General features: G+C 43.0%; 3 protein-coding genes across 4 annotated transcripts; all 3 read left to right on the top strand.

Moving 5' to 3' along the window:
- Positions 1–54,985: 54,985 nt before the first annotated feature.
- lancl1 (LanC antibiotic synthetase component C-like 1 (bacterial)) lies at positions 54,986–102,586 on the top strand. Its single transcript, XM_072578732.1, has 9 exons — positions 54,986–55,165; positions 64,844–64,961; positions 71,585–71,792; positions 74,758–74,905; positions 79,694–79,837; positions 82,640–82,822; positions 84,949–85,125; positions 90,457–90,529; positions 101,364–102,586. Exons 1-9 carry the CDS (start codon positions 55,082–55,084, stop codon positions 101,438–101,440), a joined length of 1,212 nt encoding a protein of 403 aa, XP_072434833.1. The 5' UTR covers positions 54,986–55,081; the 3' UTR covers positions 101,441–102,586.
- A 13,461-nt stretch (positions 102,587–116,047) lies between these two features.
- lss (lanosterol synthase (2,3-oxidosqualene-lanosterol cyclase)) lies at positions 116,048–238,254 on the top strand. Of its 2 annotated transcripts, none has more exons than XM_072578722.1 (22): positions 116,048–116,161; positions 117,666–117,834; positions 120,211–120,349; positions 120,856–120,964; positions 124,742–124,863; positions 127,712–127,808; positions 132,943–133,078; positions 134,947–135,055; positions 138,969–139,087; positions 145,557–145,654; positions 149,043–149,070; positions 152,960–153,016; positions 168,099–168,170; positions 173,711–173,761; positions 183,396–183,545; positions 185,836–185,932; positions 193,123–193,228; positions 193,549–193,614; positions 200,520–200,600; positions 203,485–203,655; positions 207,609–207,687; positions 211,976–218,162. In XM_072578722.1, exons 1-22 carry the CDS (start codon positions 116,145–116,147, stop codon positions 212,111–212,113), a joined length of 2,211 nt encoding a protein of 736 aa, XP_072434823.1. In that variant the 5' UTR covers positions 116,048–116,144; the 3' UTR covers positions 212,114–218,162. The 2 variants fall into 2 exon arrangements, with proteins under 2 accessions (XP_072434823.1, XP_072434822.1); XM_072578721.1 differs by lacking the exon at positions 116,048–116,161 and adding an exon at positions 238,233–238,254 and having other exon boundaries at positions 117,650–117,834; positions 211,976–212,125.
- A 13,305-nt stretch (positions 238,255–251,559) lies between these two features.
- On the top strand, positions 251,560–256,813 carry LOC140481959 (speriolin-like protein). Its single transcript, XM_072578731.1, has 3 exons — positions 251,560–251,845; positions 255,919–256,070; positions 256,359–256,813. Exons 1-3 carry the CDS (start codon positions 251,758–251,760, stop codon positions 256,680–256,682), a joined length of 564 nt encoding a protein of 187 aa, XP_072434832.1. The 5' UTR covers positions 251,560–251,757; the 3' UTR covers positions 256,683–256,813.
- Positions 256,814–274,417: the final 17,604 nt, after the last annotated feature.

Raw genomic sequence — 274,417 nt, 5'->3', positions numbered from 1 at the left:
CACGAAATACAGAAACCTGGCATGCAGGTACTCAGGAAGTCTTATGAAATGTTGACCCTTATTTCAAGAGGGTTGAAGTATAGGTTCACAGTTCCATAGTAACAAAAGCAGGGGTAGGCCATTTGGCCCGTCCAATTTGCTCCACCATTCATTAAGATCATGGCTGATCTATTCACCATTTCAGCTCCTCCTACCTGCATTATCCCTATAACCCTTAGTTCCCCTACTATGCAAAAACCCATCCAATTGTGTCTTGAATATATTTAGTGAAGCTGCTTCTACTGCTTGCTTGGGCAAAGAATTCCATAGATTCACTACTCTCTGGGAAAAGCAGTTCCTCCTCATCTCTGTCCTAAATCTATTCCCTCTAATCATGAAGCCATGCCCCGTAGTCCTAGTTTCACCCACCAGTGGAAACCACTTGCCTGTCTCTAGCTTATCTATCCTTTTCATAATTTTATATGTTTCTATAAAATCCCCTCTCATTCTTCTAAATTCTAGTGAGTACAGTCCCAGGTTATCAACCTCTCTCATAGGGTAACTCCCCCATCTCTGGAATGAACCTCCTCTGCACCGCCTCCAAAGCCAGTATATCCTTCCTCAAGTAAGAAGACCAGAACCGCACACAATGCTCCAGGTGTGGCCTCACCAACACCTTGTACAATTGCAGCAGAACCTCCCTGCTCTTAAATTCAATCCCTCTCGCAATGAAAGCCAATTTTCCATTTGCCTTCCTGATTACCTGTTGCATCTACAAATCAACGTTTAGCGACTCATAACGAGCACTCCTAAGTCCCTCTGCACAACAGCATGCTGCAATCTTCCACCATTTAAATAATACTCTGACTGACTATTTTTACTTGCAAAGTGGATAACCTCACATTTACCAACATTGTACTCCATCTGCCCACTCACTTAACTGGTCTAAATCACTCTGCAGACCCTCCACATCCTCTTCACAGTTTGCCTTTCCACTCAGTTTGGTATCATCAGCAAACTTGGATACAATACTCTCAGTGTCCTCTTCCAAATCATTGATATGCATTATGAACAGTTGTGGGCCCAACACCGACCCCTGAGGCACCCCGCTTACCACTGATCTCCAACCAGAGAAACACCCATTTATCTCAACTCTCTGCTTTCTACTGGTTAACCTGTCCTCTATCAGTACTAGGATATTCCCTGCAGCTCTATGCATTCTTATCTTACGGATGAGTCTTTTATGCGGAACCTTCTCAAATGCCTTCTGAAAATCCAAGTATATAACATCCACCTATTCCCCTCCATCCACTGCACTTGTTACATCCTCAAAGAACTCCAGTAAGTTTGTCAAACACGACCTTCCCTTCCTGAATCCATGTTGCATCTGTCAGATGGAACCCTTTCTATCCAAATGTCTCACAGTTTATTCTTTAATTATAGCCTCTAGTATTTTCCTGACTACAGATGTGAAGCTAACTGGCCTATAGTTACCTGCCTTTTGTCTACCCCCTTTTTAAAAATAGCGGCATGACATTCACTGTCTTCCAGTCTGCCGGCACCTACTGCAGTGCAGTGAATTTTGGTGCATTACCACTAATGCATCTACTATAACTTCTACCATTTCTTTCAGCACTTATCTACCTTTCAACCCTCAAGTTTGCTCAACACTACCCCGTTAGTGATAATAATTGAATTGAGGTCCTCACCTTCCATCGTATCCTTAACATCATTCTTTGGCATGTTAGACCCATCTTAATACTGTGAAGACTGACACAAGATAGTTATTCAAGGCCTCGGCTGTTTCAGCATTACCCAATATCAATTCCCCTTTCTCATCCTGCAGGACACCTACATCCACTTTAGCCACCTTTTCTGTTTTATATATTTATAAAAACTTTTCCCACCTGTGCTAGTTTGCATTCATAATCTATCTTTCCTTTCTTTATTGCTTGTTTCATGGTTCTTTGTTGCTTTTTAAAGTTTTCCCAATCTTCCTGTTTCCCATTACTCTTGACAACTTGGGTGTAAGAGCAGGGAAGTCTTATTGCAACTATACAAAGTGATGGCAAGACCACAGTTGGAGCATTGTAAGCAGTTTTGAACAAGGAACAGTACAATACAGGAACATATTCTACAGCCCACAAAGACTGCACCAACACATACAGTCATAGAGTCCAACAGCACAGAGACATGCCCTTTGGCCCAAACTGGTCCATACCAACCAAAATGTCCATTTACGCTAAACTCATTTCCCTGCACTTGGCCCATATCCTTCAAAATCTTTCTTATCCATGTATTTTTCCAAATGCCTATTAAATGTTGTTAATGTTAACCTCAACCACTTTTGCTGGCAGTTTATTCCATATGCAATCCAAACTTTGTGTAAAAAGGTTGCCCCTCAGGTTCCCTTTTATTCTTTCCCCTCTAGCCTAACTGATGCTCTCGAGTCGGCGATTCCCCAACCCTGGGAAAAAGACTGAGTTCATTCATCCTGTCCATGCCTCTCATGATCTTATATACCTCTATAAGATTCCCCCCTCCATCTCCTATGTTCTAAAGAAGGAAGTCCCAGCTTGTCCAACATCTCCCTATAATTCAGACCACTGAATCCTGGTAACTTCCTTGTAAATTTCCTCTGCACTGTTTCCAGTTTAATAACACCCTTCCTATAGCAAGATGACAAAACCTGAACACACTACTCCAAGTGTGGCTTCACCAACGTCCTGTATAACTGCAACATAACTTCCCAACTTCTATATTTAATGCCCTGACTGATGAAGGCCTGTGTGCCAAAAGCCTTCACTGCCCTGTCTACCTGTGACTCCACTTTCACAAAACTGTGCACCTGAACTCCAAAATCCCTCTTTTCCATTACACTCCTTAAGGCCCTACCATTCACCATGAAATTCCTACCTTGATTTAACTTTCCAAACTGCAACACTTCATACTTATCTATATTCAACTCCATTTGCCATTTCTCAGCCCCTTTCCCCAACTGATGAAGGTCCTGATACCCTTCCTCACTGTCCACGATACTGCCTATTTTAGTGTCATCTGCAAACTTACTAATCATGCCTTGTATGTTCTCATCCAAATCATTTGTACAGATAACAAACAGAAAAGGGCCCAGCACCTACCCCCGAGACACTCCACTAATCTCAGGCCTCCTGTCCAACAAGCATCCTTACACTATTACCCTCTGCTTCCCATTATCAAACCAATTATGTATCCAATTTGCCAGTCTTCCCCTGGATTCCATGTGATTTAACCTTCCAGAGCAGTCTACCTTACCCAAGGCCTTATTGAAATCCATATAGAATACTCTACTGTCCTGCTCTTGTCAACCTTCCTGGTCACTTTATCAAAGAACTCTAACAAATTTGTGAGGCATGATCTCCCAAGCACAAAGCCATGTTGACTATTTCTAATCAAACCATGTCTTTCCAAATGCATGTACATCTTCTCTCAGAATCTTCTCGAGTAACTTACCGACCATAGATGTTAGGCTGACTGGTCTATAGTTCCAGGTTTGTTTTCTTTGCAGCCCTTCTTGAATAAGGACACAACACTCACGACCCTCCAGTCTTCCTTTACCTCACCCGTAGCTAACAATGATGCAAACAAATCAGCCTCTTGCAGTGTTCTTGGATATATTTGGTCAGGAACAGGAGATTTACCCATCCTCATACATTTTAATACATCAAAAACCTCCTCTACTCTGATATGGACTCTCCCCAAGACATGACCACTAACTTCCCCAAGTTCCCAAGTCTTCATGCCTTTCTCCACAGTAAACATAGAGGAGAAATATTCATTGAGAACCTCGCCCATTTCCTGCGGTTCTTCACATACATGTCCACTTTGGTCCTTGAGGGGCCCTATTCTCTCTCTAGTTATTCTTTTTCCTTTAATATACTTAAAGGGCCTCTTTGAATTCAGCCTAATCTCCTCAGCCAGGGCTATCTTGTGACCCCTTTTCACCCTCCTGATTTCCTTCTTCAGTATCCCCTGTATCCCTCCAGGGATTCCCGGGATCCCAGCTGTTTATACCTGAACCATATCTCCTACTTTTTCCTGGCCAAAGCTTCAATATCTCTTGTCATCCATGGTTCCCTATTCCTGCCAGCCTTGCCCTTCACCCTCACAGGAACATATAGACCTTGAACTCCAGCTTTCTCACTTTTAAAGGCCTCTCACTTGCCAGAGGTCCCTTTCCCTGCAAACAAACTTCTCCAATCAACCCCTGCAAGCTCCTATATAATGCCACCAAAATTTGCCATGCCTCAATTTAGAATTTGAACTTCTGGAACAGTTTGGTGCCTGTCCATAACTATTTTAAATTTAGTAGTACTATGATCACTGGTCGCAAAGTGCTCCCCACTGTCACCTCAGTCACCTGCCCTGTCGTATTTCCCAAGAATAGGTCGAGTTTTGTCCCTTTCCGAATAGGACCCTTGATATACTGCTTGAGGAAACTTTCTTGAACGCACTTAACAAATTCCACTCCATCTAAGCCCTTAATGCTCTGGCAGTCCTGGTCTATGTTAAGAAAATTAAAATCCCCTACTATGACAACTCTACTGCTCCTGCAAGTCTCCCCAATCTCCCTGCATATTTGTTCCTCTAATTCCTGTTCACTAATTTTGGGGCCTATAATACAACCTCAATAAACGTCACCATCCCCTTCTTATTTCTTAGCCCCACCCACAAAGCCTCACTGGATGATCCTTCAGTTATTTCATTTCTGATTACTCCTGTAATACTCGCCTTAGTCAAAAATGCAACTCCCCCTCCCCTCTTTCCACTACCTCTATCCTGCTAAAGCACCTATAGCCTGATGACATTATAAACTAAAAAAATCTCTTATGTAGCATGTATCCCTCTAAACCCTGCTTACTCATATTCCTGTCCAGATGCTTTTTTAAACATTGCTATTTTATCTGCTTCTACCACCTCTCCTGGCAGTGTACTTCAGGCACTTACCAACCGCTGTGTGAAAATCTCGTCTCTCACGTCGACTTTAGACTTTCCCCCTTTTACCTTAAATCTATGTCCCCTCATAATTGTCATTTCTGCCCAGGAAAACAAAACGATTCCATTTTATCCATGTCTCTCTCAACTTTGTGAATGTCTGTTCAGGTCGCCACTCAGGCTCTGACATTCAAAGGTGGAGACAGACAGCAGGCTGAAGGAACCAAAAGAGAAAATGCTGGAAAATTTCAGCAGGTCTGGCAGCATCTGTAAGGAGAGAAAAGAGCTGACGTTTCGAGTCTAACTGACTCAGGCTGAAGGCCTGATGCAATTCAAGGACAGCCATCAGGCTGGAGGTCGTCAATGTTAGGCCGGCAGACAGACTGAAGCCTGTGCAGGGCAGGACAGCCAGCAGTTCGGGCAGAGCGAGGTAGACGGAAGATTCGAGCAGAACGGGGACAGCCAGCAGGCTGGCGGCTCGGGCAGAGTGGGACATTTGTTCAATTAGGGACTGGTATGGGCAGTTAGTGGCTTGTGAGCCTGGGCAGACCATACGTGGAAACCCCCAGGCAGATCTACAGAAAAACAGGAATGCTTATCTTTTTAACTGTATTCTCATTTTTCTAACTTATACTATGAACAACTGTAAATAATGGAACTCTTTTTTTTTCCTTTCTTTTTCCCTTCATTTCCATATTTTGTATCTAAGATCTGTACCTAGGTACTTTGTACCTAAGGTGGCACCACATTATAAACATTTCACTGTATTCCTGTACTTGAGTACACATCACAATAAAAGGATATTCTATTCAATTTTATATCAACTTGTCTGAGAATATCAACATACCCCTCTCTAGACTCACCATTTAACATGTCCTTCTCCTATGTGAATACTGATGCAAAGTATTCATTAAGGACCTCACTCTCTTCCTCCAGCTCCACACATAAATTCCCTCTTTTGTCCTTGAGTGGATGTACCTTTTCCCTCGCTACTGTCTTGCTCCTTATATACATATAAAACGCCTTGCAATTTTCCTTAATCCTGTTTGACAAAGACATTTCACAACTGCTACCATTAAGCACAGTTGACTATGCTTTCTCCTTCATTTTGATACTATCCTTAACTACCTTAATCAATCACAGATGGTGCACCCTTCCTATACAATCTTTCTATCTCACTAGAATATACTTTTGCTAGGGGTCATGAAATATCTCCTTAAGTGGCTGTCATTACTTACCTGCCTTTAAACCTGTTTTCACTGTCTACCTTAACCAACTATGTATTCCATATCCTTGTAATCATCTCTATTTATTTAGTTAAAAATGACAACACCAGGTTATAGTCCAACAGGTTTAATTGGAAGCACACTAGCTTTTGGAGCGATGCTCCTTCATCAGGTGATTGTGGAGGGCTCGATCGTAACACAGTTCTACATGAGTGTATGCAGTTTTTGAGCAAAGTGCAATGCTCAAAAACTACATACATTCATATAGAACTCTGAGCTCAAAAACTGCATGAATTTATGTAAAACTCATTTATTTCACTTTTTAGACTAGAATCAATCTAAACATCAGATCATAGACAGAGAACACAGGGGGCTAACACCTTCAAAATATTGTCTAGCTATCACTATTGTTAACAGCTAACCCGAGAATGCAACTTTTAAAAAAAGGTTTTGTGATTTACACATGAAAGAAGTGAAACTATCACTGTATTCTAACAGATGAAAGGATTAACAGACAATCAATTTTTCAATGTAAAATTTCAGTTACATCACACTGCAAATTTTTGCTATAAATTCTGTGTTACGATCGAGCCCTCCACTATCACCTGATGAAGGAGAGTCGCTCCGAAAGCTAGTGTGCTTCCAATTAAACCTGTTGGACTATAACCTGGTGTTGTGTGACTATAACCTGGTGTTGTGTGACTATAACCTGGTGTTGTGTACACCCCAGTCCAACACCGGCATCTCCAAATCATCTCTATTTATGGTTAAGGCAGTAGTCTTAGATCCACCACTGATCACCCTCAAACTGAATACAAAATGTAATCATGTTATCACTGTTTCCTAGAGATGTTTTTACTATGAGAATAAGAATGAATCATGTTACTTTGGACATTAGCAGGTCTAAAATACTCTTATTGGCAGTAGAATGCAATGCCCAATGAAATTGTCTGAAATACACACTATGAAGTCACCATCTGCCAATCTGATTCAATTGATCCATTTGTAATGGATCTCCCGTTCCTTCTTCCTATAGATGCTGACCAACAGCTTATTACACAATAGAAAAAAGAACAAAGCTACATGTATGTACTGGAGGGGACAGTCAGAAAGTTCTTAACACAAACATCAAAACGAAGTTTCAACCTCTTTCCGAATTCCATCCATAACAGAAACTCAATCCCAAAAATAGCTCTGCTATCTCAGCTTTTTTAAAATCATTACTTAAATGACATTCCCCAGTTCATTTTTCTAGAACTGTGAAGCCAATTTTACATTCATTTCCAGTCCACTGGCATGAATCTTACAATTCTGATTGCTGAACTTTCTTAGTTCTAACAATAGGAAGACTTCTATCTAAATTCTCTGGATAGAAAGCTTCATTGACCAGAAATCATTTTGGCTGAGGTAACTGATTCCCCACTAGGAGGAAAATGCTCTCTTCTGAACTGAATGTTGAGTTCTTCTGAATGAAAACTTTGAACATTCTGTTCTGAATTCAAAATTAAACAAACTGCTTTAATATATTTGCAGTACCTATCAGAGACCCTCCAGTATAAATATTTTATCCAATAGCACCGTAGAGGTTCTCCCAGACACTCCATGACCAGATGTTTTCTTGAAACTGATGTATTTAGGTCACCAATCCAAATTTACTTTCTGACTGTTTCTGGAACCAAACCACATCCATCTACCTCTATTTTGAAATCCAAATCTAAAACTATAATATACAGTACACATCTCATTACAGGATGTAGGTTTGCTCGCTTTGTCCAAAGGCTCACTGAATATGTTAGAACATAGAACAGTACAGCACAGAACAGGCCCTTCAGCCCACGATGTTGTGCCGACCACTGATTCTCATGTATGCACCCTCAAATTTCTGTGACCATATGCATGTCCAGCAGTCTCTTAAATGTCCCCAATGATCTTGCTTCCACAACTGCTGCTGGCAATGCATTCCATGCTCTCACAACTCTGTGTAAAGAACCCGCCTCTGACATCCCCTCTATACTTTCCTCCAACCAGCTTAAAACTATGAGCCCTCGTGTTAGTCATTTCTGCCCTGGGAAAAAGTCTCTGGCTATCAACTCTATCTATGCCTCGCATTATCTTGCATACCTCAATTAGGTCCCCTCTTCTCCTCCATTTCTCTAATGAAAAAAGTCCGAGCTCAGTCAACCTCTCCTCATAAGTCCTCCAGTCCAGGCAGTATCCTGGTAAACCTCCTCTGAACCCTCTCCAAAGCATCCACATCTTTCTTATAATAGGGCGACCAGAACTGGATGCAGTATTCCAAGTGCAGTCTAACCAAAGTTTTTTAGAGCTGCAACAAGATCTCACGACTGTTAAACTCAATCCCCCTGTTAATGAAAGCCACAACACCATATGCTTTCTTAACAACCCGGTCCACTTGGGTGGCCATTTTAAGGGATCTATGTACCTGCACCCCAAGATCCCTCTGCTCCTCCACACTGCCAAGAATCCTATCCTTACTCCTGTACTCAGCTTTCAAATTCGACCTTCCAAAATGCATCACCTCGCATTTATCCAGGTTGAATTCCATCTGCCACCTCTCAGCCCATCTCTGCGTCCTGTCAATGTCCTGCTGCAGCCTACAACAGCCCTCTATACTGTCAACGACACCTCCAACTTTTGTGTCATCTGCAAACTTGCTGACCCATCCTTCAACCCCCTCATCCAAGTCATTAATAAAAATTACAAACAATAGAGGGCCAAGGACAGAGCCCTGTGGAACACCACTCACCACAGACTTCCAGGCAGAATATTTTCCTTCTACTACCACTCACTGTCTTCTGTTGGCCAGCCAATTCTGTATCCAGACAGCTATATTCCCCTGAATCCCATTCCTCTTGACTTTCTGAATGAGCCTACCATGGGGAACCTTATCAAATGCCCTGCTGAAGTCCATATACACCACTTCCACAGCTCGACCCTCATCAACTTTTCTAGTCACATCCTCAAAGAACTCGATAAGGTTTGTGAGGCATGACCTGCCCCTCACAAAGCCGTGTTGACTGCATTTAATCAAGCCATGGTCTTCCAGATGGTCATAAATCCTATCCCTCAGAATCCTTTCTAACACCTTGCAGACGACAGACGTGAGACTTACTGGTCTGTAATTGCCGGGGATTTCCCTATTTCCTTTCTTGAAGAGAGGAATTACATTTGCCTCTCTCCAGTCCTCAGGTACGACTCCAGTGGGGAGCGAGGATGAAAAGATCTTCGCAAGTGGCGAAGCAATTGCATTTCTCGTTTCCCAAAGCAGCCGAGGACAAATCTGGTCCGGGCCTGGCGACTTGTCAATCTTAATGTTTGTCAAAATTTTCAGCATATCACCTTCCTCTATCTCTACCCATTCCAGCATGCACACCTGCTCTTCAAAGGTTTCATTCACTACAAAGTTCATTTCTTTCGTAAAGACAGAAGCAAAAAGCTCATTTAGGGCTTCCCCTACCTCCTCAGACTCCACACACAAATTGCCTATGCTATTCCTGATCGGCCCGACTCTTTCTTTGACCATTCTCTTATTCCTCACATAAGTGTAAAATGCCTTTGTGTTCTCCCTAATCCGTTTTGCCAAGCCTTTCTCATGCCCCCTCCTGGCTCTCCACAGACCATTTTTGAGCTCCGTCCTCGCCTGCCTGTGATCCTGTAGAACTGAGCTTGACCCTAGCTTCCTCCACCTTATGTAAGCTACCTTCTTCCTTTTGACAAGAAGCTCCACCGCTCTCGTCATCCAAGGTTCCTTTATCTTACCACTTCTTGCCTGTCACAGAGGGACATATTTATTCATCACTTGCAACAACTGTTCCTTAAACAGTCTCCACATGTCTATAGTGCCTTTACCATGGAACAATTGCTCCCAATCCATGCTTCCTAACTCATGTCTAATCGCATCATAGTTTCCTCTTCCCCAATTAAATATCCTCCCATTTTGCCTAATCCTCTCCTTCTCCATAGCTATGTAGAATGTGAGGCAGTTGTGGTCACTATCACCAAAATGCTCTCCCACCACAAGATCTGATACCTGCCCTGGCTCGTTTCCGAGCACCAAGTCTAGAATGGCGTCTCCCCTTGTCGACCTGTCAATGTACTGAGTTAGGAAACCCTCCTGAACACACCTTACAAAAACAGCTCCATTCAAATCTTTTGCTTGAAGGAGGTTCCAATCAATATTGGGAAAGTTAAAGTCACCCATTACAACAACCTTACTACATCCACAATTTTCCAAAATCTGCCGACCTGTGCTTTCTTCCATCTCCCTGCTGCTATTGGGGGGCCTGTAGTAAACCCCTAAAGAGGTGACTGCTCCCTTGCTGTTCCTAATTTCCACCCATACTGACTCGGTAGGCAGATCTTCCTCGACAATGGAAGTTTCTGTAGCTGTGATACCCTCTCTGATTAGTATGTTACGTCGTATGGTGATGAAACGTCTGAAAACGAACCTTCCTGCTCAGCAAGCAAACCTACATCCACAATTTCAACCTGAGCTACAATCTTCTCAAAACTCGCTAACATCTCATTACAGTAATAATGAACATTTATCAATCTTTAACACACTCACAGCTGGAGGATTACGTACACTATTTGACCTGACACAATACAGAGAATATTGAAGCTGTAAAGGGGAAGATATAGCTTCACTCGGATGCTGTTTTGGGAAAGTGAGACTGTTATTGTTAAGACAGCTAAACAAGCAATTAAGTAGAAGTGTTGAATGTGATGAAAAGGTTAGACAGAATTGATAGAATCAAACTTTTTATGGGAGCGCAGGAACAAAAAAATGAGTGAGCAAAGAAACAAGACAACATGTCAGCAGTTTAGAACAGAGGACCAAAAAATGCTTTTCACTCAAAAAGCTGTGAGGATGTAGGGCTGGGTTTGTTTTAGAGGGAGCAAACATACTATACTCAGGGTTAGAGTGGACTGTGCTCAGCAGCAAGCAACTCACATTGGCTTGGTACCAGTTGCTCATATGGTGCCCAATCTATTACACAAGAACAATTATCAAACAACATTTGCCACCAAGCTAAATAAGGAGATATTAGGACAGATCAGCATCACCTTGATTGAAGAGGCTTTTCTTAGAAGCATAGAAATTAGGAGCAGGAGTAGGCCAATCAGCCCTTTGAGTCTGCTCTGTCATTCAATATGATCCACTATCTCAATGCCAGATTCCTGCTTTCCCCTCCCTACCCTTTAATGCCTTTAAAATCTAAAACTAATCAGTCAATCTCTTTCTTGAATATATTCAATGACTTCGCCTCCAAAGCCTTTAGTGGTCAGGAATTCCACAGCTACACTACCCTTTGGGTGAAGAAACGTTTCCTCATTTCAGTTTTGAATAGCCTATCCTGTATCCTGAGTCTGGCTATGATGAAAAGCTTATGCTCGAAACGTCGACTCTCCTGGTCTTCGGATGCTGCCTGACCGGCTGTGCTTTTCCAGCACCGCAATCTTCGACTATAAATAGTACTTGCCACTTGTTAGCCCAAGCCTGGATATTGTCCAGATCTTGTTGCATTTGAATGTGAACTAGCTTAATATCTGATGAGTCATGAACGGTGCTGAACATTGTACAATCATCGGTGAACATTCCTGCCTCTGACTTACAAGGGACATAAGATGAAGCAGCTGAAAGTGGTTGGGCCTAGGATACTAGCCTGAGGAACTCCTGCAAAGATGTCCTGGAGCTGAGATGACTGACCTCCAACAATCACACTATCTTCCGATGTGCCAGCTATGACTCTAACCAGTGAACAGTTGTCTCCCTGATAACCAATGATTCTAGTTCTGATGCCACACTTGGTTGAATGTGGCCTTGATGCCAAGGGCTGTCACTCTCAACTCACCAGATCAATGTACATCAGACATCCATGAAGATCATATTGCATTTGCTCACATTAAATCTTAGAATGAAAGGATTCACATTTATAAAGACCAATTTCAGACTATTCAAACATAGATCGTACTTCTGGTGTTAGTCCTGTTGCAGGAAGGATGACAGCCAATTTGTCCACCAGAAGATACAACAAATAACCATGAGTAAAATCACCAGATGATTTTATCACAGTGATGTTTGTTGAGAACTAAATATTTACCAGCTCATTGAGCCGACTCCCAGCCTTTCTGAGAAGTACTGCCACACTTGGGTTTATGACGGGAAAGGTGTAATTTAACACCTCATCTAAAAGATGCCTTCGAACTGGCATTGGACTGTCATCTTGGATTACTTAGATCACATGTACACATTGAAGATGTAAAGGAGAGAAAGGTACCCTCGTGAGGTAGGTCCCCAAATTAATAATTCTTGGAAAAGGTGCTGGAGTTTATTGGAATGAGGCCCAGAGGAAACTTCATCAGGGTTCCAATCTGGTGTCGTAACACTCCAAATATCAAAGGCTTTATTCAATTACAGTTATTAATAGATGAAAAGTAGATGTTTGACAACAGGATCCATCTATAAATAACTGGAAATTAGATTTCTCTCAGCAATATTCCTTTGAAGGATTCGCTACCTTCTGTAAATATTGTGGTCCCATTCATTCACAGCGGTCAGCTCCAAATCCCAGTCTCACACTTGAGACCGTTCCAGGTAAAGTCATTAGCCTGTAACAAGAATAGGGAATCGCAGTGAGAATCTCTCTTGATCAGCAATCCAGTGATTTCACTGAGAACACAGAGGGAAAACAAAACCAGGTGATGGACAGATCATTGAAGGTAGAAGGACAGGTGGAGAGAGCAGTAAAATAAAGTATGCAGTGTCCTTTGCTTTATTAATAGGGGCATAGAGAACAAGAGCAAGGAGGTGATGATGAATTTGTACAAGACGTTTGTTAAACCACAGATAGTGTACTGTTGTGAGTGTCACATTATAGGAAAAATGTGAATGCATTAGAGAAAATGTGGAAGTGGTTTAGATTAGATTCCCTACAGTGTGGAAACAGGCCCTTTGGCCCAACAAGTCCACACTGACCCTCTGAAGAGTAACCCACCTAGGCACATTTCCCTCTAAATGAGGCACCTAACACTATGGGCAATTTAGCATGGCTAATTCACCTGACCTGCACATATCTTTGGACTGTGGGAGGAAACCCACATCGACATGGGGAGGTGAAAACTCTACACGTTAGTCACCCCAGGCTGGAATTGAACCTGCATCCTTGGCACTGTGAGGTTGCAGTGCTAACCACTGTGCCACCGTGCTGGTCTCCCGTTTACAGGAATGGTTCCGGGAATGAGAAACCTCAGTTATGAGGGCAGAATGAAGAGTTTGGGACTATTCTCCCTGGAGAGAAGAGGGATGAGAGGAGATTAAAATCATGAGTGGGCTCGACAGAGTAAATAGAGAAACTGTTCCTGCTTATGAAAGATTTAAATTTTATTGTCACATGTACTCAAGATCAGAAGTACAGGAGTATAATGAAAAGTGTACAATGTTGCCACACGTGGTGCTAACCTCGGAACAAAAGTAACTAGGTAGAAAAAGCTTAGGTAAAAAGTAGTAAAGGAAAGAAACAAAGTTATAAAGTTAACCATTACAGACCATCATAGGATAAGTTAAAAAATAAGTAATATTTAACATTAAAGTCCTAATATAAACTAGAAAAATAAAGAAGCAAGAATGAGAAAGAACATAAAGTTAAAGTGATGAAGCAAAGGGTGATGTGAGAAAAAAACTTTTACACACAGTGAGTAATCAGAGTAAGGTTGTGGAAATGTGGTGCAGACAGGTTAAACTGAGACATTGTAGAGTGGTATTGGAGGGTTATTTGGGTAGAAAAATTGTGCATTAATAAGGTGTAAAGGTTGGAGACTAGCACAAGATAATAGAGCTGATATTAAAGCTTTGCCGGCACAATGGGCACTATTAGCTCCTCCTGTGCTGTAACAATTCTAGATTATGTGATTCAGTAAATAACCAGTAATCTGTGAAAATGTACACATTGGGTGCACTGGAGTTCTGTTTTGAAGTATACAAGAGGGATCAGTGGGTCTCAATTGTTTTACAGTCTTTTCCTCTGGACAGTGAGTCAAGGTGAACAAACACATGATCACTCGCAGCTAAGAATGCATCAATAACTTGAGATGGACAAATGGGCTGAGATTAACCTCAAATCCACGTGACATATGTGGAGTGACCCTCAGTAAAAGTCACCATAAGGAAACACTGTGTCCACCCATGACAGTAGCAACATTACACTAGCTTGAACATGTTCAAAAACATGGAGCAATATATGATGCAATTTGACATTGAGTCACAGAACTGAATATGGTGACCAACAACTTGGTTAAAGGGGTAGGCTGACAGGATCATATTCAATCAGCTCAAACCCTCTGAAGGTATAGGATATCAAGTCAGCCTGTGAGCATTTGAATAACTGGATCTGGAGATGATTCAATTCTGGATGAGGCTTTCAGCAACAGGTTCTGGGAGGGAAATGAACACTGAATCCATCATAAGGAGGTTCTTTGGCTGCAATTCTGAAGGGAGAATATAGAAAGTTAGGCAGGAATTTAAAAAGGAGGTCCTCAAGGATCGTAATATCTGGATTGCTCCCGGTGCTACGAGCCAGTGAGGGCAGGAATAGGATAGAGCAGATGAACACATGGCTGAAGTGCTGGTGCAGGGGAGAAGGATTCACATTTTAGGATCGTTGGAATCTCTTCTGTGATAGAAGTAACCTGTACAAAAGAATGGAATGCTCCTGAATTGGAAGGAGACTAATATACTGGCAGGGAGATTTGCTAGAGCTGCTCAGGAGGATTTAAACTAGTAAGGTGGGGAGGGGGTGGAAACCAAAGGAAATAGTGAGGAAAGAGATCAATCTGAGACTGATACAGTTGGGAAAAGGAGCAAGTCAAACAGTCAGAGAAGGCAGGACAAAGCAGAGAACAAGGTAGACTGATAAATTAAACTGGGTAAAAACAATGACTGCAGAAGCTGGAAACCAGATTCTGGATTAGTGGTGCTGGAAGAGCACAGCAGTTCAGGCAGCATCCAAGTACTTCAAAATCGACGTTTCGGGCAAAAGCCCTTCAACAGGAATAAAGGCAGTGAGCCTGAAGCGTGGAGAGATAAGCTAGAGGGTGGTGGTGGGGAGAAAGTAGCATAGAGTACAATGGGTGAGTGGGGGAGGGGATGAAGGTGATAGGTCAAGGAGGAGAGGGTGGAGTGGATAGGTGGAAAAGAAGATAGGCAGGGAGGACAAGTCCGGACAAGTTATGGGGGCAGTTACTGAGCTGGAAGTTTAGAATTAGGGTGAGGTGGGGGAAGGGGAAATGAGGAAACTGTTGAAGTCCACATTGATGCCCTGGGGTTGAAGTGTTCCGAGGCAGAAGATGAGGCGTTCTTATTTCAATGCAAGGGGCCTAACAGGGAAAGCAGACTAGCGAAGCTGCAAAACTTGACCTGGTCTTGGGAAATAAGGCAGGGCAGGTGACTGAGGGGTCAGTGAGAGAACACTTTGGGGCCAGCGACCAAAATTCTATCAGTTTTAAAATAGTGATGGAAAAGGGTAGACTGGATCTAATAGTTGAAATTCTAAATTGGAGGAAGGCCAATTTTGACTGTATTACACAAGAACTTTCAAAAGTTAATTGGGGGCAGATGTTCACAGGTAAAGGGACAGCTGGAAAGCCTTCAGAAATGAGATAACGAGAGTCCAGAGATAGTATATTCTTGTTAGGGTGAAAGGAAGGGCTGGTAGGTATAGGGAATGCTGGATGACTAGAAAAAAATTAGGTTTTGGTTAAGAAAAAGGAGGAAGCATATGTCAGGTATAGGCAGCAGAGATCAAGGCAATCCTTAGAAGAGTATAAAGGCAGTAGGAGTACACTTAAGAAGGAAATCAGGAGGGCAAAAAGGGGACATGAGATAGCTTTGGTAAATCAGGTTAAGGAGAATCCAAAGGGAGTTTACAAATACATTTAACTTGGGGGAGAATAGGACCCCTCGAAGATCAGCAAGGCAGCCTATGTGTGGAACCACAGGAGATGGGGGAGATGCTAAACGAGCATTGTGCATCAGTGTTTACTAAGGAAAAGGACATGGAAGATATAGAATGTGGAGAAATAGATGGTGCCATTTTGAAAAATGTCCATATTACAGAGGAGGAGGTGCTGGAGGTCTGGAAACACAAAAAGGTGGATAAATCCCCAGGACCTGATCAGGTGTAACCTAGAACTTTGTAGGAAACTCCAGCTGAGATATTTGTAACATCGATAGTCACAGGTGAGGTGCCAGAAGACTGGAGGTTGGCTAATGTGGTGCCACTGTTAAAGAATGATGGTAAGGAAAAACCGGGAACTATAGACCAGTTAGCCTGACGTCAGTGGTTGGCAAGTTATTGGAGGGAATCCTGAGGAACAAGATTTACATGCATTTGGAAAGGCAAGGCCTGATCAGGGATAGTCAACATGGCCTTGTGCATGGGAAACCATGTCTCACGAACTTGATTGAGTTTTTTGAAGAAGTAACGAAGAGGATTGATGAGGGCAGAATGGTGGATTTGATCTATATGGTCTTCAGTAAGGTGTTCAACAAGGTACCTCATGGTCGACTGGTTAGCAAGGTTAGACCTCATAGAGTATAGGGAAAACTAGCCATTTGGATATGGAACTGGCTTGAAGATACAAGACAGAGTGTAGTGATGAAGGATTGCTTTTCAGACTGGAGGTCTGTGACCAGTGGAGTGTCACAAGGATCCACTGCTGGGTCCACTGCTTTTTGTCATTTATATAAATGATTTGGATGTGAACATTGAAGGTATAGTTAGTAAGTTTGCAGATGACACCAAAATTGGAAGTGTAGTGGGCAGCTAAGAAGGTTACCTCAGAGTACAATGGGATCTTGATCAGATGGGCCAATGGGCTGAGGAGTGGCAGATGGAGTTTAATTTAGATAAATGTGAGGTGCTGCATTTTGAAAAGGCAAATCTTAACAGGACTTATACACTTAATGGGATGGCCCTGGGGAGTGTTGCTGAACAAAGATACTTTGAGGTGCAGGTTCATAGCTCCTTGAAAGTAGAGTTGCAGGTAGAAAGGATAGTGAAGAAGGTGTTTGGTATACTTTCCTTTATTGGACAGAGCATTGAGTATAGGAGTTGGGAGGTCATGTTGCGGCTGTACAGGACATTGGTTAGGTCACATTTGTAATATTGTGTGCAATTCTGGTCTCCGTCCTATCAGAAGGATGTTGTGAAAGGATTCAGAAAAGGATTTACAAAGATATTGCCAGGGTTGGAGGATTTGAGCTATAGGGAGAGGCTGAATAGGCTGGGGCTGTTTTCCCTGGCACATCAGAGGCTGAGGGATAACCTTATTGACGTTTATAAAATCATAAGGGACATGGATAGGGTAAATAGACAAGGTTTTCCCTGGGGTGGGGAATTCCAGAACTAGAGGGCACATGTTTAGGGTGAGAGGGGAAAAATTTAAAAGCGACCCAAGGGGCAACCTTTTCACACAGAGGGTGGTGTGTGTATGGAATGAGCTGCCAGAGGAGTTGGTGGAGGCTGGTGAAATTACAACATTTAAACGGTATCTGGATGGGTATATAAATAGGAAGGATTTAGAGGAATATAGGCCATGTCTTGGCAAATGGGACTAGATTAGGTTAGGATATCTGGTCGGCATGGATGAGTTGGACTGAAAGGTCTGTTTTTGTGTTGTACATCTCTATGACTCTATAACTGGGTTGCAATCTGAGCCGCCTCAACACTGGAGAAAAATGGGGAGGAAATGGAGCATGGAGTGTGCACCGGAACAAAACCTGTGAATACATGGAGGATGACAGGCTTTGATCGTTAACTGCGGTAACACAGAGGTTGGATATCTTTTGTAACAGAGGTAAGGCCATTTCAGTGCAGTGGAAAGTGTGGAAATCATTAATGGAGCAGTTCCAAGATAAGCACTGGTTTGAGAGATGACAAAGATGGTCAGTGATTGACAGAGAACAGAAATCACTGCTGGCACAGTGGTTTACAAGGGCATGAGCACCAAGGGTCAAACAATATATTTTAAGAGTAGTATATTATGATCCGAGTTGCATTATTATAGAGACCTTCTCCAGGCCCATTGTTGCTGAACCTATTACGTATTTGTGTTCTGATATGTTTTAATATAACAGGTTGGTTGTGAGATGTCCTGCATATTCTGTCAGTCTTGAAGGCTGTTGTTAACTCTGAAGTTTGTTTGCCCGTTAATAAGTACGGTTCTCCCTCCTGTGGTCTATGCCGGTGGCTGATTTCAAATCCCCATTTTCTTTCCACTGTTCCTACTCCCAGCTCTGACAATGGGTCTCTCCTCAAAACCTTTGAAGCGGACGCACCCATTGCCTTTATTGCAGGTTTCAGGTGTTCCTAGCTTTTCCCTTCCTGACACTCAAACAATGAACGACCTCAAAGGCACCACATGGGCTCTGAAAACCATTTCATTATGAGCTCTCCTTTCCTTTTATTGCCATTCCCAAGTCGCAGTTGCCAAACTATTTGGACGCAGTCCCAGAGCTCCCAATACGTGGCACCTCACCTCAGTCACGCACTCCTGCCACTGATCAGCTTCCCCAGCCAATTGGAAAGAACTGTTCATGCATTTGGATGATTCCTGTGTGTAAGTTAAACAGCCACTCTGTCCCATCTCCAACATGCAAAGACAACAAACAGAAGCTGCTGGAGCAAAGGTTTTGTCCTTTCCCTATCAGTCAACAAGACTGAGACTACTCTTCTACCTCAGCAACCCTCCATCCCCTACACCTCCCTTAACCCCTTCTTTCCTTAGTTTCCAATGAGTTCAGCCTTGAACACATTCAATGGTCGAGCATGCACAGCTGTTGGTGGCAGAGAATTCTGCTGTGAGTTTGCCTCCTTCAACAGGGTGTTCCAACCTGCTGCAGTATGGTTTATATTACCTCTTGCAATATATGAAATGGGTGTGGACATCCCACTATGGAAGAAGTTAGACACAGAAGAATCTGGGCTAATATTAAACTATGAGTTTAAAACACAGCAGCACACTTGCAGTTGGTATCTTGCGTTTTAAGTGATGGAGTCTGAGACCAGGCAGCACAGTGGCTCACGTGCCCCCGCCACCTTACAGAGCCAGGGACCCAGGTTTGATTCCACCCTTGGATGTGTGAAGTTTGCTCTTTTTCCCCAGGCATGCGTGGGTTTCTTCTGGTACGTTGTGATACTGTCTCTCATAAAGTTTCATCATCATAAATGCCTCTCTTGGAGGTACACTGACATATTGTGTCTCTTAAAGGTACAATGCTTTATTGAGTCTCTTAAAGGTACATTGTCATATTGAGTCTCTTAAAGGCATACTGACATACTATGTCTCTTAAAGGTATTCTGTATTACTGTGAATTTTAAAAGTACAGTGATATGCTGTATCTCTTAAAGGTGTAAAAGTACACTGACATACGGGGCTTCTTAAAGGTACACCTATATACCGTGTCTCTTAAAGATACATTGACATATTCTGTGTCTTAAAGAATTTACTGACATACTATCTCACTTAAAGGTGCACTGACATGCTGTGTCTTTTAAAGGTACACTGACACACTGTGTCTCTTAAAGGTACACTGACACACTGTGTCTCTTAAAGGTGCACCTGCATACTGTGTCTCTTAAAGGCACCCTGAAAAACTGTGCCTCTTAAAGCTACAATGAGATGCTGTATTGCTTAATTTTACACTGACAAACTGATTGTGAGACCTCACACAACAAACTCCAAAGATTCAGATATGTCTAAGTGAAGGCATTTTCCATCATCATCATCATAAATGGCAGAACTTTTGTCCTGAGACTACAAACCTGTGGTCTAGATTCTTAATTGAGGGGAATGTAAGGGTTGGGTTTTTTTTAATGAATATGATTTTTCCGCATGTTTTATCTGTCCCAGAGTTTCAGAGATGATATAGAAGATGGTATTAATAGTAACATTAGCAAATTTGCTGATGATACAAAGCTGGGTTGCAGGATGAAATGTGAGGAGGATGTTAGGAGATTACAGGGTGACCTGGACAGGTTAGGTGAGTGGACGGATGCATGGCGGATGCAGTTTAATGTGGATAAATGTATGGTTATCCACTTTGGTGGCAAGAACAGGAAGACAGATTACTACCTAAATGGAGTCAAGTTAGGTAAAGGGACAGTACAAAGAGATCTGGGTGTTCTTGTACACCAGTCAATGAAGGCAAGCATGCAGGTACAGCAGGTAGTGAAGAAGGCCAATAGCATGCTGGCCTTCATAACACGAGGGATTGAGTATAGAAGCAAAGAGGTTCTTCTGCAGCTGTACAGGGCCCTGGTGAGACCGCACCTGGAATACTGTGTGCAGTTCTAGTCTCCAAATTTGAGGAAAGACATTCTGGCTGTTGAGGGAGTGCAGCGTAGGTTCACGAGGTCAATTCCTGGAATGGTGGGACTATCTTATGTTGAAAGATTGGAGCGACTGGGCTTTGAGTTTAGAAGACTGAGAGGGGATCTGATTGAGACGTATAAGATTATTAAAGGATTGGACACTCTGGAGGCAGGAAACATGTTTCTGCTGATGGGTGAGTCCCGAACCAGAGGACACAGCTTAAAAATAAGGGGTAGGCCATTTAGGACAGAGATGAGCAGAAACCTCTTCACCTAGAGAGTGGTGGGTGTGTGGAATGCTCTGCCATAGAAGGCAGTCGAAGCTCAGTCTCTGTATTCGTTTAAGAAAGAGTTGGATAGAGCTCTCAAGGATAGTAGAATCAAGGGTTATGGAGATAAGGCAGGAACAGGATACTGATTGAGGATGATCAGCCATGAAGATAATGAATGGTGGTGCAGGCTTGAAGGGCAGAATGGCCTATTCCTGCACCTATTGTCTATTGATAGTGGGAATCAATGATGGTAATACCATTAAATATTGAGAGTTAGATTCTCTCTTGGCGGAGATGGTCATTGCCTGACATTTATGTGGCGTAAATATTACTTGTCCCATATCCCCAAACCTTACTATTCATAAACTGTCAGGGAAATTTAGCCCAATGCATCAGAGACCACAAACGAGGATCGCGGTAAAATTGACAAGCAGTTTATTAAACAAAGCGATATCGCAGAAGAGAAGTTGATGAGGCTGACGCAGAACTGACTCTCTACACAGATGGCCAGAATGCTCTTCCCAGAACAGAAGGTGCAGACAGGCTTTATAGGAGTACAACACAAAGGTGATCATTGTAAAGCAGTTACAGTACAATGGTGAAAATTGTAAAGCGATTAAAACAAGAATAAATTGAATGAAAGTTAATCAAGCGTCCGGCAGTAGCAATTCATTAGTAATTGACACAGGAGATTCCAGCCATCTCTGTGAGTGGGGAAGAATGTCTTCTAGAGCATTCTTCATTGTATTTCCCGTCCATGCAAATATGTGTAAATGTCCCTTCTCCTGCCATTCAGGTGTGTTCATTGTGTTCCTCCGGCGAGTGAAGTCTTCCGGGGTGTCTCAGTCTGCCTCTTTGTTTATGGGTATCGGTTTCAATGGGAAATGAGCCTGTCCTGGGACCGCAGTGCTAATCAGGGCTGTGAAGTTTACTATGAAGGTTGTCTGGGAAGTGTATTCTCGAGTCTGGGAATAGTTTGGCCATGTCTGGTTTCTTTGTTAGCCTGTTTGGCTAAGACTGGGGCACTGTGGGTGTGTTCTGTATGTGTTGGCATGCTTGATTTCTGTGTTTTGCAGGGCAGCTCTGGGTTTTTATGTGAGTAGGCAGGGTGACAGATCTTTATCCCACATATACCCATCTAGATGTCTTTTAAATGTTGTAATTGTACTAGCCTCTACCACTTCCTCTGGCAGCTCATTCCATATGCACCATCCTCTGCATGCAAAGTTACTCCTCAGGCACCTTTTAAATCTTTCCCCTCTCATCTTAAACCTATGCCTTCTAGTTTTGGACTCCCCTATCCTGAGGAAAACACCTTGGCTAATAGCCATGTTCAGTACCCATGAGGATAGCCTCAACTGGGATCTTGGGTTCATGTCACAGTACAGGTGACCCCACTATGCCGGTTCCCCCCTCCCCCAACCATCCCCCCCGCCCACCTCCCCAACCCCCTATCTACAGGTGATATGTTCCAAGACCTACCATGGATACCGAAAACCACGGATACTGGCGAACCTTATCATTTAAGTGGGAAGATTACCTCCTTGGCAGCCCCGGAATTATGTCTGGAATGTTCCATGTGATGTTTTCAGGCCATGGTAAACCATGATAACTGAAACTGATGAAAACGAATCCGCAAATACAGGAGTTCTACTGTACAAAACACTCCTTTAGACACACACACACACACTCACACAGACCCTCTCTCATACACACACTCTCTCAGACATACACACATTCACGTTCACACCCTCTCACAGGCATATATTCTGTCACAGAGGCACACACACACATTCTCTCTCTCTCTACCCCCTCCTCTCTCTCTCACACACACACATAAGTCAATTGGGTGAATTTGTATTTGCAGATACATTCTATTTTGTTCAAAGAGCACACAATCTGTAGGCAGTCAGTCAATGTGACATTTTATAAATTCCTACTTTGAAAATAGAACCAGTCTGACTCAAAGTTGGGATACAGCCTCTAACCTCATATCTTTAATGCATTTTCTGAGGAGAGATATCACCTTTCTTTTGTAAAACCTTAAGTTATCACATCATTGTGACTTGAAAGAAGTTCTGGGATTTACACATTAATCAATCGAAACCTGCATCCCCATTCTAAGTGATTAAAGACTTTACAGCAATCTAGGTTTGTTCAATAAATCATATCAGTTGTATGATACTTTAATATTTTACTACAAATTCTGTGTTCTATGATCCTGCCCCACTAGTTGCCTGATGAAGGAGCAGCACTCCAAAACAGTACACCTTCAAATAAACCTGTTGAACTATAACCAGGTGTTTGTTGTGTGATTTTTAACTTTGTCCACATCAGCCAACACCGCGCACCTCCACATCACACCCTATCCCTGCCCCTCAAGATTTTATAAACCTCTATAAAGTCACTCCTCGGCCTCCAATACTCTAGGGGAAAAACCCACAACCTATTCAGCTTCACCCTATAGCTCAAACCCTCCAGTCTCGGCAAGATCCTTGTAAATCTTTTCTGCACCCTTTCAAATTTATCAACGTCTGTCCTATAGCAGGAAGATCAGAGTCATATGCAATATTCTGAAAGTGACCTCACCAATGCCCTGTGTAGCTGCAACATGACATTCCAATGCACTGATCAATGAAAGCAAACATGCCATACTCCTCCTTCATTACCCTATCTGCCTGCGACTCCAGTTTCAAGGAATTACGCACTCGTACCTCTCGTTCTCTTAGTTTTACAGCAAGCCCCAGGGTCTAACCATTGACTCTCTAAGTTCTGCCCTGGTTTGCCTTGCCAACTGTCCTTACAGAAGGTGACAAAGTAAACTTTGCAGAAATGCTAAGCAAGCAAGGGCCTTTAAGGAAGGAGGAATTGGACATTGGTGAACATCCCCATTCCTGACCTTATGATGAAGTGATGGGCATTTATGAAGCAGCTGAAGGTGATTGGGCCTAGGACACTACCCTGAGGAATTCCTGCTGTGATATCCTGGGGGTGAGAAGATTGACTATGAGTAACTCTCCAGGATCCCATTCATTTTCCATGGTTCAGTCTGAGAGGAAAATGTCAGCTGGCTATTTGACTATGGAGCACTTCATGAGCAAATTGTGATTTTAGCACCACCCAGGAGCAACAGTATGCACTTATCTGCAAGATGCACTGCAAAAATTCACCAAATATCCTTCCAAAACCACTTACATCTAGAAGCGCAAGGACAACAGATACATGGGAACACCACCACCTGCAAGTTCATCTCCAAGCCACTCACCGTCCTGACTTGGAAACATATCACTGTTCCTTCACTATGGCTGGGTCAAAATCCAGAAATTCTCTCCCCAAGGCCAATGTGGGTCAACCTACAGTACATGGACTTCAGTGGTTCAAGATGGTAGCTCAGCACCAGTTTCTCAAGGACGACTAGGGGCCTACAATAAATGTCAGCCAATCGGTGATGCCTACTTCCCGTGAGTGAATAAAAGGAAGTACATGCGGTGGTTCCCAAGTTGAGGATTTACCTTCGATCCTAACCCTACCCAGGTGTCAGATATTCCTGTTCTCTATGATGAGTACCTTTCTGCGTGCCAGTAGCTAAGCCATTGACAAACTGACACTTTGTTTTTCTTTGTATCACTTACGCATGTAGAGATAAAATTGACAAGAGGTTATCTGATACAGATAGCTGTTATTGGTTTGGCTGACTCTGTTTGAACTTTGGGGGCAGCCCTGATATTGAAACAGCGTGCCCAGTGCGTGGTGGAGGGGGTGGAGTGATGCGGATTGTGAAACGTTGTCCACTGCCCAAGAAACATCAGCTGCTTCTTTGTAGTGACTGTGATGGGGCCTCCAACTCCAGCCTCATGAAGTGCAGAATTGTGGTCGATGTTACTACATTGTAACTGTTACCCAATTAAATTTAATACCATGTTTAGATCAAGCTGGACAGCTGCTTGATAGAAATCGACATGTCGCAATCTATGAATTATTCCCAGAAGGTAGTGGCAGGTGATAGACAAGTGAATAGAACAACGTGGGGCATAGGGGAAAGGTGGGGTTTTCAGCCTTCACCCTGTGCTTTTAACCTTGCCCATGCCCATGTCCTGACAAAATTAGATTCCCTACAGTGTGGAAACAGGCCATTCGACCCTCCAAAGAGCAACGCACCCAGACCCATTCCCCTACATTTACCCCTGACTAATGCACCTATCCCTATGGGCAATTTAGCATGGTCAATTCGCCAGACCTGCACATGTTTGGACTGTGGGAGGAAACCGGAGCACCCGGAAGAAACCCACACAGACACGGGGAGAATGTGCAAACTCCACACAGATAGTTGCCCGAGGCAGGAATTGAACCCAGTGAGGTAGCAGTGCTAACCACTAAGCCACTGTGCCGCCCTAGAGTCATAGAGTTCTACAGCACACATAAAGGATCTTCAGCCCATCATATATGTGTTGGTCAAAGACAGCAATCTAACTTCTAATCCCAGTTTAGAAGTGCTTGTATCTGCTGGAAGGGGACTAAGCAAGACAGTCATTAAAACAGCCTGTATGCCACATTATCTGTCTGTGCATTGCAGGCAGACAGAAGTACTGTGCCCTCAGACACTTGGTAGAAGTTTTCAAAATCACAAGGAGCCCAGAGAGAGCAAACAGGAGGAAACGCTTCCTGTCGTTAAACAGCTTGAGAGCCAGAGGACACTGATGTAAAGTGATTTGCAAGAGAATCAAGTGTGGTGCAGAAGACATGTTTTCACTCAGTGAGTAGTTAGGGTCTGAAATGCACTGCCTTAGAAATGTGGTGGGGACAGGTTCAATTGAAGCATTGGGTGGTTATTTGGATAGGAACAACCTGCAAGGTCACATGGAAAATACAGGAAAGCGGCACCAGGTTAAACTGCTCAGTAGACAGGACCAGCCAAATAGCCTACTTCTGCACGAAAACAACTCTGTGAATTTGTGAGTAACCCACAATCATGGTCAAGTCATTAATCCATGCCCTGTGTGGGAATTGTCAGAACCCTGACACTATCCCAGAGGGAAAAATCATATTGTCCAGAGTTACCTTTGAACTGCAAAGGAACTACTTTGCCACTCTCCCTGCATTCTTTTCAAAACTGTCTGCAAGCAACAACACCCTCTCTGTACAGTGAGAGTCCATTTGTAAGCTCCAACTGTGCTTCCACGCTACTGCCCCCTGTTGTGGAGGACCCAAGGGACTGATTCGATTAGATTCCCTACAGTATGGAAACACGCCCTTTGGCCCAACAAGTCCACACTGACCCTCCCAAGAGTAACCCACCCAGATTCAGACTGCTCCAGCTGCCCTCCCTTATCACTGCTGCCTATTGTGGAGGTTCCAGGGGACTTTCTTTTATTTGATAAATATACTTTGTTCATAAAAATCTTTACATGCAAACAGTCACAAGAGCAATTGAATTCTTATTCTTTACTACAGAGAACAAACAAACCCAAAACATTTCTTATTTTCATACATTTGAGGCACTGGGAGCATCCAATAACTGAACAGACCCCCGTTATACTTTGGCTGAAAGACCTTGGACAGTGGTCTTTTCCCACTGCACCTTGGTGGCAGCTGCCCCAAGCTTTGCTGCATCCCTCAGCAAATAGTCCTGGACCTTGGAATATGCCAGTCTGCAACACTCAATGGAGGTCAATTACTTGTTCTGGAAAATCAACACATTTTGGGCAGACCAAAGAGCGTCTTTTACTGAGTTGATGGTCCTCCAGGCATAGTCAATGTTGATCTCAGATGCATGCGGGGAACAGACTATAGAGCACAGAGTCCTGCCTCATGGAGCTACTCAGGATAACAAAAACCATTGCGTCTTTCTCCAGGCTTCTTTCACCACACCGCACCCCCCCCCACCCCACCCCACAGCATCTTCAAGGGTAGTGTTCAGTGATGCACAGAGTCTGGGTGGACAAGAAAGATCTCACAGGTAGTGTTCTTCTCACCACCAACTAAGCAATGTCTTGGTGCTTATTGGAAAGTTCTGGTGGTGAGGCATGCTGCCAAAATACTTTTACAGTCTGCTCAGGGAACAAACTGACAGATTCCACCCTCTCCTTTTCCCACAGGATCACAAGGACACTACGTGCTGACCTCTTCATGGTGGACGTATAGTCAAAGGTATTTTTCCTTTGCAAATTTCTCCACGCAGGACTGCTGACATGGAATGGTTCGACTACTTGAAGCATTCGGCGGCAACATCCTTTGCAATGCTGGGGTCAGGTGAAACCTCAGTCTGTAGTGATACTTGATGCTTGCATACCAAGAGTCTGTGCACAGCTTGATGCAGCCACATACAAAGGTGGCCATCTGGATGAGGGTGGTGTTGAGGGCATTCCTTTCCCCCCCTTATCCTGAGCTTTTGTATGTGATGTCCTGTGGACATGGTCCATCCTAGGCCTCTAGAAGAAGTGGAAAATGGCCCGGGTGACTGCAATGGCACAAGCTCAGGGAATGGGCCCAATCTGGGCCAAGTACAACAACAGAGAGAGTCCTCACACTTGATGACCAGGTTTTTACCCATAATGGAGAGTGAGCAATGCTCCCAAAAGTGCCTGCTCTAGTTGCCCTCCCTCACCACCAAACCCTGTTGTGGAGATGCCAGGCAACTGCATGACACTTGTTCAGAACCCTGTTCTGGTCATATTAGATTTGAAGTGTTGATTCTTTCCACATCCTTTCCAGATATGTTGAGTTTCTCGAGTACTTTATGTTTTTATTTCATATCTCCTGCAGACTCAGTACTTTGGTTGAACTGTACTGGGCCTTGGTGGGCTGGGCTAAACGTGGGGAAGTGTGTCAATTTTCTTTGCCCCCAATATAACATTTGAAAGTGTTGATGCTGGAAGCAGTCACTTAAGTGCCTGCAGGTCTGCTGTCCACGTTAACTTCGAATCACTCAGAAACAACCAGGCATTTAATTCAGCCTTTCTCTCATTATACTGTGTTTCTTTCACTCTCTCTTTCTTAATCCCTATGTTTATCTCTCTCCCTGGAGAGGATTGTTTTGTTTGGAGTCCTTGTATGACCATGACACAATCTTGTCATGTTTTGGAGCTAGGGATATTCTCGCTGTCTCTCCCCTTGTAGTCTTTACTCTGGACCCCTGCTGAGCACTAATGTACAAGTCTCCTCCCATATATTTTAGAGTCTGTGCTGGAAAGTCACAAAAACTACTGGTGCCAGATTTCAGAGCATCAGAATGACCAGTATTGTGGTTGTCTACAGAATGAATCCAGATTCGACCAGATCAAAATCAGTTTATGCAGATAGATTTTACTCTGGTTTCATACTAGTCCAGATGGGCTTTTCCCTCTCGAATTCACTACCCTGAAGAAGGAATCTCTTTAAATTACCACAGGGAAAGCTAAACTCCCAATAATGTATGTTCCTAAACTGTGCCAAGCTCCAAGAAGGCTGAGAGAGTGGTTAGGCCTGAGGTTTAGTGAGTTGTTTGATCATTGACTTCTATGCTCCCCTCAGCAGGAAGATTTCTCATCCTGCTCAATGAAATGAAAACATGCTCATTATCACTAAGACAAAAGCCCCAGCATGTGTGGAATCCAGTCTGCCCCCACTCTCCCCGTGCTCCATGAGCTGAGGATGCTCCGTCCATCACGTTGTGAAGGTAGATGCTGCCCCAGGTCCAGTCACGTATTCTTGACCAGCCATGGAATCCCTACAGTGGACAGATGATCTCTAACTCCTCACTGTCGAAACGTGTGGCACTGGAAAAGCACAAAAGGTCAGGCAGCATCCGAGGACCAGGACAGTCAATGGTTCAGGCATAAGCTTGCTCTGTGGACACCTCCTCGGGCCACATGGTGTCCCTTTGGGGAACAGAGTGCAACCCCTTTCAGTCTAACTTTCACACATGGGCAGGCATCTCTTTCTGTTTTAACTAAGTCCTCATATATCCACTAATATTCCAAAGGGGTCTCTTGGAGTGTAACAAGATTTACAATGGGTGTCTCAGAGTGTACTAATATTGATAAAGTGTTGCTTAGAGTCTAACAATATTGATAAAGGATGTCTCGGGGTGTACCACAGGATTTCTCAGAGTGTGCCAGTATTGATAAAATGTCTCTCAGAGTAGACCAATATTGATAAAATGTGTCTCAGAGAGTACCAAAATTGATAAAGAGAGTCTCTGAGTGTACCAGTTTGATAAAGGGTGATTCTAAGTGCACCAATATCAATAAAGAGTGTTTCAGAGTTTATCAATATTGATAAAGAGTCTGTCAGAGTGGACCAGTATTGATAAAGTATCCCAGGAGTATACATGTATTGCTAAATAATGTCTTTCAGAGTAGATTAGATTACTTACAGTGTGGAAACAGGCCCTTCGGCCCAACAAGTCCACACCGCCCCGCCGAAGCGCAACCCACCCATACCCCTACGTTTACCCCTTACCTAACACTACGGGCAATTTAGCATGGCCAATTCACCTGACCTGCACATCTTTGGACTGTGGGAGGAAACCGGAATACCCGGAGGAAACCCACGCACACACGGGGAGGACGTGCAAACTCCACACAGTTAGTCGCCTGAGGCGGGAAATGAACCCGGGTCTCTGGCGCTGTGAGGCAGCAGTGCTAACCACTGTGCCACCGTGCCGCCCATCATAATATGAATATTGATAAAGGATCTTGTAAAATATATTATTTTGATAAAGGGTCTTTCAGAGTACATCAATATTGATAAGGGGTCTTTCTGAGGGTGCTAATATTAATTAAGATTGTCTCAGAATGTACCTGTATGGATAAAGGATATTTCAGAATATACCAATATTTGTAAAAGAGTCTCTCGAAGTGTTAGAATATTGAGAAAGGGTGTCTCAGAATGTACCAAACTAATAAGTGGTATCTCAAGTGTACCAATAATGATAAAGGGTGTCTGTAAGAGTAGCAGTATTTATTAAGTGTAGCTTGGTGTGTACCAGTATTGATAAAGGGTCTCTCAGAGTGTACCAATATTGATAAATGGTATCTTGGAGCGTACCGTTATTGATAAAGGATGTTTTCGAATGTACCAATGTTGATAAATGATGTCAAAATGTAACCTGTATTGATAAAAGTGTGGCATGATGTGTATCAGTATTGATAAAGGGGGTCTCAGAATGTACCTTTACTGATGAAGGTCGTTTCAAAATGTACCAATATATAAAGGATTTCTCCAAATGTATCAGTATTGATAAAGGGTGCCTCAGAGCAGACCAGTATTGATCAAAATTATCTTGAAGTGTGCCTATATTGATGAAGGATGTCTCAGAGTGTACCCATAAGTTTGTTTTGGAGTGTTCTAATGTTGATAAAGGGTCTATTGGAGTGTACCCATATTGAGAAAAGATGTACCAATACTGGTAAATATTGTCTCAGACTGCACTAGTATTGATAAAGCATGTTTTGGAGTGTACAAATATTGGTGAAGAGTGTCTCAAAGTTATCAATATTGATAAAAGATCTCTCAGAGTGTACCAATATTGACCATTATTGATAAAGGCTATCCCCAAGTGTACCAACGTTGGACTTTATAGAGGTGGAGAAGATCATGAGAGGCATGGATAAGGTGAATGCACGCAATCTTTTTCAGGACGTGTAGGTTAGGTACATTAGTCAGGGATAAATGTAGAGTAGTAGGACAGGGGAATGGGTGGGTTACTCTCCGAAGAGTTGGTGTGGACTTGTTGGGCCGAATGGCCGGTTTCCACACTATAGGGATTCTATGATAAAAGCAGAATGTACTTCTGAGGCTTTATAAGGCTCTTGTCAGACCACATCAGGAGTATTGTGAGCAATTTTGGGCCTCATTCCTCAGGAAGGATGTATTTGGCCTGGAGCTGGTCCAGCGGAGGTTCATAAGAATGATCCCAGGAATGAAAGGCTTAACATATGAGGAATGTTTGAGGACTCTGTGACTATACTCAATCAAATTTAGAAGGATGAGAAGAGGATCTGATTGAAACTTTCAGTATACTAAATGGCCTGGACAGAGTGGATCTTAGGAAAATGTTTCCCTTGGCAGGAGAAATAAGGACTGGAGGACTCAGCCTTAGACTAAAAAGAAAACTCTTTAGGATGGAGATAAAGAGCAACTTCTTTAGCCGAAGAATGGTGAATCTGTGGAATTTATTGCTACAGAAGGCTGTGGAGGCCAGGTCTTTGAGTATATTTAAAATAGAGATAAGCTCTTGATTGCCAAGGGGATCGAAGGTTACAAGTAGAAAGTGGGAAAATGGCGTTGAAAAACTTATCAGCCATAAATGAATGGCAGAGCAGACTTGATGGGCCGAATGACTTAATTTCTTATGGTCTTATAGTGAACAATGGACAGTAGTGACCTCTTGGTAGGCTGCGTCCTGAGTCACCACAGCCCAATAAGAATTGTGCCTTCAGCAGAAATGGATGGAAATGGCAGCTGGGAAAAGCATTCTGTTTTCAAGAATCTTTGTTTCATCAGAGTGCCTGCTTAAAAAACTGGTTGTTCCATATTTGAGGAGTTGGTAGACTCCAGTCTTTGATACCAATCATAGATATTTTCTAATCAACTTGTTCAGGGATGCTGTGATACACGTCTGGAGCAGGTAGGACTTGAACCCAGTCCCCCTGGCTCAGAGGTCAGGAATTTGCCATCCACAATAAATTTGCCATGGTGAATGGCACAAGGCGCAAGGCGCTTTGCTGAGGACAGCAATACTGCGAGTTTGTTTCAATGACCAAAGGTGGGATAAAAAGAGGTGGATATTTTTGGAAGGCTTTGAGAGGTGAATGTTTGCAGTAAGGTGCAAGGGTTTAGGGAGGGAGGTCCAACAAATAAGGTTGAGAGGATTGCTGAGTAATCAGGTCATGGACTGCAGTGGCTCAGGAAGGCAGCTCACCACGACCTTCCTGAGGGCAATTAGGGACAGGTATTAAATGCCGGCACAGCCATTAAACCTATATCCTAAGAGTGAATGTTTTAAAAACATAGGCTGAGAATAGGAGAGCAATTCAGGATACAAGTGCAGAACCTTAATTTCCCTTTCTCTTCAAACCCTTTGATGCCAGATGTTGAGGTTGAGGTTGAGTCTGAGTCTGATTATGTCCTGTAAAACTTCTGGTGTGGAACAATGGGACTACATTGCGTGTGATGTCATTTATCTCCTTGGTTTGAGGAATTGCTACTGTCTGACTGACTGTCGTGGGGTGGAGAGGGATGGTCTAAAGAAGCAGAGAATCCATGCTAGGCTGATGGATCTGCTCGACTTGAGGAATGCTTAGTCTAGGTATCCAAAACAGATCCCAGTAAAAATAATCACGGGGCAAGTGGCAGGAGTAAGGATGAGGGAATAAAGAAACAAAGTTCAAGCTTTGTTAACCATAGCCACTCATGATGTTGAGCATCACAACCCCTCAACAAACTGAAAGGAGCCTTTGCTGTGTTGCCAATAACTCTGAATATATCCTTTGAATATTTGGTATTATGTGCATATTGAACAGATTGTGATCTTTCTGGAAAGAAATCCCATTGTGCAATATTAATAACAAACAGATTAACAAGTTCATATTGCCGTTCTGAAGCAGGGTTGCTGGACCCAAGACATTAATTCTGCTTCCTCTCACAAATGTTGCCAAACTTGCAGCGATTTTCCAGCAATTTATGTTTTTGTTTCTGATTCCAGCATCTGCAGTTCTTTGCGTTTTTAAAGGAAAATTCATATCGAATTCTAGTTACTTTAGCAATATTGTTATCCTGATATCTTAGTGTTAGCATGATGTTCACTTTCTTTGCAATTACAACCCATTTGTCTTTGCATGCAAGACACACAAGTATAGTGGAAGATTTTTTAAAAGCTGTTTTACAATAAACATTGCCAAATTTTTGAGTTTATCCTGAACAAGATTACATATCATTGGTGAGTTTTGTAATGTACACATGCTGTTAGATATCACAAATACACACAAGTTAAACTTTATTCATCTCAAATCTCTGGAATTTCATGGATATTCTTTGACAGTCAACAAAGTGAAATGAATACAGCCATAAGAATATCCTGGAATCTCCCTTGACTGCACCACAAGCATTGTCCTTCCCAATATCTGGCAGATTTTCAGAGAACAATGTCTTACATAAAGCATCTTCATCAACCTCACAGAACTGGAGAAATTAAACTTCACCCAATATATTGATTGACCTTTAGTCTCAAGCTGAGGGTTTCCAACCTGAAATTGGGAAGGAAGAATTTTAGGAGAAAGTGAGGACTGCTGATGCTGGAGATCAGAGTTGAAAAGTGTAGTGCTGGAAAAGCACAGCCAGTCAGATAGCATCCGAGGAGCAGGAGAATCGGCATTTCGAGCATAAGCTTGAAGTGATGAAGAACTTATGCACGAAACATAGACTCTCCTGCTCCTCGGATGCTGCCTGACCGGCTGGGCTTTTCCAGCATCACGCTTTCCAAAGCAAGAATTTTATCCGTGATTCTGCCATAGGGTGGATGCAGCTGTTTGACAACTGAAGCCTTACAGTGTTGAGATGTTGGGGGGAGAGCAAAAGCTGAAAGAACTGTTCATGGACCAACATACAGAAATAAACAAGCTTCAGCAGTGGGAATGAGATCTGCTGATGTCAATGTACATGAATTTACAAACACAGAGGCTTCCATGAATTTATTTACTTCTCCAAACTTTCACGTTACACTCCCCACTGTTTATGTGACTAACTTGTACAAGTCTCTGACCATTCCAAAACTGCAAGCCAGGAAATAACATTAATGAATAATGATCCATTATTGACTGAGAATTGTACAAAACATCATCTTGTAACGAAGGAGCAAATTACTGCAGATGCTAGAATCTGAGCTGAAAACTAAAAATACTGGAGATCACAGTGGGTCAGGCAGTATCCATGGAGAGAAAGCAAGCTAATGTTTTGAGTGCAGATGACTCTTCGTCAGAGCTGAAGTGAAGCGTGTACGATGCAGCATTTAGTTGGCAGGGGGCGTGGGGGGGAGTTGGCTTGGGCGGGGTGCTGGTGTGCTTGATAAGTGATTGGAATATGAAGATGGTCGAACAATGGTATATTTAACTGCCACACTGACTCCTCCAATCTTGTGTATTATATTCGCTGCACCCAATATGGCCTATTCTACATTGGAGAAACTATACACAAACTGGGTGACCACTTTGCAGAACACCTCTGGTTCATATGCAAGGATGACCCCGACCTTCCCGAGGCCGGTCATTTTAACACAACATCCTGCTCTCAGCATGGTGCAGTACTCCAGCCAATCACAGCAAAAACTGGAGGAACAACATCTCATCTTCAAACTTGGCAGTTTACAACCTTCTGGTCTCAGTATTGTGTTCAACACCTTCAAGTTGTGAACCTATTCCTTCCCTATCTTTTAGATTTGCCTGTTACACTCTCTAGCACCCTCTCCCCACTTCCTCCAGACCACTTGGACTGCCTGTTCTTTCCAGTCAGGCAATTCTGCCATTCATACATTCTGATCACTTAGCCCGAACTATCAACATCCTTTCTCCCCCAGCACGCCAACTCCCCCCCACTACTGCATAAATGCTGCCACTTCCACACTTCACTTCAGCTGTGATGAAGAGTCATCTAGAATTGAAATGTCAGCTTGCTTTCTCTCCATGGATGCTCCCTGAACCACTGTAATCGCCAGCATTTTTTGTATTTAGATCATCTTGTAATTGTTATAGAAATACATTGGACACCATCTTGTGAGTTAAACTACTATAAAGTATAAATGTAGATTTTTTTATTTGCACAATTTCAGATTTTTGGAATGAATTGTGTTGTTGGTTAACCTAGTTGGTTAACCAAAGCTGAAGGTTAACCTAGAATGCCTAATATGCATGCAACATTAATTGACCATTAAGAGCCTCAGTAATAAATGGTGGGACAGGAAGGCTTTACCACCTAGAACTTAGTTTAATGCTGATGGGAATGTGGTGGGGTTTGGGTACAACACCAATACAGCTGACTAAATACACATAACACCGTAAACCCACCATCTCCAAACTCAACACTTCCAAATTCACTACCCCAAAGCTCATCATCTCCAAACTCGCCAGCTCCAAGGGTCAATAAATGTGAAACTGGAAAAGCACAACAGACCAAACAGCATCTGAGAAGCAGGAAAGTCAACAGTTCAGGCCTAAAGCCTTCGTCAGGACTGGGGAGAGGGAGGGAGCCCTGATATATGTAGACAGAGGGGATAGGGCTGGGGAAGAGTAGGTGGGATGGTGATAGGTAGACGCAGGTAGGGGCTTACTGTGATTGGTCAGTGGGAAGGATGGAGTGGATAGTTGAGTAGGAAGATGGACAGGTTAAGGAAGTGAGGAGAGGTGGGGCTGGATATGGGGTAAGGTTGGGGGAAGAGAGATTTTGAAGCTGGTGAAGTCGATGTCGAAGCCATTGGACTGAAAGTTTCCAGGCTAAATATGAGGTGTTGTTCCTCCAGTTTCCTTTTGGCCTCACTGACAACGGAAGTTTGTGGGCAGCACGGTGGCACAGTGGTTAGCACTGCTGCCTCACAGCGCCAGAGACCCGGGTTCAATTCCCGCCTCAGGCGACTGACTGTGTGGAGTTTGCACGTTCTCCCCGTGTCTGTGCAGGTTTCCTCCGGGTGCCCCGGTTTCCTCCCACACTCCAAAGATGTGCAGGTCAGGTGAATTGGCCATGCTAAATTGCCCATAGTGTTAGGTAAGGGGTAGATGTAGGGATTGCGCTTCGGCGGGGCGGTGTGGACTTGTTGGGCCGAAGGGCCTGTTTCCACACTGTAAGTAATCTAATCTAAAAAAAAGAAGCCAAGGATGGACTTGTCACCAGGGGAATGGGAGGAGGAATTAATATGGATGGCAAGCAGGAGGTTGGGTTGGTTACTGCACGCAGAGCGCAGATGCTTCACGAACAGGTTCCGAATCTGCATTTGGTGTTCCCGATTTTGAGGAGACTACATCAGGAGCAATAGATGAAGTTGAATGTCATGCAGGTGAATCTGTGTTGGATCTGGAAAGATTGTTTAGGGCCTTGGATGGAAGTGGGGGGAGGTGTGGGGGTGGTGTTACACCTCTTGCGGTTGCAGTGATACATACCGGGTGTGGAGGAGAAGTTGGTGGGGAATGTAGAGTTGACAAGGGAATTGCGGAGTGAATGGTCCCTGCGGAAAGCAGATAGGGGTGGGGAAGGAAATAACTTTTTGGTGGTGGGGTCTGATTATAGATGGTGGAAGTGTCAGAGGATAATGCGCTGGATTTGGAGGTTGGTGGAGTGGTATGTGAGGAGTAAGGAGACTCTAGCCTTATTATTGGGGCAAGAGGGTTTGAGGGCAGAAATCCAGGATGGGGGAGATGCAGTTTGAGGGCATTCTTAATTACTGAGGAGGGGAAACTATGGTCCCTAAAGTGGGAGGATATCTGGGATGTCACGGAGTGGAATGTCATCGTGGGAGCAGATGTGGCAGAGGCTGAGGAATTGGGAGTATGGGATAGCGTCTTTGCAGAATGGTGGGTGAGAAGAGGTGTAGTTGAGATGGTTGTGGGAGTCAGTGGGTTTGAAATGGGTATTAGTGGTTTCTGGAGATGGAGACGGAGCGGTCCAGGAAGGGGAGGGAGGTGTCAGAAATGGTCCTGGTGAATTGGACAGTGTTGGCGAAGTTGATGAACTGCTCAAGCTCCTCGCAGAAGCTCGAGGCAGCACTGATGCAGTCATCAATATAGCGGAGGAAGAGGTGAGGGATGGTGCCCATGTAGTTGTGGAAAAGGGACTGTTCCATGAATTCGATAGAGGCAGGCATAGCTCGGGCCCATGTGAGTGCCCATGACTACCCCTTGGGTTTGTATGAAATGGGAGGAATCACATGAAAATTTGTTGAGGGTGAGGACTAGTTCTGCCAGGCAAATGAGAGTGTCAGTGCAGGGGGACTGGTCGGGCCTACGGGACAGGAAAAAGCAGAGGTTTTTAGGCTCTCTCTGTGAGGGATACAGGTATAAAGGGCCTGTATGTCCATGGTGAAGACATGGAATTGAAAGTTTTGGAAGAGGTGAAAGGCGTGTATTGTGTCTCGAATGTAGGTGGGGAGTTCCTGGACCAAAGAGGAAAGAATGGAGTCACGGTAGGAGGAGATGAACTTGGTGGGCAGGAGACAAAGGCAGAGACAAAGGGCTGACTGCCAAGTTGGGTTTATGGATTTTGGGAAGGAGATAGAAACAGGTAATGTGGGGTTGGGGAAAAGGAGACCAAGCGCTGATTCAGAGACCGGTTCACGGAGCATCTGCGCTCAGCACACATTAACAAACCCGACCTTCTGGTTACCATCCATTTTAATTCCCTCTCCCATTCCCCTGGCGACATGTCCATTCTTGGACTTTTCCACTGTCAGAGCAGGATCAAACAGAAACTGGAGGAAAAACGCCTCATATTTCATCTGGGAAGCTTACAGCCCAGTGGCTTCAACACCAACTTCATTAGCCTCAAAATCTCTCTTCCTCAGCCTTATCCCATGTTTAGCCCCATCCTCTTCCTCATCTCTCTGTCCATCTTCCTACTCATCTATCTACTTCACCCTTCACACTGACCAATCACAATAAGCTCCTACCTGCATCCACTTATCACCATCCTACCTACCCTTCCCCACAGCCCTACCCTGGTCCCTCTATATACATTTGGACTCCCTTCCCCTCCCCAGTTCTGAAGAAGGGTTTCGGCCTGAAATGTTGACTTTCCTGCCCCTTGGATGCTGTGCGGCCTGCTCTACTTTTCTAGCTTCACATCTATTGACTCTGGCTTCCAGCATCTGCAGTCATAGAGTCATGGAGATGTACAGCATGGAAACAGACCCTTTGGTCCAACCTGTCCATGCTGACCAGGTATCCCAACCAAATTTAGTCCCACCTGCCAGCACCCGGCCCATATCCCTCCAAACCCTTCCTATTCATATAACCATCCAAATGCCTCTTAAATGTTGCAATTGTACCAGCCTCCACCACATCCTCTGGCAGCTCATTCCATACACGTACCACCCTCTGCATGAAAAAGTTGCCCCTCAGGTCTCTTTTATATCTTTCCCCTCTCACCCTAAACCTATGCTCCCTAGTTCTGGACTCCCTGATCTCAGGGAAAAGACTTTGTCTATTTATCCTATCCATGCCCCTCATAATTTTGTAAATCTCTATAAGGTCATCCCTCAACCTCTGATGCTCTAGGGAAAACAGCCCCAACCTGTTCAGTCTCTCCCTGTAGCTCAGATCCTCCAACCCTGGCAACATCCTTATAAATCTTTTCTGAACCCTTTCAAGTTTCACAACATCTTTCCGATAGGAAGGAGACCAGAATTGCACGCAATATTCCAACAGTGGCCTAACCGATGTCCTGTACAGCCGCAACATGACCTCCCAACTCCTGTACTCAATACTCTGACCAATAAAGGAAAGCATACCAAACACCTTCTTCACTATCCATCTACCTGCGATTCCACTTTCAAGGAGCTATGAACCTGCACTCCAAGGTCTCTTTGTTCAGCAACACTCCCTAGGACCTTACCGTTAAGTGTATAAGTCCTGCTAAGATTTACTTTCCCAAAATGCAGCACTTCGCATTTATCTGAATTAAACTCCATCTATCACTTCTCAGCCCATTGGCCCATCTGGTCCAGATCCTGTTGTAATCTGAGGTAACCCTCTTCGCTGTCCACTATACCTCCAATTTTGGTGTCATCTGTAAAGCTACTAACTGTACCTCTTATGCTCGCATCCAAATCATTTATGTAAATGACAAAAAGTAGAGGACCCAGCACCGATCCTTGTGGCACTCCACTGGTCACAGGCCTCCAGTCTGAAAAACAACCCTCCACCACCACCCTCTGTCTTCTACCTTTGAGCCAGTTCTGTATCCAAATGGCTAGTTCTCCGTTTATTGTGGAGATCTAACCTTGCTAATCAGTCTCCCATGGGGAACCTTGTCGAATGCCTTACTGCAGTCCATATAGATCACATCTACTGCTCTGCCCTCATCAATCTTCTTTGTTACTTCTTCAAGAAACTCAATCAAGTTTGTGAGACATGATTTCCCATGCACAAAGCCATGTTGACTTGCCTTTCCAAATACATGTACATCCTCTCCCTCAGGATTCCCTCCAATAACATGCATACCAGTGAGGTTAGGCTCACCGGTCTATAGTTCCCTGGCTTGTCTTTACCGCCCTTCTTAAACAGTGGCACCATGTTTGCCAACCTCCAGTCTTCCGGCACCTCACCTTTTACTATCGATGATACAAATATCTCAGCAAGAGGCCCAGCAATCACTTCTCTAGCTTCCCACAGAGTTCTCGGGTACACCTGATCAGGTTCTGGGGATTTTTCCACCTTTATGTATTTCAAGACATCCAGCACTTCCTCCTCTGTAATCTGGACATGTTGCAAGATGTCACCATCTATTTCCCTACAGCCTATATCTTCCATATCGTTTTCCACAGTAAATACTGATGCAAAATATTCATTTAGTATGTCCCCCATTTTCTGTGGCTCCACACAAAAGCCGCCTTGCTGATCTTTGAGGGGCCCTATTCTCTCCCTAGTTACCCTTTTGTCCTTAATATATTTGTAAAAACCCTTTGGGTTTTCCTTAATTCTATTTGCCAATGCTATCTCATGTCCCATTTTTGCCCTCCTGATTTCCCTCTAAGTATACTCCTACTTCCTTTATACTCTTCTAAGGATTCACTCGATCTATCTTGTCTATACCTTCTTTTTCTTAACCAAACCCTCAATTTCTTTAGTCATCCAGCATTCCCTATACCTACCAGCCTTCCCTTTCACCCTGACAGGAAAATACTTTCTCTGGATTCTTGTTATCTCATTTCTGAAGGCTTCCCATTTTCCAGCCGTCCCTTTACCTGCGAACATCTGCCTCCAATCAGCTTTCGAAAGTTCTTGCTTAATACTGTCAAAATTGGCCTTTCTCCAATTTAGAACTTCACTTTTAGATCTGGTCTATCCTCCAGTCCCTTCTGACTCCCAGTTACCAGCTCCAAAGAGAAGACACTCCACCTTCATTGTCTCATTTGAAGTTCACAATGAGGAGATGAAATCATTGCTGACTTCTATTGCTCCAGCATGCCTACAGACACCAGATAGAAACCATTCCTGTCCAGTAGGTATGTTTCTCAGTACTTGTAAAGAGAAAAGATTGCGCTTGTTGGAAGGACAGTCAAATCATGTCACCTTGGAGAGATAGTCCAAAATAGGGGATCAGAAACTTGTGAAATGTAACAATGAAGATGATTCAGTAATGAGAAATACAGATTTTCCTTGCAAATCTATACTTCATTACAATTGGACATTATAGAATATACAACAAAATATCACTTTTGTTAAGTGAACACATTGTACTCTTCAGTGTTTGAATACAATTGCAAAACTATGATATTAACTAAATGTGAAATAAACTATCTATGTTCCATTACAAGGATACAGCCCAAGGCGCGGGGGGGAGGGTCCATAAATTAACAAACCCTTCGGACAGTATGCCAGAAAGGCAGTAGCCTTCCTCCACGGTGTCTTGATGATGGCTGGCCCAAGCTTTAGTGTGTTCCTCAGAATATAGTCCGAGACCATTGAATGTGCCAATCTGCAGCATTTGGTGGAGGATAACTCCTAGCACTGGAAGGTGAACATAATTTGGGCAGACAGAAGGGCGCTTTCACCATGTTGGTGATCCCCTAGACACACTCAATATCTGTGTTGTTGTGTGAATAACTCAACAGCATAGAGTCCTGTTTCACAGAGCTGCTCTGGATGATCCCTGACAAAAACCATTGCCTTTCTCTCCAATAATAAGCAGGACAGATAGTATTTATAAAGGGAATAGAGAATCATACATGATACATGGATCACACAGTGCCAGGTGAGGATCAGCCACTCATCCCCTCAGGCTGAGGATGGTTCCTACAGGAAACAAAGGCAACTTCACGTTGGAACCATCCATATAGAAAAGGCAAACGATCATGTTAGGAGAGTATTTATAAAATAGGGCCCGAGGAATTAGCTCTGAATTATTGGCCAAGCAATTTACAAACTGATGTAAAGCAGATGATGGAACCTCCAAGGAGTGATATAGGAATGAGAAGTCGCATATCATGATTCACTGGATTGGATAAGTCCACTATATTTGAAGAAGGAGGTGGCGGTGCAGAGAAGGTTTTCCAGAATGGCTCAAGGTATGATGGAATTCTTGTTACCAAGTTAAAATGGAAATCCTAAGGTTGTTCTCCTTGATTTGGAGACTAGGGAGCACAGATTTAAGATCTGAGGAAAACATTCTTGCACAATAGGTGGTAATAACTCTACCTCCTCCCCTTTCTTGGGCAGTGAACCCGAGATGTTGAAAGATCCTCAAAGACAGCTGAACTGACCTCTTTTCTCTTCAACCTGGGAACTGTTGTAACAATCTTCCATCTGCCAGAAGGCAGTGTGTATTGCGACAAATGGCTTGTTGATGAATTTGTTGTCTGGGCAGAGTCTATTCAATTCAGTACAGTCTGAATAATGTTACTTAATATCTGGTTATTACCCAATCACATTCTTGGGATGATGTTCGTGCAACAATCAATTCCAAAGTACAAACTCTGGCATTGAGTGAGCTGGGACTATCTGAACAGGGGCATTGTCCCAATTATCACTTCGAAGATCAGTTAATGCATGCTTGAAGGACACTCTCTATCAGAATACAATTAACAGCAATACAATTAACAGTAGTTATGTCACTAGATCTGGAATGCAGAGTCCTTGATTAACTGCTGAGACTTGCAGCAGATAAATTTTACTGCTCAGGTGAATGGCCTGATGTCTGCAGGCACATCTTGGCAAAGTGTTTGGCAACGGGATGATATTGGGGAGCTGGCTCAAAGTGGGCCCACATCCAGTGCCTGCATCTGCCTGCCTCCTTTGTCACACTGAGGATGGGTGTTAATTTTGGAGCCACCTCCTCCTGTTTGTGAAAAGAACTGCACGCTGGAGATCTGAAATTATACAGCAAATAATGCTGGAGAAACTCCAGCAGGTCTGACAGCTTAAAAACATAAGAAATATGAGCAGGAGGAGGTCATCTGGCCCATCGAGCCCTGCTCCGCCATTCTATAAGATCATAGCCGATCTTTTCATGGACTCAGCTCTAATTGTCACCTGCTCACTAATAACCCATACTTCCCTTACTGTTCAAAAATCTATCTTTGCCTTAAAAACATTCAATGAGGCAGCCTCAACTGCTTCACAGGACAGGAAATTCCTAAGAATCACAACCTCAAGAAGTTCCTCCTCAACTCAATCCTAAATCTGCTCTCCCTTGTTTTGAGGCTATCTCCCCTAATTCTAATTTAACCACCAGCATCTGTGGGGAAGAGAAACAGAGTTAACATTTTTGAATCCAATATGACTCTTCTTCCTACAATGAGTTGTTTCACTGCCATTCATGGCTGGATGTGGCAAGACTGCAGAGCTTAAATCTGATGCCTTGGTGGTGGAATAGCTTAACTCTGTCTGGTATCAGATTCTCCCGTCTGTTCTGTGTGAACTCCTCATGAGATTGAAAACTTTGATCAGATCTTCTCTTAATCTTCTTTCCAAGTAAAATGACCCCAACCTCTCCAATCTATCTTGAAAGTTGAAGTTCCTACAATCCTCTTCTGCATTCACTTGTTATTCTACTCAAGAAAATCTGTCCTGTCTTTTCCTGTTATTTCTAAAAAGATGGACAATGAAGTTCTGTTCAGCATCCTCTATCAGCATTATCGATATGAACAGGTTTAAATTCTGATCACTTTGCATTAGAAGAAGTAGTCTTGCCCAATGACCATAAGACCATGAGATGCAAGTGCAGAAATAGGCCATTTAGCCCATTGGGCAAGATTACTATTTGCCCCATTCAACGAAACCATGGCTGATTTGATAATTCTCAACTCCACTTTCCTGCCTTTTCCCCATAACCTTTGATTCCTTTACTGGTTAAAAATCTGTCCATCTCAACTTTAAATATACTTAATGATGAGGAGAACAAGGAAATGCTGGTAAATTGTGTGTGATGAAATGAACACCATAACATTGAACACCCTTTAACATTCTCCAAGGTAGCATCATATCCAGATGTCTCATCCCGAGACTTGGAAATGACAAAGCTGCCCAGTAAAAAGAGGATTAAGGGTATGCAGACAGCCTTTATACAACTGAAGGATTGCAAAATGGATGTTGAGCTTCCTACTTCAAAATCTCATGTAGAATTCAGTGTCATAAGCCACAAGATATAGGAGCAGAATTAGGCCATTTGATTCTGGCCAATATGTTTCTCCATCCCATTCTCTTGCCTTCTGTGGATGCTGTAAGGTTGTGCCCCCTCATAGGGGAGTCTAGAGTGATAGCATATAGTTTAACAATAACAGACCTCCCAATAAAGATGGTAATGGGGAGGAACTTCCTCTTTCAGCATGTCATTAGTTTGTCTAATTCTATTCCCCATAGAGTAGTGGAACCTTGTTCACTGAATACATTCAAGGTTGCATTTGGTACAGATAGCTTTTTTGTTTAGAAGGGAATCAAAAGGGGTGGCCAAATTGCTTTCTCTTCCTTCTTGTTCTTGTGTTCTTATTTGCTAAAACTATGAATATTTTCACAGTGTTAGAAAAACAATCCCAAGCTTTTTAGTTAGATTTTTAGGAGAGAAGAACTAGTTTGAGATGAGAAAGGTTTAAAAAAGACAATGAGGGGCAATGTTTTTACACAGAGAGTGGTTCATGTGTGGAATGAACTTCTGGAGGAAGTGGTCAATGTGACTACAGCTACAGCGTTTAAAAGACATTTCCATATCTGACTGAGAAAGGTTTGGACAGATATGGGCCAAGTGCAGAAAGGTGAGATTGGTTTACCTTGGGATTGTGGTCAGCATGGACCTGTTGAACTGACGGGTCTGCTCCATGCTGTATTACTACAACTATGACTCTATAACCTTTGATCTGTCAAACCATAATAAGAAAGTATTAATACTCCCAGAGTGTCGATGTAAACTTTGAAGTGTAGAAATTCCTTGCTGTCTCTGAAGAAGAGGAACAGGGCCTACATTCAGAGAGGGAAAGCCGGAAATGTATTGAATTTCAAATGCAGGAAATTAATGTTCAATTACAATCATCAAACTTGAGACTGGAACTTAAAGCAACTGAGGTTCTCATGGTGAATGATGCACCGTCATTTAGTTCCATTAGCAGAAATATTTGATAGATTTGGATTAAATTAAATGGTCAGAAAGTGTAAATGCTATTGTTTCAGACACAATATGTAGCTCAGACCAGCAGTCAGAAAGTGATTCTTTGAAAATAAATTTTGAGTTTGATTTGATGGTTCAAAAATAGATCCTCCAGTGTTTAGTCTAAATACTTAAAGTCACAGAGTCATAAGAAATGATCAGCAAGGAAATTTGAAGTAATCACACTTCTCTTCCAATCTGAGGAAGTGAATTTTAATAAAGCTACTGCAGCTATAGTCATTCTTCTGAGGGAGGATAAACAGCCAGAGGTCATGGTCAATGTTGGCAGCTTGAAGAGCGCATGGTTTAGGTGAGGGAGACTTTACCTGAGTGAGACAGAGACAGAAGATAAGTGATGTATCTGGAAATTTGGTTCAAAATGGCGATTCCGTTGGTAAATCTTTTTCAAGATAAATTCAAAGTAAAAGTCAGATTCTGCCCTCAAGCTAACAGCCTTTATTTAAATTTGAATTGCCTCGATAAACAGGTAATCAATTACCTGAAATCCATCGCTTAAATATAGTAATCATTATTGCAACTGGAAACTAAACTAGAAAATGATTCATTAAACTCTACATAAAAAAGGGATTTTTAAAACACACGGACATTACGAGGAAAAGTTCACCTGAGTGGGACAGAGAGGGAGGGAAGCAAAATGAGAATATTAGGATTTTGGTTCAACCTGGGAATTTGATGCAGAGAGAGGAAAAGGCACTTTAAGAAGGTTTATGGCAAGAAGTAAAGTGTGCTGAGTGGGGAGCAGGTGCTTCCTTCGCTTTCTGCTTTTCCTCCGTAAGTTCATTGGTCGGTAATAAACTGCTGTTAGGGACGTTCTTTAGATTCCTGTAAGTTTAAAAAAAAGTGTATTTTTTTCAAAGAATGGATTTACTGAGAAATGGAAGTAAGGAAAGTCAGGGACAATATAAGACAGTAATTTAAGTATTCCGAAGCAAGATAAAATTAATGTAAGGGAAGTAAAGTTAGACATGGCAGTGCAGCTTGGTTGAGTGGAATGTGTAGTCTGTGTGCGAAGCCATGAACCTACAAGTGTGCTTGATGGCAAGGTTTGCATGAAGTGTTTTCAGCTCCAGAAACTTGAGCTTTGGGTTTCAGAGTTTGAGCGACAGCTAGAGTCATTGTGGGGCATCTGTAAGGCTGAGAGTTACGTGTTTAGAGAGGTGGTCACAATACAGCTTAAGAGCTTGGAGGAAGGAAAGGAATGGGTGGCCGCTAGGAAGCCCAATAGAATCAGGCAGGTAGTGCAGGACTTCCTCAAGGGAGTTCAATTAGAGCCACGTATGTGGCACCATGAGCAGCTCAGCTGTACAGGAGGAGAGGAAGAAGAAAGTAGGGGCAACGGTACAGGATTCATTTCGAGGAACAGACAGATGTTTCTTTAACCATCAACGTAACTCCAGAATGGTATGATATCTCTCAGGTGCTAGGGTCAAGGATGTTGCAGAGCAACCTCTGGGGGATGGTAAACAGCTAGAGGTCAATATTGGCAGCAATGACATAAGTAGGAAAGGTCTTGCAATCAGAACTTCAGCACTGTGGAGAAAATGAGCAAACTCTATGGCGGTTGGAGTCATACCTGACACATAGGAAGATGGTTGTGGTTGTTGGAAATCAGTCATCTCAGCTCCCAGACAGCACTGCAGGAGTTCCTCACGGTAGTGACCTAGGCTCAACCATCCTCAGCTGTTTCATCAATGACTTTCCCTCCATCCTAAGGTCAGAATTGGGGATGTTCACCAACAATTGCACAATATTCAGATCCATTCACTACTCCTCAAATTCGAAAGCAGTCCATGTTATAATGCAACAAGACCCAGACAATATCCAGGCTTGGGCTGACAAGTGGCAAGTAACATTCCTGTCATGCAAATGCCAGTTTATGACCATCACCAATAAGAGACAATCTAACCACCACCCCTTGACATTCAATGGTGTCACCATCACTGAATCCCCCACTATCAACATCCTGGGGTTATCACTGACCAGAAACTCAACTGGACTTACAATATAAACAAAGTGGCTACAAGAGCAGGTCAGAGGTTTGGAATATTGTGGCGAGTAACCCACCTCCTGACTCCCTAAAGCCTGTCTACCATTTACAAGGTACAAGTCAGGAGTGCGATGGAATACTCCCCACTTGCCTGTATGAATGCAGCTCCAACAACACTCAGGAAGCTTGACACCATCCAGGACAAAGCAGCCCGCTACATGCACAAGCATCCACTCCCTCCACCGATGTTCAGTCGCAGCTGTTTATACTGTCTACAAGATGCACTGCAGAAATTCACCAAAGATCCTCAGACAGCACCTTCCAAACCTACGACCACTCCTATCTAGGACAAAGGCAAGCAGATACACGGGAACACCACCTCTTTCAAGTTCCTCTCCAAGCCACTCACTATCCTGACTTGAAAATATATCACTGTTCCCTCACTGCCAGTCTAACTGGACTCCCTTGAGGAACTCCTGCACTACCTGCCTGTTTCTATTGGGCTTCCAGGTGGCCACCCATTCCTTTCCTTCCTCCAAGCCCTTCAAGATCCTGGAATTCTCTTCCTAATGGCAATGTGGGTTAATCCACAGCAACTAGCAATGGGTAATAAATGCTGGCCAGCCAGCGACAACAACATCCCAAAAATGAATTTAAAAAAACCATAATGTAGTAATCTCCAGGTTATCTCCAATACTTTTTGTTTTATTCATTTGAGCAATGTGAGCATCACTGGCTGGCCAGCATTTATTGCTAATCCTAATTGCCCTTGAGAAGGTGGTGGTAAGTTGACTTCTCAAACTGCTAAAGTTCATTCTGTTCATTGACCCACAATGCCACTAGAGAGGGAATTCCAGGATTTTGATGCAGAGACCATGAAGAAAAGGTGATATATTTCTAAGTCAGAATGATGAGTGGCTTTGTGCTTGGCAGGTTCTGTCAAAGGATATTTGGTGAATTTCTGCAGTGCATCTTGTAGATTGTGCACATTGCTGCTGGTGAGCATTAATAATAGAGGGAATGGATGTTCGTGGCAAGTAAGTGCAGAAGTAACCCGGATAAGGCAAATGAATACATTAGTGGAAAGATGGTGTAGGAGGGAAGGCTTTAGATTCCTGGCACAGCTTTTTGGCACCAGTTAACTGGTAAAGATTGCACCTGAACACAACTGGGGCCAAGTTCTTTGTGGGTATTTTGATCACGATGTTGGAAGGACTTTAAACTAACTCGGCAAGAGTGTGAAAGCTAAGAAAGGAATACCAGGGTCCTCAAAATACTTTGAGAGTCGGACAGCACTGAAATAGAGTGTAATAAGCTAATAGGTGAAGTTGCAGTAAGGGAGAAAGTAATGAAATATAATTTAGCTTTTCTATACATGTAAGTAAATGCACAGATATAGTAAATAAGTTTGGGTAGTTAGAGGTGCAGATTGAAATGTGGAATAATGATGGGAAAGGCAGAGTGGCTTGTTAAATATTCCTCATTACAGGGTGTCCATAAAGGTAAAAAAACAAGAATTAAGGTGGGGCAGCAGTATTGTTTAAGGAGGACATTGCAGTGCTGGAAAAGAGGATGTCTCAGAAGGTTCAAGACAGAGCCAGTTTAGCTAGATTAAGGAATAAACAAATTGCTCAGTGCAGTCTACAGACTTTAACTAGTGGAAAGGAAAAGAGGAACAAACCTGCTGGGAAATGACAGAGAAATGGAAATAGAGAGTTATAACGAGGGACTTCATTTACCCAAACATAGACTAGTGTATTGGTAATGTAAGGGGCAGTGAGATCCAAGATTGTGTTCAAGAAAGCTTCCTATGACTGTATGTATCCAGTCGAACAAGAATGGATGTATTTTTGGATCTGGTCCTTGGAGATAAAGTGGATCAAGTTACTAAGAGACAGTGATAATTTTAATCAGAAGGTTCAGGATGATGGTGGAGAATGACAATAAAAACAAGCTGGACTGGATCGAGTAGAATGAAAGGTCAGCACAGAGACTGTAACTAAGCAATGGGCTACCTTCAAAGAAGAAATGGTTTGAATAGGCAAGATGGTTTGGGAACATTCCCTCAAAGAGAAAAGGCAGGAACATTCCAGAGCTTACCAGATGAGGGATGAACAAGGTATGGGTGATAAGCGCTGGTCTGGACAGTGACAAGCTTATCCAGTGAATGAATCTAAAAAAGACAAAAGATAGGAAAGGTTTGGAGACATATGGGCTAGGAGCAGGCATGTGGGACCAGTTTAGGATATGTTCAGCATGGACTGGTTGCACCAAAGGGTCTGTTTCAATGCCGGATGACTCTATGACTGATTCTATGTGACAGAAATTATGGAAAGTGGTATGGGAAATGCCATTGCCTGAAAAATTGTGATATAAACTGCTGTTTTGGAAATATACATCTCATTTATTCAAACTAAATTTTTGGGAGATAGCTATATAAGTGATGCTGTAGAGAACATTTTTAATGCTTTCTTGAAATTTCTGATATTCAATAAGACGTTATATCCACAGGGATCAGTTCTGAGACCTCTGCTCTTTGTGATTTTTATAAATGACTTGGATGAGGAAGTGGAAGGGTGGGTTAGTAAGTTTACCAATGACATAAAGGTTGGTGGAGTTGTGGATGGTGTGTAGGGCTGCAATGGGACAGTGACAGGATGCAGAGCTGGGCTGAGAAGTAGCAGATGGAGTTCAACCTGGAAAAGTGTGAAGTCATTCACTTTGGAAGGTCGAATTTGAATGCAAAATACAGGGTTAAAGGCAGGATTCTTGGCAGTGTGGAGGAACAGAGGGATCTTGGGGTCCATGTCCATTGACCCCTCAACGTTGCCACCCAAGTTGATAAAGGGTTGTTAAGAAGGCGTAGTGTGTGTTGGCTTTCATTAGCAGGGTGATTGAGTTGAAGAACTACGAGATTATGCTGCAGCTCTATACAGCCCTGGTTAGACCACACTTGGAATATTGTGTTCAGTTCTGGTTGCCTCATTATGGGAAAGCTGTGGTAGCTTGACAAAGGGGACAGAGGAGATTTACCAGTGTGCTGCCTGGAGTGGAGGGCATGTCTTATGAAGAAAGGTTGACAGAATAGAATCATAGAATCTCGACAGTACGGAAACAGACCATTTGACCTAACAAATTCACACTGACCCTCCAAAGAGTAACCCAGCCAGACCTATTCCCCTACCCAATTACTCTACACGTACCCCCAACTAATGCACTAACCTACACATCCCTGATCACAATGGGCAATTTAGCATGGCTAATTCACCTAACCTGCATATCTCTGGATTGTGGGAGGAAATGGGAGCATCTGGAGGAAATCCACGCAATCCTAGGGAGAATGTGCAGTCTCCACACAGACAGTCGCCCTGAGGCTGGAATCAAACCTGTGTCCCTGGCGCTGTGAGACAGCAGGGCTAACCACTAAGTGACCATGCCACCCCAAAGGAGGGGCAAAGAAGGACAAGAGGTGACTTGATAGAGGTGTATAAGATGTTGAGAGGCATGGATAGAATGGAGAGACTTCATCCCATGACAGAAATATCTATCATGAGGGGGCATAATTTTAAGGTAATTGGAGGAAGGTTTAGGGAAGATGTCAGAGGTCAGTTCTTTACACCGAGAGTGGTGGGTGTGTGGAATGCACTGCCAGCAGTGGTAGCAGAGCCAGGTACATTAGGGACATTTAAGCAACTCTTAGATAGGCACATGGAAGATAGTACAATGAAGGGTGTCTCTGATCTTAGAGTAAGATAAAAGGTCGGTACAACATTGAGGGCCAAAGGGTCTGTACTGTTCTATGTTCTATGTAAAGTCACCATTAGCCCTACCACACCATATGTCTGCTCTCTGGTGGTTTAATCTGAGAGTCACCACACCTCAGGTGAGTGAAGAGGTTGAGAAAGAGAGTCCTTCATGGTAACATCAGCTGGTGCAGGAATTGAATCCACACTATTTGATCATCCTGCATCACAAGTCAGCTGTCCAGCCAACTGGCCCCCTTGAGGTGAAGTCATAATAGTCCTAGCAGACCACAGGGTTGTTCTCTGAGAGAGGGAGAGAGACTGGTGGTGTTTTTAACCTGAGGGCCACCACACCTCTGATGAAGAGAGGTTGAGAAGGAGGGTCCTTCATAGTCACCTGAGTCAGGAATTCAACCCACCTCATTCTGCATCACGAACCAGACATTCAGACAACTGAGCTAACTGACCCCCTATGTAACAATTAACATAAAGGCAACAAGGTGTTCTTACGACAGTGTCAGGTAGAAAATACAATTGATGTTGTGAGTATCACAGAGGTGTAACTGCAAGGTGATCAGGACTGAGAACTAAATATCCAAGGATACGTGTCCTATTGAAAGGATGGGCAGAGGAGATGGGGTAGCCTTATTAGTAAGGAATGAAATTAAATCAATGGCAAGAAGTGATATCGAGTTGGAAGGCATAGAATCTGTCTGGGTTGAGTTGAGGAACTGCAAAGGGAAAAAGACCATGATGTATAGGCGTCCTAGCAGTATTCTGGATGCAGGGAAGAAAATAAGTCAGGAGATAGAAAAGGCATGCAAGAAGGTACAATTACCAATAATCACGGGAACTTCAATATGCAGGTAGACTAGGAAAATCAGTTTAGTAGCGGATCTCAAGAAAAGGAATTCATGGAATGTCTACGAGATGGTTTATTTTGAGCAGCTTGTGGTCAAGCCCACTAAGGAACAAGCAATTTTGGATTTAGTGACGTGTAAAGAGGCAAATTTAATTAGGGAGCTGAAAGTGAAGGAAGCTCGGTGGGGCCATAATATGATAGAATTCACCCTGCTGAGAGGGACAGGCTAGAATCTGATGTAAAAAAAATTAGATTACATTACGTTACATTGTGGAAACAGGCCCTTCGGCCCAACAAGTCCACACCGACCCGCCAAAGCGCAACCCACCCCTACACCCCTACCCCTACATTTACATTTACCCCTTACCTAACACTACAGGCAATTTAGCATGGCCAATTCACCTGACCTGCACATCTTTGGACTGTGGGAGGAAACCGGAACACCCGGAGGAAACCCACGCAGACACGGGGAGAACATGCAAACTCCACACAGTCAGTCGCCTGAGGCAGGAATTGAATCCGGGTCTCTGGCACTGTGAGGCAGCAGTGCTAACCACCATGCCACCCATACAACTATTATTACAACTATTACAACTGAGTAAAGATAACTACAAAGATATGAGGGAGGAACTGGCCAAAGACTTCGAACAGGTTTTTCAGGTATGGCCTCCCTTAACTAAGCCCTGCTGATCCTGCCCAGTTTTACCATGCACTTTCAAGTACTCCACAATCTCATCCTTAATAATGGGCTCTAAAATCTTATCAACAACTGAGTCAGGCTAACTGACCTACAGTTCCCTGTCTTCTGCTTACTCCCTTCTTAAATATAGGTGTTATATTAGCCATTTTCCAGTCTTCTGGGACCCTCCCTGACTCCAGTGATTAGAATCATAGAGTCTTACAGCATAGACACAGACCCTTTGGCCCAAAATGTCCATGCCAACCAAAATGTCCATCCACACTAATGCCATTTTCCAGCACTTGGCCCATATCCTTCTAATACTTTCCTATCCATATATTTGTCCAAACGCCTTTTAAAAGTTGTTAATGTACCCACCTCAATCATTTGTTGGGCGGTATGGTGGCTCAGTGGTTAGCACTGCTGCCTCAAAGCACCAGGGATCCAGGTTTGATTCCAGCCTCGGGCAACTGTCTGTGTGTAGTTTGCACGTTCTCCCCGTGTCTGCATGGGGTTTACTTGGGGTGCTCCAGTTTTTTCCCACATTTCAAAGATGTGCAGGTTAGGTGAATTGGTCATGCTAAATTGCCCATAGTGCAATTTAGATGCATTAGTTAGGGGTAAGTGTAGAGTAAAAGGGTGGGGGAATGGGATTGGGTGGGTTACCATTGGAAGGTTGGTATGGACTAGTTGGGCCAAATGGCCTATATCCACACTGCCGGGATTCTATGATTTCCACTGGCGGCTCTTTCCTCTCAGGTTTCCTTTCATTCTTTCCCCTCTAATCTTAAATCTTTGATTCCCTAACCCTGGGAAAAAGACCAAGTGCTTTCATATCCTATCCATGACTCTTGTGATCTTATACACCTCTATAAGGTCCACCCTCAGTCTCCTACGGCTGGTAAGAGAAACTTCCGAGCTTGTCCAACCTCTCCCTATAACACAGACCACTGAGTCCTCGCAACGTCCTTGTAAATTTCTTCTGCACTCTTTCCAGTTTAATGACATCCTTCCCAGAGCAAGAATACCAAAACTGAACACAATACTCCACATGTGGCCTCATAACTGCAACATAACTTCCCAACTTCTATACTCAATCCCCTGACTGATGAAGGAGCGTGTGCCAAATGCCTCTTTCACTGCCCTGACAACCTGTGACTCCATTTTCAGAGAACTGTGAACCTGAACTCCTAGATCCTTCTGCTCCACTACACTCCTTAAGGCCCTACCATTCACCATGAAACGCCTAGCTTGATTTGACTTTCTAAAATGCAACACCTCACACTTATCTGTATTAAATTCCATTTGCCATTTCACGGCACATCTCCCCAGCTGATCAAAGTTCTGCTGCAATTTCTGATAATCTTCCTCACTGTCCACGATACCAGCTATTTGAGTGTCATCAGCAAACTCACTAATCGTGCCTTGTATATTCTCAACCAAATCATTGATATAGATAACAAACAGTAAGGGGCCCAGCACTAACCCTTGAGACATGCCACTTATCACAGGCCTCCAAGCATTCGAACACTATTATCCTCTACTTCCTACCATCAAGCCAAATATGTTTCCATTTGCCAACTCCCCCTGGATTCCATGTGATTCCCCCTTCCAAAGCATACCACGTGGAACCTTATAGGCTACGCCTACTGTCCTACCCTTGTCAACCTTTCTGGTCACGTCATCAACAAACAAATTTGTGAGATATGATCTCCCACTCACAAAGCCACTACTACTGCTGACTACTCCTAACCAAACCCTGACTTTCCAAATGCATGTATATTTTATCCCTCAGAATCTTCTCAAGTAACTTATTGCCACAGATGTTAAGCTTATTGGTCTCTAATTCTCAGGCTTTTCTTTGCAGCCCTTCTTCAATAATGGCACAAAATTCACTACCCTCCAGTATTCCGGGACCTCAACCATGGCTAAAATATCAGCCAGGACCCCTGCACTTTCTTCTCTAGCCTCTTGCAGTGTTTTTAGATATATCTGATCAGGACCTGGAGATTTATCCACCTTCATACATTCTAATACATCCAACACCACCTCTACCATTATATGGACTGTTCCTAAGATATGATGACTAACTTTCCCAAGTCTTCATGACTTTCTCCATGGTAAAAACAGAGGAGAAATATTCATTGAAAACATTGCCCATCTCTTGCATGTTCTACACATATATGTCCACTTTGATCCTTGAGCGGCCCTATTCTCTCTTTCATTATTCTTTTTCCTTTAATATACTTAACATACCTCTTTGGATTAACCCTAATCTCCTCAACCAAAGCTATCTTGTGCCTCCTTTTCGCCCTCCTGATTTCCTTCTTCAGTAAACTCCTGTATTCCCTGTACACCTTCAGGGATTCCCTTGATCCCAGCTGCCTGAACCTGAGCCACACCTCCTTTTCTCTGATCAAAGCCTCAATATCTCTTGTAATCCAGGGCTCCCCACTGCTGCCAACCTTACCCGTCACCCTCATAGGAACATATAGACACTGAACTCTAGCTTTTTCACTTTTAAAGATCTCTCACTTGCCAGAAGTCTGTTTGCCTGCAAAGAAACTACTCCAATCAACACCTGCAAGCTCCTGTCTATTTCCACCAAAATTCACCTTGCCCCAATTTAGAACTTGAACCTCTGGACCAGTTTTGAGTATTTCCATAACTATTTTAAAATTAGTAGAACAATGGTAACTGGTTCCAAACTGCTCCCCCACTGTCAACTCTGTCACCTGTCCTGCCCTATTTGCCAAGAGTTTTGCCCCTTCCCAACTAGGACCCTCTACGTACTGCTTGAGGAAACTTTCTTGAACGCACTTAACAAATTCCACCCCATTTAAGCCCTTAATGCTCTGGCAGTCCCAGTCTATGTTAGGAAGATTAAAATCCCCTATTATGACAAGCCTATTGCTCTTGCAAGTTTCCCCAAACATCTTCCTGAAGCATCGCCATCGTTTGCCTCTACAATGTCCTTTTATTGAGATCTGCTACCAAACTGATTTTCCTAGTCCATGCATTATAAAATCCCCCATTATTATTGTAATCATGCATTTATTCCATGCCTTTTCTTTCTCCTGATTTATTTTCTTCCCCACATCCTCACTGTTGCCAGGAGGCCTGTGCAACCCCATCCTTTCCAGTTCAACCCACATAGATTCTATGCCTTCTGACTCTAGATGGCACCTTGCTATTGACTTAATTCCATTTCTTACATGGCAACCCGTCCACTCTGCCTGACTTCTTAATATTGACATGTATCCATGGACATTTAGTTTCCAGTTTGATTCCCCCTGCAGCCACATCTCTGTGATACCCACACCTGCCAATTTCAACCTGTGCTACCAACTCATTTACAAGTTTATAAGTATAAACTCTCCTTATTTTCCCCTTATTTCCTAGGATCCTGACCATTTTCCATACTCTCTACCTCCCATTATTTGCCCTGGGAATTTTGCCACCCTTTCCTGAGCTCTCCCCACTGTAGTTCTTGCCAATCAGGCTGGCAGGGGCGGGGCTCACGTTCTGGTTACCATGGAGATGCGGCCTACTGCCGTTGGCGCAGGTTTGGAGCCTGCGCGTTTCTTGGAGAGCGCGCCGCCGGCTGTCAACGGGTGACATCATCCAGCATGGAAAGCAGAGCGTTCAGGAACCCGTACCCCGACTATGAAGGGCCGGCCTCGACTCAGAGGCTGTTCGACTCTGCCGGGAATGTGAGTGAGACCTCAGGGAGACACACACTGACCCCGGGGGGTGGGGGGAAATGAGAGACACACACTGACCCTGGGGATGGAGGGAAATGGGAGACATACACACCGAGCTCAGGTATAGGGGTAATGAGAGTCACAGACACTAACCCCAGGGGTGGGGGGAAATGAGAGACAGACACTGATTCTGGGGTGGGGGAAATGAGAGAACACACACACTGACTCTGGGGGTGGCAGAGAAATGAGAAACATGCACACTGACCCTGGGGGTGGGGGTAAGTGAGAGAGACACACACTGACCTTGGGGATGTGGGAAAATGAGACACACGCGCAACGACCCTGGGGCTGGGAGGAATGAGAGACACACACACACGCATCCTGCGGATGGGGGCAAAGAAAGACACACACCGTGATCCCGGGGATGGGGGAAATGAGAGATACACACACACACACACACACACAGATCCTGGGGATGTGGGGAATCAGAAATACACACACTGACCCTGGGGGTGGGGGGAATGAGAAATACACACACTGACCCTGGGGATGGTGGAAATGGGAGACACAGACACTGACCCTAGGGGTGGGGGGAAATGAGAGACACACAAACACTGACCCTGAGGATGTGGGGAATGAGAGAGACACACATTGTCCCTGGGGTTGGGGATAAGGAGAGACACACACACTGACCCTGACGGTGGAGGGAAATGAGAGACACACGCCCACTGACTCTGGGAGTGGGGCAAAGTGAGAGATACACACACTGACATGGGTGGGGGGGGGGGGGGATGAGAGAGAGAGAGACACACACACACACTGACCCTGGGGGTCGGGGGAAATGAGAGATACACACACTGACATTGGGGATGGAGCGAATGTGCGAGACACATATGCTGACCCTCAAGGTGGTAGAAATGAGAAACCTACACACTGACCCTGGGGATGGGGGTAGAGTGAGGGAAGGGCACTGATTCCAGGGAGAGGTGGAAACTGAGGGACATATGCTCATCTCTGGTGAAGCTGGACTGCAGAATTCTGTGTGACCCGAATATGAGAGGAATAGGAGATTCATTCAGCCAAGGCTAGAGTGATTGAGACAGAATGGCTGCAGGACTGAGGCCAGTTATATGCTTGACTTGGCTAAAATCTGGAGTGCAAGGTGGACAGGAACTGCCTTGGAGTGTGTTTGGAAACTGTTTATTGGAGGAGCAGGAGTAGAATATTTAGCTCATTGAGTTTCCTTCATTCGATATCATAGATGATTATCTGCCTTAAGGCTATATTTCAAAGCTATTCCCTTAGCCCTTGATATTATTACTAGAAATCTATCAATTCAATGACTGAGACTCCGCATACTCTGGGTTATGAATTCCAAAAATTCACCTCCCTCTGAAGAAATTTCTCTTTATCTAAGTTCTAAATGTCCTACACCTTCTTCTGAATTTGTACGCCCTCGTTTGAGACATCATGGCAAGGGAAAACATCCTTTCTGTATCTGTCTAACTTCTACAGAATTTTGAGGGTCTCATTGAGAAAACCTCTCATTCTTCTAAGCTCCGGGAAATACAGGTCCAGCCGCCTCAATCTCTTCTCAGAGGATAGTCTCAGCATTCAGTCTGATAAACCTTTTCTGCACTCCCTCTATGGCAAGTATATCCTTCCTTAGGCAAGCAGACCAAAACTGTACCCACCACTTAAGGTGTGGTCTCACCCATGTTCGATACAAATGAAGCAAGAAGACTTTGCTCTTGTGCTCAAATCCTCATGTGATAAAAGCCAACTTACTGTTTACATCGCAAATAGATTTACAGCATGTCAGTTCTCAGTGACTCATGAACAAGGACACTCGGGTCCCTTTGGACATCAACACTTTTCAATCTCTGTCCATTGAAGAAGTACTCTGTACCTTTGTTTCTCATAGCAAATTGGATAAGCTCATACTTGTCCACATTATGTCCTGTCTGCCATACACTTAGACACTCTTTCAGTCTGTCTAAATCGCCTGGCCCCCTTTGCATTCTCCACATAATTCACATTCCCACCAAGTATAGAAATTTATATAATCATGAGGGACATTGAAAGGGTAAATAGACAAAGTCTTTTCTCTGTGTTGGGGGAATTCAGAACTAGAGGGCATAGGTTTAAAGTGACAGGGGAAAGATTTAAAAGGGACCTAAGGGGCAACTTTTTCACACAAAGGGCGGTGTGTGTACGGAATGAGCTGCCAGAGGGAGTGGTGGAGGCAAGTACAATTACAACATTTAAAAGCATCTGGATGGGTACATGAATAAGAATGGTTTTGAGGGATATGGGCAAAATGCTGGCAAATGGGCCTAGATTAATTTAGGATATCTGGTCGGCATGGACGCGTTGGACCAAAAGGTCTGTTTCTGTGCTGTACATCTCTGTAACTCTAAGTTTAACCTCATGTGCAACCACCCGGAGAAGAAGGGTTTCCTCCCTTGCATTGCCAGCGGTGGTAGTAGAGTCAGAGACATTAGGGACATTTAAGTGACTGCTGCTCAAGCACATGAATGGCAGTAAATTGAGGGGTGTGTAGTTTAGGTTGATCTTCGATTAAGATAAATGCTCAGCACAACATCGTGGGCTGAAGGGCCTGGACTGTGCTGGACTGTTCTGTGTTCTATGCAAAGTTGGAAATATCTCAACTGATCCCAACATTTCCATATTGATGTGGATTATGGACAGCCAGGGTCCAAACATTGATCCTTGGGATACCCCACTGTTCCACAGATTGCATACCTGAGAATGACCCATTTTTTCCTAAACTGTGCTTTCAATCCTGAATTTATGTTAGTACATTACCCCCAATCCCATGTATTTACTAACATCCTGTGTAGGACTTTTTCAAAAGCCTGGTGAAACTTATCTAGTGTGTGGCAGGTTAGCAATGTGAGTATTTACAGCACCACAGTGTTGTAGTAACAGATATTAACCAACTGGCAGTGGGTGGGTGGGTAGGTAGGTGTTCAGGAAAGGGGTATTAATTGGCTTAAGTATTGGTTTAGCTCAGTTGGCTAGACAGCTGGTTTGTAATACAGATCGACACCAACAATGTGAATTCAGTGCCTGCACCAGCTGAACTCACCAAGAAGGGTTCTCCTTCTTGCCCTCTCTCCTTGCCTGAGACGTGGTGACCTTCAGATTAAAACACCACTAGTCTCTTTCTTAATGAGAGAGTAGCCTTGTGACCTGGTAAGAATACAGCAACTTTATCTTTTATTAATTGGCTTGAGCTGGCAGCAACTAATTCAGGACTTTGAAGTTGCAGAAGAGAAGGGATTTGGTATCCTCACTTTTTGTCTCCCAGGTCTGCTTTTCAACTTTTGGAGCTGGGGAATCCTATGAACATCACTGGGTTTCATCAGTTTCTAGCTCTTCCAGTTATATTCCTGATAGTACAATACCTACCTGATTCTCAGCCAGCTTTACATGCAACAGTTTAGATATTCCTCTACCTCAAGTCCTCTGCATCCGCGGAGCTGCCATTTCTGTATCAGAACAGTCCTGACCCTTCAAATGCCTAAAACCTTCAATTTTTCCATTTCCCTTGCAGTTGCCACTTGCTGCCTCACAACACTAACTTCTTTATTTCTGGCTCTGAACACCCAACTTCAGCTGCTAATGCCAATGCCTTAATTTTATCACTTTTTAACTTGTCAGACTCAACTAAGTGTTTCTGTTTTTTTTTTCAGGCTCGTGGTTATTTTATTTTCCAGAAATGTTGTTTATTCACAAAATTTATGAAGAAAATATAGATGACAAAATATTTGAATACTTGAATATTGCAAGAAAATCTAACTTGACCCCTAGAGCATGGTCCACCAAATGTGATTGTAATAGACTTTATATCTCCAAACCGGGAGTAGGCCATTGAGTCCCAAAAGCTTGCTCCACCATTCAATAATCCTTGTTTCTCCGACCAATCAAGAATCTACCTGTCTCAGCCTTAACTATACACAAGGACTCTGCCCTTACAACTGTCTGTGTCAAGGAGTTCCAAAGACACAACTCACTAAGAGAAGAAATTCCTCCTCAACTCAGTCTTAAATTGGCACCCCTTGCAACCTGCCTTTACAACTACTTTTGTGTTGTCTGCAAACATGGCTATGGTACATTTGCTTCCTTCCTCCAAGTCATTAATATATGTTTGTAAACGGTTGCGGAAACAGCACTGATCTCCGTTGAACCCCACTGGTCTCAGGTTACGAACCTGATATGGAAAAGATTGTTGTCCCTACTGACTGTTTCCTACCCATGAGCCAATTCTCAATCCATACACAACCTCCAATATCGTGAGTTCTTATGACTTAACCTTTTAAGAGGTACAGGTAGTTCTTGTATAATGCAATGGTTGCGTTCTTGTGCAACCCCGTGTTTGAATAGTAACTACTTACCTCATAAATCAACCAAGTGAAGGATGAACAGCAGCAGAACCGGACACGGGGAACTGCTGGGTAAGTGAGCAAATATATTCAGACAGTGGCTAAACCCGAACCACTACATGTGTAGTGTCTCCCACCCGTCGTCCTTTTCTAACCAGAAGAAAGTCTGTGTGGACGATTGATAAGATAGGGTTGTATTTTTTTTAATCCCTTTTGGCAATTCAGAGCAGAGGGAACGGAGGCTAGAGCAGTTGCATGCTCCTTCTGTAGGATGTGGGTGGTAAGGGTCACCCCCAGTCTCGCTGCTGACGTCACCTGCAAGAAGTGAACCCAACTCCAGCTCCTCACAGACCACATTAGGGAGCTGGAGCTGGATGAACTTGGGATCATTTGGGAGGCTGAGGGGTTATAGGGAGGTTATCACATCTAATTTAAAGGATAAAGGTCGCTGGGTGACCGTCAGGAGAGCAAAAGGGAATAGGCAGTCAGTGCACAGATCCCCTGTAGCCATTCCCCTCCGTAAGTATACTGTTTTGGATTCTTTTGGTGGGGAGGGGGACTTACCAGGGGAAAGCCACAGCAGCCAGATCTGTGTCTCAGAAGGGAAGGAGGAAGAATAGGAGAGCGATAGTGAGAAGAGTTTCAATGATTAGAGGAACACACATGAAATTCTGTGATCATGAACAAGACTCATGGATGGTATGTTGCTTCCTGGATGCCAGGGTCAGGGAAGTCTCCGATCAAGTCTACAGGATTTTTAAGGGGGAGCGTGAGCAGCCAGAAGTTGTAGTACACATTAGTACCAATGAAATAGTTAGAAAAAGGGATGAGGACCTAAAAAGTGAATACAGGGAGTTATGTTGGAAGCTAAAAGGCAGGACGAGCAGAGTAGTAATGTCAGGATTGCTACCAGTGCTACAGGCTAGTGTGGCTAAGAACAGAGAGTGCATGCAGCTGAATACATCACTACAGAGCTGGTGTTGGAGGGAGGGCTTCAGATATGTGAATCATTGGGATACCTTCTGGAGAGGGTGGGACCAGTACTAGGGGATGGGAACTGGAGCTACAGATCAGAGGATGGGGTAACTGGTGAACAGGCAAATACAACTTGCAGAGAGTCTGTGAGGAAGGAGAGGCAGTTGATAGGGCAAAGTTGCAGTCAGTGTGATGGGTTGAAGTGTGTCTATTTTAATGCAAAACGTGTAAGGGGTAAGGGTGATAAACCTAGAGCATGGATCACTACTTGTAGCTCTGATGTCGTGGCCATTACGGAGACTTGGATATTACAGGGGCAGGAATGGTTGTTGGATGTTACGGTTGTTTCAAATTGAATAGGAGGGAAGTAAAAGATGTGGGGGAGTGGCATTGCTAATCAGGGACAGTATAACAGCTGCAGAAAGGGAGGTCATCGAGGAGGGTTTGGCTACTAAGTCATTGTGGGTGCAAGTCAGAAACAGGAATGGAGTAGTCTCTTTGTTGGGACGTTTCTACAGATCCCCCAGTAGAAACAGAGACACAGAGGAGCAGATTGGGAGACAGATTTTGGAAAGGTGCAGAAGTAACAGGTTGGTTGTCATGGGTGACTTCGACTTCCCTAATATAGATTGGAACCTCCTTAGTGCAAATAGTTTGGATGGAGTAGACTTTGTCAATGTTTGCCCAGGAAGGATTCCTGACTCGATGCGTAGATAGGCTGACTAGAGGGAAGGCTGTGTTTGATTTGGTGCTTGGCAACGAACCAGGTCAGCTGTCAATTTTCTTGGTGGAAGAGCATTTCGGCAACAGTGATTACAACTCCCTTATCTCTACGATACTCTTGCAGAGGGACAAGCGCAGAAAATGTGGGGAAGTATTTAATTGGGGCAAGGGGAATTAAAATGCCATTAGACAGGAACAGTGGAGAATAAATTGGAAAGATGCATTCTTAGGGAAATGCACGTCAGAAATGTGGAGGTTGTTCAGTGAGCACTTGCTGAGAGTGCTGGATAGGTTTGTCCCACTGAGGCAAGGAAGGGATGGTAGGGTGAAGGAACCTTGGATGATGAGATGTGGAAGACCTAGTCAAGAGGAAGAAGGAAGCTTACTTAAGGTTGAGGAAGCAAGGATCAGATGGGCACTAGAGCGTTACAAGGTAGCCAGGAAAGAACTGGTGGACAGCACGGTGGCACAGTGGTTAGCACTGCTGCCTCACAGCGCCAGAGACCCGGGTTCAATTCCGGCCTCAGGCAACTGTCTGTGTGGAGTTTGCACATTCTCCCCGTGTCTGCGTGGGTTTCCTCCAGGTGCTCCGGTTTCCTTCCACAATCCAAAAATGTGCAGGTCAGGTGAATTGGCCATGCTAAATTACCCATAGTGTTAGATGAAGGGGTAAATATAGGGGAATGGGTCTGGGTGGATTGCTCTTCGGAGAGTCGGTGTGGACTTGTTGGGCCGAAGGGCCTGTTTCCACACGAAGTAATCTGATCTAATGGATTTAGAAGAACTAGAAGTAAGGTGGGTAAGATTAAGGAAAACTCTAAGGCGTTCTACACTTGTGCCTGGAGTTGGAGGAGGTAAGGGAAGTCCTCAATGAATATTTTGCTTCAGTATTCACTAGTGAGAGGGACCTTGTCATTTGTGAGGACAGCTTGAAGCAGGCGGATAGACTCGAACAGGTTGATGTTAAGAAGGAGGATGTGCTGAAAATTTTGAAAAAATATGAGGGTAAATAAGTCCCCTAGGCCAGATGGGATATACTACAGGAAGTGAGGGAAGAGATTGCTGAGCCTTTGGCTATGATCTTTGCATCCTCACTGTCCACTGGAGTACTATCAGATGATTGGAGAGTGACACATGTTATTCCCTTGTTTAAGAATAGGGATAATCTTGGGAATTACAGACTCGTCAGTCTTAGGTCACTGGTGGGCAAATTATTGAAGGGGATTCTGAGAGGCAGGTTTTATGATTAGTTTGAAAATCAAAGCTTGATTAGAGATAGTCAGCATGGCTTTGTAAGGGCCAGGTTATACCACACAAGCCTTATTGAATTCCTTGAGGATGTGACAAAGCACACGAATGAAGGTAGAGCAGGATATGTGATTTACATGGATTTTAGCAAGACATTTGATGAGGTTCCCCATATAGACTCATTCAGAAAGTAAAGAGACATGGGAATACAAGGAAATTTGGCTATATGGGTACAGAATTGGCTGACCCATAAGAGACGGAGGGTGGTAGTTGATAGAAAGTATTGAGCCTGGAGCTCGGTGACCAGTGTTGTTCCGTCTGCTCTTTGTGATTTTATAAATGAATTGGATGAGGAAATGGAAGGGTGGGTAAGTTTGCCAGTAACATGAAGGTTGGTGGAGTTGAGGATAGCGTGGAGGGCTGTTGTAGGTTGCAATGGGACAGTGACAGGATGCAGAGCTGGGCTGAGAAGTAGCAGATTGAGTTCAATCTGGAAAAGTATGAAATGAATCATTTTGGAAGGTCAAATTTGAATGTAGAGTACTTCACAGGAGGCTCCCAAGCACTGAGGATGTCACCTAGACAGGGGACGAAACGTCTGCAACACAAATTCCCAGCTCGGTGAACAGAACCACAACAGGGTTATTAAGAAGACATATAGAGTGTTGGCTTTCATTAGTGGGTACTGAGTTACGAGCTGCGAGGTTATGCTGCAGCTCTGTAAAGCCCTGGGAAGAACACACTTGGAATATTGTGTTCATTTCTGGTCGGGTCATTATAGGAACGTTGTGGAAGCTTTCAAGAGGGTGCAGAGAAGATTTACCAGAATGCTGCCTGGACTGGAGAGCATGTCTTATGAAGAATGGTTGAGGGAGCCTTTGGAATTCCAATTTGGAATTCCTTTGCGTTTGGAATTCCAAATGCAACTCATCTACTATTTCCTCTCTATCCAATCTGGTTTCTCAAAAAACTATCATAGATTAATCAGACACAATTTCCCTTTCATCAAACTGCTGCTATTACTTCCTTAATAATTGATTCCAGTGCTTTTCCAACAATTAATGTTCAACACTTGGTTTATGGTTCCCTGCATTTTGCCTCCTTCCCTTTTTGAATTGATAGTTTTCCAATCCTCTGATACTTCTCCGGAATCCAAGTATTTTTGGAAAATGCAACCATTATCTCTGTAGTTACCTCTGTTAGGATCCTTGAACACAAGCCATAAGGGCCAGGGCACTTATCTGCTTTTAGCCACATTAGAGTTTCTATCACTACATCTCTAGTTCTTAATTCCTCCCTGTATTCATTAGTATTAATGGAATATTTGAAAGTGTCTTCCACTGTAAAGACTAATTATAATATCTAAGGGAAAAGATATTTTGAACTAATTGGTCTTTAAAAGGATCTCTACTGTAAGTAAAACTGTTTTTCTAAAATTATTAGTGTAGAATTTGATGGAGGGGTAGAAATGGACTGATAAAAATTGAAGTTGAAGTTGGCTCAAAGTTGCATGTTCTTTAAAATATATAGTTAGCAATGATCTCTGTGAAATCCCTCCAATAAGTCAGCAAGAATGCCTTATGTTCTGAAATATGTGGTTTCTGGCATTCAGAGTACAGTCCTTTCTGCTATAAAGCGGTAGTTGTGTTCTTGTGCGACCTTGCGCTATATGAAAATCGTGCAATAAAAGTACACTTAACGAGTTAGGGATGGAATCACGTAATAATTAATGCACAAATGCAAAAGTTCATGTTTCACAACAGCATTCACCTATTCATCAATCGCGTCACAGCCAATTCGTGTTGACGAAACACACCTAATCACAGAAAGGGCTGTACTGGTGTGTGATCTGTATTCAATTATTTTTAACTTGTAAGGTTGACTTGTCACTTTCACTTGATGCTTCTAAACACATTTGTATCTTGTAAATAGTTTGATGTAAATTAATATTTTAACTCATACCCTGGTATTATTCTCAGACAGATAGATAGCAAGCGGGACAGAACACCAACGCTTCACCGGGATATCACTGATGTTACCTAGCATGGTAATGAAACGTCTGAGAACAAATGTACCAGCTCAGCCAGCAAACTTACAACAAACTGTCCTCAAGAGAATGTTGATTGATGACAGTATGTCAGCAGGTTGCCCAGCTAATGCAGACTTATAGCCATTATGTCGTTGTCCACGAACTGAAAATAGTGACTGATGTTGTGAATATGCAAAAGGTGGCAGGAGCTGAAAATTGTGTGCATAGGTTCTATGTGTGTTTTTATTTCTATTGATTGTGGCTAAAAATGGAGGAACAGCTAACTTTCTTAATGTTTTATAGTTAACCAGTGACTTCATTCAACAACTGCAGAGCAAGATCAGTGAATTATTGCAGCAGATGGAAAATGGGTTGATAAAGGGCGATGAAACAGACTGCACCAGTTACACTGGATGGGCAGGTACTCTTAGCATTGCAAAACTAAGAAGCAATTAGAAACAATTTTTGTGCACGCATAAACTATCATGATTACAGCTTGTATATTTGAATACTGAAAATTGCTTGCTTGAGGCCATCCAGATAACAATTAAACATTTTCTGATTGAGAATAAAACTAAGGTGACAAGTTTGATCTTTCTATTTGGTAAAAAATTGTACAAATAGAGTCTTCACGCACTCAGCAGATTCACGAAATGAAAAGTAATTCAGGCCACACCAATCACTGCAAAAAATATTTTGTAGTTGATTTATATGCTCTTCCTCCTCTGCGCTCCCTCACTTTGTTAAAATTAAGTCTTGCTGTACTCTCACTATCTCTCACTCCTCTTTACTCAGGGCTTTAAATCCTTCAAAAACCCTTCCCACCTCCATTGTTTTCTTCTTACTGCTTTCTGAAACCCAAGTTTTGGGTAACCTGGTGAACACACCTGATTGCCCTTGCCTTATAACCCTGATAGTTTTGCATATTATGGATTTTTATTCCAGAACTAGGTGAGGAGAAAGATATTTTCAACCAAACAGTATAAAATAATGTAAGCAAGTGTCTGGTTATGGTTCTGACTGAAGGTAGATTAAAGCAATTTAGAATTTGAGAAAATGACTGAAACAGATAAGTACTGATAATGCCACACTGAGATCTGTCAATTCTGACCTATGAAGAATTAATATTTGTCTTAACATGAGAGAACACTTGACACAACAAAACAAGAGAAAATATGGGGAAATAAAGCCATGTGGGCTGGCTCTAAAGAACACAAGGGAAAGTTAGACATTGATGAACGTCATCAGAATGCTGTGTGCAGAATTCAGCTTGATCGTGCAAATTTTCCAGAATTGATTTTTAGATGAAATATATTTGTTTAGGAATACAGAAATGTAGTTTGACCTAAGTTGCTGTTGCATAGGTGTTTTACAGGAGTTGCTGATTTTGGGAATTGATTTTATTATCTGTGTAAGGGCAGTAGGAGTGATGGGACTGAGATTTGACGAGACTTGATAGAACATGTTGGAAGGTGCAGTCTAGTCTGGTGTTGTTAACTGTTTTAGTCATTGATATTTGCAGTAGATTTCAGATAACCTCAACGGTTGTGGCAGGATGGCCGTTGATTTGTCCTTATTGCATAACCTGCATTTCTGATAACCTTGAAATTGCTTTGTGATGACGTTAATCAATGGCCATTGACTAAACTGGTAATGCACTAGAGTAACAGCCTTCAGAGAAGTGACTTTGAGTATACAGGTTAAAATTACTTACTGTGACAATTTAATTTCCTATATTCTAGATTAGGAATTGTTTGTTATCAGCAAACTTGTTCAAGTTCAGTTCACACGCAGAAACCCTGAATGAATTAATCTCACTGATGTTTTAATCGCTTAGCAGTTCTGTGCTTATTATTTCACAGGATGTAATAGAACATAGAACAGTACAGCACAGTACAGGCCCTTCAGCACACTATGTTGTGCCGAGCATTTATCTTAATCTAAGATCAACCTAGCCCACATACCCCTCAATTTACTGTCGTCCATGTGCTTGTCCAGCAGTCGCTTAAATGTGCCCAATGTCTCTGACAGTGTATTCCACGAACTCACCACTCTCTGCGTAAAGAATCTATCTCTGACATCTCCACTATACCTTCCTCCAATCGCCTTAAAATTATGATCCCTCTTGACACCCATTTCTGCCCTGGGGAAAAGTCTCTGGCTATCTACTGTATCTATGCCTTTCATTACCTCGTACACCTCTATAAAGTCACCTCTCTTCCTCCTCCTCTCCAGTGTGAAAGCCCTAGCTCACTCAACCTCTCTTCATAAGACAAGTCCTCCAATTCAGGCAGCACCCTGGTGAATCTCCTCTGCACTCTCTCTAAAGCATCTACATCCTTCCTTTAATGAGGTGACCAGAACTGGACAAATATTCCAAGTGTAGTCTAACCAGGGTTTTATAGAGCTGCAGCAAAACTTTGCAGCTCTTAAATTCAGTCCCCCTGTTAATGAAAGCCAAAACACCTTTTTAACGCCTTTTTATCAACCTTACCAACTTGAGTGGCAACTTTGAGAGGCCTACGTACGTGGGCCCCAAGATCCCGTAGTTCCTCCACACTGCCAAGAATTCTGTCTTTAACCCTGTATTAGGCATTCAAATTGGACCTTCCAAAATGAATCACTCTGCATTTGTCGAGGTTGAACCTCCATCTGCCTCTTCTCAGCCCAGTTTTGCATCCTGTCAATACCTTGTTGTAGCCTGCAACAGCCCTCAACACTATCTACAACACCTTTGTGTCGTCGGCCAACTTACTAACCCACCCTTCCACTTCCTCAACCAAGTCTTTTATAAAAACTACGAAGAGCAGAGGCCCAAGAACTGATCCCTGCAGGACACCACTGGTTACCAACCTCCAGGCAGAATACTTTCAATCCACTACTACTCGCTATCTTTTTTCGGCCAGCCAATTTCATATCGAGACAGCCAAATTTCCTTGTATCCCGTACCTCCTAACTTTCTGAATCAGCTTCCTGTGGGGAACCTTATCAAATGCATTATTGAAATCTATATACACCACATTCACTACTCGACCTTTGTCATCTTGTCTCGTCACATCCTCAAAGAACTCAATAAGGCTTGAGAAACATGACCTGCCCTTCTCAAAGCCATGCCGACTATCTCTAATCAAACTATGTTTTTCCAAATAGTCATAAATCCAATTTCTCAGAATCCTTTCCAGTACCTTGCTTACCACAGAAGTAAAACTGACTGGTCTGTAATTCCCAGGGATTTCCCTATTCCCTTTCTTGAACAGAAGAGCAGCATTCGCCTTCCTCCAATTATCTGGTACTACTCCCATGGAGAGTGAGGATGCAAAGATCATCGCCGGGGGCGCAGCAATCTCATTCCTTGCTTCCCATAGTAACCTTGGATTTTACTGGTGCAGCACTGGAGATGTATTTCTCTTGATGCTTCCCAGAATTTCCAGCACATCCACTTCCTTAATATCAATCTGTTCAAGCCTATTAACCTGGTCCATGGTGTGCTCACTATCAACAAGGTCCCTCTCTGCAGTGAATACTGAAGCAAAAAACTCATTTAGGGCCTCCCCTACCTCTTCAGACTCCAGGCACAAGTTCACTCAACTATCCCTGACTGGCCCTACCCTCTCTCTGACCATCCTTTTATTCCTCACATAAGTGTAGAACGCCTTTGGGTTTTCCCTAATCCTTCCTGCCAAGGCTTTTTTGTGCCCCCTTCAAGCTCTCCACAGTCCATTTTTGAATTCTTTCCTATCCTCTAAAGCTGTGCCAGATCCTTGCTTCCTCAACTTTAAGTAAGTTTCCTTGTTCCTCTTGATGAGAAGATCCTCTGCCCTTGTCTTCCAAGGCTCCTTCACTTTACCATTCTTTGCCTGTCTGTGGGACAAAGTTACCCGACACTCGCAACAAGTGCTCCTTAAACAGCCTCCATATTTCTGTTGTGCATTTCCCATAAACAGTTGTCCCCAATTTATACTCCACAGCTCCTGTTTGATAGCAGTATAATTTCCCCTCCTCCAGTTAAATACCTTTCTCACAATCTCTGTTCATATCCTTCTCCATGGCTTTGGTAAAGGTGAGGCAATTGTGGTCACTGTTACCAAAATGCTCTCCCACTGAGAGATCTGACACCTGGCCTGGCTTGTTGCTTAGCACCAAATCCAAAATGGCCTCCCCCAGTTGGCTTATCTACATGTTAAGGATCCTTTCTGGACATACTGACAAATTGACTCCATCTAGACCATGTGCACTAATGACATTCCAATCAATATTGGGGAAGTTGAAGTCACCCATAACGACACCTCTTACATCTGCACCTTTCCAAGATCTGCTGTCGAAACTGTTCTTTCATCTCTCTGCTGCTATTGGGGGGTCTATAGAAAATACCCAATGAAGTGACTGCTCCTTTCCTGTTACTGACTTCCGCCCATACTGACTTAGTAAACAAGCCTTCCTCAACCACCTCCTTTTCTGCAGTTGTGATGCACTCTCTAATTAACAATGCTACTCCCCCTCCACCTTTACCTCTAAAAGATTTAAACCCTGGAACATCGAGCAACCATTCCTGACCCTGTGAAGTCCATGTATCCATTATGGCCACAGCATCGTAATTCCAAGTACTGATCCATGCTGTAAGTTCATCATTCTTATTCCTGACACATTGTAAGAGATACACTTTCACCCATCCCTTTGCCCTATCAACTGAGTATCCTTTCTGACCATAATTGTTGATGACTCCTTGACTAAATCTTTTAGTAAAAGCATAAAACGTCTACAGAAACAGCTAGAAAACAGAATTCAACAAACTCTGTTATTTAAGCAAGTTTTACTTTCAGTTTGATTTGAAGTGTGGTTATTTGTAATTGTTGGGAGACATGGCAGTTCCAATTGCCAGTAACCAATTTGAGAAAGAAATCTCACTGCCTGTAAGGGTGGTAGAGGCATAAACCTACATAATGCTTAAGAACTATTTAAATGTACACGTGTGATGCCAAGGTATGCAAGGGCTATGGACCAAATGCTGGAAAATGGGATTAGATTAAGATTGTTGCTTTTGACTGGTGTGAATATGATAGGCTGAAGAGCTTTTCTCTGTGCTGTAGATTTCAATGACTCTAAAATGGTCTCAAAAGCAGCAGTAAGATAGATGATGGTAAAATCTAGTTGCCATTACTATAGGAAAGATGGAATTGAACTGGAAGGGATGCAGAAGATATTCAACAGGATGCTGTCTGGGTTCGACATTTTAGCAGTTACTGAAGAGAGATTGAATCAGCTCGAGTTTCAAAGCAGAGAAAGCTGGTTGAGGTCGTAATTGAGGTGCCTAAGATTATGAGGGCCGTGGACTGGGTTAATATAAAGCAACTGTTCCCTTTAGTTGGTCAACTACAAAGAGTCTTAATTTCAAGGTTAAGGGCAGGAGATTTGGAGGCTTTTTGAGGAAAGAGATTTTCACCAGAGAGTCATGCGTGTCTGAAATGCACTACCTGGAATGGCAGTAGAGCCACAACATCTCTCGACTATTTAAAAAAATATGTGGATGACCACTTGAAATGTCATAACATTCAAGGCTATGAGCCAAGTACTGGGAAGTGCGAAAGCGTACATTGGTCAGCACTGACTTGATGGGCATCTTCTGTGCTGTATGACTATAGATGTTGGTTGAGAAATAAGTATTGGCAAGGCCACTATCTTCTTAAAATAATATTGCATTGTTCTCTTACATCCACCTGAAACATCTTAAAGATAACACTTCCTCCCAAAAATGTGCAGTACGAATGTTAGTCTGGACTGAAGAATCTGCCTTGAATCCATGAACACTTGACTCAGTGGCCAATGCACTGCCAACAGAGGTTTTTCAAATATAAATCCTGCATAAAAGCTGACCTAGTCGGATGATGCATGTCAAAGAGAGATCGCTGGCAAACTCCAGTGGATATGTGTGTGCAAGGGCAGGTGGGCTGCAGAGGATGTGAGGGTAATGCAGGGCAGGTGAACTGCAATGGCTGTGTGAGGATGGTGCACAGCAGATGAATGTGGCAAACTGTGATAGCAGATCACCTGACAGAAGGAGCTGCAAGCACAAGCAGCTATTAAGGAATAGCTTTCAGTGGTAAGTAGAACCTGTCTTGTACAGGTTCTGTGTTCTAGTCTTCAAATTGTGCCCATCACACAATTACATTCTCAATTAATACAAATAACAGCAATTGAATGACCTTTCAGATTGCAAACTTCCAGCTGGCCTACTCCAGCAGGCCATAACTTTTCCTTTATGGCGCGACATTAAAGTTATAATCATTTAAAACTAAGTTTCAGCCATGGTCCAGTTGTTAGTATTCTCACCTGAGTCTCAGGTTCAAGTAGTTTTGCAAAAAGCCAAGACTAACCCATCTGTTCAATGGCATATGAAATAAAAGACCATTTGCCTCCATACCGCCCCCCACACACTTGCGTGCACACATACACACAAGACATAGCAAGAGCAGTGAGGTTATTACTAATGTCTTACATTTGCTTATCAATCAACCGAACAAAAAAATCAACCCAAGATCATATTGCAGTTTCTGGGAGCTTGCTGTGTGTAAACCGGTTACTACTTTTGCTGTCTTAACAAGGGTGACTTCACTTTAGAAAGTGATTTATTGATTGTGAAATGCAATGAACTTTGTGCTGGTCATGAAGACACCATATAAACATGTAATTTTAAAAATAGTAATTCCAAGATGGCCTAGTAAGTGCATCTCACGAATAGCCAAGTCATAAAAACAAAAAAGGAACAAGGCAGCTCCAAATATTTCCAGTCAATCTGAATTGATGATATGTCCAAACTGCAGCAGCTTCACAGATTTTTGTCTTTTAGTACATCACGCAAGTGATCTTGTTGTTGGCCAAGGGAGTGTGATCTGATGCAAACGAGATCTTTTTTTCTTTACAGAAGTTATTAAGGGTGATCTGAAACAACATATAGTTACTTTATTAAAAAAAAGGTTCCTGACCCCTGTCTTTCACCAGCTCAGCCAACAGTATCACTTGTCTGTAACCGCATTTGTTTTCCATCAGGGATTGCTTTACTTTATCTGCATCTACACAATATTTATGGAGATCAGTCCTTCCTGCAGAAAGCTCTACAGTACATCAATAAGAGTCTGAAATGTCTCACTGGGCGTGTAGTCACTTTCCTGTGTGGTGATGCAGGCCCGCTGGCTATAGCTGCAGTCGTGTATCATAAGCTGCAGCGAACTCAAGAATCGGACACTTACATCAATCAGTAAGTAAAATCAGCTTGCCCTAATTATACGTTGATTTTGTGGGAGTGGGTCATCTCTCTAGCCTCACAAACCCTATTCTATCTTTACCTGCACCATCACTGTCAGTATTCAAATATTGTAGGTTTAAAATCGTCATCTGCAGGTTGAAATCTCTTCAAAGCCCTCCTTTGCCCAATCTCTGTAAGATCGTCCTGTCCTCGAAGTCTTGTCCTATATGTATGTGTAGAACCGCAGGAGACGAATGAGGTCCTCAATGAATATTTCTCCTCTGTGTTTACTGTGTAGAAAGACATGAAGACTTGGCAACTTGGGGAAGTTAGTGGTGATATCTTGGGGACAGTCCATATTACAGTAAGGAAGTGTTGGATGTATTAGAATGTCTGAAGGTGGATAAATCTCCTGGTCCTGATTAGATATGTGCAAGAACACTGCAAGAGGCTAGAGAAGAAATTGTGGGTGACCTGGCTGATATTTTTGCATCATCGTTACCCTCAAGTGAGGTCCCGGAAGACTGGAGGGTAGTGAATATTGTAGTATTCAAGACGGGGTGCAAAAACAAACCTGGAAACTGTCGACTGGTAAAGCTAACATTTGTGACAAGTAAGTTACTTGAGAAGTTTCTGAGGGGTAAGATCTAGATGCATTTGGAAAGACACGGTTTGATTAGGAGTAGCCAGCATGGCTTTGTGAGTGGCAGATCATGACTCTCAAATTTGTTACAGTTCTTTGCTGAAGTGACCAGGAAGGTTGACGAGGGTAGGTCAGTAGAAGTAGCAAAAATGGATTTCAGTAAGGCCTTTGATAAGGTTCCACATGGTAGGCTACTCTGGAAGGTTAAATTTCATGGAATCCAGAGGGATCTGGCAAATTGGATACAGAATTGGCTTGAAAATCTCTGTGATGCTCCAGTTCTGGCCTCTTGCCTTTGCACTTTATTGCTTCAGCATTGGTCTTCATCGACCTCGGCTCTAGGTTTCCCATCTTTTACCTTCTATAAACTTTAACTCAGCCCAAACTTTGTTTCTGTATCCTAATTCACAACAAATCTCAAGCAGCAACACCTGTGTTCAGCTTGGCTTCTGATCTGGAAATGTTTTTTTAAAATCCTTATACTTGTTTTCAAATTTTTCCCCTCAATTTGTTCAATACAATGTTAGACAACTATGCCTTCAACTACTTTGACACTAATTGCTGTAATTCCCAAAGTATACTTCTCCACTTCTATTCCCTCATTGTAGGTGCTCCTTAAAACCTACATTTTTAACCAAGCACTGGCCATATGTTTTGATATCTCCCCTTGTGACTCAATACTACATTTTGTAAGATGTTCCTCCTACACAGTGCCAGAGAAAACGTTCTCTATATTATACACAATGAGCTCAATTTAAATGGAAGTTATTCTTTCTCCTTTGTGAGAGAAATGTGCTTTAGGTAAATGTCTTCGTTGGAACCTTGATTTAATAGACAGGGTAAGTAGAAGACTTGCTCCCAAACAGCTACCAAAGTTTATTCTGCGCATACAATAGACTTGATCTGGCTGCTCCTGAGAACTTCCCCGGGCTGGGTTTGAAGCTGCAGGAGTACTTAGAATAACTTTTGTCATCACAGAATCTTCTGAGTGTGACAATATTTGCATTAGCAAAATATATTTTGCGGAGAATACTCTGACTAGACTTTATTTTTCAATGTCCTACTTATTTTAAGAGAACTGTAGTGAAATATAATGAAAATGTTTTTTTTTGGTGGAGACCATGGTGCACAATTGTAACGATCATTCTAGTCGTCACCATTATCTGTTTGTTCTTGTGTCTATATTGGAAGTTGTTTATATATTAACCCAGTGTACACACTAAATTGGTTTTGATGAATTAAAGGCTGGAATTTTAAAAAGAAACTTATTTTGATCTCTGCACAAGTTGACTGTTTAGTTACAACCGTTGCGTAGATTTGGTTAATCTTTCATAGCAGGGATGCCATGTGATTGGTTCAAAATTTTCTAATTTAATGAAGGGTCAAAACTGGCTTTAGTTTCTGAGAAACATCATTACCTTCAGTCTCCTACACACTACCTGCTCAGTCATTGCTCTTTTGGTCATGTACAATTTGGAACAATCTACCATTAGAGTAATGGATCACTCTCTGTCAAAAGTAGTTACTTCACACTCCCCCAACTCTCAATATGTAAGGTCCACAAATAAATAAAAAAATTCCCTTGTCTGAGATCACCTAATAGAGTGCAGCAGTGAGTTCCTCCGAACTTGAAAAGGTTATTATGCAGAGTGAACAGAGGTGTTTGCTGAGTTTGTGGTTTTCACCTGGAGAAGAAATTGACTTTTTTTTTAAATTTCAAACTATACTTTATTCATAAAATATCTTTATTTACGTGCATAGTCCCTAAAGCAGTTCAATTATGTTTAGTAACATATGAAGAAACAAACAAACATTGGACTTTGACTCTATCCCACAAACAAATCAAAGGTATTTCATAATTGTACAGTTGCTTCAACTGGCCTCTGCGCCCAGAGCATTATTGGGCAAGGATCCCATTCCTCATCACCATTAAGCCAAGGGGAAGGCATTTTATTCTCATGCTTTCAAATTTTAAGAAAGAAACATGACTTTACCTCCCTGCTTTCAAAATTTGTATGTGCTTGTGTTGTGCATTTGAATCATCTAGTCTTGTGAAATGCAGGGATAGGGTAGGGGGATGGGTCTGCATGGGATATTCTTTGGACGGTCAGTTGAGCCAAATGGCCTGTGTTTGCACTGTAGGGATTCTGTGGTAAAAAGCAACAATTTTAGAAAGAAATATGGAATATATAGTTAAAGAATGTCCTTATCATGCTTACAAGAAGAGCAAAAGGAGGAGTACTGTTTTTGATTTTGTATTTACAATTCAAATATTTATAATGTTTTCAAATTCGTTTTGCAAATATTTTAGGTTTTACAATATATTTCTTACAGGCTTCTCCAACTACATCAATCTGTAGTGAAGCTGAATTCAAGACTGCCAGATGAAATGCTCTATGGGCGGATGGGCTATCTATATGCATTATCATTTGTTAATGATCAGTTTGGCACTGAAAAGATATCATTGCAGTACATGAAACAGGTAGTGTCTCTCTGTTTTTATTTAAATGTAAAAAATGTAAAAGTTAAAAAAAAAACTCTGCCTTCCCCATAAGATTTCTAAAAATTGAATCCCTGTAACCATTGTTTTCTGGTGTTACGTACAAGTTCATTTCAACATACAATGCCCACTAATAAATGCAAAAGCATCTAGCTTTTATCTGAAGTCTAATGTTCTAAATGCTATTTAAATTGTTACCTTCTCTTTTGTTGTGATGAAGTGCTGATAAAGCATTCCTCATTCGTTGTTCTGCAAAGTAATGGATGGTCAGTAATAACCTGTTTGAAAATCTTCAATTGAAAATTTTCTTGGCTAACAATTGTTTGGACAATATTTCTTAGATATACTTTTTCTGAAGATTTATCAGTTCTCCAACCTTTGGATATTAAAAATCAACTTATATCCCAAATATGTGAATGTTTGTTGACAGAAACGAGAAGAGTTTGTTGTCCTGTGGCCATAGTTGTTTAAAAGTTTGATTGTTTTATAATCTGCCAAATATGGATTTCAGCAAGTACTTAGAAATGTGCAGACATCTTGAAGTTCATGATGCTGGAGGATGTTAGAGAGATTGCAAGAGGGGAGGCTGTAAAGAATTTTGAAATTATAATTTTAAAAATCCAGATGGTGCTTAACCTATAAGTCTGTAAACAGTGATAGGTAACTGGAGCTTAGTGCAAGTTAAGAAAGTGGGTAGCGAAATTTTAGATGACCTTTGGCTCACAGAGGGTGGAAGGTGGTGTCTGGCCAGATGTGTGACAAACTGGTTGAGTCTAGAGTTTATCAAAAGCATTGATGAAGGATTCAGTAGTGGAAGAACTCAAGTCTGATCCGGTAAAGATAGACGGTCTTATTAAAAACGTGCAGATGTATTCAATCTCCTTTTGAAGACCAGATGGACCATGGTGAGACAAAGAGTCTACATCATCCTGAGACAGCTACCGGGGGAGAATTCCAGTCAATGATTAAGGAACAGAGTGTGTAATAAGAGCATAGTTTAGTTTGGAGAAATGTTTTCTTGTCTGGATGTTGTGGCCACAGTGGTTAATAAGTGCTTGCATTCATGTTTACCAGTAAATAAACTATACCAAAACTATGATGAACAATCAAGTTGCCAGAATATCAAATAAGTTAAAAGTAATAGTTGAAAAGAAGATTGCCGATATTTAAAATGGATACTGCCACTTACCTCTACCAGTTCACCTATATCCTGATTGGAAATTCCATTCCCTCTCTAATTCATTGCCATTGGACAATATCCTTAATACCCAGGCAGCACCAGGGTGTGCAGTGCTGGGACTGCAGCAGTTCAAGAAGGCAGCTCACCACCCGATGGTCAGGGCAATTATGGATCAGCAATAAAAACTGAAAGAACTGTGAATATTGTAAATCTGAAACCAAAATAGAACTTGCTGGAACAGAAATCAGACTTAATGTTTCAGTTGAGTGACCCTTCCTCAGTACTGTTCTGCTGAAGGGTCACTCAACTGAAACGTTAATTCTGATTTCTCTCCACAGATACTGCCAGACCTGCTGAGCTTTTCCAGCAATTTCCCATTTTGTTATGGATCAGGAATACAAGCCTAGCCAGCAACACCAAACTCCCAAGATGAAGACCAATATTCAGAAGGCAGATGTTGGCAATTCTCACTTCGACCACCTCTAGCTTCAGCTTATGCTTGTTATCCTATTCCACAGGTAATTTATCATACTATTTTCTCAACACTATCGCTGTTGATGGGGTTTGAACTAATTTGACAGGGGAATGAGATACACAGTAATGATGCAAAGATAAATATAAAAGAAAAACCAGGATACTCTGGCAGGCAGAGCATATATAGTCAAATTAGAGGCTTAGAGAGCCATAGAATTTTTGCAGCATGGGAAGAGACCTTTTGGCCAATCATGTCCGTACCAGTCATCAACTATCCATCTACTCGAATCCCAGTTTTCAGCAATTTTCCCACAGCTTTGTATGCTATGGCATTTCAAGCACTCATTATATGCGACTAAAATATCTTGAGGGTTCCAACCTCTGAAGGACCTGAGGAGCAACATCTTGACGCAAGGAGTAGTGTGTATGTAGTGTGGGCTGCGAGAGAAGGTGGATGAGACAGATACAATAGCAACATTTAAGAAACATTTAGATAGGTACATAGATGGGAAGGGCTTCGAGGGATATGGACCAAATGTGGGCAATTGCAATTAACTGAGTGGGCACCATGGACCAGTTTGGGCCAGAGGGCCTGTTTCCATGCTGTATTACTCTGTGACTCTAGCATAGGAAATAAGAATAGGAAAGAATATTTCCCCCTAGGTGGGGGGAATTAATGACAAGGGCACATTGAATTCAGGTTGAGGGCAGGAGGTTTTGAGGAGATGTGAGAAAAGACTTTTTCACCCAGATGGTTTTGGGAATCTGCAACTCACTGCTTGTAATGTCGAAGCATAAACCAACATAAACATTCCAGAAGTATTTAGATGTGCAGTTGTGATGTCAAGGCAGTCAAGGGTCTGGGCCAAGGGCTGGAAAATGGAATAGAATATGTTGGTGCTTGTTTTTGAATAGCACAGGTGCAATGGATCAAGGGGCTTTTTCTGTACTGTGGATTTCTATGATTCCAAGGAGGGTCCTAAAAAGGCAGGCTGAGGGAAGAAATTGCATGCAGATTACGAACATATGAAACAGCAGCTGAAGGCCATTCATTCCCTCAATCTTGCTCTGCCTGTCAATTCAATCACAGCTGATCTCATCAGCGTTTAGATGGATAAGGCTGACATTCTTGAAACGGGTGGTACAAAGGTGCGGGAGGGCTGCAAAAGAGATCAGAGTCGGCTGATCACAGTTTTGGGTATTACAGAGAAAGTTTGTGGGGGTGAGGCCTGTGGAATTTAAACAAAAGCACTGAACTGAAATGTTGACAAGAATAGTTTCCAGTGGGCTATTATCTGAATCAGCTACCAAAACAAAACAAGATGTATGGAACATACTGTGGAAGGACACCTGATGGATATCTAATGCTCCATCTAAAGGAAGCTGTTTCTTGACCAAATGTTGCCAGTTTTTCTCCAGGTCACCAATGGAAGGTGAATAATAGCCTCCGTCTGATATGTTTCCCAATGTTTTACTTGATCACTTGTATTCTTTGCACTAATCTGTGATTTTTTTTTTAGAACATAGAACATAGAACAATACAGCACAGAACAGGCCCTTCGGCCCACGATGTTGTGCCGAACTTCTATCCTAGATTAAGCACCCATCCATGTACCTATCCAAATGCCGCTTAAAGGTCGCCAATGAATCTGACTCTACCACTCCCTCGGGCAGCGCATTCCATGCCCCCACCACTCTCTGGGTAAAGAACCCACCCCTGACATCTCCCCTATACCTTCCACCCTTCACCTTAAATTTATGTCCCCTTGTAACACTCTGTTGTACCCGGGGAAAAAGTTTCTGACTGTCCACTCTATCTATTCCTCTGATCATCTTATAAACCTCGATCAAGTCACCCCTCATCCTTCGCCGTTCCAACGAGAAAAGGCCGAGAACTCTCAACCTATCCTCGTACGACCTACTCTCCATTCCAGGCAACATCCTGGTAAATCTTCTCTGCACCCTCTCCAAAGCTTCCACATCTTTCCTAAAGTGAGGCGACCAGAACTGCACACAGTACTCCAAATGTGGCCTAACCAAAGTCCTGTACAGCTGCAACATCACCTCACGACTCTTGAATTCAATCCCTCTGCTAATGAACGATAATACTCCATAGGCCTTCTTACAAACTCTATCCACCTGAGTGGCAACCTTCAAAGATCTATGTACATAGACCCCAAGATCCCTCTGTTCCTCCACCTGACCAAGAACCCTACCATTAACCCTGTATTCCGCATTCTGATTTGTTCTTCCAAAATGGACAACCTCACACTTGGCAGGGTTGAACTCCATCTGCCACTCCTCAGCCCAGCTCTGCATCCTATCTAAGTCCCTCTGCAGCCGACAACAGCCCTCCTCACTGTCCACAACTCCACCTATCTTTGTATCATCTGCAAATTTACTGACCCACCCTTCGACTCCCTCCTCTAAGTCATTAATAAAAATTACAAACAGCAGAGGACCCAGAACTGATCCCTGCGGAACTCCACTTGTAACTGGACTCCATGCTGAATATTTACCATCTACCACCACTCTCTGACTTCTACCGGTTAGCCAGTTTTCTATCCAATTGGCCAAATTTCCCTCTATCCCATGCCTCCTGACTTTCCGCATAACCCTACCATGGGGAACCTTATCAAATGCCTTACTAAAATCCATGTACACTACATCCACTGCTCTACCCTCATCCACATGCTTGGTCACCTCCTCGAAGAATTCAATAAGACTTGTAAGGCAAGACCTACCCTTCACAAATCCGTGCTGGCTGTCCCTAATCAAGCAGTGTCTTTCCAGATACTCGTAAATCCTATCCCTCAGTACCCTTTCCATTACTTTGCCTGCCACAGAAGTAAGACTAACTGGCCTGTAATTCCCGGGGTTATCCCTATTCCCTTTTTTGAACAGGGGCACAACATTCGCTACTCTCCAGTCCCCTGGTACCACCCCAGTTGCCAGTGAAGACGAGAAGATCATTGCCAACGGTACTGCAATTTCCTCTCTTGCTTCCCACATAATCCTAGGATATATCCCGTCAGGCCCGGGGGACTTGTCTATCCTCAAGTTGTTCAAAATGTCCAACACATCTTCCTTCCTAACATCTTTCTTCTGTCTTTCAGATTTGTGATGCAGTCATAAGTTCTGGTGAAAAGTTAAGCAGCAGAAAACGTGTCTCCAAAAGTCCATTGATGTACGAGTGGTACCAGGAGTATTACGTTGGAGCAGCTCATGGCTTAGCTGGAATCTATTATTTCCTGATGCAGGTCAGTATATAAATCTTTGTCTTCTGGTGAAGCCGAAAACGTGGTTCTGTGCTTATTCTCCTTTTTAGCCAAATGTGACAATGCAGTACAAGCTATCTCTAATGTAAATATTCTAGCCTGCTATTCAACGACAAATTGCAAGTAGTAAACCCTGTCAGAGCGCACTGGGGTGGTGTGCTGGAAATGAAACCCAGGGTCACCAATCATCTAAAACTTTAATGAACCAATCAAAAATCCCAATTTGTGGTCAACTGACTGTTACCCAGAAACAAAGTAAATCTCCCCAGGTTTTCTTTAGTAGCAGTAGAAATAACAATTTATTTAGCACATTTAACTTTAAGAAGAATGACTAAAAAAGCAGGATTTCTAGATTTTTTGAAAGTTTTTTCATGGGATGTGGGTTTCACTGGCTGGACCTGTATTTATTATCCATCCTTGAGAAAAGTGATAATGAGTTGCCTTCACTTACTGCTGCAGTTCTTGTCCTGTCGTTAGACGCACAATGACATTAGGCAGGGAGTTCCAGGATTTTGACCTAGCGACAGTGAAGGAATGGTGATATATTTCCAAATCAGGATGGTGAGTGACTTGGAGGGGAACTTGCAGGTGAGTTACTCGCTGTCAGATTCCTAACGTCTAATCTGCTGTTATCGTCAGTGTAATTATCCAGTGCAATTCTGGTCAATGGTAACCCCAAGATGTTGATACTGGGTATTCAGCAATGATAATGTCATTAAGTGTCAAGAGGCAATGGTTAGACTCTCTCTTGTTTGAGATAGGCATTGCCTAGCACGTATGTGGCATGATAGTTGCTTGCTATACGTTAGTCCAAACCTGGTTATTGTCCAGGTCTTTTTGTACATGTATCTGAGGAATTGCAAATGATGCTGAACATCAGCAAATATCCCCACTTCTCACTTTATAATGGAGAGGAAGTGATTGAAGCAGCTGAAGGTAGTTGGGGCTTGGCCACTATCCTGAGGAACTCTTGAAGGATGTCCTGCAACTGAAATGACTGACCTCTAACAGCCAGAATCGTCTTCCTATGTGCCAGGTTTGACGACAACCGCTGGAGAGTCTTCCCTCTGATTTCAATTGACCCCAGTTTTGCATGGGTTCCTTGATGCCCATACTCGGTCAAATGCTACTTTGATGTCAGAGCAGCCACTCTCTTCTTTTGAATTCAGCTCTTTTGTCTATGTTTGAAACAAAGCCGTCATGAGGTCAGGAGTTGACTAGCCCTGGTAGAACCTGAACGGGGCTTCAGTGAACAAGTTATCACTGATAGTTTGATAGCACAGTTGATGATTCCTTCCATCAATTTACTGATGATCAAGAGTAGACTGAAGGGGCGGCAATTGGACGGGTTGGATTTGCCCCGATGTTTGTGCACAAGGCTTATCTGGACAATTTTCCACATTGTCAGGTTGATGTAGCAAGTTCTGGAACACGAGTCTTCAGTATTGTTGCCGGAATATTGTTAGAACTGAATAGCCTTTGCAGTATGCTGTGCCTCCAAACATTTCTTGATATCACGTGAAGTGCCTGAAGACTGGCATCTAAGATGCTTGACGCCTGCATTTTTGAGGATGGGAATGTTTGTGGGACCACCCGCCCCCAGTGATTTGTTATTTGTCCACTACTATTCATGACTGGATATTGCAGGACTGCAGAGCTTGGACTAATCACTTGGCCTTGTCTAACACTTGTTTATGCTGTTTGTTACGTAAGTAACCCTGTTTCCTATCTTCACCAGGTTGACACTTCAATTTTAGATATGCCTGATACTGCTCCTGGCATGCCCTCCTACACTCAACATTGCGCCAGGGTTAATCTAGTTTAATAATATCAGAAGAGTGGGGAATGTACCAGGTCATGCAGTTGCAAATTGTACTGGAGTACAAGTCTGTGGCTGTCAATGGCCCACAGAATCTTGAGTTGCTTGATCTGTTCAAAGTCTGACCCATTTAGCATGGTAATAGTGCCACATAACACAATGGAGGATATTATCAGTGTGAATATTCAACTTTGACTCCATAAGGCCTGTGTAGTGGTCTCTCTTACCCATACCGTCATGGACAGATGGGTTAGCAGCTGGCTGATTTTTGAGGATGTTTTTCCTTCTTGTTGGTTTACTCAGCTCCTGCCTCACACACAGTTGAGCAGCTAGGTCTGCTAGGACTGGACCAGCATTTGGTAATGAAAGTTGACATCCTCCACCCAGAAAACATTTGTGCTGTTGCCACCCTTAGTGCTTCCTCCAAACTGAGAAGCACTGATCAACCGTGGGAGGACAATACATAGTAATACCAGGAGATTTCCTTGCCCATGTTTGACCAGATGATGTGAGACCTCATGAGGGCCAATGTCAGTGATAAGGACTCCCAGCGCAACATCCTCCCAGCTGTATACCATTGTGCCACTACACTGAAGTTAGTACTGTTTCTGCCTGGACATAAGTTCTCTTTTGTTTTCCAACTAACTCATAACTTGCAGCCAAAGTCTATTTGTTTCACACATGAAATTTTGGCTAGTGTGTCTTGGCTGTTCAAGATTTGCTGTGCCTGGGCAATTTCTGTCATGCTTTTGGCAAGTTACTTCCTTAGAAAAATTCAAGAGATTGTTGGAAAGAGTTATCCCTGTTTAAATTTATCCTGGTAACGGTTTACTTAATTATTAAGCAGGGTCAAATTAAATCATCTAATCATTTTTGCTGGTGTCCAGAATTGTACATGCTGACATTCAGTTTTTAATCTTGCGAGTCATTTTTAACAGAATTTTCTTTTTTGTTTTCTTCTTTAGCCAGAACTTGGAGTTGACCAAGACACAGCTGTCAAGCTGGTGAAACCCAGTGTGGACTATGTTTGCCAGCTCAAGTTTTCATCAGGAAATTATCCTCCATGTATTGGTGAATCCAGGGATAACCTAGTTCACTGGTGTCATGGGTCACCTGGCGTGATTTACATGCTCATACAGGCTTATAAGGTACTGTTTTTGTGTGTGTGTGTGTGTGTGTGTAATTATTAGCAGAGAAATAGCAGTGTAGAAGTTGGTGGAGTAGGCAGATTCAGAAAAGTGTGAGGTATACTGGACAGACAGTGGGGTAGAACCTGGGTATACATGTGCTCAGATCAGTGAAGGTGTAGGACAGATGGAGAGAGCAGTAAGTAAAAGCAGACATTTGCCTTATTAATAGGGGCACAGAGTACGAGAACACGAAGTTGATGTTGAATTTGTGTAATGCTCTGGTAAGACCTCATGTAGAATATTATGTACAGTTTGGGTGCCACACATTATGTTGTGTGGTTGGAAGGTTGTGAACATAATGGAGTGTGTGCAGAAAAGTTCTCCAAGAATGGCTCTGGTTATGAGAATAGGTTGAAGAAATTGGGACTGTTCTCCCAGAGAGAAGGCTATGAAGAGTTGCGATCAAAGTTTCCAAAATCATTAGATCCTGAATAGAATAAATGATTGAAACTGTTCCCAGTTGTGAAAAGATCAAGAATGAACAGATATAAAGTGATTTGCAAATGAAACAAGTGCAGGGTGAAAAAAAAGACTTTACTCACAGTCAGCTCTCCAAATAAGTATCGTGAATTAGTATCGGTTTCCCGCCTTTTCACCACATCCTCTGGTTTCAAATACACTGCCTGGAAGTGTGGTGGCGATAGATTCAGGCATTCAAAAGAACATTAAATGACTCTGTGAATAGAAATAATGTGCAAGGATGTGGAGAAAAGGCTGGAGACTGGTACTAAATCACCATATTCATTTGGAGAACTGGTGCAGATACAGTGTCTGAATGGCCTCCTTCTGTACCAAACAGTACTGTGATTCTGAAGATAAAGAAGAGAGAATAGATCGAGGAACTACGTTGAGGCAGTAGAAAGAAGCTAGTGTGGGCTCACCAAGAATCTCTTTGATCTGGAGGAGTACAAACAGCAGACATTGTATAACTAATGTGATTTATTTGAACTGGAAATTAGAAGATGAATTGAAAGGAGTCAAAAAATATGTTCTTGGAAAACAGCATGCTTGAAAATCACTTTCCACTGAGAAACGTTGAATAAACGTGGGTGACTTCCCTGATCCGTAACTTTTACATGTAAAATCTATCTTGAACCTAACTGGCCCAAAAACCCTCTTAACAAGTGTTAATCACTAAATTGCAGTATTGACCCTTTCAAATGTAAATAATTTCTCGCTTCCAAATTTCCACCTCTGCTGACCTCATGCTGCTTCCTTCCCTGGTTCCTCCTGCTGGCCGCCTCTCTCCATTTATCCTGTTTGCTATCCCTCCTGCTCACCACTTTCCCAACGTTTGCTGCTTTCTTTCTGACAACTCATCACTGCTACATAGGGTCCTGAAGAGGATGAGTGAGAGTGTCAGGGAGGGAAGCAGCACACTGGAAGACCAGGGGGTGAGGGAAAGAGGGAATACCATGGGTAAAGGAGAAGATTGGGGAGGCAAGCCGCAAGCAAGAGGGTCAAAGAAAGTGGGAAAGGAGGTGAAGAATGGCGTTTTGTTTCTTAACTAGACCAAGCATGTTTAACCGCTGTTCTGCAGCAAGAATGTTGGGGACAGTAGCATTGGTAATGTGCTAACTCACAAAAACACTAGAGCACCGTTAGCTTGCACTTTGACTATGGACCACCTGGACTTGAAAGATAAACGGGATCACAGAATGATTGAGTTCAGCAACCAGTATCAATGTTGCAAATGTTACCTGTTTTGGAGGCAACCATGCTCTACATTCACTGACATTGGCATCTGCCAGTAAAACGAGGTGAGGTGCAAAAGCATCCAGGATTGGGACTGTCATCCGAGACAGCAGATGATGCCTGGTTTTGTTGGTCAGCAGGCCATATACTGACTAATGTTGTATAATTAAAAATCTCTGCTCACATCATAGAGCAACAGGGCACAGACAGAGCTTGCTCATTCCACCTTTTGCTCCTCAACCATACATTTCCCTTTCAACATTTTTCACTGAGGTAGAGCACCCAAATATCTCGAGGAAAGTGAGGAACAGAAATGCCTCATTTCCTGCAGCATAATTGTATGATACCACGTGCTATTCTTATAAACTCCTCTTTATGTTTGCAAATAGATTTTCAAAGAAGAACGATATCTACAAGATGCTTATGATTGTGCAGAAGTGATTTGGCACAGAGGGCTGTTAAAGAAAGGATATGGACTGTGCCATGGGCCTGCTGGCAATGCTTATGGATTCCTGGCTATGTACAATCTTACTGGAGACAAGAAGTATTTGTACAGAGCTTGCAAGGTATTTGATACTGTTTCCTTATTTGGTAGAAAAACCCTCTGAATATGAGTTCAATCCAATACTGTTGTTTTGCCAAAATGATCTGGAAGATCTTATTCTTCATTTGCTGTCAGGTGATGGTATTTAGTCTGATTTTTGGAGTGCAAAATGTCACAACGGGAAACCATGACAATGAGTCTGTTTGCAGTGGAGGCTAACATGTCTTTTCCACTGGTTGAAAGGGCAAGTAAACACTTTCAAGTGCCTTGAGCCTCCTGATGCCAGTGATAGAGGATGAGATCGGGTTACCTGATGTCTCCAGCAATCATAGAGCACATCAATTGGGAAGAAATCCTCTGATGCAAAAAGGTTAACCAATGAAAATGCCATGTAGCCTGTTCTCAAAGTAGATCAATTAATTAATCTAGATTAAAACTTATATTGATTCACAAGATGTGGACATCTTTGGCCAGACCGCAATCTATTACCCCAATGTTGAATCGCCCTTGAGAAGGTGGTGGTGGTGAGCTGCAGTCCATTTGTTGTAGGAACACCCACATTTACCGTAGGGAGAGAGTTGCAGGATTTTTACCCATTGATGGAACAAAAGGTGCTATACTTCCAAGTCAGAATGGTGAGTAGCTTGAAGGGAAACATGCAGGTGGAGGTGTTCCCATACATCTTCCGCCCTCATCTTTATAGATGGTAGGGGTTGCAGGTTTGGAATTTGCCTGAGCATAAAGTAGTGAAGTTTGAGTAGATGACTATAATCCAGGTGAATTAGTGCAGCACAACATTCTCTATGCAGCACAACATCCTGTATCCTCTAATGGAAGCTCTGCAGATAGAACATAGAACAATACAGCGCAGTACAGGCCCTTTGGCCCTCGATGTTGCGCCGATCCAAGCCCACCTAACCTACACTAGCCCACTATCCTCCATATGCCTATCCAATGCCCGTTTAAATGCCCATAAAGAGGGAGAGTCCACCATGAACTCACGACTCGCTGAGTAAAGAACCTACCCCTAACATCTGTCCTATACCTACCACCCCTTAATTTAAAGCTATGCCCCCTCGTAATAGCTCACTCCATACGTGGAAAAAGGTTCTCATGGTCAACCCTATCTAAACCCCTAATCATCTTGTACACCTCTATCAAGTCACCCCTAAACCTTCTTTTCTCCAATGAAAACAGCCCCAAGTGCGTCAGCCTTTCCTCATACGATCTTCCTACCATACCAGGCAACATCCTGGTAAACCTCTTCTGCACCTGTTCCAGTGCCTCCACATCCTTCCTATAGTATGGCGACCAAAACTGCACACAATACTCCAGATGCGGCCACACCAGTGTCTTATACAACTGCAACATGACCTCAGGACTCCGGAACTCAATTCCTCTCCCAATAAAAGCCAGTACGCCATATGCCTTCTTCACCGCACTATTTACCTGGGTGGCAACTTTCAGAGATCTGTGCACATGGACACCAAGATCCCTCTGCTCATCCACACTACCAAGTATCCGACCATTGGCCCAGTACCCCATCTTCTTGTTACTCATACCAAAGTGAATCACCTCCCACTTACCCACATTGAACTCCATTTGCCACCTTTCTGCCCAGCTCTGCAGCTTATCTATATCCCGTTGTAACTTGACACATCCTTCCTCATTGTCAACAATTCCACTGACTTTCGTATCATCCGCAAACTTGCTCACCCAAGCTTCTAGCCCCTCCTCCAGGTCATTTATAAAAATGACAAACAGCAATGGTCCCAAAACAGATCCTTGCGGAACACCGCTAGTAACTGCGCTCCAAGATGAACCTTTACGATCAACTACTCCCTCTGTCTTCTTCCAGCCAGCCAATTCCTAATCCAAACCTCCACCTCACCCTCAATGCCATACCTCCGTATTTTTTGCAGTAGCCTACTATGGGGAACCTTATCAAACGCCTTACTAAAATCCAAAAACACCACATCTACCGCTTTACCCTCGTCCACCTCCTCAGTCACTTTCTCAAAGAATTCAATAAGGTTTGTGAGGCACGATCTGCCCTTCACAAAACCATGCTGACTATCCTTGATCACATTATTCCTATCCAGATGTTCATAAATCCTATCTCTTACAATTCTCTCAAAGACTTTGCCCACAACAGAAGTGAGGCTCACCGGCCTATAGTTACAAGGGTTATCCCTACTCCCCTTCTTGAACAAGGGAACCACATTTGCTATCCTCCAGTCTTCTGGCACTATTCCTGTAGACAACAAGGACATAAAAATCAAGGCCAATGGCTCTGCAATCTCTTCCCTTGCTTCCCAGAGAATCCTAGGATAAATGCCATCAGGCCCAGGGGGCTTCTCTATTTTCACCCTTTCCAGAATTTCCAACACCTCTTCCCTACATACCTCAAAGCCGTTCATTCTAATTACTTGTGACTCAGTATTCACATCGGCAACAATGTCCTGTTCCTGAGTGAATACTGACGAAAAGTATTCATTCAGTGTCTCCCCAATCTCTTCAGCCTCCACACGCAACTTCCCACTACTATCCTTGACTGCACCTATTCCAACCCTAGTCATTCTTTTATTCCTGACATACCTATAGAAAGCCTTTGGGTTTTCCCTAATCCTACCAACTAAGGACTTTTCATGTCCCCTCCTTGCTGCTCTTAGCTCTCTCTTCAGATCCTTCCTGGCTACCTTATAACTCTCAATCGCCCCAATTGAGCCTTCACGCCTCATCTTTACATAGGCCGCCCTCTTCCCTTTGACAAGGGATTCCAATTCCTTATTAAACCACGGCTCCCTCACACGACCCTTTCCTCCCTGCCTGACAGGTACATACTTATCAAGGACACTCAATAGTTGCTCCTTGAACAAGCTCCACATATCGATTGCGCCCTTGCCTTGAAGCCTACTTTTCCAAGGCACACATCCTAAGTCGTGCCTCACCGCATCATAATTTCCCTGCCCCCAGCTATAACTCTTGCCCTGCAATGCACACTTATCCCTCTCCATCACTAGAGTAAAAGTCACCGAAATGTGGTCACTGTCCCCAAAGTGCTCACCTACCTCCAATTCTAACACCTGGCTTGGTTGGTTACCCAGAACCAAATCCAGTATGGCCTCACCTCTTGTTGGCCTGTCTACATATTGTGTCAGGGAACCCTCCTGCTCACATTGGACAAACACCGACCCATCTAACGAACTCGAGCTACAGCTTTCCCAGTCAATATCAGGAAAGTTAAAGTCCCCCATAACAACCACCCTATTACTTTCACTCTTCTCCTGAATCATCCTCGCAATCCTTTCTTCTACGTCTCTCGGACTATTAGGAGGCCTGTAGAAAACTCCTAACAGGGTGACCTCACCTTTCCTATTCCTAACCTCAGCCCAAACTACCTCAGATGGCGAGTCTTCATCCACCATCCTTTCCACTGCTGTAATACTATCTTTGACAAGCAATGCCACTCCTCCCCCTCTTTTACCCCCACATCTGACCCTACTAAAACATTTAAACCCTGGAACCTGCAACAGCCAATCCTGTCCCTGTTCTACCCATGTCTCCATAATAGCCACAACATCGAAATCCCAGGTACCAACCCACACTGCAAGTTCACCTACCTTATTTCGTATAGTTCTTGCATTGAAGTATACACACTTCAAGCCAATTTCCTGTTTACAGGCACCCTCCTTTGAGATTGATGCCATGTTCTTAACCTCCCTACAGTCCAGGTCCTGCACCCTAAAGCTACAGTCTAGGTTCCCATGCCCCTGCAGAGTTAGTTTAAACCTCCCCAAGAACACTAGCAAACCTCCCCCCAAGGATACTGGTGCCCCTCAGGTTCAGGTGTAGACCATCCTGTTTATAGAGGTCCTACTTTCCCCAGAAAAAACCCCAGTTATCCAGATACCAGAATCCCTCCCTCCTGCACCATCCCTGTAGCCACGCATTTAACTGTTCTTTCTCCCTATTCCTCAACTCTCTATCACGTGGCACGGGTAACAAACCAGAGACAACAACTCTGTTTGTTCTAACTCTGAGCTTCCAACCTAGCTCCCTGAAAGCCTGTCTAACATCCTCAGCACTCCTCCTACCTATGTCATTGGTGCCAATATGGACCACGACTTCGGGCTGCTCCCCCTCCCCCTTAAGGACCCGGAAAACATGATCAGAGACGTCACGTACCCTTGCACCTGGGAGGCAACATACCAAACGTGAGTTTCTCTCGCCCCCACAAAACCGCCTATCTGTGCCCCGAACTATCGAGTCCCCAATAACTATTGCTCTGCTCTTCTCCACTCTTTCCTTCTGAGCAACGGGGACAGGCTCCGTGCCAGAGGCCTGAGCCCCATTGCTTACCCCTGGTAAGTTGTCCCCCCCACAAGTATCCAAAACAGTATACTTGTTCTTGAGGGGAACGGCCGCAGGGGGTCCCTGCACTGGCTGCTTCCTCCAAGTCCCCATCTGTCTGCAATCTTTGGAGTTACTACTTCCCTAACGCTCCGATCTATGACCCCCTCTGCCTCCCGAATGATCCTAAGTTCATCCAACTCCAGCTCCAGTTCCCTAACACAGTCTTGGTGGAGCTGGAGATGGGTGCACTTCCTGCAAGTGTAATCAGCAGGGACGACCATGGCATCCCTCACCTCAAACATGTTGCAAGAGGAACATTGCACTGCCTTCACTGCCATCCCTCTAAAAGTAACCTTTCAAAAAAAAAATTAGGTCTAAAAAATAGAACAAGCGAAATGCAGCACTTACCTACTTACCACAACGGGTCTTATTATTAGGTTAGAGGAGGAGGGCGGGTGGGAGGCACTACCTCTGTAGTGCCTCGGGTTCCACTCCTGCATGCTTTTATAGGGGGAAAAAACCTACCCAGGTAAGCTTATGCTACACCAGCTTCCGGGTCCCGGCTGCCCCTCTGGTCGTCGTCACTTCCCCCTGCTGCTCCCGCTCTTTCTGTGAAGAGAAAAAAAACACCGCTGCCCGCTACCGGTAAGTAATTTTAACACAAACTGTCTTACCTTGGCTGTAGCCTTCCGGGTCCGTTTAAACTCAGCCACTGCTCGCACTCAAAATGCTAGACATTGTGTGAATTGCCAGAAAAGTTCTGCAGTTTTTGTAACGAATGTTGGCAATTAGAGAAAGCTGGTGCTTGGGTAGCAAGAGATGAGTTTTAGAAAATCACCATGACCTAATCTTTAAAGAGATGATAACTAAATCCAAGGGTTAGTAGTAAGAGTGGTGTCTCTGTTAGTTATCATTCAAACAATGAGCATGTTAAAGCTAACAAATGCATAGAGCTGTAAAGTTGGATTAATTGTTGCTAATGATTTTTGGCTTTCAGTTTGCAGAATGGTGTTTTGATTATGGAAAACATGGCTGTAGAACACCAGATAGTCCCTTTTCTCTCTTTGAAGGTAATTGACATTTAAAGTCACTTATTATTTTAAAGGTAGAACTTTCCCTGTACCACTTTGCTCATTATAGGAGTAATAATTAAGACATCAAATTCGAATACTTCATAATACTCAATGTTTTGGCATTCTGTTATTAATAAGCTGGAGACTGGTGCTTTTGAAATGTGAATGCAAACAAGAGTGACAAAAACTCCAGACAAACCTAGTGCACAACCCTCTTCTCCATCTTCTCCACCATCACCTAATAACATGCATCAGGAACAGAGTGGTATAACATTATTAGGAATAGGGGTCAACATTGTCTGAAGTGTGCTGAGCAGTGCCAGGGGTGAACATTATCTGGATATACTGAGCAGTGTTGGATTCCTGAAGAAGGGCTTATGCCCGAAACGTCGATTCTCCTGCTCCTCGTATGCTGCCTGGCCTGCTGTGTTTTTCCAGCACCACATTTTTCAACTCTGGTCTCCAGCATCTGCAGTCCTCACTTTCTCCCAGTGTTGGAGAGTGATTATTATCTGGAGTGTGCTGAGCTGTGTCATGGGAAGAGAGTGAATCTTATTGTGATTTACTTCAAATGCTCATTGAAAAGACCATACACCTCCCATGAAAAGTCCTAATCAAATCCGTGTTAAAACCAGCATAAAGGCCAAGTATTCTCAATTCTGGCCACCATGCCCCGCTGAAATAGGGGATGGTGCAATGGGTTCTGAGCAGAGCAAGACCAGCCATCCAAAGTTTAAACTTCCTACTTGCAGTACAAAACATCTCTTTCTCAAAGTTGCCAGATTTCTGAGTAACTGTGACAAAGGTTAACCCTTCAGAAGAAGTGGTGGAGGCTGGTACAACTACAACATTTAAAAAGCATTTAGATGAGTATATAGTAGGAAGAGTTCAGAGGGATATGGGCAAAAAGGACTGGATAAATTTAGGATATCTGGTCGGCATGGACGAGTTCGACCGAAAAGTCTGTTTCCTGCTGTACATCTCTATGAATCTATGACTTACTCTTTGTCCAACTCGATCTGCCTGCAGCCTTGACATAGGAGAGAGTGAGCTGGAGATCAGAGTTGAGAGTGTGTTGCTGGAAAAGCACAGCAGGTCAGGCAGCATCCGAGGAGCAGGAAAATCGACATTTCGGGCTAGAGCCCTTCATCAGCCTTATTCCTAAAAAAGGGCTCTGGCCCGAAACGTCGATTATCCTGCTCCTCGGACACTATAGCCTTGACATAGTCAATTAAAACATTCTCCTCCAACACCTCATCACAGTTAGATATTTTCAAAACAATCTGTTAAATGATGTTGTTCCATACCTCTGGGGCAGATTGGACTTAAACCAAGGCCTGTCGGTCCAGAGCAAGTGCCACTATTATAGTATCATAAGAGCCCTCACCTTATCACTGTTATCCAGCTGTTGGGGATTGTCCTTATTTAGTTGCATTCTCGTCTCTATGATCACAGTCAGGGAACCATATGCAAAGACTTCTCTTCCTACCATCTCATGGATTAGATTAGATTAGATTAGATTAGATTACTTACAGTGTGGAAACAGGCCCTTCGGCCCAACAAGTCCACACCGCCCCGCCGAAGCGCAACCCACCCATACCCCTACATTTACCCCTAACCTAACACTACGGGCAATTGGATTGATCCTTGGTCCCCGCCTGTTTCTCAACTATTTGTTGCCACTCACTGACATTATCCTAAAAAAATGACCGTTTTCACTGTACATTGACAGACTTTTCTATCTCACGAATGCCTCTCTCAACCCCTCCACTGCCTTTAGCAGAAAGCTGCTTAAGTTAAGTACTCAAATATTGATGCCACGATGTTTGGCTCCAGCTAGAGCCCCTGCTCCCTAGCCACCAATTCCACCCCTATCCTAGCAATTACCTGAGGCCAAACTAGACTATGTGTAAAACTGACTCCAACATGACCATGCATCCAATACATCTCTAAACCCGCATTATCTCACCTCTGTTCCACTCTGTATTTTGCTTTTGTATGCTGAAGTCATGATCCATGCCCTTTTTGTTTCTTTAATTTTGTTTAACAAATACAGGACACTAAAAATTGCTCTTAAGTGCATTTGGAACTTGTCTAGATTGCTTGATAGGTTGCCTGTCTTCTATTTTGAAATATCTATATTTTGAAAGCTTTCAACAATGCTGACATGATCAGACAGAGATTTCATGGGTCCAATTCTACCACCTGGGTCCCATGGAATAGAATAGAATAGAATATCTTTTATTGTCACATGTACTCCAACACAGAAATACAAGAGTACAGTGAAACATTTTTACAATGGCTGCCTCTATTGGCACCACCTTAAGTATAAGTACCTAGGTACAAATCTTGCATACAAAAGAGGAATAAAAGGAAAGATAGTAGCATTACTTGCAATGTCTAAAAAATAAGTTAGAAGTGAGATATTCATAACAGAGTTGAAGGATTGACGTTACAGTCCGGAAAAGAATTTCAGATTGATATTACATATGCAGCAGCATAGCGAGCATGTGATCTGACTGCCTGTGCCAGGCCCCAGTCCAACAACAGTCCCACTCTGCTCCACGCCTCCAGTCCGCTCCACACCAGCATTCAGCTGACCAAGGGAAGTTGCACAGCTCTTGGACTGCTAAAATGAGAGAGAAGAAAAAAAAGAGAGAGAATAGGTGGAGCAGAAGAGGTCCGGGTGGATAGTGCTACTCTGCCATCATCTTGCTGGAAGTGTGTCTTGCTCCACAGTAAACGCTCCTATGATCACTGACCGACTTTACTCCTGGTGTAAATATTGCCTCACTTTAAATTTATAAACCCTTATTCTTGATTTTGAATCCAGCCATCACCCAGCCTCTCTTTCTCACCATAAGTTCAGCCAGACCCACAACTCTCTGAGCGGTACGTATTCTTCCAATTCTCGGCTTGGGAGATTCTTGGCTTTAATCATTTCATCACCAGCAATCGTGCTTCAACTTCCTGTGCCTTATGCTCTGGAAACTGCCTCCCTAAACCTCTGCAGCAGTCTTTCCTCTTTTAAGATTCTCCATCATCCTACAGCTGACCACACTTTTGATCATTGACCGAACTATCTCTTTCTGCGGCTCAGTGTCATCTTTTAGTTTATGCTGCTTCCTCTTCTCACTGCATTTCTTTCACTGCTTTGGTTAGCAGGTGGGGCCAGAGCCAAATGACATAATGACCAAATGCAGCAGGGGTTCAGTCAGGTCATGGTGACTTTTACATGAACGGCACATTGCTAGTGGTTTCTGTTATGCAAGGCCCTTGGGACGTGGAGCAACCTCTAGGTCGTGTCACAGAGCTGCTCCCTCCATTGAGCATGAAATGGCACAGTGTGGGGACAGTTGACTTAGAATGAAAAGAGATGTACATGTAGGGAATAGGGTTCAATAACATAACAGTAAGATTAGAGTCCAGTATGTCTCAGCTTACTATGTATCGTAGTATTTAGCATCAATATGTAATATTCAAGGCTCTAAAGATACCAAAATCTGAAGATAGTTTGATGCTGTCAACTCCTTGACCAGTCTGTCTGGAGCCCAAACATTTAGATTAGATTAGATTAACTACAGTGTGGAAACAGGCCATTTGGCCCAACAAGTCCACACCAACCTTCCGAAGAGTAATCCACCCAGATCCATTTCCCTCTGACTTATGCACCTAACACTATGGACAATTTAGTATGGCCAGTGCACCTAACCTGCACATCTTTGAATTGTGGGAGGAAATTGGAGGAAACCCACGCAGACACGGGGAGAATGTGCAAACTCCACACAGACAGTCACCCGAGGTGGGATTCGAACCTGGGCCCCTGGCGCTGTGAGGCAGCAGTGCTAACCACTGAGCCACCGTGCTGCCCTATCTGGGCATAAACGCAGAGGACAAAAAAAATCATATGTCAAAATTCTGATTCTAACCTTAAGCCGTAACAGTATAAGCCTGATTGAAGTTCTGTTATCATTCAAGGGAAGTTGCAGTGAATTCGTAGGTAGAGTTCCACCAAGGAATTGAGTGGCAATTTCTTTGATTAGTGTTGGAAGCAGATGTCGAGGTTCAGGAGTAGAGCAGTAGCTAAAGGATGTTCATGTCAGCTGAGTGCTGCTCTGAGAGGTTTGTCAAAATTCCTGATGCATCAAAGACATTTTTCAATACAAACATTTATTTGGCACTGCCACCCAGTGTTTTTCTTCAGAGGTGCATGCTAACAAATGCAATTTGAAGGACCCAGTTACATTTCTAGTACTTAAAACTGATGTAGTTACTGACATGTCAACATAAGTAGCAATTGCAACACCCCTGACAGACTTAATAGCTACCACAGGTAAATTTATGAAATGGATTTTTTTAACCGAAGTCAGAGCCTATCTTCGAACTTGTCAAAGAGTTTGCAGTGAGCCATTCAAGTAAATAAGAAAAAACCTGATTCAGTTATAGCCAAATTAAGTGAAGAATGAATGGTTTCCATCATTAGTTTGCAAATGAGATTGGGAAACTGAAGTCTGAGTGGCCAAGAATACAAAAACTATATGTGTGGAAAGAATGCTGGAAATACTCAGCAAGTCTGGTACCATCTGTGTGGAGTTATATAGTTCATGGCTCAGATAAGCAGCAGTCCCAATAATGATAAATGCTGAGAACAGCATCACCGTTTGTACCATGCACATTTATACCAATAATAGGCAACTGCACTTTGTCTCAGAGGGCTGTGGAGCAACCTTTAGTGATGTTCGTGCTGGGCTGCTTTATAAACTGACATCAGTAATTTGTGCTGATTGCCCGGGGTTAAGCTTGTTTTCATCGATTCAGGACACTAGTCAGACCACACTTGGAAAACAGTGAACTATTGTGAACCCTTTATCTAAGGAAAGATATACTGGCGTTGGAGGTAGTTATTAGGCTTATACTGGCTTTGGAGGCACTGAGCTGCAAAATGTGTTGCTGGAAAAGCACAGCAGGTCAGGCAGCATCCAAGGAGCAGGAGAATCGACGTTTCAGGCATAAGCCCTTCTTCAGGAATGAAGGCATTGTCTTATGTGGGAAAGGCGAGTAGATTGGATCTGTATTTGTTAGAATGTAGAGGTGACTTTATTGAAACATATATTATCCTCAGGAGATAAAGATCTTTGTGAATCTATGGAATTCTCTACCACAGAGGGCTGTTGAGGCAGGTGATTAAGTATATTCAAAGCTGCTTTAGACAGATTTTTAATCAGTAAGGGAGTCAAGGGTTATGGAGAAAAGGCAGGTAAATGGAGTTGAGGGTTATCAGATTAGCTATGATCCCATTGAATTGCAGAGCAAACAAATGAGCTGAATGATCTCCTTCTGGTCATACACCATTGGTCTTGTGATGCTGTCGGTTTTGGCAACATGATCTGAGGGCTAGTTCAGATGAACGCTTGAGGTAGAATACTCTCCCTAGTAAGCACCTGTTAAAAGCATTACATTACATGCAAAGCTGTCAGCGGAAAAGTTGGGAAACAGAGATGGCTGTTTACTCTGGGCCAAAAGGAGATTGAAACAAAAATCAACAAAGCACTTGTATTTTTCCACTGCCATCTTTCGAAAGTGTTTCTGCTTGTGGTGTGCTAGGGATTGTCACCATTATTTCTCAACACATGTTGGAGGGCAGAATCAGTCCTCTAAGTGACTGCAAACAGTTTACAGTGCAGTTCTAGACTAGGAAAGAGAGGGAATAAAGATTTATATGCTACTAATATCAGGTAGGGTCTGAACCTATTCTATAGAAGCTCCATTTGCTCTTTTCCCTGATAGTTTTAAGTCTTTCAAATCGTCGGAGGGTTCGCAACTCCTATTGAAAATTAAGGCAGTCTGTCCATGGTTTTACCCAGAGCTGTCACTAAACAGTTTTATTGAAGTACTCAAATTTACAACAGATTTCACAAGTTTATCAAAGTATTTAAAATGATTGTAAAATACTTACCTCCCTTTGAGTTGTAGACTTTAATTTTTTTTTAATGTGATATGTGCATCACTGGTAAGGCCAGTGTTTGTTAACCACCCCTATTGCCCTGAACTGATTAGCTATCTAGGCTACCTCAGAGGGCAATTAAGAGTCAACCTCATTGCTGTAGATTTGGCATCACATGTAGATCAGACCAGGTAAGATTGGGAGATTTCTTTCCCTAAAGGACATGCTTTTTTTAAAAGTCTATCAAGAATAATTACATGCTCACCATTTGGTTAGCTTTTAATTCCACATTTTATTTCGAACACGGAAGTGCAGTGCAGAAACAGGCCCTTCAGTCCATGATGTTGTGCTTAACATGATACCAAATTTAACTAATTCCTTCTGCCTGTCCTTGATCCATATACCTCCATTCCTTGCATATTCATGTGCGTATCTAAAAGTCTCTTAAACAGACTTTGCCTCCACTACCAGCCCTGGAAGTGTGATCCAGACACCTATCACTGTCTGCACACGAAACTTACCCCTCACATCTTTGAATTTTTCCCTTCTCATCTTAAGTGCATGACAAGTGTAAACCTTAGACATTTCAACTCTGGGAAAAGGATTTTGACTGTCACCCCTATCTATGCATCTCATAATTTTATAGATTTTTCAAATCTCCCCTCAGCCTCTACCACTCCAGAAAAAACAATTTGAGTTTTTGTAGCCTCCCCTGATAGCTCATACTCTCTAATCCAGGAAGTATTCTGGTAAACCTCTTTTTCACCCTCTCCAAAGCCTCCACATCCTTCCTGCAATTTGGCAACCAGAATTGAACACCATAGTCTTAAGTGTGGCCTAACCAAATTCAGAGAAACGACATCCTGATTCTTGTGCTCAATTCCCTGACCAATAAAGGCAAGCATGCCACACGTCTTCTTTAACACCCTATCTACTTAGTGACCAATTTCAGGAAGCTGTGGACTTACCACCAAGATCCCTCTGTACATTAATGCTGTTCAGGATCCTGCCATTAACTCTATACTTTTCCGTAACATTTGATCTCCCAAAGTGCAGCGCTTCGCATTTATTCGGATTAAACTCCATTTGCCATTTCTCTGCTCATATCTGCAACAGATCTGTCTCCCGCTGTATCCTTTAACAACCTTCTACACTATCCATAACGCCACTAATCTTTGTGTCATCTGCAAACTTACTAACCCACCTATCTACATTTTCAACCAAGTGATTTATATATATCACAAACAGCAGGCGTCCCAGTACAGATTCCTATGGAAAGCCACTAGTCATGGACCTCCAGCCTGAAAAACACCCTTCTACCTCTACCCTCTGCCTTCTCTGGGCAAATCAATTTTGAATCTACGCGGCCAAGTCACCATGTATCCTATACACCTTAATCTTCTGGTTGAGCCTAGCATGAGGGACCTTGTTAAAAGTCTTATTAAAATCAATTAGACACATCCACTGCTCTATCCTCATCGATCACCATTGTCGCCTCCTCAAAACATTCAATCAAGCTAATAAGACATGCTGACTGTCCCTAATTAGGCCATGCTTTTCCGAATGTGTGTAAATCCTATCCCTAAGAATTCTGTCCAACAGCTTCCCAACCACTAATGTGATACTCACTAGTCTATCATTTCCTGGATTATCCTTATTTCCCTTCTTCAATAGAGGAACAACATTAGCTCTTCGTTGTCCTCTGGGACCTGTCCAATGGCTCATAAGGATACAAAGATCTTGGTCAAGGCCCCAGCAATCTCCTTTCTTGTCTCTTTCAATAACATGGGATAGGTACCATTCGGCCCTGGGGACCTATTCACTTTAACACCCTTCAAGAGACCCAACACCACTTCTTTTGTGATCTCATATTATCATGCTCCATACAAATCTCACCATCCTCCATACCTTTCTCTTGAGAGAATTTAATTCAACTTTCACCATCTGCTGTGGTACATTTCAAAGGCAGGTACCCAGAGCTTTAGTCTGACCCTCAGGACTACCATTCCAGTGACATTTCCACCACACCGTTACTTCCCTACTTACTGCAAGCAGCATGACGCCAGCTCGTGCTGGCATTAGGGTAATACATTTACACACAGACAAAGTCTCAGTGAAGGTCTCACTCCAGCTGACGAATTAAAAAGGTTTGCATTTGTTAGTCTACTGCAGTTTCCACCCTTCAGTGTCAAAATCCAGGCTATAATTTTAGATGTGCTATCTCTCTGTCTCTTGCTCTCTCTCCACAGATGACCATAAGACTTTAAGAAATAGGAACAGGAGTATGCTATTTGGCCTGTTGATCCTGCTCCGCTATTCAATAGGATGATGGCTGATTCAGCATTCCCCACACCCGCTTTTGTAGAAACATAGAAAACATAGAAAATAGGTGCTGGAGTAGGCCATTTGGCCCTTCGAGCCTGCACCCCCGTTCAACGTGATCATGAAATCCCACTCCCGCTTTCTCTCCATACTCCTTAACCCCTTTAGCTGCAAAGGCTACATAGAGTTCCCTCTTGAATATATCTAATGAACTGGCCCCAGCAGTTTTCTGTGGTAGAGAATTCCGTAGGTTCACAACTCTGAGTGAAGAAATTCTTTCTCATCTCAGTCCTGAATAGCTTACCCCTTATTCTTAGATTCTGAACTCTAATTCTGGCCTTCCCCAACATTGAGAACATTTTTCCTGCATCTCGCCTGTCCAGTCCCATCAGGATTTATTTGTTTCTTTGTGATCCTTCCTCATTCTTCTGAATACCAGCGAGTACAAGCCCAGTCGGTCCAGTCTTTCTTCATATGTCAGTCCTGCCATCCCAGGAATCGGTCTGGTGAACCTTCCCTGGACTCTCTCAATATCAAGAATGTCCTTCCTCAGACTGGCAGGTGAAAAGTGCACACAATGCTCAAGGTGTGGCCTCACCGATGTCCTATATAACTGTAGCAAAACATCCCCACTCATATACTCAAATCCTCTCACTATGACGGCCAACATACCATTAGATTTCCTCACTGCTTGCTGCACCTGAATGCCAATCTTCAGTGACTTTTCCACCGTGACATCCAGGTCTTGTTACACGTCACCCTTTCTTATACTGTCACCATTCAGATAATGATCTGCCTTCCTGTTTTTACCACTAAAGTGAAAAACCTCACATTTATCCACGTTATATTCATTTACCAAATATCTGCACACTCAGCCAGCCTGTCCAAGTCACCTTGCAGCCTCTTAGCATTCTTTTCACAGCACACATTGCCACCCAGCTTACTGTCATCTGCAAATTTGGAGATGTGGTATTCAATTCCTTTGTCCAAATCATTATTGTATATCGTGAACAGAATTTCTGTCCTTTATCTGTAACCCTTAATTCCCCTACCAATCAGGAATCTATCTCAGCATTAAATACACACAAGGAATTCTTCCTCATCTCACTCTTAAGTAGGCATTCCATTGTTGTGAGTCTGTGTGCTTTGGTCCCTAGACTTTCACATAAGTAGAAACATCCTCTCAACACTTACTCTGTCAAACCCCTTCAGAGTCCTATATGTTTTAATCATATCACCTTTCATGCTTCTAAACTCCAATGAGTAGAATTCCAAACGTTTAGTCTTTGTTCATGAATCACTCGCTCCATACCAGAAATCATCCAAATAATCCTTCACTGCCTCCAAAGAAATAATATCTTTCCATAAACAAGAGGACCAAAACTGCTCACAGTACCCCAGATGTAGTCACACCAGCAGCTTATACAGTATCAGTAAGATTTCCCTTCTCTTATAGACCAAACCCCTTGAATTAAGAGCCAATATTCCATTCGCCTTCCTGTTTACCAGCTGCATCTGTGTGCTGGTTTTTTTGTGTTTTATGCACAAGTACCCCTGAGTCCCATTGTGTTGCAGCTCCCTATTTTTCTTTCTTTAAATTTTTAAATCCCCTTTAAATTTCTTTTGTTCTCCCTTCCAAAATGCACAACTTCACATTTTCCACATTACAAGTTATTTTCCAACTTTTGGCCCACTTACCTGATACTTACCTATCAGTATCTCTCCTTAAACTGCCTGTATCCCTCTCACAGCTTCCCTTCCACCTATTTTTGTGTCAGTTGCAAATTTAGCTATAGGACATTCGCTTCCTTCCTCCAAGTCATCAATATATGTTGTAATTAGTTGTGGTCCCAGCACTGATCCTTGTGGAACCCCACGTTACCAAACTGAAAAAGAAGCCCTTATCCCCACTATCTGTTTTCTGCCCATTAGCAAATTCTCTATGAATACCAAAATCTCATGACTTAAGCTTTGTGAGTTACGATCTCAAATGCTGGCTGGAAGTCCAAACATAACAAATCTCTATCTATCTGGTTGACTCTTGCTTGAAAAATACAAATAGAGTTCCCTTTCATGAAGCTATGTTGACTCTGCTTGATTAGATTTTCCAGATACGTTGCTATTATTTCCTTGATAAATGATGCCAACATTTATCCAACAATCGATGTTAGGTTAATTGGCCCAGTTACCTGCTTTTTGCTTTCATCCCTTTATGGTGTCACATCGGCAGTTTTCCAATCTTCTGGTACTTCTCCAGAATTCAAGGACTTTTGGAAAATTATAACAAATACATTCACTATCTCAGTAGCTTCTTCTTTTAGGATGCAAGCCAGGGGAGTTACTTCCCTTTAGCCCCATTGGTTTGTGTCATCACTCCTTCTGTAATGATAGTGATGGACCTTAATTCCTTCCGTGTATTGTTTCGATGCTACCATTTCTGCTGATTATTTCCAGCATTTCTGTCCTTATTTCAGATTTCCAATTTCAAGTATTTTGCTCGAGTAATTTGTCTTTTGATTGTCTGTTACTAAGCTTCAATAATCTCTCTTTTCTATTTCATTAAAGGGATGGCAGGAACGATTTACTTCCTTGCTGACTTGCTGCAGCCCAGAAAGGCAAAGTTCCCTGCGTTTGAGGTGTGATTCAACCATGGTATCAATGCACATTGTCAGATGTGATGCACTCGCTTTCTCCAGTAAAACAACTAATGCATGTTTTCTGTTATGAACCAAGGACACAGATAAAAATGCTGATGCACAGGTTGTTTGTGATGAGTAGCTTCACTCTACCTAATACTCTACTCTTTAAGTGCTCCAGTCCAGTAACTGAAGGCTATTTTTGCATGACTTAAATGTTGCAGCTTTGTAAAAGGAATATAAAAAGAAAGAATGGTTTCTGTACTCTCAGCACACAATATCTTGGGATGTATTATTGCAGTGTAAGCCCAGTGCAGAGCTTTTATTCTGAAATCATACTTGTGCAACTACATATGCCAGGACCATATGAAGTCTGTTTGGCTAGCAAATGTGTGATGGTGAGTAGCTGCTGTTTGAACGGTCCTGGCAGTGATCCACATTCAACCATTTTTCCAAAGCAGTAACGTTAATTAACTGGTTTGTTTGAAAGAAAAGCTTGCACTGGCCGTGCTTATGCCCTGGCTTTGTCAACAATTGGCCTTTCCCTGTCTTCAAGGCTGACACTTTTCTGAATGACTGGCTAATAGCACAGGGCGTTGTGAAAGAGCTAGTAGTATAGAGCAAACAAACATTTATTTTCCAAAATATACTCAATATGAAGAAGTATTATGAATTGCTCACTACTTTAATTCATTCAGTTCTGCACACATTTTTTGAAATGTTTTCTGGGGTTATAGTAAGTTTCTATTTTATCTTAAAATTGACATTGAAAATATGCCAGGTAACTGAAATCCTCTTCAGTTTGTAGTGAATTAATGTTCTTGTTCATCCTCTTCTTTTCATTAATCCAATGAAACTTATCCTTCTATAAATATACTTGTTCAATTGTGATTCTTGTTTGGTGCCGTTTAGATGCTGGTATTTTTGCTTGCTTTGTCAAGCAATTAAAAGAATACCGTAAAGCTTGCAGCTTGCCAGACTTCAGTAACAACTGAGTGTTTAACTATATCACTTAGAAATGTGTTTGCTGGTCTGTAATCTGTGTAAACTGGTACTGCATTTTCAGCAAGACCTATTACTCGTGCACAGAAAGTGGATTCACAGCATAATCTGTGAATAGAAACAAAATGAAATAAAAATGTTTCTGTTGAATGCAATTGTTTGATGTTTTGATTTTGAGGATGATATTGCACAGCCTATGTTGTCGCTGTGTGAATTCCCTGTTTGATATTTTTGATTTTATTCTGGTGTAAGATGTAGTGTGGCTACTTTAATGATTTTCTTTTTCCTCATGAATGATGTAGGTAGTAGGAAATATGCAAACTACTTACTTCCAATAGCTCTGGTGGGAACCAATTTGTTGCAAGAGACTATGCACACAGTACTCCCCACCTGCCTGGATGGGTGCAGCTCCAACAACGTTCGAGAAGCTTGACACCATCCAGGACAAATCATCCCTCTCAATTGGCACCATATCCACAAGCATCCACACCCTCCACTACCGATGCTCAGTAGCAGTGTGCACTGCAGAAATTCACCAAAAATCCTTAGACAACATCTTCCAAATCCATAACTGCTTTTATCTGCAAGGACAAGGACAGTAGATACCTGGCAACACCAACACCTGCAAGTTCCCCTCTAAGCCAGTCACCATCCTGACTTAGGAATGTATCACCATTTTGTTATTCCAAGAAGACAGCTCACTACCTCCTTCTCAAGGCCACCCAGAGACTAGCAATAAATGCTGGCAAGTCAGCGACCTCCATGTCCTGCAGATGAATAAAATAAAAAATGCTGGGCCCTTCATGAATGGACAGAGACTGGTATCATTCACAGTGACAAAGCTCTGCGGTTTGATCAGAATCACAGAAAGAAAAGAAATGAGACATAGGGCAGAATGACACTCCAATTCATGGATGCATCGTGAGAGGTGATATTCGGATTAGTCAGAAGCAGGTTCCCTCCCTAGAGAATGGTAGGCAGAGGCTAACATATATCACCATCAGGCATGGCTGTAGGTCTCACAACAGTTATGTCTATGCTGAAGACAATGGACAAGGATGTTGTGACAATCAGGCAGGCCGTTGCCAATGTAGAAATGCAATAAAGTCTGAATAAAAACATTAATGTCTCCCTAGCACTGACCTGAAACTGGTGTAGATCCACATTGACCAATCTAAAGCATTAGCGGTTTGTGAAATGCTACAGTTCGATCAATGTTGTATGTATTCTTTCCACTGGAAGCACCCCCAGGGCTGGATTTCATGCCCACACCACACATTGGAAGGTGGGCAACTTGTAAATTATGATTAGTCCATCAATTTTCTGTGCCCCCTACTCACTTACCACTCCCTCTCCTATCTTATTGTGGTCAAGGAAGGCATCAGGCATTTTGTGTGAAATACGGGAAGGCGGAGGCAAAACAGATACCATGGCAACTGTTACTGCATCAGCTACTGCTGAACAAGAGGGGGTACCATTTTCTTAGGGGGTGAGAGGTTCCCTATATCCTTCAGAGGTAGGTACTCCCTGCCTTTGATCAAGACCTGCAGCCTCTTGATTCAGTTCCCCCAATTCCCATTACAACCTCCACAATCCTCCAGAGTTAGATAGATGTGTCAAACTCCAGGACTCCTCTTTCTCCAGGTTCTCCTGCAGTCCCAGCCTTGATCCTGGCACTGCGACAATTGTAAAGCCACCAGCCATTCCGATTGACCAGTGAGTGACCAGGAAGCTTGCCGAGATGGCAGTAGACATAGTCTATATGGATTTCAGTAAGGCCTTTGATAAGGTTCCACATGGTAGGCTGCTCTGGAAGGTTAAATTGCATGGAATCCAGGGGGAGCTGGCAAATTGGGTACAGATTGGCTTGATAGTTGGAAGCAAAGGGTAATAGTGGAAGGGTGCTTTTCGGACTGGAGACCTGTGACTAGTGGAGTGCCTCAGGAGTTGGTGCTGGGCCTATTGCTGTTTTTCATCTATATAAACGATTTGCATGAGAATGTACAGGCATGATTAGTAAGTTTGCTGATGACACTAAAATAGGTGGTATCGTGGACAATGAGGAAGGTTATCAGAAATTGCAGCCGAACCTCGATTACCCAGGGAAGTGGGCCGAGAAATGGCAAGTGGAATTTAATATAGATAAGTGTGAGGTCTTGCATTTTGGAAAGTCAAATCAAGATAGAAGTTTCATGGTGAATGGTAGGGCCTTAAGGAGTGTAGTGGAGCAGAGGGATCTTGGGATTCAGGTGCACGGTTCTCTGAAATTAGGAGTCACAGGTCGACAGGGCAGTGAAGGAGGCTTTTGGCACACTGACCTTCATCAGTCAGGGCATTCAGTATAGGAGTTGGGAAGTAATGTTGCACTTGTACATAATGTTGGTGAGGCCCCACTTGGAGTACTGTGTTCAGCTTTGGTTACCTTGTGTTATTCAACTGGAAATAATGCAGAAGAAATTTACAAGGATATTGCCTAGACTTAACAGTATAAAGAGAGGTTGGACAGACTAAGACTTGTTTTCTTTAGAGTGTAGGAGACTGAGGGGGGATCTTATAAGAGGTGTATAAGATCATGGGAGGCATGGACAGGCTGAATGCAGGGAAATGGGGTTAGCGTAGACTGACGTTTTGGTCAGCATTGACCAGTTTGAGCCAAAAGGCCTTATTCCATGCTGTAGCACTCTGAGAGCCTCAGGTGGGATTCTCTCCCAGAGGGAGACAGAAGTTCCACTTTGAATCTATGGTGCCCCCAGCATTATCTCACTGTGGAACAGCTAAATTTTGAGTGGGTGAGCTAACAACTGACTGGACAGATTGGGGGAGTGGAATTCATTACCTGTTAAGGCAGTGCAGTGCTAGGAGGAGGAGCACCATTCTGACAAAGCAAGACTCACTAGCAGCCTCCATCATATCGATGTGCTCACCTTGGTGGGTGCTGTGCCACAGGTTGCACTGAGGGAGGCAAATGTAACATGTGAGCATGAGTAGATCATGGATTCAGGAATTGTGGAGAGGTATCAGAATTATGGGAAAGCAACTGCTTATTCTCAGCTTGACATGTTTACCTCAGGATTTGTACAAAGTCGATAGTTGAGGACAGGCATCAGTGGACACTGCGTTGGTATTGGCCACCATTTCTGGATGCAGTGTAGTTCTTTGGGCTGAGTATGAAAGAGACCATTGGTGTCATCAGTGCTATAACATCTGAGGCATTCAAGAGTATGCCCACCTCTGAACTGGAGTTCTATAAGTACATGTGGAAACACAGCAATGGCCCATCTTTGAAGCAGTGGTCATCTATGCAAGTCACTTGGATACTTTGACACCACTTTCTAATGCAGTCAAGTGTTCTTCTACACTAGCAAACAGGGAACTGTTTTCCCGAGAGGAAGTTGGGACAGAGGGACCATGTCACCTGCACCTTTCCTCAAAATGAGCACAGGCTATAGCTTCCTGCCATTGACCTCTCTGACCAAGCCACAAAGAACAATCCCAAATTATGTCCAATGGCAGGACAGCTTTCAAAAGCCCTTCCCAATGTGTCAGAGCCTAGAAACAGATACACTATCCCCAGCTCTGCTGTAAGCATTGAGGTAACATTCAAACAAATTCGAGAGGCTGGATATGGAAAAGGTTTTTGTGACACACAAGAATTTATTTGAGTGAATCTTCCAATGTTGGTTGCACATGGAAAACATTTATTTCAAGGACTCGTGTGTTATCTTGTTCTTATTAGTGTTACTTTCAATATCATCCTGGTAAGTATGCTGTGACTTGACACTGTCGGATGGCAATGCGATATGTAAAATATAACAGGTAGCCAGGTTTTTGGAGTTTTCAGAATTGTTTGCAGGTAGTGGGTATTTAATGCAGATATATATTTTGCCGCAGGACTCAGGATGGTATATGTCCAATGATACTCCCCCAAATCCTGAGATCAACCAGCATGTCTATTGAAGGAAAACCTCAGCACTTCAGCCAGATCTAACTAATCCTTCGTCTTGAAACAAACCGGTGATATCCATGTTCACAGATCCTCAAAGGCAATAGGACAGGTAGATAGGTGACTAAGAAGACAAACAGGATACTAGCCTTTGTTCGTCAAAGTTAAAAATCATACAACACCAGGGTTATAATCCAACAGGTTTATTTGGAATCACTAGCTTTCAGAGCATGCTCCTTCATCTGGTGGTTGTGGACTATAAGATCGTAAAACACAGAATTCTGTGTCTGATGATCTTATTCTCTACAAATTCTTTATCTTACGATCTTATACTCCACAACCACCTGATGAAGCAGATGCACTTTGGAATAAACCTGTTGGACTATAACCTGCTGTTGTGTGATTTTTAACTTTGTACACCCCACTCCAACACCGGCATCTCCAAATCTTTGTTAGTCAAAACATTGAATCTAAGTTTAGAGAGGCTATGACAGAGATATGTAGCATTAGTTATGGTTACCACACTCTAAGAAAGGTGTGATTAACTTTGACAATAAAAAGTAATTATTGAACAGCAGTGCCCAAGGATCAGTATTAGTAGGTGCTTTAGTTATTGCTGAATGTATCACTCTGCAATGTATTGACCAAAGCAGAGAGGTGTGATCCTCAAAATGACGCATGATACAGTGGATTTTAAGAAGACATGAAGATAATGTGGGCGGCACGGTGGCACAGTGGTTAGCACTGCTGCCTCACAGCGCCAGAGACCCGGGTTCAATTCCCGCCTCAGGCGACTGACTGTGTGACGTTTGCACGTTCTCCCTGTGTCTGCGTGGGTTTCCTCCAGGTGCTCCGGTTTCCTCCCACAGTCCAAAGATGTGCAGGTTCAGGTGAATTGGCCATGCTAAATTGCCCCTAGTGTTAGGTAAGGGGTAGATGTGGGGGTATGGGTGGGTCGCGCTTCGGCGGGGCGGTGTGGACTTGTTGGGCCGAAGGGCCTGTTTCCACACTGTAAGTAATCTAATCTAATCTAATCTAATAATGAAGAATCCTAATTAATCATGCTGGTCCCAAGTCTTAGTCCTGTGATAACTGGGTTAATCACAGATTCATTCAACTGTGCAGACAATTTATCCACTTCAGGGTGAAAGTGAGGACTGCAGATCAGAGTCTAGATTAGAGTGATGCTGGAAAAGCACAGCTGGTCAGGCAGCATCAGCGGAGCTGGAAAATAGACATGTCAGGCAAAAGCACTTCATCAGGAATTCATCAGCCCTTCATTCACTTCGACTGTACATGTTAATTAAAATATTACCTTTTAATCACAAAGCAGTGAAGATTGCTGTAAGAGCAATGAATATAAAATGATGACTTTCTTTAGGTTTGGTGATGCAACACATTGAGGTCACTGAATAAAGTTGTACCTCCATGTAAAATGCCTGCAGTGAACTTTGTTTTAATAAATATTATTATATTCTCTATTTGAATACCTATGTTATTATGAATTTTCTGAAAAAGATTTGAATGAAACTTGACATGAAGTACGATAATAGAGTCATAGTCATAGAGATGTACATAGGTAACTATCTTTGGAATGTTTATCGATATGCAGTTTACCCAGTCAGGATATCTACTTAATAAAAACTGATATTTCTCATCAGTGTTAGACAAGTACAAATTATATCAGATGATAAGATCCAGAGGAAGAAAACTGCAACTGTCTTAAAGGTGCTTTGACAATTTACTCCCCTTAATTGTCAAAGGTAGTGTCTGATCAATGAAGAGTTAAGTAAAATCACTATGAAGTTCCAGCTGTAAGGCTGTACTCTCATTAGAGGAAGAGGACAGATGGTGAGTTTAACCTGATGGTCACCATGCCATTGATCAGGTCCCTTCATCAGCAGAGGGAGGAGGGGGCTGAGAAATAAATAGAAGGATGGGCTTGGGGAAAGGTTGGTGAGATGGCAATAGGTGGATGCAGGTAGGGGGTGATAGAGATTGGTCAGTGGGAAAGGTGGAGTGGATACGTGGGAAGGAGGATGGACAGTTAGGTCAGGTCAATGAGGTTGGGTGGAGCGGGAGGGCTGGACCTGGGATGAGTTGAGGAATGGAGAGATTTGGAAGCTGGTAATTTCTATGTTGAGGCCAGTACATGTGATCCAGGGTAATTGGCAAGTTGCATCCAAAATTAGCTTAGTTACAGGAAACAAGGATGCTGGTAGAATTAACAGTATAGATGAGAATGGGGAATGAAAAGTAAATTTGTGGTTGACTGAAGGAACAGGTCTTGGTTACAGGAGGACATGAATGCATTGCTCCAATGAGCACATCAGTAGCAGATGGAATTTAACCCTGATAAACGTTAATGAACTTTAGAAGAAGGAACAAGACAAACAAGTGCTCACATGAATGCTAGAATACTAGGAAAGACAAGCAGGAGGCTGGGAGAACACAGCAAGCCAAGCAGCATCAGGAGGTGGAAAAGTCAACGTTTCCAGTGTAATCCTACTTTAGGAAGCTCAAATGGGACTTGGTGTCCTTACTCGCAGATCCCGAAAAGGTGGCAGGGCAGATTAATAGGATAATTAAGAAGTCATATGCAACACTTACAATTTTTAGTCAAGGCATAGATTACTCAAGCAGGGAGCTTATGTTGGACTAATACAGGATTTAGTACTCAAGCTGTGGCCTATTTGGTGTGCAGTTCTGATCTCCATATTACAGGAAGAATGTGATTGCAGTGGAGTGCAGAGGAGATTCACCGTGATGTTGCCTGGGATGGAGCATTTCAGCTATATAAAGAGGTTGGATAAGCTTGGATTGTTTTCTTTCTGGTAGAGGTGGTTGAGAGGGGACTTGATAAGAGGTGTACAAGATTATGCGAGGCATGGACAGAGAGAATAGAAAGCTGCTGCTCCTCTTAGTTAAAGGTTCAATATCAAAGGAAAGGTAAGGTGAAAGGTAAGAGGTTTGGAGGGGAGGTTTTCACAAAGAGTGGTGAGTGTCTGGAGTGCACTGCCTCTGCGGGTAACATCGCAACTTTTAAAAAGTACTTAGATGAGCACTTGAAATGTCATAACACTCAAGGCTATGGATGTAGTATGGGAAAGTGGGACCCATGTAGGTTGTGAAGTTTAAATGATCCAGACTCAAAGGCCTTTTGTGTACTATGTGATTCTATGCCTCAGGTGAAGGGCAAGACCTTCATGGTCACCTCAGCAAATGAAGAAATTACAAGGCTAGCAGAAGGCATGAGTGAAAAATATGTGGAAAGTTGGTGCACATGATTCCTGGGTTACTGGGACTGTCTCTGGGGGAGGTTGCCCCTGTATGAACTGGACAGGTTTTACCTGAACAGATCCAGGACTGTGTTCCTTGTGGAGCATTTTGCTGGTACTGTTAGGGAAGGTTTAAACTATCACAGCAGGTGTCTGGGAACCAGAAGAAGCATGTGTACTAAATGCTGGGAGGTGCCAATAGCAAGCAAATAGAGAATAGTAAATCAGTAAGTGAAGTTGGAGTATTGAAGAAAGTAGTGAGTCTAAATCAGGGTTACACTGCATATATGTGCAGGTAAGGAGTACAGTAAATCAGATTGGAGAGTTCAAGGCATGGTTTACCATGTGGAATAATGATGTTGTGATAACAGAACCTTGGCCGAAGGAAGTCAGGACGTTGTGTTAAATATTCCTGGGTGTAATGTGTCCAGAAAAGATAGGATACAGGAAAATTATGGCAGGAGGGTGGCAATTTTGGTTAAGCAGAGTGTTGTACTGCAGGAGAAATAGATGTTTCAAAGAGTTCAAGGATAGAATCAATTTGTCTCGAACTAAGGAATAAGGGTGCAATTAAATTGCTTCGTGTAATATATAGACCAATCAGCTCGTGGGGAGGATATGGAGGAACAGATCAGCAGAGAAATTATAGACAGGTCTAAATATCATAAAGTCGTAAAAAATGGAGGTTTTAATTATCTGTGAAGGGCATAGTCTGAGAATTATGGCCAGAATTATGGAGTTCAATGTAGCTAAGTGTGAGGTGATTCACTTTGGTAAGAGTAATAAAAAGATGGGGTACTGGGCTAATGGTCGGATACTTGGTAGTGTGGAAGAGCAGAGGGATCTTGGTGTCCATGTACACAGATCTCTGAAAGTTGCCACCCAGGTAAATAGTGCAGTGAAGAAGGCATATGGCGTACTGACTTTTATTGGTAGAGGAATTGAGTTCCGGAGTCCTGAGGTCATGCTGCAGTTGTATAAGACTCTGGTGCGGCCGCATCTGGAATATTGTGTGCAGTTTTGGTCGCCATACTATAGGAAGGATGTGGAGGCACTGGAACGGGTGCAGAGGAAGTTTACCAGGATGTTGCCTGGTATGGTAGGAAGATCCTATGAGGAAAGGCTGAGGCACTTGGGGTTGTTTTCATTGGAGAAAAGAAGGTTTAGGGGTGACTTGATAGAGGTGTACAAGATGATTAGAGGGTTAGATAGGGTTGACAGTGAGAACCTTTTTCCACGTATGGAGTCAGCTATTACAAGGGGGCATAGCTTTAAATTAAGGGGGGGTAGATATAGGACTGATGTTAGGGGTAGGTTCTTCACTCAGCGAGTCGTAAGTTCATGGAATGCCCTACCAGTAGCAGTAGTGGACTCTCCCTCTTTATGGGTATTTAAGTGGGCATTGGATAGGTATATGGAGGATAGTGGGTTAGTGTAGGTTAGGTGGGCTTTGATCGGCGCAACATCGAGGGCCGAAGGGCCTGTACTGCGCTGTATTCTTCTATGTTCTATGTTCTAACATTCAGGAGATGTTCAGAAGCACCTCTACACACAAAAAGGGGTAGGTGTATGGAATACTCTTCTGCAAATGGCAGTGGATGCTGGATCAGTTGTTAATTTTAAATCTAAGTCAGGTAAAGTTTTGTTAAGTCAAAATCATGGTGTCATACAGCATGGAATCAGACCCTTCAGTCCACCCAGTCTACGCTGAAAATAATCCCAAAAGAAACTAGACCACCTGCTTGCTCATGGCCCATGTCCCTCCAAACCTTTCCTATTCCAATACATTTCCAAATGTCATTTTTAAACTTTGCCATTGTGCCCACATCTAACAATTCCTCAGGAAGTTCATTCCACAAATGAACTACCCTTTGTGTTAAAACTTTGCCCTTCATGTCTTTTTAAAATCTCTCTCCTCTCATCTTAAAAGTGTGCCCCCTTGTGTTGAAATCCCCCATCCTAGGGAAAAGACATCTACCATTAACCCTACCTATAACCCTCATGGTTTTGTGAACTTCTAAAAAGTCAACTCTCAACTTCCTGTGCTCCAATGCAAAAGGTCCCAGCCTCTCCAGCCTTTTCTTATAATTCAACTGTTCCATGCCTGGCAACATTCTGGTAAATCTCTTCTGAGCCCCCTCCCGCTTACTAATATCCTTCTAAGAACTGGGTAACCAATATGGGCCAAAGACAGGTATAGGCATTTAGGCCACAGATTAGCCAGGATCTTATTGGATAGCAGAAAGTGGTTATGGTAGGGGATTTTAACTTTACACAGACTGGGACTGCCACAGTGTTAAGGGTTCAGAGGGAGAGGAATTTGTGAAGTGTTGTACAAGAAAATTTTCTGATTCAGTGTGTGGCTGTACCTACTAGAGAAGGTGCAAAACTTGACCTCCTCTTAAGAAACAAAAGCAGGGCAAGTGACTGAGGTGTCACTGGAGGATCACTTTGGGATCAGTGATTATAATTTTATTAGTTTTAAAATCATGATGGAAAAGGATAGACTGGATCTAAAAGTTAAAGTTCTAAATTGGAAGAAGACCATTTTTGACGGTACCCTGTATAAGGCAAGATCTTTCAAATGTTGATTGAGGGCAGTTGTTCGCAGGTAAAGGGACGGCTGGAGAAAATGGGAAGCCTTCAGAATTGGGATAACAAGAGTCCAGAGACAGTATGTTCCCGGTAAGGTGATAGGCAAGGCTGATAGTTGTAAGGAATGCTGGATGACGAGAGTAATTGAGGTTTTTGTCAAGAAAAAGAAGGAAGCATGTGTCAGGTATAGACAGCAGAGATTGAGTGAATCCCTCAAAGAGTTTTAAGGCAGTAGGAGTACTTAAGAGAGAAAGCAGGTGGGTAAAAGGGGGATATCAGATAGCTTTGGCAAATAAGGTTAAGAAGAATCCAAAGGGATTTTATAAATACATTAAGGACAAAAGGGTAATGGAGGGGAGATTAGGGACCCTCAAACATCAGCAAGGCAGCCTATGTGTGGAACTGCAGGAGATGTGGAGATACCAAACAATTATTTTGGATCAGTACTTACTGTGGAGAAGGGCATGGAAGATATAGCATGCTGGTATCTTGAAAAATGTCCAAATTACAGAGGAGGAGATGATGGATGTCTTAAAATGCATATAGGTGTATGGTAGAATTCTGTGGGAAGGTAGGGAAGTGATTGCTAGGCTTCTTACTTAGATATTTGCATCATCGATAGTCACAGGTAAGGTGCTGGAAGACTGGAAGTTGGCTAACTTGGTCCCACTATTTAAGAAAGGTAGTAAGGAAAAGCCAGGGAGCTATAGACCGGTGAGCCTGACATTACTGGTGGGCGGGTTGTTGGAGGGAATCCTGAGGGACATTATGTACATGTATTTGTAAAGTCAAGTCCTAATTAGGGAAAGTCAACATGGGAAATCATGTCTCACAAACTTGATTGAGTTTTTGAAGAAGTAACAAAAAGGATTGATAACAGAACAGTAGATGTGATCTATATGGATTTCAGTAAAGCATTTGACAAAGTACCCCATGGGAGACTGGTTTGCAAGGTTAGATCTCATGGAATACAGGGAGAACTAGTCATTTGTATACAGAACTGGCTCAAAGGTAGAAGACAGAGGGTGGTGGTGGAGGGTTGATTTTCAGATTGGAGGCCTGTGACCAGTGGAGTGCCACAAAGATTGGTGCTGGGTCCATTGCTGTTTGTCATTTTTATAAATGATTGGGATGTGAGCTTGAGAGGTATAGTTAGTAAGTTTGCAGATGACACTAAAATTGGAGGTGTAGTGGACAATGAAGAAGGTTACCTTGGATTACAACGGGATCTTGATCAGATGAGCCAATGGGCTGAGGAGCGGCAGATGGAGTTTAATTTAGATAAATGCGAGGTGCTGCATTTTGGGAAAGCAAATCATAGCAAGACTTATGCACTTAATAGTAAGGCCCTAGGGAGTGTTGCTGAACAAAGAGTGCAGGTTCATAGCTCCTTGAAAGTAGAGTCACAGGTAGATAGGATAGTTTGGTATGCTTTCCTTTATTGGTAAGAGTATTGAGTACAGGAGTTCGGAGGTCATGTTGCGGCTGTTCAGGATATTGTTAGGCCCCCAGGGTTGGAGGATTTGAGCTATAGGGAGAGGTTGAATAGGCTGGGGCTGTTTTCCCTGGAGCATTGGTGGCTGAGTGGTGACCTTATTGTGGTTTATAAAATCATGAGGGGCATGGATAGGGTAAATAGAAAGGTCTTTTCCCTGTGGTGAGGGAGTCCAGAACCAGAGGATATAGGTTTAGGGTGAGAGGGGAAAGATATAAAAGAGACCTAAGGGGTAACCTTTTCATGCAGAGGGTGGTGCATGTGTGGAATGTGCTGCCAGAGCAAGTGGTGGAGGCTAATACAATTGCAACATTTAAAAGGCATCTGGATGGGTATATGAATAGGAAGGATTTGGAGGGATATGGTGCTGGCAGATGGGACTAGATTAGGTTGGGATATCTGGTCGCATGGACGAGTTGGACTGAAGGGTCTATTTCCGTTCTGTATATCTCTACGACTCTATGGTTAGACCCAGCTCAATATGGTCTGGGCACCACTCTATAGGAAGGATATGAATAAATTGGAGAGAGTATAGAAGAGACAAAAATAGTTAAAGGGTTGAGACACTTCAGTTACAATGATTGATTAGAAAAGAAGGTTAAGAGGAGATTTATTAGAAATTTTCATAATCATGAGAGGTCTGGCCTGAGGGGACATTTCTGCTCTGAAACAGATCAAGAGATAGAGGCCACACATTTGAGGAGATATACAAAAGAAACATTTTTTCCACAAACAAAAACAAAAATAGAGGCAGACCAAGACCATTCAGTCCTTCAAGCTTGTCTCCGCCATTCAATACGATCAGGGCTGATTGCTAACTCAGTACTTTGCTCCCACTTTCTCCCCCACTTGAAGTATGGGTGGCACGGGTGGTTAGCACTGCTGCCTCACAGCGCCGGCGGCCCGGGTTCAATTCCCACCTCAGGTGACTGTGTGGAGTTTGCACATTCTCTCTGTGTCTGCGTGGGTTTCCTCCAGGTTCTCGGGTTTACTCCCACAGTCCAAAAAATGTGCAGGTAAGGTGAATTGGCCATCCTAAATTGCCTGTAGTGTTAGGTGAAGGGGTAAATGTAGGAGAATGGGTCTGGATGGATTGCTCTTCAAAGGGTCGGTGTGAACTTATAGGTCCTGTTTCCACTCTATAAGTAATCTAAAGTCATTTAATCCCCTCCTACACTACTTGATCCCTCTCCCTAGCTTCCTACTGTGCCTTGATCCCTCCTCCTTGCACTTGGTTTCTCCTCCATTTGCCTCTTTACCCTCTCACTGTTCCCCCTTCTCTACCCCTACCCTTGAACATAAATCACCTCTCTAATCCTCCCCTTGATCCCCTCCCTATTTGCCCCCAGATCACCCTCTCTATGCTCCTCTCCTACCCCTCAATCACCCCCTGTTTCAACTCCAGTTTGTAACCCCTCCACTGACCAAATTCCCTGTTTAGCCCTCCAAAACCATATCTACACTGCATCCACCAGTACCTCGATCCTTCTCTTTACTCCCCTCACCCGGCCCCAAATTCCCTCTCTACCCCTCCCCCTTTAGATCTCCCTCTCTACTCCTCCTCCCCTTCGATCCCCCAACTCAACCGTCTTCCTTGCCACTTGATCCCCCCACTCCACTCCTGCACACTCGAACCTCTTCCCCACTCCCTCCTTCTAAATCCCCCCTCTTCTCCATCCACCCCCACCCCTCTGCCTAGCCCTCAAACCCCCTCTCCCAGCCCCTCGGTCTCCCTCTCTAGCTCCTCGACCTCGCTCTGTGAACCCTAGAGTCCGCTGTACAGCCCCTCCTCTACAGTCTCCCAGCCCCTCGATCCCCCTCTATAGCCCCTTGATCCCCCCCTCTCTCTGCAGTCTACCACCATTCAAATCCCCATTCCCCAGTCTGCTAGCCCTTGATTCCCCTGTCTAGCCCCTCGACCACGTCTTCCACAGTCCCTCAGCCCCTCGATCCCCCTCTATAGCCCCTTGATCCCCCCCTCTCTCTGCAGTCTACCGGCCATTCAATCCCCATTCCCCAGTCTGCTAGCCCTTGATTCCCCCTCGACCACGTCTTCCACAGTCCCTCAGCCCCTCGATCTCCCTCTGCACCCCGCTGGATGCCCCTTCCTGGCCTCCCCACCCAGTCGGTCCCCCGACCCTGCACAATTCCCCACTGTCGATCCCCCGCTTCCCGGTCGCAGTCCATTGGTCAGCCCTGAAGCTCCATTCCTCGGGCTGATTGGTTGCCCGTTTCCATGCCTACCCGGCGCTGATTGGAGCGCACCGGTTAGTGACGTCATGCCCCGCCCACGGAACGGTCATTGGTCGGCTTGGGAGGCAACGCGTGCCTCCGATTGGTCCTTGTCCCTGGGCCCATGGTCAGTTGATCTGATCTGATCTGATCTGGTGCAGGAGGATGGAGCGTGCAGCTGGGTGAGAATGTAGAATGTATCATATTATATACAGAAAAAAATGATCATATGCAGAATAAATCATACAGCATATTCTATACAGAGAAAGTATAGTATAGAATAGATCATAGACTGTATGCTATAGGACATGCATTGCGTATATCAGAACACAGCAGATACTGAGTATCGCATGGAGAATATTGTTGAGAGGTTTTAGAGGGGCTTGCATCGAGCAGATTGGATATTTATATAGGTGGTTATTGTTACTAGAGATTGTAATCGAAAGAGGGCAATATATCTAAAGCGTTATTATACTTATCTAGACATTGATATAGAGAGAAGGTTTTATAGGGTGATATATAGAGGATTTTATTTATACATATAGGAGTTATATATATATATATATATATGCATAAGAGATATGGTATATGAAGGGTGATACAGGTTGTTTATATGTATATATCAATTTATATAGGCAATAGAGGACAGCACAGAACTAGATACAAGTCTAAAGCTTCCTGTGCTGTAAAAGCTATTTCCAGTGGCCCTATAAAACACTCCCAGGACAGGCTCTTTGTTGATTTAACTCTCTCTTAGAGTCATAGAGATGGACAGCATGGAAACAGACCCTTTGGTCCAACCCGTCCATGCCGACCAGATATCCCAACCCAATCTAGTTCCACCTGCCAGCACCCGGCCCATATCCCTCCAAACCCTACCTATTCATATACCCATCCAAATGCCTTTTAAATGTTGCAATTGTACCAGCCTCCACCACATCCTCTGGCAGTTCATTCCATACACGTACCACCCTCTGCGTGAAAACGTTGCCCCCTTTTATATCTTTCCCCTCTCACCCTAAACCTATGCCCTCTAGTTCTGGACTCCCCAACCCCAGGGAAAAGACTTTGCCTATTTATCCTATCCATGCCCCTCATAATTTTGTAAACCTCTGTAAGGTCACCCCTCAGCCACCGACACTCCAGGGAAAACAGACCCAACCTGTTCAGCCTCTCCCTGTAGTTCAGATCCTCCAACCCTGGCAACATCCTTGTAAATCTTTTCTGAACCCTTGTCAAGCACTTGTCCTCAAGGATAATACAATAATTGTAAGAAGTGTGAATGTAGACTGACTAAATTCCACTTCCTCACCTTACAAGGGTGCTGTTGCAGTCTGATTCTTCCTGAGCTGAAATGAAGCAGTTTAGCGCACACTGTGATGGAATCTAGAGCATTCCTTAGCCCTCAGCCTCACACTATATTAGCTGGCTCATCCGTTGGAAATTTGTAAAACATACATCTGTTTCAAAAAGCTCTGGCATTAAGAGAAGTGGGACACTTCCAAGGAAGTAGAGTAACTTTCCTAATGTGTGCATGAATTTCTTTGCAGTAGTGTGCAACTGGCATTGAGGATTTGGACAAAATCAAGTAAGAATACCCAAATTACAGTCTGTTTTCATGTCTGTGGCAGGGTGAATGTTGGGTTTGTGTCAGGTTTGAAGGATGTGTATTTCTACTGTTCACAGGTGTTTGCGGAGAAGAGGTGGCCCTTATAAAACTGAACCAGCTACAGATTTGACTAAATGGCGGCTGTCTAATGTTGAGGGCAGACAGACGTGGAAGTATATTGACTACAGAGAAACAGAAGACAGGCAACAGACAATGCTGGAGCTACATTCATTGGGGCTTGACACTGTATGTACTTGTATCATTAAGAGTTTCCATTTATTCTGTTTTCAAACCTATATAGACAGCCATAATGGGTGGCATCGTGGCACAGTGGTTAGCACTGCTGCCTCACAGCACCAGGGTCCCAGGGTCAGTTCCAGCCTGTGTGGAGTTGCACATCTCCCCGTGTCTGCATGGGTTTCCTCCAACAATCGAAAGATGTGCAGGTCAGGCGAATTGGCCATTTTAGGTGCATTAGTCAGAGGGAATATGGGTCTGGGCGGGTTACTCTTCAGAGGGTCGGTGTGGGCTGGTTGGGCTGAAGATCCTGTTTCCACGCTGTAGGGAATCTAATAAAAAATCTAATAATGTGCATCATTTTACTTACAAATGAGGCACTAAAAGAGCAAAGTCTAGATTCGCATTGATGTAAAACCCCATTGCTGTATCTTTCATTTTCTGAAATGGTTGGTTTGACAGAATGATACAGAGTAGGAGACCACCATTGTGCCTATACTATCCACTGAAATCCTTTCTTTGTAGCTCTGTAAATGTGTCTCCTTCATCTACATATCTTTTTTTTTTCTTTCAATGCTGCAGTTGAACTTGTATCCTTGACCCTTTTCAGGACGTGGATTCAGACCACAGCAACTCATTGGATTAAGAATGTTTCATTGTGCCACCTCTGTTCCTTTTGCTGATTAGTTTAAATCGGTGTCCTTTGCGAACTGACACGTCTGTCACTGAAGCCAATGTCCCTTTATTTCCTGATATCAAAACTGTTCATGATTTTTCTGAGCGCCCCAATCAATTATCCTGACTTTCTTGGTTTGAAAGCACATCTTTTAGTCTCTTAACATAACTTGGACGCCTGATCCCTGATGTTAGAGAAAATCCACTTTGCAATTTTTCAAAAGGCATTAATATCTTCCAAAGTCACTGTCCAGAAGTTGTTGAAACACTGTTTTTATCATCAACAAAGGAATCCCTTTACCTGAGACTTTGATGTGGCCCACCTTGTACTACCTGAGTGATCTCAGCTGGACTCCCCCATGATGTCAACACCCTCACTAGTAGTTTTAATTTTGTATGTTTTCATTTACAGTGAATGCTTAAGCCATTATCCTATTGGTGTGTTGGGATAAGTGTTGGTAGTTCCCTGTTGCGGTGTGATCACCAGGAATTAAATATTAATCTCCAGGGCAACCATGTCCCTGTGAGTAACCTGCATTCAAAAACATTGTTTCACTTGCCTCAACAATTTTTTGACAGCCAAAAGTCAACATTCAATCAAATAACAGATCGGGATGTAGGCTCAGTTTGGCTGGAGATGAGGAATAGTAAGGGAGAAAAGTCACTAGTGGCAATGTCTTCAGGCACTCGAACAATAACCAAAATGTAGGATGGAGTATTCAAAAAGAAATGTTGGATGCTTGTGCTAAAGGGATGACAATGATCATAGGAAATTCTAATCTTCATAGACACTGGAAAAAACGGATTGGTAATGGCAGACTGGATTAGGAGTTCTGAGAATGCTTTCAGGAGAGTTTCTCAAAGCAGCCATTTCAGAACCAAACCGAGAGTAATTTCTATCAAGTTTGGTATTGTGTATTGTGACGGAATTAATTAGCGCCCTCAATAAAGGCACCAGTATGGAACAGTGATCTTAATATGATTGGTGTTTAACTTGAAAGGGAGAAGAGAAGGTCTAAGACTAGTATTTTAATTTTGATTAAGGGCATGGAAGCTGAGCTAGCTGAAGTGAACTGGGATACTAGGCTAGGGACTATATTCAACAGAGAAGAAATGGGAGACATTTAAAGGGGTGTTTCAGATCACTTGGAATAAGTATAATTTTACACTCACAAGAAATAGAAGTGGTAGCCCCACCATCATCCCTAAGGAATTTGAGGAATGCATCAATCTTAAAGAAATGCAGATAACTGCACAGAGAGAAGTCAGATGATTGGAATAAGAAGGGCATAAAATGACTAAAGTAACTTAACCAATGACAGAAGGTTAGCTACAAATGTAAAAATCGATAGCAGGAGTTTTTACAGGTATTCAAAAGGAAAAGGGTAAGTAAAGTGAATAGAATAAGTGAAGCAAATATAATTAATCCATTTAAGAGGAAAGGGAAGCAGGCAACTACTGACCAGTTAACCTGCTGTCAGTTCTGGGGAAGGTAACAGGTTCAATCATTCAGGACGTTAATGCTCAAATCTCTATACTCAAAGCCCCCTGCCATCTGTACATTGATCTTGGGAACGGAGGGCTTTGTGTATTCACTCCTGTACACATACCTTTAGAATGGGGGACAATGGGGTTTGAGTTTGAGCTGCAGTGAATATAATTTCTGTGTTGGAGTAAAAAAAATCCAAGTATTTCATGCCTGTTTTTCAGAGTAAATTTACCGGGAATTTACCAAGAGCTGCGACACCTAAAGAGGCAGTTCTGCAGGGAATGACATTTTATGCAAAGCTACAGGCTGAGGATGGACATTGGGCTGGAGACTATGGCGGACCCCTATTTCTTCTACCAGGTTAGTCAAGAAAGTTACGGAAACAGACCATGGATACATTGCTGATAGTCATGCTGGTTTCTGATCCCATCTACACTAAGGGAAAAGTTTGCAGAGCAAGCGCCCCTGCAAACCCCACACTATCAGTGAAGAAGGACTAACAACACACTGGAGAATGGAGGCATTGGGATATGATGTGTAGTGCACTGAGCCATTATTTCAACTGCTTTTTTCTGTGTATCGCGCTACATCACACCCTGTAAATTATCGGGAAAAACAAGGAGTGGAAAGGAAGGGTAACATTATCTATTTTCTTGAGGCTTTCTCTCTAGTCTGGGGAGATGACTTGCATATTTTCTGATGCCACTTCTGACTTTAGGAAATGCTGACTTCAGATAATTGTGGGGCTGTCCATCTTAATCCCAGAAAGATTCATTCAGTCTTGGGTTGAATATAATTCACCCTAACGTGAAAGCAAAAATGAATTTTAAAGATGAGTAACTTTGTTGATGATTCATATCTTTTAGGGCTACTGATTACCTGTCATGTGGCCAAGATATCATTGTCAGAGGCTCAGAGGAAGGAGATGGTTCGATACCTGCGCTCAGTACAACTTCCCGATGGCGGATGGGGGTTGTAAGTATCAATCAATTTGTAACAAAACACAGAATAGGGAGATGGGGTTTGTTCTAATGTTAACTGGTCTTTTATTTGCACCCCTTTGGTATCTTGGGATGAATTCTAGTCTCAACTAGAAGGTGATGGTAATCTGGAGCTCACTGCCTGTAAAGGTGGTAAAGAAACTCTCACAACATGGAAGAAATATTTAGATGTGCACTTGTGAAACCACGACATACGAGATGCAACTTAAGGATTTTGCTCTTTCTCTACTTTGCACACAATTTATTCCAGTTAATGTGGTCTTAAACTTTCCTGAAATTTGGTTTCATACTTGATCATCTACCTCTCCCTGAATGTATGGGCCAAGTGCTGGGAAAATGGGATTCAAATAGTTAGGTGGTTATTTCTGACCAGCACAAACCTGATGGCCAGTGGGCCTTTTGCTGTGCCTTGGAGCTTAATAACTCTAAAAGACACTTAGGCTCAAGGATAGACAGCTATTAAGGTTCAATGATGACTTGAATTGCTGTAATTTCCAAAGAATATATGATACATATATAATGCGATAGTTCTCATGCAATCTCGCATTATAAAAAAATCGCGCAATAGCCACACCATTTAAATTAATGGGGCCGGAATTGTGTTATAGCTATTACAGGTAAGGACAGTTTGCGTCCTACAAATAACGGTCTAAGTTCTTCAACCTCGTTGAAGGAACACACGTTATGGCAGAATGGACAATAGTCTACGATAGCAATTCTGGCCTGCAATCATTATTTTCAGCAAGGAGCGCCCCTCCCCGCCCAGACAAGTGATCCGGTGAAAAGGAATTATCATGGTATCTTCAAAGGGACTAATCTCCGGATTACTCCCATGCTCATATTAGTGAACAAAGGAATAGAAGAGTAGCACAGATGAATATGTGGGCTGGAATGAGAGTGCAGGAGGGACGCTTTCAATTCCTCAGATTCTAGGATTGTTTCTGGGGAAGGTGGGAATTGTACAGGTTGGATAGGTATGGTATCAGGAAAAGGAATGGTATCAGCATCCTAATGGGAGTGAGTCTATTGCTGTTGGGCCAGATTTAAAGTAGGTTGATAGCAATACTCCCTCTCACTTTTTTTTTCCTCCTAGTGCTGAACCTGCAAGGTGTTCCAAAACCAGCAAGGGGATGGAATTCTGACAAGTAGTTCAGAGGGGAGAGAGACCAGTGATTGAATTAGAAATTAAAACCCTAGTGAATTACTCTCGATGACAGAGGAAATATGGACCACGTAAGGAAGAAGTGAGTTTAGTAAGACTAAATTGGATATATTTCAGTGCAAGTAGCCTGGTTGAATCAGGAGCTATTATTGCAGCTGAAGAGTACAGTTAAGACGTTCACTTTTAAAATAATTAATGTGATTTGACAAGAAGAGAAGGCTGGGCAGGTGATGTCTTGCATGTGGGAGCTGGTGGAAGCTCAGAGTGTAGGGAGGTTGAGTGAAAACTGACCACAGCCACGGTGGTCCAGAATTCCATTCAGGTAAGGTGAGAAAAGAGAAATAGAGTAAAAATATGGTCGAGCATAGTTAGGGGAGTAGATACTGTTCACTGCAGCAATGCTGAATTGCTTACCTGGGTGTCGTCTCTTCTGAGCTGCAGAGGAACTTGGAGTGGGAGGGGAAGGATCCAGTTTTTGTTGCCCACACAGGTATCAACAACTTTCCAGGACTGGGAAAGAGGCTGTGTTGAGACATTGCAAGCAGCTCAGGGCTAAAATTAAAAGTAAATTTAATAATGTCTGGAATACTTCTCCAGCTTACCAGGTACAGATTGGTGTAGGGTAAATAAGATGGTGTAGGGCAGAAAACTCATGGCTGAAAGATTGGTGAAAGAGAGGTGGGTTCTGATTCATGGCACCAGGAGGGAGGAGGTCACAATGTTGACCAAGGAATTGATTATAGCAGTGAGGAGAGACTATATCTCATACGCATCATCAAATGAGACCATTTGAGTCGAATAAACCAACACAAAAAGGGCAGACAGGCTCTTGAGTGTGTACTTTCACCCTCAAACATTCAGGGAGAGGTAGATGATCAAGTATGAAACCGAATTTCAGGCAAGTTTAAGACCACATTAACTGGAATAAATTGTGTGCCAAAGTAGAGAGAGAGCAAAATTCTTAAGTTGCATCTCAGAAAATGTTTTCAGCCAGTATATAGAAAGCTCAACAAGGGAGGGAATGTTTCTGGACCTAATATTCAGCACTGAAATCTGCCAGGTGGCATTTTGGAGTAGCAATCGTAACTCAGTTAATTTCAGGATACTTACAGAAAAGAATAAGAACAGGTTGCAAGTAAACGTTCCAAACTGGGGAAAGGCTAACTTTACGAAGATTGGATATAATTTGCCCCAAGTGGACTTGGTGTAGCTACTTATAGATGAAACGGTGTCTGAGCAGTAGGAGGTATTCAAGAAGGAAAACAACTTCTGTAAAGACAAAGAGTGGGAGCAAGAGTAGAGAACTCTGCATTTTGTGGGACAGAAAGGGTGCGTTTAAAGGGGGGTGAGAGGAGGAGCAATGACAGATGCAGAGGCTCACTACAGCAGAGTCCCTCAGAAGAGTGTAAGAAAACTTAAAAAGAAACTTAAGAAAATTAATAGAGTGCATGAGAAAATATCGTTGGGTCCAATTAAGGTCCAATAAAGTAAAGAACAGAGCCCATTGGGGACTATTGAGGTAAGATGTGAACCCTGAAGACATGGGAACAGATCTTAATGAATACTTTGCACAATGGAAAAGGACGACACAGGCACAGATATCAGGGCGGGGGACTGTGACATGTCAAAGAAATTAAAACAGTGAGGAGGTACTAGTGGGGGTTAGCAGCCTTAAAGATGCATAAATATGCAGGCCCACATGATGTAAGGAGGCAAGGGAAGAGATATCATGGACGTTAGATGTCAACATACTGTTATGACAGGTTGTATTTGACATACTTACTGGAGTTCTTTGAGGACATAACAAGTGTGGTGGATTGAGGAGAGCAGGTGGATGTTGTATACTTGGATTTCCAGAACACGTTCGGTAAGGTGAAGCATAAAAGATTCATCCACAACATAAGAAAGCATGGAGTTGCGGGGAATGTACTAACATGGTTGTCCTCTGCTTAGCTGCTTGTCCTAGAAGCTCATTTGACTCGTGATGTTTAGGAAAGGGAACTGGCTGCCCAAGCCAGCCTGTGATCCACATGTACCTCCAGTCCCATGCTAATACAAAAGCATAAAACTGCACATGCTGGGAGTCTGAAATAAAAGAGCAGGCAGTGCTATGAATACTGAGTAAGCTGGCAGAGATTTGTGGACAGTAGCAGAGTTAATGTTTCACCTTGACAAAATTTCACTAGAACTTCACATATTCTGCTGGACTGATGTTTCATGTCCTGTTCCAAAATCATCCTGGTTGTTTGGCATAAGCAATAAATGCCATGCTGCCAAATATACTCCAGAATTGAGCACCTCCAGCTGGGGTTACTGACTAATGCAAGACAGAAGTCATCCTGTTGTACACTGCACAAAGATTGGAGTTAATCCGAAAGGGAGATGAACTGTTGATTTTTTTTGTTGTACTAAATACCATTGAAGTTTCTGAGCTGTCCATTGACTCTGCTTTGCAATTTTACCAATGCCAGAATCAATGCTGGTGCTCAGAAGTTAATGATAAAGATGTAACTTCTCTCATCTTCCCTGTTGTAGACTTGCCTATACCCTCAAGCCAAATGTTGACACATGTTTTGATTTGAATCCTAGGCATGTGGAGGACAAGTCAACAGTGTTTGGAACAGCGTTGAATTACACGGCCTTACGAATACTAGGTGTCGGACCAGATGACCCTGACCTGGTGCGGGCGAGAAATAACCTTCATGATAAAGGTCAGGCTTCCAAATAACTAATCACAATGTGCAAGGAGCTTTCTTTTTGCTGAGGGTTTGTAGCTGCCTGTGTTGAGCGGATTACAAACATAAGGAACATTGCTCCATAACAATCAGTAAAAATTAAAACTCTTGGAACTCTCAACAGTCACCTCCCTAATTAATTTGATATAATAAAATAGTTTAAATCATGAATTTGGGAAAAGCAGCAGTTTTTCTGCAACAACGACAAACAGAAAGAAAGAGTATCAACCTGAACCTGGTAAGGTTTTCTAGAAGTTGAATGTAGCTTGAATTAGCACAGTTAAGGAAAATCCGATTTATCAAAAGCTGAGAGCAAACACGGCAAGGAAATGATACCAAGAGGAAGCAAAAGATGGCCAGGAAATTACAATGAAATAGTTCTGCAGCAGGAATTGGACATATGAATCAGGAGGGGGCAGGCGGAGCCACAGGGCAGGGCCAGGGAGTGGAAAGATGAGCAGAGAGGGCAGCTCGGGCTGCATCTGCATTGAGGCTTGAGACCAGCAAGGGTGACTCCCTGGTGAGAGGGTGGAGTGATGTGGTGTATCAAGCTTAGGGAACAGTGGAAGAGGTATCCGAGCCTGGGGGAGGATGTGGGAAGGGTCTGTCCTCCTGTATGGAATGAGGGCCAGTGGAGACAGTCAGCCAAGTTAAGAATGATTAACGAGAGGCCTAAGTGACGTGTTAATTCTGTCCACACACGGGTCCATCTGAGGGTGTTGGCTGGCAGGATCCATACAGGGCTTGGAATTTCCCTACAAAATGCCAATTATCCTCAGAAAATGCAACTCAAACGGAATGCCTTTACATTCTCTGAAAGAGGATCAGCTCAGCCCGCAAGATCACTCATGTCCCCTCACAATAATTGGACATGTAAGTGAAGTTTCCATTACAAATGAACAAAAAAATGCAACATTATTATTTCCACAATAAAAATGCCCCGAACTCCCTTCTGACACTCGGTGCATAGTTTCCATGTGAGATACCAGTACATTAATGAGAGTGGACATATGAATAATGTGAAGCCAATGTAACGTGAAGTATTTACAAGTAAAATTTCATTTGAAATACACCCGTGCCACCTTTGTACTCTCAGGCCTTGTGTAAACAGCAATAGTGTTGGACTGGGAAGCTTTGGCTTGTGGAGCATCCCTGTTTGTCCAGGAGGCTGCTATCAAGGCCCACCTGCAGCTTGTGCCTGATGGTGGTTTCAGCACGGAATAACATTTCCGTACTGTCTCCCCTGAAATTTGGCAGCAGTTTAACTTTTAGCTGAAACTGCATGAGGACCAGCAGAAAGCAAGAGCATGGAATTGACATCCTCTTCCTGTTTGGGCGTTGGGAACAAAGCACTATGGTTAAAATTCCACCCAGTCTCCACCACCCTCTCCCAGCTTATTCTTTCCATGGGCTCCATTGTCTGCTTCCTGAGTTGTCCTACAGTTCCACCCCACCCAATTTTGAACGACCCAGTTTCTTAAATAGGAATATCGTATTTTGTTCCAATAGAATTCCTGCCTGTTTTGATTCCGCTGATATGACTGACTGCTCAGTGCTGTTCGCCTCCTGCTCTATCTCTCTTCCCTTTCAGTCCTTATATATGTGTCAGCTCTATACTCATTCTCAAAATCCTCTTTTTGCATCTTACCAGCCCCAGCTGATCAGAGCACTGAGAAATTCATAAAATTCCTACAGTGTGGAAACAGGCATTTGACCCAAGTCCACACCAACCCTCCTAACAGTATCCCACCCAGACCTATTGCCCTACCCTATTTCCCCTGACTGATGCACCTAGCCCACACATCCCTGAACACAGTGGGAAATTTAGCATGGGCAATTCACCCAACCTGCACATCTTTGGAATTATGACCAAGGTAGACCAGTTACATTCTGTCTGATTGAAACTTTAGTTTGGTTTTACTTGTTCCCTTTCCATATCTGTGGCATTTGACACGATCAGCTATGCCATCCTCCACTGCAAATCTCTTTACATGGTACTATTTATTTCTATCTAGGATTGTCCTCTACCTTTCCCTTTCAGTCATCCACGTGCCAGTCCTAAAGTGATGAACTACAAGCCTAAAGTGAGATTTAATATTGACCAACATCCACTCTATTTTTGGCTCTTGAGTCTTCGATTAACAATGATGGAGTTCGACATTAAAATGGTGACCTGGATGTGGATGCTGGGTTCATCTTTCTTGGGTTCAACTCTGCTCACAAACTTGGTTACGTGTGAGCTAAAGTTTCCTTCAGAATACAGTTCTGCTCTAATGCACCGGTTCTATTCTCATGCAATCCCATGTATTAAGAAAATCGTGTAATAGCAACACTATTTAAAGTAATGGGGCAGGAATCTCAGTATAACCAATACACAATTTAAAACTCTGCACCTGAGAAACATTGTCCCCAATTTGTCAGTTGTGTTATAGCCAATTTCTGTGTAGCAGAATGACCTGTTTCATCAAGAACCAAAACAGTGTGCACCTGTCTCTTTTTCAGTGCTCTCCATCTGTGTTCTCAAGCTAAGTTCCTCTGAGCAACATCTCTCCAGAATGGTCCAGAATCAAATTTCAGAATCTGCATCCCATCCAGCATCTAACCTACTTAGTCTTTCCTCAATGTTAACAGTTGCCTCTGCAGCACATTTCCTCTTACTGAAATCCTTATTTGTGCGAATCTGAAATGAATGAAAGCTTTCTCTATTAATTTATTGCCCCATAATCCTCGCTCTTCATAAAATGAAACCTGCATACAGTGTGTGAAATGATTTGTACCTACAAATGTTTAGTAAGAGTTAATAATTGTCTACAATGGGTTTCAGGTGGTGCTGTTGGAATCCCATCCTGGGGTAAATTCTGGTTGGCAATTCTTAATGTCTACAGCTGGGAAGGAATGAACACCTTGTTTCCGGAAATGTGGTGAGTCTTGATCAGCAACTGAGAACGCTTGTTGTTTCTGCAGAAGGATCACTCCACCCGAAACATTAACACTGATTTCTCTCCAGAGATGCTGCCAGATCTGCTGAGCTTTTCCAGCAATTTCTATTTTATGTCTGATTTACGGTGGCCACAATTCTTTTGGTTTTATTTGCTCAATGGTTCATGTTTGTGCAGTCAGTTTGAGAACAGGAGATACATGCAGTGAAAGCAAATAGTAATAATGACACAATCTCAGCTTTAGCATGAAACAAAATTGGATGAAAGCAAGAAATTATTTCTAATTCCTTCATAAGTATATGACATCTCTAATGAGGGAGAATGTGATGTTCAATTCGGTTCTGTGTATTGAAGTAGGGTAAGCAACTTGAAAATAATGAACTCTCTCTAATTAAAATTGATGATCATAGATAGCCTTGGGATAAAAACATAAACTGCTGCAGAAACTCAGTAAATCAGGCAGCATCAATGGAGAGAGGAACAGAGTTAATGTTTCAGATAGGCTGTGACTTCTTGAGAACTGAAAGGAACTGGAAAATGATGTTTTTTTTTTAAAAATGCTGATAATGGAGAGGGGAGAGGAGTGGGTGGAACAGATGGTGACGTTGCCCAAAACAAAAGTCAAAGGAGTGCTAATAGTGGTAAGGAGAGATAGAGATGTCAGATGGGTATAAATGTTCGGTGTGTAAAGGAGAAAATGGGTCCAGTCTGCTGAGGGCAAAAAGATCCAAAGAAGACATGAGTTGGTGATGGAGCTGTATTGTGTAATGAAAATGGAGAACACAAGTCATGTTCTGAAAATGTGGAACTTCATATCGAATGTGAAAGGCTCTAAGGTGGTGTTCCTTGAGATTGTGTTGAAACGTTACAGCAGGCCCAGGACTGAAATGTTCGTGTGGTACCATGATGGTTTACTGAAATGGCAAACACCTGGAAGGTTGAGGTCATTGTTGCAGATAGAGAGGAGGTGTTCTATAAAGTTCCATCTGTGTTTGACCTCGCCACTGTAAAGCAAATGACATTGCAAACAGTGAATACAGTAGAGCAGATTGAGTGAAGTGCAGGTAAATCACTGCTGCACCTGGAAAGTGAGTATGGTTCTTTGGTAGTGAGGAAGGGAGCAGTGAGTGTGCAAATGTTACGCCTTCTGCAATTGCTTGGAAAGAGGCCATGGGTTGCGTGAAAAAGTGTTAGAAATGATGGAGTGGATCAGAGTATCATGGAGGGATCACTCCCTGCAGAGGGGAGAGTGTTTGGTGGGTGATATCTTGCTGGAAGTGGCTGAATTGGCAGAAGATTGATCCCTTGAATACAGAGACCAGTGGGGTGAGAAATGAGGGGAAGGGGAAACCCTACCGATGTTTTGGGAAGGAGGGGAAAGATGAGAGATGGTTCGGGCACAGTTTAGGGCCATCAGTGAAGAGAAATCCTCAGTTGAGGTAAAAGGCGTGTCGGAGGGAGCCCAGTGGCAGGTGGCATCATTGGAGCAAATGTGTCAGAAATGGAAAACTGGGAAGATGGAATGGAATCCTTTCAGGAAAAAGAGGAAGTGTAGTGAAGGATTGACTGGATTTCTGATTGTTGTCAGTGGACGTCCGATCCTCAGAAATTGTAACAGTGCAGTCAAGGAAAGGAAGGAAAGAGTCAGGGACGGACCAGGTGAATGTGAGAGAAGGATTTTCCAGCATTCACCATATGTTGCTATTATTTGATTGTCATGGAATTAGACTATGAATTCAGTTGACTCACCACGACCTTCTCAAGGGCAGTTGAAGGTGGGCATGAATTGCTAGACCGGCCAATTAATGCCCACATCTCATAAACAATATTTTTTAATAATTCATCGGTCCAATTGAAGAACCAGTTCAGACTGATTTACTGGAAAGGAGATCAAATTAAGGAGTGAAGTGGCAATGGGTGATTATTCACAGTTTAATTCTGACTCAAAGTGAAGGATTAGATTAGATTACTTACAGTGTGGAAACAGGCCCTTCGGCCCAACAAGTCCACACCGCCCCGCCGAAGCGCAACCCACCCATACCCCTACATCTACCCCTTACCTAACACTACGGGCAATTTAGCATGGCCAATTCACCTGACCTGCACATCTTTGGACTGTGGGAGGAAACCGGAGCTTCCGGAGGAAACCCACGCAGACACGGGGAGAACGTGCAAACTCCACACAGTCAGTCGCCTGAGGCGGGAATTGAACCCGGGCCTCTGGCGCTGTGAGGCAGCAGTGCTAACCACTGTGCCACCGTGCCACCCACCAGGAGGTGTGTCACATCCTGCAGCTTGAAAAAAAGAAAAGTTTGAACAAATCTTGGTTTGAAAAGATATGTCCTAAATATGGGGAAATTTGTAGAAAAGGAAACTCGGGCAAAAATGTATCTTTTAAAAAAACTGCATCAAAACCCACCTTTGACCGAATTTCTGGCCTTATTGTGCATGTCTCTGCCTGGTGTCAGTTTTCATCATATGTATTTTTGAATCGATAGAAGTAAATGTAGGTGTAGGCCATTCAGCCCGTCAGGTTTTCACAACTGTTCAACAAAATCACGGCTGCTCTGACTGTGGACCATACTCAGGCTGTGCCTAGTGGGGTATTGGAAGGATCACTACTTAGGCCTGAGTTTTCGTAAGATGTAACCAATAACTTGGAGGCACAGTGGCTCAGTGGTTAACGTTACTGCCAGGGACCTAGATTCAATTCCAGACATGGGTAACTGTCTGTGCAAGTTCTCCCTGTGTTTGTGCAGGTTTCTGCTGGAAACTCTGGATTCTCCCACAGTCCAAAGATTTGTAGGTTATGTGGGTTGGCATTCTAAATAGCCCCTTAGTGTCAAGGGATATGCAGGTTAACTGTTAACCGTGGTAAATGTGGAGTTACAGGGATAGGGTAGGGGGCTGGGTCTGGACGAATGCTGGGTTTGGTGAGGACCCAATGGGCTGAATGGCCTCTTTCTGCACTGTAGGGATTCTATGATTCTGTGACCGCATATGATACTTGCAAATTTGTAGATGATACACAAAATTTTTTCAGTAAGATTTGGACAGATTTAATGAATGGGCCACAACATAACAGATGGAATGGAATGTGGAAAAATGTGGACATTATCCACTTTAATAGGAGGAGCAGATATGTAGGGTATTTCTGATATGCTAAGAGGTTGAAAAGTGTAGACATGGAAAGGCACTGAGGTGTCCTTCTCAATAAATCATTGAAAACTATCATGAAGGTGCAGCAAGTTGTTCAAAAGGGCAAATGGAATGTTAGCCTTTATTACAAGAAGATTCTGGTACAGGAGTAGTCTTGCTTCAGTTGTATGGGAGCTTGGTGAGACTGCCTCTGTGGTACAGTGTGTGGTTTTGGTTTCTTTATCTCAGGGGAGATATTATTGCAATGTAGGGAGCGCAATTAAGTTTTACCAGAGATGCTGGGACTGAGCTATGAAGAGAGATTGGACAAACTGGGTCTGTATGGCATAAATAGAGAACTGGTTGGCAGATAGTAAACAAAGAGTAGGAATAAATGGTTTTTTGTTTGAGTGGCAATCAGTGACTAGTGGGGTACTGCAAGGATCAATACTAGGACCCCAGCTGTTCACAACATATATGAATGATAAGGGAATTCAAATTCACAGATAACACAGCTGGATGAGAGGGTGAACAGTGGAGAAGATGCAGTGACTTCAGTTGTAATTTTGACAAGTTCGGTGAATGAACAAATGTGTAGCAGATGAAGTGTAACGTGAATAGCACAGTCGTGAGCCTGTGGAATTCTCTGCCACGTTGGATGTTTTCAGGAAGGTGTCAAATATAGTTTTTGGGGATAAAAGGTTCAAAGGGTAAAGGGAGAAAGTGGGAAAGGGGTACTGAGCTTGATGCTCAGCTGTAATCATGTTGAATAATGGACAGGCTTGAAGGGCTAAGTGGCCGCCTCCTGTTCCAATTTTCAATGTTTCCTTGTTTATGTGAATGAGGGGTGATCTCTTTTGAACTTAGAGAACACTTAAAGGAATAAGCAGGTAAGATACCGGTAAGATATTTCATTTGATTGGGGTGTCTAGAATCAGGAATCATTATTTGAAGATAAGGGGGATAGTGTTTTGACTGAGATGAGAAGAATTTTCTTTCACTCTGAGTGTTGCAAACTCAGAAATTCTGTACCACAGAAGGGCACAGAGACTGAGTCCTTGAGTATGTTTAACGTAGAGATTGACAGATTTCTGATTACTAATGGTGTGCAGGCTTATGGGGATGAGGTGAGTAAAAGGCACAGAAGTGTCCGAGGAACCATGATCATTTTAAATGGCCAGGCAGCTTGATGGGCTGAATGACATTCCTGTTCCTAAGATCTTAACCCTGCTTTCCTGTCTGCGCCCCAATCACCTTTGTTACCCTTGTAGATTGAAAATAATTCTACAGACTAATGACTCTCCGAGAGGAAATTTCTCCTCATCTCCACCTTAAATCATTTTAAAATTGTGGCCAGATCCTCTCATAAGAGGAAATATCCTCTCAATATTCACCTTGTCGGTTCTGCTCATAATCTTATGCTCTATTAAGATCACTTCTCTCTCTTCTAATGTTATTAATTTCTTTGTGCGTGCAGGAACCTGCCCCCGTCCTATTATCTGGGCTGCTGCCTGACATCACTTTGCTGTTTGTCTGCAGTCTTGATTGAAGAGTGGAATATAGTGCTGAGATACTGAAAGCTGGACAATGTTGGTCTTTCATACAGTTTTGCAAGGCTTCGCTTCGAGGGTGGCATGGTGGCTCAGTGGTTAGCACTGCTGCCTCACAGCACCAGGGACCCAGGTTCGATTCCAGACTTGGGCAATTGTGTGTGTGGAGTTTGCACATTCTCCCTGTGTCTGCGTGGGTTTCCTCCAGGTGCTCCGGTTTCCTCCCACAGTCCAAAGATGTGCAGGTCAGGTGAATTGGCCATTCTAAATTGTCCATAGTGTTAGGCACATTCGTCAGAGGGAATTGGGTCTGGATGGGTTACTCTTCAGAGAGTTGGTGTGCACTTGTTGGGCCGAAGGGCGTGTTTCCACACTGCAGGAATCTAATCTAATCATTACTGAGTTTCTGTGTTGTAATTCTGTGTCAGGCTCTTCCCTCGATGGGTACCGGCTCACCCTTCCACCTTGTGGTGTCACTGTCGGCAGGTCTATCTCCCGATGAGTTACTGCTATGCCGTGCGGCTCACTGCACAGGAAGATGACCTAATTCTCAGCCTGAGACAGGTAGGAATCAACCACTTGGAATGCCTAGTGTTTTGAGCTGAGTTTGCATTTTCACAGTTGGGAAACTTGTATTGTTCAAGTTCAAGTAGCAGATGTGGCTAGGTCTGGTCAGGCTTTCACTGCAAGGAGTAAGTATATATAGTCTGAGAATTTCAGAGTCTAGAATTAGTGAGCTCCATTCCATTGCTCTATGAAGTTGTACTTTGCAGGTGGCGAGGAGGAGTTTGGCAAAGGAGTTTGGGCGGCACGGTGGCACAGTGGTTAGCACTGCTGCCTCACAGCACCAGAGACCCGGGTTCAATTCCTGCCTCAGGTGACTGACTGTGTGGAGTTTGCACGTTCTCCCCGTGTCTGCGTAAGTTTCCTCCGGGTGCTCCGGTTTCCTCCCACAGTCCAAAGATGTGCAGGTCAGGTGAATTGGCCATGCTGAATTGCCCGTAGTATTAGGTAAGGGGTAGATGTAGGGGTCTGGGTGGGTTGCGCTTCGGCGGGTCGGTGTGGACTTGTTGGGCCGAAGGGCCTGTTTCCACACTGTAAGTAATCTAATCTAAAGATGAAAACCTTAGTCTCCATCCCTGGTCTGTGCTGCCTCGTCTGTCTGGAGTGGAGAATTCTGTAGGTTCGGGATCTGGAGAGGCTACAAAATGTGCAGTCAGAATCAGCAATTAGACCCACACGGTGAGGGATACCACATGGAGAGATACTGAGCGATATCACCAGAGTGCAGGAAGGTATCAGGATCCATCATATCTCTATCTATGATGGATAGAGAGTGATGAGGGGGTGTCATGGGGGCTGGGGCAGGGCAGGTGGAGGGTGGCAGAGGGAGTGGTGAGTGTAATTTGTTGGGGTGAAGGCAAGGGAGGTGTGAAGGGGGGTGTGGGATGAGGTGGTAATGAGCAAGAAAGGATGGGATGGGTTAGGAGTAAGAGGCATTGGTGGAGGAGTGAGGATGGTGTTGGTGGATGGGATGGTCAGTGAGAGGGAACGGGGTCCCTGCCATGTCTGAGAATGAAGAGGGACATTTAACTGTTTCTGCCTCATCTCCATTGCAAACAAAGGCCTGAGCATCGTCTTCTCATGCTGTGTAATTTGATGTCCTTTTTGTAAATCTGGCTTCTTGCTGCTTGCTTCCGGATGAATGTAAGGTGAAAAACTTAGGAATGTGGCCCAGGGTTGACCTGCTGGGATCCTCCAAATAGTCAAGCCTCATATGAAGGTCTGTTTCAGAGTGATAGGAATTAGGAAGTTTACCAGTGCTCTGTACTTGTCAGCTGGCTATAGACTAGCACGCACTTGAAATTTCCATGGTTTTCCCTATTGTCACCTGAACTCAGTTTTCCAAACGTGGTTGTGTTCCTAAGGAGAGTATGCGTGCCCTCTGTACTGGGCTATCAGACATTCCACTCACATGAGCTTTCCTTGTGTTCTTCATACACTCCCGAGAAAATTGTCTGTCATTAACATTATTGCCAATTCCCTGCTATTTTGAACAAGTACCTGGTGTCAGAGCATGTCCTAATGCCAGAATAGGGCAGGGATGAGATGGAGGAGATGCCTTGGAAGAGGGAGACTTCAACCTCAGAATTTAATTGGACCCCAAATCTGTGTTTTATGTTATTGTTACTGCAATGATGTGATTATGTTATAAGATTTGTGTGCGCCTTGTTGAAATCTGAGGCAGTAGAGGCGAAATTCTGAACTTTCTGCTGCTGGAACTGTACCCTATCAATGAGAAAATCTTGCTAATAGTGATTTTTTTTAGCACGAGTCCCATGTTTGTACTTTTACACGTCATTGCTGTCAATTCTCATGCAGCAGTAAAGATTGCCTTGCCTTGCCACATTCTAACTTTGGTTTTGCTTCAGGAGCTCTATGTTCAGGACTACAGCTCCATTGACTGGCCCGCCCAGAGAAACAATGTGGCGGCATGTGACCTGTACACCCCACACAGCCAGCTTCTCACCATCGCATACGGTATGTAGAGGAGAGTGAAAACGATTTGTGTTTGCATGTTTTAGAGGCTGAAGTGGCATGGTCATCAGTCAAATGTGACTGCAAAAGAGTTGAAGTAATTCTGAAGTAAGTGCTCTAGACTGAAGAGTCTCCAGCTAGACCACTGACCAGTCCAGGTAGATAAAGTTTTTATCAAAAGCACTTTTGACTTTTCTTTCAAGAGGACAACAAGTATTATGACCCAGGGATAGCAAGCCAAACCAAATCCGCCTTACTATCATTGGATTATGAAGACTGTAACTTTAGTAGGACACAGCTAAACAGCATTGAGCAACCGTGATTAATATCTATGTTTTGAACTCAATCTTAGAGTTCAAAAGACCATAACCTCCACTCTCACAGGCAGATTTTTGGACAGAGTTAAGAGAGAAGTTAAAAATGAAATAAAATAATTCTATTTGTCAGATGCTGAATGCCATGCTGACACACAAACCTTGGATAATGAGTTGTTCACAGGCACTTAACTGTGTACCTAATTTTGAAGTTGCTGGTGAATGTAAACAGATTAAGTAAACTTTTGGAAGTATTCATTTATTTCTTATAAATTCTTTTCTTTTCTCAGAATAACAGTTTGTTAGCTAGATGGGAAACAGGAGAGAGTAAAACATAGAACAGCGTCCTGAAGCTTCCAAAGCTGGTTTCTTTTTTTTAAAAATCAATATTCGCTGTAGTTGGCTGGTTAGCAACAGGCCTGGCTTGATTGACCAACTCAATATTCTCCAGATACCAACCCTGGGCATGGCATCACACAGCATGATAAATTATCCACAGTATTCCTTCGATAGTATATTTCATTGTTTTCCAGGCTAGTCACCAACAGCAAAAGTCTGCATTGTTTTTTTCTCCTTTTTTAAAACATGCAGCTGTTCAAAGTTCAACTCATAGTTCCACTAAAAACAATGATAAAAATAAAAGTAGTGAGGGCCTCTATACAAGAATGGATGTTATTTCAAAGTTATAGAAAAACTCTGGAAGACGCCATCCAAAACCCCGTGTTCAGTCTTGGATACCACAGCTCTGAAAGGGTAAAGTAGCCTGGGCTTTTTTTTTGGAGGGGAAAGGGGTTACAATGCTGTCCAATACTGAAATTCCCAAGAATGAAAGCAAGGCTAACCAGGTTAAATTATGACAAGAGATTGCATCGACCAGGCTTACATTCCTTGAGTAAAGAAGATTAAAGTTGATTACTTTAGGGATTTGATGACATCGACAGAGAAACTATTTCCACTGCTGTGAATCCAGACCTTATTCAGGGTAGATCATCCAGAGGTGATACAAGAAAGCACTTTTATGTGCAGAGGCAGTGGATTCATGTGGGTTGTGTTCCTGATAAATGTCATTTATGAGCGACATGGTTGCTCAGTGGTTAGCACTACTGCCTCAGCGCCAAGGACACAGGTTCAATTCCAGCTATCTGTCTGGAGTTTGTACATTTTCCCCGTGTCTGCATGGGCTTTCTCTGGGTGCTCCGGTTTCCTCCCACAGTCCAAAGATGTACAAGTTAGGTAGACTGGCTATGCTAAATTGCACATAGTGTCCAGGGATGTGCAGGTTTGTAATGGGAAATGCAGGGTTATGGGGATTGGGGCGGGGGTATTCTGGGTGGAATGCTTTTCAGAAGTCAGTGTGAACTCGATGGGCAAGTCTATTGTGGGCAGAAGGAGGGGAATCCTTGATCTGGAAAGTTTTAGGAGGGGGTGAGGAAGACGTATGTGATAGCACGGAGGAAGGTTGGCTGGTGACATCTGAGAAAGTGTCTGTCCATAGCTGCTAGCCTCATTGGAATCTTTAATAGTCCAACCTATTCACCGTTCAGTTCCGCATGACCTGAAATCAGAGTTGGGGGTGGCATTTATAATTCAAAATATTTTAACCTCTCATCCAATCCCAGCCTACCCATTTTCAAGATTATTGTTGCTCCCATTACAGGAGCCTGTCTTCTATGATTCCAAAGATATCTTGAATTCTGGTATTCTATGAATTGATTCTCTTTAATCACATTGCCTGATGTCAAATGATGGAATTTGATGTTGCATTATTGTTTGAGGTGTGTACTAAATGTTTCCCCTGTGGACCTAGTCCACATACAATCCAGTTAGTTGGTTTTGACTTGGGGGAGGTGAGGTGCAACAACAGTGGGGGCTTTACACTGCTTTAGATTAGATTAGATTAGATTACTTACAGCGTGGGAACAGGCTCTTCGGCCCAACAAGTCCACACTGACGCGCAACCCACCGAGACATTTTACCCCTGCCCCTTACACTACGGGCAATTTAGCATGGTTAGTTCACCTAAGCTGCACATCTTTGGACTGTGGGAGGAAACCGGAGCACCCGGAGGAAACCCACGCAGACACGGGGAGAATGTGCAGACTCCATACAGTCAGTCACCTGAGGCGGGAATTGAACCCAGGTCTCTGGCGCTGTGAGGCAGTAGTGCTAACCACTATGCCACCGGGGCCACCCATTGATACTGAGGCCAGAATATATCATGTTGCTCATCGATGAATGGACATCCATCAAAACTCTGCTTCTAAATGAATAAACATAGAGCATAGAAAAATACAGTGCAGTACAGGCCCTTCGGCCCTCGATGTTACGCCGACTGAAGCCTACCTAACCTACACTAGCCCAATAACCTCCATATGCTTATCCAATGCCTGCTTGAATGACCATAAAGAGGGAGAGTCCACCACTGCTACTGGCAGGGCATTCCATGAACTCACAACCCGCTGAGTAAAGAATCTACCCCTAACATCTGTCCTATACCTACCACCCCTTAATTTAAAGCTATGCCCCCTCGTAATAGCTGACTCCATATGTGGAAAAAGGTTCTCACTGTCAACCCTATCTAAACCCCTAATCATCTTGTACACCTCTATCAAATCTCCCCTAAACCTTCTTTTCTCCAATGAGAACAGCCCCAAGTGCCTCAGCCTTTCCTCATACGATCTTCCTACCATGCCAGGCAACATCCTGGTAAACTTCCTCTGCACCTGTTCCAGTGCCTCCACATCCTTCCTATAGTATGGCGACCAGAACTGTACATAATACTCCAGATAAGGCCGCACCAGAGTCTTATATATCTGCAACATGACCTCAGGACTCCGGAACTCAATTCCTCTACCAATAAAGCCCAGTACGCCATATGCCTTCTTCACAGCACTATTTACCTGGGTGGCAACTTTCAGAGATCTGTGTACATGGACACCAAGATCCCTCTGCTCATCGACACTACCAAGTAGCCTACCATTAGCCCAGTAATCCATCTTCTTATTACTCCTACCAAAGTGAATCACCTCACACTTAGCTACATTGAACTCCATTTGCCACTTTTCTGCCCAGCTCTGCAACTTATCTATATCCCGCTGTAACCTGCCACATCCTTCTTCGCTGTCCACCACTCCACCGACTTTCGTATCATCCGCAAACTTGCTCGCCCAGCCGTCAAGCCCCTCCTCCAGGTCATTTATAAAACAGTCGTGTCTTATTGAGATGTGACTGGAATTCATTGCCTGGTTTCACATATCCTAAAACCATAACAGCTATATAATGGATCGCTGTAAGTACATTCAGCTTACATTTTGTTTTGTTCAGTTCAAACAGAATATGTCTTACAGTCTGATTCCTAGCTTCTCACTGAGTGTCCCCATCATGTTGGGTCAAAGAAGTGAACAGCACCAAATCTGTAGCTGAAGTGGGAGAAGCTTTGCTCTGTTTTAGTTTAATAGCAGAGTGTTCCCAAGTTCCTTTTCAGTCCCGTCTCCATCTGTCCTCCCCAAATACAGATGTGTTAAGTGGCCTGTTTCTAAACAAAAGTTCCATGACACTAAGAGTTACAATAAGATTTAAATGTACCATTGCCTCATTTGCAGCTTTCCTGAACATGTATGAGGATCACCACAGCACCAGTCTGAGGAAGAAGGCAGTCACAGAACTCTATGACCACATCATAGCTGACGACAGATTCACAAAGTGCATTAGCATCGGACCGGTATGTGTTTGTTTCAAAGTATTTAATTGTGATGTAATACTGCAACCATTAGATTTTATGAAGGCAGTACATTTGTTCAAGGCTGATCTCTTTCTAACTGTTTTGCTATTTGCTTTCGATAAATATAGAAACTTTATCCAAACTATGTTTTCTGGATGTTTAACTATCATTGTTTATTATCAGTAATTGAGTTAGTAAATTATGAAGGAGAGAACTGGAATGAATGGGAAACTGGCTATGCCAGAACTAGCTGATTATGCCATAAATTAAGGAAATATTAGAATAATCAAGGTTGTCTTTTGACTTCGGACCAAAAGATGTTGTAGACACTGAGGAGAGCAGTAACAAACATGGGGATAAATTCTCCCTGGATGTAATGTTGCAAATTGAGCTTTAACCATTCAACACAACTTTATTATACAAAAGAAATGAAAACTCAAAATAGGATAAACCAAAGTATTTACATATAATGCATATTTTAAAGATTTTGAAACACATGAGAAAGTTCTCTCACTAAGGGCATTGCGGGTTAGCTGACAGAACATGGATTACAGTAGCTCAAGAAGCTGACTCACCTCCACCTTGTCAAGGGCAACTAGAGTCATGCAATAAATGCTGACCAGCCAAAGATGCCCATGTCCCATGAGTGAATTAAAAAAAACACAATATTATTAATCAAAAAATACTCCTTTACAGTATTAACATACGCCCTTCTCTGCCCTAATCCATAAAGCTTGATCTATTCCCAGTCGTAACAGTCAGATAGCTTGTTCCTTGGGTTTTCATACAGCTTAGCTTGGACTTTCTTAGCTTCAAATAACACCTTCAGGGCTTTAACCAACCATTTCTTATGTGAAACTTTCAAACTAATTTGGTATAGATTAGATTCTCTTCAGCCCAACCTGTCCACACCGATCCTCTGAAGAGTAACCAAACCAGACTCATTTCCCTACATTTACCCTTGACTAATGCACCTAACACTATGGGCAATTTAGCATGGCCAATTCACCATCTTTCTTGGAATGAACCTTCCACTTCTCATTTGTGTTCTATGCTGAGGGAAGTGGAGAAGCAGTTGCAGCTCTTATAAGGCAATGGTACAGTGCAGAATCCAGCAGGATTGCAGTTTGTGATATATAAGTCTTAAAGGCACCCCATGAACAGCTTCTGCATGAAAGCAGAAAGATGGCAAAGCAGCAAAAACTAGATGCTTTTTTTTTTAAGCCAACCCTCAAGAAACAGTCTGAGGACAATGAACCACAGCCATTCACTTCTGGACTAAATATTTTCTTTTGTCGTAACTCTGCACCTAGAGCTACACCTGAAAGTAAAGATGATGCTGATGTCTTCGCCCCTGTCTTAATACAGTTCTCTACTGTAACTCAGCAAATTCAGAAACCCCTTAAAGTGTTAAATTTACTGTATTATTTCATTAGAATATAGGATTTAAAAATTTACTTAGACTGTGCTATTATTTGTGTTAGGCTAACTACTATTTTGGTTTCGATCTTTACTGATGTTATTGGTGGTCTGTCCGAACCCTGTTTTTCCAAAGGCCCCATTTATTTCAACTGTGTGATTTTCTATGACACGAGATCACATGGGAATGCAGCTACCATGTTAGAGCAGAACAGACTATACTGTCAAAGCACTTTCAGAAGTTGATTGGAGTGGCTATTCAGGGGTCCTGTATCTTGAGCCTGTCACTCCTGGTCCTGAACGCCTCGGTTATCAAGAACATCTTTCCTGTGTTTACCTGACCTAGTCCTGTAGAATTTTATAGGCTTCTGTGAAATTCTCTCTCATTCTTCTGAACTCCAGGGAATACAGACTGAACTGATCCAATCTGTCTTCATATGTCAGTTCTGTTCTAGTAATTGCAACACAGTCAGCTTGGTGGACCTCATAGAATATGAGTTCCCTGATTAGGGCTGTTAATCTGGTGCAATCAAGGAGCTTTGGGTGACAGGTATAAACTGGAATGTCAGAGGTTCTGTTTGCTTTGAGAGCTGGCTCTCAAGAAGCAGGATTAGTGTCGAAGACTTTCCGTGTGCAAATAAAAGGGTGACTTGGTGACTGGATACCAGCCTCTGTGCAGTTCCTTCACCCAGGAAGGAACTGCACAGGAATCAGTCTGGTAAACTCTTGTAGCACTCGCTTCACAGAAATAACATCCTTCCTCCTAGGAGAAGACCAATACTGCACAATATTCGCCTAGGCCCTGTATCAGTACAATTTTAGCAAGCATCCCTGTTCCTGTATTCAAATCCTCTTGCTATGAAGGCCAACATACAGTTTGCCGTCTTCATCACCTGCTCCACTTAACTGGTGTACAAGGACACCCAGGTCTCATTGGATCTCCCCTTTTTCCAATCTATCGCCATTCAGATGATAATCTGCCTTCTTGTTTCTGCTACCAAATGTAGCTCGCATTGATCCACATCATAGTTTATCTGCTATGCATTTGTCCATTCGCACTTGTCAGAGAGTGACATGGATTGAAAACTCGTTCCTACCAAGAAACAGAGCAGGAGTAAATGGGTTGTGTTCAGGTTGGCTGACTGTGACTAGTACTTCAAGGATCAGTGCACGAACTCCAACTGTTCATAATGTCTTTTAATGAAGTAAAATGCAAGGTCATCCAGTTTGATTGGATATTAAAAAATATACAGTGTTTATTAAATAGTAAGGAGCTGGGAAGTCTTGAACTATAAAAGGACTGAGGTATCCTAGTTCATGGGTTACTGAACATTAACATGCAAGTATAGAAAGCTATTAAGACAAGTGGTATATTGACTTTTACCAGAAGAGAATTAGTACAATTACTACAATTATAGAGCCTTGGTGAGACTCGCCTGGAATATTGTGTGCTGTTTTGGTCTCTTTATTTGAGGACGCATGCACTTGCCATTGAAGGAATTCAACAAAGGTTTACTAGCCAGTTTCTGGGACGGGAGGATTATCCTAGAGGAAAGTTTAAAGATCAGAACCTTTATCTTCTGGTGTTTTGAAGAATGAAAGGAGACTTCATTGAGCCATACAAAAACTTTAACAGAGCCCAACAGACTCTCTATAGGAGGAATGGTTCCCTGGCTTGTGAGCAATGCTTCTTTTACACCTCATAGTTGAGTGTGTGCACAGCCAGCCCAAGGCTACAGGCATGACAATTGTGGTCATGGGAGTGGGGAAACAGTTTTAGAATAGGGACTCAGACATTTGGGACTGAGACGAGTGAGAATGTTTTGAAGTGGGGCAAGGTTGTGCTGATGGTGAATCTTTAAATTCTCTGCCCCACATGGCCATGGAGGCTCAATCATTCGAGTATGTTCAATAGTGTAATTGGTTTCTATATGTGAACACACCAAGGGATATGGGTACAGATGAAAAGGAAAATGTCACGGTGGAAGGTATCCTGTTGAATGGCAGAGCATATTTGAAGAAATGAATGGGCTTCTCCATCTGTTTATTTGTTAAAAGGATGTGGACATCACTGGGTCACTATTTATTATCCACTTGAACTCAGTGGCTTACCAAGGCCATTTTAGAGGACATGTTCCTCGGATAAAAGCACAGCTAGCTTGCAGTGCAACATCTTAAACATCAAAACTGCAAGAACAGATGGGTTTGTATTTGTGCTCCAACGTCTGTCAATCAGATAATTCCAGGAGTAGGTTTCCTATGTTTTGTTTAATGGGGTGGGGTTGGGATTTGGGCTGTGGCTGTGCTGCTCGCCGATGGGTCATGATTCTTCTGAGTCTCCTTTGTCATGATCACCCTACTCCATGTGGGGCCTGACTGCTGTGCTGGTGGAAGGAGTGACACTGGACAAGGTGGGAGTGCTGCTGCTTGTGAGCAGGCTAACTGCACTCCCAACTCACACCGGCATACATTTCTGAGGACAGACATCCCTAGGTCATGTCCTACCTTCCCTTTATAGAGGACACCCGAATCAATTGTAATTGGCAAGGAACCAAGCTCAGGAGGAGACACTGATGAAACGGACAGACTTGGAGCAGATTAAGTTCAATGCAGGACAGTGCAAAGTGGTCCGTTTGGTTGGAAGGAGAAGTAGAGGCAATATAAACCTAACAAATCTGCCTCTATTATTGTGTAAGCATGATGGGACAAATGACTTCTGTGAATCTCTGCTTTCTGCAACTTTAAAGAATTCTTTGAGGGTGGCAGGATGAGTTGAGGACAGTGTTATAAAAGCACAAAGAGTCCAAAGTTCTATAAACAGAGATGTAGTGTACAACAACCAGGGAGTATTGCTAATCCTACCAGAAACTTCAGGTAAGCCTGTGTCTGTTTCTGGGCTCCACACTTTGGGAAGGATGTCAAGATGTCAAAGTGTTGGAAAGGCTGACAAGGAAACTTAGTAAATTAGGATCTGAACGAAAGTAAGTAATTTGGAGAAATCAATGAAACAGAAATTGTGTTCTTTAGAGCAAGGAAAGTGAAAGGGAAGGCTTTTAATCATGAAGGGTTTTGATAGAGGAAGTAAACAGAAATTGATTTGTAGCCCTAAGGGAAAAGACCAGGCCTCATTTATTAAAGATCTGATGGGCTGAATGGCATATGATTGTAATTTATTGTTTTATATACCAAAACTGGATAATGAGATACAAAAGACAGCCCAAAGGAGGATCTCTAGGTGTGGAGGCTCTGACTTATGAGAAGAGGTTGAGTCAGTTGGCATTGTATTCATTGGAATTTAGAAGAATGAATGGTGACCTTGTTGAAATATACAAGATTCTTAGAGGGTAGGTGCAGAAATGTTTCCCTTGTGGGAGAGTCTGGAACCATAGGACATAATCTCAGAATAAAAGGTTACCCATTTAAGACAGAGATGAAGAATCATTTCTCCTCTCTCTCAGAGGGTAATGAGTCTGTGGAATTCTTTGCCACCAAGAGCTGATTAGACTTGGTTATTGAGTATATTCAAGGTTTAGATGGACTGATGTTTAGTCAGTGAGGAAATGGAGGGTTATGGGGAAAAGGCAGGAAAGTGTATCCGAAGATTGTCACATCAGCCATGGTCTCATTGAATGGCACAGCTGACTAAATGCAGACCCTATTTCTGCTCATGTGTCTTATAGTCTTTTAACTGTGAGATAAAGTTCGAATTTTCCAGTTTGTTTTTAAAGCATGACATTGGAAAATGAGCACCAGGTTGAATACTAATACCTGCCGGGGTTAATGTCACTATTGTAGCTGGGGAAATAACTTAGTTCCAAGTCAAGGGAATCTCCTAGCAACAAGTGTGCCATCAGTCAAGGTGCATGTCAATCATATAGCAATATTGTCAAGGGCTGCAATCCAGGAAGTAAAGAGTTGTTAACATTTACTTACATTTTGCAGATGCCAAAAGTGTTTTTAAAATCTTTGTTGAGCAATTTGATAGTTTTCTAATATAAGATGAATTTTTAAGGCACTAAGTTTGTAATTCTGAACTTCCTGCACTGTTTATAAGCCCAGTTATACCTCTCACAACCATCTGCCACTTTTCAAGGATCTTTACAGTGAAACTGGCTAAGTTCTTGTCATAGAGTCATAAGCACAGAAACAGACACTTTGGTCCAACAAGTCCATCCTGAACATAATCCCAAGCTAAACTAGTCCCACCTGCCTGCTCCTGGCCCATATCCCTCCAAAACTTTCCTATTCACTTATTATCCAAATGTCTTTTAAATGTGATAATTGCACCTGCATCCACAACTTCCTTAGGAAGTTCATTTCACATACAAATCGCCCTCTGTGTAAAAAAAAATTGCCCCTCGTGTCATTTTAAATCTCTCTCATCTCACCTTAAAAGTGTGTCCCCTGACCTGAAATCACCTAGACTTGAAAAGACATTACCATTAACTCTATCTATACCCTCCATTATTTTATAAACTTCTATAAGGTTATTTCTTAACTTCATACACTGCAGTGAAAAAGGTCCCAGCCCATCTAGCTTTTCTTTATAACTCAAACCTTCCATATTTGGCAAAATCATGATAAATCTCTTCTGAACCTTCTCCTGTAACTGGGTGACCAGAACTGGACACAGTATTCCAGAAGAAGCCTCACCTTTTGTCATTTTAGTGATTTCTAATTACAGACTAAAAGCAGTGCCAACTGTGCATTTCTGGATAAGCGCTAATCGCTGACAGTAATTCCTGGATTTCTGTATATGTACATATTCCAGAAATTGTCGTCAGTGTCAGAGGAGTGATAACAGTGTCTTATCAGTGCAACAGTAAAATCTGGTCCTTTTGTATCCTTCCTTACCACTGATGTATGGAACTTGTGTACATTGAATGCTTATCTCAAAAGCAGTAGACCCAACAGTATTGTGAGTGTGCAGTGCTAATGCTGTTGGCAAGATGTACGTGATGTTGCCAGTATTGATGTGGTAATGGGACTGCAGAGCTAAAGTGGAGACCTCTAGAATTTATTTTAATGTATGATTCTATTTGTCTTTTAGATTTCCAAAACCATCAACATGTTAGTTCGCTGGTATACGGAGGGTCATGAGGGCCCTGCTTTCCAGGAACATGTTTCTCGCATCCCAGACTATCTCTGGTAAGTCATTTGTCCAGACTCATTGGGGTTGAGATGGTAAAGACCAACTAAGTTTGATTTGAGAATGGGGGCACATCACAAACTGTTACCTTCTTGTGTTGTTAGTGCTGTCTATACATGCAGAAGTTTATCTGCATGTTTTCATTCTGTCGTTGTCTGCTTCATTTTCTTGCTAATCAATGAAGAGAAGTTGTTGTTGAGAAGTTTCTACATGTTGGTGACTGAACGACAAAAGAAGTTAGGACAATTTGAAGAAACTATCATATTCGCATCATGGATTGCTCTGATTTGATTGTCTAATCTTTACCTTCTAAGGTACTGCACATGCTCGGATAAGAATTGTCATTCATTTTGATCCCTTTCCCAAAAATTATGCCGCTCAAAAGTGTTATTTTATGATTAATTAGATTCCATCCACACTTTTTTTTAAAGAAGAGATTCATGTCTGATTATGATTGGTTATAGAGAAATAGAAATGTTCTAATGTGTGTGGGGTGGGGAGAGATGTGTTGCACACTGAAGCTCAGTTTGCAAATGTAGTCTGTTTGTTATAACGATTTCCAAAAGCATAGCACATAGCAGCATATTAGTATCCCATTAGTTGACTTGTTTACTTTGTGGTGTTTAGGAATGAACACAGCAAGATTGATTCATGTAGTTTCTTGATGCTTTGCCCAGAACTTTGGAACCCCGTCGTGGGAGCACTATATAGGAAATGTGGGGTTTTGCTAGGGAAGGTCTGCTACATTGCCTTCGGCGGGGGAAACTAGGGATGGGCAATAAAATGTCACACACTGAATGACCACTGCAGCCTCTGAACAATTTTTTGAAAGGTTGCGTTCATACTAGTGGTTGCAGTCTCCAACAACCATTTCAACCTGAAGTCTGTCACAGTGATTATGTTGACTTCTGCAAGCTTGTACCAGGGTACCCTTCATGTCGGATGTGGATCTGTTTACGGGGCAACATAATTGGATATCAGAACGCAAATGTAGAATATACCTACATGCCTGTTAGGAAGCGATAAGCAGTTGATTTCCAGACTGATGACCCTCTGTCAGAATGCGGTCCAACAGGCCTCTTAACCATTGTCAGAGAAGCTCCCATTCAGTCAAGATGGCTTTTTCATGCCTCCCAAAGTCTCCTCAACAAACTTAGCCTGTTAATGAGCCTAACTGATATCCTAACACTGCCAGCCCCTCCTGACCTCTGTCTTGCTCATGGGAGATTTCATCACTTTGTGTGACTTTCACAGGTTATCTTTCATGGCTAAGTAAGGCAGGATGCCCGAAATGCAGACCATTAATTCTTACAGGTACTGCCAGGCCTATATTTCCAGCATAATTTTGCTGCATAATTATTTTGGTTGGGGCAGTATGGTGGCTCGGTGGCGAACATTGCTGCCTCTCAGTGCCTGAGACCCGGTTCAATTCCAGCCTCAGGTGACTGTGTGGAATTTGCACATTCTCCCTGTGTCTGGATGACTTTCCTTCAGTGTTCCAGTTTCTTCCCCTAATCCAAAGATGTGCAGATTAGGTGGATTGGCCATGCTAAATTGCCCATAGTGTCCAGGGATGTGCAAGTTCAGTGGATTAGCCATTGGAAATGCAGGGTTACAGGGATAGGGAATGAGGGGTGGGTCTGGGTTGGATACAGTTCGGAGGGGTTGGTGTTGTTTCAATGAGCTGAGTGGCCTGCTTCCGCATTGTAGGAATTCTGTGATTCTATGCCTGAATCTTAATGTTACAGTTGCAATTGGCAATGCTAATGGATTCCAGCCTGATTGATGAAATAGAAATCAAGGTATGCACCTTTTCTTTGTGGAGAGACCGTCAGATGTAGGAACAGAATTCGGCCATTCGCCCATCGAGTCAGCTCCACCATTCGATGATGGCTGATATATTTCTCAACCCCATTCTCCTGCTTTCTCCTCCTAATTTTTGATCTCCTTACCAATCAATAATCCGTCTATCTCTGTCTTAAATACACTCAATTACTTGGCCTCTGTAGCAATGAAATCCACAGATTCACCACCATCTGGCTGAAGAAATTCTTCCTTATCTCAGTTCTAAAGAGTTGTTTCTTCACCCTGAGGTTGTGCCCTGGAGTTCTAGTCTCTCTAATAATGGAACCATCTTCACCATGTCCACTGTATCCAGGCCTCTCAGTATTCTGTAAGTTTCAATCAAATCCTGCCTCATCCTTCTAAACTCCATTGGATACAGACCGAGTCCTTGACTGCTCTTCATATGACTAGTCCTTCATCCTGGGATCATTCTTGTGAACCTTCTCTGAATTGTCACTAAAGACAATACCTCCTTCCTTAGATGCAGGGCCCAAAACAGCTCGACAGTACTTCAAATGGAGTCTGACCAGAGCCTTGTATTTCCTCAGCAGTACACCTCTGAACTTGCTTTCTAGTCCTCTTGAAATGAATTTTAACATTGTATTTGCCTTCTTAACTGTCAACTGAACCTGCCTGTTAATTGTAAGAGAATCCTGAACTAAGACTCCAAAATCCCTTAATCCTTCAGATTTCCAAAGCCTTTCCCTTTCAGAAAATAGTCTGCACCCGTGCACAACCTCACACTTTCTGACAATGTATTCCATCTGCCACTTCTTTGCCCACACTCCAGACTGCCCAAGTCTTTCTGCAGCCTTCCTGCTTCCTCAACATTACCTGCTCCATCACCTATCTTTGTGCCATCTGCAAATTTAGCAATACCTCCAGTTCCTTTGCCAGATCATTAATGTATCGTGTGAATACTTTTGGTCCCAAAATGGCCCTCAGAAGAACCTCACTAGTCACTGACTGCCATCCTGAAAAGACCCCTTTATCCCTATTCTCTGCCTTCTGCCAGTCAGCCAAACCTCTATCCATGCCAGTACCTTACCCCAAACACCATGGTCTCTTATTTTGTTTCGCAGCCTCCTCTGTGACACTTTGTAAAAGGCCTTCTGAAAATCCAAGCAGATCATGTCCACTGGCTCACCTTTGTCTAATTTACTTAATTTCCCCCCTCAATAAATTGTTGAAGATTTGTTAGGCATGACCTTCCCTTAACAAAATTGTGCTGATTCAGCCCTGTTTTACCATGCGGAGAGAGTTTATTGACTTACTCATTCTTTGCCCTCTCATTCCAGCACAATGCCACAGTTTCTCCCAAATTTTATGTGCTCAGGTAATTAATATCGACTTCTTGTTTCTCTTAACCTTAACAAAAATATTAACCAGCCAAAACTGACTAGACAATAGTGAGCAATGTATTATGAAATTTTGGGTATTGCAGATATTGCTGATGACTTTAGCATTTCACCAATCACTTTACCAGCATTCAAACAACCTCCAGATCATTGCAATCTTATCATCTTAATGTTAATTTCACAGGCTTGGCCTCGATGGACTCAAGATGCAGGTAATCTGTTTCTAAATTCCTTTTTGACTTCATGGAACCCTGGAGGGGGAAGGGCTCTGATTCTAGTACAGTGATCTGTGGGTTAAAAAAACTTGCAGCTCCCTGGTGCTGTTTTGCTGTCATATGATTTATGACATATTGAATGAGTAACATAACTCCTCTCTTCGCATTTCCTGCTGAAGTGACAGAGTCTACTTTTTGACGGGTTGTACCCGAACTGGAGGGGTACCAATATCCTGGGCAGGAGGTTTGCTAGCACTCTTTGGGATGATTGAAACTCATTTAGCAGGGGGATGGGAACCAGAGCTATACATTAGAGGATGGGGTAGCTGGTGAATAGGTGGAGACAACGTGCAGAGAGTCTGTGAGGAAGGATAAACAGTTGATAGGGCAAAGTTGCAATCAGTGTGATGGGTTGAAGTGTGTCAGTTTTAACACAAGAAATGTCAGGATTAAGGGTGACAAACTTGGTGAATAGATCAGTATTTGAAACTACTGTGTTGTGGCCATTATGGAGACCTGGATATCATAGGAGCTGGACAGGTTGTTGGATGTTCCGGGGTTTAGATATTTCAAAATGAGTAGGGACGGAGCTTAAAGCGGTGGGGGTAGTATCACCACTCCAGAAATGGAGGTCGTCAAAGGGGGTTTTTTTACAGAGTCTTTATGGGTAGAAGTCAGAAACAGGAATGGAGCAGGCATTTTATTGCAAGATTTCTACAGACTCCCCAATAGCAACAGAGACATGGAGGAGCAGATTGGACAGCAAAATTTGGAATGATGCTGAAATAACAGGGTTGTAGTTGTGGGTGATTGAAACCTCCTTCGTGCAAATAGTTTGGATGGAGCAGACTTTGTCAGGTGTGTCCAGGAAGGTTTCTTGACTCAATATGTAGATAGGTCAACTAGAGGGGAGGCCATATTCGATTTGGTGCTTGGCAACGAACCAGGTCAGGTGTCAGATCTCTCAGTGGGAGAGCATTTCGGTGGTAGTGATCACAACTCCCTGACCTTTACTATAGTCATGGAGAGGGATAGGAGCAGACAGTATGGGAAACTATTTAAGTCGGAGAGGACGAATTACAGTGCTATTACGCAGAAACTGTGGAGCATAAGGAGAAAGTGGAGACTGCAGATGCTGCAGGTCAGAGTCGCAAGTGTGGTGCTGGAAAAGCGCAGCAGGTCAAGCAGCATTCAAGGAACAGGAGACTCCACATTTCTGGCATTCCTGATGAAGGACTTATGCCTGAAACATCAATTCTGTTGCTCCTTGGATCCTGCCTGACCTGCTGTCCTCTTCCAGCACCACACTTTCGACACTGTGAAGCACATATTGGGAAGAGATACTGTCAGTGAAGTGCATGACAGAAATGTGGAGGTTATTTAGGGGGCACTTGCTGCGAGTGCTGGATAGGTTTATCCCACTTAAACATGGAAGGGGTGGTAGGGTGAAGGAACCTTGGATGACAAGCGATGTGGAACATCTAGTCAAGAGGAAAAAGGAAGCTTACTTAAAGTTGAGAAGGCAAGGATCAGACAGGGCTCTAGATGGTTACAAAGTAGCCAGGAAGGAACTGAAGAATGGACTCAGGAGAGCTAGAACAGGTCATGAAAAAGCCATGAAAAAGGTAGATTAAGGAAAACCCTCAGGCATTCTACGCTTAAGTGGGGAACAAGAAGATGGCCAGGGTGAGGGTAGGGCCGATCAGGGATAGTGAAGGGAACCTGGAGTCTGAGGTGGTAGGGGAGGTCCTTAATGAATACTTCGCTTCAGTAGTTGCTAGTAAGGGGGACCATGTTATTTTTGAGCGCAGCATGAAACAGGCTGACATGCTCAAACACGTTGATGTTAAGAAGGAGGATGTGCTGGAAATTTTGAAAAAAACATGAGGATTAGGTAAGTCTCCTGGGCCAGAAGGGATATACCCAAGGTTACTACAGGAAGCAAGGGAAGAAATTGCTGAGCCTTTGGCGATGATCTTTGCACCCTCACTGTCCAGTGGTGAAGGACCAGATGATTGGAGAGTAGCAAATGTTATTTCCTTGTTCAAGAAAGGGACAACCCTGGGAATTACAGAACATTCAGGCTTATGTCAGTGTTGAACAAATTATTGGAGAAGATTCTAAGAGACAGGATTTATGATTATTTGGAAAATCAAAGCTGGTTAGAGGTAGTCAGCATGGCTTCAAACCTTAATGAATTCTTTGAGGATATGACAAAACACGTTAATGAAGATAGAGCAGTGGATGTGGTGTATATGGATTTTAGCAAGGCGTTTGAGAAGTTCCACAAGCTAGGCCCGTTTAGAAAGTAAGGACGCATGGGAGACGGGGTCATTTGGATGGCTGAGTACAGAATTGGCTAGCCCATAGAAGACAGCGAGTGGTGGCTGATAGAAAGTAGTCAGCCTGGAGCTCGGTGACCAATGGTGATCCGCAAGGATGTGTTCTCGGATCTCTGCTCTTTGTGATCTTTATAAATGACTAGGATGAGGAAGTGGAAGGGTGGATTAGTAAGGTTGCCAATGACACGAAGGTTGGTGGAGTTATGGATAGTGTGGAGGGCTGTTGTAGGTTGCAACCAGATATTGACAGGATGCAGAGCCAGGCTGAGAAATGGCAGATGGAGTTCAACCTGGAAAAGTGAGAAGTGATTAATTTTGGAAGGTCAAATTTGAATGCAGAATACAGAGTTAAAGACAGGATTCTTGACAATGTGGAGGAACAGAGGGATCTTGGAGTCAACGTCCATAGGTCTCTTAAAGTTGCCACCTAATTTGATAGGGTTGTTAAGAAGGCATATGGTGTGTTGGCTTTCATTAGCAGGGGGATTGAGTTTAAGAGCCGTGAGGTTATGCTGCAGCTCCAAAGAGCCCTGGTTAGACCATACTTGGAATATTTTGTTCAGTTCTGGTCGCCTCATTATAGGAAGGATGTGGAAGCTTTGTAGAGGGTGCAGAGGAGATTTACCAGGATGCTGCCTGGACTGGAGGGCATGTCTTATGAAGAAAGCTTGAGGGAGCTAGGGCTTTTCTCATTAGAGAGAAAAAGGACGAGAGGTGACTTCATAGTGGTGTACAAGATGATGGGAATCACACAACATGAGGTTGTAGTCCAGCAGGTTTATTTGGAAGTACTAGTTTTCATGGCGCTACTCTTTGACCTGACAAAGGAGCAGCTCTCCAGAAGCTAGTACTTCCAAATAAAACTGTTGGATTATAACTTGGTGTTGTCTGATTTTTAACTTTATCCACTCCAGTCCAACGCCGGCACCTCCACATCAAGATGATGAGAGGCGTGAATAGGCAGAAATGGCTATCATGAGGAGGCATAATTTTAATGTGATTGGAGGAAGATTTAGGGGAATGTCAAAGCTAGGTTCTTCACACCTCTGTGGAATGCAGTGAGTGCATGGAATGCACTGCCAGCAGTGGTAGTAGATTCAGAGACATTAGGGGCATTTAAACGACTCTTGGATAGGCACATGGATGATAGTAAAATATTGGGTATGTCGGTTACCTTGATCTTAGAGTAGGCAGATGCACCAGAAAAGGAGGGCCTCCAGGACAGGTTAGACCCTTGCAGGGGTGGATTGGACTCTCTACAGGGTGAGACTATGACACTTCAGCTGCCTTGGTTCAACGGCTTGGTTTAATTGGCACTGAGGTTTTATGATGGGACAACATTAATCTCATCACTGGATATAGTGAATAATGTGGACTTTGGTTTCCACTTTATAATGGGTATTCATAGAGAGACACTAAATGCTCTGCTGTGGATATTCAGAGAAACACTGAACTCTCTGTACTTGGCGTTCACTGAGAGGCAGTTAATTCTCTGTATTGGGCATTTGCAGAAATATTTTAAATAATTTGTATCTCCTTCCCAGGGCACCAATGGATCACAGCTGTGGGATACAGCTTTTGCTGTCCAGGCCTACCTTGAGGTGAGCAACCAAGAATCATATAAAAGTAGCACTTCTTTCATATCGAATATATTGCCCCTAAATGGAATGGGAGCATTTACTGAGGGTCATGGATGAATGATTTAATTATCACAAGGAATGACAAAGTTATTGGATTTATTTGGCTTGTAATTTCTAATTTCCTCTCCTCCCAAACTTATCCTGAGGCCTGCAAGATAACTCAGCTGAGATTATCCAACCCCACACAACCGCAGGAGTAAACTTGCAATTTAATAAAAGCAAAACACTGCAGATGCAATTTACCTGAAATTAAAACAAAGAGTGCTGGAGTCTGGATGGCTTAGGTGTGAGGTAGGTGTGACAAAGACCTGGGGATTAAAATTAAGGAACCTGCCTGCCCAGGTTAAGGACATTTCCTCAGGCCTGGAGTGGAACTTGGAAGGTAGTGGAGAGATCCAGTCATCGTCATTTACATTTGAAATCAAAAGCATTGGTAAGATTGGAAAGGAGATTCCGCTGAAAGACTTTGAACATTTTGAACTTAAATTAAAATGCATAACTTCTGAGGGAATAACCTCTGGATCACTACCTGAGCCATGTGCAAATAGGATAACTAAAGTCAAGGAGTTAAATGCGTGACCTAAGGTTAGTGTGGACTGAATGGGTTCATAGGGCATTGGCACCAGCACTGTTTTGGTGGGACAGGATTCACTTAAACCGTGCTGCAACAGTGTCCTGGGGAATAAAATAATTAGGGCTGTGGAGAAGGTTTTTAAGCTAATTAAGGGGATGGGGGTTGGGGGCGTGGTAGAATTTGAGAGCGGGGAAATAAAGATTGAAAAGGCAAGAGGATATGGCAGCATTGCATGGCAGCTCTTTGGATAACAATACCCAGAGTGCGACAGGTAGGTCAGAGTGTACAAACATTGACAAAACAGCAGGAATAGAGTCAAAGGAGAGAATACTGGTTTAAAAAAAAGTCAAAATTAATAGCTGTTTACGTGAATGTACATATTATTCTGAGCAAAATAAATGAATGAACAATGCAAATGCAGGTTAACAGGTATGACCTTATAGTTGTTACAGAGACATGGTTACAAGCACATCAAAGCTGGGAACTGAATATTTAGGGGTATGTAACATTTTGAAAGGACAGCCATTTTGAAAGGAAGGAAAAGGTAATATTGTTGGTACAGGATGGAATAAATACAATAGCAAGAAATGATTGTGAAATGAAAGATATAAATATAGCTGGAAATAAGAAATAAAAAGGGAAAGAAGACACTGTTAGGAGTAGTCCATAGACCCCTAAGGTGAGGGGACAGAGTGAATCAGGATCATAAGGACGTGTAACAGTCAGTACATAAATTACGGGTGACTTTAATCCTTGTCTACATTGAAATAATCAGATTGACAGAGTAGCCTTGATGAAGAATTCATAGGATGTATTTGGAACAATTTTCTAGAACAATATGTTGTGGATACAATCAGTGATCAGGCTATTTTAGATCTGGTGACATTAATATGTTTAATACGTGGCGTTGGGGCAAAAGATCCCCGAGGAAACAGTGACCATAAATGGTAGAATTTAACATTCATTTGGAGTGGGAGAAACTTGGGTCAGAAACAACTGTGCTATTTAGATGAGGGCACTTACAAAGGAATGAGAGTAGAGCTGACTGGAGTGGACTGGGAAAGGTATTTAACAGCAAAGACAATTGAGGGACAGTGGAAGATATTTTTAAGAAAATAGTTCATGGCTCGCAACAAAAGCATATTTTAGTGAGGAAAGCCAAACCTTAATGACAGAAATTCAGAATAATATTAGATTTAAAGAAAAGCATACAATTTGGCAAAGATTAGTGGTAAGCCTGGGGTCTGAGAAAATTTTAAAATCCAACAAAAGATGACCAAAATAAAATAAAGAGGGAGAAAATAACTTTGGTAAATTTGCAAGCAATATCAAGACTGACAGCAAGAGCTTTTTATATAATAAAATGATGAGGGGGTCAACATTAACAAAGGCTCCTTAGAAAACCGGAGAAAGAATAAGGGGGTTCCAGTAAATGACAGAGGAGTTGAATAAATACTTTGCATCAGCTTTCACAGTACAAGACACAAATAGCATTCAAAAACACTAAATTATTAATGGGCAAAAGAAGAAGAGGAAATAAATAGAATAGACTCCACGTATGGAGTCAGCTATTACGAGGGGGCATAGCTTTAAATTAAGGGGTGGTAGGTATAGGACAGATGTTAGGGGTAGATTCTTTACTCAGCGAGTCGTGAGTTCATGGAATGTCCTGCCAGTAGCAGTGGTGGACTCTCCCTCTTTATGGGCATTTAAACGGGCATTGGATAGGCATGTGGAGGATAGTGGGCTAGTGTAGGTTAGGTAGGCTTGGATCAGCGCAACATCGAGGGCCAAAGGACCTGTACTGCGCTGTATTGTTCTATGTTCTATAACTGTTTCCAGAGAAAAAGTGCTAGGGAAAGTAAAGGTGTTAATGACTGATAACTCTTTGATCTGTTGGTATGTATTCTAGGATATTAAGGTGAGTAGCTACAGAGATGATGGACTCTTTGGTCATAACTTTCCAAGAATTCTGAGATTCTGGAAATATTCAGAGGATTAGACATCTGCCTATATAAGGCCTTTATTTAAACATTGAAGGGGACAAAACAAAAACAAGTAATCACAGGCCACTTAGCTCAACAGCTCTTATTGGGCAAATGTCTTTTATCAAGGATATCATATTGTAGATTTCTAATGCACTGCCATTACACAATCAAACAGAGTCAGCATGGCTTTATGAAGAGAAAATAATTCCTGACAAATTTATTAGGATCTCTGAGGTGATAACAAACTGGATAGATAAAGGGAAAGCAGTGGATATAGTATATTTCAGAAAGCATTTGATAAGGTACCACACATTACACTACTTAATAAGATAAAATGTTGAAGGTATTATATTAGCATGGATTATCTAACTAATGGAAGACAAAGAGTTGAAGTAAGGAAGAGACTGCAAAGGGATATAGACAGGTTAAGTGAGTGAGCAAAAAGGTTAGCAGATGGAACACAGAGTGGGAAAATGAGAGGATATGTACTTTGGCAGAAACAATCGAGGAATTGAATATTATTTATCGCTTTATAAAGTTGCAGAAAGGAACAGTCATCGTCCAAGTTCAGCAGGTAATTAAGAAGACAAATGGAATAGTAACCTTTATTTCAAAGGGACTAGAGTATAATAGTAGTGAGGTCTTACTAAAGTCATACAAGGCACTAGTCAGATCACAGCTGGAATACTGCGAGCAAGTTTCAGCCCCTTTATCGAAGAACAGATATACTGGCAATGGACACAGTCCAGAAAAGGTTCACTAGGCTAATACTGGGTATGGAGAGACTGTCTGATGAGGAGAGGTTGAGTAGATTGGTCCTGTATTAATTGGAGTTGAGAGGAATGAGAGACGACCTTATTGAAATGTGCAATATTCTTAGGAGACCCAACAGGGTGGATGCAGAAATGTTCTTTCCTTGTTTGGGAGAGTCACGAACCAGAAGACACAATCTCAAAGTAAGGGCGCCCGTATGACGAGGTATTTCTTCTCTTAAGGGGTGGTTTACCTTGGGATTTTATTGAACAGTAGAGGACTGTTCAGGCTGGGTCATTAATAATATTCAAGGCTTTTTACGTAGTAAGGGAATCCAGGGGCATGGGAAAAAGGCAGGAAGGTGGAGTTGGAGATTATCAGGTCAATCATTGAATAGTGGAGCAGACTCGATGGGCAGAATGGTCTACTTGTGCTCTTGTATCTTGTGGTCCCTTCCCTCATCCAAACCATTAATATAAACTGTAATTAATTGAGACCCCAGCACTGAACACTGGAACTTTACTAGTTACAGGTTGCCAATTTGGAAATGCCCCCCTTTCATTAGCAGAGGGATTGAGTTTCTGTCTTTTATTAGTTAGCTAGTCCCCTCTATCCGTCTTCATGTACTACCTGCAACACCATGGGCTTTTACCTTATTAATTAGTGCAATGAGTGGCACTTCATCAAATTTTATCTTAAAATCCAAATATTAACATCCACTGCTTCTCCTCTATCTGTCCTGCTTGTTACCTATTCAAAGACTTTGAATAAGTTTGTCATGAATGATTTCCCCTTCATGAAGCCATGTTGACTGTGCTTGATCATATTATAGATTTCTAAATACTCTGTTTTTACATCCTTTAAAATAGATTCTAACATTTTCCCAATACCAGACATCAACATAACTGGCCAAAGATACCTGTTTTCTTGTCTCCTTCCCTTTTTAATTAAAGGTATTACATTGGCAATTTTCCAATCTTCTGGAACATTTCCAATCTGAGGATTCACCGTTTCCAAAGTACTTCCTTTAATATCCTAAAATGCGTCCCATCAGGTACAGGGCTTTAGCACCTTTAGTTTTCCTGCCACTATTTTTTCTGTCTGTTTTTATTTCTCCTACCCTTTTAGCCCCTTGATTATTAAATATTCTTAGAATGCTATTAGTACCTTCTAACATGAAGACTGATGCAAAGTATTTACTCAACTCCAATACCATTTTCTGGTTCCCCATTATTATTTCCACAGCATCATTCTGTAAAGGGCGCGTGTTCACTGATCAAATGGTGAAGTAACCACTGCTGGTTGTCCTTAAAACTCGTCAGGTTCTACTGATGTCCTTTAAGGAAGGAAATCTGCTGTCCTTACCCGGACTGGCTTACATGAGACCCCAGACCCACAGCAATGTGGCTGACTATTAATTGCCTTCTAATATAGCTTGGCAAACTACTCAGTTGAAAGGTAATTGGGGCTGAGCAGGAATTATTGTCTTTACCACATCCCATGAAAATCAAAAGTGGCACAAGGAAAATGACTTCCCTGAGTTTGTGCACGGACAGGATAGGCCAAATAGCTACCTCCTGTGCTGTGACCTTCAAAAGACCTTCTTGGCGTATGAGTTCCATCTTTAAATCTTCAATATTTAATTTCAATGTGAAAGGACATAAAGTAACTCAAACTCTCCTTGAGCAGAGTTCAGGACTTCAGGCCTAATAGAATATAGAACAGTGGAGCACAGTACAGGCCCCTTCAGTCTTTCCTACTCTAAGGTTAAACTAACCTACATACCCTACATTTTACTATTAGCCATGTGTCTATCCAAGAGTTGCTTAAATGTCCCTAATGTATCTGACTCTACTACCACTGCTGGCAAAGCATTCCACACACCCACCACTCTCTGTGTAAAGAACCTACCTCTGACATCTCCCCTAAACCTTCCTCCAGTCACCTTAAAACTATGCCCCCTCATGAGAGATATTTCCAACCTGGGAAAAAGGCTCTAACTATCCACTCTATCTATGCCTCTCATCATCTTGTACACCTTTATCAAGTCACTTCTCATCCTTCTTCACTCCAATGAGAAAAGCCCGAGCTCCCTTGACCTTTCTTCATAAGACATGCTCTTCGGTCCAGGCATGGTAAATCTTCTGTACACCCTCTCTAAAGCTTCCATATTCTTTGTATAATGAGGCTAGATTAGATTAGATTACAGTGTGGAAACAGGCCCTTCAGCCCAACAAGTCCACACCGCCCCGCCGAAGCACAACCCACCCATACCCCTACATTTACTCCTTACCTAACACTATGGGAAATTTAGCATGGCCAATTCACCTGACATGCACATCTTTGGACTGTGGGAGGAAACCGGAGCACCCGGAGGAAACCCACGCGGACACAGGGAGAACGTGCAAACTCCACACAGTCAGTCGCCTGAGGCGGGAATTGAACCCGGGTCTCTGGCGCTGTGAGGCAGCAGTGCTAACCACTGTGCCGCCCAAGCGGAGAGCCAAGCACAATATTCTAAGCATGGTCTAACCAGGGCTTTATAGAACTGCAGCATAACCTCGCGGCTCTTAAACTCAATCTCCCTTCTAACAAAAATCAACACATCATACACCTGCTTAACAACTCTATCAACTTAGGTGGCAACTTTGAGGGATCTATGGACGTGGACTCCAAGATCCCTCTGTTCCTCCACATTGCCAAGAATTGTGCCTGTAACTCTGTAAGCTGCATTCAAATTCAGCCTTCCAAAATGAATCACTTCACACTTTTCCAGGTTGAACTCTATCAGCCATTTCTCAGCCCAGTTCTGCGTCCTGTCAATATCCGGTTGCAACCTACAACACTATCCACAACTCCACCAACCTTCATGTCACTGGCAAACGTACTAACCCACCCTTTCACTTCCTCATTCAAGTCATTTATAAAAATTACAAAGAGCAGAAGTCTCAGAACCGATCCCGCAGAACACCACTGGTGACAGAGCTCCAGGCTGAATACTTTCTATCAACTACCACTGTCTTCTAATTCTGTATCCAGACAGCCAAATTTCCCTGTATCCCATGCCTCCTTACTTTCTGAATGAGCCTACCATGGGGAACCTTATCAAAAGCCTTGCTAAAATCCACATCCACCACATTCACTGCTCTACCTTCATCACTGTGTTTTGTCACATCCTCAATGAACTCAGTAAGGCTTGAGAGGCATGACCTGACCCCCCCTCAATGCCATGCTGACTCTCTAATCAAGCTATGCTTTCCCAAGTAATCATAAATCCTGTTTCTCAGAACCTTGTCCAATAATTTGTCCACCACCAATGTAAGACTAATTCCCAGGATTATACCTATTCCCTTTCTTGAACAAGGCAATACATCTGCCTCCCTCCAATCATCTGATACTACTCCAGCAGACAGTGAGGACACAAAGATCATTGCCAAAGGCACAGCAATCTCTTCCCTCGCTTCCCGTAGTAACCTTGAGTATATTGCTTCTGGCCCAGGGAATTTATCTATCCTCATGTTTTTCAAACTTCCAGCACATCCTCCTTCTTGACATCAACCTGTTTGAGCATATCGGCCTGTTGCACGCTGTCCTCACAAATGACAAGGTCCCCCTCACTAGTGAATAGTGAAGCAAAGTATTCATAGAACATAGAACATAGAACAATACAGCACAGAACAGGCCCTTCGGCCCACGATGTTGTGCCGAACTTCTATCCTAGATTAAGCACCCATCCATGTACCTATCCAAATGCCGCTTAAAGGTCGCCAATGAATCTGACTCTACCACTCCCACGGGCAGCGCATTCCATGCCCCCACCACTCTCTGGGTGAAGAACCCACCCCTGACATCTCCCCTATACCTTCCACCCTTCACCTTAAATTTATGTCCCCTTGTAACACTCTGTTGTACCCGGGGAAAAAGTTTCTGACTGTCTACTCTATCTATTCCTCTGATCATCTGATTCATTGAGGACCTCCCCTACCACCTCTGATTCCACTCACAAGTTCCCTCCACTACCCTCGATCAGCCCTACCCTCACTCTGGCCATCCTCTTGTTCCTCACATAAGTGTAGAACACCTCGGGGTTTTCCTTAATCCTGATGCCAAGGCTTTTTTGTGTCTCCTTCGAGCTCGTCTAAGTCCATTCTTCAGTTCCTTCCTGGCCATGTTGTAACCCTCTAGAGCCCTGTCTGATCCTTGCCTCCTCAACCTTAAAAAAGCTTCCTTCTTCCTCTTGACTAGATGTTCCGCATCTCTTGTCATCCAAGGTTCCTTCAACCCTACCATCCCTTCCTTGTCTCAATGGGACAAACCTATCCAGCACTCGCAGCAAGTGCCCCCTAAATAACCTCCACATTTCTGTCGTGCATTTCCCAGAGAATATCTATTCCCAATTTATGTTCCACCATTCCTACCTAACAACATTGTAATTCCCCCTCCCCCAATTAAATATGCCATACCATATGCTTTATGATTATAGTAAAGGTAAGGATGTTGTGATCACTATCATCGAAATGCTCCCCTACTGAGAGATCTGACACCTGACCTGGTTCATTGTCCAGCACCAAATCAAATATGGCCTCCCCTCACATTATCTACAGATTGAGTCAGGAATCTTTCCTGGATGCACCTGATAAAATCTGCTTCATTCAAACTATTTGCACTGAAGACATTCCAATCAATATTAGGGAAGTTGAAGTCACCCGTGACAACAACCCTGTTACTTCAGCACCTTTCCAAAATCTGCTCCTCCGTGTCTCTGTTGCTACTAAAGAGACTATAGAAATTTCCCAAATAAGTAACTGCTCCTTTCCTGTTTCTGACTTCCACCTGTACTGACTCAGTAGACAAACCCTTCTCGACAACTTCCCTTTCTGCAACTGTTGTACTACCCCTGATTAGCAATGCCACTCCCCCACCTCTTTTATCTCCCTCCCTACGTCCTTTGGAATATCTAACCCTGGCACATCCAACAACCATTCTTGCCCCTGTGATATCCAAGTCTCTGTAATGGCCACAACATCATAGATCCAAGTATTGATCCATGCTCTGTGTTCGTCACTCTTATTCCTGATACTACTTGCATTAAAATGGACACACTTCAGCCCATCACACTGACTGCAACTTTGCCCTGTCAACTGTCTATCCCTCCTCACAGACTCTCTGCATGCTATATCGGTCTGTTCACCAGCTACCTCATTCTCTCATCCGTAGCTCTGGTTTCCATCCCCCTGCCAAACTAGTTTAAACCTTCCACCCAGGATATTAGTACCCCTCCGGAAAATAGTCCTGATCTCCGATACTCATATTGTTTTTTTCTCCCCTCTATTTATTTGTGGAATGTGGGTATCGCTGGGTGGCCAGCTTTTATTGCCTGTCCCTAATTGCCCTTGAGACGGTGGCATTGAGCTGCCTTCTTGAAACACTGCAGTCCATCTGCTATGGATTGGCCCATGATTCCCTTTGATTGATTGATTGATTGATTTTTGACACATGTACCAAAATACTGTACAGTGAAAAGATTTGTTTACAAGCAGTGCAAGCAGATCATAGTATAGATCAAAAACACTTCAACAGAGGCATATAGGTTACACTGCACAGGACGTGCACTAGCCAAGATCAACATTGACAAGATCAGTGTTATTTGAGGCTGGAGAGTCCATGCAGCAGTCTAATAATGGCCGGGAAGAAGCTGTTCCTGAACCTGCTGGTGCAAGTGTTCAGGCATCTGTATTTTGTGCCTGAAGGAAGAGGTTGTCAGCGATCATTACCGGGGTGTGATGGGTCTTTGATGATGTTGGCAGCCTTTCAGTGTCAGCCAGCCACATAAACAGAGTCCATGGATGGAAGGTTGACTTCCTAGATGGTCCAGTCTGTGAATGCCACCTGCTGTAGTTTCTTACAATCCTGGGCAGAGCTGTTGCCATACCAGGCCGTTGTGCACTCGGACAGTATGCTTTCAATGGTGCATCTGTAGAAGTTGGTGAGTGTCATTCCGTATATGCCAAATTTCCTGAGCAGCCTGAGGAGGAAGAGGCATTCTAATGCCGCCTTGACTTTCACATCTGCATGGGAAGTCCCAAACAGGTTGTTGGTTATCATCACTCTGAGGGACTTGACGCTTTTCATCCTCAACCTCAGTTCTCTGATATGTGGATAGGGGCATGTTCTCCTCCTCTCTTTCTTAAGTCAATGATCAACTCTTTAGTTTGGCTGACTTTGAGAGAGAGGTTGTTCTCATTGCACCACAACACCAATCCTGTAAATTGATCTGTCATTGTTAGGTATTCTTGTGTTTGTCACGCACACGCACATGCGCGCGCACACACAACCTTACAGGGCCAACAGTCACCCTCGCTTGGTGACTCTGCCTCTTGGCGGTACCAGTCATATTTCCATAACACATACACGTCAATCATATATTGGTTTCTTCTTATTGACCAATTGCATATTGATTTTCAAATTTTGGTATGTGGCACTTACCATTACATCATTTACCTTAAGCTTCTGTAACACAAGTTGAATGTGGTTTACAGATCCTCTTGTCTCATTCAAAAGGGAGAAGTTACGATAAGCTACCTTCGCTTGCATACGTGCTAGGCAACATGTTTCTTTGCTTAAGTGGAACCAGGTCTGGATAACCCTACCTTGTCTATGTGTTTAGCTGCACATTTTACTGTCCCTGCTCTCAAATAGCTTATACTGTAGCCCCGTTTTTGAATCCTTTCACACTACTCCCTTTATGTCCTGAAAGGACAACCTTTGAACTCAACCTGAGTCAGTCTTTGGAATTCTACATCCTTATCTTCTGGGTATGATCACCTGTTGGACCGTGACCCTGCTTGTAGCTTTTTTACACAGCCATGCGAAGGGCTGTGATAGCCCGATCAGGATCAACACCACCATGATCAGGAACAGTACCTTGATACACCATTGAACAATTGAGCTTACCCAATTTCCCCTTTTGGCCAAGGCCTGAACGATTGACCAGCTTTTCAAATGTGCTCTGCCTGGGCCTGAATATGAATGGGCGAGGTCAGAGATATTCTCAGACTTGTCTGTTATACAGGTATAACAGTACGGCTCCTCTGGAGAACCAGCATACGTCTTGGTGTGGTTACATAAGGGACATGTACCAGGCCCAACCTGTCAGAGCCCTTGTCCACTGGTGTCATTGTAATTCCATGAACATTGTTTTTAATGGCTTTATGACTGTCAAATGCAGTATGGCGTACACCTGCAGGATCATTTTACCTGAGTAGCAGTGTCCCTGCCATGGTTTAGGGAGTGGCAATACTCTGAAACAAAAGACAGGTTGACCTGGCAGCCAAGGGAATGCCCTGTCCCCACATACCCTGTAAGTCCCATTTGCTGCCAAACTGGGGGTTCAGGTGTAGTATATTGGTTATAGGTCCTATCACCCAACAACGGTCCCATTCCAATGGTGTTGCAATCACAGTATTCGGAAGGTCATCTGGAACTGTGAGGATCTCTGCATCATGTTGTGATGGGGCTTATACCAACCCCAGAAGCAATCATAGGTGTGGCCCCCCTTTGGGGTGTGCTCCCACAACCCCTCTTTCTCTCCATGCAACGTTATCAAAAACAGATTGTATCTCACTCGTGTTCAACGGATGGGTACAGATCAAACACTCAGCAGCTGTTTTTTCTTATGGGCTTCTGCATAGGAATAACTCAACCTTGCAACTAGGTGTTCCAAGGGGGTTCTTAAAATTTCATAAAACTGATCTGGCCCAGATACTTGGGCTGGATCGACCTGGCACTGTAAGGTCATGTAAAGAACAGATAGCAATCTCCCAAGCATTTTTAACTGTGATGCAATTGTTAAGCATTCAGGGTAACAGTCTTTGGGTGTTCTTTGCTTTATCTGGCCACTCTCGGGTTGGCATTGGTGCTGGCTTCGTGTGGTGATGCGTGGATCCACATGGCCTTTCCTTCTATCTTCACCGCTGTGTGTGTGTCACGAATAGTACTTGGTATGCCCCTTCCCACCTGGATTCCAAACAGATCTTTTGGCGGAACAATTTCACAAACACGCTGGTATATGTGGCAGCTTTCCTTAATGGCTTCCTTTTGAGCTCCCACTTCCTGTGAATGGAAGGCATTAAGAGATTTTAGTTAAGGTCAAACAATAATTCAATAGGATTTAATCCATGCTTTGGATGTTCATTTGCTTGGAAGTACAACGAGTATTTATTGGCAGTCTAATTGGTCAACCCATTATTATTTCATGAGGGGACAGTGTCATTACTCTGTTAGGACTTGATCTTATTAACATAAGTATGATAGGTAGTGTTTCTGACTATTCCAGCTGGTTTCCCCACATAGCTTTGTTTCTTTTTTTTAAAATTCTGTTGTGCCTTTCTACTGCTTCAGTTGAGTGAAGTGATATGGGTAAGACAGGTGATGTTTTCTCTGTCGCCCTTTAAGCAGTTCCTTAACTAATTGTCCTGTAAAGGTCAGTCCTTTGCCATTTGATATTTGTTCTGGCACTCCGAAACGGAGTGCAAAGTCTCAAAGCAAGATCTTGGCCAACGTTCTGGAATCATTCTTTCCAGTAGGGTAAGCTTCCACCCACCTGGAGAATGCATCTAAAATAACTAATGCATAACTAAAACCCACGTATTTAAGCATTCGAATAATGTCCATTTGCAGATGCGCAAAGGGGCCCCATGGTTAGGGCTGTGAAGCAGGCTTAACGCTTAGAGTTTTTCCTGTACTAAATGTTTCACATTCCATACATTTGGCATTTATTGTTTTCAGCTGTAGTCATGAAGCCTGGCGCATGGCAAGATTGTTGTACAATACCATTCGCACCCCCTTTGCCTGCATGTGTAAAGTGGTGACACATGTGGGCAAGCCAGGCTAAGAAGGCAGAGGGTGCTACCACGCGGCCATAGTGGGACACCCATAACCCATTCAGTTGTTGGACATATACTGCAATCTTCCAGGCAGATTGTTTTGCAGTGCTGAATTCTGATTGAAAAGTCATCATTCCGCCCCTTCCCTCGAGAACATTATCATGGGCAGAAGGGGCAATGTATGGGTGTACCACAGTCCCAAACTGTTCTGTGATTGCTGCATTGGCCACAAGATCAGCGCGAGAGTTTCCCAAAAATACAACATTAGAAGGATTAACGTGAGCAGTCCTTTATCTGGGATTGTCAACTCCATGCCTGCTATTGTGACCGATGCAAAAGGGCAATGGGATTGGAGACACTAAAGTGCTCTACATTCCCCTGTGACTTGTTCAGATACTCTCGGGACCGATGGCCATATTGGCCACATTATGACAAGGTCTCAGTTTACCCCCTTCTGCTAACATGGCTACATCCCCTGCCTCCGTCCACATTGGTCAAGTGGGGTCTATGGTGTAGTCTAGCTCCATCAGCAACAAAGATGTGATCAGATTATTTCTTTTTCTTTGCTCCTGGAGCTGTAATTAACACTGTCAATGTTGCAGGATACTCAAGATTTTATTCAGACCCTTAGTTTCCTGTCCTATACAGTCAGTACAGAACATTTGCTTCAGATATGATTGCAACCCATTTACAACAGCACCTACAAGGTTCCTGCATTTCCTTCAAAACCCAAATATCGTTCAAAGTAATGCCACCACATCCTCATCAGTTTTCTCAGATTTTAGAACATTTCACCAGAATTTTGTTCAAACAGGCTTGCATTTCCAAACTTCCAATTTTCGCAAAGTACATTTGCAAATGAGAAAATCGTATCATCCAGAATTAAAGATGTTAATTTACATATTAAAACAATATTTGGTAGTTCACTGTGGCCAGGAAATGAAATCCCAAATGTGATAAATTCCAATTCCAAGAGGTAAATTTTTACCAAGCTTTATGAGCCAATTTTTAAAATCAACATTTTGTTGCAGATTTTGCTTTACATTATCACTGATAGTCCCTTAGAAGGACATTACATTAACCATGCATGTTCTGCACTGGCACAGGCACAGATTGTGTTGGATCCTCGATTCCCAAAATGCAAACTAAATTTAAAACATTCCCCGATCTCAAGTTCCAGGGAATGAAAAAACAAATATTACACCACATAACATTTAACCACCACCAAACAAACGTACATTCAATACAGACCACAAAGAGTTAACAGTAAATGCAGCACCAAAACCTGGTGTCTTGGTTTCCTTTTCGTTTTTGTTTTTCTCAAAGTTTGTGCCAATTGTTTTGTGCAATCGCATTTAAATATGCCATCAGGTGGGAATTACTTCTCAATTCATTGTATCCATTTCACCCATTTGTCGACAATTTTGTTTTGTTTCAGACTCCGGCCCGTAGTGGGCATACATGTATGCCAAACATGTTCTTTTCTGAGGGTGACATCGTTCCCCATTCCCTTAACAGTTGTCTCGCACACACACTATCACAATTATGCAATCATTCAAACGGAACATGAGATTTGAGATTACAATCCCCACAGAGTGGAAACAGGCTCTTCGGCCCAGCAAGTCCACACTGACCCTCCAAAGAGTAACCCACCCATTCCCCCACTCTGTATTTACCCCTGACTAATGCACCTAAACAACACATTCCCAAACAGCATGGGTAATTAGCATGACCAATTCACCTAACCTGCACGTTTTTGGATTGTGGAAGGAAACCCATGCAGACACAGGGAGAATGTGCAAACTCCACACAGACAGTCACCCAAGGCCAGAATCGAACCTGGGTCCCTGGCGCTGTGAGGCTGCAGTGCTAACCACTGAGCCACCGTGCTGCCTCAGAAAGAGTCAATTTGGCATAATTAATCTGCACCAACTCTCTGGCGAGCATCCCCTCCAGACCCAGCACCCCATTCTATCCCCATAATCCTGCATTTCCCGTGGCTAATCCAACAAGGGTGCACACCCCTGGAGACTATTGGGCAATTTAGCATGGCCAATCCACCTGACCTGCACATCTTTGGACTGTGGGAGGAAACCAGAGCACCTGGAGGAAACCCATGTCACCACAGGGAGAATGTGCAAAGTCCACACAGACAGTCACCCAAGGGTAGAATTGAATCTGGGTCCCTGGCACTGTGAGGTAGCAGTGCTATCCCCTGAGCCACTGCGCTGTCCTTAACAAGTTCACATCGACCCTCCGCAAAGTAACCCACTCCGAAATGTGTTGTGATCTCAGCTAATCGTAACATGAAACAATCCAATCCCAGGCTGAGACCTGTTTTGGTCGATCGTATTTTGTTTTCTTTCAATGAAGTGGCCTCTTGCTGAAACACTAGCACATAATGCTGCAGATTTTGATTTAATAAAAAGGACATGAAGCAAAATCACTTGATCTGAGAAGGTTGTGAGTCTTTAGAATTCACTTCGGCAAACGTTGGTGGAAGCAGAGCCTTTGAATTTTCTTAAGGCAGAGAGGAAATGATTTTTGATGAGCAATGTTAATGAGGTATGTGGAAATGTAAAATAATCAGCTAAGATCTTATTGAATGGCAGAGCCGGCACAAGGTCAAATGGCTTCCTTCTACCCCCTGTTCACATGTAACTATTTAACTCCAACGTTGCAGGTATTCTACAAAGAAAAAACAATTTTTTTTGCCTGGTCTATTTATCCTGACCCCCCCCATGGGCAGGGCATTGATAGTACTGTCTCTTGGCACTAGACATGTGAATTTTCTTTGATTCTTTAGGCGGTCTGCTAATTTGTGACACTTTTCATTGATACAGGCAGGAGCTCAGGACATTCCGGAATTCACGGCCTGTCTCCAACACGCCCATGAGTATTTCCGAATCTCTCAGGTAAGGTCAGATATTGGGAGGCTAAAATTCCGCGGAACAAAGTGACACTGCCATAGCGAACGAGTGAAAGTCAGGGTAGCATTAGACTAGAAGAAGCAGGTTATGTCATTGCCAAAAAGATTAGCTCCAAAAATTGAAAGCATTTTTTTGAAAACATCTAAAGGTGACTAAGGAATTGATAAAGTGGGAAAAATTGATGGAGAACCACGTAGTAGGAAATAGATTTTTGAGGACTTTTTAAGCTTTGTATAAAGGAAAAGAGTAGTGATTGTTATTGTGGGTCCTTTACAACTGAGACAAAAGGAATTAGAATGGCGAATCAGGAAATGACAGAGCTGTTATAACAGATGTAGTGTGGCTCGAAGGGCAGAATGGCCTACTCCTGCACCTATTGTCTGTTGTTCATTGTTGTCAAATTAGACAAGACAACAAATATACCAGGAATTGTGGGATTTTGAGCCATAAAAAGGCTAGTTTACCTCATGCTAATAATGGTGACAAATTCCTTGGGAAATTGCAAGAGAATGAAAAGGAATGGTGTTTGAAAATGCCAGAACTTTTTTGTCAGGGCTTCACTGGAAAGTGGGTAATGGAGAACCAGTGGATGTATTGTTTTGGGATTTTGAGGTGGTAAATAGTTTTACATTCAGGCTGATGGGATTGAGGCATGTATGAGCATTGCATGAGGGTTGGTTTACAGACAGGCAACAGGGTCGGAACAAGCTGGTCATTTCTGGATTTGCAAACTGTAACCAGTCAAGGCTATGAGGCTTTACTTGTACTTTAATAGTATGCAAACTAAATCCACGACTTTGAGGAACCTTTGAGTGTAATATATCAAAGTTTGCTGACAGTACAAATTTACTTGGGAAAGAAACTTGTGAGCAGAATGTAATATGATGTAGATGAATTAGTGATGGGGCAAACTGGTGGCAAATATTGTATAATGTGTGGGTGTTTGGAAATGTCTCCTTTACATGAAGAATAGGTAGGCAAAATATTATTTAGAATGCAGGAGACAAGTGAATAATAGTATTCAGAGAGATATGGGAATCCTGTAACACAAATTGCAAGAAGTTATTGTTCAGGTACAACATAGGTTTGGAGAGCAAACTGCAGGTTACTCTGATCACAAGAATGTTATGCTCTAATAGCATTTTCAAGGAGGAGGTAGATAGAGCTCTTGTAGCTAAAGGAATCAAAGGACATCGGGGAGATCAAGATGAGGATATTGAGCCCAATGTTCAGCCATGATCCTAATGGTGGCTCAAGGAGTCAAATGGAAAAGGCCCTTCAGCCCCTTCCACCAAGGACATGCAGGTCTTTGGACTCCTCCATCACCAGACCATAGCAACATGACGGTTGGAGGAAGAACGCCTCATCTTCTGCCTAGGAACCCTCCAACCACAAGGGATGAACTCAGATTTCTCCAGTTTCCTCATTTCCCCTTCCCCCCACCTTGTCTCAGTCAAATCCCTCGAACTCAGCACCGCCTTCCTAACCTGCAATCTTCTTCCTGACTTCTCCGCCCCCACCCCCACTCCGGCCTATCACTCTCACCTTGACCTCCTTCCACCTATCGCATTTCCAATGCCTCTCCCCCAATTCCCTCCTCCCTACCTTTTATCTTAGCCTGCTGGACACACTTTCCTCATTCCTGAAGAAGGGCTCATGCCCGAAACATCGATTCTCCTGCTCCTTGGATGCTGCCTGACCTGCTATATCTATGAACCCTCAATTTAAAGCTATGTCCTCTCGTGCTAGCCATCACCATCCAAGGAAAAAGGATCTCACTGTTCACCCTACCTAACCCTCTGATTATCTTATGTCTCAATCAAGTCACCTCTCAACCTTCTCTCTAATGAAAACTGTCTCAAGTCCCTCAGCCTTTCCTCTGAACCCTTTCCAAAGCTGCAACGCCCTTTGTATAATGCGGTGATCAGAACTGTACTAACCCATCCTTCTACACCTTCCTCTAGGTCATTTAAAAAATGACAAACAGCAATGGCGCCAAATCCGATCCTTGTGGTATACCACTAGTAACTGAGCTCCAGGATGAACATTTCCCATCAACTACTACCCTCTCTCCTTTCAGCTAACCAATTTCTCATCCAAACCGCTAAATCATGCTCAATCCCATACCTTTGTATTTTGTGCAATAGCCTGCCGTGAGGAACCTTATCTGCCTTACTGAAATCCATATACACCACATCAACCGCTTTGCCCTCACCCACTTGTTTGGTCACCTTCTCAAAGAATTCAATAAGGTTTGTGAGGAATGACCTATCCTTCACAAAATTGTGTTGACTACCCCTAAGCAACTTATTACTCTCTAGCTGATTATAAATCCTATCTCTTTTCCAACACTTTATCCTCAACCGAAGTAAGGCTCATTGGTCTATAATTACCAGGGTTGTCTCTACTCCCCTTCTTGAACAAGGGGACATTTGCTATCCTCTAGTCTTTGGGCACTATTCCTGTAGACAGTGACGACATAAAGATCAAAGCCAAAGGCTCTGCTGTCTCTTTCCTGGCTTCCCAGGGAATCAGAGGAAAATTCCATCCAGCCCAGGGAACTTATCTATTTTCATACTTTCCAGAATTGTTAACACCTCCTCCTTGTGGACCTCAATCCCATCTACTCTAATAGCCTGTATCTCAGTATTCTCTGACAGCATTGTCTTTTTCCAGTGTGAATACTGATGAAAAATATTCATTTAGTGCTTCTCCTATCTCCTCCGACTCTACGCACAGCTTCCCACTACTGTCCTTGATTGGCCTTAATCTTACTCTAGTCATTCTTTTATTTCTGATTTACCTGTAGAAAGCTTTATGGTTTTCCTTGATCCTATTTGCCAATGACTTCTCATGTCCCTTCCTGGCTCTTCTTAGCTCCCTCTTTGGATCTTTCCTGGCTAACTTGTAACTCTCAAGTGCCCTAACTGAGACTTTGTCTCTCATCCTAACATAAGCCGCCTTCTTCCTCTTGACAAGAGATTCAACTTCTTTAGTAAACCACGGCTCCCTCACTCGACCACTTTTTCCCTGCCTCACAGGTACATACTTATCAAGGACACACAATAGCTGTTCTTTGAATAAGCTCTACATTTCTATTGTGCCCATCCCCTGCAATTTCCTTCCCCATTCTATGCATCCTGAATCTTGCCTAATCACATTATAATTGCCTTTTTGCAGCAATAATTCTTGCCCTGTGTTATATACCTATTCCTTTCCATCGCTGAAATAAACATAACTGAATGGTGCTCAGTATCACCGAAGTGCTCACCTATCTCCAAATCTAACACCTGGCCTGGTTCATTGCCCAGTACCAAATCCAATGTGGCCCTCGCCCCTTGTTGGCCTGTCTACATCCTGTGTTAGGAAGCCCTCCTGTACACGTTGGACAAAAGCTGACCCATCTAAAAGTACTTGAACTATAGTATTTCCTGTCAGTATTTGGAAAGTTAATGTCCCCCATAACAACTACCCTGTCACTCTCTCTCCTGTCCAGAATAATCTTTGGTATCCTTTCCTCTATATCTCTGGAACAATTCAGAGGCCTATAGAAAACTCCCAACAGGGTGACCTCCTTTCCTGTTTCTAACCTCAGCCCATACTACCTCAGTAGGCGAGTCCTCAAATGTCCTTTCTGCCACTGTATTACTGTCCTTGACTAACAATGCCACACCTCCCCTCTTTTACTATCTTCTCTGTTCTTACTGAAACATCTAAATCCCAGAACCTGCAGTTGGTACCTGTCCTCCCTCTGAGTCAGAAGGATTTGAATTCAAGTCTCTCTCCAGGACCCAAATATGCCAATTTAGGCCGAGGTTCCAGTGCAGGATAAAGGGAGTGCTACATTGTCGGAGGTGCCATTTTGCAGATGAGACACTTAACCAAAGTCCCATCTGCCCTCCAATATAGTAAACAAATCCTGTGACAGTAGTTCAAAAAAGAGCAGGTGAGGTGTCATGGGTGTCCAGGTTATCCCTCAGTTAACATCGTAAAATCCAGTTGGTTGATGCCACCTTGTTCTTTGTAAGAGGTTTCTGTTCTCAAACAGGCTGCTACATTTCCTACATAACAACATTGACTCCTCTTCCAGCATTATGAATTAGCTGTCAAGTATATGGAATGTCTGGTAGTCCAGGAAGGTGCTGCATACATCATAATTTTTTTCTTTTTCAGTTTATATGAACTTTCTAGGACTTGGTATGGACCATGTTCATTAGAAGTTACTTGAACACATTGGAATACTGGTTGGGATGCGTTCCACCCATTTAAGTAATATGGGCTCAGTAAACACTAATTTCTGATTGAGTTTTGTATCAAATCTGCACTAGTGGCAGGGGTCTGACTACTTGGGGTACCATTGACAGCAGTCTGAAATCGATGTTGGATCAATTTACACTGGTCGACAACGTCGTACACCTGTTTTAGGACCCATTGGCAAAATGTGTGGATAAAAGAAGTGGAGGGGTTTCAACATCAGATCAGACTAGTTTTTTACAGCTTAACAGCAATCCACAAAGATCTCGAGCAATGAACAACGGTTTATATGTTTATGGCACACCCTGAGTAACTGGCTAAAGGAACATTTGGGGAAGTTTATTTTTCATTGACATTCTACAGACTGGGACCTCGCAGGAATGCTCTTCCCAGCTTCACAGCGTGACGATGCTTGGTCCTCTGCAAATTGTGTGTGCATCGGGGTTTGTGATGGTTCCTGGGAATCCTTAGGCTCCATCTTCTCATTTGCCCACTCATGAAAGCAGACATACACTGTTTACTTAGAACTCGGTCCTGAATTCCCTATCAGCACTGATAGGATGTCAAGGCATTGGGCCACGTGCTGGAAACTGGGATTAAGAATAGTTAAGTAGTTTTTGACTGACATAGATGTGATGGACGTAAGGGCGTTTTTTTTCTATGCTGTAGATGTCTATGACTAAAACTTGCTCCCTCTCAGCTTCCTACTGTTCCTGTTCCTCATTCTCCAGGATATTGGGATCCCATACTCCCTCCCTCATTCTGTCTCCACTCAGGCACCTCTGATTGGTGATCCTTCATCTCTCCGCCCTTGCTCACCACGTTAAAAAAAAATACATTGATTTAGCTTCAAGTTCTATATGTTTATGCTCCTTAAGTTCTCTCAGAAATTAAAGATTTATTTCCAATGTGAGCCAGCGACAAGATCCCATTCACTAACTGTATTACTTTGCACAAGAAAATACCAAAAGGAGGCAAGCACCAGACAATCAGAACATTGTTGGAGAGATCGTAGATTGGCACTACTTGCAACCTTTGCTGAGTGGCAGAGCTCAGGATCAGAGTTTACAATACCCCAAGATTTATATTTAGCAAGGGAAGCATGTCCACACTCTCAGGAATCAATTAATTGGGGTTTATGATTGAAACTGCGTGCTAGACTATGTCTCTTTAATGAAACCAGAGAGAAAGGGGAGAGAAACTAAGCCAATCAGAAAGTGAATAAACAGCAACATTCGCCATCTTTGAAATTTTCTGTTTTTTATTTATAGGTTCAAGACAATCCTCCAGATTATGATAAGTATTACCGTCAAATGAGTAAGGTAATTTGTTTTTGCATGTTGATTCACAAGCTCATACATTCACTGATATGTTCCTTTCGTGTTCCTTCTGACCCAAGACATTTTGTCCCGCAATCCATGTGGTTAATGATTCCGATAGATTTCCTGTGGTTTGAAACTGCGTAGTGTCTCTCTTTCAAGATCAGAACTCTGGAAGTGAACAGCTTTTTATATTTTCGTGGCACATCATGTGTAAAAGGTTGTCTCAATGATGGGGATTGGCGATGGAGGGGTGATTCCTGAAGCCTAAAGTGAGCAAACAGCCACTGAATTTGAAGTCTGTGCCCGAAGTGTGGCCAAAGCTTTGTGGCCAAAGCTTTCTTTGAGACAATGCTAAAAGGCAATGCTGTCTTTGAGCTGTAGGAAATTATAGCTCATCGAAGACGTAACAACATTGCGAAAAGGAATACAGTCAAAGCTGTTTGTCTTGAACTCATCAGGCCTAGATGGCAAGAAACCAGTCCTGCAAAAGGAGCATCAGTTTATACAGCATACAAAGAGTGCTGATTTTTCAGGAAATCATTGGCATGACGCTGCATCAGGAACTGTTTGCCATCAATCTTGTTTCTCAGACCATAAGACATAGGAGCAGAAAAAGGCGATTCAGCTCATTGAGTCTGCTCTGCAACTCAATGAGATCATAGCTGATCTAGAACACAGAACATAGAAAAATACAGGCCCTTTGGCCCTCGATGTTGTGCCGATCCTAGCCCACTATCCTCCATACGCCTATCCAATGCCCGTTTAAATGCCCATAAAGAGGGAGAGTCCACCAGTTCATGGCAGGACATTCCATGAACTCACGACTCGCTGAGTAAAGAATCTACCCCTAACATCTGTCCTATACCTACCACCCCTTAATTTAAAGCTATGCCCCCTCGTAATAGCTCACTCCATACGTGGAAAAAGGTTCTCATGGTCAACCCTATCTAAACCCCTAATCATCTTGTACACCTCTATCAAGTCACCCCTAAACTTTCTTTTCTCCAATGAAAACAGCCCCAAGTGCCTCAGCCTTTCCTCATACGATCTTCCTACCATACCAGGCAACATCCTGGTAAACCTCCTCTGCACCCGTTCCAGTGCCTCTACATCCTTCCTATAAGTATGGCGACCAAAACTGAACACAATACTCCAGATGCGGCCACACCAGTGTCTTATACAACTGCAACATGACCTCAGGACTCCGGAACTCTATTCCTCTACCAATAAAAGCCAGTACGCCATATGCCTTCTTCACCACACGATTTACCTGGGTGGCAACTTTCAGAGATCTGTGTACATGGACACCAAGATCCCTCTGCTCATCCACACTACCAAGTATCCGACCATTAGCCCAGTACCCCATCCTCTTGTTACTCTTACCAAAGTGAATCACTTCACACTTACCTACATTGAACTCCATTTGCCACCTTTCTGCCCAGCTCTGCAGCTTATCTATATCCCACTGTAACCTGCCACATCCTTCCTCACTGTCAACAACTCCACCGACTTTCGTATCATCCACAAACTTGCTCACCCAACCTTCTAGCCCCTCCTCTAGGTCATTTATAAAAATGACAAACAGCAATGGTCCCAAAACAGGTCCTAGCGGAACACCGCTAGTAACTGCACTCCAAGACGAACCTTTACCATCAACTACTATCCTCTGTCTTTTTCCAGCCAGCCAATTCCTAATCCAAACCTCCAACTCACCCTCAATGCCATACCTCCGTATTTTTTTGCAGTAGCCCACCATGGGGAACCTTATCAAATGCCTTCCTAAAATCCATATACACCACATCTACCGCTTTCCCCTAGTCCACCTCCTTAGTCACCTTCTCAAAGAATTCAATAAGGTTTGTGAGGCACGATCTGCTCTTCACAAAACCATGCTGACTATCCCTGATCACATTATTCCTAACCAGATGTTCATAAATCCTATCCCTTACAATTCTCTCTAAGACTTTGCCCACAACAGAAGTGAGGCTCACCGACCTATAGTTACTAGGGTTATCCCTACTCCCCTTCTTGAACAAGGGAACCACATTTGCTATCCTCCAGTCTTCTGGCACTATTCCTGTAGACAACAAGGACATAAAAATCAAGGCCAACGGCTCTGCAATCCCTTGCTTCCCAGAGATTCCTAGGATAAATGCCATCAGGCCCAGGGGACTTCTCTATTTTCACCCTTTCCAGAATTTCCAACACCTCTTCCCTACATACCTCAAAGCCGTCTATTCTAATTACTTGTGACTCAGTATTCACATCGGCAACAATGTCCTGTTCCTGAGTGAATACTGACGAAAAGTATTCATTCAGTGTCTCCCCAATCTCTTCAGCCTCCACACGCAACTTCCCACTACTATCCTTGACTGGACCTATTCCTACCCTAGTCATTCTTTTATTCCTGACATACCTATAGAAAGCCTTTGGGTTTTCCCTAATCCTACCAACTAAGAACTTTTCATGTCCCCTCCTTGCTGCTCTTAGCTCTCTCTTCAGCTCCTTCCTGGCTACCTTATAACTCTCAATCTCCCCAGTTGAACCTTCACGCCTCATCTTTACATAGGCCGCCCTCTTCCCTTTAACAAGGGATTCCAATTCCTTATTAAACCACGGCTCCCTCACACGACCCTTTCCTTCCTGCCTGACAGGTACATACTTATCAAGGACACTCAATAGTTGCTCCTTGAACAAGCTCCACATATCAATTGCGCCCTTGCCTTGAAGCCTACTTTTCCAAGCCACGCATCCTAAGTCATGCCTCACCGCATCATAATTTCCCTGCCCCCAGCTATAACTCTTGCCCTGCAATGCACACTTATCACTAGAGTAAAAGTCACCGAATTGTGGTCACTGTCCCCAAAGTGCTCACCTACCTCCAATTCTAACACCTGGCCTGGTTCATTACCCAGAACCAAATCCAGTATGGCCTCATCTCTTGTTGGCCTGTCTACATATTGTGTCAGGAAACCCTCCTGCACACATTGGATAAACACTGACCCATTAATGAACTCAAGCTATAGCTCTCTCAATCAATATCAGGAAAGTTAAAGTCCCCCATAACAACCACCCTATTACTTTCACTCTTCTCCTGAATCATCCTCGCAATCCTTTCTTCTATGTCTCTCGGACTATTAGGAGGCCTGTAGAAAACTCCTAACAGGGTGACCTCACCTTTCCTATTCCTAACCTCAGCCCAAACCACCTCAGATGGCGAGTCTTCATCCATCGTCCTTTCCACCGCTGTAATACTATCTTTGACAAGCAATGCCACACCTCCCCCTCTTTTACCCCCACCTCTGATCCTACTAAAACATTTAAACCCTGGAACCTGCAACAGCCAATCCTGTCCCTGTTCTACCCATGTCTCCATAATAGCCACAACATCAAAATCCCAGGTACCAACCCACACTGCAAGTTCACCTACCTTATTTCGTATTGTTCTTGCATTGAAGTATACACACTTCAAGCCACTTTCCTGTTTACAGGCACCCTCCTTTGAGATTGATGCCATGTTCTTAACCTCCCTACACTCCAGGTCCTGCACCCTAAAGCTACAGTCTAGGTTCCCATGCCCCTGCAGAGTTAGTTTAAACCTCCCCAAGAACACTAGCAAACCTCCCCCCAAGGATACTGGTGCCCCTCAGGTTCAGGTGTAGACCATCCTGTTTATAGAGGTCCCACCTTCCCCAGAAAGAACCCCAGTTATCCAGATACCGGAATCCCTCCCTCCTGCACCATCCCTGTAGCCACACATTTAACTGTTCTCTTTCCCTATTCCTTGACTCTCTATCACGTGGCACGGGTAACAAACCAGAGACAACAACTCTGTTTGTTCTAACTCTGAGCTTCCAACCTAGCTCCCTGAAAGCCTGTCTAACATCCTCAGCCCTCCTCCTACCTATGTCGTTGGTGCCAATGTGGATCACAACTTCGGGCTGCTCCCCCTCCCCCTTAAGGACCTGGAAAACATGATCAGAGACGTCACGCACCCTATGCACCTGGGAGGCAACATACCAAACATGAGTCTCTCTCGCCCCCACAAAACCGCCTATCTGTGCCTCGAACTATCGAGTCCCCAATAACAGTGGTTAGCACTGCTGCCTCACAGCGCCTGAGACCCGGGTTCATTTCCCGCCTCAGGCGACTGACTGTGTGGAGTTTGCACGTTCTCCCCGTGTCTGCGTGGGTTTCCTCCGGGTGCTCCGGTTTCCTCCCACAGTCCAAAGATGTGCAGGCCAGGTGAATTGGCCAAGCTAAATTGCCCATAGTGTTAGGTAAGAGGTAAATGCAGATTTGGATGTAGGGGTATGGGTGGGTTACGCTTCGGCGGGGCGGTGTGGACTTGTTGGGCCGAAGGGCCTGTTTCCACACTGTAAGTAATCTAATCTAATCTAATCTAATCTAAAAACTATTGCTCTGCTCTTCTCCACCCTTCCTTTATGAGCAACGGGGACAGGCTCCGTGCCAGAGGCCTGAACCCCATTGCTTACCCCTGGTAAGTCTTTCCCCCCCCGCCCCCCACAAGTATCCAAAACGGTATACTTGTTCTTGAGGGAAACGGCCGCAGGGGGTCTGATAATTAACTCCACTTACCTGTGTTTTTTCTCTATAACCCTTGATTCATTTACTGATTAAAAATCTTTCTCTCCCAGCCCTGGCTATAGTTAATGGCCCAGCTTTGACAACTCTTTCTGCTAAAGAATTCCACAGATTCACTATCCTCTGAGAGATTAAGCTCTCTGAATCTTCACAAAGTTGACTGATCAACAGTTACTTTGCCTACTCTCTCAACATATTCCTTTATTTTCCTAGTTGAAACGGTGAAAGACTTTAATGTTAACTATTACATTATTTCTTTATTTTTCCACTATTCTGTGAAGTAATGTTTTAACTTTCATTTCTCTTACTACTGTGTACCTAGGTACCTTGGTGCCTGAGATGGCTGCCGTGTGTTTTCACATTATACACTTTTCACTGTAATTCTGTACTTGAATACATGTGACAACAAAATTTAAAATATAATCTAAAGAAATTCCTTCTCATTTCGATCTTAAATGGCTGTCCCCTTATTCTCAGATGATGCTCTCTGGTCCTAATCTCTCCCAAAGGAAGAAACAACCAAGGCATACGAGACTGAGGGCCAGGTGCTGGAAAATAGGGTTAGAATAGTTTGGAGGATGTATTTGAGCAGATAGATATGATGGGCCAAAGGACCTTTTCCTGTGCTGTTGAACTCTACAACTAATTTCTCTGTATCTATCATGTTCCCTAAAAAGCTTGAGTCTTGTAACTCTTCATCTGACTTGAGTCACTGGACTTGAAACATTAACTCTTCTTTCTCCCCATTAATGCTGAGTTTCTCCAAGAATTTCTGTTTTCGTTTCAGATCTCCAGTATCTGCAGCTCTGTATTATCCCCCAAGAATCTTGTATGTTTCAATAAGGTTTCTTCTCATTCATCTAAACTCAAATGAACACAAGCCAACTACTCAACCTCTCCTCATTAGAAAAGCCTTGCAAACACAACATCAGCTTAGTAAACCTTCTCGGGTTGCCTCCAATGTCAGTATATCTTTCCTAAGATAAGGGGCCAAAAACTGTTGACAGTATTCCAGTTGTCACCTGATTAGTGCTTTCTATAGTTGTAGCAAAATCTCCCTGTTTTTATGTACTGTTCCTTTTGAAATAAATGTCAATATTCCATTTGTCTTTCCCTAGCACCCACCGAATTTGGACTAGTCAAGGGGATTGGTCAAAGTATTGCAATGAATTTTTGCAGAGATTGCATCTCTTTCATTGGGAAATGAAATGTCATTGTTTGTACAAATTCTATTTGCCTAATTAAGACACAGTCTGGCATGCACAAATGCAGCTCTGTAAGCCCAACTAATAATATTAATCTGGTCTAATTCCTGGTGTAGTCAAGATTATTTAGCAAATGTTGTACATTCTCTCTGCCAAGCCTTCTCAGAAACTTTGTTTCAATAATATCACCTCTCATTCTTTGAATCACGATGGAGGTTGGGCCCAACTTGAGTTAACCTGCACTCTCATCAGAGCAGTCAGCCAAATGAAACTTCTTGAGCTACTTCCAATGCATATCTGTGCCTCCTTATGTAAGGAGTCCAAGATGTTATACAGGAGTCTGACCAATGCATGTACAGCTACAGCAGGACTTCCCTCTCAACTATTACCAATACTGAATATTTTCAAAACTTTTTCTCATCCCACCTCTGTACAATCACCTCTGCTGGTCCCAAAGACAGTATTGTTGGATATTCTTCTGTCGAACGTTTTCACATTTATCCTTGATTTGATTTATTGTAGTTACGTGTACTTGAGTACAGTGAAAAGCTTTGTTTTGAGGGTGGTACAGGCAGATCATAGGGTGCTCAGACAGAGCGAGGCATACAACCATTGCCAGCTTTTCCTTCATGGTTATTCACTAATTACTTTAGGGGTGTTATTATCCATTTATCTCTTGACACTTTTTGTCCTTATTTTCCACATGCCCATCTTTTATGTGCTAAATTGATGTAATATATTTATGTTTTATGTAATTTGTACACATATTGTACCTTTTGATTGGGAAAGGAATCGTGGATGCATCCAGTCTCTTTTGCATGCACATCCTGATGAGAGCAACATAAAAGCAGCAACCTTGTGTCTCATTTTAGCAATGCCTAAGTATTGTGCTATGAAGCAATGATTTACATACTTGGTTTAGATCTAATCACCACTACAAATACATGGTAACAAGATGGCCAGGTTGGAAAATAAATATTTAAATTTTTCGAAAAGAAACCAAATGGAAAAGGAGGAATAACCCTGATAATAAAGAATGTCATAACGTCAAGAATGAGAGTCGGCTGCAAATGGACTTAGATATGATGCAGAGCTGGGCTGAGGAGTGGCAGATGGAGTTCAACCCTGTCAAGTGTGTGGTTGTCCATTTTGGAAGGACAAATAAGAATGCGGAATACAGGGTTAACAGTCAGGTTCTTAGTAAGGTGGAGGAGCAGAGGGATCTTGGGGTCTATGTTCATAGCTCTTTAAAAGTTGCCATTGAGGTGGATGGAGCTTGTAAGAAGGTCTATGGTGTATTAGCGTTCATTACCAGAGGGATTGAATTCAAGAGTCGTGAAGTGATGATGCAGCTGTACAGGACCTTGGTAAGGCCACATTTGGAGTACTGTGTGCAGTTCTGGTTGCCTCACTTTAGGAAAGATGTGGAAGCTTTGGAGAGGGTGCAGAGGAGATTTACCAGGATGTTGCCTGGAATGGAGAACAGGTCGTTCGAGGATAGGTTGAGATTGCTCGACCTTTTCTCATTGGAACGGCGAAGGATGAGGGGTGACTTGATAAAGGTTTATAAGATGATCAGGGGAATAGATAGAGTCGACAGTTAGAGACTATTTCCCCGGTACAACAGAGTTTTACAAGGGGACATAAATTTAAGGTGAAGGGTGGAAGGTATAGGGGGGATGTCAGGGGTAGTTTCTTTACCCAGAGAGTGGTGGGGGCATGGAATGCGCTGCCTGTGGGAGTGGCAGAGTCAGAATCATTGGTGACCTTTAAGCGGCAATTGGATAGGTCCATGGATAGGTGCTTAAGCTAGGACAAATTTCGGCACAACATCGTGGGCCGAAGGGTCTGTTCTGTGCTGTATTGTTCTATGTTCTATGAATTAGGCTCAAATCAGGAAGTAGATTCAGTTTGGGTGGAGGTCAAGAATAGAATGATCTGAAAACCATGGTAAAGGAGAATTTAGGCTCCCTAATAAGAATTAAACAATTGGATGGCGCATTAAACAAAAAAATTATTGGAGCTACTAACAAGCACACTGTAATAGTTTTGGGGACTTCTAATATAGTTTGGACAAATTGAATCAGCAATGCGGTCAGGAAGATAAGTTCAAAGGATACTTTTGTGATAGCTGTTTGGAACAATCAGTTGAAGATCAAGTAGGGAGAAAGTAGTTTTCAATCTAGAATTGTGCCATGGAGAAAGGATGGACTAGTGATGTCATAGTAGAAGATCGAGTGATCCTAGTTCCATTGACTTACATATTAAGTTTGAAAGTGGCTTACTGAAAACACAAGCAACAATCTTAAACTTGGCCAATTACAGCAGTATGAGAGGAGAACCGGCTACAGTTAATCTGGTCAATAGTTTAAAAGGTAAAGTGGTAAATGATTTGTCGAAACATTAAAAGAAGCTGTTCAAAATCTTCCAACAAAAATATTGATAGCCAAAACTCAGTCAGATCCATCCATGTAGTTAAGGATAGCATTAAATTAAAAGACTGATAATTTGTTAAGAATAATAATAAGTTTGAGGATTGGAAGTGTTTTTGAAACCAGCTAAGGACCAGTTCAAAGGAGAGAAAAGAGTGAAAAGCAGAAGGAGAGTAAACTGGCAAGAACAGTCACAGATTATAAAAGCTTAAACAAGTACTGTATGTAAAAAGGAAGAGAGTAGCCAAATGTAAGAACAATTCTTCCAAAATTCCCGAGATTCCAGAATGATCCAGCAAGATTGTGAGTGAACAAATGTAAAACCATGAGTCAAAAGACCGAGACAAAACATTGTGCTACCTATTCTGACATCAGTCATGTGGAATCTGTGACAAAGTGCTTGGAAAAGCATAGTATGATTCGAACCAGTGAGCATGGTTTTATGGAAGAGAAATCCTATTTGCCAAATTTATCAGAGATTTTTAAGAATGTGACTAGTAAGATAGATAAAGGAAAACCATTATAATATCCTTAGATTTCCAAAATGCATTTGGTTAGGGTTCCATGAGCTGGGGTGGTATATTAGCCCGGACTGGGGGTTGGTACAATCAGGAAGCAGGGAGAAATTTTCAAATTGGCAGGCTGTGAACTATGGAAGATCACGAAGCTGATGAAAAGGCAGACAGTAATATATCTTAAGTCTGTTGACATGCAGTAGGGGGGAATGTAAGGAGGACACCAGACCGCAAAAAGCTCAAGAAAGGTAAAGTGAGTGGGCAACAAATAGAAGGTATGAGGAATATTTATTTTGGTAATTTGAATAGAAATACAGAATATGTTTTGAAAGTTAAGAAACTTGTAAATGTTGATTGTCAGAAAGACCTGAGTGTATATGTGCAAGGAACACAAGACGTTACAATGAAGACACAGCACATATATGGCTGACTGTGTCATTCCTTGATGGTAAACTGACCCATTGCCTGAAATTGCCAAAATTGCTAAGGAATTATATGACCAAGATGCGTCAACATGGATTTGAGGAGGTTGGGATTTAAGGATCCAGCCCAAGGTCATCTGTGTGAATAGAAAAATTACTGTAAATATTGTCTACATACACTTTGAGAAGGCATTTCACAAAAGATTGTTAGCAAGAAGTCAGGATGAACAGTATTGGAGGTAAATTTGGAACATGGGTTGGTAGTTGGTTGAGCAGTATGAAATAGCAAGTTCAAGAAATGGAGGGTCTGTGGTAGGCTATAGTGCTCCTGTTCCTTTCTTTACTCCATATGTTCCTTCTGTAACAGTTCAGCCATCACAATGCTTCCCTCCCATGCTCCCCATCAAGAGAGAGGAAGTGCTCATTGTAACTTTACTGGTACTGTTGTGTTGCAGGGTGGTTTCTCATTCAGCACTCGGGACTGCGGCTGGATTGTAGCAGATTGCACAGCAGAAGGCTTGAAATCCATAATGCTGCTGCAGGAGAAGTGTCCCTTCATCAAGGATCACATTTCTGAGGAGCGACTGTTTGATGCCATCAACGTGGTAAGCTGAGGATAAACAGTGTGAATGTCTATGCCTACAGTGAATAATGGAATGATTGAACTACATTGAACTATAAAAGTGGCACAGTGGCTCAGTGATTAGAACTGCTGCCTCACAGTACTAGGCACCAAGTTCAATTCCAGCTTCGGGCAACTGTGTGGAGTTTGTACATCCTCCCCGTGTCTGCATGGGTTTCCTCTGGGTGCTCTGGTTTCCTCCCACAATCCAAAGATGTGCAGGTGTTAGATGAATTTGCTGTGCTAAATTGCCCATAGTGTTAGGTGCATTAGTTAGGGGTAAATGTAGGAGAATGGGTCTGCGTGGGATACTCTTCAGAGGGTTGGTGTGGACTTGTTGGACCAAATGGCCTGTTTCCACACTGTAGAGATTCTAGTCATTCAAACACATGATCCAACTCTCCCACTCTACCACCATCCTCTACCTGCCCAGCCTTATCCAGCCTACTTATAAGCTTAAGCGAATAAGAGCATTTACTGGTATGGAACAGTGGGAATTGCTGGCGAATTGAACTGGGAATGGTGTGCAGGAGCATTATGTGTAGCTGTTCTCATTCTATTTTATAGCAGTTGGCCCATATGTATATGCCTTAGCGTTGCAAGTGTATGTCTAATTACTTAGAGTCATAGAATAATACAGCATACAAACAGGCCCTTCAACTTAAACTAGTTCATGCTGACCATGGTGCCCATTCAGCTGGTTCCAATTACCTACATTTGGTCCATATCCCACTAAACTCTTCCCATCCATGTACCAATCCAATTGTGGTTTATATGTCACCTCAACCACTTCCTCTGGCAGCCCTTTCCATATACACACCACTCTCTGTGTCAAGAATGTGCCCCTCAGGTCCTCCTTAAATCTTCTCCCTTTCACCTTCTTGTTTTCCATTCACCATCCCTGGGGAAAAAAGACTATATACATTCATCCTATCTATGCCCCTCATGATTTTATACACATCAATAAAGTCATCTCTCATTCTCCTATGTTCCAAGGAATACAGTCCTATCCTGGCCAACCTCTCCCTATAAACTATGTCTTTCCTATAACAGGGTGACCAAAATTGTACACAATGCTCCGAGTGTGGCCTCACCAATGACTTATACAGCTGTAACATAATGTCCTGACTCCTATACTCACATGTCTGAACTGATGAAGACCAGCATGCTAAATGCCTTCTTCACCACCTTGCTTATCTGTGACGCCACTTACAAAGTACTATGCACTTGTATCCTGGTTCTCTCTATTCTACAGCACACCTCAGGACCTTACTGTTTACTGTACAAGTCCTGTGTTGGTTTGATTTTCCAAAGTGCAACCCCTCACACTTATCTGTATTCAATTGCATTTGCCAGTCCTCAGCCCACTTGCCCATCTGATCAAAATCCTTTTGTAATTTTTGATATCTTTCCTCACTATCAACAATACCTCCTAATTTTGTATCATTCACAAAGTTACTAATGATGCCTTGTGCATTCACATCCAGATCATTTATGTAAATAACAAATTACAAGGGTCCTAGCACCGGCACCTGTGACACACCATTAGTCACAGGCCTCCAGTCCGAGAAACAGCTTTTAACCATCACCCACTGCTTCCTAGTATTGAGCTAATTTTGTATCCAAGTAGCTAGCTCTCCCTGGATTCCACATGACCTAACCTTCATGACTAGCCTGCCATGGGGGACCTTGTCAAAAGCCTTACTAGAATCCACTGCCTTACCCTCATCTATCCTCTTGGTTATCTGACAACCTATCCAATACCATCTCCTTATTGATTTAAAATCCTTCTAGTGACCGAGTTTTCTTCTCTGTCAGCAAATGCCTCATAGGTATAGGCAGATATATTTGTTTAACACCTCAACCACACCTCTGTCTCCATGTGCAAATCCCATTCCAGTTCCCTAATTTACCCAGCTCCTCCTTTTATACTTCCCCTACTCTATCGTTCAACTGTCCTCATTCCTGCCAACCTCATCATGACAAAGTCTCCCCCCTCCTCTCAGCCGCCATGTGGCCCGATGTCATTTAACCCCCTCCCCTTCGCGTGATAACTCTGCGAGGCTTTGGAATGAGATCAGAAGATGCTGGAGAAACTCAGCCTATCAGACAGCATCTATGGAGTGAAAAAAACAGATTGACATTTCATCTCAGTGGTGTTTCAACCAGAAACTCCACTTCTCTCTCCGCTGATGCAGCTAGGCCTGCTGAGTTTCTCCAGTATTTTGAGGTTTGATCTTTTGTCTAATCTAATGCGGCTTTTCTTATTGCAGCTGCTGAGTATGAGAAACCCTGACGGTGGGTTTGCCACATATGAGACAAAGCGTGGGGGACGACTGCTCGAACTTCTGAATCCCTCAGAGGTTTTTGGTACGTTTCTCAAATTTGTAATTTTTAAAAGAAACATTTTTGTTTCTAAACATAAGGAAACCTTAATAAGTTCTCCTGCATTTGGCTGTCCATACAGTAATTTTTTATACTGATCTTGATAGCCCTGAATATATGAATTGGAACAGAGAATTTCATATAAAAGCTTCAGTTTGAATAATTACAGTCCCACTTGAGCCTATACAGCGCAACATCGAGGGCTGAAGGGCCTGTACTGCGCTGTAATGTTCTATGTTCTATACCTTTCTTCTTCTTCAAAGCTCAATGAATGTTTGAGGTCTCAGACCCCTCTGTGGATTAAATTGTTGGAAGATTCCAACTTAAAGACTGGGTGTTGTTCTGTGCCATCTATCTATAACAAGAAGGGCTTGCACTGAATTTAGACTCTGAAGAAAGGTATTTTGTTTGATCCAATTCTAAACCATTGAGTCCTGCATTCAGTGAGTGTTGCTATCAGATGTCTCGTCAAGGTACACGGTGGATTAGGTCAGTAACTTGTTTGCTGGAATTTTCTTGGTTATGTCAGTCAGGGCATGGTTGGAGGTAGTCAATCAGTATTCTGCAGAGAATGGTTCGGAAAGGGTTCAATATATAAGCTGCGATCATGGTCCTCCTCTGTGTAATTATTGGGAAGGGTTCCTGATGAAGGGCTCATGCCCGAAACGTCGATTCTCCTGCTCCTTGGATGCTGCCTGACCCGCTGCGCTTTTCTAGCAACACATTTTCAGCTAATTATTGGGAAGGTATCCCACCCTTTCCTCTTGTCTCCCGACATGTATGGGTTTCTGATCTTACTCCCTTGGGCTTCTTCAGTTTTTGTGTTATTTATTCATGGGATACAAGTGTCACTAACTGGGCCAGTATTTACTATCTATCCTGAATTGCCCTTGAGAAGGTGGTGGTAAGCTGCCTTCTTGAACTGCTGCAGTCCTTGGGTGTAGGGACACGCAAAATGCTGTTAGGAAGTTCCAGGATTTTGACCAAGCGACACTGAAGAAATAGTATTACATTTTGAAGATAGGAAAGAAGATGACTTGGAGGGGCTCATCTAGGTGGTGGTGTTCTCATGTATCTGCTCAACTTGTTCCTCCAGATGGTGTTGGTGTTGGAAAGTGTTGACAAAGGAGCCTTGGTGAATTTCTTTTTTTTAAATTGATTTGTCGCTATCTGGCTTGTTCCTAGTTTCCCTTGAGAAGATGGTGTTGAGTTGCCTTCTCAAACAGCTGCACTCCTTAGGATATAAGCAGATGCACAATGCTGTTAGGAAGTTCCAGGATTTTGATGCGGTGACACTGAAGACACCGGCTGTGGGTTGATCCACAATGCCCTTATGCAGGGAATTCCAGAATCTTGTCCCAGTGATAGTGAAGGAATGGCAATATGTCAGGATAATGAGTGACTTGGAGAGGAAATTGAAGGTGGCCGTGTTCCCATGTATCTGCTGCCATTGTCCTTCTAAACGGAAGTGGTTGTGGGTTTAGAAGGTGCTGTCTGAGGATCTTCAGTGAAATTTCTGCAGTGCATTTTGTAGGTAGCACATACTCCAACTACTGTGTGTCAGTAGTGAAGGCAACAAATGTTGAATATAGTGGATCAGGTGCCGGTTTATCAGGTTTCAGTGTTCTGGATGGTGTCAAGTTTGTTGATTGTTGTTGGAGTTGCACTCATCCAGGCAAGTGGGGAGTGTTTCATCGCAATTCTTATTCGTGCCTTGTCAATGGTGGACAGGTTTTGGGGAGACAGGAAATGAGTGACTTGCTGCAGGATTCTTGGCCTCTGACTGGCACTTATACCCACAGCATTTATATGGCAAGTCCAGTTGAGTTTCTAGTCAATGATAGGCCACCATTGAATGTTGAAGTGGTTAACTTGTCTATTATTGGAGCTGGCCATTGCCTGGCAATTGTGTGGTGCAAGTGTAACTTGCAAATTTTCAGACCAAGCCTGGATATTGTTTAAGTCTTGCTGCATTTACACATGGACTGCTTCAGTATCTAAGAAGGTAGGAATGACGTTGAACATTGTGCAGTCATCAGCAAATATCCCCACCACTGATGGAGGAAATGAAGCAGCTGGAGGTAGTTGTGCCTGGGATACATCACTGAGGATCTCCAGCAGAGAAGACCTCGAGCTGAGATGACTACTCTCAAACAGCCACAACCATCTTCCTTTGTGCCAGGTGTGGCGCCAACCAATGGGAGAATTTTCTCCCAATTTCCATTGACTCCAATTTTGCTACGGTTCCTTGATGCCACACTGGGTCAAATGCAGCCTCAATGTCAAGAGCTGTCAGTCTCGCCTCACCTCTGGAATTTAGCTCTTTTGTCCATGTTTGAACCAAGGCTGCCGTGAGGTCAGTTGCTGAGCGGCCCTAGCAGAACCTGAAGTGGGCATCTGAAAGCAGGTTATTTCATAGCATTTACCACATACAGCACTGTTGATGACAACTTCAATCACTTTACTGACGATTGAGAGGAGGCTGATGGGGTACAAATTGGCTTTTTGTGTACAGTATACACTAGGCAATTTTTCACATTGTCGGGTCGATGCCAGTGTTGTAGCTGTACTGAAACAACTTGGTTAAGGGCATGGAATGTTCTGGAGCACGTGTCTTCAGTACTATTGTAAAATATCGTAAGGGTCTACAATAATCCTTCAGCTAGTAGTCATATGCAATGTTGGGGACCTCAGAAGGAGGCTGCGATAGATGATCCCCTTGACACTTCTTGCTGGCTCCTTCCGGAAGTCAGAAATTGAACTTGTGACTCAAATCTATGATTTCTGTAAAGTTCAGTATTCTTTTATTTTTTAAGCACAGCGTCATGGGACCCAGGGTCCCCTCAGCCTATTTGAAGTAGTTTGCTTGTGGAGGTTTGTGTTAATGCTACTTTCACTACTCCTCACCAAGCCCTCCATCACATTGTTGGTAACTGCTAGATATCCAAATGCTGACATTTGAACTGAGGCTAATCTTTCTGTCCTCTGAGCTTTCTACTTCTCGCCTCCACTCTGCTAATTACAAAGGTGTAAACTAATCAAATTCTCCAGCCAACATTTGATTGTTGTACATTGGCAGTTTTTCTAGTTGAAATGATTCCCTGTGCTCCGAATTCCCCCTCTCTCTCTTCAATGTATCCAAGAACAGAGGCGACACGGTGGATCAGTGGTTAGCACTGCTGCCTTATAGCGCCAGGGTCCCAGGTTCAATTCCAGCCTCGGTGACTGTCTGTGTGGAGTTTGCACATTCTCCCGGTGTTTGTGTGAGTTTCTTCCTGGCACTCCAGTTTCCTCCCACAGTCCAAAGACGGGCAGGAAGATGAATTGGCCATGCTAAATTGCCCATAGTATTAGGTGCTTTAGTCAGAGGGAAATGGGTCTGGTGGATTTCTCTTTGGAGGGTCGGTGTGGATTGTTAGGCTGAAGGGCCTGCTTCCACACTGTAGGGAATCTAATCTAATCAAACAGGTGTGTGTTATTCAGCCTATGGTGCCTATCCTGTTATCTATGATGATCATGGCTAATCAAACACTTCATTGCCTTTTCCCCACCCACTCCTATAACCCTGTACACCACAGGTAATCATAAATCTATTAATCTCTACTTCAAACATATTCAAAGACTCTGCTTCCATGGCAATCTTTTCCAAAGGTCCACAACCCTCTAAAGCATAACTGCCCAACTCTTCCACTCACAATCTCCCTGTGTCAGAGGTCAGGTGAATTGGCCATGCTAAATTGCCCGTAGTGTTAGGTAAGGGGTAGATGTAGGGGTATGGATGGGTTGCGCTTCGGCGGGGCGGTGTGGACTTGTTGAGCCGAAGGGCCTGTTTCCACACTGTAAGTAATCTAATCTAATAACATTCTAATAGTTCTCCTGATTACTTGTTGTACCTGCATCATAAAGTTCTGCATCATCCAGATTTCCATACATCTCAGAGCTCTGCAGCGTCTCATCATTGAGACAAAATGCTTCTTTTTTATTCTTTCTGCCAAAATGGACAATTTCACACTTTCCCATAATTAACTCCATTTGCCAGATCTTTGCCTGCTCGCTTAACCTATTTTATCCTTTTGTAACCTCATGAATTCTTCACAAGTCAGTTTCCTATCTATCTTTGTATCATCAGTAACCATTAATAGAAAAGACTTGTGACCCCAGCACCGACCCCTATGACACATCACTTATGACATCCTGCCAGCCTGAATAAGACCCTTTTATTCTGTACTACCTGTTACCCAGCCAATCTTCTATCCATGCCAATGTGTTCTCCTCTATACTATGAGCTTATATTTTCCTTAATAGACTTTGATGTGGCACTTCATCAAATGTTTTTGTAAATCTAATCCAATACATCCACTGGTTTCCCTTCATTCAGAGCATTAAATAATTCTTCAAAGAACTCCAAGTGAACTAAATAAATTATTTAAATATTATTTCCTTTGACAAATCCATGCTGGTCCTGGCTGATTACCTTGAACTTATTCAAGTGCCCTGTGATAATATTTTTAATAATGCATCCAACATTTCTTGGCCCAGTTTGCCCTGTGTTTCTCCATAAGCCAGAGCTGCCATCCATTGAGTCTCTGACTCCTGTTATTCTCCCTCTGTTTCTGCTTCCCTATGAGCAGTGCGGGCTTTGGCTCCACTCCCCAGATGAGCTGTCAGTCTCACTATTTTGTGTTGGTAAAAACCTGTTCTTGAGTGAATTGCACTCCGAGGCTTTCCTGACTACTTTCCTGCTTTCATCTGACTAATGGTCATCTATTCCTTCTCTGACTGCACTTCCTTAAGCTGCAGGACGACTATGTCTAAAAATGTGTTATCCATATAACTCACAGTCTCATGGATGTGCTGAGGCACTTTCTTTAGATCTGATCATCCAGATTGCCAGGAGGGTGTAAAACTTCATACATACTGTAGGCAGTGAAATACACAGGGCTGAGCTCTTCTGCTATACTTTCGGTTAAAATATTCCTTCCTAAATTTAAGCCAGGTAGAAGCTTGTCTAAGTTTTGGTAGAACTCTCACCTTTTCTTCATGCAGTTTTAAGTTTAGCACTGCTGCCTCACAGTGCCAGAGACCCAGGTTCAATTCCCACCTCAGGCAACTGTCTGTGTGGAGTTTGCAAATTCTCCCTGTGTCTGCCTCCGGGTGCTCCAGTTTCCTTCCACAGTCCAACAATGTGCAGGTTAAGTGAATTGGCCATGCTAAATTGACCGTAGTGTTAGGTGAAGGGGTAAATGTAGGGGAATGGGTCTAGGTGGGTTGCTCTTCAGACGGTCGGTGTGGGCTTGTTGGGCCAAACTGTAAATAATCTAATCTACCAATTAGGCGTCTGCTTTGTGCTGTCATCATGTTTGTCAGGTATTTTTCAACGTTGGTGAAGTTCCTGCCATTCTGACTGAGCTTGTTCTCGCCATCTTACTCCCGCTGGATTTTATACGGGCCCAAACTTTTCCTCATTGCTTGTCACAGGGTCCTAATTTTGTCTCTGTGATGCTGACTGCCTGTCACAGGGGGTCTCGCATCATAAAACATAGAACAGTCCAGCACAGGGACAGGCCCTTTGGCACCCCATCCACTTCTGTGCTGACCTTGATGCCATTCTAAGTTAATCCCATCTGCCTGAACATGGTCCATTTTCCTCTATTCTCTATCTGTTCATGTTTCTGTCTAAATAATTATTAAATACTGCCATCGTATCTGCTTCCGCCACTTCCCTGGCCATATTCCAGGAACCAGGTCTGTGTCAAAACAAAATTTCGTCGCATGTCTCCGTTAAACTTTTCACCTCTCACCTTAAACCAACATCCCCTCGTATTTGAAATTTCCACCCTGGAAAAGAAAATCCAACAAACCATGACCCTCATAATTGAATATACTTCCATCAGGTCAGCCCATCGGCATCCTAAGCTCGAGACAAAAACAAACCAAGTTTGTCCAACGTCTCCTTATAGTTAATCCACTCCAACCCAGGCAACATCCTGGTCAGCCTCTTTTGCAACCTCTCCACATCCTTCTGATACTGTAGTGACCAGAACTGCTCACAACACTCCAAATGTAGCCGTATTAAAGTCTTATATAGCTGCAGCGGGATTTCCCAACTTTTAAACTCTTGGCCGAACCAGTGAAGGCAAGCATGCCGTATACTGCCTTTCCAACATTATCAACTGTGTTGTCACTTTCAGGGAGCTATGGATTTCTCAAGATCCTACGATCCCTCTGTTTACGTCAATGCTCCTAAGGGTCATACCATTTACTGTATACTTTTGTCTTGCATTTGAACTCCCAAAATGCATCACCTCAGATTAAACTCCATCTGCCATTTCTACGCCCAACTTTTCAACTGGTATATATCCTGCTGTGTCCTTTGATAACCTTCCTCACTATCCATCACTCTACTATTTTTCATGTCATCTGCAAATTTACGAATTAGACGAACTACATTTTAATCCAAATCATTTATGTATATTACAAACAATAGAGGTCCCAGTACTGATTCTTGCAAAACGCCACTGGTCACGGACCTTCAGTCAGAAAAATACCCCTCACCAGTTCCTCTCTGCGATGCTGTCTGTCACAAGATCCATACGTCATTTCTCATTCCTGATGAAGGGCTTATACCTGAAACGTCCATTTTCCTGTTCCTCGGATGCTACCTGACCTGCAGTGTTTTTCCAGCAACACACTCTCAACTCTGATCTCCAGCACCTGCAGTCCTGACTTTCTCCGAGGATCCTGCACTGTCAGAGATGGCATCTTTCAGATGAAACATTACATTAGATCTGCTGCTCTCTTAGGTTATTGAAAAATTATTGGATGGCACTACTTTGAAATAGGACAGAGGAGCTCTTCTTCGTTCCTGACAATATTTATTCCTCAGAGTAACATCACAAAGCAGACCAGCAGTCATGGTTATGTTGATGTTTTCTTGAGAATTTACCGTGTGCAGATTGGCTGACTCATTTATGACATTACAACAGTGACTGCTTTTTCCAGCCAGTGATATACTTTTAAAAACACTCTGGGACATGCCGTAATTGCACAAGGCGATATTTCAATTCATGTTTTTTTTAATCTTCTCTAAGACTGTTTTTAATACTGTAAAGTTAATCAACCTTGCCCAAGTGATGAGATACAACAAACAGCTTCCATTATTTTTTTTTCTGCAGGTGATATAATGATTGATTATACATACGTTGAGTGCACATCTGCGGTCATGCAAGCATTAAAACACTTCCATGAGAAATATCCATACCACAGAGTGAGGGAGATCCAGTGAGTATACTAGACATAAAGAAATTACAGGAAAGCTTCATTTACATTTTTCAATGTATAATTTCAGTTACTTCACACTGTAAATTTTTGCTATAAATTCTGTATGTTAGGATTGAGCCCTCCACTACCACCTGATGAAGGAGCGACGCTCCGAACGCTAGTGTGCTTCCAATTAAACCAGTTGGACTATAACCTGGTGTTGTGTGATTTTTAATTTTATTTACATCAGCTCCAACATAGATATGAATTGTTCCGTACTTTGCAATAGCTGTACTTAAACTGCCATCTACTCTCTAACAGTTTCATCTGATTTTTTTCAGTGATACTTTGGAAAAGGGCCTTGAGTACTGTCGGAGAATGCAGAATCCAGATGGGTCGTGGGAAGGGTGAGTAGGTTGTGTGTGTTGCAATTACTGAACAAACTTTGAAGTAAAACGCATGGTTTTGGCAGTGAAGTGAAGCCTGAGCCATTGTGTGATGGTTTCTCTTTCTGCCACCTTGGGGGCGGTAAGTGTCACCAAAACAAGATTTATTATGGCAGAAACCCTTATGAACATTAATATATAGACAGATGTGAGTGTGCAGGCCTACAGTTCCTTAATAGGTGGCCAAGGTGGTTCAGAAGGCATGTGGCGTGCTTGCCTTCATCAGCCAGGGCATGGAGTACAAGAGTTAGCAAACCATGTTACAGCTGCATAAAACCCTTGTTAGGCCACATTTAGAGTACTGTGTGCAGTTATGGTTGCCACACTACCAGAAGGAAGTGGAAGCTTTGGAGAGAGCGCCGGGAAGGTTTACCAAGATGTTCCCTGGTCTCAAGGTCATTGGCTTTGAAGAAAGATTAAAAAGATTAGGATTGTTTTCACTGGAAAGATGGCGACTGATAGGGGACATGATAGAGGTGTACAATATTATGAGAGACATAGATAGAATCAGAGGCTTTTTCCCAGGGTTGAAGTTTCAATTACAAGGCGGCACGAGTTCAGTGTGAGAGGAGGAAGGTTTAAGGGAGATGTACAAGGGAGGTTTTTCATGCAAAGTGTGGTAGGAGCCTGGAACACTGCCTGATGAGGTGATGGAAACAGGCACATTGGAGACATTTAAGAGGCATCTGGATGATCACGTGAATAGAGAGAGAATAGAGGGATACAGAGTGAATAAGGGCAGTTCCGAAGACCATGTTCCTGTGCTTTACTTCTTTCTGTTATTTTATTCGAGCTTACCGAATGTTCTCAGTCTGTGAAAAGAGCAGGACTAGGCCATTCAGCCCATCAAGCCTGTTTCACGCTTCAGTAAGGTCTCAGCTTATTTGAGGTCTCAACTCCACTATGCCGCCTGACACCTTCACCCGCTCCCCCCCCCCCCTCCAATAATCCTCAACTTCCTTGTAGATCAAAATTCTAACAAATGCACCCTTGAGTTAATTCAATATCCTGTTTTCATTGTGCTCTGGAGATAGAAAATTCTGAAGATCACTCATCCTCTGGGAGATGATATGATCATGTTGAGGTGATGGCATCATCAAAGTGTTACTGGACCAGTAACCATGGGGCCCAGGCTAATGTTCTGACAAATGGCAGCTAATGGAATGTAAATTCAAATAATAAGGGTTCAGAAAAGATTTACAAGGATGTTACCAGGGTTGAAGGATTTATCAAGAGAGGCTAAATAGCTGATTTCTTTGGAGCATCAGAGGCTGAGAGGTGACGATACAAAAGTTTATAAAGTCATGAGGGTAAGGGATAGGGTGAATGGCCAAGGCCTTTTCCCAGGGTCGGGGAGTCCAAAACTAGAGGGCATAGGTTTAGGGTGAGAAGGGTCAGATTTAAAAGAGACCTTAGGGGCAACCTTTTCACACAGAGGGTGGTACGTGTATGGAATGAGCTGCCAGAGGAAGTGGTGAAGGCTGGTACAATTACAGCATTTAGAGGGTACCTGCATGGGTATATGAATAGAAAGGGCTTACAGGAATATGGGCCAACTGTTGGCAAATGGGACTGGATTAATTTGGGATATCTGGTCAACATGGACGAATTTGACCGAAGGGTCTGTTTCCATGTTGTACAGCTCGATGACTCTAAATGTGGAATGTAAAGCTAATCTTGATAAGCGTGACCATGAGTCAAACATCAATTTTTGTAAAAGCTCTTCTAGTTCACTAATGAAAGAAGTTGGCCATCCTTATCTAGTCTGGCCTCCATGTGACTCCAGATCCACAGCAGTGTGATTGACTCTTAGTTGCCCTCTGAAATGGCAACTTTGGGTCTAATTCACAGTGTTTCTGGGGCCAAAGTCCCATTTCCACACTGAGAATACCATCACATGTTGTGGCTCCACGACTGTGCTGAATGAGATGCAACTCAAACCTGGTCATCTGTGAGGAGCTGTGGGCCATCAGAAGCAGCAGAATTCTTTTGAAATACCGTATGTAACCTCATGGTCAGCCATCTCCCCAGCTCCTCCACTGCTGTCAAGTGAGGGGATCAGGTGTGGTTCATTGAGAGGTTAGGCCAACACATCAGGGTCAGGCATACCTAACAATCTAGTGAACCTACACAGGAATATGTAGAGTCATTAAGTCCTACAGCATGGAGATAGGCCCTGAGGATAGCTATCCATACTAACCCCATTTCCTCCCTGCACTTGGCCCATATCCTTCTGAACCTTTCCTATCCATGTATTTGTCCAAAATCCTTTTAAACATTGTTAATGTACCCAGCTTATTCCATATGTGTACCACTCTGTGTAAAAAAAAATGTTGCCCCTCAGATTCCCTTTTATTCTTTCCCCTCTAACCTTAAACTGATGCCCTCTAGTCCTTGATTCCCCAACCATGGGAAAAGACGAAGTGCATTCACCCTATCTATGCCTATCATGATCTTATACACCTCTGTAAGATCCCCTTTAGTCTCCTACATTCTAAAGAAAAAGTCCCAACTTGTCCAACATCTCCCTAACTCCTGGTAAACGTCTTCTGCTCTCTGTCCATTCTAATAAAATCCTTCCTATAGCAAGGTAACCAAAACTGAACACAATACTCCAAGCGCGGCCCCACCAACGTCCTGTACAATTGCAACATAACTTCCCAACTTCTATACTCAATGCCCTGACTGATGAAGGCCAGTGTGCCAAAAGCCGCCTTCACTGCCCTGTCTACCTGTGACTCCACTTTCAGAGAACCGTGCACCTGGACTCCAAGATCTCTCTGTTCACTATACTCCTTATGGCCCTACCATTCACCATGAAACTCCTACCTTGATTTGACTTTTCAAAATGCAACACCTCACACTTTTATCTGTATTAAACCCCATTTGCCATTTCTAGGACCACTCCCCCAGTTGATCAAGGTCCTGCTGCAATTTCTGACAACCTTCCTCACTGTTCACTTATTTAGTGTCATCTGCAAACTTACTAATCATGCCTTGTACATCCTGATCCAAAATCATTGACATAGATAACAAACAGTAATGGGCCCAGCACCGCCCCCTGAGGCACTCCACTAGTCACAGGCCTCCAGTCTGACAAGCATCCTTTACGATTACTCTCTGCTTCCTATCACCAAGTCAACTGTGTATCCAGTTTGCCAGCTTGCCCTGGAATCCATGTGATCTAATCTTCCAGAGCAGTGGGCGGCACGGTGGCACAGTAGTTAGCACTGCTGCCTCACAGCGCCTGAGACCCGGGTTCTATTCCCACCTCAGGCGACTGACTGTGTGGAGTTTGCACATTCTCCCCGTGTCTGTGTGGGTTTCCTCCGGGTGCTCCGGTTTCCTCCCACAGTCCAAAGATGTGCAGGTCAGGTGAATTGGCCATGCTAAATTGCCCGTAGTGTTAGGTAAGGGGTAAATGTAGGGGTATGGGTGGGTTGCGCTTCGGCAGGGTGGTGTGGACTTGTTGGGCCAAAGGGCCTGTTTCCACACTGAAATGTAATCTAGTCTAATCAACCTACCATGTGGAATCTTATCGATGGCCTTCCTGAAATCCCTGCTCTCAACAACCTTCCTGGTCACTTCATCAAAGAACTCTAACAAACTTGTGAGTCATGATCTCCCATGGACAAAGCCATGCTGACTACTCTTAATCAAACCCTGTATTTCCAAATGCATGAGTATGTTATCCCTGAAAATCTTTCCTAGTAACCTACCATAGATGTTAAGCTTACTGGTCTATAGTTCCCAGGTTTTTTCTTTGGGCCCCTCTTGAATAAGGGCACAACATTCGCTACCCTCCAATCTTTGGTGACCTTGCTCATGGCTAAAAAGGATGCAAGAGTATCAGGCAGGGCCCCCGCAATTTCTTCTCTAGCCTGTTGCAGGGTTCTTGGATATATCTGGTCAGGACCAGGAGATTTATCCACCTTCATCCATTCTAATATGTCCAACACCTCCTTACTGTGATATGGACTGTCCCCAAGATATCACCACTAACTTCCCAAGTCTTCATGTCTTTCTCCGTTGTAAACACAGAGGAGAAATATTCATCGAGAACCCTGCCCATCTCCTGCAGTCCTGCACATACATGTCCACTTTGGTCCTTGAGGGGCCCTATTCTCTCTCTAATTATTCTTTTTCCTTTTAATATACTGAAAGTAACTCTTTGGATTCACCCTAATCTTCTCAGCCAAGTCTATCTCGTGCCCCTGTTTCGCCCTCCTTATTTCCTTCTTCAGCAAACTCCTGTATTCCCTGTACCCTTCCAGGGATTCCCTTGATCCCAGCTGCCTGTACCTCAGTCATGCCTCCTTTTTCTCTGGTCAGAGCTTAAATATCTCTTGTTATCCTTGGTTCCCTACTCCTGCCAACCTTGCGCTTCACCATCGCAGGAACATTTCGACTTTGAACTGTAGCTATCTCACTTTTAAAGGGCTCCCACTTGCTGAACGACTCTTTACCTGTAAACAAACTTTCCAAACATAAATCGCCATAGAGTTAACAGTGTAAATGGAGAGGAATTTAAGTGTATACAAGAAAAATTTCTGATTTAGGATGTGGAGGTTCCTACAAGAGGTGGAGAAAAATTTGACCGACTCTTCGGAAATAAGACAGGGTAGGCGACCAAGGTGTCAATGGGGGAACACTTCGGGGCAAGTGGTCATAATTCCATTAGTTTCAAAATCATGATGGAAAAGCATACACCAGATCTAAAAGTTGAAGTTCTGAATTGGGGGCAGGCCCATTTTGCTGTATCAGGCAAGAACCATAAAAAGTTGATTGGGGGGGGGCTGCAGATTTTCACAGGTAAAGGGACAGCTGGAAAGTGGGAAGCCTTCAAAAATGAGGTTACAAGAGTCCAGAGACCACATGCTCCTGTGAGGGTGAAGGGCAAGGCTGGTATGCGTAGGGAATGCCGGATGCCTAGAGAAATTGATGTTTTGGTCAAGAAAAGGAAGGAAGCGTATGTCAGGTGTAGACAGCAGGAATTGCGTGAACCCCCTAGAAGAGTATAAAGGCAGTAGGAATATACTTAAGAGGGAAATCAGGAGGGCAAAATTGCATAAGGAGAATGTAAAGAGTTTCAACAAATACATTAAGGACAAAAGGTTAACTGGGGAGGGAATAGGGCCCCTTCAAGGGCTATGTATGGAATTGCAGGAGATGAGGATGATACTAAATGAATATTTTGAATCAGTGTTTACTGTGGACATGGATATGGAAGCTAAAGAACTTGGGAAAATAAATAGCAACATCATGAAAAATGTCCATATTACAGAGGAAGTAGTGCTGGATATCTTAAAATGCATAAAAGTGGATAAGTCTTCAGGACCTGATCAGGTGTACCCTAGAACTTTGTGGGAAGCTTGGGATGTGATTGTTGTGCCCCTTGCTGAGATATTTGTATCAGTGATAACCAGAGGTGAGGTGCTAAGGTTGGCTAACATCATGCCACTGTTTAAAAAAGGGTGTAAGGAAAAGCCAGGGAACTATTCCTGTCAAGTTGTTGGAGGGGATTCTGAGGGACAGGATTTGCATGTGTTTGGAAAAGTAAGGACTGATTATGGATGGTTAACATGGCTTTGTGCGAGGGAAATCATGTCTCACTGACTTAGTTGAGGTTTTGAAGAAGTAACCAAGAGGATTGATGAGGGCAGAGTGGTGGATGTGATCTGTATGGACTTCAGTAAGGCATTTGACAAGGTTCTACATTGCAGACTATAGTTAGTAAGGTTAGATCACATGGAAGAAAGGGATACTAACCATTTGAATACAGAACTGGCTCAAAGGTAGGAGACAGAGGGTGGTGTTGGAAGTTGCTTTTCAGACTGAAAGCCTGTGACCAGCGGTGTCTCAAAGGTATTGATGCTGAGTCGCACTGCTTTTTGCATTTGTTTAAATGATTTGGATGTGAACATAGAAGGTGTGGTTAGTCGGTTTGCAGATGACACCAAAATTGGAGGTGTTGTGGACAATCAAGACGTTTATCTCAGAGTACAATGAGACCTTGATCATATGGAATTTAATTTCAAAAATCTGAGGTGCTTTTGGAAAGGTAAATCAGGGCAGTACTTAGAAAAGTAATGGTAAGGTCCTGGGGAGTGTTGCTGATCAAAGAGACCTTGGAGTGGAGGCTCATAGTTCCTTGAAATTGGAGTGACAGGTAGACAGGATAATGAAGAAGGCCTTTGGTATGCTTGCCTTTATTGGTTGGTGCATTGAGTATAGGAGTTGGTGCATTGAGTATAGGTAATGTTGCAGCTGTATAGGACATTGTTGAGGCCACTTTTAGAATACTGCTTTCAATTCTGGTCTCCCTGCTAGTGGAAGAATGTTGTGAAACTTGAAAGGGTTCAGAAAAGATTTACAAGGATGTTGCCAAAGTTGGAAAGTTGAGCTAGAGGGAGAGGTTGAATAGGCTGGGGTTGTTTTCCCTGGAGCGTTGGAGGCTGAGCAGTAACCTTATAGAAGTTTATTAAATCATGAGTGGCATAGAAAGGGTGAATAGCCAAGATCTTTTCCCCAGGGTAGAGCAGTCCAAAACTAGAGGGCATAGGTTTAAGATGAGAGGGGAAACATTTAAAAAGGACCTATGAGGCAACTTTTTCACACAGAGGGTGGTGTGTGTATGGAATGAGCTGCCAGAGGAAGTGATAGAGTCTAGTTCAATTACAACATTTAAAAAGCATCTGAATGGGTGTATGAATAGGAAGGGTTTGGAGGGATATGGGCCAAGTGCTAGCAAATGGAAGTAGATTAATTTAAGATATCTGTTTGCATGATACGTTGGACCAAAGGGTGTGTTTCCATGCTGTACAGTTGTATGACTTAAAGTATATGTTCCACCTTTCTTTTCACAGGAGCTGGGGTGTATGCTTTACGTATGGAACCTGGTTTGGTCTGGAAGCTTTTGCCTGCATGGGACACGCGTATCAGAAAGGGTGAGTGAATATAATTCCTGAGCTGCTGTGAAGTATAATATACTTCATAATAATCCTCTGAAGTACAATATACTCTGCATTCCTATAATAGACTGTTTACTCTTTAAATGTTTGACATTGCTTCGTCCCTATTATGTGTTTAAGTAATTCCCGAATTATCGTAGGCAGCTTGTGCCTCATACCATAGCCTACTCTGAGAATCAACTATATCACTTTCCATCTTAATGACTCACTGTCCTGACTTGGAAATATATCGCCATTCCGTCAGTGTTGCTGGAACATAATCCTGGAATTTCCTCCCTAACAGTGTTTTGGGTCAAACGACAGCACGTGAATTGCAACAGTTCAAGGAGGCAGGTCACCACTATCTTCTGAAGAGCACCTAGGGTTGGGTAATAATTGCTAGCCAGCCAGCAATGCCCATATCCTGTGAGTGAATAAATTAAAATAAACAGTTCAGTCATGACTTTATCGAATGCCAGATCAGGTTCAAGGGGGCTCAGTGGCCTGCTTGTGCTCCTAATTCATGTGCTTTGTTTATGTTGAGACTAGAGAAATAATAATAGGGTGATGGGAGACATTAAATGAATGCATCTCTCATGTTGAAAATGGTGGCAAGTTACTGGTCTAATGAGAGTCAGGACTTATAGAAATGGGTATTCATAAAGATACAGTATAGAGAGTTTTAGAATTGCCAAAATCCTTGAACAACTCTCATGGATTACAAGGTAGACCTGACTTTCTAGAGGAGAATGAGTGTGCAGGGATTAAAGGGCCAGCTAGCCTGGTGTCAGTGGCAGAGAAACTAGTGGCCATTAATTATGAAGGATATGATAAAATAAATACATTGAAAATCATCTGTCTGAACAGAATCAACATGAGTTAATGAAAAAGAAAAGGTGTTTGACAAATCTGTTGACATTTTTGAAATCAAGTCTAGCAGAGTAGGTAAAGGGGAGCCAGTAGATGTAGCATATTTGGATTTTCAAAAAACATTCAGCAAGGTATCACACACGTTGTCACTCCAAATTGGGGTTCATGAATTAGGGTAATATATGACCTGTTCTTTTATTCTTATGAAGCTGCAAACTTATAATCGCCCTTTTACAAATGCATTGAAACTGTCATCTCCAAATGATGAACTTTACAAGCACATTAAATTATTGCCACGTAAGCTGCAATGCAACTGTATGGATTTCAAGCAAGAATCCTTTTCATCAGACTCAGTACCTAGGGAATGCATGGTAAATTCTTCATATCTATTCTTCAAATGATACCAAATTAACAGGAGGGTGAACTTTTTTGAGGATGCAGAGATCCTTCAGCGTGATTATGGACAGGTTGGGTGAGTGGGCAAATCAGTGGCAAATGCAGTATAATTTGGATAAATGTGGGGTTATTCGCTTTGGAAGCAAAAACTAGTGAGCAGCTTCCTACCCGAAAGGCTGTAAATTAAGAGAGGGGAATGTGCAGCAGGACCTGGGTGTCCTTGTGCACCAGTTGCTGGAGGTAAACATGCAGGTTTTGAGTACAGGAGCAGGGACGTATTATTGCAGTTTTACAGGCCCTTAGTGAGGCCACACCTAGAATATTGTGTGCAGTTTTGGTCTCCTTTTCTGAGGAAGGATGCTCTCTCTCTCTCTCTCGAGAGAGAGAGAGAGAGAGAGAGAGAGAGAGAGAGAGAGAGAGAATGTAGCGAAGGTTTACCAGACTGATTCCATGAATGGCGGGACTGACATATGAGGATAGGTTGACTAGGTTAGGATTGTTTCACTGGAGTTAAAACAATTGAAGGGGGATTTCATAGAGACTTATAAAATTTTAACAGGACTAGATGGGTAGATGCATTGGAGGATATTTCTGATGGTGGGTGTATCCAGAACCAGGGATCACAGTCTGAGGGGTAGACCACTTAGGACGGAGATGAGGAAACATTTCTTCACCCAAAGAGTGATGAGCCTGTGGAAGTCAGCACAGCAGGAAAAAGTTGATGCCAAAACATTGAATGTATTCAAAAGGCAGCTAAATATAACACTTGGGTGAAGGGATCAAAGGTTATGGGAAGAAAGCAAGATTAGGCTATTGAGTTTGACAGTCAGCCATGATCGTGATGAATGGCAGAGCAAGCTAGAAGGGCCGAATAGCAGTCTCCTGCTCCTGTCGTCTATGTTACAGGATCTTACAGGTTACACTGGCCCGATTTTATATTGTTTACAATGGCTGAGCATCAGCACAATCTCATTGCTTGCTCTCAGAGATCCAGCACTTTTTAGACATTCATTTTTAACTCACTTAGTCCTGGAATGGACTAGCTTGAGCCAAATACCCTGTTGGTTTCTCTGCAGGAAGTCCAGTGAAATTTGTCATACAGCACAAAAAAATCATTTCGGTTGAGTCATACGTTGGCCAGACTGGGTGAGAATGATAGATTTCCTTCCCTCAAGATCGTGGTGACAGTGAACGCAAGTTGTCATGGCCACCGTCACTGTGACTAACTTTCAATTTCACATATATTGAGCTTAAATTCCACCAGCTACCATGACGCGATATGTCTCCAGAGCATTAATTCAGGCCTCAAGATTACGAGACTACAGCCATTACCACTATATCACTCTGTGAACACAGAAACCACTTAGGTCCATGAACCTGCCCCTTTATTCAATCTAACCATGGCTAATCTCATGATCAAGACTTATGGTGACAAACAGCACATCAGATTGTTGCTCCCTATTCCAGATATTTCCAGTTAAAAATAACTGCATAGATAATGCATGATTAGTTCCATCTGGTATTTTGACAGCTAATATTATCAGAAATCCCATTCTGTGTAATTCCCTGATTTCCCTCGTAAATTATGTCCACATTTGCTTTGTTTTGTGCCTAGTGCTGCATGCAGAGCAGTGACCCGTGCCTGCGAGTTCCTACTGTCCAAACAGATGGAAGATGGAGGGTGGGGTGAAGACTTTGAATCGTGCGAGCAAAGAAAATACGTGCAAAGCGCAAAGTCCCAAGTTCACAATACATGTTGGGCAGTATTAGGATTAATGGCTGCCAGGTAAGGATGGAGCTTGTTGTTGCATTTATTTATAAAAACAACTTTGTGCCTTCTTTCATCAGAAGCGTACCCCATAATATCCTGTTAATTATGGGAATGAGCCAGTAATAGAGTCATCGTAGTACAGGAGGAAGGTATTCAGACCCTTCATTCCATGCTGGCTACTTGCAGTCTGAGCCAGTTAATCCCAATCTTGCATTCTATCCCCATAACCTGAGAGGGAAAAACCTTTCAGGCTATGGGGATAGAATGGGAAATTGGGATTTCCCCATCTAATTCCGTTTTGAAATCATTGATTGTCTCCACTTATACCCCCCCTCATAGTAGGTAGTTCCAGGGTCTTAATGGGTGCTACATGAGAATTATTTCTCACAGCTCTTCTCCCCCCTCCACCCACCCACCAAACTCCAGAAGGCTTCTATCAAAAAGTCTCCCTTCCGCCTCCTTTTCTCTTTAGAGACTAACTACATTTTCTTCAGTTTAGGCTTATAAATGATCTCCCTAATCCAATCTGGTCAATGTCTCCTGTACCTCTCAGGGTGTGGTGGCTGAAACTGAACGCAGTGATCTAGTTGGGGCTCCACTAAGCTTTATAAAGATTCAGAATAACCTCCCTGCTTTTGTATTCAATATCTCAGTCAATGAAGCCCAAGATCCCAAATGTTTTGTTAACTACTATGTCCAACAATCTATAAAATTCTATGCATGTACATCCTAGGTCCTTCCTTTGAAGCACACTCTTTAAGCCTGAAACAAAACTAGAAAATGCTGGAGAACCTCAGCAGATCTGGCAGCATCTGTGGAGAGAAAGCAAGAGTTAACATTTTAATTCCAGGGACCCTTCTTCAGATCTGAGCTGTTTCACCTATAATTGAGAAGCAGTAAATGAATATTTTTCATCAGTGTTGACACTAGAAAAAGACAATGTGGTGGAGGAGAATACTGAGATACAGGCTACTAGACTGATGAGGTTGAGGTGCACGAGGAGGAGGTGGTAGCAATTCTGGAAAGTATAAAAAATAGGTACGTCCCCTGGGCCAGATGGGATTTATCCAAGGATTCTCTGGGAGGCCAGGAAGGAGATTCCAGAGCCTTTGGCTTTCATCTTTATGTCATCATTATGAACAGAAATAGTGCCAGAAGACTGGAGGATAGCAAATGTTCCCTTGTTCAAGAAGAGGAGTAGAGACAACCCTGGAAATTTATAGACCTGTGTGCCTTACTTCAGTTGTAGGTAGGCTGTTGGAATGTATTATAAGAGATAGGATTTGTAATCATCTAGAGAGGAATAAGTTGATTAGGGATAGTCAGCACAGTTTTGTGAAGGGTAGATCGTTCCTCACAAACCTTTGGGTTCTTTGAGAAGGTGACCAAACAGGTGGGTGAGGGTGTATTTGGATTTCAGTAAGGCGTTTCCCATGGTAGGCTATTGCAAAAATACGGAGGCATGGGATTGAGGGCGATTTAGCGGTTTGGGTCAGAAATTGGCTAGCTGATAGAAGACAGATGTTGGTAATTGATGGGAAATATTCATCCTGGAACTCAATTACTAGTGGGGTACTGCAAGGATCTGTTTTGGGTCCACTGTTGTTTGTGTAAATGACCTTGATGAGGACATAGAAGGATGGGTTAGTAAATATGCAGATGACACTAAGGTCGGTAGAGTTGTAGATAGTGATGAAGGACATTGTAGGTTATAGAGAGACATAGGTAAGCTGCAAATGGAGTTTAATGCAGAAAAGTGTGAGGTAATTCACCTTGGAAGGAATAACAGCAATACAGAGTACTGGGCTAATGGTAAGATTCTTGATGGTAGATGCGCAAAGAGATGTTTGTGTCCACTTACATAGATCTTTGAAAGTTGACACCCAGGTTGATAGGGTTGTTAAGAAGGCACACAGTGTGTTAGCTTTTATTGATAGAGGGATTGAGTTTTGGAACGATGAGGTCATGCTGCAGCTGTACAAAACTCTGGTGCGGCTGCACTTGAAGTACTGCTAGCAGTCTGGTCACCGCATTATAGGAAGGATGTGGAAGCTTTGGAAAGGATTCAGAGGAGATTTACTAGGATGTTGCCTGGTATGGAGGGAAGGTTGTTTTCGTTAGAGAGAATGTTGCGAGGTGACATAATTGAGACATATAAGATAATCATTGGGTTTGATAGGGAGGACAGTGAGATCCTTTTTCCTCAGAAGGTGATGGCTAGCATGAGGGGACATAGTTTTAAATTGAGGGGTGATAGATATAGGATAGATGTCAGAGCTAGTTTCTTTACTCCGAGAGTAGTAGGGGCGTGGAATACACTACCTGCAACAGTAGTAGACTCACTAACTTTAAGGGCATTTAAATGGTCATCGGATAGGCATTTGGACAAGAATGGATTAGTGTGGGTTAGACGGGCCTCAGATTGGTTCCACAGGTCGGTGCAACATCGAGGGCCAAAGGGCCTGTACTGCACTGCAATATTCTATGTTCTGTGTTTCCTCTTATCCTTTCTGCCAAATGCATCACTTTTCTGTGTTAAATTCCATTTGTTCATTTTGCTCATCTTTTAGTGTCCTATTCCAGACTATTGATGTTGTCCTCACTGTTTGCTACCGCTCCACGTTTGATTGAATGATCGAATTCCCTTCTTCAACTTTCTCTGTTACTTCTTCAGTAATTCACTTAATCTATTACAGATCCATGCTGACTCTCCTTAATTAATTCTAATCTCTCCAGATGCTGGGTGATTACGGTTTCTCCTTGATTATTTTTATTAATCTAAATTTTTCAATACAATGATCATTACTAATCGAAATTTTATGGTATCATTAATAATGTAAAGTTTATGATCAAGTGATCACTCTGATCCAAATGTTCTCCCATGGTGACTTGGCGCCTCCTTGTTCCCCAGCATCAAGCCCAGTGATCCTTCACTCCAAGTTAGACTAAAAACATGTTTAAGGGAATTCTCCTGAAAGCGTTTCAAACGTAGAATTCCTACACTGCAGAAACAGGCCATTTAGCCCACTTGGTCCACACCAACCCTCTAAAGAGCATCCCACCCAGTCCCACTCCTCTACTCTATCCCTGTAACCTTGCATTTCCTTTGGCTAACGCACCTAACTTACACATCCCTGAACACTATGCGGGTAAATTAGCTTGGCCAATCCATTTAACTTGCACATCTTTGGACTGTGGGAGGAAACTGGAGCACTTGGCAAAAGCCCATGCAGTTACAGGGAGACTGTGCAAACTCCACACAGACAGTCACCCAAGCGTGGAATTGAACCTGGGTCCCTGGCACTGTGAGGCAGCCACTGTGCTGCTATTCCTCCCCCTGCTTTCCCTTTACCAATTGATTTTTGAGGAAGTGAAGTCCCACAATATCATTACTAGTTCATGTAATGGCACAGCTATGCATTTGATTTCTCAGTCAGCAGTTACTGCCTTTAGAACCGTTCCAAACTTCTGTCAGTAATTAATTCAGCCTTCTTGAACTCCCTATGTAGTTAACAGTTTGGGATGGTGAAAGGTTGGAAGTATCTGCTGTGTGGTAGGGATGCTGAGTGATGGGATTTGCCTCATGCCCTTCAGTCTGGCTTTATCACTACTTGAAGCCAAATTTCAAAGCATTCTAGTCAGCTGACCACATATTAAAAGTTAATACCTTAATGTATAATGAGATTGTTAATCTTATTTGCATCATTTCTCCCTTCGGCTTCAATACCTTAAAATAATTAACACAGTGCACCAAGCATCTCTTTGCAGCTGTACAAAATGAGACTTTTATTTTCACAGTGTGATGCCAAAACTCTTGAGTAAGAATTAATGTATTGACGTCTTTGCAAAGCAGCTGTTTTGATAATCCATTACGTGCACCGTTTTGGCTGAGCTGAGTGGCAATTGTATTTTGCCTTTGTCTTACAACCTTTGTATTTCCCCTCCTTTTTGTTTCTGTGTTCTGTAAGGTACCCTGGCACACGGGCAATTGAGCGAGGGATTGAACTCCTAATGGCAAAGCAGCTGCCAAATGGGGATTGGCCTCAGGTGAGTGAATACCTATCTGGAACTGTTTGCTTCAGGTTTTGCCTTTCATGTGATCTCCTGTTGTATCATTACGGAATACTGACCTATATTTAAACATGCACAAAAAAAAAATTTTGATGAACAATAGTTTGACGTGTCATAGAGTCAGACAGCGTGGAAACAGACCCTTCAGTCGAACCAGTCCATGCCGAACATAATCCCAAACGAAACTAGTTCCACCTGGTCCGTGTCCCTCCAAATCTTTCCTGTTCATGTATCTACCCAAATGTCTTTTAAATATTGTAATTGTACCAACATCCACCACTTGCTCAGGAAGTCCATTCCACACACAAACCACCCTCTGTGTAAAATAAAAATTGCCTCTTACGTCTTTTTAAAATCTCTCTCCTGTCACCTTAAAAATGTGCCCCCTAGTCTTGAAATCCCCCATCCTAGAGGAAAGACAACTACCTACTCTGTCTATGAATCTCATTATTTTATTAACTTCTGTCAGGTAGCCTTTCAGCCTCCTAGTCTATCCAGCCTTTCTTTATAATCAAACCTTCTGTACTCAGCACCATCCTGGTAAATTCCTTCTGAACCCTCTCCAGCTTGATAATATCCTTCCTATAACTGGGCGACTAGAACTAGACACAGTATTCCAGAAGAGGCCTCACCAATGTGGGTTTTAACTTATTGGCTGTGAGCTATTTATGTGCATGCCATTGAGTCTTGCCAACAATGACTAACAATAAAATTATTTCTCTATTAATTGCATAAGCTTCAAGTTGCTTGACGACAGAACATAGAATAGTACAGCACAGTACACGCCCTTCGGCCCTCAACGTTGTGCTGACTTTTTATCCTACTCTAAGATCAACGAACCTACATAGCCTACATTTAACTATTATCCATGTGCCTATCCAAGAGTGGCTTAAATTCCCCTAATGTATCTGACTCTACTACCACCACTGGCAATGTATTCCACAAACCCATCACTCTCTGTGTAAAGAACCTGAAATCTCCCTTAAGCCTTCCTCCAACCACATTAAAGTTAAGTCTCCTCATGAGAGCCATTTCCGTTCTGGAAAAAAGTCTATGACTATCCACTCTATCTATGCCTCTCGTCATCTTGTACACCTCTATCAAGTCAGCTCTCATCCTTCTTCGCTCCATTGAGAAAAGCCCTAGCTCCCTCAACTTTTCTTCATAAGATATGTCCTCCAGTCCATTCCCTGACCTTTACTATCGTTATGGAGAGGGATAGGAGCAGACGGTATGGGACAGTATTTAATTGGGGGGTGGGGGAATTTACAATGCCGTTAGGCAGGAACATTGGAGCATAAATTTGGAACAGATATTCTCAGGGAAATGCACGACAGAAATGTGGAGGTTGTTCAGGGAGCACTTGCTGCGAGTGCTGGATAGGTTTGTCCCACTGAGACAAGGAAGGGATAGTAGGGTGAAGGAACCTTGGATTACAAGAGATGTGGAACACCTAGTCAAGAGGAAGAAGGAAGCTTACTTAAGATGAGGAAACAAGGATCAGACAGGGCTCTAGACATTTACGAGGTGGCTAGGAAGGAACTGAAGAATGGACTTCGAAGAGCTAGAAGGAAGCATAAATAAGCTTTGGCAGGTAGTATTAAAGAAAACCCTAAGGCTTTCTACACTTGTGAGGAACAAGAGGATGTCCAGACTGAAGGTAGGCTCGATCAGGGATAGTGGAGGGATCTTGTGCCTGGAGTCCGAGGAAGTAGGGGAGGTCCTTAATGAATACTTTGCTTCAGTTGTTTGTGAGGACTGTGTGAAACAGTTTGATATGCTCAAACAGGTTGATGTTAGGAAGGAGGATGTGCTGGAAAATTTGAAAAACATAAGGATAGAGAAGTCCCCTGGGCCAGACGGAATATACCTAAGGTTACTATGGGAAGCGAGAGAAGAGATTGCTGCACCTTTGACAAGGATCTTTGCGTCCTCACTGTCTGCTGGAGTAGTACCAGATGATTGGAGGGTGGTAAATGTTCAAGAAAGGGAATGGGGCAAACCTGGGAATTGCAGACCATTAAGCCTTACGTCAGTAGTGGGAAAATTATTGGATTTAGTCCTTCTCCCATCGAGAGATCTGACACCTGACCTGGTTCTTTGCCAAGCACCAAATCCAATATGGCCTATCTGCACATTGAGTCAGGAATCGTTCCTGGACACGTCTAACAAAGTCTGTTCCATCCAAACTATTTGCACTAAGGGGGATCCAATGAATATTAGGAAAGTTAGTCACCCATGATAACAATCCTGTTTCTTTAGCAACTTTCCAAAATCTGCCTCCCAATCTGCTCTGAAAATGTGTGGCTGGAAAAGTGCAGCAGGTCAGGCAGCATCCAAGGAGCAGGAGAATCGACGTTTCGGGCATGAGCCCTTCTTCAGGAATGAGAAAACTGATCTCCAGCATCTGCAGTCCTCATCGCCAGACCATAGCAACATGACGGCTGGAGGAAGAGCACCTCATCTTCCGCCTAGGAACCCTCCAACCACAAGGGATGAACTCAGATTTCTCCAGTTTCCTCATTTCCCCTCCCCCCACCTTGTCTCAGTCCCAACCCTCGAACTCAGCACTACCTTCCTAACCTGCAATCTTCTTCCTGACCTCTCCGCCCCCAGCCCCACTCCGGCCTATCACCCTCACCTTAACCTCCTTCCACCTATCGCATTTCCAATGCCCCTCCCCCAAGTCCCTCCTCCCTACCTTTTATCTTGGCCTGCTTGGCACACCCTCCTCATTCCTGAAGAAGGGCTCATGCCCGAAACATCGATTCTCCTGCTCCTTGGATGCACTTTTCCAGCAACACATTTTCAGCTCTGATCTCCAGCATCCGCAGTCCTCACTTTCTCCTCCCAATCTGCTCCTCTGTGTCCCTGTTGCTATCGGAGATAGATAGAAAATACCCAATAAAGTGACTCCTCCTTTTCTGTTTCTGACTTCTACCCATAATGACTCAGTGAAACCCTCCTCGACGACCTCTCTTTCTGGAGCTGTTACATTATCCCTGATTAGCAATGTCCTCCCTCCCTAGCTATTTTATAACATCTAAACCCCAGAACATCCAACAACTATTCCTGCCCCCATGATATCCAAGTCTCCATAATGGCTACAACATCATAGCTCCAAGTATTGATCCACACTCTTAAGTTCATCGCGCTTATTCCTGACACTTCTTGTTAAAATAGACACAGGAGAAAGTGAGGACTGCAGATGCTGGAGATCAGAGTAGAAAAGTGTGGTGCTGGAAAAGCACAGCAGACCAGGCAGGCAGCATATGAGCAGGAGAATTGACGTTTTGGACATAAGCCTGATGAAGGGCTTCTGCCCGAAATGTCAACTCCCCTGCTCTTCAGATGCTGCCTGACTTGCTGTGCTTTTCCAGTGCCACACTTGTCAACTCAAAATAGACAAACTTCAACCCACCAAACTGACTGCAATTTTGCCCTATCAACTGTTTATCCTTCCTCACAGACTCTCTGCACACTGTATTTGCCTGTTCACCAACTATCCCATCCTCTGATCCTGAGCTCCGGCCTCCCGAAGAGCTCTAGCAAACCTCCTGCCCAAGATTTTGGTGTCCCTCCAGATTGGTTGCAACCTGTCTTCCTTGTACAGTTCCCACCTTCCCCATAAGGTATCCCAATGCTCCACATATCTGAAGACCTCCCTCCTATAATATCTGTCCCTATTTATCTACTCAACCAGACCATTAAGAACCACTCTTTCCAAACTCTCATTGTTCACCCATAGTTTTATCATTCAATAGTTCTGTTCAATCGGTTGCAATCAATTGTTGCCTTATCGTTCCAAAGTTAGCCTTGTTTAAAATTAAAACCATGTTTCGTGACTTGTGCTCCTCTCCCTCCAGTCTCACATCGGGTTCTATTGTATATTGCTCACTGTCAATGAGCTGATCCCCTGCTGTTAAAATATTGATGAATTTAAACTCATTGCTTATAATTAAAGCTAAAATGACTTGTCTTCTGGGTACTTTAAGAATATATAATTCCAGAAAATTACCTCAAGTACTTTCAAGACATTTCCTACTTTTGAAACTACAGCTGTGTTGTTTCTCCAGGTCTCTGTGTTAATTAAGATTTCCCATTATAACTGCTATTTTTGTTGCAATCTGTTTCGGAATCTGTTTCTGTATCTTAATAATTGATCACTGTTGAATAGAGATCTGTGAGCCTTACTTTTGTGTTTAACTTTTTTTCCCTGACCTAGAACTTGTCATTTTACTGTCCTGTTTTGATTTTCCTACAGGAGAATATTGCTGGTGTATTCAATAAAACCTGTGCAATTAGTTATACCTCCTACCGAACTATCTTCCCCATATGGACACTGGGACGATTCATCAGGCAATACCCGAGTAGTGCCCAAACTATCAAGCTCAAACTCTGACAATGAAAGCTGGTAAATGTGTTCATAAACTCTGAATTGCCCACTTTGCTAGTAGAACACTAAACACAGTAAGATAGCTGACAATTTATACCTTCTAACAATGTGGGAAATGGTCTGCTGTGTACATATTCCTTAGTTGGGTTCTGGATCATTGTGTGCCAAGTGACTGAGGGAAAACGGAAAGGACTGTGGATGCTGTAAATCAGAGACAAAAATAGAAATTGCTGGAAAAGCTCAGCAGATGTGGCAGCATCTGTGGTGGGAAATCAGAGTTAGTTTTGGGTCGAGCGATCTTTCCTCAGATGTAATGGTAGCTAGGAAAATGTCGGTTTATATGCAGAAGTAGGGTGGAGTGAGGGTGAAGGAGTAAACAATAGGTGGGGATAGAGCCCAAAGAGAAAAGCAGTTGGATAGACAGAGGAGTGAATAATGATCTGGCTAGGAGGGTGAATAGCTGTTAATGGGACTGTTAATGGCTAACAATAGGTGGTGTGTAAGGTTTCCCAAGTGCCACTTCATTCATATGTACAGATCGGTAAAGACATTTAAAACTGGAATCCTCAAGCAGTGCATTGTTTCAACTGTGCTATACCTCTGCATTCACTACTTCTTACAATGTTGGACCACAGCAGTCACCTCTCGATCCTGTCTGAGCTCCTTCTGCACTCTCTTTTGCGAGAACATGCTTCCTAATTCTGAAATAATTCATGAAATGCAAAGTGATGCATTTTAAAAGATCTAATGCAGGAGGTAAGCATACAGTAGATACTGGACCCTTACTGGCATCAACATACAAAGAGATCTTGGTGTACAGGTCCATAGTTCCCTGAAAGTGGCAACACAAGTGGATAAGGCAGTCAAGAAGGCTTGTCACATGTTTGCCATCGTCAGTCTGGGTGTAGACTACAAAAATTGGCAAGTCATATTGCAGCTGTATAGAACTTTAGTTAGGCCACATGTGGAATATTGTGTGCAGTTCTGGTTACCACATTAGCAGAATGAAGTGGAGGCATTGGAGAGGGTACAGAAACAGTTTGCTCGGACATTGCCTGGTTTGGAGGGTAGTGCCTATGTAGACATTAGACAAGCTTGATTCATTTTCATTTGAACTTCAAAGGGTGAGGGGCAATCCGATAGAAGTTTACAAAATTATGGATAGTTGGAGTCTGTTTTCCAAGGTAGAAAAACCAATTACTAGAGGACATAGATTTAAGGTAAAAGGGGTAAGAATCTTAGAATCCCTACAGTGTGGAAGCAGGCCATTCAGCCCTCTGAGTCTACAGCAACTCTCCAAAGAGCATCCCATCTTGACCCCTGACCACCTCCCCTCTCCGACCTTGAAATCTGCCATCGTTACTTAATCTGGCATACTTGTGACTGCAGTCTCACAGGAACATGATTGGTTCTCAGCCAATTCAAAACTAGTCAGTTCAAGGCCAGTCGGGGATAGGCAACAAATGCCAGCCTTGACAGCAACACCCAAGTCCCATCCAAGAATGCATAACAAAACTTAGCCAGTACATCCCAAGCATGGTGGAGTCAGCAGCACAGTGGCACGGTTGTGAGCACTGGTTCCTCACAGTGCCAGGGACGCAGGTTCAATTCCAGCTTTGGATGACTGTGTGGAGTGTGCACATTCTCCCAGTGTCTATGTGGGTTTCTGCTGGGTGCACTGGTTTCCTCCCATAATGGTTAGGTGGAGTGGCCATGCTAAATTGCCCCACAGAGTCTAGAGTTGTGCAGGCTGGGTGGATTAGCTATGGGAAATGCAGAGATATGACGATTCAAGGTGGGCTTTGAACAATTTGTTCCATTTGCCTAGTGACACGATTGTAAGAATCTTCGTCATCATCAGCAATAACTTCAGTATTGTTAGTCCGCAAGTAAATGTCAAAAATATTTGCTTTTCAACGTTTTCCAAATGGCTTTTAGACAATGTTCCAATCAAGATCCTTGCACAATCTGCAGCCCATGAACACAATGTTTTTATAGAATCCTTACAGTGTGAAACAGGCTCTTCAGCCCAACAAGTCCACACTGACCCTCCGAAGAGTATCCCACCCAGACCTATTCTCCTACCCTATTAGTCTACACTTCCCCTGAACACCAAGGGTAATTTAGCATTGGCAAATTCATCTAACCTGCACATTTTTGGGCTGTGGAAGGAAACCGCAGCACCTGGAGGAAACCCACGCAGACACGGGGAGAATGTGCAAACTCCATGCAGACAGGCTGGAATCGAACTTGGCACTGTGAGGCAGCAGTGCTAACCACTGAGCCACCCTTGTGAGTGAAGGTGCTCACATATTTCCACCTGAGTGAATGTTTGTTCACCTTCTAACATCAATCATTTCAAATTTTTCAGATATTGTCCTTGAGAGATTTATTTGCACACACCTCCAAGGGATGAACAGCCCTTCAGAATCACCAGGAATAATGTCCACATCAGTTGCTGCCACATCATGACAAGTTAGCATTTGAACATGTCCCAGTCAAGCAAGCCTTTCTCTTTGGATTGACCTTCTCATCTCAAATTCCACACTCTGATCCTCTCCTTGCAATTGCCATCATTCAGACATTGTCATGGAATGTGCAATGACATCTTTCCAAAACTCCCCTTAGAAGTATTCAAAGACTTTAAATTTTGTGCCATCGTCAAACAGGATGGAAGTCGTTTGGACCAAGCCTCTTGTAACCACTTTTCAGAGGGACAGTTTATTTTACCAGTGTTGGCCATGCTCCTGTTTACTGGCATTTTCGAGTTCATTGACATCATTGCAAACCACTATACATCCTCTCAATGTTAGGTAACAAAATGATGGAATCTGATGATTTTATCATCAGGTTCAGATGGCAGGCAAAATAAAATCTGTAGTGGGCTGTAGATTAGGGGAGATGGATGGCATAGTGGTGTTAACGTTAGACTATTCATTCAGAAATCCAACAAATGATCTGGGGACCTGGGTTTGAATCCTGCCATGGCAAGTGATCAAATTTGAATTCAATAATAGCTGGAATTAAGAATCTACTGATGACCATGAAACTATTGCCAACTGTCAGAAAAATCCCAGGTTCACTAATGTCCTTCAGGGAAGGAAATCTGCCAACCCTACCTTGCCTTCTGAAATGACCTAGCAAGCTACTCAGTTCAAAGTCAGCTTAGGGGTGGGCAACAAATGCTGGCCAGCCAGTGATGTCCATGTCCCATAAGTGAATTTTAAAAAATGTTGCTTACTGACACGGCATGAAACGGTGGAGAAAGTGAGGACTGCAGATGCTGGAGATCAGAGTCAAGAGTGTGTTGCTGGGAAAGCACAGCAGGTCAGGCATCATCTGAGGAGCAGGAAAATCGACGTTTCAGGCATAAGGAATTGGTGCCCTTTCATGAATCTGGTGTATCACCAGGCATTGGCTTGAATTTAGATTAGATAGATTAATTAGATTACTTACAGTGTGGAAAAAGACCCTTCGGCCCAACAAGTCCACACCAACCCACCGAAGCACAACCCACCCAGACCCATTTCCCTCTGTCTAATGCACCTCACACTATGGGCAATTTAGCTTGGTCAATTCACCTAACTGCACATTTTTGGACCGTGGGAGGAAACCCACGCAGACACGGGGAGAATGTGCAAACTCCACACAGTTAGTCGCCTGAGGTGGGAATTGAACCCGGGTCTCTGGCGCTGTGAGGCAGCAGTGCTAACCACTGTGCCAGCATGCCGCAAATTTAGCAACTCCATCTCTCTTTGATTCACCCAGGGCGTGACAGCTCTGCTCACTAACCCATTCTTCAACTTATATTTCCACTGAAGCCTCTTGTTCAGTTTTTCTGTTCGCCTCTTCAGCATCTTCTAGTATGTTTGCCGCCAGTTTCCAAATGTTTTCTTGCAAATACGGTGACTGCCAACATTAGGCAGCGCAAGGCTGAAATGAAGAATTTTGAGCTGGCCTTTTTATGCACACTTTACGTTCCAAAATGTTGTACCATGAAAGGACTTGACTTGTGATGTACCTGTAACAGTTACATCATGGGTAATAGAGGGAATGGGAAAATCACTTGCAAATGCAATCCTGCATCACTCATGTTACATTTGTGCTGCTGGGAACACCTGCACATCAATATTGTTTTGTGACTGACATAATAGCCTCAAAAATCAAGGGTGAGAGAAGCCAATAAGGCCCGTTGTCTAAACTGAGCAATTTTGGAGAGGAGTGACAATAGTACTTGATGGTTTTGCACACTGTCATATTGTGGAATATTTCCCAACAATGTATAATAGACTTTCTGACAGCTGTGATTGTCACTTTGACATCAGATTAATGAGTACATTGAGAGCATCGAAAAGTATGATGTTAATCAAATACCCTCTAGGTAACAGCATTAAAAAGGCCACCAATGATAGATATGTCTCTACATTGAGTTACCTTGGATTTATGACACAGGATCAGGCCATTCGGCCCATCCAACCTATTTTGGTGTCTGTACTTCACTCCAGCCTGCTGCCATGTTTCTCATCTAAATTTGCTGGTGCTTTGTTTCCTGTTCTGTCTTTTGTTTGTTTAGCTTCCCCTTAAATGCACTTCTCTGTTTAGTTTAAACGTTCAGTGTGGTAGCGATTTCTAGTTTTCTCCTCTCACTGAATTAAGGAATTGTTGCTGAATTTCTGATTGCATTTTCTGGTGACTGTCTTGTATTGACAGCCTCTAATTGTGCTCTTCCATGTGAGAGGAAATGCTCACTCTGTGTCCCCTCAATCAAAATCCCCCCATCATTTGAAAGACCTCAGTGAGGTCACTCCTCAGCTTTCTTTGCCTGTCATTCCTTTTCTGATGGGAACACCCACACATTACTGGGATCATCTGTATAGGTCCTCTCTGCACTCTATGTAACCCTTGAAAGGTCATGAATGTGTTGACTGGAAGTGAAATCTAGCCTCCAGAAAATTCAATGTTATAGAAACATTTTGAGGCAAATATTGCTCACAATTAACCTCTTGATGATAAATTTCCTGTGCATATCACTTTGGTTTATCCCTCAATCGCTCGAGGAAGGAGTTGTTAGTTATTTGCAACTGAGGAAGTCATGGTTCTCTAAATGTTAGATTCGCAGGAGCCACCACTTATAGTTATCCTGTACAGAAAATACTGCCACTTGAATATATGACCACAATTGTGGTCAGGGTTTGGATTTCCTGACCATTGCATTTTGTAACGGTGGTGCTTAAGAGTCTATAAGGATGGTTAAAATAGTGGTGTATACGTGTTTGTGATTGTATGAATGGCTTTCAGAAAACAAATCTGATTAGCACCTTAACAAATACATCCTGCATTTGGACATCTGCATGACAGACAAAACTCAAAGTTCGTTTTCTGTTCGTTTTCCATTTCAGATGGGTTTTGCTGAGAGTAGGGAGATAAATATTCAGCACATGACAGATTCATTGAATGAGTTAAGGCTGTTCCCACAGTGTCTCCATTTGAGGTTTGAGTCTGGTTATTAAAAGGTTCATACCTGCCTTCAATAGTTTCCTGGGCCCTGAATTTTCTAGCTGCTAACTAGGAAGGCATTGCTGCACTTTGTATAGCAAATTTTCAAGCATCCATTAATTGCCTGATCAACGTTTGCATGGGCCTGACTTTCCTCATTATAGCTGATTTTCTGAGATTTGCAATTTCCGTAAGGATAGCAAACCAGGCTTCACACAATGTTACAGCGCAAGGGGCCTTTTCTGTCTTTGAGTTCTGTCAATGATTCACATGTTACATGCCAGCAAGGTTTTAGACGAGGCACATTACAACCTTCTGGAGTTAATATTGAGTTCAGAACCTTCAGATAGTGAACCCAGTCCCATTTCTTCCCTTTTAGCTTTACTTAGAGTCACAGAGATGTACTAGGAGAAAGTGAGGACTGCAGATGCTGGAGATCAGAGTCGAAAAGTGTGGCGCTGGACAAGAACAGCCAGCATCTGAGGAGCCAGAGAATCAACGTTTTGAGTCTGAGCCCTTCATCAGGAATGAGGGGGTGGCTCAAGGGGTCTGAGAGATAAGGGGGGGTGGGGGGGGTGGTGGTGGTGGTGGTGCTGGAGGGAAGGGAGCTGGGAATGCGATAGGTAGATGAAGGTAGGGGTGAAGGTGATAGGTCGGAACTGTCTACCTGTCCATCTTCCTTTCCACTGATCTGCTCCACCCTTCTCTCTGACGTATCACCTTCACCCCCATCTTCATCTACCTCCTGCTCCTCGGATGCTGCCTGACCGGCTCTGCTTTTCCAGCACCACAGCATGGAAACAGACCCTTTGGTCCAATTCGTTCATGCCGAACAGATGTCCTAACCTAATTTAGTCCCACTTACCAGCGCTTGGCCCAAATCCATCTAAACTCTTCTTATTCATGTGCCCATCCAGATGCCTTTTAAATGTTGTAATCTTTGTCACCATGTCCTCTCTCCCCAGTCCAGTGGGATTATCTGTCCTTTCCTGTCTGGCAGTTAGACACACCATTGCACACCATTGTTCTGCCATTCTTACTTTCCAATGCTTAATCTAAACTATCAACGTCCTTTCACCTCCCCCCGTTGGCACTCCACACCACAACCAACCTCTTTCTCCCCCCCCCCCCCCCCCAATTGTGACATGACATAATTGCTGCTCCCTCCACACATCACATCAGCCCTGCTGAAGTTATTTAAACTCAAACCATTAGCTTGCTCTTTCTCCATTGGATGCTGCCTGGCCAGCTGTGATTTTGAGCATTTTTTGTTTTGTTTTCAGTTAAGCATAACATAAGTCCAAATCCTTCCCTTGAAGTGAATGAATGATGAGAAATTATGGGACAGACATTTTCTAATTATTTTGCCTTCTTGCTGGGTACTTTTCCTTGTGCCAAATAACATACATATGCTCCTGTTAATGGAAACATTACAAAATATTTGCAAATAGGGACTGAAAGACAGCTGCTGAGCTCACACAATTCTGGATAACTTGTACATACCTGACCTTTGACTCAGTTAACCAACATTGTGACATACTCTTGAGTTGGGCTCTGAAATATAATCAGATTTGTGCCACCTTCTACGTTAGGAATTGATCATTTTTCAATATCAACATCAAAGGCTGCTGAGAGATTAGATTAGATTCCCTACAGTATGGAAACAGACCATTTGACCCAACACGTCCACACTGACCCTCCAAAGAATATCCCACCCAGACCCATCCACCTACCCCTGACTAATGCACCTAACCCTATGGGCAATTTAGCATGGCCAGGTCACCTGACCTGCACATTTTTGGATTGTGGGAGGAAACCAGGGCACTGAGAGGAAACCCACGCAGACATGGAGAGAATGTGCAAACTCCACACAGACAGTCACCCAAGGCTGGAATCAAACCAGGATCCCTGGCGCTGTGAGGCAGCAGTGCTAACCACCAGAGCCACCGTGCTGCCCAAGGTTAATGGGATAGTTAAGTAAACATATGGGAATCCTGCCTTTATCAGTTGAAGCTTAGATTATAAGAGCAGGGAGGTTATGTTGCAGCTTTACAAGTCTTTGGTTAGGCCACACTAGATTATTGTGTGCAGTTCTGATCACCACACAATAGGAAGAATTTGATTGCACTGGAGATTCACCGGGATGGAGAATGAAGAGCAGCTGGATAAGGTTAGGATGTTTTGTTTAAAGCAGAGAAGGTTGATAAAGGTGTATAAGATTATTAGGGATATGGACAATGTGAACAGAAAACAGGTGTCCTCCATAATTGAGGTGTCAAGAGCAAGGGAACATAATTTTAAAGCGAGAACAGGTTTAGAGGGAATTTGAGGAAAGTCTTTCTCACACAGAGTGTGGTGGAAGTCTAGAATACACCGTCTGGGAGCATTGTTGAGGTAAGAAACCTCGCAACCTTTGAGCATTTGACATGTCATAACATTCAAGACTGTGGGCATAGTACAGGGAAGTGGGACAAGTGTAAATAGTAGTGTGTTTTTGTCATATAAACTCAATGAGCTGAAGGGCCTCTTCTGCAATGTATGATTGTTAGTGATTCCTTTTGGTGTTGGCCCTTCCAGGTCTCCGGGTATATATAGTCATGCTGATTTCCATGCCATTCCTATTGTATTGCTTAAAACTGTCAAGTCAAATTCATCTCACCCATTAGCCAAGGTCTGCAAAATGTTTGTGCAGTCTTATTTGACTCATTGAATGATGGTGATTATGAGGTAAAGGATGGAGCCACACCTCATTCACTACTGATTGGCTGCTTTATTATTGCCTAGATTCCAAATCAGACAATCAGTGTATCTTTAACATGATTATACAACATCATGAGATGTAATGTTCCACTATTAAGATACCAGCCTTTCCTACTAATGTTCTCTGTACAATGGAGTCAGTGTTCTGCATTCAGTCAATTATATATATACAATGCACAATGGTACCAGTAGGCACATAACCCATGCTGTATGTCTGTAACAATACATAACTATTGTCAATAATAAACTTAAAATATCTGTCTCAATAAGAATCTGTTTATTGTGGTATGTGTTACATAAGTTAAGGTATGGACCATCATTCAGACCATATCATACGGGCAGTGGTGCTTCACCCAAGAAATCATGTCTCCATTCTCCTACAGCAATATTTGAAATTAGAAGCCAATCGTGAAGATGGTTGATGTTGATCTAAAAATATAAATTTCAGAAATATATAGTGACAGACCGTAAGATGTCTTGGTTCCAAATAGGGACAGTCGATAGACACCCATGTTCCACCAGTGAATAAAAATAAACATTATTATATTCTTAGCCTCATTCTCCAAGGGGCCCTTTTTTCATTTTGGCCCTTTTTTTATATACTTTGCTTTTATTATATGTTTTTATATTACTTGCTGGTTAACCCTCAAAGTTTATTTTCTCACTGATTATTTTCTTGGCTGGTTTTCCAAACATTGATTTATCACCAATCCTTGATATTCATTGATTGATATTCATTATATGCTTTTCTTCTTCCAATTCGATGCTACCCTTAACTTTCCTGGTTAGCCGTGTGTATCCCCTTCCTAGAATCATTCTTTCTCACTGGTATATATTTGTTCTGTGAGCCATGAACTATTTTCTTAAATGTATGCCATTGTACATCAACCCCCTTTGTTGTTAAAATCCTTTCCCAGTCATCTCCTGCCAGGTCCACCCTCATTCCTGTGTAATTACCCTTATTTAAACAGCGCAGTCGTTTCCAACCCAAATTCCTTACTCTCAAACTGAATTCCAACTTCTACCATTTTATGGTTATTGTTACCAAGGAGATCTTTTACTCTGAAATAGTTTATTCAACCTGCCCTATTACATATGACTAAATCCAAAATAGCCTGATCCCTGGTTGGATTCACAACATACTGTTCTAAAAAAATTGTCCTGAATTGGTCCCAATGGCTACCTCTGCCAATCTAACTATTCAATTGACATGAAGATTAAAATCACCCTTGGTTAATGTGCTGTCTTCATTATCTCCAGATTTATTCTCCGAGCCAGTATTTGCTAACTGTTAGGGGGCCTGTAGACTACTCCGACCAGTGTCTTCTTTCTCTTTTTATTTCGTATCTCTACCCTCATGCATTCTACATCTTTTCAAGATCATTTCTTATAGACAATAGATGCAAGAGTAGGTCATTCGACCCTTCAAGCCTGCACCACCATTCATTATGATCATGGCTGATCATCCACAATCAGTATCCTGTTCCTGCCTTATCCCCATAACCCTTGATTCCACTATCCTTAAGAGCTCTATCCAACTCTTTCTTGAAAGTATCCAGAGACTTGACCTCCACAGCCTTCTGGGGCAGAGCATTCCATATATCCACTACTCTCTGGGTGAAGAAGATTCTCCTCAAGTCGGTTCGAAATGGCTTACCCCTTATTTCCCTTATTACCCCTTATATTCTCCTTATTCCATCATACCAACAGTACTATTCCACCACCCTTTGCTTCCTGCTGTCTTTTCGAAAAGTCACTTTGCCCTGAATAGTTCGTTTCCAGTTTTGACCTCCATGTCACTGCAATGGCTCTAAGGTTATGCCTATTAACCTGTACTTATGCCATTAATTCATTTATTTAATTCCAAATACTACGCACATTTAAAAACCATTTAATTTTGCCTTTTTACCACATTTTCCTTTTTGACCCTATTTGCTGCCTTTTATTGTGTTTGTAGACTTTAACCCTTCCTAACTACTCTGTGGGGATCATTACCTAAATAGGAGTTCTGCAATGCTGCCACATTATTTTGCTTTGTAACTCCATGTATTCTCAATCTAGTACTTCCTCAAACCATCCAGAGATTAGCTTAAGCTCTCCCGGTTACACTTACTGTCATTCAATGGGAGAAATGGAATTGAGAAAACAAATAACAAACAAACTGATTTACCAATTACATAGGGACAAATGAAATAAGAGCTGGAGTAAGCCATTCAGCCTGCTTAGTCCTCATGATCAGTTTGTGTTTTGAATTTCATATTCCCCTCTACTCATGAAAACCTTTACTTCTACTGCCTAACAGGAATCTATCCACAATTCAAAGACTGTGGGAGAAATGAGTTCCAGTTCATGGTGCATTGGCACCAGTACTGCGAGAGATGGGATTTGTACTGTTGGCACGGTCTACACCTTAATCAAGCTGGGTTTGGTGTTCTCACGAGCCACCTAACTGTGGAAAAAGAGAAACTTTAAACAAAACAGGGTGGGGGCTGTTGAGCAACTGAAAGGTTGGGTAAATGTAACAAATCGAAATGAGGTCGAGGCAGGCAAGCAAAGTACTAACATCGAAACTGAAGGTCAGAAGTCTATCCCTGCAGTAAAGACTAGATGCTACAAAAATAACAAAGAAAATGCTAAAGCTTTGCATGCATCCATTCTTTGTAGAATTCATAACAAAGTAAATGAACTGATAGCATACATTGGAGTGGATAAATATGATCTGATGGCCATTATGGAGAGGTGGCTGTAGCTTGACCAAGGGTATGATGTTCAAGAAGAATAGGTAACTTTGAAAAGGCAAAGAAAATGTCAGAGGTGGAATTGGTAGAGTAATTAGAGATGACCGTAGTTCAAAAAATCAGGTTGTAGAATTGGTTTGAGTGGAAATAAGGAAAAATATCGACAAAAATTCACTTGTTTGGAGTGATCCTCAGATGAACAATAACCATAATCCAGATGAAGTACAGGAGGAGGAATTTGGATGCTTGTAATAAATTTTTCACATAGAGAGTGGTACGTGTATGGAATGAGCTGCCAGAGGAGGTGCTGGAGGCTGGTATAATTGCAATATTTAAAAGGCATCTGGATGGGTATATGAATAGGACAGTTTTAGAAGGATATGGGTCAGGTGCTTGCAGGTGGGACTAGATTAGGTTGGGACATTTGGTCAGCATGGACGGGTTGGACCAAAGGGTCTGTTTCCGTGTTGTACAGCTCTATGATTCTATAACTGCCTCAAGCATATTTTGATGACTGCACTTCCACCAATGACTCCACTTCCACCGCCTTGAGGTTGAGAAACTCTGAGTTTACCACTGAGAGTTAAAGCTGTAAATGCAATCATTGTCAAAATAATAGATCAAGTACTTGAGCATGGCTTTGAGCAAGCAAGGATAGCAGCATTCCCTCACAAGAAACATTCCTCAGCTCTGTCCTACATAAATGATCAGTAATTTTAAAATAGCACCAAGGACCTGGATTTGATTCCATCCTTTGGTGATTGTCTGTGAGGTGTTTGCACATTGATATTGGTCTAGAGTCACATGTAGGCTAGATCAAGCAAGGATAGCCAATTTCCTTCTCTAGTTGGAAATGCACCTCCCAATCACACCTCATCCCCAATATGTCCTGCTTTGACACGGCCACAAATTCTCACTGTGCCATCGGCCAAAGGTGGGAGCAAATGTCCAAACCAGTTTCAAACTCTGGTGTAAATGCTTAGACTATGGAAGTGGTCATTTCAGATGTGAACCAACTAGTAAGTAGTTTGCTGCACATTCTACCCAAACCCTTCCCTCCTCTTCCCCAATTCCATATCCACCCTCCCCACATTGTGTCTTGGCATGTTTGAGACAGTGTTTCTGTGGAAAGTGCTGAAACGGACAAGCATGACTGGGGCATGTCATCCTGTGCCCTACCCTGACCCCGACTATACAAGGGCACACTGGAAATGACCACTTAACATGTGTGGTCACACGGGGAACTACCTTGCTTCTGCAAGATTAGGATATCACACAAAGCAAGACCAAGTGAAATTTGATAGATACGTGAGGACATGTATAGTGCCCAAGGGTGAGAAGCGATTTTGGGTCTTGTGTGGTGACTGATAATGGTATGGTGACATAATAGATTGAGATTTACAGCTCGTTTATGCTGAACAGAATTACCAAGTGCACAAGTTAGGATGTTACCATGATACCTTCCTATGTTGGTGGTGTGACACCCAATGGGAATACTGTACTGAATTCTGGCATGACTGTATATGGTGACAGGGATTTGAGAACAGCAGAGGGACTACACTGATACCAAGGTGAGGGAAACACAGATAATGGAGATGCTGTGACTGTTCTTGTTCTCATGGTAGGCTATGCACAAAATACGGATGCATGAGATTGAGGGTGATTTGGCGGTTTGGTTCAGAAATTGGCTAGCTGAAAGAAGACAGAGGGTGGTGGTTGATGGGAAATATTCATCCTGGAGTTCAGTGGTGTACCGCAAGGATCTGTTTTGGGGCCACTGCTTTTTGTCATTTTTATAAATGACCTGGAAGAGGGCATATTGGGATGGGTCAGTAAATTTGCGGATGTCACTAAGGTCGATGGAGTTGTGCATCATGCCAAAGGATTTTGCAGGTTAGAGAGGGACATACATAAGCTGCAGAGCTGGGCTGAGAGGTGGCAAATGGAGTTTAATGTGGAAAGGTGTGAGGTGAGTCACTTTGGAAGGAACAACAGGAATAAAGAGCACTGGGCTAACGATAAGATTCTTCATAATGTAGATGAGCAGACAGATCTTCGTGTTCATGTACATCGATCCCTGAAAGTTGCCACCCAGGTTGATAGGATTGTTAAGAAGGCATACGGTGTGTTAGCTTTTATGGGTAGAGGGATTGCGTTTCAGAGCCACGAGGTCATGCTGCAGCTGTACAAAACTCTGGTGCGGCCACATTTGGAGTATTGTGTACAGTTTTGGTCACAGCATTTTCGCAAGGATGTGCAAGCTTTGGAAAGGGTTCAGAGGAGATTTACTAGGATGTTACTGGTATGGAGGGAAAGAATTTCGAGAAAAGGCTTTGGGACTTGAAGCTGTTTTCATTAGAGAGAAGGAGGTTGAGACGTGACTTAATTGAGACATATAAGATAATCAGAGGGTTAGATAGGATGGACAGTGAGAGCCTTTTTCCTCAGATGGTGATGGCTAGCACAAGGGGGCATAGCTTTAAATTGAGGGGTGACAGAAATAGGACAGGTGTCAGAGGTAGTTTCTTTACTCAGAGTAGTAGGGATGTGGAACGCACTGTCTGCAACAGTAGTAGGTTCAACAACTTTAAGGGCATTTAAATAGTTATTGCATAAACATATGGATGAAAATGGAGTTTGTAGGTTAGATGAGCTTCAGATTGGTCTCACAGATCGGCACAACATCAAGGGCCCAAGGGCCTGTACTGCGCTGAAATGTTCTATGGAGCTCAGTCCCATGGGTTACATGGGCTGCAATATGTGGGAAGCTTTAGAAATTTAGACATTGATAAACAACTCCCAAATGCTTAAACTGAGTCATAAACAGTCACATTCCATTCTCCATATAAGGTGATAGTGGTGTCATTATGTCCCATGGCAACTCCCTTATTTGGTCAACATAACCAGGAAACTGCAAGTCACAGCTTAAAGGACAGGTCACAATATGTCCTGGCTGCAGTTTAACCTAGGTCAGAGTTTAAACTAGCTTGACCAAAGTTTCCAGCATGCGTGATTGTAGCTGTTAACCAGTCTTGTAGCCATTTGTCTTGCTGGCCACCTGACCACAAATGTAAGGACTCACCGCAATAAAGCAGATGAGTTGAGGGTGCTGGTTAACATAGAGAGATAGGTATCTTTGATATCACAGAGACATAGTTATAGGAGGGGCTGGACAGGCAGCTTGATATTCCAGGATACAGAATCATCTGGTGAGGCAAGGAGCACTGTAAAAGCATAGCTGGTGTCACAATAATGGTCAAAGAACCAATTACTGCAATAAGGAAGGATGATAACCAAGGTGGTGTCCAAATTGAGGTCATGTGTGTAGAATTTGAAACAAAAGGGGGCGATCACATTGTTGGAGGTATACTTTGGACCTCCAAACCGTCAGCATGAAGGGCAGGTATATGAGCATATATCAGGGAAATGTAAAAATGATAGGGTAATAATAGTGGGGATTTCAATTTTACCAATAATAACTGGGACAAACAAAGTGTAAAAAACAAAGTGAGGGTGTGCACCTCTTAAAATGTGTTCAGGAAAGCTTTGTAAAGTCAGCATCGAGAAAACCCGACAAGATAGGGGGTAGTGCTGGACCTAATTTTGGTGAACAAAACCAGGCAAGTGGTAGAAGTGGGAGAGCATTTTAGTGATTGTGACCATAATTCATAAGATTTAACGTAATTACAGAAAAGGACAAAGTTGGAACAGAAGTAAAGGTTCTGAATTGAGTGGGTGTGATTTTAATATGATAAGACAGAAACTGGTCAAAATGGACTGGAAATAGATACCGAAAAATCCACATCAGAGCAGTGGAAGACATTCAAAAGGGTCAGTTGAGGGTGCTGGTTAACATAGAGATAGGTATCTTTGATATCACAGAGACACAGTTGTGGGAGGGGCTGGACAGGCAGCTTGATATTCCAGGATACAGAATCATCTGGTGATGCAAGGAGCATTGTAAAAGCATAGCTGGTGTCACAATAATGGTCAAAGAACCAATTACTGCAATAAGGAAGGATGATATCTTTGATATCACAGGGACACAGTTGTGGGAGGGGCTGGACAGGCAACTCGTTGCCATAAATGAGAAGGGTGAAACCAGCAAATGCAGAGATCGCTAGATCAGGAGAGGCACAGGATTGGATAAGAAAGGAAGCTCATGGTAGGTAGTGAAGGCTCAAAGCAGCAGAAGCCCTCAAGGACTGATCACTTTGTGACCATCCCTCCTTATCTCTGCCCTGTGGTGGTGGACGTGGGGGTGAGTGGAAATCAGTTAGAAGGCATTTCAGGAGAAAGTGAGGACTGCAGATGCTGGAGATCAGAGTCGAGGGTGTGATTCTGGAAAAGCACAGCAGGTCAGGTAGCATCCAAGGAGCAGGAGAATCAACGTTTCGGGCATAAGCCCATCATCAGCTCAGTCCTGATGCTGCCTGATCTGCTGTGCTTTTCTCGACTCTGGAAGGCATTTCACAAGAGGAAAGTACACAGTAACTGGCAGTACCATTAGCATTGATATGCAGAGAGATCTTGGAGTCCAAGTCCATTGCTACTTGAAAGTGACAACACAAGGTAAAGAAGCTATATGATATGCTTGCCTTCATCAGTTGAGGCATTGAGTATAAAAGTTAGCGTGTCATGTTTTAGCTTTATAAGATTTCGATCAGGCCACATTTGGAGTACCATGCACAATTCTGGGCACCACATTATGGGACAGATGTGAAAGCTTTGGAAAGCATGCTAAAGAGATTCATCAGGATGTTGCCTGGATTGAGTATATTTAGCTATAAGGAGAGGTTAGACAACTTGGATTGTTTTTACAAGAGCATCGCAGGTATAAGGGGCAACCTGATTAGATTACTTACAGTGTGGAAACAGGCCCTTCAGGCCAACAAATCCACACTGACCCTCTGAAGAGCAATCCACCCAGACCCATTCTCCTACATTTACCCCTTCACCTAACACTACAAGCAATTTCTTGGACTGTGGGAGGAACCAGGAGAAAACCCACAGAGAAACAGGGAGAATGTGCAAACTCCACACAGTCGCCTGAGGCGGGAATTGAACCCGGGACTCTGGCACTGTGAGGCAGCAGTGCTAACCACTGTACCACTATGCCGCCGTAAAGAAATAACACATTCCTTCCACATACTGAGCCCAGTCTTTGACAGCAGGATCAAACAGATCCAGCTTCCCACATAGCAGTATGACACCAGACACGCTTATCCTAACTCAAAGACAACTGTTGCAAGGAAATCTCTTCAGCTGCATATTTTTCTCTCACCACCAAAGAAATAACTCCATAAAGGTCCGTATGCTATCACCAAGTCACCCTTTTATCATAGAATCCCTACAGTGTGGAAACAGGCCCTTCGGCCCAACTAGGCCACACCAACCCTCCAAAGAGTAACCCAACCAGATGCATTCTTCTACCCTATTATCCTATACATACCCCTGACTAATGCACTTAACCTACACATCCCTGAACACTATGGGCAATTTAGCATAGCCAATTCACCTAACATGCACATCTTTGGATTGTGCAGCATACAAGTATATAAAATTATGAGAGGTATGGGGATGGTCAGAGTTTCTTTCTCAGGGTAGAAATGCTAAATACTTGGGGGCATAAGTTAAGGTGAGAGGAGAAATGTTTAATGGAGATGTGTGAGGAAAGAGGGTAGTAGTTACTAGGATGATCACTGGTATGGAGGGAAGGTCTTACAAGGAAAGTCTGAGGGATTTGAGGTTTTTGTTAGAGAGAAAAAGGTTGAGAGTGACTTAATTGAGGCATATATGATAATCAGAGGGTTAGATAGGTTGGACAGTGACAGCCCTTGTTCTTTGATGGTGATGGCCAGCATGAGGGGACTTAGCTTTAATTTGGGTGATAGATTAGGACAGATATCAGAGGTAGTTTCTTTACTTAGAGACTAGTAGGGGCGTGGAACGCACTACTTGCAATAGTAGTAGCCTCGCCAACTTTAAGGGCATTTAAATGGTCATTGGGTAGGCATATGGACGAGAATGGAATAGTGTAGGTTAGATGGACTTCAGATTGGTTTCACAGGTCGGCACAACATTGAGGGCCGAAGGGCCTGTACTGCGCTGCAATGTTCTATGCCAGGAATGTGCTGCCAGGGAGGTGACAGAAGCAGATATGAGGGCAATATTTAAGAGGCATTTAGACAGAGATATGAACAAGCAGACAATAGATTAGATTAGATTACTTACAGTGTGGAAACAGGCCCTTCGGCCCAACAAGTCCACACCGCCCCGCCGAAGCGCAACCCACCCATACCCCTACATCTACCCCTTACCTAACACTACTGGCAATTTAGCATGGCCAATTCACCTGACCTGCACATCTTTGGACGGTGGGAGGAAACCGGAGCACCCGGAGGAAACCCACGCAGACACGGGGAGAATGTGCAAACTCCACACAGTCAGTCGCCTGAGGCGGGAATCCCAATAGTGGGATAGGAACCATGTAGAAGCAGATGGGATTAGTTTGGATGAGCATCATTGTCAGCACAGACCTGATGGGCTGAAGGGCCTACTCCTGTGTTGTATTCTTCTATGTTCTACGATCTGTCTTCCATGTCCCAACGAGCTCCTCCACCATACATGGCAGGGACAACTGTCTTTAGAACATAGGACAGTACAACACACTACAGGCCCTTCAGTCCATGATGTTGTGCTGAGCATTTATTTTAATCTAAGGTCAACCTAAACTACACACCCCTCAATTTACTACCGTCCATGTGCTTGTCCAGCAGTCACCTAAATGTCCCTAATGTCTCTGACTCTACTACCACTGCTGACAGTGCATTCCATGCACCCACCACACTCTGTGTAAAGAACCTACCTCTGACATCTCCCCTACACCTTCCTCCAATCACCTTCAAATTATGACCCCCCGTGAGAGCCATTTCTGCCCTGGGGAAACATCTCTGGCTATTTACTCTATCTATGCCTCTCATTACCTTGTACCTCTCTATCAAGTCACCTCTCTTCCTCCTTCTCTCCAGTGTGAAAAGCCCTAGCTCACTCAACCTCTCTTCATAAGACATGCCCTCCAATTCAGGCAGCACCCTGGTAAATGTCCTCTGCACCTTCTCTAAAGCATCTGCATCCTTCCTATAATGAGGTGACCAGAACTGGACACAATATTCTAAGTGTAGTCTAACCAGGGTTTTATAGAACTGCAGAAAAACTTTGCGGCTCTTAAACTCAATCCCCCCTGTTAATGAAAGCCAAGACACCATACACCCTGTTAACAACCTTATCAACTTGAGTGGCAACTTTGAATGATCTATGGATGAGGACCCCAAGATCCCACTGTTCCTCCACATTGCCAAGAATCCTGCCCTTAACACTGTATTCAGCATTCAAATTTGACCTTCCAAAATGAATCACTTCGCATTTATCCAGATTGAACTCTATCTGCCACTTCTCAGCCCAGCTCTGGATCCTGTCAATGCCTTGTTGTAGCCTGCAACAGTCCTCAACACTATCTACAACACCACTGACCTTAGTGTCATTAGCAAACTTACCAACCCATCCTTCTATTTCTTCATTTAATAAAACTTGCAAACAGCAGAGGCCCAAGAACAGATCCCTGTGGGACACGACTGGTCACTGACCTCCAGGCGGAATACTTTCCATCCACTACCACTTGCTGTCCTCTTTCATCCAGCCAATTCTGTATCCAGACAGCCAAATTTCCCTGTATCCCATACCTCCTAACTTTCTGAATGAGCGTACCATGGGGAACCTTATCAAATGCTTTACTAAAATCCATATTCACCACATCCACTGCTCGATCTTCATCAACTTGTCTTGTCAGATGTCCAAAGAACTCAATAAGGCTTGTGAGGCATGACCTACTCCTCACAAAGCCATGCTGACTATCTTTAATCAAACTATGTTTTTCCAAATAATTATAAATCCTATCTCTCAGACTCCTTTCCAGTACCTTGCTTATCATAGATGTAAGACTGACAGGTCAGAATTTCCCAGGGATTTCCCTATTCCCTTTCTTGAACAGAAGAACAGCATTCGCCTCCCTCCAATTATCTGGTACTACTCCCTGGAGAGTGAGGATGCAAAGATCATTGCCAGAGGTGCAGCAATCTCATTCCTCGCTTCCCATAGTTACCTTGGATATATCTGATCCGGTCCTGGGGACTTATCTGTCTTAATGCTTCCCAGAATTTCCAGCACATCCACTTGCTTGTTTAAGCCTGTTAACCTGGTCCACTGTGTTCTCACTATCAACAAGGTCCCTCTCTCCAGTGAATACTGAAGCAAAAAACTCATTTAGGGCCTCCCCAACCTCTTCAGACTCCAGGTACATGTTCTCTCCCCTATCCCTGATCGGCCCTACCCTCTCTCTGATCATCTTCTTATTCCTCACGTATGTCTGGAACACCTTTGGTTTTCCCTAATCCTTCCTACCAAGGCTTTTTCATGCCCCCTCCTAGCTCTCCTCAGTCCATTTTTGAGTTCTTTCCTAGCTACCCCATAATCCTCTAAAGCTGTGCCAGATCCTTGCTTCCTCAACCTTAAGTAATCTTCCTTGTTCCTTTTGATAAGGAGCTCCTCTGTTCTTGTCTTCCAAGGCTCCTTCACCTTACTATTCCTTGCCCCTCTCAGTGAGACAAAATTATCTAACACTTGCAACAAGTGCTCCTTAAACAGCCTCCATATTTGTGTTGTGCATTTTCTGTAGAATAATTGCTCCCAATTTATACTCCACAGCAGTATACTTCCCCTCCCCCAGTTATCTACCTTCCCATACTGTCTGTTCCTATCCCTCTTGATAGCTTTGGTAAAGATGAGGCAGTTGTGGTCACTGTCACTGAAATGCTCTCCCACCGAGAGATCTGACACCTGACCTAGCTTGTTGCCTAGCATCAAATCCAATATGGTCTTCCTATTGGAAATTCTGGCTTCTATCATTACTTTGCAGGTTTGACCAGAAGGAAAGGGGAATAAAGTAAAGATGAAGACACCTAACAACACAGCACAAGTAACATCAATTCTACTCAAACCTGAACTGCCGTGTATTAGTCCATATTCTGTCATGCAATGGCCAAACACACACAATCAAGGGGATAAGGAGGGTGCAAGGGGATATAAATAAGTTAAATGAGTGAGCAAATATGTGGAAAATAGAGTACAATAATGGCAATTGTCCATTTTGACAGAGAGAATGAGAAATAAGAATATTATCTAAATATTGAGAGATTTCTGAGATCTGGATGTCCTTGCACGAGTGACGAAAGGTTAGAATGCAGGTACAGCAGGTCATCAGGAAGGCTAAATGAACATTGTTTTACTGTCAGTGGAGTTGTATGCAGGAATACAGTTATACAGGACATTGGTAGGGGAGACTGGGTCTGGAGGGCTGTATATCGTTTTGGTATCCTGACTTAAGTAATAATGTAAATGCATTGGAGACAATTGAGAGACGATTACGAGACTCATACTTGGAATGTGTGGGTTGCCCAAGACAGGGAAAGGAGGCAGAGAAAGGAAGGGAGCAGAGAGAGAAAGAGACATAGAGAGAGAGAGAGAAAGACTGGAGGGGAGAGAGAGAAGACAAACAGATGCAAAAAGACAGAGGGGAACAGAAGAAAGAGTCACACATGGAGGAGAGATAGAGAAAAGAGCCAGGAGATAGGGATGAGGGAAAGAGAGAGAGAGAGTGAGTGACAGTGAGAAAGAGGCATAGAGGACAAGAGAACAATAGGGAGACAAAGGAAAGAGATAGAGAGAGGCAAGCGAGAGAGAAACAGAAGAGGGAGAAAAAGATGGGAGAGAGAAACAGGAGGAGCGGAATCATGGAATCACCCCATACAGAAAAGGCCCTGTGGCCCATCAAGTATGCATTGCCAAAAATATTCTCCTATCTACACCCGTCCCACTTTTCCACACTAGGCCCATTGTTTTGAATCTTTTAACACCTTGAGTGTTTTTCTAAAGGTTGTGTGGTTGGCCACATCAATTATCATCCCAGGCAATGAATTCCAGGCCTCCATCACCCTATGGATAATGATGTTTTTCCTCAAATCCCTTGTAAACTTCACTTTAAAATAATGCCACTTTGTTCTAGACCCTTCAATTAAAGGAAACAACTGGTTTCTATTCACCCTGTCCATGCCCTTTATAATCTTGCGCACCTCAAAGAGATCCCCCCTCAACCTTCTCTGCTCTAAAGGAAACAACCAAAGCTGATTGAGTTTCTCTTCATAGCTGGAATGCTCCATCCCAGGCAACATTCTGGTGACTCTCCTGTGCACCTCCTCCAGTGCAATCAAATCCTTCCTATTGTGTGGTGACCAGAACTGCACACAGTGCTCCAGCTGTGGCCACATCAAAGTCTGTGTAGCTCCAACATAACCTCTCAGCTCTTGTCATCTATGCCATTACTGATAAGGCCAGTGTCCTATATGCTTTCTTGATTACCCATCCTTCGGGTTCTGCAGACAAGCTCCCTAGTGTCTTACCATTCATTGAGTACTCCTTTGTTCTGTTACTTCTTCCAAGTGCATAACCTCACCTTTATCAGGGCTACATTCCATCTAGCATTGATCTGCCAATCTGATCAATCCATTTATATCTTCCTGTAACCTGAACATCTTCCTTATCATTGTCAACCACCTGGCCAATCTGTGTCATTCACAAACTTTCTTATCATTTCCTCACATTGTCATCCCCCACGTTTATGAATATCACAAACAATAAGGGATCCAGCACTGATCCCTGTTAAACACCACTGGACACACCCTCTGTCTCCTCTCGCTAAACCAATTTTGGAATCAAGTTGCCCTGGATCCCATAAGCTTTGTCATTCTTTGTCCATTTCCCATGTGAGACCTTGTTAAAAGCTTTTCTGAAATCCATCAATTGCCCTATCCTCACCCAAAGTGGGTAGCACAGTGGCACAGTGGTTAGCACTGCTGCCTCACAGTGCCAGAGACCCGGGTTCAATTCCCGCCTCAGGCAACTCTCTGTGTGGAGTTTGCACATTCTCCCCATGTCTGGTTTCCTCCCACAGTCCAAAAATATGCAGGTTAGGTGAACTGGCCATGCTAAATTACCCGTAGTGTTAGGTGAAGGGGTAAATGTAGGGGAATGGGTCTGGGTGGGTTGCTCTTCAGAGGGTCGCTGTGGACTTGTGTGGGCCAGAAGCTAGAAACTGGGATTAATGTAGTCAGACCTTTGTCGACTGATATGGACAAATTGGGCCGAATGACCTCTCCTGTCCATCAGTCTAAAATCAACAGCATCCAAACATCGGTCAAGAGAAAGAAGGAAGCATATGTCAGATAGAGACAGCAGGGATCGGGTGAACCCCCCCCCCCCACAAAAAAAATACAAAGGTAAAAGGAGTATACTTAAGAAAGGAATCAGGAGGGTAAAAAGGGGACATGAGATAGCTTTGCCAAATAAAGTTAAGGAGAATCCAAAGGAATTCTACAAATACATTAAAGACAAAAGGCAAGGCAAAGAATAGAGCCCCTTAAAGATCAACGAGGTAAAAACAATGACTGCAGATGCTGGGAACCAGATTCTGGATTAGTGGTGCTGGAAGAGCACAGCAGTTCAGGCAGCATCCAAGTAGCTTCGAAATCGACGTTTCATCAGGAATAAAGGCAGTGAGCCTGAAAGCGTGGAGAGATAAGCTAGAGGAGGGTGGGGGTGGGGAGAAAGTAGCATAGAGTACAATGGGTGAGTGGGGGAGGGGATGAAGGTGATAGGTCAGGGAGGAGAGGGTGGAGTGGATAGGTGGAAAAGGAGATAGGCAGGCTAAACTTCCAGCTCAGTAACTGTCCCCATGACCTGTCCGGACTTGTTCTACCTGCCTATCCTCTTTTCCACCTATCCACTCCACCCTCTCCTCCCTGACCTATCACCTTCATCCCCTCCCCCACTCACCCATTGTACTCTATGCTACTTTCTCCCCACCCCCACCCTCCTCTACCTTATCTCTCCACGCTTCAGGCTCATTGCCTTTATTCCTGATGAAGGGCTTTTGCCCGAAACGTCGATTTCGAAGCTACTTGGATGCTGCCTGAACTGCTGTGCTCTTCCAGCACCACTAATCCAGAACCTCTTAAAGATCAGCAAGGCCACCTATGTGTGGAACAGCAGGAGACGGGGGAGATATTAAATGAGTATTTTGAATCAGTGCTTACTATGGAGATGAATATGGAAGCTAGAGAACTTGGGGAAATAAACAACAACATCTTGAAAAATGTCCATATTACAGAGGAAGAAGAGCGGGATGTCTTAAAATGCATAAAGGTAAATAAATCCCTGGGATTTGATCTCTGTGGGAAGCTAGGGAAGTGATTGCTGGGGCTCTTGCTGAGATATTTGTATCATCAATAGTCACAGGAGAGGTGCCAGAAAACTGGAGGTGGCTAATATGGTGCCACTATTTAAGAAAAGTGATAAGGAAAAGCCAGGGAACTATAGACCGGTCAGCCTGACATTACTAGTGGGCAGGTTGTTGGAGGGAATCATGTTGGAGGTTGTACATGTATTTGGAAAGGCAAAGACTGATTAGGGATAGTCAGCATGGCTTTATGCATGGGAAATCGTGTCTCAGTAACTTGAGTTTTTTGAAGAAGTAATGAAGAGGATTGATGAAGGCAGAGCAGTCGACATGATCTATATGGACTTCAGTAAGGCATTCAACAAGGTTCTGCATGGTAGACTAGTTACTAAGATGAGATCACATGAAATACAGGGAAATCTAGCCATTTGGATACAGAACTGGCTGGAAGGTAGGAGAGAGAGGGTGGTGGTGGAGGGTTGCTTTTCAGACTGGAGGCCTGTGACCATTGGTGTGCCACAAGGATTGGTGCTGGGCCTACTGCTTTTCATCATTTATATAAATGATTTGGATGTGAGCATAGGAGGTATGGTTTGTAAGTTTGCAGATAACAGCAAAATTGTTGGTGTAGTGGACAGCGAAGAAGGTTACCTCAGAGAACAACGGGACCTTGATCAGATGAGCTGAGAAGTGACAGATGCAGTTTAATTTAGAGAAATGTGAGGTGCTGCATTTTGGAAGGGCAAATCAGGGCAGGACATATACACTTAATGATAAGGTACCGGGGAGTGTTGCTGAACAAAGAGACCTTGGAGTGCAGGTTTATAGCTCCTTGGAAGTAGAATCACAGGTAGACAGGAGAGTGAAGAAGGCATTTGGTATTGCTTGCATTGAGGTTGGAATTAGGAGGTTACACTGTGGCTGTACAGAACGTAAGTTAGGCCACTTTTGGAATATTGCTTTCGAATATGGTCTCTCTGAAACAGGAAGGATGTTGAAAGGGTTCAGAAGAGGTTTACAAGGATGTCATCAGGGCTGGAGGGTTTGAGCAGTGATGAACAGAGGGATCGTGGAGTCCAAGTCCATAACTCACTGAAAGTGGCCACACAAGTAGATAGGGTTGTATAGAAGGCACATGGCATGTCTGCCTTTATTGGACAGGGCATACAGTATAAGAGCCAGGAAGTGAGCTTGCAGCTTTATAAAACTTTGGTTAGGCTGCACTTAGAAACCACACTACAGGAAGGATGTGGAGGCTTTGGATAGGGTGCAGAAGAGGTTTACCAGGATGCTGACCGAATTAGAGGGTATGACCTTATCAAACTGGGGTTGTTTTTCTCTAGATTGGTGGAGGCTGAGGGGAGAGCTGATATAAAATTATGAGATGCATAGATAGGGTTGACTGTCAGAACCTTTCTCCCCGAGTTGAAATGTCTAAAACTAGGGGGCATGCATTTAAGGTGAGAGCGGGAAAGTTCAAAAGAGATGTGAGGGGCAAGTTTTTTAACTTGTAGAGAGTGGTAGGTAGCAGGGATGCGCTGCCAGGGGTGCAGATATGTTAGGGGCATTTGGGACACCTTTAGATGATCACATGAATAAGCAAGGAATGGACGGATATGGACCATGGGCAGGCAGAAGGATTAGTTTAACTTGGCATCAAAATCATGGGCTGAAGGGCCTGGTCTGGTGCTGGTTCTGCACCAGCATTCTACTTGGCGATTAATGGAAAAAATAGTTCTTTAAAACCTGCTTCCTCCCCAAATCCCTGTGTCTGACTGTGAGTGAGATGCTCTCCCCTCAGAGTCCAGGTGTTAAGGCCTTCACCAGACTTTCAATACATTTTCATGTGAACCAGTTACCCATGGCAACCAAGTCACAGGTAATACCTCAGGCAAATTCTGAAGGAGATCACATTACCCTCTCCAAATTATTCTATCTGACCTCAAATTAAGCATTAATTGTCAGAGAGAGGGTGAAAGGTGAACTCTCTGTGCATAACAAAACTAGGGTATACAAGTTGAGAACTTTAGACGTGCTGTTGGGCCTCTTAAGCTGTACGCCTTCCGTCCTTGGGAATCTCTGAAAAATACCGATGGATCTATCCCCTGATGAGGACCAACAGTGGTGTGGATAATTAGGGACAGGCCTTTGCCAGGTTCCTCCAACACCACATCTAGCCAGGAATGAGAAAGATTCCCAGTTATGTTTTGGTTGCTCCTGAGATCCTTTCCTAATTTCAGTCACTCCAAATCTAGTAGTGCTAATAGTGATGATGTTGCCATGACATGAGAGGTCATGTGGGCTCACAAAGCACAGAGAATATCAACATGTCTTGCATTTTGTCTGGAAGGTCTTCACAAAGATAGCTTTGATGATTGGCTACTCTGTGATTGAAGGTTGTGTTAGCAGGCACCACTCTCCTGGGTCACAGACCCCTTTATGACCTGTTCCTGTCCTTTGATGTCACAAGGTGTCTGCCCAGGATTCTGAGCCATTCTGCTGTGAATCTCAGTTTGGTGACTGAGCTCCTGAACATAGTGCTGAGTGGCAATCATGTGCGATGATTCAGACAAGATTCGGCGAGATAATCTGAAGCTGACAGCAGAGAACAAAGCATTAAAGCGGCAAATTACCCTGCTTAAAGAAAACGAGGAGCTACGTAGCATGCTATCCTCTAACTGTGCACCATTGCTCGGACAGAAAGCAAACTGTTACTCAAATCTTAGTCATTCCAACACAGCTGCAATGACACGAGGTAACTCAATATTCACTCTTTTTGCAGGCCAATAACAACAACAACTTTGTATTGATGTGGCACCATTAACGTTACTCCCAAGCGACTTCACAGGCGTATAATAATACAATATATCAAATCTGGACTCCCTTCAATGATAGACACACCAACAAACCAGTGACTATTTTAATACAAAAAGGTGCAAAGCAATAAGTTTATTCTAGTGTAATTTTGTTTTTCTTTGTCAATTTCTTTATGTGAATTTGCTTCCCTTTTCTTACATTTAATTAGCCAACAACTGGTGCATTAATCCAGAAAGGTTCTGACTTCAGAGATAAATCAACCTCAGTGGTTTTATTGATACTTAGCAAATTACAAGCGAGCATCATGTTCATGCATTTCCTCACTGTGTATCTATTAGGGTGGCCAACCCCTAACCAATCTCAGTTCAAATTACTAACGAATGACTGAAAGGGAATATGGCAGGATGTACTATGTTTGACTGATAATGTGGCGACCAGAACTGTACGCAGTATTCCAAATGTGGCCGAACCAAAGTTCAATACAACAGTAACATGACCTGCCAACTGTTGTACTCAATACCCCATCCAATGAAGGAAAGCATGCCATATGCCTTCTTGACCACTTCACTGACCTGTGTTGCCACCTTCAGGGAAAAATGGACCTGAACAACCAGATCTCTCTGTACACAAATTTTTCCCAGGACTTTTCCATTTACTGTTTAGTCTTGAACTGGATCTTCTAAAATGCATCACCTCGCATTTGTCCGGATTGAACTCCATTTGCCATTTCTCTGCCCAACCCTCCCAATCTATCTAGATTCTGCTGTATTCTCTGACAGTCCCCTTCACTATCTGCTACTCCACCAATGCTGCAAACCTGCTAATCAGGCAACCGATACCTTCCTCCAGATCATTTATGTGTATCACAAACAACAGTGGTCCCAGCACAGATCCCTTTGGAACACCACTGGTCACAGGTCTCCATTTTGAGAAGCTCCCTTCCACTACTACTCTCTATCCCCTGCTGCCCGGCCAGTTCTCTATCCATCTAGCTAGAACACTCTGCACCCCATGCGACTTCACCTTCTCCATCAGCCTACCCTGGGGAACATTATCAAATGCCTTACGATAAAGTCCATGTATATGACATCTACAGCCCTTCCCTCAACAATCAATTTTTTCACCTTTTCAAAGAATTATATTCAGTTTGTAAGACATGACTTTCCCTGCACAAAACCACGCTGCCTATCACTGATAAGCCCATTTTCTTCCATATATCCTATCTCTCAGTATCATCTCCAGCAGATTCACCAGACTGTAATTCTCTGGACTATCCCTGCTACCCTTAAACAAGGGGGCAACATTAGCAATTCTCCAGTCCTCCAGGACCTCACCCAGAGAAACATTTTACAAGGTTTGAAATAATTAATACAATGATAAACACCCCGACTCCAAACTAATGATAGTTCTTGCCCCAATCATTTTTGATTTTTTGATCATCCCAGTAATCTTTCCCCAATCATTTGATGCATTTTACATTTCATTAAGCTGAACGCCTCCTCCTAACCTAGAATTCCCCTATGAAGTCATCCTTACCCAATTAGATTATATTTAATTAAATGATTCTAATAAATAAGATCATATACACAGAAGACATTCCTATATACCCAAGATGCTTATATACACATTTTGTCCCATTATACCATACTCTGACCTATACTTGCTTAGTTAGTTTCCAAAATCAATTCTCTCCAGTACTGTACAAACACCATTGTGCCTTTCCAGTTAATTACTGATAAGTAGATATTGTCCACGGGAGGACTTGCACTGTCTTCACAAGAACATAGGAGCAGGATTAGTCCATTCAACCCCTTGAGCCTGCACCTCCATTCTAGATCATGGCTGATCATCTACCTCAAGGCTATATTCCCTTGCTATTCCCTTATCCTTTGATGTCATTTCTAGATATCTTCAATCTCTTCATTGAACTTAATGACTGAGTCTCCACAGGCTCTGGGGTAGAGAATTCCAAAAAGTCACCACCCCGTGAATGAAAAACTCTTTCTTCGTTTCAGTCCTAAACGGCTTGGAGGTTGTGTCCTTCAGTTCTAAAATGGCCCTTCTACCTCACTTACAATCCCACCTTAAACATTTCACCACCTATTATATGGATACGGGCACATGGTCCTCTGACCAAATAGAGCAGGAGTTTTTAGAAGTGTGCCACAGTTGATAATAATTGTGTTGTACACTCCTGGGTAATGATCTGGTTTACAAAGTCAAATAAACATTGGCACGCTCCATAGTGCTCCTCTACCTCTCTCTGAGAAATCCGCATCAACTCCCAGTCACTCCAACAATCTGGTGGCATTCATTGCAGGGAATGTGCTGTTTCCAGTGGCACTAAGGAGCCATTGAAGCAGCTCCTGCCTCTGGCACTATGCAGTAACATGTGCACTTACGAATCTCTTCATAAATCCAAGCTGCTCCAAACAGAATCGGCCAAAAAGTAACTCAGAGTCAACGGTGGATACTTGTCAAAGCCCATTTCACTGAAGCGTCACTTTGTACAGTCCAGCACCTGAATGTATTGGGGCTCCCTCATCTGTGCCTTTGTCAAGTTCCTTTGCTGGAGTGACAGTGAAAATTGAAAGTAGTACTAATACAGTCAGATAAAGCGTCAGCATAACTGTACCCTCCAGCTTCATAAATTACTAGTGTGTGCTTTTTTCCTTTCTTGCTTCTCAACGTTAATTCAACATGGAAAATCTTGAACCTCCTATCATTCAAAGCTTTTAATTAGTAGTATATTTCTGTCATATAGCTACATTATGTTTCAACATTATGGATTTACGTTGTGTACAGTATATCTATTATTACTATCCTTTTGGGACCAATAACTGATTTCTCAAAGATCTGATGTCACAGCCAGGAATTCCAATTGACAATTCCTCCCCCTTCCCAGGAACCTGGAATTTTGGTTTCTTTTCCTGTTGGGCTTGAAATCACAATCAGTACAGATAACAGCTGACACACTTGAGTTTCATCTCTCTCGTTAAAATGTAAAAACTTGCATTCAGAAGCATTGCATTTAATTATTTCTCTGTGCAACTGATTTAAACCCAGACATTCCATTTCAAATATCATAAATCCTCATGTAACATCTTCATCGAGCAGTTCTCATCCAGACATATAACACTTCTGAAAATCTGTACATCTACGTCCATGGTGATTTGACAAGCTAAAGGGTTTTCTGAATTGTTTTGATGACATAATCTGCCTAATTCTTTCTTTTTCAACATGATCATGGCTACTCATCTGCTTCATCTTCACTTTCCTGCCTGGACCCCATAACACTCAATTCTGTGAGAAATAAACAATCTATCTATTTCTGCCTTAAATATATTCAATGATGGTGGATCCATAACCCACTGGATTAGACAATTCCAAAAATTCACTACCTTCTGTATGATTCCCTACAGTGTGGAACAGGCCCTTCAGCCCAACAAGTCCACTCCGACCCTCCAAAGAGTAACTCACCCAGACCTATTTCCCTCTAACTAATGCACCTAACACTATGGGCAATTGAGCATGGCCAATTCACCTGACCTGCACATTTTCGGACTGTGGGAGGAAACCGGAGCACCCAGAGGAAACCCACGCAGACACGGGGAGAATGTGCAAACTCCACACAGTTGCCCGAGGCTGGAATCGAACCTGGGGCTGGAATCGAACCCGGGACCCTGGTGCTGTGAGGCAGCATTGCTAACCACTGAGCCACCGTGCTGCCCCCATGAAGAATCTTTTTTTCCCAGCAAAACAGAAATTGCTGGTAAAGCTCAGTAGGTCTGGTAGTATCTGTGTTGAGAAATCAGAGTTAACATTTTGGATCAAGTGACCCTTCTTCAGAACTCAGAAGAATTTTTTTTCCTCATCTCAGTCCTGAATGATCATACCCTTGCCATCTTAAATGGCATCTGCCACTTGCTCCCCCATTCATCCTTACAGTACAAAATGTGGCATTTGGCCCATCAAGTCTGCACCCACCCTTTGAACAGTATCCCATCCTGACCCATACACATCCATGTCACCCCAATTTACCATGGCTAATCCACCGAGGTCTTCACATGCCTGAACACAATGGAACAACTTATCAGAGCCAATCTAGGTAACCTGCACATCTTTGGACTTTGGACTTTGGACTTTGTCCGGTGTCCACAGCACCGGACAAAAAACCACACAGCCACGGGAAGAACATGCAAACTCCACACAGACAGTTAACAAAGGTGAGAATCACTGTGAGGCAGCAGTGCTAACCACTGTCCCACCGTCCTACCCCTCTCCAATTGTGTGTAGTCTTCATTATTTGCCTCTATTTCCAGTTAATTGTTTTGTGAAAATGTGGACCCTTTGAATGTGGAAATGTTCTTCATTCAACCTCAACCAATGAACTAACATTCAATTGAAGGAACAGTATTCAGCTCAGTACTAGATATTCCAAATGATGTCTTTCTCATGCTTTGTTAAAATTAAAATAACTTCTTTTGATTGCTAATCGAAAGGTTCTGCGGAATTATTTTAATTTGATTGTTGAGATAGAAATACAGGAAGTTTGGGAAAATTTAGTCGTATTTGATGTACGTGCAATCCAACGTCATTCAATGTCTTTCAGCTTCTCATCATATTTAATTCGTGACTTGAATCAAGGATTAGTGAACTGTGTGTTCAGATTTGCTAATGACAGGAGGCCCAACAATGTGTCTAAACAGGAGCAGGATGTTACAAAGGGGTGTTGACAAATTAGGTTAATGTATTAACCTAATTCGGAGTTCAATCCCAAGAATTTTAAGGCCAAAGAGGAGGAAATGATCTATCAACCGTCCAGAGTTTGAGCACTTCATTCAGTTCTGGGGAGATGAGACTATGATCAGATCAGCCATGATCTCACTGAATGAAGTGGCCTACTCCCGTTCCTGGTTCATATGTTTATACACTGGTTTGTACTTTGGTTCTGTCTTCACAAAAGAAAACACAAATCACCGCCCAGAAATGTTGCGGAACCAAGGATCTAGTAAGACTACAGAATGGGAAGAAAGCAGTATAAATAAGAAAATAGTGCTGAGGAAATCAATGGGGTTAAAGGCTGCCAAGTCACCAGGGTCTGATAATCCACATCCCAGAGTACTGAAGGAAGAGATCCTGAAAATATTGGATGTTGTGGTGGTCATCTTCCGAAAACCTTTTCGAATCTGGAACATTTTCTACTGCTCAGAGATTGACAAATGTAACCGCACTGTTTGAAATTGGAGGGAGGGAAAAAATAGAGAATTTCAAACCAGTTAACCTAACATCAGTAATAGGGAAAATGCTAGAGTATTACAAAAGATGGGATAACAGAACAATTGAAAAACAGTAACAGAATTGGACAAAGTCATCATGGGTTTATGAAAAGCAAAACATGCTTAACAAATGTACTGGAGATTTTTTGAGAATGCAACTAGTAAAATAGATAAGGGAGAATCAATGGATGTGATGTATTTGGATTTTCGAAAGGCTTTTGTTAAGTGCCTCATAAGAGGTTAGTGGATAAAGTTAAATCATATGGGATACGGAGTAGCATATTAGTGTGGATTGAGAGTTAGTTGACAGATTGGAAACTGAGCAGGGTAAATGGGTCTTTTGGTCTTTTTCTGAGTGGCAGGTGGGATCCTGCAAGGATTATTGCTTGGAGCCCAATATTCATTATGCATTAAATGGCATGGATGAGGAAATCAAATGCAGCATTCCCAGGTTTACTGACGACAAAAAAAAACTGGGCATGATTGTGATTGTGAGGAGGTTCCAAAGAGGCTGCAAGATGATTCCGACAAGTCGAGTGAGTGGATAAATACATCGCGGATGAAGTGAAATGTGGCTGAATATGAAGTTATATACTTTAGTGTGAAAAAAAGGAAGAGTATTATGTAAATGGTGATATATTGGAATGTGTGAATGTACAAGGGGTGTCCTTGATCGGCGGTTAATGAAAGTAGACAGGTAGGTGCAGTATGAGAGTAAATGCTGCATTTGCCTCATTTTGCAAAAGGATTTGAGTTCAGGAGTTGGGATGTTTATTGCAGTTATACAGAACCTTACTGAAAGCACACCTGGAGCACTGTGTGAAGTCTTGATTTCCCTACCTAAGAAAGGATATACTTGCAAGAAAGGGAGTGCAGAGGAGGTTCACTGGGTTTCCAAAATTGAGGGGCATGGATAGGGTAAATATACAAAGTCTTTCCCTGGGGTCAGGGAGTCCAGAACTAGAGGGCGTAGGTTTAGGGTGAGAGGGGAAAGGTATAAAAGAGACCTACGGGGCAACGTTTTCACGCAGAGGGTGATATGGGTATGGAATGTGCTGCCAGAGGAAGTGATGGAGGCTGGTACAATTGCAACATTTAAAAGGCACTTGGGTGGGTATATGAATAGGAAGGGTTTGGAGGGATATGGGCTGGGTGCTGGCAGGTGGGACTAGATTGGGTTGGGATATCTGGTCAGCATGGACGGGTTGGACTCTATGACTCTATGATACTATGGATGGCATGAGGAGAGACTGATTGCACTTGGCCTCTATTTACTAGCATTCAGAAGGGAGATCGGATATGATTGACCATCTAACATTCCGACACGATGGACAACGAGCTGCAGGGAGGATATTTCCTCTGGCTGGCAAATCTAGAACCAGGATCAGGATTTGGAGTAGGACTGAGATGAGGAAATGTTTCAAAGTGAAGTTATGGAATTCTACACCACAACGGCCATGGAGATCACACCATTGAATATATTCAAGAAAGTGAATGATAATTTTTTAAATTTTACAGGCTTCAAGAGGTATGGGGAGAAAGGGAGAATATAACACTGAGATAAAGGATCAGCCATGATCATATTGAATGGTGGGAGACAAAACCCAGCAGACAAGCAGGAGGCTGGGAGATGAGTTACACCTGAAATGTCAACTTCTCCACCCCCTGATGCTGCCTGGATTGCTGTGTTCTCCCAGCCTCCTGCCTGTCTACCTCATATTGAATGGTGGAGCAGGCTTGAAGGGCTGAATTACCTACTACTGCTCTTAGTTTCTAAGTTTGAAGGCACAGCATCCCAGGAAGGATTTATTCATTTTGGAATGTAGTTTCACTGGATGTCTTCAGGAGTAAAGGACAAGATTGAGAGAATGAGGGACCAATTAATATTGACCAATTATTCATATAGGAAAAGGTGTATCAATATTAACTACTAAAAAATAGCTGATGAATTTGAATTTGTTAATGGTTTAATGCAAAAGCAGCTCAGGAGTTTTTTGATTTTTTATTATTCTGGCTTCATTGGAAATATTAGTCATAGAGTTAGAGTCCGACAGCAAGGAGACAGGTCCTTTGGCCCTAACTGGGTCCATGCCGACCAAAAATGTCCATCCACACTGACCCTATTTCCCTGCACTTGGCCCATATCCTTCAAATCCTTTCCTGCCCATGTATATGTCCAAATGCCTTTTAAATGTTGTTAATGTACCCGCCTCAACCACTTCTGCTGGCAGCTTATTGCATATGCGTACCACCTTCTGTGTAAAAAAGTTGTCCCTCAGGTTCCCTTTTATTCTTTCCTTAAACTGATGCCCTCCAGTCCTCGATTTCCCAAACCTGAGTCCAGGCAACACCCTTGTAAATTTCATCTGCACTCTTTCCAGTTTAATAACATCCTTCCAATAACAAGGTGACCAAAAGTGAACACAGTACTCCAAGCACAGCCTCACCAACGTCCTGTATAACTACAACATAACTGAAGGCCAGTGGGCCAAAATCATTCTTCACTGCCCTGTCTACCTGTGACTCTACTTTCAGAGAACTGTGAACCTGGACTCCAAGATCCCTCTGTTCCATTACACTCCTTAAGGTCCTACCTTGATTTGACTTTCCAAAATGCAACACCTCACACTTATCTGTATTAATCTCCATTTATCATTTCTTGGCCCACTTCCCCAGCTGATCAAGGTCCTGCTGCAACTTTTGACAACCTTCCTCACTGTCCAGAATACCGCCCTATTTTAGTGTCATCAGCAAACTTACTAATCATGCCTTGTACATTCTCATCCAAGTCATTGATATAGATAACAAACAATATTGGACCAACCCCTGAGGCACTCCACTAGTCTTGGTGAAGAAGTAGTTGTCAAAGGTGATAGGACACTGTGTGAGAACCTCTCTGGCTATGTCGAAGGCATCTTGAAACCCATTGCACTTGGGACTCCCAGCTTCTGTTGTGACACTACAGATTTCTTACAGAAACTCAGCACCCTTGGACCAGTTGAACCAGGAACATTCCTCATCACAATGGATGTTTCAGCACTCTACACCAGCATCCCCCACAATGACAGCATCGTGGCAACAGCCTCAGTACTCAACACCAACAACTGCCGGTCTCCAAACACCATCCTACAACTCATCTGCTTTATCCTTGACCACAACATTTTCACCTTTGACAAGCAGTTCTTCATTCAGACACACGGAACAGCCATGGGGACCAAATTTGCACCCGAATATGCCAACATTTTCATGCATAGGTTCGAACTTCTTCTGTATGCTGGACCTCCAACCAACACTGAACACCAGGTACATTAACGACACTTTCTTCCTCTGGACCCATGGAGAGGAGTCACTGAAACAACTACACACTGAAACAACGAGTTTCATCCCACCATCAAACTACTCTTCATGATCTGTCTCTTTCTTAGACACATGCATCTCCATCAAGGATGAGTACCTCAGCACCTCACTCTGCTGAAAACCCACAGATAGCCTCACGATGCTACACTTCCTCTGCTTCCACCCAAAACATTAAAATAGCCATTCCCTGCAGACAAGCCCTACGCATACACAGAATCAGTTCAGATGAGGAGGAATGTGACTGGCACTTGGAAATACTCAAGAATGCCCTTCTAAGAAGGTAGTACAATGCTCAACTCATTGACTGCCAGATCTGACATGCCACAGTGAGAAACCGTAATGACCTCCTCAGGAGACAGATATGAACTGCAACAGACAGGGTACCCTTGGTTGTCCAGTACTTCCCAGGATCCAATAAACAACGCCATGTTTTTCGCAGCCTGCAAAACATTATCAATGAGGATGAGCATCTTGCCAAGGCCTTCCCCACGCCTCTACTTCTTGCATTAAAACAACGACCAAACGTCAAACTGCCCAGCTTTCAAGACAACACCTTGTCACGGTAGACGCTGCAAGATGTGTCAGAGTGTCAACATGGATACCACCATTACTTGTGGGGACGCCTCACACCATGTACATGGCAAGTACTCATGCAACTCAGCTAACATTGTCTATCTCGTACACTGCAGGCAAGGATGCCCTGAGGCATGGTACATTGGCGAGACCAAGCAGAGGTTAGAGCAATGGATGAATAGACATCACACAACAATCACCAGACAGGAGTGTTTCCCTCCCAGTCGCAGAACATTTCAGCGATCCAGGACATTCAGCCTCGGACCTTCAGGTGACCATCCTCCAAGGCGGACTTTGAGACAGGCAACAATGCATAGTGGCCGAGCAGAGGCTCATAGCCAAGTTTGGTACCACACACACACACATTCCTGCAGACACAGACACACTCCTGCAGAATCATACACTCATGCAGACCCTCTCTCATACACAAGCTCTTTCTCATACACTCACACCTACACTCCCACACTCACACGCACCCTCTCACAGACTCATACTCCTTTACACTCACACACATACACACACTGTCTCACAGACACTCATACCTCTTCCACACACACAATAAATTTGTGGGGTGAATTTCTACTTGCAGAATTACATTTTGTTTTGCTCAAAAACTGCATGAATCTATATAAGACTCTGTAAATTCATTTTTTGGTTAGAATCAGTCTGAACATTGTGGCACAGACAGACAGCCTCACACAGGGCACCTCACACCTTCAATGCATTACCTGGGCCGACATGACAGCAATTGTTAAAATTCACTTGAGAATATAACTTTTAAAAAGTTCTGTGATTTACATATGAAAGACCTGAAACCAACATGTTCATTCTAAAAGATGAGAGACTTAACAAACAATCCAGGTCTTTTTCAAGAAATAATTTCAGTTACATCAAACTGTAAACTTTTGCTATAAATTCTGTGCTTTACAATTGTATACTCCACAACCTTCTGATGAAGGAGCAGCGCTTCGAAAGTTAGTGCTTCCAAATAAACCTGCTGGACTATAACCTGGTGTTGTGTGATTTTTAACTAGGAAAATCAAAATTCCCTACTAAGATAACCCTATTGCTCCTGCAAGTCTCTCCAATCTTCCTGTATATTTGCTCCTCTAATTCCCGTTGACTATTTGGGGGTGCCTATAGCACAACCCCAATAACGTCACCATCCCCTTCTTATTACTTAGCTCCACCCACAAAGCCTCACTGGATGATCCTTCAGTTACTTCATCTCTGATTACTGCTGTAATACTTGCCTTAATCAAAGATGCAACTCCTCCTCCCTTCCTTCCACCACCTCTGTCCTGCCTAAAGCACCTGTACCCTGGCCCATTAAGCTGTCAGTCCTGCCCTTCCCTTAGCCATGTTTCTGTACCTATCCATGTCCTGAGTTCATCAGCCTTACCTATCAGCCCTCTTGCATTGAAATAAATACAATTTAATCCAATAGGCATTGCTTGCTCCCTGTCGTGTTCCAGCCTGACTTGTCTCTTCAAATTACTATTCCTGATTACTGGATCTCCTTTGAGCCTTGTGCTTGCCTCCTTGCTATTGAGGATCCCAAGCCCTGACAATCCAGTTTAAAACCTCCCTAGCAGCACTAGCAAACCTGGCTGCCAAGATATTGGTTCCCCTCCAGTTCAGGTGCAACCCATCCCTCTTGAACAGGTCACCTCTGCCCCAGAAAAGATCCCAATGATCTGAAAATCGGAATCCCTGTCCCCTGCACCAATACTTTACCCACGCATTCATCTGGCATATCCATCTGTTATTACCCTCGCCTGCACTTGGCACTGGAATTAATCCGGGGACTATCATCAACGAGGTATTGGTTTTTAACCCTTTTCCTACCTCTCTATAATCATTCTGCAGGACCTCATTCTTATTTTTACTGATGTCATTTGTGCCAATGTGCACCATGACCTCTGGCCGCTCACTGTCCCCCCTTGAGGATGTTCTACAGCCGCAGAAGACTAAACACTATTGTGTTTATTTTTAAGCAAAGGTTGCCCAGGACAACTCTCAGAGAGCTGCATCAGGGAAACTCCCATGTGCCAAGATATAAAGACAGAGGATACAGAACTGAACTATTCAAAAAAGACTGAGAGAAAAATGTATCTTAAACGCAAGAAGGAATTAATAATTTAGATGCAACGGTTATTTCATTTAAGCCTAAAGATTATTCATATCAAATTAGTGAGCCTGAAACAATTACTGAGCGAATGATGAGCAAATGGGTAAAATAGACATTGAAATTGTCTTTAACCAAACCCTCTAGAGGATTGCAAGGTAGCCAGGAAGGAACTGAAGAATGGGCTTAGGAGAGCTAGAAGGAGGCATGACAAAGGTTTGGTGGGTAGAATTAAGGAAAGCCCTGAGGCATTCTACAGTTATATGAGGAACAAGAGGATGGCCAGAGTAAGGGTGGGGCTGATCAGGGATAGTGGAGGAGATTTGTGCCTGGAGTCAGAGGAGGGAAGGAGGTCCTTTATGAATACTTTGCTTCAGTGTTCACTAGTGCGAGGGACCTTATCATTTGTTGAGAAACATTTGTTGGCGTGAAATATGTTCAAACAGGTTGATGTTAAAAAGGAGGATGTGCAGAAAATTTTGAAAAACATAAGGACAGATAAGTCCCATGGGCCAGACAGGATATACCCAAAATTACTACAGAAAACAAGGGGAGAGATTGCTGCACCTATGGCAATGATGTTGGCATGGTCATTGTCCACTGGAGTAGTGCAAAATGATTGGAGGGTGGTAAATGTTATTCCCTTGTTCAGGAATTCTGAGAATTACAGACCAATCTTATGTCTATGGTAGGCAAATTAGTGGAGAGGATTCTGAGAAACAGGATTTATGATTATTTGGAAAACCATAGTTTGATTAGAGATAGTCAGCATGGCTTTGTGAGAGTCAGATCATGCCTCATAAACCTTATTGAATTCTTTGAGGATATGACAAAACACATTAATGAAGGTAGAGCAGTGGATGTGGTGTACATGGACTTTAGCAAGGCGTTTAATAAGGTTCCCTAAGATAGACTCATTCAGAAAGTCCAACCTGTCCATGCCGACCAGATATCCCAACCCAATCTAGTCCCACCTGTCAGCACCCGGCCCACATCCCTCCAAACCCTTCCTATTCATATACCCGTCCAAATGCCTTTTAAATGCTGCAATTGTACCAGCCTCCACCACATCCTCTGGCAGCTCATTCCATACACGTACCACCCTCTGTGTGAAAATGTTGCCTGTAGGTCTCTTTTATATCTTTCCTCTCTCACCCTAAACCTAAGCCCTTTGGTTCTGGACTCCCCAAACTCTGGGAAAAGACGTTGCCTATTTATCCTATCCATGCCCCTCATAATTTTGTAAACCTCTATAACGTCACCCCTCAGTCTCTGACACTCCAGGGAAAACAGCCCCAGCCTCTTCAGCTTCTCCTTACAGCTCAAATCCTCCAACCCTGGCAACATCCTTGTAAATCTTTTCTGAACTCTTTCAAGTTTCACAGCATCTTTCCAATAGGAAGGAGACCAGAATTGCACACAATATTCCAACAGTGGCCTAACCAATGTCCTGTACAGCTGCAACATGACCTCCCAACTCCTGTACTCAATACTCTGACCAATAAAGGAAAGCATACCAAATGCTTTCTTCACTATCCTATCGACCTGCGACTCCACTTTCAAGGAGCAAACAAAGCTAAGGTGACGTAACAAAAAGTTTTCTCATATTGTGTGCATTGTGGGTTATGGAATGCACTGGAAATGTGATGGAGACATTTCATCAGGCATTCAAAAATATCATCAGGATGCTTATTTGGATAGAAACAGTGCAAGGGTGTGGAGCAAGAGCAGATGTTTGGTACTAGGTAAAGATCGTCATTTGAAAAGCTAGTACAGGTGTGATGAACTGAATAATCTCTTTCTGTACTGTAATGATTCAGTGATTCCCTCTTATCAGTTCACAATATTTTGTCTGCATTTGTGTTTTAGGTTCCACAATGTGCAGCTCCCCAGAGCAGACAAGCACCAGTGAAACACTGGATCATCACAACCGGCAGCCAAGCCCCACCCTCGAGAACCTGCTCACCCTCTCTTTGTCAGACGATGTGCACTCTGTGAGCTTCAATGCCGCAACACAGCCGGCAAAGTCCTCCAGCTACTGCCGAACCTCAGAGCTGTTTGAGACCAGCACCCCTGATGCTTTGGGCAGCTCCCAGGAAGAGGAAGTGAGCAAACAGTTGGTCGACACCGAGACCCGGCCCAGCACCAAGAAGATGTGGTTTTCAGAAACAGCTACGTCGGATGAATCAAAAAAGCTGTTTCTTGAGGAGGGGAACAAAACGCGAGTATTTTATGTGAATGGTAAGCATTTGTACAAATCTCTGAAGAAACCATCTCTCCTCAGGGCAAAGCACGGGACCAAGGAGAGAGACAATGAGTGGAAGGGTCTTTCCAAGACCCTTATGAACAGTATCTTGCCCGTTTCCTAACTCATACCAAGTCTTGTTCACCTGTTACCCCAGTTTTACTGTCTGGCATTGGTTGCTGCTCCAATAACACATCACATTTGCAATTCCCAATTTGCCATCAAGTTTTGTTCCCCTCCCGATCTCTATAACTTACTCTGGCCCTATAATTCATCATGATCTCTGCCTTACTCCAACTTTGTCCTGTCCTACATCCCCTATTTTAATCATATCTTCAATGCTCCCTAAGTGCTGGAACGTCTGCCTAGAACCTCTGTCTTGAAGGTCCTCCTCAAAGCTTACTCCTTTGACCAAACATTTGGTCCCCTGTTCTCAGATCTTTACATTTGCCCCTGTGGCAAGCTTTCATAGGAAAATCAGAATCCCTACAGTGTGGAAACAGACCATTTGGCCCAACAAGTCCACAACCTCTAAAGCGTATCTCACCAATATCCATTCCCTTATTACTCTACATTACCCCTGACTATTACACCTAGCCTACACATTGCTGAACATGATGGGCAATTTAGCATGACCAATTTACCTAACCTGTACATCTTTGGATTGTGGGAGGAAACCAGAGCACTCAGAGGAAACCCACGCAGGCATAGGGAAGCTGCTCAATTTGTTTGAGAAATGTTTCCACACAGTGCTTCAGAAGGTTTTACTGCGTATAAGTCTCAAGGTCCGACGGCTTCTAAATCAAACATTCACACCGACAAGCTGTTCAGCTGCCTGGGAGTCAATCACATAGTTATTGGTGGGCAGGGAGAAGACCTTTATCATCATTAACAGGTCAGCCTGTTAATTGCTTTTTTTTAACAACTGTCCTTTTCCCATTCCATTCACAATCAAAATACAGAAAGATAAAATAATTATAGTCAGCGCCTGCCTCCAGCCTTATAAGATGAAACTCCATTTCAAAAATATGTTCCATCACAAAATATGTGGAAAATGGAACAAATGCAAATTTAGTGTATGTTTGGCAGTATAGTCTCAATGGCCCAAAGATTCTTTTCTGTACTTATTGATCTATGATACTGCAACAAGTTTACTGAAGACTTAAATCCATTCATTCCTCCTGCTCTTCCCTAATAGAACCTTTTACAATCTTATCATCTTTTCTACTATTAACTTATTCCATCATTTTACACTTGGGATAATGTAGGTGGGGACAAAGTTTTGTCTTTCTTGTATTTCCTCTAAACCCAAATGTTGCACCAGTACTCAAATATCTCTGCTTCACAGCTCTGCCAAGCAATGTTACCTACAGTTTACTTGCCAACCCTGCCAACATGCCAACTCTGCCACATGAAGGAAATCCTTTTGTCATTTCCAGTGCAATTTCCTAAATGAAGTGTTTTACTTCGTATATGTTATTTACTAATGCTGCACACAAATCCTCACTGACTCTTGTTTCAAATCAAATTCTGAATTCTGTCATGCCACACTCAGGTAACACAAGCTCTGCTACTCTTGAACAGTCACAAAATTTAAAGATTTTATAAAAGTATTAAAAAAAACATTTATCTGTTATTTTAGACTGAGATTGATAGAAACCATGGACCAGGTTTCTGGACATAACAAGAATGACTATTTATTATAAATAAGTACATTCTAACTACAGGTGAACAATGATGAACCATTGACATACACCTCATCTAGTTAAAACTCTAGTATTAAACCCTCTCCCCAACACACATACAATACAGACAGGTACAAAGAAGGAACATGGGTATTATGGACACATGGAAGGACTGTGAAGGCAGTTCAATGGCCCCTGTCCACAGGATTCACTGAGATGATCACTGGAATCAAGAATGAAGAAGAGCTTATGCTCGAAACGTTGACTCTCTTGCCCCTCGGATGCTGCCTGACCGGCTGTGCTTTTCCAGCACCACACTCTCTCACTCTGATCTCCAGCATCTGCAGTGCTCACTTTCTCCTAGAGTGGTTTGGTGGTTGGGCAGGAGAGTTGAGTGGTCAAGGGAGGGTATTTGGGGGTAATCGGGTAATCAGAAGATAACCCCTAAATACCTTTTCTCCCTCAGGTCGTGAAGTTCCTGATGATGTCACTTCAGAGGGTCTTTTTCAAATGAGCAGCATATTTATTACATTCCAGTCCACAGTTTGACCACTTGAGCTGTTCAACCACTTGAGAGAAAACCAGCAGCAGTGTCTTTGATCTATTCACACAGTCTCCCAGGTTTGAAACCTTACTAATCAGCTAACAGAGGAAGATACAGAAGCACACTAAAAATGATGAAATTATTAAGTGGCAAAGGGGGAAGGGAAATACAATATCTATCACTATATAAAAAGTACAAGGGAAACTAATGAGGATAAAGACTGATAAGTCCCCATACCTGATGGGATACATCCTAGGATGCCAAAGGAATTAACTACAGGGACTGCTAATCCACTGCTTATAATCTTCCAGGGATCCTTAGATTCTGGAAGAGTGCCAGCGTTTTGGAAAACTGCCAATGTTGCACTTTTATTTAAAAAGGGCAGGGGACAGAAAAGGGTAACTTTTGGCCAGTTAGCTTAATGTTTGTTATTGGGAAAATGATGAAGAGGTACAAGAATACCCAGGTCCCTCTGTGCTTTTTTGGAACCTCTCTCCATTTAACAGTAGTCTGTGATTTTTTTTATTCTTCCTACAAAAATGCATGATCTCACATTTTCCTACATCAAACTCCATCTGCCAAGTTATTGTCCATTCCCTCAACCAATTTATATTCCCTTGTAGAAACCGTGTGTCCTCAATACAACATGCCCTCGCCACTTATTTTTGTATTGTCAGCAAATATAAATACATTACACTCTGTCCCTTTCTCCCAGATTTACTAAAAGTAGTAAATATTTGAGACTCAATGACAAATCCTTATGGTTATCCACTAGTTGTGTCTTTCCAGTCTGAAAAAAAAACCATTAATCCTGACTGTCTGTCTTCTGCGCCTCACTCCATGTGAATACATTACCCAATACCATGAGCTCCTATCTTGTGAAATAATCTATTATATGGCATCCTATCAATTCCTTCTGGAAATACAAATATACTACATCTACTGGTGTTATTTTATAAACTCTACTTGTTATATTCCCAAAGAACTCTAGAAAATTTGTTACATTATCCTTTCACAAAACCATGTTGTCTCTGACCTTTTCTAAATGTTCTGCTATTTCTTCTGCAAAATGTTTTTGCTGGTTTGTATACTTTATTTTTTGGTTAGTTATTCTCCTTGACCTCCTTTATTGATCATGGGTGCTTCATCCTTCTCATAGAATCCTTCCTGTTCGCCAGAATGAACTTTAACTGTGCATTATGGAATATCTACTCAAATGTCTGCCATTGAATTTCACTTCCTATATTTTCCCAGCCTACTCAGACATCTCTTTGTTCACATCTCTGTAATACACGTCTCTATAAGTTGAGGACATTGGTTTGAGACCCAAGTTGCTCTCCCTCAAACTAAATTTGAAATACAGATAGACAACCCTTTATCCAAAACCCTTGGGACCAGCTGTCTTTTGGATTTTGGAATTTTTTGGATAAAGGATTAAATAACATCTTTATAGTAAAATAAAAAAACAATTACCAAACAGCAGACCCACCTTTGATTATACAAAATTGACTCAGCAATTCTGGTGACCCACGCCACTACGTCACATCTGAGTGACATAGGTCAAGTAGGTGTGGAGTTGAGTTAACTGTTTCCATGCCAAACAACCTTGTTAATGAGAAAAAACTTCAGGAAAAAAACTTTGGATTTCGGAGCTTTTCGGGATTTCGGATAATGTCTACCTGTTACTATCGTGTTGTGATCTCTCCTCTCTAAAGGATCCTTAACTACCTTTTTTTCTACCTTAACTACTCTCATCTCTTTACACACCCCCATTATTTCCTGATTCATGCTTCATAGAAGCATCTAGCTCTGATCATATTTTTGACACCTGATCTTCCAGAGATGGATTCCTTCTCAAATATGGAGAAAAACAGTCGTGTGATTGGAGAGATTGCATTCCAACTTGACCGGAGGATTCTTGCACACGTATTTCCAGGATTAACCAGACTGTATGGATACACTGTGTCCAACATCCCATCAAAAATCAAACAGGTACCTCTTCCACCATTCCCTCTTAATGCATTTTATCTTGAAAAGAAGATTAGAATTGTTTAGTTAAATGAAAATTTAACATGGATTCTCAATACCGGATACATTTTTTAGAAACCTATTTTAACTAAGTTATGTTGTGCATTTTGATATGAGTGCTGTAGCAGATGCATAAAAGTGTTCCTGGCTAATGCCCTGGAAACTCACTGGGCTATGTTTGACTTTGTGCAGGAATAAGAAGTGATAGAATCTCAGCCACTCTTCCACATCTCTCTTCTGCATTTCTTACAGAATTCCATCAATCCCATGGACGGCACAGTGGACAAACAGAAATGGAGGGAAATGACACAGTGTTACACAGCCTTGTTGTCAAAACTCGAGAAACTCAACTATAACACGGACATCCATACTGGCTTCAGTGAGTTTCTGGTTAACACATACGGGATTCTCAAACAGCGCCCAAATGCCTACACCAACATCACCTACAACCCCATCATCCTACGCAAACTCGTCATTGACATGGTCCCTGCTAAGTTTCTCCGGGACACGCTGGTTTTGCTGAACTGTCTGTGTGAGCTATCACGTAATGACAAGAAACCCTTGTTTCCGTGGTGACCGTTGGTGCCTTTGAAATCATTCAGAGTTCACGAGATTTAAAATAAACCATTTATTTTCCTTTTTTACTTGAAATGAAAATGTAAAAATGTGTGCTGAGACCGATGACTGACAGTGTTAATGCTGATATTCCTGTGCTCTTCGACTGTATGGAGACCCAACATTTGAAAAGCTGAAAAATGCAATTATAAATAAATCTATGTAACTTTTAGAAAGAAAGAAGAGCTCTCAGCAAATCTTCTTGAGTCTTGAGATGATATAAGATAACTTTCTGTGGTCATGGTCAAAACCCCTGGACATCAGGAGGAGCATTAAGATGGGACTAAGAATAGAGTTTAGAAGGCGTGTGGTACTTCTTTTGGGTCACAAGTCTTTTTGCACACAGAATGCTTCCTTCACTGATCCATCCCTGTGCTCCCTGGCTGTCACATGGGCTGCCTATCCCTGACAATCCAATTGCTGCTAAAGTGCTGATATCTAAATGATATTCTTAGTCTCAGATCCAGAAAGAAACAGAAATTGCTTGAGGAACTCGGCAGGTTTGGCAGCATCTGTGGGAAGAAAGCAGAATCAACGTTTCAAGTCCAGTGACCCTTCTTCAGAAGGAAGATCAAGAAAAGTCCACTATACTGAGAATTTATTTTCCCACATCCTTCGCCCAGCAGAAACTGGGTGAGGAGGATGGTTCAAATGCAGACAACCCCTCCAATCCCACTCTTAGCCAACTGGACATACAATGGATCTCCCTCCTGTGGGGAGGTGGGGATGGGTGTATGGGGTGGATCTCCTTGAGGCTTTCCTCCTGGGCCTGGCCAGAATGGGAATTCACATGCAGGCATGTGCCATGATGGGAGTCAGTTTGACCTGACCACCTTCTTCTGACTGCATATCCACCTGGATAGAGGGGGTAAGCGGACCCTGCTAGAATGCCAAGAAACATAGAAAATAGGAGCAGGAATAGATCATGTGGCCCTTCAAACTTGCTCTGCCATTCAATATGATCATGACTTAATATCCAACCACTTTCTGCCTGTATACTTTGATCCCTTTAACCCCAAGAACTATATCTGACTCACAGCACCAGAGACCCGGGTTTGATTCCACCCTCAGATGACTGTGTGGAGTCTCCACGTTCTCCCTGTGTCTGTGTAGGTTTCCACCAGTTGCTCCGGTTTCCTCCAATAGTCCAAAGATGTGCCAATTAGATGGTTTGGCCATGCTAAATTGCTCATAGTGTCCAGAGATGTGCAGGTTAGCCATGGGAAATGCAAGGTTACAGGGATACGGTAGGGGGATGGGTCTAGGTGGGATGCTCTTTGGATGGTTGGTGTGGACTCGATTGGCTGAATGACCTGTTTCCACAATGTAAGGATTCTATGATTCTTGAAAACATACAATTGTTTTGGACTTAAGTGTCATCTGTAGACGTGAATTCCAGAGGCTTACCACTCTTTGGTTTAGAAATGTCTCCTCATCTGAGTCCCCAAAATAGATTATCCATTTCCTTAGATTATGACCTCTAGTTCTGGACATTCCCACCATCAGGAAAATCTTCCTGTGTTTACCACATCCAGTCCTGTTCAATTTTTTTAGTGTTTTCTCTCATTCTTCTAAGCTCCATGAGTTTAGTCCGAACCAACTTAATCTCTACTCATACATCAATCCTGTGATCCCAGAAAGCAATTTAGTAAATCTTTGACATTATATCACAAGAACATTCTTCCTCAGATAAAAGAGAACAGAACTAACCACCAATACTTGGTGTGATCTCACCAAGGCCTTGTACACAGCAGTAAGACATCCTACTCCTCTCGCTATGAAGGCCAACATACTATTTGCCCTCTTTACCACTTGCTGCACCTGCATGCTTACCTCTAGTGACTAGTGTATAAGGACACTCAGGTCTCATTGCACATTATCCTCTCTCAATTTATCATTATTGAGATCATAATCTGCCTCCTGTTTGTGTTGCTGAAGTGGATAACTTCACCTTTTTCCACATTATACTACATTTGCTCTTCACTCAGCTTGTCCAAATCACATTGAACAGCTCTGCGCCCTCCTCACAGCTCAAACTCACACCCAGCTCTGTCATCTGTGAAATTGGAGATATTCAATTTAGTTCTCTAATCTAAATCATTCGTATACATTGAGAATAGCTGGAGTCCAAGCATTGATCCCTATATTACCCACGAGTCATTGCCTGCCACTCAGAAAAAGATTCGGTTATTCCTACTCTATTTCTTGAGTGCCAGCCAGTTTCCCTATAATTTCTCATATAATTTTGTTGAAAATCTTCTGAAAGTCAAAATAAACAACATCCACAGATTCCCTCTCATCACCTCGACAAGTTAAATCCTTGAAGAATTCCTGTAGACTTGTCGTAAATCCATGCTGACTGTATCTGATCAGCAATTAAATCTTTTATAATAGATCTTAGCATTTTCCCAAAACTGACATCCTTAATTTCCAGTTCTGGATATTGCCAGGGTTGGAGGATTTGAGCTATAGGAAGAGGATAAACAGGCTGGGGCTATTTTCCCTAGAGCATCAGAAGTTGAGGGGTGATCTTATAGAGGTTTACAAAAGTATGAGGGGCATGGATACGGTAAATAGGCAAAGTCTTTTCCCTGGGGTCGGGGAGTCCAGAACTAGAGGACATGGGTTTAGGGTGAGAGGGGAAAGATATAAAAGAGACCTAAGGGGCAACTTTTTCACAGAGGGTGGTATGTGTATGGAATGAGCTGCCAGAGAAAGTGGTGGAGGCTGGTACAATTGCAACATTTAAGAGGCATTTGGATGGGTATATGAATAGGTAGGGGTTGGAGGGATATGGGCCAGGTGCTGACAGGTGGGACTAGATTGGGTTGGGATATCTGGTTGGCATGGATGATTTGGACCGAAAGGTCTGTTTCTGTGCTGTACATCTCTATGACTCTATGACTCTAATAAATAGGAAGGAAAACGTGGTGGAGTTACAATACATTGCTGGTTAAAGAGGAAATTAATAGAACAATGAGGAAGGATATTAGTTCTGATGATGTGGAAATGGAGGGGGAAAATTGAGATAAGCCAAGGGGAAACAACGTATTAGTAGGGTTGAATATATATCCCTAAATTGTAAAGGTGATGTTGGGATGTCTCTCCATTAGGGGCTCGTGCCAGAAACGTCGATTCTCCTGCTCCTTGGATGCTGCCTGACCTGCTGTGCTTTTCCAGCAACACATTTTCAGCTCATGTCTCTCCATTAAACAGGAATTTCAGGTTCAATCCCTCAGCTCTGAGTGAAACAATTGTCTGCTTCTGTCAGTTCAATCCATTGAAACCTCACTTGGATTAGCAAGAGGACTGGAAATTAATAAAGGGTTGACATGCTGCTTTGATCTCTAAAGTTACCATGGACCTGCCAGGTTGAACTACAACATGAAGCACCACCATAATTGGAGAAATTAGGATGCTCAGTAAAGTGGGAACATTTAACAGGCAGATATGCTGCCCCAACATAGTGAAACATCACAAAGTACTTCTCAAGAGCAGATCATTTTCCAGTCAGCTCCAGAAGGAGATACTAAGGGCAGTTAGCCAAAAACCTATAAAAGGAGCAAGTTTCTCCTGAGCATCTTCAAATAGGAAAAGGTGAGATGGAGAAGCTGAGAAAGGGCACTTCTAAGCAGCTGTAATACGGTTTTAGTGGGGGGAAAATTAAAATTGGGGGCACATAGATTTCAGAGAGGGGAGACTTTATACGTATGGAGATAAGGAGGGGAAAAACCACAAATGGATTTGAAAGTAAGGATAGGAATTTTAAAATCAAGACATTGCTTGGACACAGGCTGAGTAAGTGAAAGTGGGAATTTGGTTCAAGTGGGAATTCATTGCAAAGTGGGATAGAAGTGCTTGAACTATGGTTTACTGCGAGAATTCCCCAGAGTGAGAGGTGTGTGGGAGAGGATTAAGGGTATGGATCGAGAGGTCTTCCTGCAACAAGACATCACCAACCACAGCATGACACGAGTGCAGCAAATAAAGCTTATTGGTGAGTAGGATTAGTGAATGTTTGCAGTCTTTCAAAGAAAAGTCCTATCTTTCACCCTTAGGCATCCAAAGGCAGCGTTCACAGATTGGATGTGACATTGAATCTCTGCATTGATGTCATCTTTAGATGAGAGTACAATGGGATCTTGATCAACTGAGCCAGTCCGCCAAGGAATGGCAGATGGAATTTAATTTAGATAAATGTGAACTGTTGCATTTTTGGAAGACAAACCAGGACAGGACTTACAGAGTAAATGGTAGGGCCCTGGAGAACTTTGTTGAACAGAGAGAGCCAGGGATGCAGGTACATAGGAGTTCATTGAAAGTAGCATCATTGGTTGACAGGGTGGTGAAGAAGGTGTTTGGCACACTTCCCTTCATCAGTCAGAGTACTGAGTGCAGGGGTTGTGACATTATGTTACGGTTGTATAAGACTCCATTGGAGGCATTGCATACAATTCTAGTCGTCCTGCTATTGTAAGAATGTTATTAAACTGAAAAGGGTGCAAAATAGATTCACAAGAATGTTATTGAGACTGGAGTGTTTGGTTTATAAGGAGAAATTATCAAAGGGATCCTTTTCCCTGCAATGTAGGAGGATGAAAGGTAACCTTATAGAGGCTTTAAAAATTATGAGTGGCATAGGTAAGGTGAATAACCAAGGTCTTTTCTCCAGGGTAGGGGAGTCCAAAACTAGAGGGCATAGGTTTAAGGTGAGAGAGGGGAAAGATTCGTAAGAGATCTGAGGGGCAACGTTTTCTACATAGAGCATGGTACGTGTATGGAATGAGCTGCCAGAGGAAATGGTAGATGTGAGTACAATTGCAACATTTAAAGACATTTGAACAGATTCATGGATAGGAAAGGTTTAGAGTGATATGGACTAAATGCAGGCAAATGGGGCTAGTTCAGTTTAGGACAAGTTGCACTGAAGAGTCTATTTCCGTGCTGTATGACTCTATGACTCCATGAGAGGTAGCTTCCCAGATGTGGGAAATATTCAATTTTTGATAGGATTTCTCCATTGTTGTTACTGGATAGCTGGACCAGAACTTGACCTGGGACTCATTGGTAAAGGATTCAAGTCTTCTTGAGGTTGAGGCTAACATCAATTCTCTGATATACTTCCGCAAAGGTGTTAACCAAGGTTTGAAAATTTTCTTTACAAGAGTGGAAATAACATTATCATCCACATAATGACGTTCCACAAATGAGGTAATTTTCTTCTTGGATTTCAACCAAGAAGAAAGGTTTTCCGCCCTGTTGACAATGTCCACACCACTGAAAAGCTTGTTCTTGACAAAATAAAGAATGGTGGCAATGACGATGGAGAAAAGAGTGGGGATGATGACACATTCCTGCTTGATCCTGTCTTGACCACATCCTCTGGCAGCTCATTCCATACACGTACCACTCTCTGCGTGAAAAAGTTGCCCCTGAGGTCTCTTTTATATCTCTCTCCTCTCACCCGAAACCTATGCCCTTTCATTCTGAACTCCCTGACCCCAGGGAAAAGACTTTGCCTATTTACCGTAGCCATATCCCTCATAATTTTGTAAACCTCTATAGAGCCTCTTCAGCCTCTACCTATAGCTCAAATCCTCCAACCCTGGCAACATCCTTGTAAATCTTTTCTGAACCCTTTCAAGTTTCACAACATCTTTCCGATAGGAAGGAGACCAGAATTGCACGCAATATTCCAACAGTGGCCTAACCAATGTCCTGTACAGCCGCAACATGACCTCCCAACTCCTGTACTCAATGCTCTGACCAATAAAGGAAAGCATAACAAACACCTTCTTCACTATCCTATCTACCGGCAACTCCACTTTCAAGGAACTATGAACCTTGTTCCAATGTCATTGCACTGTGAGTGTGGTCCAATCAGAGTTTCATGTAGGTTTTCTGGTTTTCAATTCTATCGACCTCAAGATGAAATGCAGTGCCTTGTTTGCCTTTTTAGAATCATTGGAATCTACATCACAGATAGGTCTTTGGCCCATCGAGTCTGCACCAATCAAGAACAACCTCCTCCTTATATAAAATGCATTTTCCAGCACTTGGTAGCCCTTGCAAGCGCATGTCTAAATAATTAGGCAGGTTTCTGCCTTACAGGCAGTGACCTTATTTAACCTTCATTGCTCCATTTAATGATCTGCATTTCTCTTCCAAGTCCCTCAGCTCAATTTTGACTTGTTTTTCAAGGAGTGCACAGCCTCCTCTTCCTTCTCTCTGATACATATTTATTTGCTTGAAGTTCATTTGTGTCGGTGCAACAGGAGAATTCAAGTTTCATTGAGCACACATTTAGCAGAGTTGAGAGGAGGTAGGTATTCCCTGGTGCCTGTGACATTATGTCTCAGATATACAGGCAAAAAAATAAGTCATCAATCTTTCACCATACATCTTACCTTGGAAACCACTGGTCCATGCAGCTACTTCACAGCAGTATTGTGAGTTTGTAGCTGTTTACGTATTTTCACAGGTGAGTCTTAGTATATAGCAATTAGTGTAAGAAGCAATTCCTGCTCTGAAAAGCACATTAACAATATTTAAAAGGCACGAGACAAATACATGGACAGGAAAGGATTGGGAGGTTAGGGCCAAATGCAGGGAAATGGGATTAGCATGGATGGACATTTTGGTCGGCATTGATACGTTTGGGCCAAAGGGCCTGTCTCCGTGCTGTAGGGCTTGATGAACCCTCAGCCTCCAATACTCTGCGGAAAATACCCCAGCCTTTTCAGCCTCCACCTATAGCTCAAACCCTCCAACCCTGGCAACACCCTTATAAACCTTTTCTGAACCCTTTCAAGTTTCACAACATCTTTCCGATAGGAAGGAGACCAGAATTACATGCAATGTTCCAACAGTGGCCTAACCAATGTCCTGTACAGCTGCAACATAACCTCCCAACTCCTGTACTCAATACTCTGACCAATAAAGGAAAGCATACCAAATGCCTTCTTCACTATCCTATCGACCTGCGACTCCACTTTCAAGGAACTATGAACCTGCACACCAAGGTCTCTGTTCAGCAACACTCCCCAGGACCTTACCATTAAATGTATACGTTCTGCCTGATTTGCCTTTCCAAAATGCAGCACCTCATATTTATCGAAATTAAACTCCATCTGTCATTCCTCGGCCCATTGGCCCATCTGATCAAGATCCCGTTTAACATGGAGGTAACCTTCTTCGCTGTCCACTACACCTCCAATTTTGGTGTCATCTGCAAACTTACTGACTATACCTCTTATGCTCACATCCAAATAATTTATATAAATGACGAAAAGCAGTGGACCCAGCACCGATCCTTGTGGCACTCCACTGGTCACAGGCCTCCAGTCTGAAAAACAACCCTTCACCACCATCCTCTATCTTCTACCTTTTGAGCCAATTCTGTATCCAAATGGCTAGTTCTCCTGTATTCCATGAGATGTAACCTTGCTAACCAGTCTCCCATGGGGAACCTTGTTGAATGCCTTACTGAAGTCCATTTAGATCACGTCTATCGCTCTGCCCTCATCAATCCTCTTGGTCACTTCTTCAAAAAACTGAATCAAGTTTGTGAGACATGATTTCCCACCCACAAAGCCATGTTGACTATCCCTAATCAGTCCTTGCCTATCAAAATTCACGCAAATTGTAAGTCTCAGGATTTCTTTCAACAACTTGCTCATTGTCATTCCTGATGAAGAGCTTATGCTCAAAACGTCAACTCTCCTGTTCCTCGGATGCTGCCTGACTGGCTGTGCTTTTCCAGCACCACACTCTTCAACACTACTCACCACCAACGTTAGGGTCACCAGTCTATAGTTCCCTGGCTTTTCTTTATCATGTTTCTTGTATAGCGGCACCACATTAGCCAACCTGTAGTCTTCCAGCACCTCACCATTGACTATTGATGATACAAATATCTCAGCAACGGGCCCAGCAATCACGTCTCTAGCTTCTCACAGAGTTCCACGGTGCACCTGATCAGATCAGGCCCAATGAAAACAATGCAGCTTCTCATTTTACATTCAGGCACTTTTACAGCCTCTGGACACAATACTGAGTTCAACAAATTCAGACCACTAATTCTGTGCCCAAAAAACTGAATCAAGTTTGTGACACATGATTTCCCATCCACAAAGCCATGTTGACTATCCCTAATCAGTCCTTGCCTATCAAAATACATGAAAATTTTATCTCTCAGGATTTCTTTCAACAACTTGCTCACTGTCATTCCTGATGAAGAGCTTACGCTCAAAACGTCAACTCTCCTGTTCCTCGGATGCTGCCTGACTGGCTGTGCTTTTCCAGCACCACACTCTTCTGTTTAATTGCCATTTGCAGTCTTAATATTGTTCCTTGTGTTTTTGGATGAAGCCATTCATTATTCTGCCATTCACACACACTCTAGAACAATGCTTTGTTTCTTTACCACAAATATTACCAATCCCGTTGCCTGTCCATCCATGACAGCTTTATCTTTTAATCTCTCCTACCCTCTACCTATCCCAGATAATTCTTTCTCTGCATTCCTCCTCTCGGTGAGGGAATCAAGGGATCTGGGAGTAAGGCAGGAAAGTGGGCATTATCAAATCAGCCATGATCTCATCGATAGGGGAGCAGACTCAATGGGCTGAATGGCCTTTTTCTGCCCCTATACCTAACAGTTTTAATGGATATAACCTGATCTTCTTACAGTTCTGGAGAAGTTGAAACGTTAACTCTGATTCTTTCTCCAGATGCAGCCAGACCTAATGAGTAATCCTGTTTTTATTCCCAATACCCATCACCCACAGCATTTTGTGCTTACTTTATCAAGTCGTAGAATCACACAGCATGGAAACAGAACCTTCAGTTTGACCAGTCCATGCTGAACATAATCCCAAATTAAATTAGTCCCACCTGCCTGCTCCTGGCCCATGACCTGTTCATATACTTATCCAAATGGCTTTTAAACATTGTAATTATGCCCACATCCACCACTTCCTCAGTGCACAGGCAAACTTCCCTCTGTGTAAAAAAATTGCTCCTCAAGTCTTTTTAAATCTCTCTCGTCTCACCTTAAAAATGTGTCCCCTCATCTTGAAATCCCCCATTCTAGGGAAAAGACACCTACCATTAATCCCATCTATACCCCTCATGATCTTATAAACTTCTGTGGCAGGAATACGTCATAGAATCAAGAAACAATTGGAGTTTGATGGTCATGTAATTTAACTGCTATACGCTTCAGGTTATGAAGAAACAGTCCACCTGCAATCTTTAACAATTGACCTTCGGGTAGTAGATTCAGATAAGACCATAAGATATGGAGCATAATCAGACTAATCAGCTCAAGTCTGCTCCGCATTATAGATAAAGCTAGTTTGCAATTAGTTTTACATTCGTGCTCAAGAATTGAGTCGTGGCTGTCAAATAGTATGAATATTATTCCTTTTTTTTTGTCAAGGAAGCAGTCATAATAGCTACTTAGAGCAGTGATTGTACATGAAGAGCAAAGTTCAGTTTTAGCATTTCACTTGAACCAATAGTGAGTGTTGTAATGAAACAAAGGTTCCTATTTTCAAAATAAAGATGACTGTTTAGGTAGTGTGATTAATCTTTGATCCATTATCAACATCACAGAACAAAGGTCAAAAGACTGCCCTCTAGGTTTTTGATTAACAGTTATTGACTGGACAATATGTTCTCTGGACAAGAAATCACTTCCTCAGTCTTTGCCATCACAGTTTCTTACTTGGGAAGCAACAAGGATTTCCTGAAGTGTATTTTCTAGTACAGTGAAAGGCATTTGTGAAAGACAACAATGATATCTAGAACCTTTAGTGTCATAAAAAATGCCAAGGTGCTTCACAATAGTGGCACTGTCAGGGGGAGCAACTAAATGAGTGTGGTGGGTGGGTATTGATGGGTTGTTTTCCAACATGTGAGATGATGAGGGAGGAGTAGGACGGAAGGAGACATGCAAATAATAAGCGAGAACATAGTGGGTGACAAGCAGTTGTATAAGGCAGATGGCATCTGAAAGGGTTAACTGACATGAGGTAAACTGCACCCATCTGGATTTAAAAGACAAATCCTAGCAGGTACTAACCAGTGGAGTGTTTGTTACCAATTCTGAGTGCAAATATTTTAGCAGTACTGTATACTTAATGAGCCTCATGTCTCCACAGAGACCTTCTTATAGAACACAGAACGTACAGCACAGGAGCAGGCCTTTTGGCCCATAATGTTGACCGAACATTACACCAAATTAGGCTAATCCCATGTGCCTGCCCTTAGTATCCCTCCATTCTTTGTATATTCATGTGCTTATTTAAAAGTCCCCTAAATGTCCCTGTCGTGTCTGCCTCCACCACCACCCCTATTAGCATGTTCCAGACTACTATCACCTTTTTTTAAAAAACTTTCCCCTAACATCTACTTTGAAGATTCCTCTTCTCACCTTAAATGCATGCCCCCCATATATTAGACATTACAATTCATGGAAAGAGATTCAGACCGTTAATTCTATCCATGCATCTTATAATTTTATAGACTTCTATCAAGTCTCCCCTCAGTCTCTGCCATTCCAGAGAAAACGACCTGAGTTTTTCTAGCCTTTCCTTATAGCTCAAACCCTCTAATCCAGGTAATGTCCTAGTAAACCTCTTTTGCACTCTCTCCAAAGCCTCCACAACCTTCCTGTAATGTGGCAACCAGAATTGAATGGAATACTCTAAGTGTGCCCAAACCAAAGTCTTATAAAGCTGCAACATAACATCCTGATTCTTGTACTCAATTCCATGACCAATAAAGGCAACATGCCATACACTGCCTTTACCACCATAACTAATTGCATGTCCACTTTCAGGGAGCTATGGACTTGAACCCCAAGATCCCTCTGTATATCAATACTGTTCAGGGTTCTGTATACTGCCTCAACCTGCAAGTTTAGCTTGAGAGAATCCTGGACCAAGTCTCTGCACCTCAGACTTCTGAACTTTCGCCTCATTTAGAAAATACACCTTGTCTCTATTCTTCCTACCAAAGTGCATGACCTCACACTTTTCCATGTTGTACTCCATCTGCCACTTCTTTGCCCACTCTCCTAACCTGTCCAAATCCTTCTGCAGCCTCCTCAATGCTACCTGTCTCTCTATCTATCTTTGTATCATCTGCAAACCTCGCCAGAATGCCCTCAGTTCCTTCATCTAGATTGTTTATAGATTATAGAATTATACAGCATGGAAACACACCCTTCAGTCCAACTCAACCATGATGACCAAGTTTCACATACTAAACTATTCACATTTGCCTACATCTGGCCCAAATCCCTCTAAACCTTTCCTATTCATAAACTTGTCTAAATGTCTTTTAAATATTGTAACGGTACCTGCATCTACCATTTCCTCTGGCAGTTCATTCAACATACAAACGACCGTCTATGTGAAAAGGTTACCCCTCGCATCCCTTTTAAATCTTCCTTCTCTCTTAAAATTTTGAACTCCCACCCCTAGGGAAAAGACTTATGGTATTCACTTATCTTTAAGGTCATCCCTCAACTATGTTCCAGTGAAACAAGTCCTGGCTTATCCAGCCTCTCCTTATAACTCAAACCCTCCAATCCCAGTAACGTTCTTGTAAATATTTTCTGCACCCTCTCCAAAGTAATAATATCGTTCCTATAGCAGAGCAACCAAAACTGTACACAGTGTCCTCACCAATGCTCTGTTCAGCTACAACATGACACGTTGGAAATGTATAAAATGAAAAATTATGGTCCCAACACTGAGCCTTGCAGAACACCACTTGTCACTAGCTGCCATCCTGAGAAGGACCCTTTTAACCCCATCCTCTGCTGTCTGCCAGACAGCCAAGCTTCTATCCATGCTAGCATCTTGCCTCTAACACCATGGGTCCTTATCTTACTCAGTAGCCTCCTGCGTGACACCTTGTCAAAAGCCTCCTTGAAGTCCGGGTAGATAACATCGATTGGCTCTCCTTGTTTGTTATTTCCTGCTTGTTATTTCCTCAGAGAATTATAGAAGTATTGTCAGGCATGACCTCCCCTTGATGAAACCATGCTGACTTTGCCATATTTTATCATATACTTCCAAGTATTCAGAAATCTCAACCCTTACAATGGATTCCAGCATCTTACCCATGACCAAAGTTAGTCAAATCAATCTGTAACTTGCTTTTGCCTTACTCCCTTTTTAAACAGGGGTGTCACGTTAATGATTTTACTGTCCTCTGGAACCCTCTCTGATTGTAGTGATTTCTGAAAAATCACACTAAGGCCTCCACTCTTCAGCTATCTCCCTTAGAACTCTGGGGTGTAGTCCATCTGGTCCAGGTAATTTATCCACCTTCAGGCCATTCAGTTTTTCCAGTACCTTCTCCTTGGTGATGGCCACCATACTCAGCTCAGTCACCTCATTTTCTTAAATTTTTTGGGATATTACTTATGTCTTCCACCATGAAGACTGAGGTAAAATAATTATTCAGTTCCTCAGCCATTTCCTTGTACCCCACTACTGTTTCTCCAGGTTAATTTTTCAGCAGACCAATGTCCACTTTTGTCCCTCTTTTGCCCTTTATATATCTAAAGAAGCTCTTACAGTCTTCCTTTATATTACTGTCAAAAGGTGCACAGCCTGTCAGGCAGTATCCGAGGAGTAGGAGAGTCTAGGTTTCAACCATAAACCCTTCATCCAGAATATGTGTGTGCACGTGTGTGTGTGTGTTTTAACAGAGTGGGTGAGTGCCATGGAGGCTGGGAGATAAATGGAAGGGGGGTGGGGCCAGGAGGAAGGTAGCTGGGAATGCGATAGGTAGATGAAGGTAGGGATGATGATGATAGGTCAGATTGGAGGGTGGAGTGGATAGGTTGGAATGAAGATGGATATGGAGGGCAGTTTAAGAGCGTGGTGCTGAGTTGGAGGGTTGGATCTGAGATAACATGGGGGGTGGGGAAATGACGAAACTGGTGAAATCAACACTGATTCTATGTGGTTGGAGGGTCCCACAGCAGAAGATGACGTATCCTTCCTCCAGTTGTCGGGTGGCTAGGATTTGGTGGTGGAGGAGGCCCAGGACTTGCATTCCCTTGGGAGAGTGGGAGGGGGAGTTGATTGGCTGAATTTCCTCACCCTCAAAAATTTCTCCTTCAAATTCTCCCACTTCCTTCAGACCAAAGGGGTAGCCATGGGCACCCGCATGGGCCCAGGCTATGCTTGCCTCTTCATCGGGTACATGGAATAGTCCATCTTTCGCAGCTACACAGACACAATTCCCGACTTTTTCCTCGCTTACATCAATGATTGTATCAGTGCCACCTCACAGTACCACAAGGAGGTTGAACAGTTCACTAACTTCACGAACACCTTCCACCCTGACCTCAAGTTCACCTGGACCATCTTGGACACCTCCCTCCCCTTCCTGGACCTGTCCATCTCCACTTCTGTTGACCAACTTCACACGGACATCTACTTCAAACTCACCGACTCCCACAGCTACCTGGACTACACCTCCTCCCACCTTACCTCCTGTAAAAACGCTATCCCTTACTCTCAATTCCTCTGCCTCCACCGCATCTGCTCCCAGGAGGACTAATTCAACTCCAGAACAGCCCAGATGGCCTCCTATTTCAAGAACCGCAATTTCCCCTCCCAAGTGCTCAACTAGGCCCTCCAGCACATTTCTTTCACTTCCCACACCTCCACCTATGAACCCCAGTCCACCAGCCACAAGAATAGAACCCTTTGATCCTAACCTTCCACTCCATCAATCTCTGCATACAATGTATCATCTCTGCCACTTCCACCACCACCAGAGATATATTTCCCTCCCCCTTCTGTTAGCATTCCACTGAGACCGTTCCTTCAGCGACTCCCTCATTAGGTCGATGCCCCCGACCAACCCACCCTCCACTCCCGGTACATTCCTTTGCGACCGCAAGAGATGCACCCACAGTTCCCCCCTCACCTCCATCCTAGGCCCCAAAGGACCCTTCCACATTAGGCAGAGATTTTCCTGTACAAACACCTCATCTACTGTGACAGTTGCTCTCAATGTGGTCTCCTCTACATTGGGGAGACAGGATGCCAACTTGCAGAACAAGCCAGAGAACATCTCTGGGACACACACACCAAACAACCCCACCGCCCTGTGACCGACCACTTCAACTCCCCTGCCCACTCAACCAAGGACTTGCAAGTCCTGGGCCTCCTCTCCCACCAGATTCTAGCCACCCAATGCCTGAAGGAAGAACGCCTCATTGTCCGCCTTGGGATCCTCCAAGCACACGGAATCAACATCGATTTCACAGGTTTCTTCATCTCCCCTCCCCCCCCGTGTTATCCCAGCTCCAACCTTCCAACTCAGCTTTTGAACTGCCCTACCTGTCCATTATCCTTCCCGCCTATCCGCTTCACCCTCCGCTCTGACCTATCACCATCACCCCCATCTTTATCTATCGCACTCCCAGCTACCTTTCCCCCAGCCCCAAACCCGTCCTATTTATCTCTCAGCCCCATTGGCAACTCTCCCTTCCCCCACACAGACACATTCCTGATGAAGAGCTTATGCTCGAAACATTGACTCTCCCGCACTTCCGATGCTGCCTGACCGGCTATGTTTTTCCAGCGCCACACTTTTTGACTCTGATCTCCAGCAGTCTGATCTTAATCTGCAATCTTCACTTTTTCCTCTATATCACTGGCTAGCTTACCCCCATTTTTAATGTTCTCTCCCCCATTTCTTTTTTGTTGCTCTCAGTTGGTCTTTGTAAACTTCCCAATTTTCTGGTTTCCCACTGCCCTTTGCAACGTTATGTGCTTTCTCTTTTGCTTTTATGCGATCACTGACTTCTCTAATCAGCCATGGTTGCCTCATCCTCCCTTAAGTATGCCTTCTTTTCCTTGGGATGAATCTCTGCTCTGTCTCCTGAATTATTCCCAGAAACTGCTGCCATTGCCATTCCACTGTCTTTCCTGCTCGGCTCCTCTCCCAGTCAGTTCTACCCAGCTCCTCCCTCATGCCTCTGGAAATGCCTTCATTCAGCTGTAATACCGTAATCTCTGATTCTATCTTTTCCCTCTCAAACTGCAGAGTAAATTAAATCATTTTATGATCACTGCTTCCTGAAGGTTCCTTCACCAGAAGTTCCCTTATCAAATCTGCTTCATAGCACAACACTAAATCCAGTATTGTCTGTTGTCTAGTGGGCTCCATCACAAGCTGCTTCAAAAAGCCATCTCATAGACAGTCTACAAATTCCTTTTCTTACAATCCACTACCAATCTGATTTTCCCAGTCCACCTTCATATTGAAATTCATCATGATCACTGTAACTTTGTCTTTCCTACACATCTTTTCCATCTCCTGGTATATCTTGTGCCCCAGCTCCTGACTACCGTTTGGAGGCTTGCAATCCAACTATGGTTTATTTTACCTTTACAGTTCCTCAGTATTACCCACACAGATTCTACACCATCTGATCCTATTTTGTTTCTTACTGTTGATTTAATTTCATTTCTTACTAATAAGGCAGCCCCATCCCTTCTGCCCACCTGCCTATCTTTTCGATGGGATGTATATCCTTGAATATTCATCTCCCAATCCTGATCCCCTTGCAGCCACATCTCTGTGATGCCCACCACATCATACCTGCCAATTTCGATCTGTGCTACAGCCTCATTTATACCACACCATTTCCAACAATAGGCAATCTAACCATCGCCCTTGGCATTCAGTGGTGTTGCCATCACTGAACCCCTCACTATCAACCTCCCGGGGGTTACATTGACTAGAAACTGAACTGGACTCAACAGATAAATACAAGAGCAGGTCAGAGACGAGGAAGATTGCAAAGAGTTACTCACCTCCAGACTCCCTAAAGCCTGTCCACCATCTACCAGACCAACTATTTGATGAAATATTCCACATGTTCCAAGATGGGTACGATTCCAACAACACTCAAAAAGCTTGATACCTTCCAGGACAAAGCAGCCCACTTGACTGACACCACATCCACAGGCATCCACTTCCTCGACCACTGATGCTCAGTATCAGCAGTGTGTGCCATCTTCCAAATCAACAAGGTGCATTGTATAATTACACCAAGGCTCCTTAGTCAGCATCTTCCAAACCCACAACCTCTACCACCTCGAAGGACAAAGGCTGCAGCTACATGGGAACACCACTATCTGTAAGTTAGCATCTAAGCCACTCACCATTAAGACTTGGAAATATATTGCCATTTCTTCACTGTCACTGGGTCGGAATCATAGCGTTTACACCTTAAGGGCATTCTGGGTCTACCTACAGTAGATGAACTACAGTAGCTCAAGAGGACAGCTCACCATCACCTTCTCAAATGCAACTCGGGACAGACAACAAATGCTGGCCAGCCAGCATTGCGCATACCCAATGGGTAAACGTTTTTCCTGATATCTCCGCTTTGGCCCTTACCATAAACCTACGCTTCTTGGCCACTAATCATTCTACCAATGAGAAAGGCTTTTATTTTCCTGTGTATCCTATCTATGCCCCTCATCATTTTATACATCTTTGCCCTGTCCCCTCTAATCTTCTGTGCTCTCAAGAAAACAACACCATCGTTACCAAGGTGAACCGAAGGAACCGTGGATGCTGGAAATCAGAAACAAAACAAATGATTGGAAAATATCAACAGGCATGGCAGTAGTCCTGATGAAGGGTCCTGCCTGAGATGGCTCCTTGGATGCTGCCTGACCTGCTGTGCTTTATCCAGCACCACACTTTATTGACTCAGCATCTGTTGAGAGAAATCAAAATTAACATTTCAGGTACAGTGACCCTTACTCAAAACTGATAGAAGCTGGGAAATGTCATTTTTTTATGCAGAAGATCAGAGGCGGGTAGGGGCTAACAAACTGGCTGGGTGAGTGCTATTATACACAACCCATTGTTAGCCATTAACATCCCCAGTAACAGCTAATGATAACCTCCCCAGCCTGATCATTGTGCACTCCTTTGTCCAACTGTTCTTCTCCCTCTCTTTGGGCCTTATCTCCACGTACCGTTTACTCCTTATCCCGTACCTCCATCCTTCCTTCTGCATAAAAACCAACATCTTCTCAGCTACCATCAGTTCTAAGGAAGGGTCACGGTCCTGAAATGTTAACTGATTTCTCTCCACAGATGCTGCCAGACCTGCTGAGATTTTTTAGCTATTTCTTTTGTTCCCGCCTATCCAATGTCTCTTCATAACTGAAACGCATCATCCTGATAACTCTCCTCTGCACCATCTCCAGTGTTATCACATCCCTCCTACAATATGCCTTCCAGAATTGCACATAATACTCTCGTTGTGGACTAATCAATGTTAGGTGAAGTTATGAAGGAGCTGATAAAGGAGCAGGGTTCCAAAAGCTTGTGATTTCAAGTAAATCAGTTGGGCTATAACCTGGTGTCTTGTGATTTGTGACCTTATATAGTCCCTCCTCTGTAGCTTTATACCTCAGCTAATGAAGGCAAGTATACTATCTGACTTCTTGACCACTCTATTCACCTGTTCCTGATACCTTAAGGGACCATTTTAAATGCACACCAAGGTCCCTTTGATCCGTGTAGGAGCAAATTACTGCAGATACTGGAACCTATCCTGAAAGAAAAGTGCTAGTGATCACAGCTGGTCAGGCAACATCCAAGCTAATGTTTTGAGTCTAGATGCCTAT

The sequence above is a fragment of the Chiloscyllium punctatum genome, chromosome 10, assembly GCF_047496795.1.
Source record: "Chiloscyllium punctatum isolate Juve2018m chromosome 10, sChiPun1.3, whole genome shotgun sequence".
NCBI classification, from domain to species: domain Eukaryota; kingdom Metazoa; phylum Chordata; class Chondrichthyes; order Orectolobiformes; family Hemiscylliidae; genus Chiloscyllium; species Chiloscyllium punctatum.
Note: the sequence above shows the minus strand (reverse complement) of the source record. Positions and strands in the feature narration are given on the sequence as shown.

Coding starts and splice junctions, on each gene's coding strand:
- LOC140481959 (XM_072578731.1), top strand. CDS start 251,758: ATGTGGTTTTCAGAAACAGCTACGTCGGATGAATCAAAAAAGCTGTTT. Junction 251,846..255,918: donor GCGAGTATTTTATGTGAATG/GTAAGCATTTGT, acceptor CTGATCTTCCAG/AGATGGATTCCTTCTCAAAT. Junction 256,071..256,358: donor TCCCATCAAAAATCAAACAG/GTACCTCTTCCA, acceptor CATTTCTTACAG/AATTCCATCAATCCCATGGA.
- lss (XM_072578722.1), top strand. Junction 193,229..193,548: donor CACAGAGTGAGGGAGATCCA/GTGAGTATACTA, acceptor GATTTTTTTCAG/TGATACTTTGGAAAAGGGCC. Junction 200,601..203,484: donor GGACACGCGTATCAGAAAGG/GTGAGTGAATAT, acceptor TTTTGTGCCTAG/TGCTGCATGCAGAGCAGTGA.
- lancl1 (XM_072578732.1), top strand. CDS start 55,082: ATGGAAAGCAGAGCGTTCAGGAACCCGTACCCCGACTATGAAGGGCCG. Junction 74,906..79,693: donor CATTGCAGTACATGAAACAG/GTAGTGTCTCTC, acceptor TCTGTCTTTCAG/ATTTGTGATGCAGTCATAAG. Junction 90,530..101,363: donor TCCCTTTTCTCTCTTTGAAG/GTAATTGACATT, acceptor ATTTCATTAAAG/GGATGGCAGGAACGATTTAC.